The following is a 280,234-nucleotide window of genomic DNA, read 5'->3' on the forward strand; positions in this document are numbered from 1 at the left end:
ATGCATATAAATTTTGATTATGACGCCCCTGCGTGAAAGCTCATAGACGGGGCCCTATGACATTCTAGTTTCGTTACTGGACAACCCGGCCAGCTGCTCTTCTCACTCACTCGTGCCACACTGGCAACGTCGCACCAGACCGGCGTAACAACGAACCCCTTTTCACGGATTACTTTTTTCCACTCTCTAGCCGATGGACTCCATTTGGAAAACTACCTGCTGCAACTTGCGCCGCCCATGGGCGCAAACTCTCCCCGAATCACTCGATAGTCCCGTTCTTTACTTTTGTCTTTACGTTACACGATCTCGCTTCCTCCGACTCTTCGTCCTTTCCGTTCTCGTCGCTCCTTTGTAATATCGTTCCGAGATTAAGTCTGTAAGAGGGATTACACTTTCGTGCGGGCTATGCTTCGCTCGGGATTTAGCGATAGGCGTAAAAAGACAACGAAAAAAACAATAAATGTCATGAATACCGTGTATTATTTATATTCCATTTCTACGTCTTACATATTTATGGTTCGTTATAAATATTATGAGTCACATTCTCAAAGCTATCTTCTTCAAATGAAAGTGACGAAGTACATTGTAATGTCCTCTTCAGAAATGTCAATAATTCTGCGGAGATTACGATAAGAATAGAATATTTACATTCTGCGGAGATACCGAAGGGACATAATATTTGCTTAAGAAATCGTCATTCGAGAGCACTATCTTTTCACTGCGTATGAACATCTTGGTGTCTCATTTGTTTACGATGCATGTTATTTCGAAAAAACGAATTAAAAAAATGAATGAAATACGTACGCTGCACGTACATCAAATCGTACGAAATATTTCGATTTTGCTCTCTCACACACGGGAAGAAGATAAATGCCTTAAAAGTGAATAAAAATTTATTTACTCCTGATGTTATAATATTCCCCACAATGTTCATGACAAATTTATATCGTTGTCCATAGTGTGCGCGTTATCCGTCGAAAAAATCTTGTATACAACAATCAGAAATCGCTAACAAATAATCTGTCTACGAGTTCTTACACTTGGAATATAATAAATGCGCCGAACGCGTACATACAATATGTATAGTTACTTCGAAATGATTCGAATAACAAGATACTGAAATATTCAGATATACCATCGTTGCTTTGAAAAGTCTTTAAACGAATCTGCCTTAAGAGTTTGGCGGTAGTTTCTTAAAATAGAAATGCGTAGAAAGGGGGCAAACAATGCAATACAATACAATATACTCGTGGGGCTTGCATACTTTCGTGTTAAGAAAAAAGTTTTGTACGTCTAAACGATTAAACTACTCCTTTCGACCGAAAAACGACAATTGCCAGCGACGAAACAAACAATATCGATATCAAGTGCTACTACATATTTCGTGACAGGGGTGGCCAACAAATTCCCGGGCAACTTTGAACTTCAATAGTTTTCAGACCGTCGATGTTAATACCTACACAAATTACCGGAGTTAAAAATTGTTTCAAATAAAAAGTTATGCCATGAACCGTGGTATAATCAATACGAAGCGCTAACGGAATCAAGCGATTATTTTTCTTTTCAATTACCAGAAACCAATTGTTATAAAAGCCTGTAAAGCAAAATCTAGAAAAATTATTCCAAGGATTATTTTTAACGGAATAAAATGCAAAAAAATCTAATTCTTACAAAGTAAAACTGTAACAATTAGTAATGAAGTATATCAATTAGTATAAATTTGTCCAAGTGTGATTGAACATGGAGATGATTATAATTAATTAGATACAAATATCTTATTAAGTCTTTTAAATATTCTTACGATTAAAAATAGCTTAGGAAGTTATTTGCCACTCTGATAAACAATAATAGCGAGAATGCACTTCTGGAATGGTTTCGTTAAATGCAAATGAGTCTGATAATTCTAAGAAAAAAAAAGAAAGATAAAATATCACTTTAAAACTATATGGTTCCCCGTACTAAACTTTTTTCTCGTAATTAAAACATTCGAAGTTACAAGAGATCGACTGATCCATATTAATAAGTTTCAGTTTCTTCGCGTTTGTTTCGATCATTGTCCGCAAAGAACAATGAAATTCAGCGCATATTAAGGAAAAGTCTTATTTGCAATAGGTCAAGGTGTTCTAAATGTATTTGTTGATCAATATCATTTCTTGTTTAAATCAGAAATACTGGCGTATACCCGTATATTACAATTTTTAGCAGGGGAGCATGCGTTTTCTATACGTAAGATTGCACTTCGATGGTTCTTTGAGTCAAACGCAACAAATTGTTATTTCTCTTCTGCCTTGCGCATCGATCACTCTTTCGTTAATTGTTAAACGAAATACATACTGCAAACCAAGTACGATAGACCGTGTTAAATTCTCCATCGATTCGCCTTGAGAAAACATACCTAATTTTGTGATAATCGTGCGTCTACAGTCGCAGAAACGACAAGAAGCGATTTCTCGATATTTTTCGCAGATAATTTCTTTAGTCGTTACAAATTGCACTTATAATCCAGGCAGGTATAATATCAGACAGTATCGAAATTATTTTATTATTCTTCTTATGCATAGACGGACAAAACATGTTCAATCGCTGCCGAAATATCTGAAAATGGTTAGAAACTAAGCCTCTCTTAGTTGTAATTATTTAGCTTGTGCCAGTAAGCGTTGCCTTAGCGTAATTTCTATGTTCACAAAATTGGGTAGGTTACTGCGCAACGACATATAAAAACTTTTTTCCCCCATAGAATGTGTAAAAGCTATACGTGTGTTTCGACTTTCTCGTCGACAGATCGGGAATAGTAATCTTCCACGAGGACCGTTATGAAATTCTGTATAAAGTGTTTTATTAATATTTTGATTTTGATTTCTTTCGAACAGAAAACTACTGTAAATTTAATACATAGGGTTTCCATAAGAATACCTAACGTTTGGTGTGGTTTGTAGGAAAATGTCTTTCCAGAACAGTCGAACGAGAAAGCGATGATTTAATCTTTTTTTTCGGGGACTTCCCTCTAACGAAACAATTTTTCTCGTTTTATCCCAATGAAAAGGGTTCTACTACTTTGCAAAAGGTTACATGCTTTTCCCCCTTGATCGTACGTGCACGAAAGCGGAAAAGTTCACTCCTCCGTAAAAACTTTCGCGTGATTGGTGCGAAAATGCGTTCTTCTCGGTAGCGGCCGTTTATATTCGCGCGTGTATGCCAATTGTACGTGACGAAATAAAAGTGTACAGATACAATTTAGGCCAAAGCGAGAACACTGTAAACGCGTGCAACCCTTAACGTTCCAACGTCACGTGAGAATATTCCACGCAAGACACAAGTCGCCATAAACAATCTTGCTATGTGTCTTAAGAAATAAGAAATAAAAATATAAATAAACAACTGTAACCGCGATTCAACGACAGAAACGTATCTCAACGGATGTTATAAATTGTACCGGTTGATTAATTCTTACCAATTAGTAAAAAGAGTATCGAACATAATTGTTATCTGTAAGCAAAAAGAAGAAAAAAAAACACGCGTTACACATAAAACAATTTAAACCTAAAACACACGCGACTCGTGATTATAGTCGATATTAAATACACATTTACAAATTTCGTACATAATTAGATATTGCTTTCTTGAATATTTTTATAAACATTACAGGGCAAATTATTACTTTTTTCGTACGACAACGATAAATGACTCTTCTTCGCAAATACTCACTTTTATAAATTAAAAAATAAAGATCGCTTGAAAGCAATGTACGTATAAAAAAAATTAGTTAACAAAATTCGTCATAGATAAAATTTACCTATTTGCACTATTTATCGAGAACACGTATCGCGTTCGTCATCGAAAGACGAACCTCCGGGTATCTCTTTGCGAAATAAACGGTGCTCCGATTACGCTCGAACAAAGGTAATAAAAAAAAAACGAACGCGACGCGTTCGAAAATTAGCGCTTATCGCCCCCGGACGATAAAAAGAAAAAAAAAACATTCCTTATCGGCCAGCTGTTCATCTTATCGTAAAAGCAAATACATTTCGGGTAGTGTAATTCTTAACGCATTGTATGCTCGAATACAATCGCCACGTACGCAACAGTAGAATCAAGAGGTGGATCGTTAAGGGTTCGAGTAAGCTGGAAACAAAAAATTAAGAAGAAACAAAAATAAAAGTCGAGAACAAAGCAGTGATGTTTGAACTGCGCAACTACTTACGTTGGAAGTAATTATCACGTCCTAGGAAGTCGCTATAAGGAACGAGCTATCCGGGTATTAACTTTTACAAGTACTCCCGATTATCTCGTTCGGTTTCGGTTTCAATAATCTGCAATTAGTAAATTTATTTAAAGGACACCGTTTCACCCCCACCGCTCAGGAGCTGCTAGATCTGATTAGAAGTTCTCTCTTGATCGTCGAAACGATCTTTTCTTTACGTTCACTTTGTTCAAAACGGTAAATATTTGGTAAATAGTAAAAGAAGAAGTAGTTAACAAACAAGACAAAAACAATGATTTAAACGTTTCAATCTTTGGATTCCTGCCAGGAAATTAGTTTTAATCGTGGCATCATATGTGTAACTCAAGCAGGTATTCTATTGTATTATTTTTACTACTGTATAGACCTTTGAAAAATATCAAATGTGTAGAATAGCTAAAACTATGGAAACCATAAGACTTCTTTTTACTATATTGTAAATATGTGTGTTTCTTGTCAAAAAATTATCAAAAGGGGATCTAAAAATATGTATTTTACAGTAGAATACCCCGTTAATGTTGAATAAAATAGACGTAGTTTATGAACAACATTCTAGTGATTCGCATTTGGAGTTTGTCTATCCTTCGTTATATTACTTAACTAAACGTTGTTCCCCATTCCTCTGTAAACCAGAAACGTTAATTACGATTTATATTCATAGAATACATTAATAGAAGTTTGTATAATTAATATTAAATTAATCTAATAATCGTCACTATAAACTTGTTCATAAAATACAAACGTTATTACCCAACATCAAATCACACACATGTATCCTCGTTCTAGTAACTGATGCTGTTAATAAATCTAATTTTCTAACATGGAGCTAAAAACTAGAGATGGAAAATAAAAATGATTGTTTTAATTTTGTTCGCTACGATTGATCTTGTCTACTATTTATCACTCGCACGAGCATGCATTATAATTGAAATGATAATAAATATCTTGTGATTTTGTGCGCAAGTTCTGTCGACTCGGAGTATTGAAATCAACGTCGCGTTTATTTCTCGGACGCATAAATACACAAGAAGAATACTGTTGATGAATTCAGACGTAGCGTATATGTTTCTCTTTTTCGTTTTTTTTTTTCTATTTTTTTTTCTTCGTGAAATTCTAACCGAAGCAAATACGCTGCTACAATTCGTTAAACGAGACTCTACGTAGATTCCGTCGTTTCAGGAGGAAAAAACGCGTAAAAGACGACTACGAAAATCGTAGATTTCCCCGTCGACGGACTTCACCCTCTATTCAATATACAATTCCTTAAATGGAATTACATTTGGTTTAAATTACAAAAAATACACAGAATGCGTAATACGTATAAAAACTGTTGTATGTGTCGTATAGTTATACTAATCTATAGAGTTCGTCGATCGTAATCAGACTTCGAAGTGAAACGCGCTATCGTTGATTGCGATGAACATTGATCTGTTTAAACAGAGACGGTAGTAAATTGGTGTACATTCAATCGTGGCTCCGTATAAAATAACGATTAAAATGCCTTCGTTCTAATTTCGTGGAATATTCTGGACGCTATTCTCTACCTCGAAACGTTAAAAGTTACCTGTGAACACTTCGAAGCCTGATTAAAATAAAAAAATCGACTCGGTCGACAATTTTATATTGCGCTATTAATGACCACCAGATTACACCTAGTTAATCGCTAAATGCTGTTAATACATCACGAGCTAGTGGTAATACACGTAACTAAAAAACAATAATAATCATTATTCTCTATATGTTATTTTTTTTTTTTTTCGATTTATATTCTATGTGCGTACTCGTCATTCCTTTCTACGTCGAAAGCATTGGTTATGAACAAAAGGATCCACAATTTGGATCTGACAATGGAGTACTTGTGTTATAACGATAATTAGCTGCCTAATGTCTTGTATACGTGGAATTCTATACCTCTGGTGAGTTTGGCGTGGTTGCGTTGATATGATCCTGTAAACAAATTCTGAGATCCCGCTCGTCTAGTTCGCTTTCAGTGTCAACACTGAATGTTCTTACGTTTTGGCCACCATGGCCCGTCCAACGTTGCTTCCAACTTTCTAGCCTCATGACCTGTGACACACATATAACACACAATAATATTTGTTGAATCGAACGAAACGATCGTTCCTGGAAAGTCCGGTACCCTCTCTATGTCGCTGTTCAATTTAAAAAAAAAAAATTACACTTCACGCTGCCGTCTCTGAAAACAAGATCGAAATCTGTACAAATCAACTACTTCGTAATTTGTATAGCAATTTTGTACAGTACATTCTAATTGGTATAGTTCGTTCGATCATTAATAGTGAGAATCATGAAGTAAATAATGAAATAACTGCATCGAGAATTATTTTCATGTTATATGTACACGGCTGGATAAAATTCCAATAGATGATGTTTATGAAATTTATCAAACTTATTGTTTAATATCGAACAAAATAATATGCTTTGAAATATGTAACAAAACGAACGAAGCGAATGTCGTGCATTTTAACCTAAAATCTAGCGAAACGCAAGCAAAGAGCAAAACCACAAGAGTTCTATTTCTGTAACGATTCGTTGGCTTTTGGGATAAGTACAAATAAGAACTAGTTATTTTGGAAAACGGAATGCAGAACTAAACGATAATTATACATTCGTTAACATGTTATATATACATTTATAAACCAAATCATACTTTCATATTTGATTATGCTTTATCTATAACTTCTATAAAAAAAAAAGTAATGCTTAAACAAACAAGATATTCTAAATATGTCTCCTACTAACAAGGGTTGAAAACAGTTATGAGAATCGAAATGATAGTGTAACAGTTACGAATAAAAAAGGTTCTGTTGCATACTGATTATGGTTATGGTTGCACAGAACCGTTACTATATCGGTTCTGTGCAACCGTAACCATAACCGATGTACACAGTTCTATATCGATTCTGAAACGGTTCTATGTCGGTTCTAAAACGATTCTAAACTGTTCTTATGCCAGTTATGCGTCGCTTCTGCATAGACATTGCATAGAAAATATTCATCAGAATGTTATACCACAAATTATAATGCACAATATGTACTAACACATTGATTACCATGTCACTTTGCTTAGAAAGTTTGTTTCATTAGTAAGCAATGTGTTAGAATGCGTATCTCGTTCCTTTGTACAGTAAAAAATTTCAATTCTAACCTATAATAAAAGAAGAGGACGAAACAAAATGAAATGAAATAAAGCAATATGTACAGTAATTGCAAAGCACGTAATTAAAACTGCAAAGCATAGATCATACGTGATGAGGAAATTCAACCGGTGTATTGTTACACATGTTATGATTTGTTAGCATAAGAAGAGTAGCTATAATGCGGGACAAGATTATCGTCCGTTTCACATTTTTCTTTAAATAGATATACACGCCAAAACATATATGTTTCGTGCACCCTAGAAAATAAAATTCTGGTTAAAATATCATTCTGTCCCGCATTGTAATATAGCATCTACTAATTTCAATCTTCCATTGAGAAGCTTAACACTGACGAATCGTTAACACACATCGTGTTTATGAATTTTCCTGCAACTGCATCGAGTGCACTTCTACGTGCACATACGTGAAATTCTATTTACATATCGTACACGATGAAAATATCTTTATCTTGCAGAACTAACAAGATCCGAAGTATAATGTACAAAATACAATAGATTCTGATTAAAAATTGATGTTCAAGTGCAAGGGCAAGCTTTTCTAAACGCTCTTTAAAGTCGAAGTTCAAGTAACTCGAGATATTACGTTAGAAAATTAACGAACAATTATTGAATAATAACGATGACCATACGGTTACACGAAACTACACACAGGAAAAACATTTCATTTATAAACTTCACATTAACGTCATGCTACGTATATGAAATGGATAAAAATAATGCTTACAGATGGGTAAAGACTTACTCGAGCCAACGCCAAGGCTCAGTGTCCGGGCTGGTGATTGGCGTAGGGAACTAGGGAGACAGAGATAACACAGCAATAGAGGGTTAGTTTTACAAAAAAAACCATTAGTTTCATTGTGTTAGTGTCTGGTACCTTCACACAATAAGAATTCCATTTGTAATTACAATTAGGTTCAGGTATCACTGCATCGTTATTTCTTCTAATTCTGCTTATGCAGCGCTTCATTCAATGATATATTACAATGCAATTTTTCTGAGTATCCTATACACATAAAAGATTGGATCAAATGAATAATATCTTTGAAGGTGTACTTTCTAAGAACAATCTCCTAGTTCTTTCTTTTGTGTAAAAGTTGTTGGATTAGCTGTTACTCCGTGCTGTGCTAACTCTCAATGTCTAATAAAATATTATTAAAGCACAATCAGTATAATAAATAGCGAGCTTGATTTGTCATAAAATGATTTTAACATGTGCCTATGTAGAACAGTTTAAATGTTGATGCCAAGACATTGAAAATTTGGCAATTACATTAAAAAATAATCACTGATTAAAGAAACATTTGAAACAATGAATCTTGGTACCATACAGAAAATGGAACATTGACTGCAAATTTTCAATGTGCAATGAATTAAAAGAAAAGGACAAATATTTTGTTCAAAAGGGCACTGCTAATATTGTTTTAGCGCCCTCAAAGATATACGGTTTTTTTTATACTTAAAACAACGATGATTATTAGCACATCCCCACCAGTGCAAAAACAATATTAAATGAGCGGGTACCATAATCACGATTAACGTTAAGTGTAAAGCGATTTGACATTTAAAATTTATATTGCATTGCAGCATAGACATAACAAGCTGTGAATGCATCCTATTGTCGAAGCTCTAATATGTAAACAACTTTTTTTTTTTATGTGAATTATAATTCATACAGATTACATGAGCACAAAAAGTTTATGAGCGAGTCAAAACAATTAAGAATATACTGGAGATGATGAAACGCGATGAATTCTTAATGTGTACAGGTACCTCTGCAGGAATGTTATTTGTCAATATGACAAGTGAGAAGGTTGTGTTTTGTTTGGCACTAGAACAGTTAATTGTTAATAACAAACATTCAAAATATGTACTGTATCGGTTAGTGTTGTATCTGTTAACTTATTAATAATGAAAATCTAATAAAATATTTATCTTAGCATCGAAGTCGAGAAATAAATTTTATTTAAATACCGATAAAAATCTCCACCTATTTGTTGATCAATTCTTTTTTCTAAACATGAAATTTTTTATATAGCGTTCGTTTTAATTAAAAACAAAAGTACCGTTCGTCAGCGTGACAGCATTACATTGCAGTAAGAGGTGCAATTTGTGCATAACAGTTTTGTGAGTCACATTAATACAAAAGCGTAAATTACATTTTCACATAATTTACATGTAATTACGATAGTTGTAATTGTGCGCACCCAATAAATACAAGTAGCACAAAAGTAACAATACATATTATGTACATACTCTTTTAACATACTTTTTAGTGAAGAGGTTTTAGGGAAGTTAGTTAAAAAAAATATAGTTTAGTAACACATTAAAGACTTAATCCTTGATAACACGTGAATTAATGATGCAACAGAAACAACAAGAATATTGCCCTATCTCCAATAGCATACGATCTTCATGACGAGAGATAAACAAGTGTTCATAAAACATAAGTACTTCACAAAACAGTGTCATAAAAATATCAGGTGCAATATCACAGATATATAAACACGGCGAGGAAAACTTTATATTACACAGCAGAATGTACAAAATTAGCCACAAATAAATGTGAACTATCACGATCGTAAATCCTAAAATGTTATCGATATGTATCCTACGAAAATATTAAAAAATCAAGTTACGCTAAATGTGTCCGTGTAGACTGCAAGAATAGTATATAAATTATGTGGATAAACGTTTATGAGTTGTATGAATATGCAGGAATTCAAATAATAAATCAAGATCCTAGCTATATAGAATGATCTATCAACTGGAATTACTTCTATTCCCAAATGTACGGAAATCTCGTTAATCTACAAGCTTCGGAATTTACTAAATTGCAGCCCAATAGCGGATCAATAAAAATTGGACTCTTAATTAAGCTATTGTGAAATGATCATAACTCTACGTCTTTATAACCTACCGCCATTACTTCTATCGACAATAATTTGTACTTAATGTTATAAAACACTAAACAAAGACATGAATGTCAATTTTAATGGAAGAAACTTAATCAGGATCGTCAACAATTAAAAAACATATACGAAAATAATTACACTTGTGCATAATTGAAAGCATTCTTAAATAATTAACTTGCAATACTAGAATGTCTACTATGAATAACGCTAATGGTTTCTTAAGATATGAATTAAACAAAAACTGAACGATATTTCGTTTTTTAAAATTTACTGTTCGATAATTATCTTGGATAACTAATTATTATTAGTACATACGAAAACACCGAAAAAATCAAAGTTTATTTGCTTTTCAGTAATTATTCCCTCCATTCACCCCTTACTGCAATTTTTTAAATCAATGCTTTCATTAATGCAGCTTAAACGAGCTTTAGGCTTTCCACATACCTCAGCTTTCAGTTCAGCAACTTTATCCTGTAATTCTCTTACTCTCTCACTGTCGTCTAAATTATTCCTAAGTTCACCCTCCGCGTGCATCTCCTCATTCTGTAACAAATAAGAGCGGTCAATGATTGCAACATTTCGCAGGCGGGCAACTGCATGCTGGCATTAGAGAAAATTCCACGGATAATGAAGAACAGTACTTTTAACTTGAGAAGGGATATCTTTTGCGTGAGTTCTGCAACTTGCTGCGCGTGTTCAGCGTCACGTATCCTGGCCATCATAGCTTCGTCTTTCATCTTCGACTCCAGGTCAGAATACTTGTGTTGTTGCTCCCGCAATTTGGCAGTAAGCTCCTTCTCTCTGTCTAAGGCAGCTTCCAATTCTTCTTTAACCTGTTTCCCACCTTCGTCCTGTCGACGGAGCTGATTCGTGGCGACCTGCACTTGAGTCTCAAGCTCCATAACTTTAAGTCTAAGCTCCTTTACTTCGGTCAGAGCTTCCATCTCTCGAATCCTAGTAGTCATTAAATCCTCCTCGAATTTTTGCACTTCGTGGCCCCTGTTTTCCCAAAATAGAAGCTTCTTCGGTGTGGAATCACTAGCAGGCGCTGTCTGAGCAGAACGATGCTCTTGTAAATGCCTTTGCCAGGCAGAACTCAATTCCACCACTCTTTGCCGCAGATCCTAACAAATCGTTAATACAGTGAGTGTTCTTTTTTTTAACAGAAGCGTGATAGGAAAACTTACCTTTAAGGAAAGGTTGGCTTCCGCCTCTCGGAGTTTAACGGCGATTAACTCTTCTTGCAAGTGAGCGACGGAATTATCTGGCGTGGTTTCGCGTAACGTTTTCTTATCTTCCTCTAATTCTTGTATTCTTGCTCTAAGTTCCCTTATCGTTGCATCGTTTTCCGCTTCGTGCAATCGAACCCTAACCAATTCCTCTTGCAAACACTGTATCATCTCTTCCTTCTGCGACAACGCTTCTTGCTTCAACAGAATCTCATCCAGAGACGATTGTTTCGAGGTCACGTTCTCCTCCAACAAGACCGACAGGGATCTTAATTCCTCATGAGCCTGTTCCAACTGATGGCTAGTCTCGAGATGCGTATGTCGAAGCGCCGCCAGTTCCCTTTGTACAACGAAAGCGGTTTCCTCCTCCTCCGCGCGAGAAACTTGACCCCTAACTAATCTATCCGCCAGTTCCGCGGACTCGGCTTCGAGAAGTTCAGTTCTTTGTCTAAGTAACCTATTTTCCGCCCTAAGTCTACGAAGCTCTACCATTTCCTCTTGCTCTTTCATTTTCAACACGGTGTAATCTTTCTCTAATTTCTTCATTCTCCTTGGATTAATTTTCATACCATAAGCAAGGCTCATGAGGCCATCGGGGTCTTTCTCGGCCTTTCCGGGTAGCTGTTTCTGGAAAAACTGTATCGAAAAGGACTAATAAATATTATTAGAGCAAAAATAAAATCCAACGTAAACCCGCGTGTGGGAAAGCATTGTTTCTTTGACGTTTTTGATTTTGCAATGCCGGACGTTACTTTTAAAGCCGATACAATAATATGTGTGGATGATGAACGTTACCTTCAACATGCCCTCCATGTCCAAGCTCAATAAATCTTCCTTGCCTAAGTGTAACATGGCCAGCGCAACTTTGAAAATAATTTCCATGCCTTCGGACAGAAACACGTCAAAAATGCGGCAGGCCAGCGGGAGGCTCAGCGCTGTGGTGAAAAGCGTAAGAAACCAAGACGATGCGTACATTGAGGTGTGAAAACCTTGAGCCGTAAAATGAGCGTGTAACTCGGGATGCGTGTCAGCAACTAAATGTTCTAGCTGATACATGCACACCCCTAATTCAGCCATACTCGGCTTGAACATGTCTCGCAAACGATACTCTTGCATAAGCGCTACCAGTACAGCGAAAGCTTCCTCTTCTGGCATTTGCTGCAACAATAGATCGATACCTATTTAATACCGTACAGTGTTCAACGTAACCAGGTACCGATTTCTTAAATCTCTCCCGATCATTATCCCTTTCTCACGTGAAATAATAAAGTGTACCTGCATAAGGAGCAATCCTACAATAAATCCCGAACCTTGACAGTATCCCACTTCACGATCGTGAAGACTATACGCTTTCATAACGTTAAACAAACTCTCCTGACCAAGACCGTCTTTTTCCTTAAAGAAATCATGCTCAGGATACGTTCTGGCTATATCCCTTCTGATTATCCTTTCGCATGCGGACGTGGCTTTTATATACTCGGCAAATTGCTTTTTAACAGGAGAGTCGTGAGCACCACATAGTAGTTGCCAAACAATACCTCTGCAATAATGAACGGTGAATCAGTGATTCGCTTGGGACTCGTTTCTCAATCCAAACGATTAAGAAGACTTTAAAGAAGTGTTTTTCTCAAATAGGGGACGTGAGTCCTAGGTAGAGCAAATTGTGTCTTGGGACTTAAATATCCGTATCTTTAACAATTTAAAAGTATATTTTTCTTGTATCGTTTTAACTTCTTCAGGGACGAATTGCTTTGTATGAACTGAAATATTGCCATGCTATACTATTGGGAGATTAAATTTTTTAATTAGAGATATTTATTCACAATTGTAGTGGTAGCCTTCAAAATAAGAAAAGAACAAAGTTTCCTCTTCTTTCTTAAAACTTCTTTTTAAAGTCTCCCCAGGTTGCCAGTTAATTCGAGAAGCTCTTGGAAATATTTATTACCTAAAATGATGAGGTATTCCTTGACGTACTAATTCTTTGACGAACTCTTTCCTCTTCTTCCAATGATAATCCCAATCAGCGACGATATGGCCCCAGAGGGTCCACGTATTTTCTTCACCATCAGCTGCGTTGTGGCGTCGGGGCGCAGCATCGCCGTTCCCTCCGCTGCCCCCCGACGCCACCGACACCTGAGATGTGTCGGAGCCTTTCCTACTGTGATTGCTTTGGAGCGAGTTCAACGACTTTGCATCCGATTCGATAAGCCTGTTATTGATTACACCAAACTCTTGAGACACTTCCTTCAACTTAATCCAATCGCTGTCTGTATTACAAAACTGTTGATTTGTAACATATGAGACGTTTGTTTCTATATGTCGAGACAAAAGCACTTCGTTTTTCTTAACAAAATAAGATATATGGTGCACAAATAAAGACATTTTCTTTAACTAGTTACTAGGCTTTGAATCACAATGATCGCTAAAAAGGCGTGTATTAGAATTTCTCGTTTCCGCGAGTGGTTGAAATCGATGCAATGATAAATCTGCTGACTATGGTGAACATAATAGATCCTATATCTGAGGTCATTCACATCGAAACGTACGACTAAACATTGTTACGCTATATAGAATTTTCTCTCGTCCTCTGATCAAATTAACATTCTACACGGTAACAATGAAACTCCGCAACGATTCAAATCAATTATAAGCAAATAAAAGTTCTGTCTACGTGTACGAACTTTGCTGGACTATCTTCATATGTTACAACCCAATATTATACTAATGTCTTGAAGACAACTAACATCTAATATAGATATCATTGTATATGGTAAGTCTCTGTATAGTTTTCCTCAGATGTGTGGGTTAACATTGTCTAATTTACAAGGGAATTCTACGATTGTCCCAACAGAGATTTTGATGAAGTTTTTCTGATAAAGATCTCTGATGGAACAGCTCATGGCCCTTTTGTTAGACCTGTAGCTACAAATACGTACAAAAATAAGCAGGACTGACAATTTGATATAAAGATATAGCGCTCAAAGTAATTAGACGTCTCCTTGTGTATTGCAATATCACAAATAAAAATCTTTTAAAGGACCATTTCTGGATAGTTAATTTGCATCGAGATTCGTGCAAATTACAACCTGTATGGCCTTGTTCGGTTGACCTGGCGATCTCCTAATTAATTTGAGCGGTGTGGTGTACGTAATACAATAACGAAGCACTAATATATTTAAAGCGTAGTTGATTTGCACATGCAACGACGATTGTAAACGTTGGTCGGTAGGATTAATTCACCTATTGGCTTCCTCCAGCTTAGCTAATAGAGCCAGCTCGTCGGTGGGTATTTCCTGCGACGAGTTTATACTCTCTTCCTCGGATGAAACTGGCGACGAGCTCTGTAGTATTTTGCTAGCCTGGTTGTTGTTTTGAGCGGTCTGGTGTACTGAGGTGCATAAACACAACACGCTCATCACCTGCGGTCCATAACGTGATAATCCTAATTGACCAGCTACCTGACTCTCTTGACCCCTGAAAAAAAAAAACAATTCACAGTTATAGATCGTTCGCGAGCACAAAATAATCCGCTGATTTTTTTCTATTACGTTACAGATTCGTGTATATTCGTGTAAGTTTTGTTACTTTCTCCGAACACAAGCGCAATACGTTCCTCGTTGCATCGAGGAATATACATATAACTGCGCACATTCAAGAGTTACAGTGGAAAGTAAAATGTATAATTACAAACGACCACTTCTTCCATGCCAATTAAATTATTTTCTATGCAACGGAAAAGATCAATGATAACGTTTCGCGTGTCTATATTCATTCTGCCTCTTCAATATCTTATGTCAGTGTTCGCCAACCTTGAAGAGTATAGACGCTGCTATATGAATCTTATGATTGCAGGTAAGCTACTCGGTGCAATCTAATAACTGTACTTTTATCATATACTATGCGGTCCAAACAAAGCGCTACCAGCTGTTTTCTCAGAAGCCAACGAAAGATAACTTGGAATTTTTTCCCCTCGAGGACTCGAAGAAAAAAAAGAAAAAAAAAGACGAAATCTCATTCTAGATATTGTTTACTTCGACAAAGATTTATTATTCATATAGAGATAGCAGGATACGTAAGATCTATTTATCAAGACTGTCTAAATACACTTTTTTGGCACAACCTAAACACTATAACAGTGCACCGAGCTCTTACAACCGTAATCTCTTCCTTAAACACATATACAATGTGTGTCTGCCCGGAAGATATGATAAAAATTTGTCTTCGTCCTATTAATCAAACTGTTTGGAATTTATTTGTTCTATAGTTTCTAAAACTATAATAGAATTTTAATATTCACCGAGAGGCGAATAATAAGAGAGGGGTCCTCGACTTTAATGCACTTCATCGACTAATTATTTTTACCAGCGTCGAGTTTACAAACTCGCGACCGTGTAACCGCCATCGATTCGTTGACGAACGAATGATTATTTATGCAAAATATTAATAGGTTCGAGTGGCGTCGAGGGCCCCATCGAAGCCCAATTAAAGCTCGAACTCGCGAGCATTTCAACCCCTACGATTCCCACGCGGAGGTTCCGATGAACGGTTCATTACAGACCTCTCTCTGCCCTTTCGCTCTTAGTGCTGTTCGAAGTTCGTTAAACCTCAATTAACACGTTGGCTGCCGTACCCAAATTCGCGAAACTTTCAACGATATCAACGTTTCGTTCCCCGGACAATCGTACAGTGCTTAAATTACAATTTGTCGCGGCGATCAATTTCTTTCGATTTTCTTCTGTTTCAATGCTCGGTTCGAAGAAATTGCACGGGACGCGTTAACGCGTTAAAAAGTCTACCTTTTCGACGTTTTATTTCGTGCCCATCGCGCCGCCGCCGGTGCCAGCAAACCACGAAGAACCATCGGGCAATTTGTTGTTCCTCGCTTAAGAAACTCGCGATCCGAAAACTGTCCAGGTACGACCGTCTCGCTCTCCCAGCGATTACTTTCGATTTTTCCGCGAACCGTGGTCGTTCGTCGCGGTACACAATTTTCCAACGATTTTCCGCGAAGCTATTTCGGGCTCGTGGTACGGACACATCTCGTCGTTGACCTTCTCTACAAACATCATTTTAATTTTTTTTTTGCGTCTGTTTTCGTCGTTACGCGTAGAGAAATCGGAAGAAAAAGAACTTATAAAAGTGATCATTTGTGCACGTGAATAAGAGTCATAAAAAATTTCAAAAAATACATTATTGTTAGAAACAAGTCATGTGGACTCCCATGGTAGATCTAGTGTTAGTTGTTTTTTTCATTTTTATTTGAAGTATTTGTGAGGCCTGGAGCGTGCGAGATTTTCAATTTTTCGATCGTCGTTTCGGTCCGCCGGAGTCGTGCAACAAACGACGAAAGGTCGAGAAGAAAGCCGGGCAATTAGCGCGTGCGAATGAATTAGCCAACGAAAGAGCAGGCGAACGAGTACAAGCGCGAAACACTCGGTGGCAATGCTCCGGCCACGAGATAGGATAATTCACGTTTCTCGCCGCGTACTCCGGGACGCCGTGGAATTTAAAGTGCGTACGAACATCCACACGCGAACGATAACGCTTAACAATCCGCAGGCCTCGATTGGAAACAGCGTTACGCGCGTAATTACATAATTGCAGAATATATAATTAACTATTTTATTCTTTCTGCTCGCGAACGGACGTGCAGACGGGATTTTAAAACTGGGCCAAGTACCGGGGGCCTTTGAAATGACTAGAAAATGACCCATTCGTAATTTCTAATAAAAATTGTAAAATATTTACTCGACTAAATTCTTTTTGTATTATTTTTATAATTTTTAGCATTACAAATTCCTTCAAATATCTATCGTTTTAATTCCTTTGGTACAAATAAACACACTATAATTGTTGGCAGTTCTAGTGTTAAGAAACGTGCACGTGCACTGTTATCGAACGAAATAACAATATTTTTTAAGAAATATATTTTAAAAAATGATACTTTGTCTATGCAAATACATCGATGGGAATCTTAGTCATCCATCATGCTCGATAGGGAAATATACTTGTAATTTATGCGAAACAACTATTTAGACAGCTTTGAAATGAAGTATAACGTAAGAGAGAAAAAAAAATTAATACAAGATTTCATGGTACAAGGAAAATTGTTTTCTATTGGTCCTGAACTAGAACGTAATTAAAATCGATACCGAATTTATATTCATAAAATCCTGTAACGAATATTAGTAAATATTAAAGCGTTATATCTAAGTCAAGACTCATACTTTATCACGAGACATTTTATAATACATAAGGAACGTACCAATCGTCGAACACCTATAGCTTAGTTTTTATCCTAGTTACGTCATACTCTACTTCAAGGCTACGATAGTAATATTTGTTTTACATGAATTGTATCTCGAATTCTTTCTGCAGTGGGTCACGTTACTCAGTGACCGACACTGTCGTTGGTTAAATAAACCATTGTACATCATAATCGATGATTTTCAAAACAAACATTTAAGGGGAAATATATTATACGAAATAAATCTTTAAATTTTCTATTGGTACTCATATTTGACGTCATCTTCAAACTACCAATGAAAAATTTAAATTACAAAAGAGAACCGGTGAATAATCTTTTGTGGTAAACCGTCGAAAAAATAAATAATAAACGACTCGTGACGGCTGTAACCGACGTTATCGATTCCATCCCGACTCTTGCCAACGAGTTTAATATCAAGATCCGCGGTGGAACGTAAGGATCGGAGTTTTTTCGTAAAATTGAAAACCGTCGACCGTACGAGAAACGCCCATTTTAAGTTTCCGTAAAAAACTTTAATCGAAACGTAATTTGCCGGTTTCTCTTCCCTCCTGCTCGTTCGAATCGAAGTTAATTTCCGTCGACTACGATTCACCGAACTCCCACAAATGTCGTCGAGTTTCGCGTCGACGCTTTTAAAAAGTCATCGAAGCCTCGACGAGCCACGATCAAGCATCGGTATCTCATTAGCAGACAACCGCGGTGCAAAGGGACTTCCCCTAACAACCTAATTTGTCTCGGGATAATTCTCAACCGAACCAGACGAAAATCGCGCGGCCACCGAACCGTGATTTCAATTCATATTCCGTTTCAATGCGGGTGCACCAAAACTCCCGTACCGAATCGTCAATGTTGAAAGATCTCGCGCTCCATATTCGCTTTTCGAGGCAAGCAGTTCGTATAATAGCTCGCAATTGTTCCGACAAAACCCAAATTGTACCCTGGTCGGACAATTATTCGAATACAATTCCATTTACTACACTTAACGCCAGAACTACCAAACCAGTAAAAATCAGTGATTTCAAACTTTCGTTTGATGCTAAATTTGCAGTCTCAACATGACGAGTTTCAATGAAAATGCTTTATTGCAACATTCAAAGAGTTAATTAATTTGTTTTTTCCCCACGTACGTTTCTAAATTAAGTTGAAAATAAGGCGTATACTATCGTGTTTGCGTCAGACTCTGATAACGGTGCGCGCGAAGAGCCACACGGAGTGCGGGCAGCAATTTTCAAAGCTAAATATTTCGAAAAGTAAACGTCGTACGGAAAAAAAGTATCACGCGGTTTCGACTTATTTTTTACGGGGAATCAACACCAGTTTGATAGTACTATACAGAGTGTTCAACTACCCCTGGGAAAAAATTTTAATGGGAGATTCTGGAGACCAAAATAAGACGAAAATCAAGAATATCAATTTCTTGATTGAGGTTTCGTTAAAAAGTTATTGAAAAATTTCAAATCGTTCTGGAAAAATTATTTTCATTTGCAGGGGTCAATTACAATCATTTTTGGTCGATAGACATACCCTCGAAATCCTACCCACTTTCGAGAATAAAATTCGACAATGTGTGAAATTTTTCGACAAAATTAAAAAATTTCAAATCGTTCTGGAAAAATTATTTTCAGTTGCAGGGGTTAATTACAATCCTTTTTGGTCGATAGACATACCCTCGAAATCCTATCTACTTTCGAGAAAAAAATTCGAGTAGGTGTGAAATTTTTCGGCGAAAAAATAAATTTCAAATCGTTCTAAAAAAATTATTTTCAATTGCAGGGGTCAATTACAATCATTTTTGGTCTTTAGAGATACTCTCGAATTCCGACCCCCTTTCGAGAAAAAAATTCGAGTAGGTGTGAAATTTTTCGACGAAAAAATAAATTTCATATCGTTCTAAAAAAATTATTTTCAGTTGTAGAGGTCAATTATAACCATTTTTGGTCAATAGACATACCCTCGAAAACCTACCCACTTTCGAGAAAAAAATTCCTTATTGAAAATCTAATGTGAGGCCAGAAATGTTTGCCCGAAATTTCATGCGAATCTTTAAAATATCATAACTCCTGAACGGATTGGACGATTTTAATGTTTCAAAATGCAAACGACGCGTATTTTAGTGAAAAATATGTAGAAATTCTAAAAATATTCGAAAAGTTGATCCTTGACCCCGTAAAATGAAAAAAAAAACCCATAGAAACGGTCCAATTTTCAAACAGCCATAACTCTTACAATAGTGGTTATATTTCAATGAAACTTTTTTCTGACGTAGAGCTCATGGGTACCTACAAAAAGGTATTAGACAACTTTTCTGTAGGGCGTCAAACAAAATTACTAAAAATCAAAAACGAACTAAATTTTTCGACAAGAATGAAAAGTTTCAAATCATTCTGGAAAAATTATTTATGGTTGCAGGAGGTTAATTACAATCATTTTTAGTGAATAGAAACATGAATCTATGGAAAACGCCTTGTTAGAATCCGCCTCATTCTCAACCCTGAAACCTCATGCAAATTATCGAGAATATCTTCGTTCGAGTGTTAAACACTTTGATACGGTTGGATCGTTAAGAAAACAATTGTTTTTTTTTAAATTCGTTTTAAAATAATACAACCGTGACACGATTTAAAAAAAAAGAAAAAATTTCGCGGTCCATTGACGCAATTGGTTCTGGCATCGTTTCTGATATTATTACTGTTGCTATTTGTTCGTTAGAAACGGTGAACTATTAACGACGATAAATGAGTTTATCGAGCACGGTAATAAGTTCCTGGATTAAGGTTCGCGATCGGTGTCGGAAAATTGTTTAATCGGGAATCACGGTATCACTGATAACGATCGATCTTGGCGAGTCTGGCTGCGCGATTGTCCAGCAAGGGCCACCGATTAATTGGCCAATCGACGTTGATTTTATCGTTCCCTTTTTTGATTAACTGGCACAGTTGGATCGCCAAACACGTACTGGAAAGTACAAAATGGTTTGAGGGTCGATGGAGCCCGCGCAGGCCAGAATACTCCACATGCGCACCGACCTCTCTTTCGTAACAAGTAAATAAAAGGACTCGTCCGAGGGAACGTGTCTTCGTTCCTGATAAACGGAACTCGACCGTAGTTTGTGGGAGAAACATTCATGATGCACGAGATTAAAACGTCTTCCGTGCAACGAATCGAACCCAACCGATTGCAACCGCTGGTAGCAGTTCGTTGGAACACCCTGTACATTCGATTCATTTTTCTCGATAACACTGACCAATGGCAAATATGTATTATTCATCCGAGCAATCAATTGTTACGACTCTAATTACGAGAATGAACATTGAATTCAAATATTGGCTCTAGTGTTTCGTAATACCTAAAAGAAAGGGTTATTTTTGCCAATTTTTTATATTTTACATGACCATTGTATAGAAGAATGGCGTTTAATTAAAAAAAAAAAAAGAAATGAAATTGCACTTATCAAGCGCATGGATGCACATAAATGCACAATATACAGACTGTAACGCATTCTGCAAATTGTTGAAATATTTGAAACCAATTCAATTTCCCTTTATTACGTTCCTTTCTACCTCAAATCTAATCGACGACAGAATTCGATTCAACTTAACGAGACATTCAAGAACGAGGCTAAGTAAAAAAGTAGTTTGGAAAATATAATTGCCTTTATATTACCACTATCTTACAACTTTGAATGTTTTATCGGTTCTCGCGACAATATTGGCCTGCGTAAACCATGATAACGTAACAATAAATATAAAATTAATTTGAACGTAAACAAGAAATAATTTGTTGCATCGTTTTACGATATACTTTTATATATCACAGAAGAGAACCAAAATATTGTGGTCCGGTCACTGAACATGCTCGTTAAGACTAACGAAGCGTTTAACTTTAATTATACAATTTAACTTTGAAAATTCCCGTGTTGCGTTAGGAGAAAAGTAAAAACCGCACGCGATAGGGTATCGCGTCGAGGCTGATTCGACGCGAAACTGCACAGCGAATTGCAGAAAGTGCATGTCGTTTTAATTAGAATCAACGAATGCACGAATTACGAACCTTTCACCGATGCGTTTGCCGAAAAAAAAAAAAAGAAATATTGTTACGTTAGCTTCTAGACTAGAGCCGTGATTCTATTTTTAGTTCTTCGAATAGCACGAAATAACTTTGTATCCGTTATTCGGTTTTATATGGCACGAATAAAATATTTGCCCAACTCCGATACAGAAAACTGTGACAAACAGGTCCGGCCCTGTTCTAGACTCGGCGATTACAAACGCGACTTTTTCGTCCGCGCTACAATATGGTTTTAAATTGTTCCGTGACGATGAATGACGGATCGCTTTACCGTTACAGTTGCAAAACGCGCGGCACCACGTATCGCGCGTATACATGGAAAGCAATCGTCCAAATGCGTGCGCGAACAAAGCGATCGAAATGAAAGAGTGAGTTGTGCACCGTGTCGCGGAACGCGATGATTCTAAAACGTTTCACGATTTCCGCAACGGAATTTCGAGGGGAACGCACCGTATGTTGTTTTTTTTCTCCGTTCATTTCAACGTTGCCAGAAATTACCACAAATTCGACGCCACCGAAACGTGATCCGTGCTTAAATTCATAATCCTGATGTAACTACCAACATTCTCCGTTATTACACGACCGTTACTACATGAAATTTCGCATTAAGAAGGTTTTAAAGATAATGAGACGAATTCAATGACCATATTAATGGGCTTCAAATAATCTCGCTAGTTTAAAGGCAATCAAAAATTTTTTGACTTTTTTGTACGTAATAAACTTAATTGTTTTACAGTAAATGTTCAAAATGGTCTCTATCGGTTTCAAGCGTTTTCGGACGCGAGATTTAATATTATTGCAAGCATGTACAATTCTTTCCTTCGTGTATTCTGGTACCTTAAGAATTTCGTTATAAACTTTATTTTTTATGTATCAATATGAGAACGAAACGGACGATGGACACCATTTTGTTCATTTATTGTAATTATACATTTTTTCGTATTCGCAAAAATAACGAAGATATTCATACAGTGATTTTTTCCCCAACATATTTTATACTGTACATTTACAACTTGTTCAAAACCATTTTGAAACAAATTGTTCATTAGCAAAATTTGATCGAAAATAGCGCCCAAAATTCGGGTTTAAAGAGGTTGGGTTGTAAGTATAATTAGTTGGGAAAAATTCTTAATAAAGATCCATGACATAGGTTGATACATATCAATATTCAATTTCAACAAATGTATGTTTTTGAAGTGGTCTACAAGATCATTTACAAATATCTACCCACCTGTAGGTAGTATGTCTGGCACCACAATAAGCCAGCAGTAAATAAATTCTTTTTAGCCAACATAAGTACAGTTGAATTTTACTTCATCTGCATTGCTACATTCACTCCTACTAATAGTATAATTGCCCCATTGTCACAATTACTTTTGTTAATTCTACTAGTCTATTTAAAATTGAATGCGTCTGAAAACATCCCACAGTGACATACAAATCTTTTTTTAACATAGATCTTATCAGGACAAACTGAACGAGACTACAAATTTTTCATAGATCCTAGAAAAATATCTTGAAATAATTTTTATATCTAAATAATTATATGTCAGAAGAACATTATGTTTATTCTATAGTTTTTATTAAATCATTTGTTTTTAGATCTATTTCAAATTAAAGATAGTTTTCCAATATAATGTTTAAAGAAATGAAAATGTGTCTTGGAATATACAAACTATCATGCATAGTTTTTGATTGTTTTCTTATTTTACTTTAATAAAATCTTCTGTTTATTCCTCATAAACGTTTATGTAATTATAAATGACATTATGTTAATTTATAGATCTATTTTAAATCGTCATAGGAATAAATCAAACGCGCTACATTCGAGCTAGAATTTATGACAGAAAAAATAAATATTTTCAACGTGACATCATTAAATCTAATTTAGCATGTAATTTGCTAATAGAGCGTCGCTCTTTGAGCAGATGAAACAAAAATCAACAACAACGTGCCGAAAATCAACTGTACATAATACGAAGAACAAATGTTCGGTAACAGGTGCCCAACAATACGACGACGAAAAAAGAAAACTGTCAGAGTGGCACTTGTCCATATTAACAAACTGTCAGGCAGCCGAATCAACCATGGCCATCTGTTTCTGATATGGGCTAAAACCGTTGTAAAACACTTACCTACGACGTGACTAATACTCCATAGGCTACTCGGCAAATGAATCACGCATTAAGTCAAAAAATTAACTTTCCCGTCAGCTAAATCGGATACAACGCTACCATCAGAGCAACGAACAGGCACATACGCGGCTGTCACCACTTAAATTGTCATCACGATAGATTGTCCACGCGCACTGTTACCAACATTACAATCGTTATGGAAGCATCAAGAGAATTATTTTTGCCGCGTTTTCAAGATTCCCGTTCGGCGTACGGTTTTCATCGATATCACTGATTTTAAGTCTCAGAGAGTCAAAAAAAAGTTTGGAAACAAAGATTGTCCGTGTTTTTTGATTTTGGAGAAAGAATTATCAAAGCGTTTCGCATTTACGATCGAAAATATTCTTTAACGTTAAGTCACTACATTAAGCGTGTTTACATTGCTATAACGAACTTTAAGTAACTAGTTCGATGAGTTACATGAATTTGTACCACGTGAGGAGAAAATTACTAAATAATTTTCTTCTCCTTTCCATTCCTTCTAATTGTCGAACAATATTTAAACTTTATAATTGACTATCGATCGAATGAACAGATTAATATTTATTAAATAAGTAGTATTGTATATTAATAGTCATCCATATATCATTTAAATGGAATATACAAAATGATATTCCATAAAGATTTATTCATGCGATTGATAACTTATCGTAAAATTAGAATATTAGAAACCTTCTGCCAATTCTTATTTCATAGTATTTACTGTATCTATATTATACGTACTGAAAATCATTCTTAAAATACAAAGATACATATTTGATAAATTGTTCAATCCTTCGATCATTAACTTATGTAAACTTTAAACATAATATTTAGCAATAATTCACACTACTGACTGTATGCATTATAAGATAGATGAATTAAAATATACTGTTATAACACATATTATATGTTTAATACATAGTAGTTTAATCTTCTAATTATTTATTTAGGTTTGGTGATTTTCCCCGACCTCGGCATAAATCTATGTTATCAGACATTCGTTTCTTTAGGTTTATACTATAAAAATATTTTTGTCCAAGAAATGTTACACCATTTATAATATTGTAATAATATTTTGCGTGTCGCAAATGCGTTAACATTAAAAATTAATTAGCTACTTTAAATATTACTTCATCGGATGTACAAATGTGGAAAAAGAGTCATTGCATTTTAATTTTTAGTAATCGAATTGTAAACTTTCAAATTTCTTTGCGAAATAACACAAACTAAAATGAAAATGATTTTTGATTTCATGTCTTTAACGATTAATGGCAACGTAACTATGAAAACCACTTTTAATGCATACAAATTCAATGGCGATGATTTTATCAGCTGAAAGGAATAATAAAACTACGACTTGTATGAAAATTCATCTTAAGCAATGCACATGTTTGTTAAAGTGATGTATGACTTGTAAATAAATAGAAACTGTATGTCGTACCGAGACTATTACGGATACATACTTTGTAGTGTCGTAAATTGCATATTAAACGTTGTTAAATAGAACAAGGTTTTAACAATGTCATTAAGAAAATTTATGCATCCAAAAAATAAATATAAACAAGCACCAGATTTTAAACAACTTGCATTACTGTATCCAGAATTTCGTAATATTGCGATTACTGTAAGTAAGCATATCTAAATTAATATTCCATAAAAACATGATTTACTCTGTTTTATTTATTTCATATTTTTAGGATTTGACAGGCAAAGTAAAGATTGACTTTAAAAATCAAGACAGTTTACGAGTGCTTACAGAAGTATTATTACAACATGACTTTGATCTTGATGTTAAAATACCTCCAAATAAATTAGTACCAACATTGCCATTACGTCTAAATTATATTTTGTGGATCGAAGACTTAATGAAACATGCTTCGTACAATGAAATGGATCAAATTCTTGGCATAGACATTGGTACCAGAAATGAATGAATTTTAATGTTTCAATTAGCAATACTATAAATTTAAACATTGGCTCTTTTTGCAGGTATAGGTGCAGTTTGCATATATCCTTTGCTGTTTGCAAAAATGTATGGAAATCAAATGATTGGCACAGAAATTGATGAAGCAAGTGTAGAAACAGCCATTCAACATATTGAAAATAATAACTTGCAACATTTAATAAAAGGCAATTGTTGACTATTTATTAGATTATTGAATTGCATATAATTTATTTAATTCCACATTTGTAATATGCATTTTGCAGTGATTAAAGTAAATGGAGAAACAATTTTGAAAGACATCACGGAAGAAGGCAAAACCTATCACTTTACAATGTGCAATCCACCCTTTTTTGAAGTGGGAGGATCACAAGAAAAAGTAACAAAACGATTGCCACCTAGAAATGCATTAACTGGAAATAAAGATGAACTCACAGTTCAGGGTGGTGAAAGGGCATTTGTAATGAAAATGATTGATGAGAGCCTAGCAATGAAAGAGAAAGTAAAAATTTACACTACAATGCTTGGTCAAAGAAGTAACTTGTTGTTCTTGTTAAAATTACTTAAGAAAAGAAACATAGAAAATAAAATATGGACGGAATTTTGTCAGGGACATACCAAACGGTAAAACCGATTTTTTTTTCTTTAGAGAATTCTTTCATTTATAACATTATATGTTCACCATAGATGGGGATTGGCTTGGTCTTTTCTGCCAATGGATGTTATTAATTTAACGAATGCACCTGTTGTTAGAAAAAGTGGAGATTACATTGCAAAGCTATTAAAAGAGCAACGTCCAACGGAAATACAGATGCCTATGAAAGATAAATTTTCTTCCCTTGACAACCTGATCAATTTCTTAGAAGAGTCAATGGAAGAATTAAATGTAATATTATAATTTATTTATATTTCTATGATACATTGTGTCCTATTTTCATCCTATTTTATATGTAGATACAAATCAAGGAACTGAATTTACCAATTGACGATTTTCACGGCTGGTCGTGCCAACTAATTGCGGAAAACGATACGTGGACTTACGCACGTAGAAAGCGTCGATTAGCTCGACGACAAATGAATCAACCGGAAACTGAGAGTACAAATTGTGCAAACACAGCACACAATGTTATAAAGAGTCCTGCAGAAAAACTAACGGAAAGTAATTCAGAAAATACAGATGAACGAAAGCAAGTTCAAGTTTCGGTACAAGAATCTGTTAATAAAGATCCTTTGCTAGTATGTAGCTTCTTTGTCGAAGTGATAGAGCACGACGAAGACTCTGAACGTGACAGTGCAAAAATATCTATGGTCTTTGAGAAAGGAAGCGGCGGTAAAAATGCTTTAGAAACGTTCAGACAGTATCTGATAAACAAATTAAACGTCCGAGAATATTTACAAACGCAACACGCGAGGCCAACTAAAAAGAAAAGAAAACGATTAAAGAAAAGTGAAAGCGACACACACGAAACTGATATCAATTTAGAACAGGGCGAGTGTTCATCGTTCGAAAATAATATGAAGCCTCTTTAGAACGTTGGTTCACGTTCTATACAAAATGATTTATTTCACACGCGGATTTTATGAAGTTATGTAACAGGTAATATATGTAAATCAAGTATTTAACTTTATTTATAATCAATAGTTCTTATTAACTAGTATTCCTTACCGTACATTTTGACTAACAAGTGCAATATAATATTCCATATTGTAAAGTGTACGAACTTGTTAAACAGAAACTACACGGCATGTCCACTCATTCGCCCTTCATTATCAGTATAAACATAACTGACATAGAACACAAATGTTTTACTTAAAAAACATTTCAATTGATCATGATTGATCTCCTTTTTTTTTTTAACTGAATTCGATTTGATTGTAAAATTAATGTTTAATATGGGATATTGTTCTTAGCATTCGTTTGACAACGGATGCAATTCGATCTGAAGAAGTATGGTCGAGTAACGGAAAGATGTAGATTAACATTTTGGTAACAGTCGATTCTCATTCTTATAACTCTAGGACTAACTGCGGTATTTCTAGTAGTAATATTAAATTGACACTACTTTTATAATAACTTGACTAATGAGCTGTTTCCGATAACTGTTATCAACGATCATTAATGCAACAACGCATTTATACCATGCTTATGCTGTTACCAATCTTCACAAAGTATTTCATTTCTCATAGGAATAGCAAAGAAACATCTTCAAAATTCAACATCTTTTTCAGATTCAAACCCTCGCATAGCGTAACATGATAAAATCATAACGATCGAAAGATGAAAGAAAGCTTTCTAAAGTGATGTATGTGGTAAAATAAACTGAACGATAAAGCTGTATGCATTGTTCTTGTTGAATGTAATACAGATACTTCGTTTCCATTTCATTGATATTTTTGAATGTCCATATTCCTTGTAAATAGTTTGTACTCTAAAAGCATTCCAGTTATTCAGAATTTAACAAAGATATGTATTCGATAAGAATGTTCAATCATCAACAGTATTTGTAGTGAACCCAACAAGTCCAACCATAAATTAATAGTCTAAAAATACTAAATATTCTCATGTATTCAATACGTAATAAATTTATCGACGGCAGCTAGGATGGGAAAATGACAGCGATGCCTAGATGGCACAAAACAATGAACTCAAATATGTACTAATAAAATAGGTTATCAAAGACGTACATCGAAAACATGAAAACCGATTGACTTACATTCTACGATAATAAACGTCCATTATTTGTTCTACAGACACTCGTTGTACCGCTTGGTTTTTTTTTCTCGGTACTTCGCGTTCCATTTTAGTTTAGCAACGCTTGTGTAATACACTGGAACGAACATTAATTATTTCGATTATTTCGATTATTTCGATTTTTTTCGATTACTAGAAGTGTAGCGTGTGTAATATCGATAGCTGTTATCGCGACGTAGTACGCTTAATTGAACCTTTAAACAAAAACGCGATTTTATTTCATGATGATTCGTTAGATCTGTAAACTAATCGAACAATGAATGTTATGATGTCAAGCATGCACACTAAGGCAATGATACCTTTTCGCTTGAATTATTTACACAAGTGAAGAACCAGTTTTATATTTGCTGTATGCAGTCATAAATCAGTCAAATAAATTCTGTGATTTGGCATGAACTGAGCACCGCGAGCACCCAGATTATCGCCACCACACTGTAAAAGTTCAAACATGATAGCACTTTGTAAATGTGTACAATACACCGAATAATAACGGTGCTTCATCGAGCAAACGCTGCTATTTTCATTGTATCCCAATCAATTATATATGCCATACTCGCGTTACCCTTGAAAAGACCGGACGCGGGTAGGGAAAGACTAGGACTCGGAGGAAAAAAAAAACTACTAAGTATCATCATTGACGCGTTGAAACGAGCTCAGCTCTCCGCAACTACTGGTTCTAACGTAGTTTTGCTTTCCTCCAGCTTTTTCGACTCTACTTGCTGCGCTTCGATATTCTTTTCTAATTTCTTATTCTCCTTCTCATCTTTCTTATTCTCCTTCTCATCTTTCTTATTCTCCTTCTCGTCTTTCTTATTCTCCTTCTCGTTTTTCTTATTCTCATTTTGGATCGCCTTTATATCACCGTCAGGTGTCTGCTCCTTCTGCCGTTTCTCTATTTCAGCCTTGAAGTTTTCTATATCCTGCTGGCTAATTTGAACAAACAGTATGCCATTAATTACATTCAACATGTCTAGAACGGACCCCATACTGGGTGGTTGCACCTGAATAGGAGGCAGGCTGACACCCGACTTGCCCGTGTAAATTTCATTCATTTTTTTCTGCAGGACAACGGCCTGCTGTGTGAGGTGTCTTAGGCAGTCGCTGCTTTCTTTGGTCTTTTCGTGGTCCTCGCCCAACTGTTGTTTATATATAGCATAAGTTTCTTTTTCGTTGTTCAAAGCCGCGCGGAAATCACCCATGCAGGACTGGGTCCTCGCGACAAGGTGGTAGGAAACAGCGACCTTCAATGACCGTAGACCGTGGTATCGAAGGTTTAAGGCCAAAGCATGCTCCAAAAAGCGAAGCGACAATTCGTATTCTCCAACAGCATGAAGTATCAACGAAATATTACTCTGGACGAACAATTAACATGGATAATATTAGTAACCTTTGTCGAAGATTAAATCGATATTCAAGATTTGTAGTAACACTTACATCGAGGAGTGCTACTTCCGGATGATCTTCGCCGCAAACTAATAAGGCCAAATAACGTGCTCTATACAGTAACCTCAGCGACACGGAAACTTGACCATTTGCGAAGGAGTAAAGTGCAAGATGAATCTTAAAAAAAAAAAATATTCAGAATAACATTAAAATTGTAATGAATATTATTGCATTAAACCATCATTAAATTATGAACACTACTTTCTTCATCCAATACTTACGTATTCGGTAATGGTGTACGGATGATCGATGCCGTTAACTCTTTCCGACATAAGAACAGCTTTTTGTTGGGTAGCAAGAGCTTCACCGTGATCGCCCATTATATAATTTAACCGTGCGAGCATTCTGAGACATTGTGCGATTTCAGGATGCATAGCGCCATAAACGTTGTTCAAAAGATTCAGTGCTTCGCTAATCAATTCGTATCCGTCCTTCAAGTAACCTTGCTGAATTTTACTTTGACCCGTTGTATAAAAGTTATATGCGTCACTAGCCTGACAACAAAAATAGTTAAATAATTTGATTATTAATTAATTTGATAATTCTTATTAATTTGACATTTATTACTCACTCTAGGATTGATATGCTTCACGACAGGGAATATGTTGAGTATGTCTTCTTCAAAGAATGTAGCCCTATTTTTATTTTCGAAGTTGTATTCGCGCAACAATATTTGGATGCCAGTCTTTATACAGAAACCACGGAGCAAGGAGATCTTTTGCAGGTGAAAGTGATCTATTGTGGCGTCTAATGACTCTGGGCTCGGTGTCTCCCAATCGTAATAGGCTTTCAGATCAGCTTTAATTTGTTGCCAGAGAGATCTAGGCGTCAATGATGCCCATTCCACCTCGGACTGTTGCGGACCATTATTTCGACCTTTCCTTTTATTGCGTCGCTTTGCAGTTTTACTCTGAAGCTGAAACAGACAATTACATAAATTTTCAGTTAGAAAAATGGTTCACTCGACGATACTCTAACTAACGTGTTAATATCACCTCTTCCAGATTCTGCTGTGGATGAATAATTTGTGCCGAGGACAATAAGCAATTCAAGAAGTGACTAATCGCGGCGGAGAGACTCATCAATTCTGTACCCTGAAGAAATAAATGTCAGAATTTTACATCACAAACTCAAAAGGTTAACGGTGTGATTTTATTTTTGATCAACATACCTGCATATAGAATGTGAAAATGTGTTTCGCCGAGCGCAAAACAAGCTCCGAGACGGCGATACGGTGAAGATATTGCAATTGCGGCACCGTAGCTGCTAACATGGTTGCTAATTTACCAAGGTAACGCACATTGATACCTCTGCCATGCAAAGCTTCTACTAATGTACTGCCGTCCATCGCTGCGGCTGTGTGATCCAAGCATTCACGGATCTATAATGAAAACAAGATCGTAATTAAATATGGTTAACAGATATTAATTTCGTGGAGGTCAAGTTTCAAACGTACAAACGTAGGAATTTGTACGGTCAATAAAAAGTCAGCAGCATCTTGCACTAATTGCTTTTGTTTCTTTAAGGCAGGACCGTTTAGATCAGGATGCTGTACACCCGGCGAAAATACGTCTGGGTTAAATCTGACGTCAAATTCTGCTTCTCGTAAGCTACCCACTGCCGATGCTGCTCTTCGAACGATTTCTTTTGTACTTTCTTCCACTGAAAAATGATGGAATAATAATTCCCAAAAGTCCATAATTGTCAAGATATTAAATGTTACTTACATTCTTGTTTCTCTCCGCCAGTAATAGAGTCTGTAATACTCTCTACAATTTTCTTTGCTTCATCTGCTTCGATAAGCGATTGAGTAGAATCTTCTTTGTTGCTATCCACTATGATGGCGTTCGATTCTTCCTTTTTACCTTCCTGAAATTATGCAATGCTAAATTATAGCACTGTTTTCAACGATATAGATTAAGAGTGGAAAGAAGACTAATCTTGACCTTAGCAGTGGTCTCTTTTTCTTTCTGCACTCGTCTTGCAGACGTGAGCTGCTGAAGATGAGCAGCGGCATGTTTAATAAATTGAACGTATCTAGCCTCGACAAAGGAGTCGATCAATTCCTGACGAAGACAAGCTAATCTATGCTTGTGTTCAATTGGAAAACCTAATGCTCTAGCTTCTTTGCTCAGTTCGACGCCTTCCACTAGGAAAGTAGGTATAAAAAAAAGAATAAATTAACAGAGATGAATACATCACCATTCTTTCTGACATATTCTTGTCCTTTCTCATAACTTCTCGAATATAATACTCTTAACCTTAATCCTTGTATTATCGTTTCCGGTTAACAAAGATTTGAAGAGAAGGGTGGGGATGGGAGTCTCAAAACTACATTTCGTATACTTTGGGGAATAATTGTATTGTTGATTGTACGTATTAACCTACATTTAAGGAAGTTGACATCAGGAGGAAATGTCCGTAATAAATCGAGTACGTAATGTCGAGAATCGTTTCCAATGATACCCTTGCATTCTACGCTGCTACAAAGTTCGACTTCTTCTCCAGCATCATTGATTACTTTATGGGGAAGGATTTTTAATTGTTGACCGGCTTTATTTAACTGCAAAATATGACGCATTGTACAAGATATTTTAAAAGTTATTTTCTCCGACTGTACAACACGATTGCTTAAGTGACTTACCAATTCGAGATACTTAGGGTGCGTTAAAACAGTTTTCCCAAAATCTATAGAACCATAAACAACAGATTGCTCCTGCTCACGTTCCAAGATTCCTGGGATGATCGACTGAGCCGTGACACGATATCCTCTATGTAGAGGAATACAAGTGATTACCACGAAAACTTACCATCGGACTAGTACGTACAAATGATCTATTACAAAATACCCACGTCGTACAAATAGTGCGACGAAACAAAATGTGTGTACGTAATTCGTACAAACCTATAGTCGATTACAACGGTACCAAGGGTGTAAAGGCCGGGTAAATCGACTGCAGCGTAAACTCTGACACCTTGTAAATCGTTCCGAGGCGCGACAAACGCGGCAGCATCACCGCCCAGTTCTTTGTAATGATCTCTCACGTCGAATCCAAGGGAGAAGAATATATTGTTCCAAATAAACATCTGCATTTTCGCTTCCTCTCCCGGATTTATTGCCATCACATTACCATCTATTACGGCTACTGCCCCCCGAGTTGCAGCAGCGACGAAATCACTATGAACCTAAATTAATAAACGAATTATACAGGTGGTCTATCTAAATACCTTATCCTGTATATTTAAATCTAGAAAAGTTAACGTACTTTAAAAATAGCACGTTCTCTAAGCAGTCTTTCTGGTAAATTTTTGCGAGGTAACTCTCTCGTTGTTTGTAACTCCTCGTTCCAATCTCGAGTTTGCCCAGGGATGTGCTCCTCGTAGCCCAATTTCGAAGAGAAAGCTACGGATGCAAAAACATTATTTCATAGAATTAAATATACAATATTCTACGCTATTCTGTTTTAATTATTTAGAATAAAACGTACTGTCTTCGGCGCGTATTGCATCGATCGTATGTTCAATTTGAGGTGCGCTCCACGCGTAAAGTTGATAAGGTGTAGCAACTCTTTCAAAAGGGTGTCTTTGTGTTCTCCTTCGTTGCATAGCAGCGAAACCCCGTTTAAATGTCGGGCTGAGTTGATTCAGTAGCTCGATCAAACTATGACACAGATGACTCGGGGTCGCCGGTTTTGGGTTAAACATCTCTTTCGTCGACTGATTGACGAAGAAACCCCTAGCACATGCGGTTAAATAATATTGCTTGTCCTCTAAGGTTACCACGTGTAAGTATAACAAGTCACCGTGAAGCTTCCTGTGGCCAGGTGGAGGATTCCATCCAGACGTTGTTAGGACCTGTAACAAATAAATGATATGAAGAATAAGTTAAATAGCAAAGAAATCGTATGTAACTTCGAATCTTACTTTTAAACATGGAGGACATTTCTGTTCCTTAGCTTGCGGTTGTAGGGGTAATAAAGGCCTGTCTTTACATCCGGGTATAATGTAATCCGGTGGAGTACAGTCAACCGAATCTGCCCTGCTCTTCTTTTTCTCGAGAATGTCACCGTTAGTAACTACGTTCAGAAACGACAAACTGCTACATTCGACACCATTGTAAGCATCTGCAGGATCTACGGACTTCAATAAATCTCGTACATGTCGAACGTGTATGCGGGCCTCTCGCATCGTGTACGGCTCCTCTACGACCTTAATCATTGAACCGTCTTTTAGACCTTCGATGTTCTTCAGCTCGGCAAAGTTATCCAATGTATTACCATCGAGCTGAAGAGAGAAACAAGTGCGGTGGCAGGTGTCTTCGCGATCCATGAGCAACTGATGGATTTCCTAAAAACAAACAAGAATATATATATATATACAAAAACAGGGATGTTTATTTTTGTCATTATATACAGTACTTCTAGTAACTGGGCCCAGGTATAATTCTAAGTGAAGATTGCACTTTGTTCAAATTGTGTGTTTCACAGTTACCAGAATCACCATTACGTATAAGTATTGAAAGAATTATTTAAGGAAGTATCAGTTACCTGTACCAGTTCCATACTTGAGACTTGAATATCAAAAGGTTCAGCACCTGGACTAACAATTCTAACAATGAATCCCATATCTTGAATGAAAACAACTTCTTGCTCATTCGCAGCGTCTTTATCCTTATCACCATCCACTTCTTTCTCGCTCTTCTCATTCTTTTTCTCTTTTTCCTTCTCTTTCTTGCTTCCTTCCTCTTTTGTAGCCTCGACTTCACCTTTCTCAACAACGGTCTTCATGATTGTGCTTATGCTCCCAGTTTCCTCCATAGGTTGCTTCATATCTGAAATAAGCATAGCTTATTTCAATGATCAGTATACATACATAAGGTAGTAAGATTTTTATTAAATATATGACTTACACAGAATGTTGATAACGCTAAAGCTTAAGATACTTCAAGAAGTGATAAAGTCATTCGCATAGTTGATCTAATTATTTTTAACAATATATGAACATACCAATACTAACTCTGGTCTTACTTTTGCATTTTAAAAATGTATGTTTATAATATAGAGGAAGTGTTTGAGTATTAAAAGGATACCATAGAAAATATATATCCTATAAAGTAATTATGGGATCAAGGGATGAAGTCATTTGAGTATATAATCATTTATTTTTCTTTGAACGTCGTAATGTTTTTTTTTCTATAGTACATTTATGATAACAGAAATATAAATAAGTAATTCCATGTGCTATGCTTCTGGAAACAGGGTGCATATTCGATAGAGACGGCAGTGGGTATTCGTACGGCTACCACTTACATTCACCAATGCATTTATAAATAAACGGCAATGTAAATAGTCCGTACTCAAATGCCGTACTATTTTTATCGATACCATGTTTGCGATATACATCCATTTCTAGCGTGCGTTAATTTTCATAGTACATAACATTATCAATTGCGATCAAGTTGGCGATCTGTTTTCATTATTCTTCCGTGATTCCGCGCCGGTGTTTGTTGGCTAAGATATTTCGAATTATTCACAGACTTACGAGACCTTGATCTTCAGCGGCCTTCGCGAAAACAGTTTCTACCAATTTGCAAATCTCTATTATCCTTCCTAATTATTTACTACGATCACTTTTTCATAAAAAAAAAATGTTCTGCAAAAGTCTGAAATTATATGTCCATCGATTCAATTTAATCAACTAAATCTTTTGTAATAGAAATTAATTATTGTTTATTTATTTGATGTTAAAATTTATCATCAAATTTAAAATATCTGTTGCTTCAGATTCACTCTTCCAACGGTTATCTAAAATATTGTAAGCTTATACTATTGCCTAGGGTTCGATAGTGGCGTGAATGATATACATAACTAAACACGTCCGATAAGAATATAAAAAAATTTTGTTTGTACGAAGTGTAATTAAAACGACTGCAATATCACTGTAGATCGCATAATCAATTTCATTAAAAACATTTTTGTGCTTGAATAAAAGAAATATGTACTTTTTGTAATGGTTATTAATTATACATCGAAATACATTGGCGAGTATGTGTGTATTTCTACATGAGTGAATATGTATGCGTATGCTTAAATACACATTGAATGCCGTGACCCCTATTGAAATCACATTCTGTATCAAATAGTTCCATTTTACCGTTATAATATAAAAATTTCTTATCGTAATAACTAAATTTTTTAGTTACATGGTTGTGAAAACATTTATATTCATGTCCCGAGGTCTTGCATACGTTTATTTTGTAAACCAATTGCTGTATTATCGTATCATATTTTTCTATTTCACTCTACAGTTAGTTCTCTACTTTCTGAAATTCCTCCTAAAAACTTGAGACTTCTACTTTATCGGGAAAAAAGATAGGGAACAAAGTCGTGAAAGAAGATAAGATCGTGTAGAAAAAAGTATACACGGAATCGTTTAAGAGCCCGTTATCTTATTTCTCTAGTTTCCTTTAGATTATTTTTTTCAAATATCTAATAAAGCGCCAACAGTGAACTTCTTGTGGAAAAAATTAGACGAACGAAAAGCGTGAGCAGGAATTTGGAATAACGTTAGAAGAATAGAATTTATTCATTAGCGATAAATCGTAATTTACAAATACCGGAAGCAATCAAGTTAACATGAATCGATTTACATTCCGATGTCTTCGTTTCGTTACATTGTCAACATAACCTATGTTTTGTGCCTTTTCAAGCTAATTATTACCAAGTAAATAATATAATAACCTTTCAATCACGATACAATAAACAAAACTAAAAGTTATGCAAACATTGTTGCGTTTATACTATTTCAAAAACTTAGCTTATTTGCCGGTTAAGTAAGATTGTGCAATAACAGAAGCGCGATCTTGCAGTTGATAGGCGAAGTAGAAGTGACCAAAGATATTCAAATCGAGCAATAAATTTCTAGTTCGATAGTACTTGCTTTTTAAATAACTGATTTTACAACATGGTAGAACATTATAGGAAAATTGTATGAAACATTTCCACAGTCTTCGTTTTAATCGCATCGTTTCACAAGTCATGATAAGCAAATATTAATAACAAACATTTTTTTAAATAATGTTTCATTAAAAGTAGATATATAAAAATTTCCGTTCAAACATTATATTTGTACACCTTCTACAGTAAACATAATATTATGTTTAAGGTTTTATTGACTGTTTAAAATTGCTAAAAAATTGACGCAACGGTATTTATATTGTTATATAATAATTATAATAATTTGAAATACAACTTATGTAATTTAACTAGATACCCTAAAACGGACAATATACAGCAGCAAAATATTGTTTCATTGCCTTGGATTCAAAGTAAGGAACAACGTCAGACAGAAGATCGATAACCTCTGTTATCGATAATCTCAGCAATTCACCATTGTTCTTTCAAAACATACGACCCTTTTGCAAAACCCCACTGTTCCATTATAATTTAAATGCAAACACCTTTTGTTCTTTGTCACCTTTGTCCAAATGAAATTTAATTTAAAATATTTAAGTTAACGTAATAATCGTTAAGGATGTTCTCAAAAAATGATATCTTCAGAACTATGAATTCCATTTTTCGATAAATAATTTCGACATGGTTATAAATATATTTAAATTTTATTATAGTATCATATATCAGAGTTTTAAAACGATTAAAATTTGGTAATACATTTTTCCGATACCATTATACTATTTTTACAAAGGCTAATTTCTTCGTAGCTACGCCTATGCGTACGAGGTCATTAACATGCACGTGTTTTCCTTCGCCTCTTTTTTCGGGAAAAAACGGTTCTAAATGAAGAGCAAATCAACAGAACAGGCCTAATATCAATTAACAACGAATAACATTACAGACCCTTAAAAATTACTAGTTCCTTTCAAATTATGATGTTTGTTTTCCGCCGACTGTTAGTAATGAAAAAAACAAACTAAACATGTGCTCTCCTGTTACAAACTGAACTATCGTTTCACTCGAAATAAATAGACACGATTCTATAACTTAATGTACATATTTTTATTATAGACAAAAATGAAAGAGATAATAAGATATACTGTTGAAGTACAAGCGTTATACGTTATCGTTAATTAGTTTAGTTATTACCTTCCGTTCGACAAGATTTGTAACTGAAAAGTATTCGAACGTGTATGAATAGATGTATCGAAAACATGTAATAAAAATAAATTAACAAAACGTGGATACTGCACGACATTTCGTAGATAATTAAAATTAACAATCAAAAGGAAAAAACGTATCGAAACGAATGATAGAAACCATACCACTCGCTTTCATCGTTTTAAAAGAAACTAATCACGTGCTTCCGCGGAATTAATTTAATTCGTGATATACAAATATCGTGACAACGCTTCAAATTTCGCGCAAGCTTAATTTAAAATTGCGCATCGATTCGATGGTGTCTTCGGAGGATAAAGCACGTCAAATGATACGTTCATGCGTTCTTGTGCAACTGCTTGCAAAACGAACGGCAAGAATGTCGAGGAATAAAGAGAGCATGGTCACTGGTAATAATAGGAACCACGAGAAAGTAAAAATTCGTCTGCTAGCAGGGAATCGCGTCTTCTGCTAGCTTCCTTCATCTCGAACTCGTGGCTCACATGACCCCGCGGTACATAGAGATTCGCGCAATTCGCGCGTTACATAACACCGAGGGCCCGGCTTTTGGCCGAGGCGGCATCGTTAAGGCACACATTAAAGTGAACGGAACACGGTAACCTGACGACACCCGAATCATTACATAACGTTATCAGCGACGTCGTTTAACCTCGAAAATCACAAAAATCGAAGGACGTTGATTAGAAAATTATCATATACTAACCAGTAGTCGTTTGATCCTCATTGCCGTTCAGTAAAGGGATTTTCATGCTCCCGTTTTCTGTGGAGGCCTCGATTTGTGCTCCCAGTGTCATTTCCCTGTGACAATTCTTCCCGAATTTTTACACAACCCTTTATTAACTTGACACGCTCTTATCCGACGGTAACACGCACACACACCTTTCAAAATTTGCCTCGAAACGAGGTTCGTCTCCTTTCGCGAGGCAGCACACTAACTCTGGAGCACACTGAGCCGCTTTTCTCTACCGCACGTGCGTTTCGAACGAAGTACAAAGTCTAATGTGCGCGATTGGTCTCCTCGTCTTGCGGCTTATCGAACAAATCGCTCCTATTGGACCGTACTGTCACGTGATCCACCCCTAATATCCTTATCGGCGTTTATTATTTGTTGCTGCCGGTGTATCAAACGGTTGCAGTTCCTTCCGCAGTTGAACTTTACTGGAGCGTTCTTTGATTGGTAGCAATTGTTGAATATGGTGACTTTCGAAATAGGACAGAATTAATATTACTAGATTACGGATTTCTAACCTTACGTGGTGTCCATTTGAATAGGTAATAGTTCCTACTTTATTTTTCAGAAATTATTACAGATTAATAGAAAAGTATTCTCCAAAAACCATAAGAGTAAGTCGGAACAATTGCAGAATCGTTAACATTTTCTTAAACGTAACACTGTTCAGTTATAGAATAGTGAGGTTAAGCGTCTAAGAATGTCGGCAGAAGAACAGTCAAATTTGCGTTTAGGACCCGATCCGAATGTTACTTATCCGATTAAAGTACAATACTGTGGGAACTGCTCCCTTCCTATCGAGGTGAGAAAACTGATCCTGCACTATCAACGTTTAAAATTTATATTGTATTGCAAAGTGTCAATGTTCAAATTGTTTGAAAATTTAATTTCTTTATCCCTTGTATAACAGTACTGTGAATATTATCCAGAATATGAAAAATGTAAGCAATGGCTAGAGAGAAACTTGCCAACAGAATTTGAAAAAGTTAAACTGGGTAATTATAATTTTGATATATGGAATACACTTTTGGTTAATTTGAAGTAGTTTTAGATTACTTTATTTATTAATGAATAGTAGAAGATAATACTACCGAAGCTGGTGGAGGTGAAGATGAAAAGAAACGTCAAAAACGCGGTGGTAAAGGTATGCTTAAGACAAAAAAGAAAGACGATGTTCCAAAGTTAGTAACTGTGTCTAGAGCACCTAGAGGAAAAAAGAAATCTGTCACAGTCGTGACTGGTCTTAGCACTTTTGGTAATGGAAAATACTTATCTATATACGTATGTTTAATTCTTTTACAGAATGTAATTTTCAATCTACAACTTTTTAAACAATTTTTAGACATAGATTTGAAAGTAGCTGCGAAATTTTTTGGTAGCAAATTTGCGTGTGGGTCCAGTGTAACAGGGGATGATGAAATAGTTATACAAGGGGATGTGAAGGATGACTTATTCGAGGTGATTCCAGAAAAATGGCCACAGGTGAGAACAGTTATAACCTTATATAGAAATAGAAAATGTATAATTTGCATCGCTAAATGAATTTTCAGATCGACGAAGATTCAATAGACGATCTTGGAGATCAAAAAAGATAATGGGACAACTAAAATCTTACATGCACAATTGTATTTAATATTATGCTATTTCCATGTTTATTACGAATAAAATGTACATAATGCAAAATATTTTTAAAAAATTTATAAAGCTAAAGTAGTAGAAACATATTACCCATCTTTATCAGCTTGCTCATCCTCGCCTAGAATACTTGTTATCACTTGAAGTAAAGATTCTACTTCTTCATCGTTTAGACGATCTTCGCTATCTTCCACTATCTATACAAATACAACAGTGTATGTACAGCTTTAAATGATACACATATTATATACATTACGTTGTAATAACAATGTATAATACCAGTTGTATTTCAAGAGCTGTTTTAGGGCACACATTTAGGAGAGTTAATTTCTCACATTTTGTTAACTTGTAAGGTTCTATTGCTTTCAAAAAATCTTTAATTTTTTCAGGCGATTGTCTTTTACATGGAGTCTCTTCTAAATATCTTATGGTCTGATAAGTTATAGTTGCTAACTGATTTTGTTTCATTTTTTGCTTCTTGTTTGCTTTTATATTTTGTAGAATATCCAAAACTTCATAATTGCTTAAATATGCTGAACAATCTTTGAGCCTGAAATAAGATGTTAGATCACGAATTTAGAGTCTTAAATAATCGTGCGATTAATAAAGTAACTAGTCACTTACACTTCCATGTTAAATATGCAAATAAAATTTAATTGTGCTGTAATTGTTTACAGACTAAAGATCAAACATACATCTCAATGTAAGGTTATGTGTTCATAACCATTGCAACTATTTTAGTATTAAATAACCACGAAAATTTATTAAACTGTTGTTAAGTGCAATGCAAGATAACGACATACACAATGAAAAATATGCGTCGTATCACTTTTTAATAGAAATATAAATATAAAATTCGATCTATGAAAACTATAGTTTAGATGGCGTGCAGCCTAATACAATTGCTCGAATATTAATGTAGAAAGAGCGCAAGATTTAAATTTTCCACTTAATTATCATCACTACGTTTCGCAACAATGAACAAAGAATTATCATTAACTGATTTTAGTGTTTAATATCTTATTGAAATTTGCTACTCGGAATGTTTTGAAATCGATTGGGAAGCCGTTGAAATAATCTACGTACATATGTATTCATTATATTCACATTTACGGAATAGTAAAATATCTAAATATAAGAAGATAACGTTGATCTATTTGACTTTATGTATGTATGCATAACACGCGTGCATGAATGCTCCCTATGATCCCAGCTGACTGTATTTTAGTACTTGCAGGGCTGTATATTCAGAAATTGTAATCCTCTTAAAATACTTTAATAATAACTGAAATAGAAAATTATATGTAGAGCTAAAGTGCATAGTATTATTGATCAGACGTTAATGCCTACTACATCATAACTTTCTCAAATTACTTTCAAGGAAAATTTTAACAGAAATTGATACGTTTAATTTTATAAAAGACTACGATCTATTCGCTACTTTACAACGAACGACGCATGGAATTTATTTATAAAAAACATTTGAAATACTCTATGTTTATTATTGAGACACTCTATAATCATTGCTTTTATGTCTCGACTTAGAAAATGTACGTTAAGTATCTTTTTGTCCGAAACAGACATATGGTTTCATTTATTATTAGCATCGGCATACCATACAGTGCACACCATGTAGAATCTAATCAAGAATATCATTTCTATTTTAATTAAAGTATCGTTTAACGATTCTTTTGAGATACGGGGATAATAAAATCACGAAAAACGTAGCTAACAATGTTCGTAAAAATTATACGGAAGCCTGAGATTTCTTTTGCGTATGAATTTGTTGAAATTTTAGATCACGGGCCTTGAGTATTTCAGCACGTGCCTGTCGACGTTAACACGACCAGTGTGGCTAGATTTGGCATAATTGAGTGCATCGACGGCGACACTACTAACGACGAATTTCCTTAGCGTTTAACGGAGTGGCGGGGAAAGTCGACGTATCCTACCGCACGAGCCACATGTTACGTAGGGTCAGCGCTTCACGCAACTTCGGGATATGGTTAAGAACGTGAATGGGAGCCTTTTCTTCCATGCACCCGTTTGGTTGTCTAGTCGTCACCGTGGGGTTTTAGCTTCCTTCCACGCGGGTGTTACACTCGTCTTCTTCTCGATTTCCCGAAATTGCGCGAAGTGCCGAACCACGTAACATGGCTCGCACGGTAGAATATGGCTGCGTTCCCCACCACTCTGTTAAACACTAAGGAAGTTCGTCGTTACTAGCATCACCGTCGATACACTCGATTATGCCAAATGTGGCCACATTGAACACGACCTCTATGCGCGAACGTCTGACATTTTGCGACGGCAACTGTACGGCATAGTGGGTGATCCGTTGTGTTTTGTATTTTCGAGCATACCCAATCATCAGTGCGGTGATACGACTTCGTGATTAATGTGGCCTCATGACGGTGGGCAAGATGTAGACTGACATCGTTTTTACTGTTGAAGACATTGTCGGCGAAGAGGAACGAATCCACATGAGGGAATAGTACGGGCCGCGACTTTTCTTACAACCCATATCGATCTTTTCACAGGCGATGCATCTCTCTTGGCTGTCGTTCTATGTTTGTAAACTGTTGACCTTGCCTGAAAAAGATCGGTGAAACATTCTTGATCGCCGAATTATTACGATCAAGAATGGAAATCGTCGGCGACTACGAGTACAACACAAAAGATCTGATAGGCCACGGCGCATTCGCTGTGGTCTTTAGAGGTAGACATCGTAAAGTGAGTTTTCTAAAATCATCTTATTGTTAAGACACGATTGGTAACTGAAGTACGGAAATGATTTTTATTCCGATCGGCTATAAACCTAGCGTGTGTTCTATTTCTTTTGCAGAAACCAAATTTTGTAGTGGCAATCAAAAGTATCACTAAAAAAAGTCTGGCAAAGTCACAGAACTTGCTTGGGAAGGAGATTAAAATTCTGAAGGTTTGTCGTTGCAATAATTAGAGTCGCAATGCATGCAGTGGCTTTCAATTTAATTTCTTTACATTTGAATTCTTATTTCAGAAGTGAATGATTTTGCATCCGTACTGCATTTATTGTTTTTATTGAAATTATGTTACGAATACATTGCCTCTATTTAACTTGCAATGAATTCATTTCGACGTATTTAACTAAAACAGTGAATCATACAAGTATAATCCTTCCTCCATATTTCATAAATTAATTATTTAGAAGTGTACAGTATTTGTTATGAAAAGAATTTGATAACTGAGATAAGAATTATTATTTATTTTTTTAATACGATATCATTTAAGATTAATTTGGATTGTTTAGAAAAGGAAAACATATATATTTTGTGTTTTAATAACAGCTGTATATTGATTTTCGTTGTTGACTAATACATTACATTTCAGGAACTAACAGAATTGCATCATGAAAATGTTGTAGCATTATTGGATTGTAAGGTTAGTATAATGCTTTGCTATTAAATGAGGAAAAGATTTAATACATGTATACAGCTCATATAATAATGTTTACATGTTAATACAATTACAAATTTATTGTTTAGGAATCTAATCATAATGTCTTCCTGGTTATGGAGTATTGTAATGGCGGGGACTTAGCTGATTATTTAAGTGGTATGTAATTTGTTTTGATATCAGATCATTGGAATGATATTTATAAAAACAAAAATGTCGAATGAATTGATTCTATTATTTCATCTTTATTGCTTTCATTAGCAAAAGGTACTCTTTCTGAAGATACTATCAGAGTGTTTTTGAAGCAATTAGCAGGTGCAATGAAAGCACTGCATGCCAAAGGTGTAGTACACAGGGATCTTAAGCCACAAAATATTTTGGTCAGTCATAATTGTGGTAAAGCTTGTCCACAGCCACATCAAATAACATTAAAAATTGGTAAGGATTTACAAACGATATGTTATAAAAATTCAACATAAAAGAAATTTAAGCAATATATGTTTTTTATATGTTTCAGCGGATTTTGGTTTTGCTAGATTTTTACAAGATGGAGTTATGGCTGCCACTTTATGTGGATCACCAATGTATATGGCACCTGAAGTTATAATGTCACTTCAGTACGACGCAAAAGCAGATCTCTGGTCACTAGGAACAATAGTTTTTCAGTGTCTAACTGGAAAAGCGCCGTTTCAAGCTCACACGCCTCAAGCGTTGAAATTGTTTTATGAGAAAAATGCAAATCTTGGACCTAAGTATGTGTAATACATAAGATATTGTCGTTACAAGTAAGAAATCAAATTAAGTGGTAGTACACGTGTGACGTTTTACATATTTAAATTTCTTTTGCGTTAGGATTCCACCCGGAACGTCGCCTGAGCTATCAGATCTTTTGATGGGTCTTTTACGGCGAAATGCCAGAGATCGTATGCCTTTTGATGAATTTTTTGGGCATCCTTTCCTCCAAGGTTCTAGAGAAAGCCCCAGTCCAGTTCCTGCTGAACTACCTGCTTCTCCAGGAACATTAGTAATTCAAGAAGGAGCAACAGCTGTTACAAGATCAGAACCAGAGACAACCAGTCTGTGTTCCAGTCCTGAAGATGATTTTGTGCTTGTGCCAAGTGATCTCAGCAGTGACACAGACAATAATCCTAACACGCAACAAGTTAAGTAAGTAATTTAATTTTATTCTTTAAACATTTTTTTATTATTCGCGATATTATTTTATTGCCAATCACCCAGGTATGTTAAACAAACGAGCAGAGAAGCAGTGAGTCCACCGAGACCGTGCTTTCTTCCGATATCGGAACCAATTCCTGTTCCATCTCAGAGAAGTATTGCACAGCCCCCATCTCCTTCTACCAATACAAGGTCTGGAAGTAGTGTTGTTCCACGTTCTCAACCTATTAGTATGAAACGCGGCGTAGATTCTCATAGAAGTCATGCTCCCGATATTGGCTCCCTTAGTCCACCTAGTGTTCAATTCGTCATTGGTACACCACCCAGCAGAAGGTACGTAAATTTTTCATCCTCCAATTATTTTATTCGTTTTGCAAGTAGCATTATGTTCAATTGATAATTTTTAGATTAAGCGAAACACCTCCACCCCCAAATACATGGCAAGTGAGTCCTGTTGCAAGACATTCGCACACCTCTAGTGGAACGTCGCCATTACGACGTTCGTCTGGAAACAATAGTGCATCTTCGCCACTACTAACAGGGCCCTTGGCAGTATTGGGTTCACCTACGTCGAGAGCATTTCAAGATAACAACAACACATTAAGGCATTCACCCGTGATTCCCTTTGGTACAAGGGCTGTCACTCTTCCTGAAATATCTGGTATTTAATTTGGATCACCTTTACAGCAGAGTGACGCACATTTTTATCTAGATAACGAATAACGCTTTATCTAGGTAAATTTTTAAAAATGGAAAAAATGTTTTATCTGGATAAAGATTTATTTGAATAACGGTCAACTATGCTATAAATTGCGTTGAACTCATTTTTATTACTATAATAAGAAAGAGTTTATTAAACGATCTACCTCACTTTCTATTGAATTTACAGAAGCAGGAAGTTTCCAAAATCTTCTACCAGATATAAATCCAACGATAACGGATGATCGTCCATTGACGTTCATTGCACCCGAGCTCCCAGAAGAAACACTTTTGGAACGCGAACACAACGAAATATTAGCGAAGTTAAACTTTGTTGTTGCACTGTGTGAATGTGTATGCGAGGTAGCAAGAACGAGAGCAGGACCTCTGGGCGCGCCTTTAGGCGGCATTGAGCAAGCGAGTAATGCCGCGACAAGAAGAAGAGCCGAACAAGTAATTCTACTTGTCAGAGCTCTTCAGTGGCTTAGTTCTGGATTGAGTCTTGCAATTCAACAACTGAAGGCTGGCAGATTACAACCGACTGCTACTGTTAAAGAAGGTAAATCTTTATGCGATGACGTTATTTATAATTATAACTAAACATGTATTTAAAAGTCAACGTTATTAAAATTTCATCGTTTCAGTTGTGAATATAATGAATGAGAAATTCAAATCATGCCTCTCAGAATGTAAGCAGCTCAACAGTGCTGGGCTTCTTCATCAGACAGGAGCTACAGCAGACAAAATCCTCTACAACCATGCCATACAAATGGTACACATTTAATTAATTTAATTCGTAATTGTATGAATATATAATACATATATACTTGTGCATATGTATTCTCTTTTTAACAGTGTCAGTCAGCGGCGCTCGACGAATTATTTGGCAATCCTGCAGAATGTTTCCAGCGATATCATACAGCGCAGATATTGTTGCACTCTTTATCGCAGCATGTCAGTCACAGTCAAGATAGAGCTCTCCTTATTAAATGTAATTTATTTTTCTTTAATAATTATCATTTTTTTTTTTACTTATTTTTAATGCGATATTTTGTTTGACTTTATTTCAGACAAAGATGCTGTTGAAAAACGTTTGTACGTTCTTCAACAACAAGGTTACATTTACGCAACAGATCCTACATAGCGCTTGTGAAAAACGACAGCAGAGTGCAGCGACCCGCCCAAGCCCGTACCGTATTCAATTCCTCTCTTGTGTAAGATATTCTGCCCTATTCTGTATAAAAGATGTTAATTCATTGATCATACTACGAAAATGACATTGTAGAAATAAAAAGCAAAACTAAGATTTAAGCGTAATATAGTAAGTAAATTTTGTTAGATCTACACAGAATAGGGTAGATTAACCCCATGAGAGTACGAAAGTGATTCTTTACAGGTTTCTTTATATGATTTTATTAATAATGTGAATTATGATTATATATGTAATATATATATTATATAATATATGTATAATATATATATTATAAAGTATATAATATATATATATATATATATATATTGTAATGTACGTATGGTTGATTAACTAACCTTTATTTCATATCAAATAATAAAAACGTATACTAACAGCATTGTGCGTTCAATGCGAGACACATTTCTTATTAAATGCTGGTGATACAACAATTGTAAAAAAAAGAGGTAATATATGAAGCATTGTTTCATTGGGTGACATTATACACTAATGCATTTTGCTAAAAAAAACAAATATATATATATGTATGTTACAAGATATTATTCCTTTTTTTTATCTGTAATATCTTCTATCATTGGCTTGTTGTCTCTATAAATTACGTAGTTCAATGCTGCAGCTAGAGAATTCCATGCTAAATATGGAATTACCAAGTAGCCAGCAATTGGATTTACATTGTAAAATGCAATGCCCATTGCTACAGTGCTTCCCCACAATACTGCGATTTCATACAAAGCCTAAAAGTACAAGAAATGTAAGTGACTAGAATCATCATTGAATCAGGATAACATGATCATTTCTATTAAAATACCAATTTCAGGTTGTGTAATCCAAAGAACAGTGGTGACCATGACCAATTTAGTATTAAATTAGCTCCATAAATAGAAAGTGGTATTGCAGCCTCTCTGTAACTACCAGCATCTTTCCATACTAAATATGAAGAATAACCCATTGTACAATACAGAGTTGTCCATACTGGAGCAAACACCCAGTTTGGTGGTGTCCAAGTAGGCCTTTTTAAAGACTGTTGGACATCGAACAAGAAGTTGATTAATTTATTTATTAAATTAATTTCAATAAAACGTTCAAAATATTGACAATAATTTTGAGTTACAGATTTAAAAATTCAAAATGCACAAGGAATAAGTAGTTTATAGTTAAAACAAAAGGATAACACTACACGTACACTTATATGTTTTGTTCTCTTAATTCAAAAAACATTGGCACAATTATCTTATCTTATAAGCCTTTTTCTTAACATTTATCATCTCTGATGAGATTATCTAAAGATAATTATTAGTTGACAATAATTACGTTCGATCGAATAAAGCTTGATTAGTTTAATAATAAATTTTTTTAAATATTATTAAAAGTAAAACTTTCCAAATGGAAAAGAAATACGTCTCAACGTCCTAATAGAATACACCGTACTTCCTCCTAGAAACACGATAGGAATATTAAATAAATTTTAATTTTTAAAGATTCATTATATTTCGTTTTCACATTTTAGAGAATTTTAACTACAAACTACTTTGCACGTATCGTTTAAAATGTATCGACTCTGCTTCTCGTTATGCGACTAAATTTGAATTATTTTACGGATTGATCAATTTAATTACCTCATACCAGGGTTTGATATTTTTTTTGGTGATGTATCCACCGATCCAGCCACCAATATTTGGATGGAGAACAGCAATTACAAGCGGGAAATTTGTTTTTACAGGCATTTTACTTACAAAGTGAAGCTACCTTGTCTTCCTTGACAACGTACTTATCGAATGTCGATGGCAGAACGTACGCACGACAAAATACGACACTACGTGTTATAACTATGACTGACGCTTTCCAGTGATGTAACTATTTCAAAGGATGAACGCACTGGGCAGTTTTGTTCGCGTACTCGTTATCTGTACTTGAGATCATGACTAGTACAATTTGCAATGCCCGTGGCGCCTATTTAATGCAGGAGTAAAAGTTAATAAATTCCCAATCATAAAAGCCCCTGTTAAAATCATTCGTTTTGTTACCATTTATGGACAAACGTCGAAAACAATTTGCCAAGCTGAGAATTTAATACCTTTCGATGATACATACTTGCGACAATTACAGCCATTGTCTTGTGAAATTAATGCATGTATAGTTTAGTTATATAGTAAAGTAAATGTTACATACATTAGAAGATACTTGAAACATAAAAATGATTCGTTTTCATTGCGTTAGCACTTCACGTCTTTCTGGGTAATAGATTCGCAAAGAAGGGATAAGTGGAGCACATACATGTAGGTACATATGTAAATTCGATTCAAACGTTCTGCCGACTAATGCAATGCACGGCAAGGCGCAAGGTTTTCGATTGGTTGGATAAAATTGAAACATTTATATTTTACCAATCGAAATTCGTACCACCATCGGCGCTTTTTGTTCATCCATTTGTACAGTTTGGATGAACGTTGAACCGAATGTACGCAATATTAATGGGAATTTGTTATTTCATTTCAATATTAGGCGAACGGTATCACTTTTATTTACACATATAATTTAATAAATATATTTATATTACATATATTTTTGGAGCGTCATGCATATACACAATTCATAAATGACTATTATTATAGCAACAGAGTGAGTATTGAACATTCAAACGTGTGCGTGAGTACATGTTCTTCGTTTTTTTCATTAAATTATCGTAATGGAATATACATACATGTACACAAATTGAAAGCATTATTAGAATTAGAAAAAAAAAACACTGCACGCGGTTATATAAAATTAATTTTACATACAGAACTGTTTTTGTTTTACTGTCTTTAAATATAATTATGTTTCGTAACAATTAAAACTTCTTTAATTCGGTGAAATTTCGGAGAATCGAAATAGTTGTATAAATTTACTTGAGTGCAAGCAGAAGGTCAATAAAATGTCAAAAATAATATCGTATAAAATCATTTGCTAAAACTTTGAACGTAGAAATATTTTAAATCGTTAAAAATTTATAAAAATAATAAAAAGAATTAATATTTTTAAATACGTTAATAAAATCTTGAGATATGTATTCGAGATAAACAATATATTATATATGCATTGATTTTCGTATATTATATTAGTACCCACAAAAATAAGTATTAAATGATACAGCCAAAAAAGTTGAAGTGTCTTGAAATATTATGAAAGGGCATACAAAAGGGAATATCTTCAAAGAATTCGTTTCTACGTTACGACAAGCTGGTACATAATTAGTTCTATGCTCGGCGATACACGTAGAAAGACGTCGGCACGTAGAGGAAAGAATCGTTTAAGATACTTCGTCTACTTTTTGGTATGCTGTGTAATTCTCTATACTGAACTAAAATATTTAACTACTTGCTTTTTTCAGGATACTGTTAACGATGTTTACCCACAGATTTTTTTTTTTCCACGCATTCATCAATTGTGTACTCTGTACTTTATTTAATCATTTTTCATACTCGCTTAATTAAACAATTTTATTTGGTGTATACTAGTGTCCTTTCACTCACATTTTTTATTTTTAATATCTTTCTCACCGTTTACCTCTCCTTTACGCTCGGTTCTAGAAGAAAATACTCCCGGGAGATGATCTCTTACACGTTGTCTCAATTTCTGAGGAATTACCATTATGGTCGTTATTAAATTACCCAGGAACAGTACTAAAAACATGCTACTAAGGACTGGAACATGCCACGTAGCTTCTGGATGGGATGTTAATGTGTACAATACATATGCATTATATAATTGAAACAGGTATCCAACAAAAAGGAATGGCAACAAAAATGATAGTCCACGCCACATCCACGAATGAAAACCTTCGATAGTAATGTCCATATTATGTCGCTCGCCCAATGCTTTCAAGCGGTATAAAACACCGCGCTGATAACAAAATTGCAAATACTGCACTACACCTATAAATAGAAATTGTAAAATTTCAATTTTTAGCAATTAATTGTAAGAAAAATAATTCGTTTAGTATTACGAACAATTGAAATTATTTAGTGTAACTTACTAATGTATACATTGAACCACATAAATTGCTGTCGAAATGCGTACCATGGCCCTGTGTTAGGCCACACTAATAAAACACCAGATACTACGGTCGAGAGGAAATGATGAAATCTCCACCAACCTTTGATTTTTGAACCATTCACTTTCAATATACTTTCTCTTATTGTCAAGGTACAATAATACCAGACTAAAAGGAACATAAAGCTAAGTTCCAAAGTTCTGAAACATACATTGCCATGAGATGTTTTATTGGGACAATAGCTTTCTCAATTTTTAATAAAAAATAAATTACATCTTACCTGACATTAGTTACTAGATTTAATACAGATAAAATAAAGCCAATTACAGAGAGGATTAATTTAAACTTTTCGTACTCATCTTTGTACTTGAACCTAAAAAAAATAGAATAATTATTCAAACATACTTCTTATTTAGACAAAGTCGCATCAAAATCAAATTTCTACTCACTTATCGCTTTTGTTTAATATGGAAACATTAACACTGCCTAAAATAATTTGAAGGTACGTGCCATTCTGTTTTGGCAATGTTTGTTCTATTTCGTGTAATTGCTCTTCTCTTCTGGCCATATCTTTATTTAAACTTTTTCTTGCATCTCCTGCATGCAATCTAAAGTTGATTCAATGTTTCTTATTATTCAAAGAGAATAATTACAACATAATTATCAGAATCGAATACTTACTGTTTGAGGGATTTCGATATTACACCCATTCTGTACCTTTGATGAGAAATACCTTTTAAACATTTTGCTTGAAGTTCGCTTATTTCGTCTAATTTTACAAGGTACTCTTTGTTTAATACCTGTTAACATAATTAAAACACCGTTGTTGCTTAGCTTAATAATTGTATAACATTATCTGCGTTTCTCGCAATATGGAAGAAATATCCAGCAAAATAGTTGCACACAGAACGAACAGTTAAAAACATATAAAGAAAAGTTTATACGATAACATTTCGAATACATTCTTGAGCATGCAATGTATTATACCGAAAATTTGTCGAGTACCGGTTTCGAGTATCGCTGTGGATAAATAAAAAGTACACTTAACCTCGAATAAAATGATCCAACACGTTAATCACCGACAACATTAGTACCCAGGTTTAACGAAAAATTATCTTACTTCTAATTCCTTGTAATCTTTCGCTAAATCGTTCCAGTCTTTTAAACAGGACTCGACATCGGTGTCCATCGTAGCGAGAAAAAGGGATGATGGTCAAGACCTCGCTAGGAATTTAGGTACGCTACAATCTATCGTATTCCTGGGGCTGTCCAGTTTCTCGTGGATCTGGCGACAGAGTGCTCTAGAAGCCGCGTCCCGATTATCGCGATCTTCAGGGCCGACATATGATAAGAGCGTATTTCGAATATCTGTGGGGGAAACATATTTGCCCGAGATTTAAAGTAACGTATCAAATAAAGCATTAAAAATCCGACACGCGTCACGTCTATCTTCTAAATATATTAAAAAAGTGTTTCTTTCTTTCAGAACTTGAGGATCTAATGGATGCGTACCTATACAACAGCTTTGGTAAATACTAATTGATGACGAATAGAACACAAAATACATGTCAACAGTGAACACGTAACTTTACGTTCCTTTTGCTTCATCCACGAAGTCGATAAGTGATATTTCAAAACACATTATTCCACACTTATGAATTAGTAATTTGTTGCCGCAATCGCAATTAATCGTACACAAATTAGATACATTCGAGTATTTCGCAATGGCTCTGGATCTAGCGATAGTCGGGTTATACAATTTCTGCGATAACTGTTTTACGTTTCGTTCGACGTCGTTGAAATTTTACTTTTATAATTCGGGACTATTATTATACATTGCACTCGATTGTAAATTAATACAATGAATTATTGTTCTTAAAAAAAAATTTTCTAATTAAGAAATACCAGATGAAACCAAATGCTTGAAATTTGTTGCTAATTAAGGTTAGACTTTGCATCTTTGTGTAGTGCAAAGTGTAATGCTCATTGATCCAAAGTTACATGTACGTGAACTTGCGCTTCGGACAGTTTCGGGAATTTGAGAAAGAAGGCGAATACAAGGCTTTCCTTCTCGTTCCCGAAGCGGTTGAAATCCAATTTGCGTCAACAATTTGCGTCTTCGGGTCTTCAGTCGCAGCAACCTCCTCGTGGTGAGACCTGGTAATCGGTGTTACCCGCGACGAAAGTATTCTAGATACCTTCCTCCCGGGATAGGCCGAGCTAATGGCTGCGAATTTAAAATAGTACCTTTAAATATCAGATAAAATTGTTAATAATAGCAACTCTGTATATCATGTAAGATATTTCGAGAGCGAGAAGGAAAGGCTCACGTTTACGTTCTCTCTCGAATTCCCGAAGCTATTCGAAGCACAGCTCACGTATACATGGATGTGAATCAGTGTATGTAAATGGAAGGGCACCGGTTTGCCGTGTGGTGCACTGTGAGTATATTTAATGCGACCTGAAGTTGCAATGAATTTCGGTGTTCAATCAGCACAAAATTCGATGATAACAAACGGAATTAAATATAGCTTAACACTTGTGTCAATAATCAAGGTACCTGGGTATCCAAAACGCTTTGTTCGAATAAATCAAATATGAAATAATGATTTTGCTAAAGTCGATGATTCGCACGTAGACGTGTTAACCTCGAAACTTAACACTAACGATCGACTTTGATTATCTTACATTATATAAGCATAAACTATAAAAAGCTATCTGGTAGTTGACGAACGAAAAATACGTTCTAAACGATTAGCATCGGAACAGGACACGTGTACTATCTTCGTGTTCAGAAGCGTGAGTTTCCCTTGACATTCAAATCTTGCAGCGTTCGCTACTGTACCATTACGACCTCGTTCCAATTCCAAGTTCCCCGCGATCAACGATTTCTCAAATCGAGGCGCACTTGTTTCGTTCTCTCTAGTTATTCACATTTACGCTGACGTGAACCGATCGCGTTACAGAACGCGCAAACTATCATAGAATCTTTCCGCTTCCGAGGAGCACAATACAGCCCGCAATTTAACGCTGCGTCCTGTCGCAACGCGTTGAATACGCGAATTTTTTTACGGTCGTTGACCAGAGAGAGAGAGAGAGAGAGAGCTTCCGCCGAACCACAGAGACATGCTTTGCAGTCTCTGGTAAACAAGTTGCTTTATATTCAACCCATCGTACTCCATTTCACGATTTTTTTAGCGACGATCCCTTGACCTCACGATACACAATGCGCTCGGCAGAGACAAATTTTATTTATAAATAACGAATAAACGTTTTCGATTGCGATCCGTTTAATCGCATTATTGTATTTACTAACTCCCACGATAACATTGCAGACGTTTTTCCGTTTTAATAAGTTCAATTACCGCGACAAGTATCGCAATTTTATTCAAATTTTACAACTACCACGTCTTTATTTTGTAGCGTTCGAAGGGCCAAGAACAATAAAAACTTTTGAGCGAATTGCGAAAAGTATTAACGAAATTAACAAAAATTGAAGAGAACGAGACAAAGATAGTTGAGAAACACTGGCCTAGAGGTTAAGATTTCGATCCCTTGTGTTGAGAAATTCTTCGTGTATCGTTCGTTTATGATAAGGAATGGCACAGTCAGAGATGTATGAAAAAAAAAGTTTCAGCTTCTGGCAACAACGTGGAAAGTATTTTATTTTTTTATCATGAATAATTTGATATACATAATTATACAGGGTGTTCAGCCACCCCTGGGAAAAATTTTAATGGGAAATTCTAGAGGCTAAAATAAGACGAAAATAAAAAAAACCAATTTGTTGATGGAGGCTTCGTTAAAAAGTTATTAACGTTTAAAGTTCCGCCAGTACTGAATTTTTTTCTAGAAAGTGGGTAGAATTTCGGGGGTATGTCTAATGACCAAAAATAATCGTAATTGACCCCCGCAACCGAAAATAATTTTTCCAGAACGATTTGAAATTTTTTAATTTTGTCGAAAAATTTCACACATTCTCGAATTTTTTTCTCGAAAGTGGGTAGGATTTCGGGAGCATGTCTAATGACCAAAAATAATCGTAATTGACCCCCGCAACCGAAAATAATTTTTCCAGAACGATTTGAAATTTTTTAATTTTGTCGAAAAATTTCACACATTCTCGAATTTTTTTCTCGAAAGTGGGTAGGATTTGGAGGGTATGTCTAATGACCAAAAATTATTGTAATTGACCCCCGCAACCGAAAATAATTTTTCCAGAACGATTTGAAATTTTTTAATTTTGTCGAAAAATTTCACACATTCTCGAATTTTTTTCTCGAAAGTGGGTAGGATTTGGAGGGTATGTCTAATGACCAAAAATGATTGTAATTGACCCCCGCAACCGAAAATAATTTTTCCAGAACGATTTGAAATTTTTTAATTTTGTCGAAAAATTTCACACATTCTCGAATTTTTTTCTCGAAAGGAGGTAGGATTTCGGGGGTATATTTAATGACCAAAAGTGCTTGTAATTGACCCCTGTAACTGAATATAATTTTTTCAGAACGATTTGAAATTGTTTAATTTTCCATTAAAATTTTTCCCAGGGGTGGCCGAACACCCTGTATATAGGTAGTTACGAAAATAAACTTAAGCAGATATCTCTCGTCTCCGATGAGAATGGTACAACACGATAAATATTCATTTTTCCGTGCAAGCATTTTGTTCGGTACACAAGTTTTATTTACTCGTTAATATTTGAATAAATCTTTATTCAACTTAAAAATACGATATACCGGGTTTTATCGACTGTTCTATTTTTCAAAGTAAACCGTGTCTAGTACGTTATTCAAAATCAGATTTATCCCTGACCGGAGTATCAGCTGCATTATTTATAAACGCTATCGGGTTGTTCAAAGTCTTCTGTTCACATTCAACTTTGCAAGTAGAGTATCTCGTCCTTTTATCTACGCAAATTGCAACTGTTTGTGTTTCAAAGAAAGGCTTTTTAGGATTGGTAAATAGGACTGAGATACCGGGAGATGTTTACCAGCAGCAGCACGCACAAAAGAATCGTTTATAATTTTTTTTATGGAGATGCTTCTTGCATATTTTTCTCAGAGTGTGGTGAATATTGTTTACGTCGCCGCAGCGATACAGGTGGAATCCAAAGAATTAAATGATAAAAAAACAAATCAAATATCGATAATCGTATATGAAACAGTCAACAGAAACGGGTAAAGAAAAGTTAAATTTACCGCCTGATTTCCATTTTCAACAAAACTGTGGCTCCAGATACATCGCGCGGAATATTTGAAAACATTGCCACAGAGTTCTGCGTTAAACTATAACAACAGAGGATAACTTTTGAAAGAATGGAATAACATTAACATGGGCTACAAGATACAAACGAAACGTATTCTCCATAAAGTAATTACATCGTTATTATTGTTGTAAAACACGTTTTTTCAAATTTTATCTTATCTATTCTATTTTTGTATATGGATAAGATATTGCGAGTAAATATCCGTACAGACAAGGATATATAAGAATAATTATTTCAGTAATTACAAATGTCTCTATACCGAATTACATATTGCGCGGATACTTTCGTCCACAGTTATATGTATATTACGAATATCCTGTTGTGGTTGTAAAAACAGGTATAACGCGCGTAAAATTGTCAGTCTCAGGATCGTCTTCGTGTTCAAACGACGTTTTATACACCTCGTAATACTTTATTCCTGGAATCTCTGGTGTGGTCCCCACCACGGTGTAAGAAGTTTCAGATGGAGATTTAAATATCTTCGAAACTGTTAAACAGTGTGCAGTGGTCGACGCTTTAGTCCCGGGATACCCACGATCAGACCGTGAGAAAGTATCAGTGCTCGCCGACAATTAAACAGCTGAGCGACGCGTTTCGCGCGGTTCGAGTAATCCTTGCGATTCGATGATTTAGTGTATTTGTCGCCGAGGCGTTGATACCACGGTGCGCTGTTTTTCACGATTCCTTAACGATATACGATATTTTTAAACGCATTCGCAGCGGCTGCAACAAAGATAACGATCACGCTATAGTATCGATAATTTGCGTTTCAAAGGATTTTGTGTACACGAAGAGGATCGATGCAAAGAGTGCAGTGAATACGAATAGTGCACGATGGTTAAATTATCGATCGTCTAAGGACGTTATTACAAATTCCCTTAACACGTTTATTTTTTATTATTTATGCTCTTAACTCGATACCTTTGTTTCGATCGATCTATTCAAAAATTTTTACCGAGAGCACAATCTCAGACACCCATTCGTTTTCTGTATAATGTTACTCGGATTCGAATGCTGTATCATACATATATGCATGCCGCGGCTGTCAACGTGTCGATCGTTATCATTACAATTGCCGTATACCATTTGTAATTCGCTTACAGCGCTGGCGAATAGGTACACGAATGTACAAAGCAAGATAGAGAACGTAAGGAAATTTTCGTGTCGAATTTGACACAAGGTGCATCGTAATTATGTTAATTGCGACGGCACTGTAATCGGTAGAAAATAAGAACGCAGTGAATCAAGAAGCGAAGGAATCCTCGGTGGAAGAAAGTGGAAATCTCCAGCGGAGGGGTAAACGGCTTCTAGATAACGGCATAGTAAACGGTATTCGATCATTCTCACGTGTAAACCGTCCTGCAATCAGCGTATAACTCGAACCGTGATTTTCAGTGAATTTCAGAATTCGTATAATTCGATACTTCCTAAGACTCGTTGTTACGAAGTAATTTCGGTACATGGACAATTTCAAAATGGTTGTCATTTAACACACCGAAGGGACAGTTGTATCTGAAACACATTGTATCTGGTACATTGTATTTTAAAACGTTTAAATGCAATGTGCTATATCGTATTATTTAAATCATACAGGCACGAATTATCCAGGCTGCTTATCCTCGAAACTGTCACCAGCTCTGTCATCGGTCTCCAGTGTGTGGTTGCCAAGCATGGCGGGAGGGAATAAAAACAGAAAGTTCCCGCGAGGATCGCAACGATTTCGCTTCGAATGAAGTCACGTTCATCTTCTGAATAAGAAAAAACGATACGTACGCAAATAGAAGTTTCGAATTCAACACGTGCGGTCGATGTAAGACAACCCGTCAGCCGCCCGAATCGACGCTATCGCCTCGATCGTTCGTGCTGATCGAAAGTAGGTAAAACAGACCCAACTGTCAATCGCGTGCACAAAGATGAACGTAGCGCGAAACGTTTTAAATACCATTAAATCGAACGGTCACTGCAACAACGTCACGTCGTTGAACTGTCACGTGTTCGGTTGCGGTTATGCAGGCGCGTCAAGTTCACCGAGAATCGATGATCTGCCCGATATCTCGAAATCGCCCGACGGTGCATCTCGATCGAAGATAGAGACCAGCGAGATATCGAACGACAGAAATTACGGCACGGCGGCGACAGCAACGAACGGAAGTATAGCACAGGAAGCGCCGAAACCGCGCGGGCTTCCTGTCATCGGGACGCTTTTCTCGTTTCTGTTTTCCGGCGGCGTGAAACAACAGCACGAATATGTGAACAGAAGGCACAAGGAACTGGGCCCGGTTTACAGGGAACGGATCGGACCAATCACGGCGGTGTTCGTCAATTCACCCCATGAATTTCGTAGAATATTCCGGCTAGAGGGATCGACGCCCAAACACTTTCTACCGGAAGCTTGGACCCTTTACAACGAAATACGGAAGTGTCGACGCGGTTTATTTTTCATGTAAATAATTTTCAAGTATTTATTAATAGCTAATAGAAATTGCTGTCATATATTAAAAGCATCTGCATTTTGACTACATTCTTACGTTCGAACAGGAACGGAGAGGAATGGATTCATTTTCGTAAAATATTAAATAAAGTGATGTTGGTACCGGATGCGATGAATTTAATAGCCGAGCCGTGTCACGAGGTTGCTAAGGGTCTTCGATTGAAATGGCAGAAACAAATCAAGACCGACGTCATTATATCGAACTTACAGGTTCAACTTTATCAATGGTCTATCGAGGGTAAAAATAAATTATACCTCGAAATTGTTCGCTAACGAACTGTAAAACGTAGAAAAATGAGAAATGATTTTTAATCGACAGCAATGATGGCCGCTTTGATGGGTCCTTCCTGGTGTTTGTATAAGCAACAATTATCACGGGACTTTGAAAGATTAGCGAAAATATTACACAAAATATTCGAATATTCGGCTAAATTATCCATAATGCCAGCTAAAATAGCGATGAATTTACGATTACCAGTTTGGACGAAATTCATTACGTGTACCGATACAGCTTTCGAAATCGTTCGTGTTCTGGTACCGGAAATGATTCGATTAGGCGGCGATGGTTTGTTGAAGAAGATGATCGACGAAGGAATTCAGGAGGAGAACGCAATTTGCATCGTCACTGATTTTATCTTAGCAGCTGGCGATACGGTACGGGATACGAAAAATGACGATTAATTTAATTAATGATGCTCGGAACAATTAACGGTCGACTTAATCGTTTAATTAATTGATCAATTAGTTAAGAATAATTAATCGATTATTAATTCTGGATTATAGACGGCGACCACTTTGCAATGGATATTGTTGCTGATATGTAATCACCCCGAGAGACAAGAAGAATTGTTTCGACATCTGAAGAAGGTTCCACAGTATGAATTGCCGCGCGATCCCCTGTTGAAAAGCATAATCAAAGAATCGCTGAGACTATATCCTATTGCTCCATTTATCTCACGATATTTGCCGGAAGACAGCGTGATCGGTAATTACTTTGTGCAAAAAGGGGTAAATGAACTTGTTACTACGCTATTCGGAATAAGCATATCGTATAAATAGAAAAAAAAAAAAATCATATTAATAAGTTGTGCAACTTTGTGTTGTAGGAGTTGCTCGTGCTATCAATTTATTCGAGCGGTCGTGACACAGCAAATTTTTCACGACCAAATGAGTTCCTACCGGAAAGGTGGTTCAGAACGGAAAAAGGCACTTACCAAGGTGTATTGAACCCACACGCGAGCCTGCCGTTTGCTTTCGGAGCAAGAAGTTGCATAGGACGAAAACTCGCAGAAATACAGATATCGCTCGCCTTGACAGAGGTACAAACAACTTTAACAAGGGATACATTAATTATTAATATATTTTAATGCAAGATATTCTAACTAATCGCCGATACATTTTTATATAAAATGTTCTAGCTGGTCAAATCGTTCAAGATAGAATGTGTAAATAAAGATCGGGTGAAACTAATTTTGCACATGATTTCCGTCCCGTCGGAGTCGTTGAAGTTGAAATTAACTCGAAGAGAATAAACGGGACAAAATAGAACACGAAAGGGAACACTGACAGGAAAGTAAATATTTTATTCGTATTATTTCTATTGTTCCTTCGATTGTTACTATATTTTACTCGTATACATTTAAAACGAACAAATTAATTACAAATACTTTCGCCACGGTATACGCAATAATTAGTGTTTTAATATATATTTTTTTAATCAAATTACACCTATAAAATGTATAATTATCAATATACATCAATTCCATATTTTAAAATATATTCACAATAAGTATAATAGGAATACATAATGAATAAAAGGTTTTATAATAAAAGAGTCTTATTAAGTGTCTCCCATGTAAGAATGTGGGTTATACGATCAAATATTCATCTATATCGCTACTATTAATATCACAACTATATCGGATTAATTTATTGTTAACAAAACGTTGTTAATGATTGCTCTTATGTCGTTTAAAAATTCATGGAAACTTTCATTGGTAGAAAAGTTATGAAATGCTTGCACTCTTTCAGACTGTGTCATTGGAGCTTTAAGAAAGCTCTCTACGCAGCAAGACTTAAATTCGTGGCAAGAGTTTATTCTCGCCCAGTTCCACGCTCTAACGTAATTTGTATAGTTCAGCTTCGAGAGCAAGGTTTTCGTTAGGATGTCCGATATATCGTCCATAAGAAACTTGTCAGCTAATAACGCGGCATCTAATAATAATTCAATGGTCGTATTTTCTAAACTCGCTCCATTGATAACTAACAGTAACGTGTTCAGGCTCTCCTTCGACGTGTTTCGTAGTTTGACACGTTTTTTGCCAGATTCTGAAAAGTTTCCTTCAAGCATGGCGGAAAATGCATCAGACTTTTGGCACAACGTGTGCCTACAAGCATCTATGGTTGTGCCATCGTCCAATTCGAATGTGACCGTCGTAAGTTTCGGATGGCTATCGTACACTCTTGGAAAATCAGTCGAGGTGATGTGTGAAATTTGAAGCTTATCTATAAAACCCGACTGCACCTGCAAAGTGTCCGCCAGTCGACAGATCGACCAAATAGCCTGCTCGTGAAGGTTATGTTGCCGATCGGAAAGCACGCGAAATATTAACGGTATACCACCGTAATCGTTCAACAGATATACCAGATTGTCCTGAGATTTAATCAAGAATGGTATCGAAATTGCAATTACTAATTTATGAGTTTCTTCTCCATAAAGTAGTATAGATTTAAGTTCCCTTATTGCTCCTTGTGCTAGCGTGCATAAATGCCTTGTGTACTGTTCCGAATCATATAACGTTTGCGCTACGAAAATGAAGCCCTGCTTTAACAACGGCATTAAATATGCTCTATTCCTGTACAAAAAGATTTAAATTAATACAAATTTCATTTCTACAATGAGTTTGTTTCACTTACCTTGTAATTTTAACTAGAATTTTAGGCGCCTCTGGATCTTTGACGTATTTAATGTAATTTGATAGAGCTTCGATAGTTGTACGATCGGCCAGTCTATCGATCGGCCGATTCGACTGACTTAATCGACTTAACAATACTAGTGTCCACACGCAAGTGTACGATTTACAACCATGCTCCCAGTTTTGGACTTCTTTTACATCTACAGTTACTGATTTATAACTTTTTAGCGATTCTACCTCTTCTTGAGGTTCTAGAAAAAAAGTAAAATTTATGAACAAAACGAATAAGAAGAATAACTTTTGTACGTTTTAAAATTTTACGAAAATTATGCATGTAGTTTAATATACCGTCTTCGTTTTCCATAAATTCTGTATCGCTACAAATTGGACTGTAATTGCCTTCCGCATTCTCATCATTTTCTGTAGAATCATAAAAAGGTAAAGGTGGTGTACTAGGAGGTGAACTGGAAACGCTGGTAGCACTACCCGGACTCCAATCATCGCGATAGTAATCGGAACTAAATCTGTAAAATAGAAATAGTCTCATCCATGTTTTTTGCAACATTAAATTTAAAATAATTTGATGAACATACCGTCCGTAATTAATTTTATTGTATTTAAATTCCGTTTGTCTGTTAGGAGGTGAATCATTCCCCCTCTTTTTAGAGGCAACAATTTCTTCATTCCTTATTTGAGTTACCATTCTTCTTAACCTGAATACTAGAACATCGAGTAAACCATGTTTCACCAATATTGCAATGCTTGGACCATCATAAACAAATTGTGCAAGAGCATGTAATATCGTGTCATGAAATCTTTCACTTTCTTGTAATAAAGATAACATTAATTCTAAACCAGATCCCATCCTAATTCTTGCACGATTAATAGCTTCTCGACAAAGTAGACATAAACTGACTAATATTTCTGTACACCGTTTCGAGCGATCGTTAATGAGTGTAATACAAGTTTCAACAGCACCAAGATTTCCCAAAATAGGACGACATACTGCTATATGGCAAAGAAGATACAAACACTTAGCAGCCATCTTATTATTTTTATCACAACATTGTATAATGCATTTATAGCCTTGTGTATCTTTTTCTCCTCGTATTTGTTGCCCTACTCGAAGATCAAGCGTGACCAAAAAAGCACACAGTGCTTTTAAACAAGTTTCTACTAATTCTACATATTTTGAGTCTGTTTCTGATTTTTCCTTTGCTCTTACCAGCAAACACGTAATTCTAAATATAACTTCCGATTCTATAATTTTTTCTCTACTACTCTCATGCATACTCCAAATATTTCTGTAAAAGAAACTTGTAAATTAGTAAACAATATTCTGCAGTACATAAGTATTGTTGGTATACAAATAATTATTATTTTTAAATACCTTATGGCTCTAACACCCATTAAATAGGTTTGCATATTTAAATCTAATTGTAAAAGATTAACTAAAGCTTCGATTGCACCAGCTTGGCATAATGATTTAGCATGCCAATCGCATTCAGATAAATTTCCAATTAATCTACACGCACGGCAGTGTATAGTATTTTCTAATTTAATATGTTTTATTATAGAAACTACATTATTTGCTATTTTAGAACCTCTGACCTAGAATACAATACATGTAATATTACTGTGAATTAACACTGCATAATTATAAGTGAATAATGTTTATACAAAAATTGCTCTATCTCCATCCAACTGAACCAGTCGAAGGATATCAACAGATTTAAAATATGTAGAAACATTATGTGCATTTATACCTTTTGCCTTGCATCTGAAGTCATACATGCATTTGCTAAAATACTCAGAGTAATGTTTAATATTTTCAAATTATGAAAACGAAGTAAATTTACTAAGATGCCCATTCCTCCATCTTTTGCGAATTGCTTCCAGCATTTTGGTTCATTTTTTAACCGTTCTAAACACGATGAAATTCCCTCTTTGGATTCTGATTTCAAATGTTTCATTAATTCGTGCAATATCAGATACTCCTTTTTCTCAACTACAGTTGACATTTCTTTAAATAAATAAAGAAATTAACGAAAATTCGTTAGTCTTTTAATCGAAACAACCAATTGCGTTGCCAACGAAATTGACAGCTACACCTGTACGCAGGGTTGCCAGATTGTCAGATTTATCAGAAGCCAGGTAGTACAAAAAACAAAGCCAAAAAAAAGCCAAACCATAAACTAAGTAATTATATAGATGAAGTGCAGTGTATAAAGGAGGAGCTACAAATCGGTTATTTAAGACAATAAGTTACATAAAGGACACTATTTCATTGCAATTGAATGCAGGAATACTGTTTACAATCTTGTTAAATAGATATAACTAAAAACTAACAAACGACAATCGACTTTAGTAGGTACTAGCAATGTTGAACGAAAAATAACAACATTACGAGAATCCGATTTGGCACTAGGTAGAAAGAATACGTATAATTGAGTGTCTTTGTCTATTAAAATGGCAACCCTGTCTGTACAGTAACGTATAAAAATAATTTAGAAAGAAAAGTAGTTTAATTGATAGTCTCTCACAATTGAAATATATATTACTGTTCATTGTATAGCATATCCTATAATAGTTTCGCGTTTAAATTCATAATCGTGTATATATAATTAATAAATTATTTTGTACAATTATTTTTTAAATATCCCGCTGTCGAATTTTAATTTACAGTATGTATACGCAGAATACGCACTAGCGCCATAATAATTTCGATAGAGTTAGTAGAGATACTGTATACAAAGATCAGGGAACATAATTGAAACAATTGTAGAGCATATTAATGACGCATGCAAGGTATTTAAGTATAATAATTATCCGTAACTGTTATTGCTAATAGCAAGTACATTGTACACCACTGGTGATCACCGTTACTTATATATTTTATCATAAATTAGCATTTACTTAGAATGTATGTATTTTCAGTTCATTTTGAAATGTACGAGAGTATCCGAAATCGAATCGAAAAGATAGAATATGTGTTCTACTTTAAATAGAGCATAATATTTCAACATTGATTATATTCAATTTTAATGAATTATCTTTAATGTTTTTCAGTACAATCAAAGTTCAGGCTTCTTACTGTAATATTCGTGAGTATAGCAAAAATTTCGATGCTATTAACAGTATAAATATTTCTGAACTTTGTTAAACAGTATAGTAATTACGAACAATTACGTAAAAAAAGAATATCATCGTTCATCGTTGCGTTACACGGCAATTTCCTCACGGCGAGGCGCTTAAAATTAAATCTATTCCTATCTAACATTCGAATCGAACACAACCGAATTCGCATCATCAAGGTGAACATAAATTATATCGTTCCAAAGTAAGAGGCAGGATTTTGTTGCGCGTTTCGCAAGAAATACGAATTTCTATTTTGCGTAAGCGCACGCCGTGAAGAGTATCATCCGTGAAGCGCACCTGCTGGCAAAGGGGCAGTGTCCGCGAATAGAGTATAGCAGAGGCGTCAAAATGATAGGAGAGGGCATGGGGATCGGATCGTGAGCTACGCGCTACGCAGGAGATGTCGACAAGATGACAGCGGCTGTGTGACGCTCGTTACGTTAATTCTTGGCTACAGGTTTGCCCGTGTACCAGGAAGAAGAATCGTTCGTGGCTAAAAAGAACGACTTATGACTCGTTACGGTAGTACGCGCGTCTCAGTGGATACTCTGCCTCGAAACGAGATTGTAATCGGGCGAATTCGGGTAAGAGCCGTGACCGCCGCGCCCGTGCAATGTACACAGCGGCTTGAATCGTGCTCGAAATCGTCACCGTCCCCGAGGAGTCCTTATCTTCAACGGTCTGGAGTGGAGTAATGAGCGTTTTCGGAGATTTCCAGCGTGTCTGGGTACAAAGATTCCCGGACAGCGCCTTGCCGGCGGCCTGGGAAGAGGACGTCAGGGCCAACCTAGTCAAGCATAAACAGAAGGTAATAACTCGGAACCAGAATTTGTAATCTATTCTTTTTTAATTTCTGTAGCGAAGGATTCGTACAAACAGAATTTTTAACGATTCATTCAAGCGAGGTTTCCTGTCAATATTCATCGAACCACCGATCGTACCGTTTTTCGAGCACGGTGGAACATCGTATGATACGGTCCCTTGTGTTTTGACTTTAGTTATTACGAAATACATTATATCGTAATCGGTGATTACTTATTCGCGATCAGTATACGAAATAAGAGTTTTTTATGCTTTGGCTTAAATTCACGAATCATCGTAATACAGTGAGTTGACTTTACCATTTATTATTTTTAGGAAATTGTATCACAGTTTCCTTTTTCAAAAATTTATTTAGAAGTTCCTTTTCAAGAAATTCATCTAATAATACTTCGAATTTCTTATTGCTAAAATTTTCCTTGTTCTTGAAGTAATGGTGGGCCTCATTACATGAGTCATCGTATTAATTTCTTAGTTAATTGAGAAATTAACTTAATTTATAGTTGTGCATGGTTAACAGTTTGCATAATATGTTTATTCTGTTTCTGTTAAATATATTGATTAGGGGCCAATCATAAAATCATTACGTAATAATACATTTAATCTTTGGTGGAAGTTGGATCATTTTTTTTGTTTTAGAAACATTAATTTTTGTTCATAAAATACTTTGTTTGGTTCTGTATTATTGAATCATTGCTTCCTTATCTGAAACCTGTTATCATGAACTAAAAAGACATGTTTATATTATATTTACTTTTACTGATATATCCGCATGAACAAATAATTGCAGCTAGCTATAAATTCTTAATGAGTATTAATCAAATATTAAATGTTTCCACAGGTAACAGCTTTGAGGGAAGAACTTGAGAAAGAAGAATTTTATGTCGAATATTTAGAAAGATTATTAGCTGATGTTGAGCGGCATAAGCAATTGGCAAATAGCAATGCTACAACAACACCTGAAAAACAGCAGCTCACAGAATTTCAAAATCAACATACGTGTCAAACACTAGAAAACAGTTTACCAGATTCTACAAACACGTCTCATACTCAACACGTGGAGCCATCAGCCCCGCCCCTTCCTGTACGCGAAGATATAAGTAAATTCCAGGATAAGTGTGTTTCTGAATTGAGTTCTACTCTTAATACGAGTAAAAGACCCAAAAGTGAGATACCGAGGAGTCCTGATAAAGTGCCTGAACTTAGAAGAAACAGTGACCCAGATGTGCCAAGTAATTATGTCACTGTAATTGAAGTGACAGGGAGCTCAAAAAAAGATAAAAATGAAGAATCTCTTAAAGAAGAGGACGAGAAAGGTGTTGTTCTTGTTAAATGATATTTTCATGATTAAATTCACTTTCATTTATGCTTGTACTCGATGAACAGATTTGGAAAATGCGATTAACGAAGATGGAGAAGACGGTGATGCGGAGGCATCGGAGGAAGAACCATACTATGATTCCGTAGCTTTAGATCAAACTGGAGAATATGTATATATCGACGCACGTGTACCACCCGTTGGAAATAATAATGGCAATAGACCACCGCCGAGAAGACCGCCTTCCCTTCCAGATTCGCCAGGGAACCAGAGTAACTATGTCAACATCGACTATTTTATACAGTAAGTTATTTGTGTCATAGTAAGACGTCATAGATACATAGCTTGTCCCACTTTTCTAAAATCACCCTGTATAGAACTGATATTATTTTTAGGCACAAAGCAGCAATGGACAGTGAAGACGAAGAAGGTGCAAGTCCTGCGCCACCGATTTTACTACGCGCTCTTAGTACCGATAATGAAACGGGTAGTAGCGACGCAGAACCTTTAAGTTTAAGCGAAGGTAGCTTAGAATCGCCGACACCGACTACACCGCGCCGGCAAGAGAAAAGTAAAGACCGTGAGGACGATAGAACGTCTATGATTAAATGTATTGTAAACTCGGTAGTAGAAAGTGAAACTATATATGTCGAATGTCTAAACGTAATGTTGCAAGTATGTAGTCTACCTTTCGATTTAAGTGATCCATAATAAATATATTTTTATCAATTCTAATAAAAATATCTACTTACAGTACATGAAAGCTATTAGAGCAACATTGACCACGTCTCAACCCGTTATTTCTGAAGACGAGTTCGGCACTATGTTTTACAAGATTCCCGAGTTACATGCCTTGCATCAAACATTTTTGGACGGTCTTAGGAAAAAATTAGAAAAATGGGACACTAAAACTACTATAGGCGAACAGTTTAAAGTAAGAATTGAATGTCCACAAAGTATATGGATCCAAAGAACAGAGTATTGTACTTTCTTATCGATGTTGTATTCATATTAACTGTAGATGGCCAGCAACATAGGATTATACGGAGCTTTTTTACACAATTACGCTCGCGCTACCGATACAGTACGCAGGTGTTCCGCACATTCAACTCAGTTCGGTGAAATTACAAGGGATATAAGACTCAGAGGATTTCCCAAAGGTCCAGGTTTATCACTAGAAGATCTGTTACACAAGCCAGTAGCACGAGTACAAAAAAATGCCCTAGTATTGCATGTAAGTATCTATTTATACGTAGTTTGTTATTGTTACTGGAAAATATCCGATGTGTACTATTGTTAAATAAATGCTGATTGGTTAAGACGATAAAGTCTGGTAGAAATATACTATCTTATCTCGAAGTTCGCATTGATAAACCTTTTTCATTCGATTGTAGGATCTCCTTAAGCATACACCAGTGAATCATGCAGATCATGCACCACTCTCAGAAGCTCTTGCTATGACTAGAAATTTTCTAGACGAATTCAACATTATTCAAACGAAATCAATGTTTCCGGTGAGAATAAGTGTTATAATATTTAAAATTTGTATAAATTTATTGTGACGCGTATAAAAGAGAATCAGTTTTTTCAGAGTCATGACAGAGCGCAACGAAGATTAGTGAAAAATTCATTTGTGGTAGAATTATCTGACGGCCATAGAAAGCTGAGACATCTGTTTCTATTTAATGACGTTATTGCATGTGCAAAATACAAAGCTTCCGGTAGAGACAAATTTACATTTGAGTTAAAGTGGTATGTACCAGTGGCAGAAGCGGTAGTGACAGAAGATGGTATTGAGCCGCGTGAGACTAGTCCAGCTAATGTCGTAGCTCTGAGGTACGTATCGATATTTACTGATTTTCTTATTTATATCGATTCTTTAGGCCATATGAACTTTTATATTTTTAGATGTTAACAATTAACATTTTGTGTACTTATATATATTATGATGATTGTTAAAAATGTATTATTTACTTTTATCGCTTCGTAATGAAAATGCATTATTAATACATAGGTCACAAGCATGTACTGTACGTGATCAAATTTTGTGGGAAGAGCGAAATGACGAGAAACGAATTAGGCTTGGTGGTAGAGGTTCAGAAAAGAATAGGAAAAAGCTTGCTGAGCTCGAGGCTCAACTAGTATTAGCGTCACCAAATTTAGTATTACGCGTTGTGCATAAAAGCCAACATCGAGTACAAAACTCGTACACGTTTTTTCTATCCAGTGAATTTGAACGTTCTCAGTGGGTTGAAGCAGTGGAGGCATTGCAACAGGTAATGCGTTCCCATATGTACCTAGATAAGTCAAAGGTGCGTAATTTTTACGATCACGAATATATAAATATTCTAAATATATTAAATAATATTTTCTATTTAAATTCAACGCAAGGATGCAAGTAACAATGTACTCGTGAAAATAATACAAGCGAATGCAAACAAATAGGTTAGGTCCGTTTTCATTTTTTAGGGTGGACAACCTCCAGGACCGTTACCTTTATCGATGTACGAATTGCAGGCATGGGTTACAGCCTGTCGTACCTATCTCCAAACAGATATGGGCAGCTATTTATTAAGATCAGGTCGCGATGAGAGTTTATTACTAGGTGATCTTCATTTGACTTTACTTGGTTTGATACCACCAGGTTTGGATAGAGTGGGAGATCTTTACATTATCGTGGAGGTTGACAGTTACGGGCACTATTTTAAACGAGCAAAAAGTCGTGTCGCAAGGGGTCAAGCTCCAACGTGGGGTAAAATATTTTTTAATAAAAAGTAATTGTAAAGTTATCGATACAAATACATTTAAATTAATTATCTCCAATTTTCTTAAGGTGAAACGTTCGTTGTTGAATTGGAAGGAAGTCAAAACGTTAGAATTTTATTGTACGAGGAATGTGGAACGCGTTCGGTATTACGGGGTAAATGCGTACAAAGATTGAGCAGGTCTTGGCTTCAGTCGGATCAAGTGGAGAGATCGTTAAATTTGGGACCAGCTACTCTAGATGTAGCACTCCGTTTCGTTCCAAGCGAAGTAACATTAAGACGGGTACCATCTGCTAAGCCTCAAGGTTTATTCGGAGCTAAAATTCAACAAGTGTGCAAGTACGTTTTATCCTTTTTAAACGAAACACAAGTACAGTCGAATTCGGTTAAAATTTCTAACAAATACATTTGTTCTACAGACGCGAGAAACGTGACGTTCCTTTTATAATAACGGCGTGCGTTAGGGAGGTGGAAAGGCGAGGTGTCGGAGAAGTCGGTTTATACCGCGTTTCTGGTTCGGCTTCAGATTTAACCAAATTACGTAAATCGTTTGAAAGTAATTCGTACGAAGCAGAACAGTTACTTAAAGAGGTAATTATTACAGAACCTTTCCCTTCCAATAGTCGTTACATATGTAAAGATTTTTTATGTTTCTATATGTAGGTGGATGTCCACTCTGTAACAGGTGTTCTTAAGTTATACCTTCGAGAAATGCCGGAAGCTCTTTTCACGGATGCCCTTTACCCGGCGTTCCTGGAAGCCTTTCAAAACAGCGAGTTGTCGAAGAGCGTCGCCTTACGGCGAGTCTACGAGAGTTTGCCAATCGTAAATAAAGCGGTCATTGACTTTTTGCTCGCTCATTTGATACGCGTTAACAAACACGAGACGCAGAACAAGATGTCTTTGCACAATTTGGCGACAGTGTTCGGGCCGACGCTTCTCAGACCTGGCACGAATTCGCGATCAGACGCGAAGAGCCGCGACCCATTGGCGGCGGGCACTGTGGACGTGATGGCGCAGGCCGGTATATTATACTGTTTTTTGCAGATGCACATGCAACAGAACAATCAGTCACTCTAGTCGAGAGGTTCTTGTTGATACATCGTGGCGTCAGTTGCTCACCGGGAATTTCGCGCAACGGGACAGAGACTCGGCGGCGACTAACGCTGGAATGTAAAAAATTAAAAATTTTTTATAATATATTTCGTTAGTTGGCGAACTTGTCGAGATTGTATGCAATAGCTGAACCGCATGATTTTTTAAACATGTCGTTAACGGCGATATTTCAGGCAAAAGGTTGCTCGAAAATCATGCGGATCAGTCATTGTGTAAGGCTTGAGTAAGTTGACCCGTTAGTTTTGTGACGTATCGTTTATACAACGCTGAATTAGACGCATTAAGTAGTAGACAGGCTTCGACGAAACCCAGATCGATGAAACTCCTCTTTTGCATTGTTACGCATACGAGTAACGCAGCAAAGTGGTCTTAGGAGCGGTAACGTATCGTCCCTGCTTCAAAGTCCGTGATATATTTTATACTTGTATTCCCGCGAAGTCCTAGCCCACGATCTTGTGCGCGTGTAAACGCGCGAATCATTTTCAGAGATATTTTGAACGAAAATTTCTCCTATGAGAGAGAACAGGAGACACAAAGCAGTCCGGTTCGCTATGTATCCACGCTTTAGAAAATAAGTATTTTTTCCAATGGGGCGTGTTCCTAGCAGAGAGCCTACATTTTTTTACGCAACAACGTGACATACCTTTTACTATGTCCATGAAAATGTCCACGTATTCGAAACAATAACGTTTCTAAGTATTCCTACAGAAGATTTCAGAAAGCACGTTCCTCGGGATGCGCGAATTTAAGCTTAATAGTGACGTGTAATATACAGGCTGCATTGTTTTTAAAAGGAAGTCGCGTTTCTCGCCACTTGTGAGCCGTTTTATTCTTTATAAAAATATTTTGAAATAAATCTGTGCTCTGGAGTGTTTTCGAATGAACATTTCAGAGCAATGTAAAACCAGGTTTTTAATATTTAAGCTGTAATTAGACTCGTATTTGTTTTTTACTCACACTGCCTGGCCGTTGATTCTATTTTAGTTGGACCAGCTACCGGAAGTGGTTTCTACGATCGGAAACATTTCTAAATATAATATTTTAAATACTTTTTAAAATGTATGTTTAATAAATTATATAGCAATTAAACGTTAAGCATTGCTAGCGAACGGTTGAAAATATTTTATATATGTAATTGTAAAATGTATTTTATTCTATGCATACATTCCTCTGCCAACTTATTACTGAGATGAAAGGATATTTGCTAATTATCCTTAACATTTATTTGTCAGTTCTTAAAGTTTGTTAAAGTCTAAATACAGCTTAATAGAGCACCAAAGAGAAATGATTCTCTCTCATAACTTCAATAGAGAACCGTGGTTAACCCTTTGAAGTATTGCAATATTTATAGTTTAATATCTACTACAATACTTACCTTATAATATCATCCATTATATTTTGCTATTTCTGTATAACAGAACCAATTAATTCTATATATTTGCATTAGTTGCATCTTTAGGTAAATTGCTCTTTATTAAATCTGTACTCGTATTTTTCAAAATACCGTAGAACGTCGTTTATTCGAACCGGTATACGTCTCGTTTATGGTTTCTGATAATCGACGTTTCGCGGTATATGCTTCAAAGGGTTGTAGGAAAGAAAAAGCACATTTGGCAGTACAAATTTAACACTTTATAGAATCCCCGCATTGCATGCTAGGACGTTTGTGAGCTACTTTGTAATCAAGGTCGAAAAAAAGAAAAAAAAACAAGTCTGACGAGTGTTCGATAAACGGAATAGTATATAAGTATTAAACAACAGAAGGAAGGAAGGAATGAAGAAAAAATTACGCCGAGGTACTTTTCCGGGGGTGACCATTGTGCTAGAACGAAGGCAACTATCGTGTGCGTGGTTTCAGCGTGTGTGCGTATGTATGTGTAACCCGCCCTTGTGTATTATATCGTAAATATTGGATATCTTTAATTTTTATATCGCATTTAGCATAAGATGCGTCCCTCTTTTGTACATTCATGAAACGTGTAAAGACAAAGTTTCCGCTATTACAATTTATTATTATTATTATTAATATTATGATTATTATTATTTTTTATCACTCCGCATTTCACCATTACCCGATAACCACGAATCAAGCGTTTGTTACGATGTTCGGTGAAGCTAGCTTATCCGCAGCAAGATGATGTACTGCCAAAAAAACAAACCCGCGAAACGCATAAATATACCGACGGTTTATAAGCCTATAAATCGGAAATATTTATCGTCGCCCATGGGTACGTTTAGTAGTCTTCGTTTCATTTTCTTTTTTTTTTTTTTCTTTTTTTTTTTTGTATGTAGAAAGTTAATTTTAAGCCGGAGCACGTTGTATTGTAACCAGAGTTGTTGTTTTATTTTAGAGAGCTGTACTCTTTCGAGGCGATCTTGAAAGGCTACAGGTAATAAAGAGAAGATAGATTGAAAAAGTGTTTCAATAACTAAGCATTTTATTTAGAACTGTGAAAGCAGGTAATTTTTTAATTTCGATGGAAATAAATAGAACTTAAGCAGATTACATTTTAGTATATTTTGTTTCGGGTTAACTTTCAAACTTGTGTGTATGTTGTGTCCTAAGGATACAGATTTTTGTGTTGTTAAGCGTTTCCGAATGTAGATAAGATTATGTAACGAGAAAACAAATGATTCAAATTGAATTTATTGTGTCTTGTTTAAGCGACGAATCAGGACAACTTCGAGCCGGCGGAGGTAATGGCAGTTTAACTGGAGAAGCAGCTATGTTGTCCCAAAGCCCCGGAAGTCGAGACCCGTCCGAACCGTTGCATTGCATTCCTAATTAAACGTATAATTAGCGACTTATAAACAGATAAGGATGGGATAGTAAATCGAGAACCTAATGGTGCAGCTTCGTAGAGATCGTAAAGAGCTTGCACGCGAATTTTGGTCCATTCTATACTTTCGTAATTCGAGGAAATTCCCTTATCGTTGCTGGTCGGTTGATTTTCCCATTCTCTCATGTACCGAAAATACGTTCTCAAAGCATCGTCACTTATAGCGCTCTTGCAAACCTGTAGAACATTGTTTCATGATTTTTTTTTAACATTCTCTCGAGGAATACAAATACAAAAATAAATACAAGAATCTCGTACCTCTAAACGAGCGTTGGGGTAATAATGTATGTAATTCACGCACATTTCATCGGAAATGGCGAATCCTCCGAGGGTAATATTTTTCCTATCCATCGTATTGTACGTGCAAGTTGTTATTAAAGAATCGCCCTGGAAATAATCGATAAAAGAATTCACCGTACATCTCAAACAAAGTGTACAAAATATTAAACAATTTTTACAGGCAAGACGGTGACATGTTTCGGTAAGAGTCTGATTTCTTGGAAGTGAGTGGAGTAATGATTATCGTAGTTCAACATAGGCAACTCTTCACCGTCTCTAACGTGACGAGTGATAACTTTTATGCCTGTCAGGTGCGTGTGAAGCTGAGACGCGAAAATATGAATGCCATGTTGAGGAAGACCAACTCCCGTACACTCCTGTATGCAATGCCCCGACAAAGTGAAAGCTTCCTGGAACAGTAACAAACGCAACATTGCTCTTATTACACCTGCATGTTATTTACTTTAATTGTATTACATTAATTTATTACTTGCTGAGGCGGTATTGCCATTTTATCTGTATATTCTAGCCCTAACTCGATCACGCCGGCATCGTATTTACGGAGACTCTTCGTGAGGATGAAACGGATCCCCGAAGAATCGATATTCCCATCCTGAAGCTCGGGATTGTTGTAATGGACCTCCAACATAACGTAAGGATTGAAATCGTTACCACCGATCGAGAGGCCAGCTTCCTCGGGGTAGACGAATGCATCCGCTCCCATTGCCCATGCTGCCAAGACCTTTTTACAAATCTGAACAAAAATTAACAATATTAACGGACTGATTTTCATACAATTCGATGCAGTTTTTAATCTCTACAAAAAAGTATTCACGTACGTATATCGTAAAAAAAAAATTAAATTATCTTATAAAAAAGAAATGTTAACGCACTTGGGTCTTTTCCGGTCTGTCAGCTCCATCGCAAGGACCATCGTACATAGGGATTTCGAGTTCCACGGGACCAGCACAATGGAAGATTTCCATATGATGAACCAGATGTTCATTACCTGCTTGAATGACTGGACCAAACTGAAGAATGTGATGCCTACGGACGAGTTGCATTGAAAAGAAAATTAATTGGAATTTATCAGTTACAATCAACATTGTTGGAATAGCGGCGACTCACTTTTGAGACAAAATTGACGGCAATTTTTGTACGCGGCACCAATAAGTCGTTTCCTTGTTCGGTACCTTTACTCGATGCGCCAACATTTCCAAGTGCCAAGCATTTGAAGGAAATGTTGGCTTTCTGTGGAGCACTCTGACCAGCTCCGTTCGCGACATACCGGTGACTTCCGCGTCCGAAATTTGCAGACCAGCCAGAGACGACAATGGCCCAAGTCCTTTGAGCCACACCAAGTGAGTGGTACCTCTCTGAAAACGTTCGCAATAAAGTACTCGGAGGTACTCGAAAATTAGCTAAATATCCCGGTAATTTTATTCACCTCCATGATATAATCATTTTCATCGCAAGTATCAAATTTTCTAGAGAAAGTGAACTTCGTTACGTTTCCTCTCCTTCTCCACGCGAAATTCTCGCAGTCCTGTTGCGAATCGAGGTTCAATCTTCCCTCGTCGTCCGCCCATGCATCCTACGATTAAAAAAATATGCGTAAGAAATCATAAAATTATGTATAAAGGATATGTAAAATGTCATGGGATATTGTACATACCTGCAACTGGATTTGACGATGCCAATCGATCCAAAGGACACAATAATCGGCGGGTTGTACTTCTCCATAATTAGAGAAACCAATAGCAAACCAGGTATTGTCGACGCCTATGTAGTGAACTTCCGCGACTATCAATTCGCTCATAAAATCAACCCTAAAAAATTGCATGTTTATCAAAACTTCAAATGGTATATTAACACTTTTTCGAAGATATACCTCCAATGAAACATAGCTTCCGAACCAAGCGGTATTGCGTGTACATTGGTTTTCTCTGAACTATCTTCCCTGCTTTGCTGATGATTGTGCCAAGATAAACACGAAACGGTACTCAAAATTGAAAGTAAAATCAGTTGCAGTGTTATCGAGAGCATTTTCAATTTAAAAAATAACATTTAAAAATTGTTTATTCTCGCTGTGTAGTTTATTAACGATTGTACGATTTATTTGATAGAATTATTAATTTTTGGTCTTGAATTATCGTGTCTCTGTCACGGGTATTTTTGCAGTGTTTCACTATCTCGTCGTCGATTACTACTGACAGGGCCAGGACGATTTGGAAGGACGAAGATTTTATACGACGGCGGTTTGCCGCCGAATAAGAGCGGCGCGCACACGCAGAACGATTTCCCGCTGTCGTGAAGATACGATTTTGTATTGGGAAAAATACAAAAAATAATTTACAAAAAAGGGATATTTGAAACTGATAAAGGACCACTGAAAGGTATATCAATTTATTTACTTTTTCTAATTCTACAGATTTTGGATCGCAAAGTTTCTATTCCAGAGCGTAGATGAGAGAAATTATTAGTCTTACGCGCATGCGTAAAGGTACGCATACTTCAAAGTGGGTCTCATGCATTGCAATAAGCCGCGAGAAGTGAGAGATAACAGTGAGAAGTAGTTGACAAAAGGTTACAACAATGAATAAAAGTAAGCAAAATCATCCATTTATTCTAACTCTATAATCCCTTCGTACCTACAGCTCGTAACATAGAGTCTCGATCAAAACAAGAATCAAAAATTAATTTCGATAATGACTAGTTGACGATTTAGTTTTCACGCATAATTTGATCATTACGTGAACTTTTTCCCTACTTTGCCTCGTCCTTCTAAACGAATTCATCCTATCGCTCAATTTCATTGTCGTCATTTACTCGAAAGTAGATTACCGAGGTTATCAACATCCAATAAGCGAGAGATCGTTTTGATTATAGGCGATAAAATTCACAATATTGTTCAGGTGTTCTAGTAACTTTCCAATATTTTGCTATCGAAATTCGTGGAAGCGAAGATATATCTTTCGGGAAATTTTGCGTGACGCGTGAAATATAATTACATCAATATTGACGCTAACGAACGATCGCGTATCTTTGTCATCGAACGCGATTAATTTTAGCATAACGTTTTCATTTACGCAGAAATATCGTGGCATATCACGATATATTAGCACCAATCGTACGCAGAACGTACGCGGGCGAGGTAAAAATGCTGAAACTTCGAGAAAATGTCTTGATAATTGAATACCAGAGGGCGCATATTGCATTCCATTTATGACGCGTGCCTCGTCGTCCCGACCGCAATCAAGAAATTCCATCGGCTTTTATTGCGAGTAGAATTTTCGCGAAAGGCTTTATTTAACAGCAGCGGACTACATGAGTCACACGACACAAATTTCGAAATTTATTCGATCATCGATACGATTCTCCATTTATTTACAACGTCTTTGTTAAACTAGGTTCGTTTCCTCATCTAACGATTTTACATTAACCTCTTTAAGGCAGGGGTCGAAAACGAGGGGTCTTATTGAGTTTCTTTTTATTTCTTATTTCTTTAGCTATTATTTTATGGGCATTATGTGTATTATTATTACCATTATCGTGGAAGTTATTATTAAATCACGACGATGGCCTCAAGATTGCGTCTCTTTTACAGAAACAAAGATCCAGACGATGGGCGCTGAAAGAAGCGGTAACTCATTGTGTGCCGGTCCAGTCCTTCTAAAGAAAAGGAAGAGTTGGGCAAGCTTCGGCCCTTAGGATCAATGAATGCGTCGATCGTGGCTAGGGGCCGGTCGTGTGAAGCACAATGGTCCGCCCGGTCTCACGGATTGACAAACGTGCCGACGCGAGACGCCCAGGTAGACGATCTCGTCTGAGACCTTGACTTCCGGATTGTTGCTACGGCCGCACAGTCTGCAATTAAACGGCAGGTGCACAGTCTGCGAAGTATATGAATAAACCTGACGCTTTCTCCGATGATTCGCACCTTTTTCTTCTCCTGCAAATAATGAGCTGTTGATAGTAGAGGATCACGTTCCGAGATAACCTTAAAAAACATTACAATGTTTTTGGAATAGCCCTTTGTTTAGGATGAATAGAAAATTACAGTAGGGGATGGGAACAAATAAAATTGCATATCACAGGAAACTCGATAGATTATATTTCAAATTCTCGGTTAGTAATTCATGTAATTCTCACGCGATTAGAGTTTGAAAAAGTCATTTTGCAATCTGAAACTTTTTTTCCGAGACATAAGCAGCTTTTTTTTTATCGTTTACGGAGTTCGTGAACACGCGTTTCTCACGTGCGAGTGCGTGCATGCGCGATTTTGCGATCAGACGACTAAGATATAAGTTACGCACGTCGGTAGATTTTAACTGCTGATATCTCGAAATCGAATCATCGAGTTACACGGTGGTGAAGAACTTTTCGATTTCTCATTATACGTGATAATAGTATATTTTAATTTGTCCCATCTTTTTAGGTAAATTAAATATCAATGCAATACTTCATTCTGAGATTAACATTTTGGAACAGCCAATCTACTAATTGTTCGAAGCAGTGTACGAATATTGCATATCGATAGGAGTTATTCTTAACCCATCGATAAATTTGCAATTCAAATGTAATAAGTCTGTCGTACACGGTGGATTAAAGATGTATCAGAAAAAGTATATTCTGCTCAAAGTAATTACAGAATGATGCCTGTAAGTTATTTTAAAGAATAAACCAATACGAACAATGAAAGAAGTATTATACATTCGACACACTCTGACCAGGTTTCAAAATATTGAACGTCCTATTCAGAGCCAAAATTATTCGAAGTGGTAGCCCTCTAATTGTTTTGAGCAATACAGAATATATTTGTGGTTCACATTATTGCATTCTAGCCGTCGATTATGCAATGTTGCGAAAGAATAGCCGCGTATTGCGAAATACTTGTACATCGTCTTGCAAATCGTTTATTTGACATTCTTACCAAGCATCTGGATACTTCCTTTTGCAAATATTTGTATAGCTTTTCTGATCAGGACACGCATCGAAACAAACAAACAAGTTTTTCCGTTATCGGGAGTGATCAGGAAGCAGCGACGATTGCTCGGGGAAAAAAGAGACTTCTGGAGGTTGATGAAGCTGGATTGAACTTAATTGAAAATTTTAATCGCTTCATGAACGGCTCGCTCGAGGCGTCTAGCCACTCCTATTACGCAATTGCATCGTTGAACTGATAGCAAGCTGTTTTTATAGGCGCCATCGCGCGAACCGGTATAAAGCCAGTGATTCACTGAAAATCGCGTGTCTTATCTCCTTATCAAATTTCGCGGAATAGCAACACATTGCAAGTTTTGAGTTGCATGTCCGCGATTACCATCGTGGTAAATATGAAATTAAAAAACAATAAAGGACAGCGAACTTGATATATAATTGATTTATTACGGTGCACCGCGCGTGATTAAACGCTGATATAAAAATCGAATGATAAATCCTTCGAACCGAAAGTCGAGCGTGGTATTCGAATGACAAAAGGTTGACGACACTGCCCACGATTGTAGTGGACGGATCGAGCATCTCCTCGAAAGTATTCTCGAGTGTCTACGCAATCTATGAGATTCATCGTGACGTTCGAGAATTCACCGGCCAGCTTTATCAATCATTCTAGCATCGTACGAATCGAATTACGCGCCGTCTAACGAAACCTGCGTTACGGAACGTGTCTGCTGCGGGTACATAACTTAAAGCTGTGAGAAACATTGATATTCACATAATAGAATAAATGGCGAGCCAGGACGTTGGAATAAAAAATACATAAGAAAGACACCGGAAATACTCGATCTTGATATAACACGGCTCATTGTATTAGTTGGTTTCTGCTTATAGATGCTTCCGGAACGAATTATTAAGCACGGTGAAAATTAATTAGTCTATACGGATCGTCTGTTCTCGACTTTGTTTGAAAAATTCCTGTAATCGAACTGTGGTATCTCCCCGTTCCTATATACGCGTTTCTTTTTTCTTATTCTTACAGTCTTGTTAAACGAAATGCATCCACGTTTTTATTCGGCCGGTCACAGTTACTAAGTGACTAAAATTTTCAATTAGATCCAATTAAAACTCATTAAGTTGGAGCAGCGACGACAGTCTTCCTAAAGAACTGCATACCAAGCGTTCGTTCCTTACGACAGAAATATGTTTCATTTGTTCATACATTTTTTTAATTTTTAATTATGTTTAGATTCGAACGGATAATGTATGAAATGATTATGTCCCTTGTTTAGATATCTGTTACTGATTATCCAGAAACTTTTCCCTGGATACTTCTTTCAAAGTACTTTGTACTATAATGAACTGTCGTACATATTAAGTTACAAAAATATTGATAAGATAGTGCGAAATCAATATTTGTATAGAATGTTCGTATACTACTGGAAACAATTAGAGATCGTTAACTGAAATAAATGTGCCTGTCGCGGCCAATCTCATCATATGAAACCTCAAAGCATGTTTGAAAAGTTCGAGATTCGATGCAAAATATTAATTAGTGAACTCTTAAAATCAATAACGATATGTCGAGTGCATAAACCGGCCAAAATCAATTAGATCGCCCAGTTTAATCGCTATCAAGGAGGTATCTAATCTCTAATAATTCAATTGATTCCCCGACACTTTAAAAACTGCTTATACCAGGTAAATTGAATAATCAGTCAATACATGACTCGTTAAATAGACAGCACTGCGTGTTCATCGACGATATTTTTTTCGTTCTTCAAAATCGCGCGGAGGGTTGCAAGGTAGTTCCTCTATCTTGAACAATGTATTATTCAACTGTGTTTAAATCACTCATGAAAATATTTGGACAGACATTGTTTCATAGTAGTTTATATAAGAAAATTCATTTCATAATGCCATTTCAATGCACAGACAATCTACACAAAAGCTATTATAATTGTTTATAAATAGATCTTCCCCAAATTGCAATTCAATGCTATTACGTATTAACGATAGAATACTAATTATTGATCGTTTTGCAGACAGAGGCGTTCAGAAACTTTGAGAAACACCGTCGAGAGCAGTGGGACCAGATTAAAGGGGGAGCGTGTGTCAGTGAGTATACAGTTTCTATTTTAAATTTGCACGTTAGAGTCCATTGATGAATTTCTGTCAAAACAGATATCCAGGTGAACGAATCTGTGAGCAAAAAGTTAACCGACGAATCGAAAATTTCGCACCCTCTGGTCGCGCCGGTGCTACTAATAATAAGCGTGCACGCGGGGTGCCACGTTGTGGCGTCTCGGCACTGACGTCGTCACGCAATAAAGGACGTCGACGCCGGTTGGCGAGTAGGAAAGTGGAAAGGGAATTGTACAACCGCTCGAAATTGTATGGACGGAACGGGTCGCGACAGTCGGGAAGCAGCTAGTGCTCGCGCTTGGACTTCAGTGTCGGAGCAACTGGTCCACGTCGTAAAATCGCGGCAAAAAAGTTCACTAAAGGAATGTAATCTCCATACGAATGACCGATTCTCTACCCGTTTACGACGCGCTCCAATACAGACTGTCGATTGCCCACGGTGAGTAACAGCCGATACTCCATCAATGAAAAATTCATCGAATTGCGCGCGTCCATGTGGCCCACGCGCACGCGGGATTGCAAGCGTTCCGAGGCGACCGCGTCAAAACGATTCTCGAATCGATCACGATCCATAGAACTGTCCTCACTGTCCGATCCACTGATGGATTTCACGAACTTTTCACGCGCAGTTGTGGCTCGTTTTCCTCCTTGGTGAACGCACGTGGTTCTGTTGACTCTGCACGTGATTCCGGCTCGTCTCTGCCGTGATAGTTATCGTTATATGTTATTATTTTTCCTCTATCATACTATTGTACGCAACCACAAAGAAAGGAAATATTAAATCTTGAAATAGATGCTAATCGTTGCCAAGTCTAACAGGAAACTTCGATACTCGTCAAATTCATGTTACCTCGCAAACTATAATCGTGTCTTATTAACAGTATTGTGTATTGTTTCATTGTTCCACGGACTGGCAAAGTTGCACTTATCTGCTACGAACGTTGTCGGTTTGCGGAAAGTCAAATAAAAGACAGTGTAGTTAATGAGACCCAATTATACTTTATACACACTGTTATCGTTATACTTTAGATTAGAGTTCGTTTTTTAACTCTTCCGACTTTGGTTCTTCGGAGAATCGTACTGCAAATTAAACATTGGTATTCACGTTTTCTATAAATCATTAGCTAGCCTTGGATCGCTGTGCATTGGTTTTGATCGAATCGGTGAACCACGTGGTGCATTTCCGGCGGGAATATTTAGAGCCACGAAGCAACAACGTGCTTTCCCCCGTCAAGAAAAGTACATAACGACGTTGCTTATCTAAATTGACGCTTTTAGTAATATAAAAGGAAAGTTATTAACATAAAAGTATCATAAAGGAAACGATAGAGCCGAGAAAGCAGACTATAGGAAATAAAAAACGTTGTATTCTGACCAGGTCCTCGTTTTTACTTTGCTCGCACGAAATTAATCATAACAAATAATACTATAGCTGGAAAAATTGTTTCACCTTTGGCTGAAAAATGGTCGTAACTTTAAACGCGATGATAATAGGCAACACGAGCCAAAGCATAGCGAGGTATCGCTGCTCCGATTTATGGCCACCACACATAACAGTGATATTACTAGGGTAATTAAATTGAAATTTATAACGAACACGAGCACTTGTAATTGCTAATTAAACCAGTGGCTATATACACACATATATCATGTCTATCTATTATCTGCCGCGCAATTTATGCATAAGACGAGTGATAAAACTTACGATGGTATTTTTCAAAACATCATCATTTTTAATACACGGGAATAATTAAATACCAATTGAACGTGTAATTACACTGTATAATGACACGCGTCGGGATTTAATATCGCGCGATCTGTATGCAACAGGAGCACCAAACTTGTTTTCTCCGGGGGCGCACCCAATTCCATGGAAAAATTCCTATTCGTTTCCGGTTTTATAGGAACGTGCTTGTAAATCGATCACGTTATCGTGTCCGTGCAACAAATATCGGCCGTTTTCGAAAATCTCGCTTATTATCTTCCACATCGACGACGAGCTTTCCGTGCACGTTTATTTTCAATTTATACACCTCGCGCTGTAACGTGTTCTCCGCTTTACGCGATTTTCTTACGACAGGTTTGTACACTTTTGTAAATTCATACGGAAGATTTGGTCGTCCCGCGATGCTACGAAAGCGTGGGAAATTATTTTTAGATCGTTGCTAGACGCGTTACAATTCGTGCTATTCTAACGTCTTCGCGCGGAGGGATAAATGTCCTTTTAAGAAGTACCTGAGAGGAATGGTATACGTCTCGAGATAAAAATATTTTTAGGGTAATATTTCACAATTTGTTGTACTCGTTTGTACAGGTCGTAAATTCCTCTTGTAAATCTTGAAGGTTTAATTAATTTCTCCGTTTGCAAGGTGTTCCTTAAACGTCTCGCGGAAACGTTCTTTGCACAATGATACTGCTCGCGACAATAATAAATTTAATGCATCGCTTAGAACGCGTCTAGAAAACAATGCAACTATTCGATATACGACTAGAAGATTAGCTGTGTCATGTACAAATAAACTGTGGGCGATTATGAGGAAGCTTCGGTTGACTCAGTTACTGCGAATCTGTTCCGTGCGACGAAAGTAATGTTAACGAGTCGAGTACGTTTGCAATTAGTACTAATCAGAGTTAGACAAATTTTATTTAGAAATATAATAAATCCGTGGTTCTGTAATTAGGTTTCCACTGATTTTTCAACGCTTTCTACATCGTTGTTACATGCTACTGCGAAGTCATGGAATTCATTTCTCCTTTGGAAGTGATTCCTTGAAAATATGGTTGAAGTATTAAAATTTAACTACAGGAAATAACGTTACACTTTTAGTATTTATATTCCCATAACAAGTTTAATTTATCATTTATTACAATCGCCCTTCGTTCAATTTTTTATCTACGACGTCTCGTTTGCTCAACAATTGATGTTAATTTTAATTTGGTTGTAGCAGTGTAATAGAGTGCGAAGAGTACTTGAGTTCTTCTGATTAGTACTTATAAATGAGTGCTCCGTAGTTGCGCAATTTAGTATCGATAATTAAAGTAGCCAAATGTATCTAATTGCAAATATCAACGGAGAAGTTGCGAATGTGCTAACCTTAACCTTCGTCGGTGATTCGCAAGTTTCTAACAGCGTAGTCCTGTTCTCCATTCAATATAAAGTTTTATAGTACCTGCGTTAAATCCTTTTACCTACGATGATTGCTATAACGCGCCTCAATATTATACGAATCAACGATCTGTGTATCAATAATAGCATTTCCTTGCCATTCTTGTACTTTCAACGGTCTTCTAAAAATATTTCAAGCGAGTAATTGCTCTTGACATTAATAGCAGCCTCTTTTGTATGTTTGTCGATTTCCTCACGCGTGTACTCGCGAGTGCCAAATATTATGCTTGCGGAGAATTCGACCTCAACCTTCGTCTCGTTCGATAGATAATCCTGTCCCCGAGGAATACAATTAACTGCGGACGATTTAGAAATAAAATCACAAATCACGGATGAAACAAATAGGGCATTTTGTGGGGAACGAGCGCTATCCAGTTGTTACGCGATCAGACTCGATTTTTCAATGGTGGAAATACCGGGAGTCCGTCCTTGATTTGTTCAGTAATTTAATACACATTACTTGCGATCGTTCTCTAAGAAATAAATACTAGAATGGGCAAGGCTGCACGCAACTGGTATTGAAACCATCTAGCAATAAATTAGAACGTTGTTGCAACAAAATAAAATTTTATTACAAACTGAGGCCAAAGATTGAATGTCTGTACAACGAACGAGTTATTAGAAGCGGAATGAAATGCTATACACCTCGTGCGTTAACGTTCATGTTATCGCGAAAGATATTTGAGTAGGTGATCATTAAATCTAATTGTTTCGAGCAATGTCGTCTGCAATTGTCACGTCTGTTTCTCGATAATTCTCGCCTTAACAATACCTTTACGTCTCAAAAGATAAATATATAATACGGTTGCATCATATAGAGAAAGGATTTAAGCACCGAAGAAGTGCCAAAATGCACATTGTTCGAGATAATTTGGTGTCGCTGTACGTACGATCTTAGAAAGTGAAATCAGGAATGGAAGGAATATATGTTAATATATTTTTCCGGAGGTTTGACTAGTCTAGCACGTTGAAGCTTTCATAGGTGATTACCTAGCTATTTTTAGCAGAATCATATATCAAATTAGATTCAGCTGACTGTTGCATAATAATTAACGTAACAATTGATATTTTAAATTGAATTCTATTTGTTAACGATCGTTCGTTTGTCTGTTTGCAGTGACCACGGGACAAGCACGTATCAGCTGTTTTTAAAGCGCCTGAAGAGGCCGAGGACCAGGCTTCTGTAATCGATGGGTTGAGAACGCGAAATTCGTGCTTTTCAGCTTTCTTCTCTTCTTGAAACCAAGGTGTTTTAGCTTACCGATGAGCCATGCTGAAGGTAGTAGGAGCCTCCTGGCTGCAGACACGCATTTCTACTTACATCCTGATCGCTGTAGCTCTGCTGGGAATCGGAGCTATTATTCTCGGCGAGTTCGGACAGTAAGTCGATTGTTGATTCATCGCTGACACCGTTCAAGTGCTATACGACGCGTACACTGTATCTGACAACTTTATCATTCGATGTACTGAAATAACAGCCACGACGACCCGGAGATTTTTTAACACGCTTTAGGGAAAGCGAATGTATCGATAACTGGTTAGCTCAAGACACCCAGGGACAGTATATTATAAATATAATTGTCATTCGCGTGTGCAAAATGGGTTACTAAGTTTTCCATTTGAATATTCATAAATTCTTCGCATGTTTCTCTCTCGAGGATCGACGAACTGTATCTTGGAGCGTGGAAACCTATATGCATTTACTTATCACGACGCTTGTCAGTTATTTTTGTCAATTGTAATATGGAGAATAATGATTAAGTAATCTTCACGCGAGCACAATGGTCTTGTTCCAACAAATCTGTGAATCATTGTACATCGAGAGTGATCGATTGCTCGAAGTTTCATTCTTCTGAGAACAGACTCCCGTTATTATTAACAAAATCTGAACAATATTTTTGATAATGGAGTTCAGTGACTGCAACGGAAGAACGAGACTTTTTCTGATCGATGCGTCCGGCAACTGTGTTGGAGCACGATTACTTTCTGTACGCTTGACACGCCTAAGATGCGTGCTCTACAGTCCCGACAAAATCAATCGGTCGTTCGATGATACTTCGCGCTATCTTGTAGCGTTTGATAAAGTGCAATTTAACATACGAATATTCCCACAACGAATAACTTGCGGGTTTGATCCACAGGGGTATCGAATGAACCAAATACCAAACACCACTTGAGTGGCCTGTGTGGTTCCGCCATCGACGTGCAGCGCCGAACACGCGCGAACGATAATGGCCAGTGCAAACAACGATTGCTGACACGTTTTCAAGAGAAACAAGTCGCGTTATCTCTTTGACGAAACTGTGCCCCTCGGAGGTCTCTCTACGCACACGCGTAGGGCGCGCGAGATAAGTTGTATCGAGCCACGCGAAACGGTGCTCACACCTTCGAGCGGTGTCGTGTGTGTCGCGAACCTGCCCGCGACATGTAAAACTCGAGCACGAATCCGAGAAGCCAGACATCGCGTTACCCGATACTCGAGTCCCGACCGGTCTCGACGAGCTCCTATCGCTAAAACGTTGATGCCACCAGACGCTGCAACCTGCTACAGTCGGAACAAAATCGATGGATCACGGCCACCTAGGCTCTATTCCTATCCGAGAACACCTCACTCTCGACTCATCTGGTTTAAAGTCATATAATGATGCAGATTCAGACAATAACTGTTATTTGTTCTTATAGAATTTCCTATCGTGCAATATTCTACGGTCGTTGGTCCAATTTAGATGTCCCGTGGCGACACCTCTCGTACTCGCCACTAGAGGGACCGTTCTCTCGCAAGTGTTCGACCTTTCGTTCCTATATATACACTCCTCGACCATCCAAAGCCCCGGCGTCTAAGGCAGAGCCTTGGTGATGGGTCCATTAGCAGGCCCAGCTATTCCTCCGTTCAGCAAGTCGCCACAGTTCAATATTTGCGTTATTAAATAATAGAAATCTTGTTCTGTCATCAACCCATGATAGATCCCCACTTCTAGGAAGTCTTACGACCTTCTATCACCTCTTTAGCAATAGAAATGGCCTTCAGTTTGGATTCTAGATACGGTATCAGCATTTGGTATTTCAATTTTCATTGGGTGTCCACGACATATTACATATGCATGAGAATAGAAAATATTAACACTATTTCTACCGAAGAAATAAGTAGCTAATATTTTAAATCTCTAATTATTTATTATTGTACGTTAACAGTGTTGAACAAGATGGTACTTATTCAGCAACCGTGACATGGAACCGCAAAGGAGGATACCGTATTGACTTTTGGGGCCAAGGCAATGATCTAATGGCCGTGCCATTGCACGCCGCTCGCGCATATTATAAAACTGGAATTTTCGAGCACGGGTAGGTCAACGTTCTGTTAACGTTCGTCACAAGAACCGACTGTATGGAATCTCTTTAATAAATTGTCAATTGTTGCAGATGGTCTTTCATTGAAATAGAAACGTCATCAAAATACCCGGACACCGTGCAAGCTTACGCCGCCGGGCTTTTAGAAGGCAGCCTCACTTGGCAATTAATTCATCATCATTGGCACAACACCATCAGACCTGTGTGCGAAGCAAAACCTGTCGAGTGCCAAAAGTTAACGCGGTATCTCCAAGACAACACTGCCGTTATCCGTGAACGCGCTGAACTATTGGATTCTACGGATCCTTTTTGGCATATGGTATACGATCAAATTACATAATTAATTAAATTGTTCGATGAACTAATTGCTAATGTTTCCTTCAGGTACGATTATTTTACACACAATTGGATGGCTTGGAAGCTGGTTGGAAATTCGCTGTACGTCGGAGCCGTGCCCCGGTGTCAATGGAATCGGAGGATTTCCTTTGGCTCGCTCTGGCTTCCGACATACCCGGCTTCCAACAAGTGTTTAATGTTTCAGACATTCCTATGAGTTCCATGATCTATTTCAAATCGCTCCCAAGAGACAATTCCGAACCTTTGATCGCAATTGGTCATAACACTGCTGCATCGTAAGTAAACATTCTTTACATTATTCGATTCACACCGATCGTTCCGTATAATTTTTCCCCCGTAACGTAACGTAAATAATTAGTTAATTAATTTTAAACGTGTTGTGTGCAAACTAATAAGTTTTACGTTTCTAAGCAGCAAGGATGGCTACAAAACACGTGGGTATAAGAGGATAACGAATATATTGTTAGCTGATAAGATCAGAATAGAAATAGGTATATTATAAAATTCTAAGTTTATTCGATTATAAATATCTTCGTGTATTCGTTGTATAGATACACTAAAATGCTAAGACTCGTGAAAAAGTACACGTTCGGTTATCATGTACTGCCTGCCATAAAAACCGCAGCATTAACTCCAACCCGATCGATAGTAATGACGTCCTATCCGGGAGCATTGTCATCTGGGGATGAATTTTATTTAATGCGCAGTAAAAGTCGTGAATTGATCGTTGCCGGAACATCATTACTAGCAACAAATCGGAGCGAATGGAGCTTCTTACACCCAAAAGATCATGTATGATTAAATGTTACATTAACGATCAAGAGCGTGGACACGTATTTTACTGTTTAAACAAAAAATAATTAAATGACGATGATTAGGTTATGTTATCTGTGAGACTGATGACGGCAAATCGTTTGGCAACGAACGGCCAATCGTGGTTCGATATTATATCTAATCAAAATGGCGGCGCTTCTGCGGTACAGTGGATTACATTCGAGCCACGTTCTACGACCATGGTATTAGTAGAACAACTACCGAGCATCACCATCGCCATGAATTACACGAAGGAGTTCAAGAAGGCCGGTTACATATCTTACGTAGGTATATCGAACTTTCGTAGCGTCAACGATGTCGTACAATCTGCCAAAAAGAACGTAAACGTCTGGAGAACGAGTTTAGCGCGTTTGCAAGAGAACGTCACCACGTTCGAGCAATTTCGTAAGATGATGCGTGGTTGCAGCCAGGAAGATTGCACTGCCGAAAATCAAAATTCTAAACTGGATCCACTGCAAGAATTGACCTATCGCGGAGACTTGGAAGACGAGTCGTTAACGTACGGTATTATAGACACGAAAATTCTAGCCGTCGATTCTAATGGTTTCGAAACATTCGAAGTAACTTCAGGACCAGCCACCTCGCAATCGCGAACACCCTTTAAATGGTGCGAAAGGTTTCCCAATATTTCGCATGTAGGACACCCAGACGCATTCAATTTTGAAAGTATCACTCCTAGATGGGTTTGGTTTTAATTAACGTAATTAACAATTAACATATTATTAAACTGTACTTATAGCCTTGTAAACCATATATCGTTACTTGAAGAATCGACGCGATAGCCAGTCAATTCTTTGCAGTTGGATTTTACGTTTTTAGACGAAATATTAAATATCGATATTTAAATGTAATCTTATTTTCTTTTTCTAAGCTGGCTCATATGTTAGCTGCCTATGGTGAAATTTAATAAAATAAAGTGAAAATACCACAGTTTATTTTATTATGTAAGCACTACCATGACATTCTTATTCTAAAAATGTCACTTTCTTTCGTAGACGTAGTAGTGGTTAACAGTGATCCTTAGAGATCGTTAGTAGTTGTTAGCAGAGGACAGCAGTGATCGTTAGAAGTTGTCAGTAGACGTTAGCATTTATGTTTTTGATCTTTATTCGAAAATAAAAGAAATATTTATGGTGGCACAGTTTCGAATCATGGAATATCTGTGTCGGCGCAGTGAACGTTCATTTGAAAACCTTTATGTTTTGTTCCCTCAACAGCCGTTTGTATTAATTCCTTGTACAGCTTCCAAGTAATTAACATATATCGTTTTGTTAATTTTAGTAAGTTTTGTTGGTTATCGCGACAATCCAGTAAGTGGCGTTATCTAGTAGCCCATATGGAACTATTTCTATATGGGGGCTTTTTCCATAGAGGGCCCCACTTACACAATTTTCTTTATTCGATCAACTGCTTCCATTCAAAATGCGTAAGAATAATTTCTTTCTTTCTACAAATAGATTATCAATTCAGGGATTTAACTCTTACTTATTAAACACTTATGATTACGTTTCATGAATAACGTAGAAGCGTACTATGTAAGCGAAGAAGTAGAATCAGGTGAATAAAAATAAACATAAATAACTTTTGAATTTTGTGTAATGATGTATAAATACAAACGTACAAAGACATTTTTGATATTTTGGGAGAAGCAAAAAGTAGGAAACGTAAGAAATGCATAAACATAAATTTAAAAATGAACAGATTCCCTATGTAATGAAATAATCATTATTTTTTAAGTTTTTAAATATAGAATTGTATTTAACAGCTTCTTGAATCTTTGACAGTAACAGTTTGTCGCATATATTCTCTTTACTTGTAAACATTGCATTCATATATTTCAAGTTATTTATAAACTCTATGACAAAATTAAAACAATTCATCGTAGCTTTGTCATAATTGTCAGACTTCCATTTAATATCTTTTAATAATTCTTGCAATGTTTCGTCCCAGTGGTTATCCCAAGATGTAGGAGTTATCTTTAATGCAATGCAATCTGTCCATTTGGAACGATCATTTATTATTACACCTTGTTTATCGTACTCGAAAGTCATTCCTTTGGAATTTGTTATTCCTATGTGCAAATCATCCAGAATAGAGTACTCGTTTAAGAAATTGCCTTGGGATGGTCTAACAATTATAGAAGCTGGCTGGTATACTGCATTTGTATACGGGTAGGGAATAAGGAACGGTTCTACATTATAATTTGCAATACATGATCTACAAATTGGGCATATCTCTGGGACACTTTTGCAAAATATAGTTTTGCTGCAGCAATGTCGGAAACATATTATCCCAGGATCACGAGACATAATCTGTCTTTGAAAAGTTTCAATGGTACTGTACAACGAATAACATGTTTCTCGAAAATTTGAGGTTATGTTGAACGAAACAACAGGGTAAACTTCAGTTAATTTTTTCGCATTAATGTTCAGACGAGTGAAGTGATAAGAGCTACAAACGAAATAATGTCATTAATCAATTAATGATACATAACTGATGTTGATAATGTAAAAATTAACTCAAGTATGCTTACCTGTATAAATTTATGTTACAGTAGCTTTGTAAAATAAATGTACATACAATTTTTTATATGTACTAGTTTCGTTTTTCAACAATTAATCTTTAAATTATTAGAGCAAATGTCATTCGCGTGTTAAACAAGTAGCCATCAAGCGTGTATTTTCTACACAGTTTCATGCATCAAGAAATGTCGGTATATAACTGTTTGTTGATATTTCTTACAGTCATAACTATTTTAGATTATTCAGGGTAATTTAGAGTAGGAATTCTTCTACATATAACAATGATACGGAAACTTATAATGCAATAATCAATTTATCAAATTACAGAATATATCGCAATGGACCATCGGTAACGTGCAAACTTGGAATCGACTTTACTAGCTGCAAATTAAGAAAAAACAGAAAATAAATACTGCAACGTAAGTATCATTCTACATTTCTATATCATTGGGTCCAAATCTTATAAAAATTTCGTGGTTTCTCGAGTATTGATATTTGTTGATCTTTGCCTTTCGATCGAAGGACATTCGCGGTTTTCGATCATGATCTCGTTCGTAAATCGAGCCATTAGTTAGTACGAAAGCATCGATACGTATTAATTAGTTAAAATAATACCGAGTAGGTATCATAAACGATGAAAAAAAAAAGACGAAATCAAATTTACATGAAACGAGCAGTTGCAGACAGCTTCAGGCAACCATTTTGCTATTATATTTTGTAACGAAGCGAAGTTGCGTGTTCGTATCACAATTCGTTTCATATCGATTAGATTTAGTTCCTCATTGTTTATAGATTTTCAGTTGTTTCGGTATTTATTCGGTGTTATACGATATTGATCAATAACAATGTAGTGTTATAACAAATATATCATGGTCTTCGACGGGCAATTTTCCAATTGATCGATGCCAGTGAACATGTTCGATACTTTGGTTTCGAATTGCTCGAACGTTATTGATAAGTATATTATTCCCATCGCTACCAATAGTTATGCCTGGCTATCTTGTTCCCGTCTTTCCCCCACCATTTAGTTCGCACGCGTGCCGCATCGCGCGGCAGCGCTGCGATAGTAGCAGCTGATCCATGGTGCGGTGTGGAGCAGTCGTGTCCGTGCCGCGTTTCGGAGTGTGTTCGTACCGGTACGCGTAACCGACGTTTCTCCTCGCCTTGATGATTTTCATCGTAGTGATTCTCGATGCTTGGCACTCGTGACAAGTGACTGCCCCGGGACGTGCTATTCGACCGATTCCTCCGCTGACACGTTGCGAAACAGTGAAAGGTAAAGAGGACGGACCAGCCGAGATCGAAGACGACGAAGGAAGAGCAGCGGGAATCAGTTACGGAGCGTCCGACGCGAAAAAAACTGGGTGAGTGTTTCGTTACACGTACCACGATATACGGTGTACGCCGAGCGCCGTGAAAAAACGAAATCGCGTAAAATTGCTGGAACCGCTGGCACGTGCTTTGAGATCGCTCTCGCGGATCGATGTATAAGGCGCACACGTGAGACTCGCGTACTCTTTAGAGGTGACTGACACCTGATGCGTCAATGACCATACCACGCGTAGTACGAGTCGCGTGTACATCGTATTCTCTTGCACAGATCGCGATTACGCGATCTTTAATACGTTCGTGGCCAGCTACGCGTGAATTTAGATCTGCGTCGCGAAACGTCGCAGCCAGCGTCCTTGTGTCGGATTGCTCACGATAGTTCTCGTAGTTCGCGTACGATCGCCAAACGTAGTAGGACGATAGGTTATGTCGCGTAGACGCTAGGCTGTGTGTTTTTCAGTCGTGGGATTCGTGGGAGTGGCGGGTCTCATCCCACGATAGACATTCTCCTAATACGTACGTACGCAGTTAACGGAACGCGTCCTTAAATCATCGGTGTACAATCCAGTGGTGCTCATGCTGTATTTTTAGCTTTCCTCCGGCGAGGATTTTATCTCGTTTCTATGGCTCTAGCGCGCGCGATGCACGTTCAAGGTCACAGCTGTCGCAGTAACAGCGTTCCACAGTATAATATTGGCTCGTCGAGGATCTTCCTCTTTAAAAGCATTGCGGACGCTCACGCGATGTTTCCTTAAAACCGCGTTCGTAAAGGTCAGGAGTGCATCGTTTGTGCATTCCTAATGCGCCAACGATCACAGAGGATACCAGACGTTCTTGGTAGTTGAACTTCTGGCTATAATAAGGAAGACAAATTGACGGTCTTTAGGTTAGGTTTGACGGTTGCCAGGTTAGGATTGCGTCTCGAAATAGAAAAATAAATCTACGAGTAGAACGGTTTTATAAAGTTTTGTAAATAAATTTTTGCGGAGAAGATAGACACGCGTATTCAAAATTTGTTGTAAATCGTTAATGGTTATGTAACGAGTAATACAATCTAGGAGTAATGAAAATATTCCGTGGGAAAAAAGAGAAATTCATATGGATCAGCAGCATTGAAACAGATGAATCGCAATTACGTATTGTAGATTCGGGAGAGATTGCCAACATTAACCGTAAATAAAAGTGTAAACGTTTATTATATTACATATGCAGGACCTCGTTAGTTATTAGTGTAATTAACAATTTAAAACTAATTGAAACTGTCGATGGCTTCGTTCGGGAATAAATTCGTGAATAATCTCTACTATTTTTACCACTAATGTATTTTCCTTGTAGGTTTCCATCTATGTATGGATTTGGGCTGTCAATATTTCACGCCACGACGAATAAAGAGCATTTCCTGTTTTTCCTGTCGACGCTGAGGTTCAATAACACGTTCGAAAGGAGCAAGCTTGTTCCAATTTCATACGTCTTTCATTTAGAAAATAATCCCTCCCTGATGCAAACATAATTATTTTCGTATTTTTATTTTCGTCCCAGTCGAAGTTAATTTATAATTTTTAAGTCGAACGGTTAATGAAACAGAGTGAAACCAGTTATCATTCATGATGTCACGTCCAGTGTATGCAATTAGTGTTCTTTTATAGTACTGGCAACACAGTTATCAACTCGAACAGGATTTTCCGGTTGCTTTCCCACGTTTTCCATACTCGCTGTACATTTAACTCTCGCAACAATATTCCGGCTAACCTATTTATTTACACTGTTCTCTTGTTTCTATACTTTTCAAACACCCGCGCCTCAAATATTTCGTGCAATATTTTCTTTCTTTTCTTTTTTATTCGCGTCCGGTACATTCACCCTTTTGTTATTGACGTTTTAATGATGGCGTGGTCGCGAAGGGGACGTTGTTTGTTGACATACATTATTATAATAATAATAATTTTGATGTCGAAAATGTTGAAGAAAAAATATTAAATTTTTGTTATAAACTTTCTGAAACATGGACAAGATGTAACTGCACAAAAGAGAGGTTCTTGAATAACAATACGGAATGGTTAAAAAAAGAAATACAATTTAAAAATCCTATGTCATCATCATCACTATATAATTATAATAATATTTATATGATATTAATTATAATTATATTTATATGATATTAATTATAATTATATTTATATGATATTAATTATGATTATATGATACGATATTATATATAATTGTAATGATGATGATGATGATGACGTTGACGACGATTCGTATATTTTTTTATTTGACCGCACCGTGTCCAATTAGGCGTCGCGATGGAAAGCGTCGTATTTCAAGAACGTCGTTGCGGTCGCGTTTGTCGCTGGGAAATCGGTCCCGCGGTTCGTTTTTCGTAAATAATTATATCGTAAATAATGCGCCCAGCGAGCCCGCCGCCCACGTTTCGAATCATCAACGCGTTTCCGACTGCGCACAATGAACCGATTTCCGATATTTGAACGCGATACACCGCCGCGGTCGACGAGCTTGTCCATAAATCAGGAAGAGCACGCTGGGGGGGTGGTTACACGACCCCCTATGGCGACACAAGCTTGAAAAATTCTGCCCATCCAGTGTTTTTGGCCAACTTTGTAACTACTATCCCCTCTAATAGGATCTGTAGCTGTTTGTTTCACGGGGCAGGTCGTAGGTCGACCTGCAACGATATTGGTCATTTATATTTCTAATCGAATACGGATAAAAATTCTCATAAATCACGTGAACAATCCTTGATCCTGTAAAGTTGATTTTTGGTTACCAATTTGTAAAATAAAATTAAGCAAAATAATTCAGTCGAGTCCACTTAACCCTTAACATTTTTTCAAGTCCAAACCAAAGAGATATCATACACTTGAAAATTACAAAATACAGCAGTAATGTAAATGAAACAGATATTTAATTGAATTTGTTTGTTCCTCTATTTGTTTAAATTGTCCTATTTTTTAGTTAACGTAAACTTCAAATAAAACACTTAAAAGCGTTGGGTGGTGCTGGTTACAAAATTGAAATATAATTCGGAGTGCAAAGGGTTAAGGGTTAATATCCATCTTCGATGGATCTGATACATGGAATTATTTAAAAATTTCCCGTAGAACAGGGGAGCATCGAATCGAATCAAACACGTATATTAAGGAAAGGAAAATACTTTCTAATAGTAAATAATTAAAGAGAATGGTAAGGTTCGTAGAAAACAATGGGTCTCGTGCTCCATTTGCAGCGCGATGCGTTATTGAGGCCATTTATTATTCACGCTATTTTATCGGTTGCTTCTTCTCGCTCTTTTATTATGCACCTTTAACGCGTTTACTCTTTTCATTATTTTACGAGATTTCATTACTCCGGTTAGTTGTAACTTCTCGCGGGAATAAAATTCAAAAAAAAAGAAAGAAATTCTTGCCCGCCAAACATGCTTCGAGGTATTGTTTCCCAGCCATCGTTCCCTTTGATTCTTTTTAATGCAATTCCACCTTGACATCGAAAGGTGAGAATTAACGGTCCGTCCGGCGCGTTCGCGTTTCAAAAACTAATGAAATTGCCCGCACTTAGAGCTCGCTTGGTTTAAAAGGCCTGCCAGGGGACATTTAAACGTCCTTTTCCAGAGGCCGCAAAGGGCATTTAAATGTCCTCCGCGGCCAAAGAACGGATCAGCGTCTCTGTTAACGATAGCATCGATGGTTTTGCCGGCGTCCATAAAATACGGGACAAAGGTTTTCGCGACGCTCGAGACACGCGTTCGAGTTTTTAAAAAACATAATAAAATAACGAAACGTCACTGCGTCCCGTTCCACTGGGAACCTCCGTTATTTCTATATTCCGACAAGAAAGAAAAGCATTCGAGCTGTTAGAAATAGTTTATTTTTTAAGTTATCATTCTTTTTTTTTTCTTATCGTCTCGAGCAGTCGATGCTCGTCGAGTTTTCCCAGCGTCGTATCGGTACCCGCGAAAATTGGACGTTTCGTGTTCGATCGAGGTTCGCGCGATCGCGGTGTTTTTCTTTGGCGAATCGCTCGCACGAAGAACCAATCTCTATTTCACCAGATCGAACACAGACCGTGCAAAACCGAGTTCGATTACGAATTTGCGTCACAGGCGCCGATATATCGTCGCTTCGATCTTAATTGCCTTTTCAATCCCGGAATGTTCATTCGACTATCGAAATTTCAATTAAAATCATCGCCCGTTCCGATTACCCGGAACCGTTCCTACGGCCATTGAAATCCCCTATTTCAACGGCCCTGGAACGTTCCGACCAGCTGGATTTGCTTCCGTTTCGTCTCTTTCGTACGTCAACGTGCGATTGTTCCGCCGCGCAAAAGCGAAGACACGCCCTTCGCTCTGCTCTTTCTCGCGCAAAAAGATTCCTAAACATAATATTTTCATAGTCCGCGACTAGGGAAGTGTAGGAATTCTCGCATATTTGTAACGCGAGCCGTGACTAGAATATTCGTCTCGGCGCTCGAACGATGGAAACTATGCGCGCCTGGATCGATCGGGATTTCTTTTAAAAAATTTATTACAAAACTCTTTTTATTCTTTTGATTCTACGAAAGCGAGGGATTCGTTTTCTCGCGAAAGATCGTCGCAATTTTGGTCAATTGGAGCAAATACGCTTATAAGCATGACGCGATTTCTTCACCAACGTCATCCATGATTCTCTCGGGCGACTTTGTCGCTCTCTGCACTCTGTGTTAGATTTATGTAGGTCGCAGTCTCGCTGATCAAGACTTCAACAATATCTCTTTGTCGAGTGGAAATTAATTTTACAGCAGGTTCGCAGCAGAAAGATTGTTAACCAGTTGTATCGTGCTTCAAGCTTGTAAAAATCGAACGCAAGCGACTTTGAAGTCTCGATAAAACCGAAGAGTGGAATTGCAGTTTCGAAAGAATTCAATATTCAATTACGAATCATAATTGTTCGGATCACAGTGTTCTCGAATTCCTTCGATCTTTTAATTTCTTAAAATGTCTGGCTCCGCAATTCCGTTTTCACGCTTTCACGAAAGATCTCGTCCGTAATGGGGGAACTCTGTTCCAGGGCGAAACAAGCCGTTCGTTGTTAAACTCATTAACCAATCGTCGGCTCGCGCGATTATTAAATGGGTCGTGAGCGTAAAACGCGCGTTTGTTGTTCGCGTGCACGGAAAATGCTCGTGGGAAGGCAAATGGCGAGAAATTCTTTGCGCGATTACGCCGTTAAATATCGTATTTTCGAGGCGTTCGACCTGACGCGATCGTGGTTTCGGATTTTTACAGTTTTGCTCGAAGAAAAAAACCGAATACGCGATAAACGTGCACCGATCGGTGAACGAAACAAAATGCAAAAGGTTTCGCGAATGTTGCGTGGTTTTTTCGAGGGAATATTAAAAAAGAACTCCGCGCAGAAGCGGTTAATATCTCTCTACAGCCGCGGATACGAGTTTCGCGTGACCGTGCTCGCGTGCTTCGAATTACACGATGCGTCGAAACCAGTCCGCCGTTCCACACTCGATTAAACCGTGACGCGAAAGTCCTGGACAGGTTTTCGTCCAGAAATGTTGCTCGATCGGCCGCGACTTCCGTTCCAATCGCTTGGCGTTCTGTCTTTTTCGCCTTGGACAGGACGTAAACAAGTCTGATGTAACCACCGTTCCAGTGTTATCAATAACTTTCGCGATAGCCGCTGACACAGTTTCGGTGATATTAACCTTTGGACAGATATCCAGTCGATCGATTTCGTTTTCGATTCGACGAATTTCCTTTTTCTCATCTAGTCAGACTGATCCGACCTTTATACAACGTTACAGGTCGATATGCATTCGAAATGTCGTGTCAAAGATTGTTCTCTTTTTACTGCAAAAATATTATAATTAGACTGCGGATCTTTATGCAAATTCACATTTTTATTAATAGAATTAATGAAATCAGAGCTTTATAGAACTCTGTCTCAAGCCCTAAACATAATAATTCGTATCTTACTTTAAGTATCTCTAATATTTTTGCATATTAAATACATTCTGTAGCTTTTTGAGAATTCAAATTCCCCTTAAATGCATAAACATCCGCAGTCTAATTATAATCAATTCTTATATTCGTTTGTTCATCCACGCGAACGTTTCCAATCATTCAATTCTATTATTTAAATGTTCTTTACTTCTTGTAATTATTCACAGTCAGTCTCATACTTCCTATCATTCAATTTTGTATTTCCGTTTATCTTTGTTACGTAACTTCTATACTTGTGTCTATTTTTGTATCAATGGGTACTTAATCCCACGAATAAATAAATAAACGGACACGCAATTTAGTCGATTACAGCAAGTTTCGCGATGTGAAATATTGTCGCCGAGAAAAGAGGGGGGAAAAAGAGTAACGAGGCTTACGATGGCACTCTTCAGGAAGTGCCTTTCGTACAGATGGGTTCAATCCCCTGAGTGGTAGCTATTTGAGTATTAAATCTAAGACGAAAGAATCTGTTGATGGATCCGGAACAGTTGGATCTTAATAAATTGATTCCCTGCAATTTTTGAAGCTCTGTACCGAGTCCATGAATCACGAGTTTCTGAATGATAATATGTATTTTATTACCGTTCACTTTTGCTTCTGGAATGGATTGAACAATCTTCGTTCTCGCCTCGAAGACGCGGATCGCGCATATATACCGGCCATCAACGGAGTTTACCGTATGAATTTTTCAATGGGGTTCGTTCGCGCCTTTTTTTCTCTAAATAAACCCCGCTCCTTTGGCCGGATTAATCTCACGGTGTACTTTGGAGTTTCATTCGGAAGGTACGCGAAGCCCGGAACAAACAAAAAAAAGAAGACTCTTTCGTTGTCTGTTTAAATCGGCTTTCAGAATATTGCATTTCGGAGGACGTAATATGGTCGCGGAACGGTGCATTATTAGCTCTTAAAATTCTCTGCTCGAGATAACCATCGAGATATTGTGCTTTGCGACGGAAATATTGCCGAGCCAAAGGTATATCCTCGCAGCCGTGTCTCGCGTCGCGAAAGGATATTATTGCGAATTAAAAGTCGTACTTTACTTTTACTTCTCGCTGTGTTTGTCACGGAAACTCGATATTCCCATTTGAACATCCAAACATTCCAGGCGCAATAAATTTCTCGATATTACGAAACATTTTCCAATTGGAAATCGGAGAGACTTTTCCCGTTTCTAAGGTGGTCCCCCTCGACGAGATACGAGCGTCGTTAGTTATCGAATCTTCCTTGTCCTTGGAAAGCATATTTACCCTGGGTGGACTAAAACCGCTTGAATAATAGCTCAAACAGCGTGTCGACGGATTAGTGAGCGCGAGGTAATCCGAAGTGACGTTCGCGCGGGGGCGTAGCTGGCCGCGAAAGCTGACGCGAATTTCGTACGAGAGAGACGGACAAGAAACGCGGACAACGAGGTAATTGGATCGCGGTCCCTTTTGAGGGGAATCCGTCTGGTGGATGCCCCTTTTAACTCGGTTTGGTCTATCCGGCGTTTACTTGTCCCTGGAACGCGATTCCTATCCGCGGATGCGACCTGCGCGAAACTCGCGATCGAGTCTCCGACTCACGCCCACGCGTACTTCCGTTTTCCACCATTTTTCGGAACCGTGATACAGTTTGACCCGATCGTTGCGTCTGAAATATTTATTTACTAACTGTACGCCTCAACGTGCATCGTAGAAGAGTAGATGAGCATGATAAAAGTATTAATTATAATATAGAGTCAGTTGCACTAATATGGAACACTGCAATATTAAAGAATCGTAAGTGCATCAGCTTTGTGTTAGCTTAATTATTTCTTCAAATATTAAATATATTTATATCGTAAGAGGTTCGTAGATATTTTTCCTTTAATATTTAAATACAATATTTACGGAAAGCTAACTTGGACGTTACTAACTGAAAAGGCTGTAAAGGCTGCTTACAATATTCATGTATAAGTATAAATATAATATTCCACATTACGAGCACTATACGCCAAGCATGGAAAATGAGAAGCTCAGTAAAAAAAGCAAACATTTCCCAAACCGTTATCATATATTAAATTTTGCTGTTACCAGTAAGAAATTTCCTATAAATTCATAATATTTAAGTTCTCATATAAACTCTGCAAGCAAGTGAAACACGTGCACGAAACAAGCATTCCATATGAAGGCAACAGACTCTACTATATTAAAGATAAAATACGATCTTGATAAACGAAAAGAAAATTACAATTGCGGGGGAAGTAATCGTAATAAGTGGTCGTATCAATTTAAACAGTCGTCGGGAATTTGTACGATAAGTTTGGAAGTCGCGAAGAGAATGGAAGAAGCTCCGTGGGTCGAGGAATCATTTATGACTTTCGAAAATTCATAGCCGTTCTTATTGGCTTTGTTACGAGTTTATGCGTTTACATAAATTTTTAGTAACTCCGTGCCTCGACTTCGCCTTAAGATGTTCGTGAAATATTAAACGGAGCGGGAGAGGAGTTGGTTTCGTTGCAACGGTGGTTCGCTATCGAGGAGGAAACCGTGCGTTTCGAGGGAAAAGAACGACCATATCGAACCCATGGCGCGTACGAAAGCACCCACTTCTGAATTGCCTTCAATTTCCCGTGGCTCCCAGGCCGGAAACGGCCTTCTGATTCGAATGGCCGGTCGTGGGAGTCGATGTTTTCGTGTCGTTGCACGTTCCTTACTCGCGGACCGGTCGATTTACTCGCATGGAATTTATCGCCGCCTCGATGCACATCGGACACTGAATATCGAGTCCATGATTCGAACATTGGCGGAACTTTGCCCGCTACTTTCCGAAATCCCGAAGCACGGGGAGTGGATCCTCCGGTAGCAATCGGGGCAAATTTATTTTACGCGCTTCGAGCGCGGAGATTCGCGATCCGCTTCGAGAACCGGACTTCAAAATTTGTCCACAATGGACAAGCAACGTGATCTTTAACCCATGAATGGACTCTCAATCTCAACTGAATTATTTTACTTATTGTTGCTTTTACCAAATTAAAAAAAATTACATTTATTAGTTCGTTGATTACCGAACGAAATGAGAAATTAGAAATTTAATTTTCTATGGAAAATCAGTTTGCAGGGATGGTTTCGCGTGTTTGTATTACTGGTTCGAAGACGATATCACGGTAAAACTCTTTCATTATCCGTAAGATGCAAACCAATTTCGGTGGCCAAACAAAACCCCGAGCGTCGATCCGTCCGGAACGCGGATCGATAGCGGATGTGTGCTAATATGCTTGCTTTATGCGAGCGTACCATTGTGCTGCATCCGCTATCGATCCCCGTTCCGGCATGATCGTTGCTTGGATTTTGTGTTTGTCCTCCGTAAATCGGTTTACGTCGCAACGAAAGCTTTCTTCATCGCGATACTTGCAATATCCGTAATTTTGCTGCGAAAGGAAGATGATCGAGATCGAAGCAAGGTACATCGTAGCAATCACGAGACGAAACTGTATCCGCAAGCTCGACATGGAAATTTAACACGCTAATAAATGTAAGACCAAAGCACATCTAGCTAATCCTTCGTTCTCGTTGTTATAACATTGTACACTCTTGAAGAGGGGTGAATGCAACCAGTGTGAAAACGTTGGGTAATAAAGTTTATTCCCATTTGCATTTGTATCCTGCGTTCATCCCACTCGGCGATTCTACGTACGCGGCTATTTCCAACGGATTATAATTGAATTTTATGCAGTGCATGCTTTCAGCTATGCGCAACTTAAATGTATATTAAATAGGCCAGCTAATACGCGTGACGCTAACCTGTAGTTCATACTCCATTTAATTATGCGGACGTAAAATAGGAAATTATCGATGTCATGCAAATGCGACGATGAAAGTCGGTCCAGCGCGTTGCTAACGGTGGCAAATACTACTTTTATCGCTGGAAATAGTATTTCGCTATTTAATCGAACGATCGTTCATCGGAGGACATTTTACTAAAATTTAATGGAATTAATATTCCCTCCGTGTTTCTAAATTATCTCGAACCACAGACTCTGGGGGTACGTTTCGATCCAAACCTGAATTTTATTTTTTTCTATACGAGGTTCCTTGTTCACTGATATTCGTTAACACAAGCTCCCTGTAAAATTATTTCCTCAAAAAACCTCTGGAGTCTACCAAGCATTTTAATCGCGAAAATCACGTACTTTTAGCGGGTGTCGTCGAACGAATTTGTAAATGAAATTACGAAAAGGAAAAATGCTCGTCTCTGGATTTCGATCTGTCGATCCCAAAGCGGTCTTCGCGACGCGTCGAAACGGGTAAAATTGTTTCGAACGCGGGGGTTAAATTTCCTGCGAATCGTCGAAGCCAATTCGAACCCGTTCCGCTCGGCCGTGAGGCGTTCGAGTTGAAATTTCCCAAAGTACACGGTCGACAAAGTGGCTGTAACCGTGCGCCGCAGTTCTGAAATACACCGCAGCTCGGTTATAAACATCGAGTCGTGCTCGCAACACAAGCGAAACCCGGCGAAAGGACCGTCGTTCCGAGTTCGCGCGACGTAGGTTTTCCCTCCTCGTTCCCGTTTCGCTATTCGACCGGGTTCCACGACGATGTTTCGCTTTTACGTTCCCTTAACAACGACGAGTTGCACTCACGTCCCGTGTTCCCCCGCGTTTCCTGCTCTTCGACGACGATCTCTCCCTCTCCGCGAACTTCCAAGCCGCCCCCTTTCGACCCTCTCCACCCTTCACGCCGCGAGAAATCCCCTCGTGGACCGTGAACGAACGAGTTGGCCAGCCTGTTAATCGTAAACCTTTTTCCAACGCTAGTAGCCTCCAGTATCCAGGGAGATCGAAACAGACTGGAGTAGCAATTCGAACGATTATTGTCCGCGAAAATGTTCGGAGCTTGCACGAGATTAATTCGATATTGGGAATTTCAAAGTACGAGTATGTAAAATACGAACTTGAAATTCTGATAATAAATAATAAAACCAAGCTAGAAACGCAACGCAGATTCGCACCTATCAGTAACTTGATTTTATTATTTATTATTAGAATATCAAGTTCGTATCATACGATACGACCTCGTGGCCCGTCGCGCCAGTAAAGAATTAAATTAATTCCGCTGCATTAGCTCGACGAGAAATAATGCAATTCCTTTATCAAATAATTAGCTATTATCATCGGAACTGCAGATCGAATTCGATTTACCGACGATTAACGCCCCAATTTCGCGCGGGGGGTGTTTTAAATTTCTTAACAGCTCACAGCGCGTCGAGCTAAGGGGAATTTAGGGTAAAACATCGAATTTTAAGAGTTTACAACTAAAATTTCTGTTAAGAAATTTCCTCTTCTCATCCAAATCGATTTCTTTACTTTCGTCCCTCTTCGACGCACTGTACAGCGATTTCGGGCGAAAAATATCTCGTTTGGGTTAAAACACGCGAGGTTAAAGCAGCGAAAAGGAAGAGTAGCAAGAAAACTAGGAAATTAACGCTCGAGCGTGAGAGTCTTCATATTTCCTACGTTTTTCCACCGATTCGATTCATCCCTCATCCCAGATATTTATTACACTGTAATACCAATATTTTCTCCAGTCCCAACTTCGACGATGTTCCAAAATATAAAATTACGTTATGTTTATACTCTGTTTCTGAGAGACGTTGGCGCACGGGACACGTTCGGTTTGCGACGATAAACCGACGTGTATCGACAGCGTCGAAAATAAAGAGCAGCTTGTCACGCGCACGTATGTAAGTCGCGACAAGGGGTGGTTCCGCAAAAAGCGCTTGGAACGCGTCCAATTTTCGCTCCTTGCCCGACGGTATCTCGATTCCCTTTGTCCGTTACAATGGACCGCGGTCGCTTTGTGAGCGGCGCGCTGCGTAATTTTCGGTCGCCTATTAGTCCACGGAACGAAGAAATAATTTACAACGGCGATTCAGTGTCCTCCCCCGTTCGAGGTCCCGACGGTCGACCCTGAAAACGACATCTTTTCGCCCTCTTTATTATCCGCTTTCGCGCTTTAATCGCGTCGCGTTCGTCGCCGGGCTCTGTTAGTTGCGACAATGAAAGCTTCTTAAGGGGGTCTTCCACTGTAAAATAATTTTGACTTCGTTGTAGTACAGGTAGTAATAGTATTATAGCAACAGATGAGGTATACGAGTAGACCTTACACTTTATAAACTTTCGTGGCCCAATCTGATTGTCACATCGATCGACAAAATTAAAAAAATTCAAATCATTCTAAAAAAATTATTTTTAGTTGCGGGGGTCGATTACAATAATTTTTGGTCAATAGACATACCCCTGAAATTCTATGCATTTTCGAGAAAAAAATTCATTACCGAATATCTAACTTGACGTTAGAAATGTTGCTCCGAAATTTCATACTTGTGTTTAAAAAATTATAACTTCTGGATGTATTAATGGGGCTTTATAAACCCTGGAAAAACACATTGGGTGAAAGATGTATTCGTATACCCCGTCTGTGGTACAATTACGGTTCTGTTGTTTCCCCGGGGATACCGTGGCTCGTTCGTCGGTAACACGAAACGGTCCTTAACGGGACGTCACAGGATTACGGGCCGCGCAGGATGCAAGGTCTACAAGGCACCGGGGAGCAATGGTGTATAATGCTCATTATGCGTGTGGCTCGTCGTTTCTGCCAACGAGTTAACGGCGAAACGGAGTTCGCGTATTTAGCGTTGCGTTGCGCCAGAAGTATGGTAATGGCAGCCGACGTACGTAGCTGCCAGTTGCATCTTCAGTTTCGCGATCGTGCCAGCGCCGTACAATCGTAATTTCGCTTAAACGATTCTTCCAGGGACGTTTAACTCGTGGTCCAGACTGATTTATAATACATATAAATTTTTAATAAATTTATAAAATATTTTTCTGCTTCGACGAGTCGAACAGTTTTTGGAACAGGCAGAACTTTGTAACTATTCAAGGAAGAATGTTTGTAAAGACTGTACATCGATATTTGCTAGTCGATCCGCGATTCGATGTTGGATCCTGGTAACATCGGATTCCACGGTTCGATAGTAAATCTTGGAAGCGACGCGTCGCCCGGACAGGGTCTGACAACATTCTCCCGGCGAAGCTGCAAGTTTTCTCCTCTCCAGCGACGAATTACGTAATTCGTGAACCGTTGCGATCTCCATTTTCCAATACGGTATCGGTAATACGGGAAGCCATGCATCAACGTATCGCGCGTTGTATCTGGGCGCACGTAGCACGAAGGAAATCGACTTGCACGCCTGTCTTACCAAATTGAAGCTGCTTCGTTCACGAGTTACGTCAAGCACAGACAGCCGCGACATACATCATGGCATTGCACTCGAGGCACCGTCTAACAGGTGCAGGCGGATCGCTGTGACCCGTTAGGAAACCTATTCTTTCTTGCCGCTCGAATATAGATCGTTCCCTTCGTAGAACCGGTGACTACGAAATCAGTTTTCTCGGTCACGTAGAAAATGTTCGGGATTCGGGTCGTTTTACGGTCGTTTCGCAGAACAGGGCCATTCGAGTCGTAAATTCGAGCAGCTTAATGTTTAAAAACGAGTCGTAAGGTAGCTTGGAACTTCACAGTTTGTCGGTTTCGAATAAATCTGACGCTCGCGCGAGTTTTCTTCGGCCTGGAAGTACAGTGTCAGTGGACTTTCGTGGCTCGAACTGACTATACTGAGGTGATTTCAGCGTACTCTTAATAAAACAAAGCTAGAAACGCAACGCAGGTTCCTATGTGTAATTATTATCAACGTTGCTTCCAAAATATAATCCGAGGTCCTGTAATTTATCGAGATTAATAGCAAAAAGTCTCTCGACGGATCTCTTTGGTATTCCAGATTCAGTTTGTCGAAATTTCGAAGATCGTCCGTCTAGGATGGTCTAGTAGTCGTTATTGCCAGATGGAACGAGCATGATTCCGCACTCGAATCGAGCCGTGGAAGCAGTTGCATGGGTTCGCGAGCACGCGAGGGTGAGCCCCTCTTCTCGGATCGATCCGCGGGGCTCTTTATCGTCGCGTTACGAGGAACCGTCTGCTCGAGAGATTCCAGTTATCTCGCAATTCCCGCCAAGATACGCGCGTCGGCCATACACTCGATAATAAAGTCGCGGGGGGGGGACGATGATCGCGCGGTCGAAATATGCTCGTTAAAGCCCAGTTCCCGCGTGTCGCGCCTCTAAATGATCGCCAATGAGTCCCCTTTACGACTTCATCGAACGTTTGCCGGGGCTTATTTAGAAGCGAACGACAGCGATTTCATATCTCGTAAAACCGCGGGCCCCCCCCCAACTATGATCAGAAATCCATTCGTTTTTTAGCAATAGAATATTCTCGATCGTGTTCCAAAACACTGTGCGGCGAAGGTTATTTTTCCGCTGCATTAGGAAGCGTTTTGGAACGTTGCCAAACGGAACGCGATGCGTTTAAGTGTTAATGCTTGCTTCCGGTTTCGCGGTGATCGGTGCTGAAAGTTGCCAGGAAACTTTTACATTTGCCCCCTCCCCCCTTCCCCCACACACGGTAGCTTTCGTTCGCGACTTCGAAAAATGTTGCTGTTTAAATTAGTCGAGAAATTTATTGCGTCGATATAAATTCTCGCGAAGTCTGTTGGCAACTTTTTTAATAATAGCGTTTCGAATCAAAACAGATCCGACTCGTTGCCTGTTATTATATCTGCCCGCGGGGTAAGAATAATATTTTAAACGAATTTCGCGGAATGGCGAGATTGCTTTTTCCCAGTATTCGTTTGCGAACTATCGCGAACGCGGTTGCGTGAATTATGTTTCAATATCCGAGCGAAAAAAAAAAAAACATTTTCCAAACGAAATAGAAACGCGAACAACGATTACGAATTTCTCCTCCTCGTCGATAACCATTTTCCGACGAGGGAAATTCATTTCTATCGCGCGCAACGGTTATTAACGGGGGACATCTATTTCAATTGCTAATAACAGTTATACATTTTATTCCATTTCTCTGCTATGATTCGTTTTACGTCGTCGATGTTGGCAGTTTCAATTTTTTTTTATAGATCAAATTTGTAAAACCTGAAACTTGAAAATACCTTAAAACGTTAGAGGTTTTTAAAATTAGATTTAAAAGAATGGAGAAGTTGTGTGCTCGAGGGTTGAATATACAGTAGGAGACAATTTTTTAGCCACCCTAATCGTCACTTGTATTCTCTCAGAACGTAATTGCTGGGTGTGTTCTGTTTGACGTCCAATTTACGGACTACGGTTCTCGAGTTCTTCGTTCTGATTGACTTCCTGCCCGAAGTTAGAAGTTTGCGAGATACTCGGGGGTTCCCTTCCAGTGGATTTCCGTGTAAAAGCCACGATAAACAGAGGCAGTCGCGAATCGAACGGCACATGGCCCGTGAATCGAGCCGATCGATCGACGCCGACGCCGACGCCGCCGGAACCGTAATTCGATTTTCTTTGTCCATTCACCCGATTGAGCATAATCCAATGGCGGCCAGGGCGATCCTTTTGACGTACGTTTAACCGTTTTTCGAAGGTTAATTCGATGGATCAACCTGTGCCCTGTGCCCTCCTTCGAAAAATTATTAATCATTCGAATTATCGAGTTTCCAAGGGTTGGTTTCGACATAAATTGCCGTTACGAATCATTCTAGTCGTCATAGAATATTTATAAATTCTTTGGGATCGAGTTTTTGCGAGCTCACGAGGGTCCTTTGTAAGGGGAACGGCGAACGGAACAACTGCCATTTTTTTCCCCCGTTAAACGACGAAACACACACGCTCGCTCGTCTGATGAAACGAAGCGTTTTTCCAGTATAACGAGTCCCTTTAAACTGATGCACGATATGACTGTACAAAAAATGAGTTCGCCAGTTAGAGCACACGCTTTCGCGAGAACCGGGCGGAATAAATTGTCGCGGCGGAACATTTTGTGCGTCTCGCCATCCATTTTCTAGGTAAATGTTTTCTAAGTAAATAGCCTCCTTTTTTCCTTTTTTTTTTTTTGCCCGACGGGCGGGAAACATTTATCGTCCCGTAAAAAGAAACGCGTTGCATTGCGTGCAAATCGTAAAATGTTTCATCGTCGGGATGGGCCGAAGCGAGATAATGCAACGGTATGGAACAATAACAAGTACCGCCTCGAACGTTCGCGAAATTACAAAAGCTGCGGGAAACAATTTTAATTTCCCAGCCAAGAGACATCGCAGTTCCTCGTTCTTGTCTCTGCATCTTCGATAGATTTAATTTTCACGCCGCGACATGCACCCTGTTATTAATATCGCAGCCCGTACACCGATTCGTTACACGCTTGTCTGCGAAGCTTAAGGTACGCCTACGTCGTACGGGGAACGCGGGCGGTTTCCGGCGTTCGCATTAAACGCGATATCGGGTATTGCAGCCTCCGCGGAATCGTCGTTCGCGAAGGGAAGCAACAGTTGCAGACGCGAGGCGTTCGCGCGAATCCGTGCAAAGTGCAAGGCATCGCGGAAAAGCATCCGCGTGTACGCCGACTGCTTCGTAGGAAGACGCCAGGGGCCGGAAATGGCGGTTGGCTCCGAACCCATTCGATACCATAAATTATAAATGCTCTCCTAAGCGAGACTGCGCCTGGAAATTCGTGGCTACGTTCCCTCCGCACCCGCGGGCGCTTCTTTTTATTGTCGAGGTAGCATACGATGGAAGAATAGGGAATTTATTTTGCAATCTACTCTCTCTTCTCCACCACTGCGGGTCTCTGGATTATTCAAAAGTGGCTTTTAGCCCTTTCGAGGCCAACCGAGACCGCGGTCGGCGCTACAATCCCATTCCCGCGCGCGGTATATTTTTCCCCCGGATTCTTCGGGTAATTTTAGAACGAAAGGATTAAAATTGTACCGCGGCGGTGCACGTAGAAGAAACTGTTCGTAACAGGTGCGCTTGATTCGCGCGGTATCGCAATTATGCGCGCTTTGGGATACCCGGGCGAGAAGGAATCGATTAAACTTAAGCAGGCGTGAGATTAGTCGGCTGTAGTTCGCACGGTTACTCGAAATAATTGAAAGCATCGTGTTACATCGTCGGGTTGGGCCCGTGATACGTTGTGTAATAATGCGTTACACGAGGCCGATTATCGAGGGGAAACAAAAACGACCACGGCCACGCTGACGTTTTAACGCGCGATAATAAAGTTTATGTAAGCGGAACGATATCGCGCGGCGATAAAAAAACGACGGGACAACGAAGCGGACGAGATTCGACACTGTTTTTAATTACTTGAACGCGATACGGCTTGCTGGTGTACCTCTCTGCGAGTATATTAATGTTTGAGTCTCCTAGCGGACTTCAGTGTCCATTGACAACTGAGTTCCACTGTGATTTGATATCTGTTTTGGCTGTGGAATAACAAAATTGGGAAAAAGGTCTCTTTCGAATCTTCTCAATTTTGCAATCTTGTTTCATTGTATTAATCTGTTAAGGGGTTGATACAAGGGTTTGGATTCGACCTGAATAAATTCACGAGAAATTGTCCCATCGAATCGAATTTACCTGGTGTCTATTATAGTTAGAGAAAGCTGTAAATGACGCGTCTGATTGGTGACAAGTTCTTGATGTCAAGATTTACAAATACTCACTCGTCATCAAGTCTTATAGTATATTAAAATCAACACATTTTTACACGTTTCATGTACGAACAAATTTAAACAAAATTAACTAGTACACGTTTGAAAAATTATTTGGAATTAAATGAAACGTGAAGGGGTTAATATCTGTTTCGATCCTGGAATAGCAAAATTTACTAAAAAAAGAGGCTCTCTCGGACCTTTTCACTCCTTGTCGTACGATTTAATTTATGTGATCTTCAATCTTTTTCTAAATTTATTACCCTCTTTAAGGGGTGAATTCGTAAGGCTTCACCGAAAGTGCAAATAATTGTATTTCGAATAAATTCAGGAGAAATTGTTCCCTGGAATCGAGTTTAACCGTGTGTCTACGGGTTCCTCTGCCTTGTTCGCTTCTCGATCTTCCCTCTCGTCGTTAGTCGCAGCTTTCATAACCCTCGAAGATCTCTGGTACGTGACGAGCGTGCGATGCGTGCACACAGAGGGGCCCCGTCGAGTGGCGAGACCACGTTCGAGAACGGATGTCAGCGTGCAACGTTACCCTCGTGTCGCGTTCCCCCGTCACAAAGGCGAGCACGACATTGTGCAACAAACCGCCCCCGCGTCCATGCTCACAACCGACGGGGGAACCAAGTATGCCGCCACTCGACGAACGTTCTCGTGCGTCTCGATTCAGACGCCAAAGAAGTTGCGGGGCTCGTTACAAGCGGCGTTCCGTGAGCGGAATTCGCGACGCGGATTGGAATCTCGATCCACGGTTGTTTTGATTTCAAAGCGTTCGCCGGTGTAGACCCCCCCCCGGTGGTGGCGTGTCCCGAAAAACGCTTATATTTTCTATTTATTCGGGAACCAGGCGTCCCGAGCACGTACGATATTGTTGTCGAGTTCTCGCTGCGACTTCCGATTATCCGGGTCACTGTAAGTTATCGGTTTTACGTCATACCGTGGCTGGGAGAGGCGATAAGCAGCAGAAATTGGGTAAACGCAAAGGGATTTTATTCGAGAACAAATCGAAAGTAGATTTAGGACTTGGAGTTTCTTCTGTTTCTATAGAAACGCGGAAATATTGTTCTTTTCGTGCCAGGACTCTGTTTTCCAAAACATAGAGTGTCTTTTCTCACGTGATACGTCGCATTCTCATGCATCGAACGTCTCATCGCGAAGAGACACGGTGATTCGAAGGAGGTATCGCGACGTAAAATCCAGGTGAGCCTGAAATCTGCCTTTAGCGACGAACGAAGCAGAAAGTATAGGAAAATGGCCGAAGCCTCAAAAGAACTGGGGTAAATTTCGCGGATCGAGCGTTTAAAAGGGCCCAGGGAAAATTAACGATCTTTTCCCACAAAAATTGATACTCCAAAAAGGTCGAATTTTGAAATACCTAGGTACAGACACCGAACAGAGAGAACTGGGTTCGTGCCTCTCGTTTCCCCCGGGCCGTAGAGACGATGCAGCGTTGAAATTAATCTCGACTGAAATTCAATTCGAGCGCGGGAATTATTTATGGAGGATCCGAAGCGTGATCGCGTAGCGAACGGCTAGGTCGTACAAATCGCGAAGGAACACGCTAGCCGTAGCGCCAGTTCGAGTTAGCTCTCGTTGGAAGAACGACCGATGGTAATTACGTAAGTCGAGCACGCTAGTTTGGGCGCGATCGACTTGGATTTTAGGCCGTCGTAAATCTTTGGGGAACGATCGACGTTTCGTCTACGGAATCGCGTTTCCAGATAAGGCTTAACCGACAACTGGGCGCGTCCCTGGTCGCGGCGAAATTTACGTTTTTTTCCCCCCCCTTTAACAATTTATCGACTGTTTTTCAACGTCGACGTGGACGTCTCGTTTCGCTATTCGCTAAATAACGATTGTTTCGAAGCATTTCGATAATGCTCCGCACGAAACTACGGAATTGCCGGCGCCAATTAACCTCTCCGTAATTCATAGATGCATGAATTATTCCACGTGTTGCTCGAAATACGTTTAGTTAACTCGCTCGGAATAGTTGAACTAAATTAATGTAGCGTAATTGTCCGAATTGTTTGGAACTATTTCGCATCGGAACGCTCAACGACGCTGACACGATCCCAGAGGGGATAGTTGAGCCTTAGAATTTTAAATATCGAAACTTTATTAAAAATTTCGGAAAGCTTGCGACCAAAAAACGGTGTTTCGAAGTTTTCGAGGCTCAACTGGACCGATTGGGAGCGACTGGCGCGAATTGTTTCTCCGCAATTGGCCGGCGTTCGTCCGCGATTCCCCGAGGACTTAACGTTTTACGCGCGTTCCGTTCGATTGGACGAATCGACGCGAAACGTCAATGTCGATTCAAGATAGATCGACGTTCCCGCCGGACACCGAAACGCGTCGAATTAAATTATAGAACGTAGATGATTCGTTGACGCGGCGACATCGAGCTGTCCGTCGTTCCAAAACGTCTGGTTTACTCGTTTCGAGTATTCCGCGATCCAATTAATAGTAATTATCCCCACGGCTCTGCCGGTGTTCCATATTCTGGCATAAACGAGCAAAATACTTGGCAACGAAGGGTTTCCGCGCTGGCGTTTGGCGAATCTGTAATAATGGAGCAATATTGTAGCGTCGAGTGGCGCACACGCGTGTAACGAATCGGTTGCTAGCCAGGAGAAGAACGATCGAGGGGTGAGGGTAAATTTGCAAGCGGCCTGTTGGGTGGCAGTGTTCCGCATCGTTGTTCATTGTTTCATTGAAGATCGTTAACCGTCGTTAGCGGTTGTTCGTCCGCTTGTCGGCGTCGGTTTGTGGACCGCCACAGAAGCCGCGTAACACGCGGCAAAACCGTTCCGTTGCGGGGACCGCAATTCGCTATCGGCTGCAAACGTTTAACGCAGCAAGGGGCAAAAACTATGGCGATTCGCGTTTGTCCGCGATACGCTTAAAAGCTTACTTTGACGCCGCGTATCGCCGAACCCCGTCCTCCCTGTTGTGTTTTCGAAGTTCTTTGAAGGGATCAGCAAATTCTATGCTTTGAACCCTTTACCGGGGCCGGAAGCGACGCTATCGACGCTTACAGGACAATAAAAAAGCCCCAAACTCGTTATAAAACTCCCTGAACGGGTACGTGATATATCTAGGTGAATAATTTAGTGGACTTTTAGGACATTTTAACGCGTTTGCGTTGCTGTAACATTTATAATTCTATATAGGTTTCATGGCCCAAATTGAGTAGAATTGCAACGCTTTTGATGTAAATTATTTGTACATTTTTGCAGCCGATTCAAATTTTTACTGTTCGCGAACGTGATTTTCTGTAAAAAACTGGGCATTTGGTATCAAATTCTAGTTAGATTCCAATGTAAATAGGTAATATATCCATAGCAAAGGTGATAGGAAAGAATCTTCAGTTTCCACTGTCTTAGAACAGTCTAACAACGCGTATTAAATGTAGTTAAAATTTAGACGTGTGCAGTTCCGAAGCTACTAGTGTTTTACCCATAATTGTGGCATTGTTAGAAGCGGCAAGGCTTCCCCTTTAAAATGGCTTTTGGTTTTTGACGATCCGACTTCCCGTTTCGGAGATATCGCAATTTATGTAAAGGGGTAATTTTTTTAATTCGTCTATCTCTGTCTCCGTCTAGCGCGTCGGATCTCTTTGTCGCACGTGCGTCGTGCTGACCTACCCTACGAACGTGACTGGCGTGACCCAGTTTCGCGTAGTATTTCCAAGAATTTACTACGCACTGATTACTATCTGTGCGCGCGCGAGTTCATTGACTTCGCGTCGATGTCAACAAACTTCGAAGCCTTATATCTCCGTAACTAGCCACCGCATCGACTCGAAACTAAAATCGCTATATCTCCGGAACTAATTACGCTATCGGCTCGTACAAACGCTCATTTTAAAGGGCATTTCATCCTCTATCCGATGACTATAAAAACTATTATTATTTATGCTATATTCTATGTTTATTTAAACATTTACTTCGACGCTATATACCCAAAGAAGTTTCAGCAATTCCTATTGATCATACGACTGGTGTACGATAAAACTGGATAATAAATTGTTTATTTAATTGAAAATTAATTTAAATTTGTATACAGGGTGTGTGCATAATATTCCTTTTAAAACGAAAATTTCAACGTTGTTTGCAAATTTTCTGTACGATGTTAAAGTACTAAATATACAGATTCTTAAAATACATGCTTCGAGAAAATATATGCCACATAAAAGACAAAGGTACCTTACGAATGAGCTTCAAAACACAACTTTCTATACATATAATGCAAGAATTAGATGTACGTTGCCTCGCAAAAGAGAGAAAGAAATAGTGTTTAGTGTTCAAAGAAAAGCCTAACGAAACAGATTAAAAATGACCCGAAATCCCGTCACGGGCTTCGCAAGAACCAAAACGTCCCTTATCTGGGATAAGTTTGCGTCAACACGAGGAACATTAGCGCGGTAGGATTTGCTTCCCGTGTTGGTCCCCGTTTAATGAAATTATGCGTCGTTGTGTTTCTAATGAAACGAAGCCCCCGGTATATCCTGTCGTAGCCATATCTCCGCGCCCAACTACTTCTGGAGCAACTTCCTTTATCTCGGCTTAAACCGTCCCGCCGTTAATGACTCTTGCAGCGGGGACCCGGGGTACGCCTCGACTCGTTGAACTTGGTGGAGCGACGCTAATAATAGAGGCTGGGGAATCCGGTGCAGTTCTCTCGTTTGCAGACGAACTCTCGTTCGGGACTCGCAATCGTCACCGCGTCGCAAATTGGCACGCGAACGTGTTTCCCTTCAAGACGACTCCGCTGGTCGCTGTAATTTCGCTGTTCAGGGGCGGTGCTGGGCTTTACAGAGGTTGCTGGAAAAGATGACGGGGGGAGTTCCGCGGACAAAGCACGGAAACCGGGTGGATCACCGCACTGTCTCGCCTCTTGCGACAATCTGCGTTAGGGATACTTGCAACGGATTAGTTCCTGTTTCTACGACTCGACTCGTCGATGGACTGGTGGATTTAAGAATTAGGTTACTGGGTGTAGGGTTAGGGACACTTCGATTGAATTGGGAATCTCAGGATTTTTTAATGAGAACACTCATGATAATTCAAGATGATAACCAAAACAACATAATAATTTTGTCCACCCATCGTCTACCTCGTTTCACGAATATAATAATTGTCCGTGATAACGTTTCTTTTGATTGATGCCGGGGTTCTCGGTGGTTGCCTTTAATTCGCGCAAAGTTTCGCTTGTAAAACCCTTCGGGCTGCAAAGCAACTTCGCCAGCGAGTTCGCCAACACGCGGTAGACGTGTTTATTTATTGTTCCTGGGTGCGGCGTGGCGTGGCGCGGAGCAACGATGTATTTTGTGCGTAATTCTTGTGGGGAATCACTGCGCCACGGTCACCAGGGACGACATTAGCAATGATTTGTTTGCGTGCTAGGGGCAATTGTACGGGGAAACTCGCGCGAAGCGTCCCGTTCTCCATTGGCGGAGCCACGGTTCCGAATAATTCTCCTTAATATCTCCTCCTTTTTGGCGAGATAAATGTTGCAAACACTCGGATCTTTGTACACAAGCTCGTGATTTAAATTCTTTTACGCGAACCCCAGCGCGATAACGAAACTGCATTTATGAATTTTTCTGGTAAAAATGCTCCGAAGCTCGACGATAATTAATTTATTTACTCTTTGATATTCGATCTATCGCGTGCACGACGGAATTGAGAAAATAATTACCGCTCCCGTGCAGGGGAAATGCATTTGTGCGGATCCTCTAAAATCGAATTACCGAACGGGGTCGCGGCTTCCGCGGTTGACAGAATTATTAACGTCGTTTCCAGTCGAGGGCATTCTACTAATTTCGTCGAGGGGACGTTCGTTTCTTAAATATTCCCTTCGCGCAGATTCTCGAGCACTAAAACAATATTGCGTCTCTGACGTTTCCACCGTCGCGTTGGATTAATATCGCGGATGTCTTGTCGAGTCAACGTCTACCCGAAGGAAAATGAAGTTTGTCGAAATGACGGGTCAGCAGGTGGCGGGATATCGTCCCGTGGTACGTCGATCGAGCAACCCCGAAGGATCTTGCGCGGAAACTAAATTCGGTTTGTCTGTACCCAGGGCGTACCGTTTGCCCTCCAGATATCCCAGTAGCGAGTTCGTGGAACGATCTGGCAAATTTCCAGCCACTTCCGCCTCCGCCCGGTACGCTCGACTGGCCAGGATTCGACGGTCGTCATTATCATTTTCGTTGCTGGCAACGCGCGGTTCGGGATATCCCGAGATCTGGCCCGCCGTCGATCACCGCCCGTTGCGAAAAACCTTATCCGTCTTTTTTATGCGCGAGACGGAAATTGAACAATGAACGGGCGCTATGGTCTTTCGGGCTCGTTAACTCCCGAAGATCGACACGGTTCGGAAATCTTCGTTCTCGCGATCCTCCTTTTAGAAGAATTACGAGAGAGGACGGCGGCGACTCGCTTTTTCTCCCGACTTGCTAAGAAGATGTTCAAGGGGGGAAGGAGGACGCTGTCGTTCGGGATCCCTATTATCCTGTAATGCGATTTTGTCCCTAAGTGCATCGGTGCGCTCTTTCTTTTGGAACGTCGGCAGTTAGTTCTTCGGAATAAAACGATTTCTCGGGGTTATCGTTACCGCGGAGGAAGATAGTTAATACGTTCGGATGCTTTATTAACGCGAAACAGTGTCGATGGTAATTTCGAAAGGATGATCTCTTCGTCCGAAACTGTTGAAAGTGTGCCCACGAGTTTCGAGCGAGTGACATGATCGATTGCCGGGCGATCAGTTGCCTAAACATCGCGGCGGTGTTCGAGGACGAAATATTCATCGTCGTGGGCGGATATTAATCAAAGTAATGATCGACGATTACGATCAAGGTGGCTGATGGTTAGTTGTCACGGACGATTTATGATTGATAAACGAATTAATGGTTAATTGTTGCTGCAATCGTTCACCGCGATCGAGATTACAGTAAACTTTATTCGTCAGCGACGATCGTTAATCGTGTTCGTCGTTAATCCTACTCGACTAATGATGCAGATGTTATCTATTTAATTGATTCCCGCTAAAATTTTCGCACGCTGCGTTATTGTTTTCCGAATCTCGATGGAGAACTCTCGTTTTAGAGAGGTAATTAAATTATTTCCGCTCGTAATAGGAAAGTAATATTAAAGAGATAAGTAAAATTTTATTCCGTCGATGTTTATTTATCTGTTGTTTAATTTGGTAATTCGCGTTATTGACCCGTCGAATATAAAATATTCATTTAATCGACGCCGGTCATTAGCGAGTCGCAAATTATCATGATAGGTTAATCTCATTAATTCATTAATATTATTTGCGTTTTCCAATGAAGTCTTCGATTTAACGATATTTAAAATCGCTAATCCGTATCCGGTGGATATTTATTTACTGTAAAACAATGTTACGATATTTGAATCTGAAACTTCGAGCCCATTGCCCCCGTGGCCATGGAATTCTAGGAGTAGGAAACTCCCATCGTGTACGAACAAGGTCCAAAGGTCCCTGACGCAGGGTGCTCGATGCCCTATTGTGCACAGGTGTGCAAATTGGGTTTTATTGCCGGGAATTAGGCAGCACCGGTTCCCGGGAATTAATTTCAATCGATCGGGACTACTAATTAAGCGCTTTCCGATTAGTTCTTGTCTTCGGGTGCAGATTATCGTCGACGTTTCTGACGATAATTCCATCGAAAATACCCGGAGACGTCTCGAAATGGAATTCGGTTCTCCCAAGCATCCTCCATCTATTCCTTCGACAGAAAATTCTGGAGGCTCTTTCATCCTGTCGGGGCGCCAGATTTATGACGCGTCGAGTCGAGCGACGGGACAGCCTCGAAAAAAGAACGCCGCGATTATGAAGTCTCTTTTGGATTTATTCCCTGTCGGGGCATGACGAAAGTTAATTCCGCGGGCTCGTAGCCCCGTGAGGCTAAGCAAAAGCGCGAGAGCCGAAGTCAAAGAGCATTAGTCAGGAGCGTCAGAGTTCCCCTCGAAATCGCGTCGAACTCGAAACTTTGAAGTCGCAGCTACGGAATGAAATTACGACTATGGCTGATGCGACGTCGCTGCTGTTCTGGCCGCGTTGAAATTCAGATTCGAGCGTAAATAATGTTTCGAGGATTCGTTCGGTCGTGAAATATTATTAAAAATTTTGTTTCGAGTTAAAAGCCGTGGGTGGAACGCGAGCGGATGATCGATCGAGGGTAGAAAATGAGGAGTTCGTTAACGCGGTGGATGGAGACTCGTTGATGCATTCCCGAGGTGGGAGGGTAGGGGGTGGTAGAACTTAAACTTTGCTCGAGTTTCGGTACGGTGGGAGTATCGAGGAGGATCCTTTGGAAATGAATTCCTCAGTTCGTCGGAGCGAAATGAAACGGGCAACGAGAACGAAAGTCCGGAGGAGGCCGGGGCTACTTGGCGGATCCTTTTGATTCGGTGAAAGGCTTCCCGTAGTATCTTCAAAGAGTTCCTGTTGCCCGAGGTATGGCCACCGGACCGTAAAAACAGTGGAGGGAACTCGCTTTTAATTTCGCCGGGCGCAAAGCCGCCGTCCGAGGCGAAGTTAGGTGCCGTTAAGTCGGCGCGTTCAGACTTCGGGAGTATTAGGTGCCTCGAGATTACCCCGGGTTCGCTCCTGTTCCTTGGGAATCGGTTTCCCGCTTGAATTGCTTTTTGCTTCGCGGCGTTTAAGCATATAGAGACGAGGAGGCGTTGCTTTCTCTTCCGCCTCGCGGACGAGTTGCGCGGATTTTAATTGTTTTTTTTCCCCCTCGCCAGGAAAACCTCGGTTTAAAAAACGAGCGAATCGGTTCCTCTGTTGTGTGAAAAGAAATTGTCAGGTTGTACGACAGAATCTATTCCTAGTCGTTAAATCGAACTGTTTCTAGATTTAGGATTTCTTTTGGAGAATTTACTTTGTTTCGTGGAAAGATTCTTATGGAAGGTAGTGTACGTGAAAATCGTGCTAGAACTTTTGAACAGCATTGTACGTTGACTAGTTAGACTCTGCTTCGGGTTCCGTACCGTAACGAGAAAAGAAATTGTTCACGAGGCTTACCGAACCGTGATTCGAACTCGGATCTCTTTGCTAAACGACTGCTTCGTCCGGATAGGCTATTCGGATAATGAATAGAGTCCTTTCTTCTGGGAAGCAGAAGACCAGACGACGGGGTTTTCATTAAAACGTAATGGATGGTATTACACGAGATATTTAGATTTTTCATGAACTATTTCGTTTCTGATTATTGGGTTTCGAAAATATCGAGATCTCGACGTTTGGGACGAGACGTATGTAATTAACTGTACAATATTTTATTTAAAGTTTACATATAAAAGTGCTAATTTTTCTATGTTGTCTGATAATAGCATAGGTTGAACAAAAGATAGGGAAAAGACCAGCTATAAATGTTAAATGATGATTCTGTTATTTTGTATTCCAAATTCTCGAGATTCTCGATATTCACAATTAACAAGATACTTTCGAGGTTTCGTCTCGATCTCGAGAAAAATAGACACTTTGCTTAAAAATTATCAGCAGACGTAAGAAGGGGGAGTTTTAACATTTTTCGTGAGGCAAATGGAGTCTACAATGCATAGCTAACTGTCTCCGAAACGTCGACAAAATGGGACGCGAAGACTCGACGATATCGCGAAGCACATTATTAGTATCAGCGTACTGAAATAGCCAATTTAACGTAACGATATCAGCTTTCGTTCTCCACCCAGTACCCAGTAGATGGCTTCGTTGTTACGAGGCATTGTACTCTCGAAGCAACCCGGACGAGCCCATCTTCATCGAGATATTTAATTTCTCTACATTCAGGATAATTATGCACGTTCACGTAACATTGAAAAAAAAAAAAAACAGAACTTTTCCGAACGTAATCGCGTTAACGTTGATAACGTCGCGGGGGAAGCAGCGAAACAGTCCGGATGGTTGGTCGCTGGTTCGAAAACGGAATCGACCGCGGATCAGCAATTTGACGTTCGAAGGCAGTAATTCGAGCGACAGGAGCGTGCATAATGCGACGCGGTATCGAGGACGAATTCCGGTGACGCGGCGGCTGTAATCGCGTCAAGAGCGTCGTGTTTTATGCACGGCGACAGAAACGGGACGGCGAGCCGTGTCGACGACGAATCGAGCCACGGGGCTGCGAGATAGGATTACGTTACGGTTCGTCGGCCTCGAACACCCGGACGCGGAAGCTGCAGCAACGCGCGAGAGCGTCACCGTAATCTATGTTCCGGCGAACTTAATCTGGACGCGCGGAAAATTGACGAGTCCCGCCGCGTCGGAACGGATACGATACCCGGAAACGAACGCCTACGAGTCTACCGACCTTCCCCGTCATTATCAAAGTATCCAGGGAAAATGAAAAGTCAATTTAAAAAAATCTATCTCAGAGGATCGATCACCCAACGTCTCACAAACCTTTGCAACGTAGCAAGTAGAACGTGAACGTCGATTAATTTTTAGTCAGCCACGAGCCTCGCTCGACCAAAATGTCCGACCCAGTATCGTATTCCTTGTAAGATATTTTTCCCCACAATGCAGATCGTTCGATTGATACTCTGGCGAACTAGTTTTCTCGGCACGATAATCCGTTTCCTACGAAACAGTTAAATAACAGTTACGTAATCTCTCTCCCAAGAAATTATTCAGGAAACTGTTCCGGGAGGTCTGTGGCAGGTCTAGCAAAACGAAGAAATCATTAAACTGTCGCGTTACGGAGGAATACCGAATAATGCTCCGTCCGGATGAAAAATGGCTGCTTTAAATACTAGTCGAACTTATCGGTAACGGTGTTTTATCGTTTCTGGGATCCGCTAGATCTTCTACAGACTTCTTTAACGCTTTCCACGGTAACTACTTCGTAGAAAACTACAAAATTAGTGTTCGATATAGCAAGAAATGGCTATTCTCGAGCGTGGTCCTTTTCAAAGGAACGTAAAACACAAGGGTGACCGACCTTGAGCGAAGAATTTACACCGTCGAGCCCCCTCGCGTTTTCACCCTCGCGTTTTAACGAGGTGCTTTCCGTGCAGGGGCGACGAATGTGGGTCAAGCATAGGGTGAAGGCGTCATTAACCCCCTCCCTTCGGCTGAAACACAAAAAAAAAAGGCTTTTCTTGCGCGCGAGCAGTCGTCTGCGAACGTCTCGCGTAATTCGTTACTTATCGATCCCAACCCGGGCGAAATTGAATTAAGCTTTTCCGTGCAGAAAGACGGGGGGAGAGACAGGACGCGAAAGGCTCGAAAGGGAAGGAAGAAACGAAACGCTCGGAGATATAATATCATCGACACCCGGGGTTTCCAATTAGTCGTTTTGCTGATTTCCTAGCCGAGATTCGATCCCCCGAGCAGAGCTCTTTCGAGGGGAAAAAGAATTTACCAAGGGAACCGAATCCCTTTCGAGAGGAAATCTGATCAGGTTTCGCGCACAGTCTTTCATCAATATCCCGTTTGCGACACCTTCGGGGCGTAATTTTGTTCCTGGTTGCTTCGCGACGAGGAACAAGCAGAGTTGTTGACAATTCCGGAGCTGCCGCCCTGTTATCATAGCTCGCTAATTCGTGTTTTATGTAGCGTCCCGGCGTCACGGAAACGCGCCTCCGTCATTAGCCCCCGAGTGAACCAAGCTGCAAGGGATGCAAATCCAGCAACACAGCGACTCCCACGCAGTCGTGATATCCCTCGTAGCAATCGGGGCTGCTGGCGGGGCGGCACGATGGGGCTCTTACGTCGTGTACACAGAGAACCTCCCTCGCGTCGCGATCCTTTGACTACGTGAAAGGAATTTCCCTGGCATAGCTTGGTTATCGATAGAATGCACGGTATGCGGGGGAGGACGCGGTAAACTGTCTTTCCGTCCTCGCGGAATCAACGCAATAATAAATGGCACGGCGAAAGAAAGCATTCCCGGGACCATGGCCTGTTAGTTTTGTTGTTCCGTCGAGCAAATTAAAACGTTTCGATGAAATACTGGACATTTTTATCATCGATTGTTCGAAGTACTTTTCGTCGTAATTTCTCGACGAGTGCCAGAAAAATACGGATAATCGGAGTGTTCAAATTTTTGAATCACATTCGTGAATCAGATACTCTTTATTCGATGTTCGAACGAGCGTTGGCGAAAGCTAGTATAAAATATTCCTTATTCGAGGATAAAAAGATTAGCGAGTTTCCGATTGAGAGCGAAAATTTCGCGAAAATCCAGGTCCAAACGCCGTTGAAAAAGGACGAGGATTTGTTAGCACGCCGTTGCGCGCAATCCTTTGAAGAAATTTATAGAGAAAAGGAAGACGTCGTCGCTCGTGGGCATGCGACCAATTAAACGGATTTCCGGTGTATCCGGCGTTAATTGCGATTCAGTCACAATTATCCTCTAATTACTCTGTGAGTCACGGCTGTTGCCCAGTAATTCGACGTTTCTCCAATATTGTGGCAACGTGAACCTTAATCTGGGATCTACTCCTTGAGGGTGGCTGAACAGGAACGTCAACATTTGGGTCGCTTTCTCGCACCTGGAATGGTTCGATAAATTTATCGACCGGTAATTACTTCTATATCCCTTTGATTTTCCAGGCTCTTGTTAACGTAAAGATCGATACTAACGAACGTTTGCCTCCTCTAAATATTTAACAAGTCCCTCGATCGAGCATAAATGAGATATACAAGGTGGTCAAGTTGGAATAACAGAAATTTCAATGATATAATAAATGACTACAGATTATTCACGGTTAAAATGAACATTGATCGACATCCTTTACGTTTAGGCCTCGATTCTCGTTCGAAGGCGTCGGGAAGAACAGTTCGCGTTTGATTTAACGCTCTTTCGATGTTCCGTTTCGTTTTGCACGCGATCCGACACGGTGCCGCGTAAATTCCGCTTTATCTGACTGCACGTCTACGATTCTCAAAAGCGAGAATCGCGAGACTATTCCCAGGATAGTCCCTACGCGATAGAACCGTGAATTCACGGTATCGACTCGCCTCTGTTAAGAATATAACGTAAATTTTAACGGAGTCGAGATTAGAATGGGTCTAAAATTCTTGGATATTTTGGTTTCGTTATCGATAGATCGACTGTTACTAATCTTGTTGAGTTTCATCATTATTCGACCAACTGTATGGATAAAGGCCTGCAGGTTGATATTGTTTACACTGACTTTTCTAAAGCATTCGATTCGATTAATCATTCAATCTCAATGTTTCAATAATAATTACTCAAGAAAAATTAATGTTACATCTGGTGATCCACAAGGTTTAAATTTTATAAACGATAATGTTCGACTACGTAAAATCCACATTTGTAGTTCCCTGCATATCACATCTTTTCTACTAAAGGGTTTATTCCCGTTAATAAATGAATAACAATAATTTTACTATCCCATAAATTTTATTTTACTTTTCGGGTGATCGATTTCTCGTAAACGTTCCGTCCTCCTATTATTTACGACAGTCGACGGCTCTCTAACCGTGCGTGTATCTCGCCGTGCAATTTATCAAATGCTGGCGAAATCTCGCTGGTGGGTCGTGGAAGTTGGTTTCCCGGGCGGAATTTTCGTTCGGTTCCGGTACGGACGGACGATTTTCGCGACCCAACGTGACGCACGTTGGTATCCTCGGGATCGTAAAGACGAGAGGGACCCGTCTCTGTCGGCGTCGCGGTGAAACGAGAGAAATGCACGGGTATTGCGAAAGCATCCGTGGAAACTGACCGCCGTGACGGTGTTTGGGTTATTTCACTCGGAGGAAAGCGGCAAGACCACCGGGGCTTTCGGTTCCCTGCCTCGAATACTCTTCAAAGAACCAGGGAATGCTAGTTTGAAAATCCCGTTTCTCGGATACTCGAGTCTAACTTCTATTTAAACGTCAAACTTCCAGTATTGACTGTTGCGTTCCTCTCCGCCCCCCCTGGAACCTCGCGGATTCTTTTTCCCCTCGCTGGACCGTTTCGCGTTCTACTTCCGGGTTCCAAGCCTCGATTCTGGACGTACAACGAACGGTTACCAACATTCCTCGAAAACGATATCAATTCCATCTTGTTGCTTCGAAACGTTCGCGATCGGGAATTCCGTTTCACCTTTTTTTTCTCGTTACTCTTGTAGAAAATTTCTCCTCGTTTCTTATCACGAGTCTCTGTAATTTTTTAGTTATATCACCGAATGCTTCTCGACAAAAAATTCGTTGGTAAACCGCGCGTACGTACGCCAAGTTCGAGAAAAGGAAGGATTCCCGTCGATCGGATTTCGATCGAGGAAACAGTGGTCAGTTCGCGGTTAGGAACACCAGAGATCATTAACGCGAACGCGGTGAACCAGAACACGAGAGTCGTCGAACTCGATGTCCGTCGATTATTACAGCGAAGCTTGTAAACGGAGCTGTTTTTCATTAGGTCGATATCGATTGCAGCTTTAACGATCCTGGCGGAGGGTCAGTGTCCTGCCAGATCGAAATAACAAGGTTAATTAGCGCACGTGGAACGTCTAGTCGAAATCCTTCTATTAACGTTGTCGACTGTGAATACCGTTCCATTACCGATCTACTTTGTCGTCGAAATATTCCGTGGATGTGGCTCGTTGGGTCGACGAACTTAGGCGAACGATCGCGTCATAGACGCGCGTAGATTTGCTTACTTAATGTTTTAGAATATTAAACAGTTTTTTAAACCAGTCGTAAGAGTTTACGTTGGACCGTGAATTTCATTCTGTAAAGATTTGGAACCTCGATTACAATAGTTTGTTTTGTTTATTTGAAACGGTAAAGGAACGGTTTCCAAAGAGCATTTCGCTCGGTGACACTGCTATGGCTCCATAATTCCAACGTAGGAACTTCTCGAGCACAATCTTGCCTCCGAGTTACATAATTCCCTGTTATGTAATTCGTTCCGGGTTTAGAACCTCGTAGAGAAGACGATGTGCGCTTAGATTATAGATGACTGTTACATTTTGCTGTCCTTGTACAGTATCGACCAGCCGCTCAATCGTTACGAAGGTTCCGTGTTCTCCGACTGTAGTTTATTAAAGGATTTCGTTACCGTTTTTTTAGAAGCAAGAGTTTTCTGATTTTATTTGTTTCTTTGATTTTTATTCTACCTTGCTGGTGCAACGATATAAGTAGAAAAGTAAGCGAATGTACGCTTCAATGTTTTCTTACTGTCCCAAGAGCAGAGTAATTGTCAAAAGGTGGAAGAACGGAAAACAAAGGGCAAACAAAACGCGGAGAGGTAAAAATTGGGCTAACGACCCGAGTAAGAACACCGAGAGAGTAGAATGGGGGCAAAAATGGAGACCATCTTGGGGTTTAGTTACTGATAAGACAGAAGATAGATTAAAGGTATGAGTGACCAGAAAGGTTCGCTGGATAAAACATAGACGAAAGAAAGAACAACAAAGCAACGAGGCAAACACAATAGAGAATATCTTCGATTAAAATTACGATAGACTAGAGTTGCAATAGATTGATTTTCTAGCAACTTAATTTCTCCAACAACGCAAGAAAAAAAATTCTAATATTATCCACATATAACTCCTGAAAATTTCCACAAAATTAATATTAATTACAAAACTACTAATCATATTGTTCACGTCGTATAGAAAAATTTTAATAAAACTAATTTTACGATTAGAAATCGTTGAATTTCGGGGTCCATCGCGGAGTTTCGTATCGAAGAGACGGGGATAGATCATTGTCGATCCAATTACACGCACTTCTCCGCGGGATCGGCGTCGAACGTATTCGAAATGTTTACTCCGTTAATTAACGCCCGAACGTTGAAGCGGTCGCGTCTAAATCTCTTTTGGCCGACGACAGGTGGCTGCCAGTAAAGTTAATCAGAAACAATTCGTTTCGATCCCCTATAAATTGGAGCCACCACCCTCTAATCAAGGGAGGAACACGGCAGCTTTTGCTCGCAAGACTCCGCCCCGACGCTAACGAGTTTATCGGGAAACACGTAAGGCGGTCGGGCTAATTAATTAGACGGAACAATTTTCTACGGATATAAGGAGGGAGAGGGGGCGGGAGGACCGGCGTCGTTGTATGCACAGCCAGTCGACGTCGAACGGGCCCTCTTAGGCGACGGAGGAGTACGTGTACACACGTGGCTGCCACAAGTCGATAAATTATTCAGGAGCAGGACGAACCGCCGACAGGCGTCGTGAGCTAATTAACCTCGTTATCGCCGTGCGCACGATGGACCAAGGGGTTGAACGATCGGACCTGTCCTCTGCCCTATGGCTCGATCTTACGCTCCGAGGATCCACTGTTGCGATCTTACTCGAAACCAAAGTCCAACTGTCACTCTTGAACACACTTGAATGGCGAAATAAGTGAGAAATGTCGCAGAGACGATCGAGATACTCGGGGTAGTAGTGGAATTGTAGGGCTATGGGTTGTGTGATTGAATAAAATTTTAATATTTAACTGTATGAATATTTAGTTCTTATTCTAAACGCGAAGATATGTCTTAGAGATCTGTTTAGTACGAGCATGTTTCTAAACTGAAAAACGAGAGTGAACTTACCTTTGTATAATAAATACCGTGATCCAAAACAGGAAAGAAATTCTAAAACGTCGTTACTGGAGATGATTTTTGTATCATCACGAGGCAGTTAGGAAATTCAACAGGTTGCATTTTAACTTTTCGTTCGAAGCAGGCTGTTAATAAAATAGAAGAAATTTACCAATATTTTCACCGATAAATGGAGAAACAATCGAAACGAAACATATAAAATAAAATCGCAGACAGAATCGCAAACTCCGTAGAATTATTACCATAGAAAATGCGTGTTATCGTAGAGTCGGAGAGTTGGGTTCGCAAGTTCGGCTCGATATCGATATTCACCCACGCACGGAAAGTTCCCGGCGTTATATTAACCGCGATAGCCGTAGGAACAAGAAGTTGCCGGAACGGTGGCATATTTGAACACGCCCCCGCTATTTACCGAAGTTTCGAAAGATCTTAATTTTCTTGCCAGGTTGAATCGGATGCCTTGGAACGCGGGGATAAAGCGGTCCCGTGGTAACGGAAACTCTTCCAGGGTGAACGCGACCTTTCTCGAAACTTTTAACCGATCAAGATACGTCGCGAGCAGAGTCGGACCGTTTCGCCCGGTCGACGACGATTTGAATGAAAAGGTCCGGATCGAATCGGTCGTGGCCGGCACTCCGTAGCTGGATGTTTAATTTCCCAACGATAGGGGGAGGCGGGAGGGGGAGGGAAATGGATTCCCTCCGTCGGCGCGTATCAATTATTTCGCGACCCGGGTAACTTTCCATCGATTTCCTGTCAGCGAAACACCCTTATTTCAAAATCAACGGAACTCGACCGCCGGTAGTCGTAGAACGCGGTGAAATTAAATTACCAGTGCATTAAAATACGACTGCGGGGGCGGGTCCCCCGTGGCTCTCGCGACTAGAGCTTCGCGTTACCGCAGGGTAATCTGAATTATGGTTGCCCGGATACAACACTCTTCGCCGGTGAGCACGTTGAAGCCAAAATTCCGCGTGCACCTGCGACGACTACTCGTTCGTACATTATTAGTTGGCCAAACTTCTGCTCGACCAGCAATTTAGGATCGATACGCTTCCAGGTGGAATTTTTTATTCGCCGAGCCTCGCGTTGGTCCAAATTATTCGACGTTATTGTTTCACAGCAAACACGTGCCTTCGCTGGATCGGATCATCGATGTGTACGACGGGTAACAGAAACCATCTTTCAGACGGCAACCATTAGTCTTTTCCTCGTATATTCAGTCGCGACAGTCGGTTTACACGCGACAATCGGCGCAGACCTTCGTCGGGTTGTCCCCTAACTTCGTCTTGACTAATTATAGTTCGTCTTTCAAGCCCTAACCGTGTTCCGCGTGTCTCCCTTTCCGACGATGATAAATAGACAGCTCTGACGCGTTGGACTCTATCGTAAGGCATCCCACCTTTATTTCTCCCTCGAGTTTCTAGATTTCGATTACTATTTTGAGAATATTTCGAGAAATATCAGAATCGTATTTCACAATAGCAATAAAGTTATACTCCGGTTACCATGCTCGTTGCGTCAAAGAATCTTTAATCAAAGAACAAGAGCGGATCCCTGGTTTTGTAAACAGCATAAGGACCTCGGAGATACACGTATGATAAGCAGTTTCACCGCGGTAGCATAATGGTACGATATTTTTCTGACTGTTGCGTGCATGTACGGCGCGGTCTGGTGGAAATGAAAAAGGAGGAATCCTCGGTCCGGTTTCCAGCTGCAAACAAAACGTCAACGAACAGGGTTGTCGTCCATTGTCTTTGTAGAATTCTTTGGGATTTTCTGCATGACGGATCGTTGCCTGTTCACGGGGATAATTTTAATAGCTGCTTCGTACACAATTTTACGTTTATCCGTTCTCGTTTACGATAGATGGACAAAACTTTGGCAAAATATTTCGAGGATTACAGTGGGCGGGAATTCTATGAAGCTCTTTGCACTTTTAATGGATCTGTTAATATTTGTGCATTTTCCATTCCAGAGGATTACTCTTTAATTTTGAAATTGTCCTTCTGGAGAATTCACGATTTTCGTTATCCGCGAGTTCGATTCCCCGGTAACGACGGGCATTGATCGAAAGACGTTATCCGTTAATTGCTGTTCTCGCGGCGACAGGAACGCTGACTCATTTCGCTCGATTGGCGCCGTTTCGCGTATAACGCGAATACGCGAATCGAACTGCGATCGCAAGCAAAATCGTTGCAACGATCGTATCGTCGAAGACCATCGAATAACAATCCGGGAACTCGCTCGCTGGCCGAGTCCTGGGCGATTACCGACGTTCTTTTCGATTATTACGAAGCGTTTGTATCTCCGTCGAATCGCCGGGAAGCGTTTCAAAATCGCCAGCGGGAAACGAGGATGGAGGATCGTACAGCGAACGGTTCATCGTATTGTTTGAAATACATCGCGATAAAGCGGATGATTCATCGGGAAGAGAGCGTCTTTAATCCGACAGCTTGATACTTTTCGTTGAACGAAGGACGCCGAACAAAGAGGTCCGTTGCCCGGAGCAAAAGAGCGTCTGGTCGGGGGGGGACGACGTCGACGTCGGATGCATTTTTCATCGGGAAAGAGATTTTTTTTCCTTTCCTCTCCCACCCCCCCCCCCCATAGAATTTCAGCGAAACGGATTAGACTGCGCGCGCCTTTCTATCTTTTCAGGATACCTATAGTCTCGCGGGGAAGCAACCCCTAGAGCGTCCCTTTTACAATTTATTCCTCGACCAGTCGTGCTTAAAGGACTGGAAACTCTGATTTTGTACGAACCACCGCTCGTATTTTTAGAGCAATTAAAAATAACTACGAGGGGCGATACCTACTTGTCCCATCAAAATTTCATTTATTTTATATCGCACGCGTGTCTCTGGTACAATTTTCAGCCGCTTTTCGGTTACCTTTGTTTTCGACTAATCCGCCGCGAATCTGCAGTTTTATACGAACGGGAACGGCGATATTTTCGCGCGCAAATTATTCCACCGCATTGTATTCGAGAAATTCGGAGAATCGGGGGTAGCCAGAACGCCGGGGATGTGTTCATTAAAATCGCAAACGTGCGACTTTACGCAGCCCCCGCAGCGACTGACACTTTTTATCGCGAGCCCGAATCAACGTTCCAACGCGAGGGATTAGACGAAAAAGGGGAAAACAAATTCCACCGCCGCGACCTCAGTTTCTCTCTCCAAAAACGGCGTGCAAAAAAAAAAAGAAAGGGGTAGTTTTAACGCGCCCCGAAAGCTGCCGCCTGCACGCTGGGTCTACGAATCGACAACAAGAAAAATCCGAAAAATCCCAGCGGGTGAAAATGCCAGCCACGTATTCGGGCACTCGAATTTTTTTCAAATTATAAGCGCGGAGGAAGGGAGACGCGTCGAGCTGTTCAGCGCGGGGAATTGTTTAAATTTTTGGCGGATAAGGGTCCTCTTTGGACTCGAGTCATCGACTCTCCACCCTAATACAATGTAATTCTTTAATTTGTATGTAGAAGTATTAATAACAGAGCGTAAGGTGGACTTGCACCATTATAGTTCGAAATGCTTTGCTAATTTTGTTTAGTGACTAGCAAACGTTTCGCAATTTCTCAGCAAAGTATAAACTTACAAGTAAATCGATTTTGATGATAAATAGAAGACAGCTTGAAGGTTTAAAATCCAGAGTAAATTCAAATTTGAAGAATTATAATATAAATCTTAACAAAAGTCTGTGACTCGGAATATTTTATTTTTAAAAATAAGAAGACATTGGGGCGGGAAAGAAAGTTCCTTCCGGGGGCGTTTGAACAATGGGACTGGACAAAAAAAATTGTTCGAACCAGAGAGAAGGAGGGGGAGAGTCAGGGTCGAAGGTAGAATGAAAAATGGCGGCGCGGGTGGAAGCTGGATGAGCGATGGAAGCGTGGAGAGAGACTCGGACGCAGGGTGGCTCGAATCGTAGGAACGGGTAGAGAAAAGCAGCCCCCGAAGCGTCCCTTTTGAGGTTAGGCTTCCAGCAACAACCCCTCTGTATCGCCGTGGGGTTACGCGTACGTCGAGTTCCAAAGGTAGTAGGTCACACGTAAGCGTCACGAGCTCACGGAGGGTGATTCGTCAAAGTCGAATCATCGTGGTCTGCGCGCGAGGATAAAAGGCGAGGAGTCGCGGTGAAACGGGGGCCCCGTTTGATGTCGCCCAGACCTCGATGAACCCTCCTCCTCGCTGATAAGCGGACCTAACGCCAACTTTCGTCACGCGAATACTCAAACGTCTACGTCGTATCGACGAAATCAACCCCCATTATCGTTTCGAAGTTGTTCGTTTTACGTTATCGCAAGCATCATTAACCCTTTGGGCTCCGAATTATATTTCAATTTCGTTGCCAGCAGCTGTTAAATGCTTTATTTGAAATTTACAATTTAAATAGATTCAATTAAATATCTGTTTTATGCTGCAAATGGTTAAGAGGGCCATTCCTTTTCTCGATGCAAGATTATCGAAACGAAATTTTCAAGAACCTTCGAACAAGGGATCTTGAAGACAATAGACAACCTTACTGAGAATCTAAAAGAATCTAAACTTCTATTGGAAATAGTTTAAAATAGTCTACTAAGAAAAAAAAAATAATTAAAAATGTGTACAGTTAAATTGGCGAATAATCAAGTTAAACGGTCAAACAAATTTTCCCAGACGAGAGCGACTGGTTTGCAACGGTTCTCCTATTCGTTTAACGTTTCTAACCGCGTATTAACAGGGATGATCGTTAAGGGTGCGCCCCTTTATCGTTCCATTAGCGTCGGCGCGGTATACATTTTAATTAATGTCTGTATTCGTATGCGCACGTGCGCCGGCGTTAATTACACGTTATCGCGGCTAATTGCTTCTTAAACCTTTTATCGCGACGGGAGGGGAGGAGGAGGGGGCAAAGAAGCGGAAGTGGAAGTGTCGGCGAGGGTTACGGGAAAAGCGTTTAGTTCCAAGTCCGACGACGTAGCTTCCACTTCCGGGTTTATGGCGTCCGCTCGAGTTTGAGAGCCCTCTCTAGTTTGGGGGATAAAAAGCGCTGATTATGCCTCTTCGCGTTCCTTCCGTTTCGAGCTCTGAAACCTGCGCGTCGAAATTATGACGGAATTCGAAAAATTGTCCGGAACTAATAAACAGTGGTAAAATAAATGGGGTTCTTTATTAATTTACGTTATATTATTTATCGTACGTTAATTCGATTAGAAAAAATTTCTATAGCTTGACAAAAGATTTAAGTACACGTACAAAGTTTGACATTTACTTGTTTACTTTTATTAAGTTTGTTTACGACTTTTTACAGTGACTGGAATTCTCTGTAACTCGTGATAAATTTCTAGGTGACGCAAGCTGCAGTCGCATCCGGTGCCCGAACAAAGCTGCTTCTGCCATCGATCCGATCGGCGACCGGTTCCACAGGTAGGAAACTGATAAAACAAACCAGTTATCGAAACTCCTGAAAATCAACGAATTTGTCCAAAGAGCATTAAAACGTATAAAATACGTAAAGGATCAAGAACATCTTGCTCGATGTATCGATAACCTAATAACCGTTCGGTGGCCGTAACTTTTCATAAATTTTCCTGGCGAACCTGGTATCCCTTCGACGGCGTAACAAAGCGAGCGGCTCTCGAGTTCGGTCGTCGTGGAACGCGTAATTGATAGGATAACGAACGAAATCACTCGTGTCCGGGGGATAGCGAACGCGACGTAATTGCAAAAAGCGATCGCGTGTTCTAAACCACGGGGTTAATAGAGAGAGTTTAATGGTTATTAATCGCATCGAACGTACAGAGGTATCGTTAAAGAGCTCCCGTTTCAGTCCCGTGAATTATAAACGAGCTGCAATCCCAACAGCCAGAGTCCCGAAACGAGATTTCGCGTTGGACACGAGAATCGATGCGTTCACCAGCGATTTATACGCCGGCGAACGCATTAATTTTCATTTGTCCGCGACATTTTCCTCGCGACGATCTCCGTTGATTCTCGACTCGCGAGAGTATCCGTTTTGGGGGACGATTGACAATGAAAAAAAAAGAAAAAATAACAGGCGAATATTAGCATACAGTGGAATATCCGTGGTTGCACTAACCGGCAGGAAATTTGCATCATAGCTCGTTTCGCGCGAATTTCGTAATGGATCGAGAATGAGGCACGTTGCGAAGAGTGGAACAGGATTAAAAACTTATGGAGGGGCGAGCATACCGATCGACGCGTTCCTGAAAATAATACCGTACACGCAACACCTACCGAAAATCCATTCGACCGTGCTGGTTTAATCCCGCTTCGAACCAGTACGAATTATCGGCGATAATTATTGGTCGAAGCAGAAGTGGACCGTTCGTGGAACCATCGGTCACGGGGTCTCCGTATTTTTAAATATTTTACGCGTGTGGATCAACATTTATCACTTTCTTTCTCAACATACGTTAACGATTCTTTAACATTCGGTATTATTCATTCACAATTTTTTTAAACGCCTCGAGGAAAGTATTCGTCGATTTAATTTTTAATATACGATACCAGACGTTGAAGTGATATAAATTAATTAAAATATTATTCCTATCTCGCGCGTACACTTAATAATAATTAATATTCGCATCGGTGACCAGGGGACCACTTACCCTCGCAGTGTTTCATTTAAGCGACATTTTCTTTGCCCGGTATTGAAATTTATTCGAACCAGTTACCCGTATCGGTGAACAAAAGTAATGTTTAATACCGGAAGATTATAAAATATATCGTCGCTGTACCAACGTGCGCGGACAATTTCGATTTATGCGCGCGTTCGCGATTATTCCAGCTCGTTTTAATTAAAATCATCCAACTAAAAATGGCAGCCACGCGAATTTCAATTCACATTGTTTGTGGAATATCGTAGAATTTTTTTTTTTTTTTTTTTTTTTGTAATCGAACAAATACAAAACTGGAATTAAAAAATTCCTCTCGATTTTCCGCGCTCGCGAGGGACGAACGTGTAAAATTGGATAACGAAATTTTGATCACGGTTTTCGAAAAAGAGATTACAGTCCAGGACATTGTCCAGCCTTGGTATTCCCAAATTTGGTCTCGATAAAATAATTCTTAGTCTTCGCAAATTCGCAAGTTCCAAGATCCAACGAGCCAGCTGCTTAAATCGTAACTTCTACAGCACGTTGCGAAACAGTTTGTAACGAATTCATTTGCTCCCGGTAAAACGTACTGTAATAACAGACGATCCGCAAGACCGAGCTGTAATTTTCAATATTAAGTCTTGTACGAGTTAGTATCGCGCAAGAAATATAAGATAAATTATCGTAAATGGTACGACGTTGGCTCTCCTCGACGTTTTACGCGCTCGGATATAGTTGTATAGTTCCATGTACACGTTTAGCGCTCCTAACCGTTAATCGCATCATAGGTTTTTGTAACTGGTGGAAATTTGTAGCAACTGGTGCACGAGAAACGTTAAATGTTCGTTCTTATTCCCAGGAACGCGCACCTGATGTTTCTTTGCGCGATCCGGAAGCTCGAATTTCGTTCAAACACCAGCTCATACTCGTATCTATTTTATTACAAAATTTTCCACTCACTTTCCAAGAATTTCGACAATAATCTCTTCTATAAATCGATCATGGATCCTTTCAAATTTTTGGACAGATTTGTTGAGAAAATTTTAAAAAGAAATTTTAAACTTTGAAATATAATATCAGGGATGTTGTTCCTGAACAAAGTTGTCTCTTTTTCCATATTTCCACGGAGTGGGTGGGACGTTTGGTCGATTATGAAATTACTTTTTATCTCTCGGGGTTCGACGAAGACAGATTCGCGCGCTTCCGGATTTGAATGACCGTCACGCGTCTTGGAGCGGCCGCGAGAGGCAGAATTTGATTTTCGAACGCTCGCTGTCGCCGTTCACCGAAGTGAACGGAGGCGAACCGGCTCCAATTAACACTCACAATTATCCAGCCACCTGAACGGGCTAGACTGCGTCGCGATTGATCGGTCAGAGAGGCGGGAAACCATGACAAAGTCCGACCGCGAATACGAAAAACCGACGAGAGAAACGCGTGTACGATGTCGCGTATCGTCGAAGAGGAAAAGGAACGCCCGTAACGCTCGCGCAATTACAATTAGCATAGTTTTTCGTGAGAATTAGTCGCGGTTGGGAAACTCTGCGTACGATTGCGCGTCGTTTCAACGAGAGTCTCTAACGGGTGACCCGAATTCCCGAGCGGTGTCTACGACGTTCCACAGACAGGAAACGACACGATGCACACGGGAATGCGTCGTTTCGCGCATAGTAATCCGCATACTAGCCTCGAACCGCGTCAGAATAGTTATCTTTATTCGTGCATCGTCGAAATAAATATTTTATTCCGTGGCTGAAACCGAGACGAAAATTAAAAATTACAAAGAGAGGAGGTTCCCAGATTTTTCGAATGAAATCTCTTTTATTTTTATTCCGCGTAGTTACAAGCCTATAGAAATGAAAATTAATCTGTTTCGAGTAACAGTGTTTACAGCGAGAGGAACTGGTCGATCGAATGGGTTCTTTGCCCTATAATTGGCTGTTTGCTCGAGAAGGTTCGTCTATGAATTGTCAATTTGAAACACTCACCTTGGGAGCAACTTTTCCGAATTAATTATCTCGCGAGTATTTTCCGCGTGGCTGGAAAACAAGGTTGAGCAACGTGCAAACGATGCACTTCGCGGCACGAACGACCAATAAAGGACGATAAGTCAGAATGTCGGTTAATTTGTTCGAGTAGGTTACGTGGCGTAATTACGGTTCACGATAACGAGCAACGCTTGTGTCGCGGCGATTATATTAGCTCGAACGGGGAACTTGGAACAAAGCTAAAAATAAGAACGACGAACGTATTTTAATAATACGCGTTACGATCGTCAGCCCTCTTCGGTATAGCTATCGCGAAACAAAGTTTCGCGAGTAAAGAATGAAATAGAAATGATTGTATGGAATTTTTCTCTTCCGCTCTAGAACGATCGAGTTCGTTTCAATGTCAAACGAACCGATAGAATTAAACGGTGAAATTATAAAACGTTTTCTGTTTTCGCCCGGTTTAGCACCATTTGATTACCGTTGATTGCGAAATCATCGAAACGAAACAGAACTCGCAGGCTATGGAATAAACCGACTAATGAAATGTCCTGTCGGGGGAAAAGTAATAAAGAGGAGAGGATCGTATCGATTCAACGATTCACGAATGATAAACCGATGTCTAATATGATGGAAACGCGGGGGATTTTACGTTCGACCCGATATTAGGCGAAAAATGTATTGTCGCGAACAATTCTCGCGAATATATTGCTATTATCGAGCTCGTCGCATTTCATTTCGTTCGAGGGCGTTTCATCGTAAACAAATGCTCGCCCATTGTCGGCGGATCGAACAATAAAATACGATTTAACGTTCCTCGATCGCGGGGAACGAAGGTGAAATTTTCAAGTCGTTCCATCTCGTATAATTACAGTCTTATTTTTCCTATTTCTTGATGCATCGTTTCAGTCGAATTGTTTCAGTTTTTATACCGTATCGCTGCCAATGTTTCGCATCCTATTATCGTTATACGTTGCAAGGTTATTCGAACGCATTAACGAATGCACGGATCTTTTGGAATGAATGCGAGGAGCGTTGGAAAAAGTCAACGGAATTGCTAACGGCATTCGCCGGCCTACACGTACGATCGATACAGTTTTGCATACCGAAGGTGGTATGGCGATCATTTATGTAAGCGGAATAAATTGCTATACTTGACCGATCCGACGAAACACTAAATACAATACGGTTCGAAGGTGTTTAAACAGCAAAACCGCGAACGATCTCGTAGATGATCACGGCGTACAATTAAATTACATCCAAAGTTTTGCGCGTTACGTGGGAACAGAGAAACGAGCGAACGAAATACAACGCGCGCAGTCCTCGAAATTAAAATCCACGGAACAAGACAGAATCGCAAAGTCCGCGGGAACACGTTTTACTACGCTGTTCAAATTTGTTTTCGCGATAACAACGTCGTAATTAAAGCCCGTTAATTGAATATCGCCAGACTGCCGAATATTCCGGATCTAATTGCGTTGTTTTATCGTTGCGTGTAATTGACGTTCCATAACGAACTCTTTTTCGCCCGCTCGCCGCGCCCGGCGCATTATTATATAAACAACCATCGCATTTTAATTTCGTTCAAAGGATCGCGTACAATCGGGGAAATATATGGAGAATTAAATTCTTTTAAATTTGTTAAAATTGCAAACTGTCTTTGCAAGGGTTAAGGAATCTCCGTTTCACGAGTTCCGCGAATCGGTCGGCCAATTAAAAGGATCGACGGGCCTTAAATGGCGGGGTATTTAATTAATCGTGTGTGTGTGTCCCCCCTCCGTCTCGAAGCGCCACGGCGTCTCGTGGTCTCCGTAAGTTGGACCGTCGCGATCGTTAGAGTTTAATTAACGTCGTGTCTTAGGATTCCATATCGATCTCTCGCTCGGCTCGGACAGGCAAATGGTCGTTCGCGGTCGAATCGGTCGCGTTACGAACAATTTGACCCACGTATCGTCGTTTGTACGTGTGCTGGTGACACGGCCTCGCGTATACGTGGCCCATCTAGTCGAGTCTGTTTGTCCCTGGATCCGGATGCACCTGCCGCAAAGTGCATACACTCGCCAGCGCGTCCGCGCGATACATCATTACGCGCGCGTAATCAACAGCGATATATTGTCCGGTCGCACGCGCCAACTTGCATTTTCGGAAGGGAATTTCGTAGGACAGAGCCACGAGACCTGTACGTGCCTTCTCATAATTTTAATAATCGTGCAGACAATACAGAAACTCTTACGAAGCAACAGAATTCATTTAACCGTCAGTCAAGATTAGATAGTTTAACGCTAGATCGATCGTTGAGTTTTTCCTTTTATGAATTTTTGAGAGAATAACTTTGCGACACACTATGTATTGTAATTGCTTTGTCTTCCCTTCGAAATGACCGAATTCCTCGAAGAAAGTGGATCGCGAGGGACATTTTCGCGAAAACGTGGAAATCCCTGATATCGAGGTAAACGCGGCGAGGTAAGATCTCGTCAAACAATCTGTGCAAGCCGATGGGACGTCCCGGGGCGCTCTCGCGTTGGATTCGCGAAACGTTCCACCCGCTAAACACCCATCGCATTTTCCCTCGCATTATTCAGAGCACTTTGCGAGCCATTAACCGGCCCGCGTTTCAATTCGCGCCTTCGACTGCCGCCTCCGCTCTGAAATTCAGTTAAACCGCCAACAGTTTCTGGACAATCGTCGCCCCGGCGTTCGTTGGAATGCTCGCGCGTTTTCACGTCGCGGCGCGTGCACACTGGCAACCCACGATGAAAAGAGGACGTGGGTGCACACACGCCCCCGTGAAATCTCGTTTACGAGGGCTAAAGGGGACACGCTTCTCGCGACAACCGAGCGGAGAACCCGGCCAAAAGCAATTTCGGCTAAACCCCGACTCGTCGGTTCCTCTCTCTCTCTCTCTCTCTCTCACCCTCTCTCTGTTTCTCACCGGGAATGTCTCTTTCCTATCTCGTCGCCCCCGCGTCCGAACTACGTGTCCGCGTCCTCTTCGTGGCCGTGGCGAACCGTCCTGTTCCCGCACCCGTTTCTCGAAAGCGAATGCAACGACGCTGCCGATAAGGAGATTGAATTCTATGCTCGCGTAATGATCGCAATAACGGTCGAGCAGATAAGCGGCCCTGGTAAACGATCGAGGAAATGGAGGACCGATGCTTCCAAACGGTCGTCCAAGTTAGGCGTCCCCCACCCGGGTGGATGAAACGAAGTTTGTCGTCGAATTGCACGTATCGAACCACGAGCCATTTGGCGACTTCCAATCGAAATCGGGTCGGCAGCGACCCACGTCTGAATCTTAGAACAGTCTTACAGCGCGTATTAAAAATAGTTAAACTTTACACACGAACAGTTTCGAAATTACTAATGTTTTGTTAATAAATTGAGCCACCGTCAGAAGCGGCATGCCCTCCCCTTTGAAATGGTCTTTGGTTTTTGTCGATCCGACTTTCCGTTTTCGAGATATCGTAATTTATGTGAAGGGGTAATTTTTTAAATTCCACGTTCCGTGTTACGCAAGCCTATCGACGCGTACTAAAAGTACTAAAACTTTAGACGCGTGCAGTTCCGAAACTACTAGTATTTTATCAATAATTGAAACATTGTTAGCGGCGGCAAGGCTTCCTCTTTGAAATGGTTTTTGGTTTTTGACGATCGGACTTCCCGTTTCGGAGATATCGTAATTTATGTAAAAGGTAATTTTTCTTAATTTAACTATCGCTGTCTCCGTCTGACGCGTCGCGCCGGACCTCCTTGTCGCACGTTGACCCACTGACCGAGTGACTGAGTGACGTCACGTTTACTATTTACTACGAGTCACGTGAGTTCATTGATCTCGTGATGTAAACAATGAAATTTAGACCCTTCGGTCTCACGCGATCGACTTGAAATTAAAATCGCCATATCTCCGGAACTAATAAAGCTATCGACTCGCACAAACGCTCATTTTAAAGGGCATTTCATCCTCCATCCAATGACTATACCACCTACTATAATTTACACTCCCTTCTATGTTTATTTTGAAATTTACTTTGACGCTATACACCCAAAGAAGTTCCAGCATTTCCCATCGATTATACGACCAATGTACGGTAAAACTGGATTATAAATTGAGGTTTGTACGAACCTGCGAAAGATCGAAGGACACCGTGTACGTAGCGGATTATCGTCCGCGCTGACACGAGGTCGTAACGTGGCTCGAACGATGAGACTCTCGGCCAATGTCTCCGGCGTGTCAGGGGGTTTTGCAGTCGCGCCACGTTCCCCGGGTCGCAATTTCATCCTCTTTCCGTCGGAGTGCATCAGCGTGCGTTTTGTATGCGCCGCGGTGCGGTACGATTGCAGATTAATCGAGCAGTGAAATTACCGTACACGATAGGTGAATACGACGCCTCCGGTGCGCGTTTAGGGGCGCGTAACGGATGATCCGCATTCCGTGGGTCTTACAATAAAGCAACCGGAAAGTCGGGGCTGACTGATGCTCGCGAGAACGCGTCCTCCGGCGTGGAATGATTTATGCGCCTCCACACGTTGCCTCTCGCGCCCGCGCTGATTACACCTTTTCAACGGACTCCGTCGTTCCTCCGTCAGGTTTTGTTTCGCGGTCCTGCCTCTTTCAGGGCCCCGAAGAGCCTCGCATTCTTCACGGTGAATTTCACAGTCCGTAACAAACAAGTTAGAGTTTTAAATTCTAGCAATTTCGTAACCAAATAGTTCTCTGATATATCTTTTAATTGCAATAACTGCGGTTACACAAATTCGTTCCCCGTATCGCGAAGGCCATTGTAAAAGAAAAGAAAAAAAAAAAAACGGTAGAAAGGATGAACAATAGCGAACCGAGAAATGGAAAATTCTCGTCGCGGCGCATAATTAACGCAGATTCGTTTCAAAGCGCGACGCAATTTCCCGCGAGCGTTGCGCGACGGGAAAGGTGTCGCGTTGACATATTTCTGAACTGCAAACTACATCCCGAAATCGCAATCTACGCGATACTTCTTATCAGAGCGACTCCTGCGTCGGGATTTCAGTTACCCGCGCTCCGGAGCCGTAATTATTTCGCGTCGCGATCCCCTAGGCAGAACGTTATTGCTCTCAGCTATCATTTGTCACGGCGAATTAGGAGTGTACGTCGCCATAATTGGAACACCATCGACCTGCACGAAAACTCTGACGATAAAAATGTGAATATTGTTCTGTAAATTCACGTGGTTTCCTCGTAAACTAGAACAGATGTTATCCTAAAATAGCACGCTAAGAATAATGCCGCGATTAGAAGAATTTAAACAAACTTGTCGAGGGAATGCTGAAACGTGGTTTGATTACATTCGCCACGACACGATTACAAGCAATCGCGCCGTAATTACAGGATAATTAAACAGTTGTTGTACATTTTGAAGATTTACGATCGCGATTACGCGTCGCAATTGGACGCGTAATTACCATGTGGTTACACGTAGCAGAATCGTGGCGAGCGTAATCAGATTACATTCTTGCCATAACTCCCGTCTCTGCCCATTTATCGCGCAAGTTTTTCTTATCTAAATCATAGTCTTATACTTTTGCAATTCCCTGTCGATTGATTAACGGACGATCGAGTTTGTCTTCGGCGATGGTGACACGTCGGCTCGTCGGTGCACGAAATTCGTACGAAAACGAAAACGGTAACCGGTCGTGAAGCATAATCCTCGAGATCAGCGTAAATTGCTCATTGTCCGAACGATGCGCGCGCCAAAGGGTTATCTCGCGTGTTCTCGAACTTGGCGCAGACATAATGAGCTTCCGTCGAGCGCTATAACGTGTCTGCGAGGGCACACTTTCGCATAGATAAGGCCACGCGGCCTACACACGCCGAAAGTACACGACACGAAATCCCGTAACGAGTTAACTCGGATAATGAGTTTATGGGTACCGCGCGCAAGATATACGGGACTGGATTGAGACACGAGTCCGGCTCGTCGAACACCATGTTCTGCCCTTGACTCGCTTAAACGTCCTGTTTTCACCGGTGTCGCGATAACGAGCCGCTCGGAGAAGCTTCCGCCTTGTCTATACTTGTCTCTAAAATCGCCGCGGAACTGAATCGATTGGAAATCTTTAATTAACGCTTAATTAACGGGCACCCGTGTATCCGTTCGCGCGAAAGACGCCAGGAACTGAAAAATACGCAACAAAGAGGACTTCCCGAAGGACTTTCGCCCGTGAGAACTTATTTAATAATAGAAAACTCCCTTCGGTAAAAAGAAATAATTCATAGGTGGTTTCGTTTTCCAGAAAATTGAGCTCGTGCGATTGGCTTTGATATAATCATAAGTAAAGAAGTTACGTAAAAATACGCGTGTACATGTAATGACCGTGCATTAGAATAATTATATTGTTTATTTGGTGTAACGGTTACGCGACGAATATCGCGAAATTATCCAGCAAAGCGAATACATGCATTAATTAACAGAAATTGTTTGCATACGCCGTGGACCGTATGTGACCCACGGGCCCCCGGGTGCGCGCTCTAAAATAATAGAAGTAATTAAATTCAGTTTCCAGCAGGACAACCTGTAATAATCGTTTGCATTGTGCATCTCTCTTTGTACACGTTACACAATGAAAACGTTATTAAATTATTAAAGCAAATTTTACTACCTAATTTGCATATTTCCTGGACGCGTTGTTATCGTACTCCCGTAATGCACAGTCTTCGTCGATCAATAGAATTTGTAACACCAAGGTTTCATCGCATTGTAAGTACCGAGCAACCGTGCGTACTGTTTGAGTTTTGCATAAAGGGAACATGATTCCAAAGCTAGGTACAGTACTCGATCGAACGTTGCGTGCTCGTAGAAAGCACCGTTACGTCGAGTCGAAATATTTTCGTGGCAACGGGTAATACAGAATTTCAACAAAAAATATATTAGCGATCCAATTTGAGAAGAGAATTTTATTTAATTTCGTCGCGTTGGCCGCGACCTGTAGAGCTGTTTTAAAATAAAAAATAAAGTCGAATACAAGACGAGACTTTGGTTGCGAGAATGTTCAATATTCAGCGTCGATGCAACCACGATGGACTAGTTTCCAAGGACCGTAATTGTAATTTGTACTACAAGTTACATTTCCGCGATGAAAATTACCATATCCAGGGCCAATTGTAATCCCCAGATACAAAGCGCGTCGAACGATCACGATATCGACCTTCCAACGAGACCCATTCGTAATGCGAGACTGCATAAAGCCTCGATTATAGTTAATTCTCTTGATTAGCCGGTCTATTGGACGGCCAAAGGATGCGCTCGTGTTTACGCGTGTTCTCTATCGTGACAGTTTAAGTCCATAGCCCTTCGAGGGCCTAGCGTCCTTACGTCACGACGGTTTAATCGAGATAATTGGTAATCGTCGCGACAAAGTTGATCATAATTTTTCGAGGCAACTGTTCCGCGTCTGGAAAATCTTGTAAAATTAACGAAATAAAAATAAACATTTAATAATTCGCGAAACATAATTTTCTAGTCGGAAACGAGCGTGACTTTCGATAGCACCTCGTCCGCTGCACTCGATAATTAGCAATTAACTTCCATAATAGGTCGTTATAGCGTGTAGGTTTGTGGTCATGCGTGCGTCAAATAGATCTAGGGTAGACTGTTTTCACGAAGCGTCTATAACGAGGGTGATCGGTTCTCTTCGATGCACCTGTCTGTACGTTAAAGTGTGTGTAAAAAGCGATTCGTCTCGCAAGAGATAGAGATCGGAGATCCTTTCCCACAGATAGCAGCTAGTTCGATTCGAATCTCGGTCTTGCAATTCGGTCGATCGTTTTATTGTATCCCTTTTGTCCGTAAAGATCGCCAATTTCAATTATTGCTTTTTTAAGTAATTATTAGAACGAGAATTTTGCGAATCTGTTCCGTGGAATTCTTCTTTGCTTTCGAACGACTCGATGACGATTCGCTGAAATCGAATAACATTGAGCCGGATAATTATTACATGTCTCGCGTGTCATCGGACGCCTCGTTAAAATAACCGAACCACTGGCTGGTTATGTCTATCTATACGTCTGTCAGGAACGGATCGATAAGGGTATGTATTCGATAAGCTTATCGATGAGCACGATAACACGTCTATACAGGGTGATGCTAGAAACTGGGCCAAGCTGTAGAGCTCCTTTGTAAGCGGAAGATACGGAATATTGATATCGGAAAATATCGAATCCCGCGATTGGGACTGTCTTTCAGTGATGAGAATTTTTTTTCCCCAACGCTTTTGCAATTTATTCTAAACGGGACCGTGCTCTTTTCAGACGTAAATCGATTCTCGCCCTTATTTAAAGCCCTCGTTCTCGACCATCGGTAGTCACACGATTTTATATAGTTTCTGCGGTGTTCGGTGAATTTATATCGCTCGTGTCTGCTTTGTCATCATCAGTAACACGCGTTACGACGTGTTTCTCACTGATTAAATCTAACGCGTTTAATAAGCGAAATTTGTAAAACAAGCGCGCATCCATCAGAGTCAAATTTATTATGAACCGGGAGAAACGTGTTTATAAATCGTATTATTTGTGCCCGTCGTTCGTAATCACGGCCATTAACGATACGCGATTTAGTACGACGCGAAAATCTGGGTCCAACGATACTCGTACTCTCCAGGAGTCTCTAAATAGCGAAAAATTGAGTACAATAGATCCATATGTTTGGAAAACGCGTGTTCGAACCCGGAGCATGTGTCGTAAATAAATGTAATCTAATGAAACGAGAATCGAGTCAATATGTGCACGAATAAACGCGAGACAATAGTATTACGATAACTGCATTTGTTTTACAAATACCCCAATCAGAGATGCGAATACCATATTCCAAATAAAACGTGGTAATCACTGCAACAATCCACATAATACTGGTTCGCGACGAGGCGACTATACGCAACAGACACTCGAAACGAATTATATGGCAAAATAGTACGAGACTCGCCGGCTAACAGAAACGAGTAAATTTTTGTCGGACGATAAATAACGAATGGAAATCGATTTATTCCCAATATTTAATCCACCGAATGGTTATCGAGATAAGCGCTTTTTCGTTTAACGTCAAATATAATTTCGTTTCACAATTCGTATCGTAATCTCTATCGAGCATATAACTGGCTCCGAAAGATGCTTCATTTTTTTTTATTTGCTATTTGCTCGGAGGAAATTAACAATTCTGCCAGAAAATAATGAAATATCGAATCACGAAGTAAAATACTATCGTAATTTTTTATTCAACGTATAACGAAGCTTCGAAATAAAAAATTTGCCAAACTACGCACGCTCAAGCGATATTGTAATTGTCTTGTTGCGTTTCCCCACTTTTCTATATTCGGGTCACCACCTTGGGGATTTTATCGAACCGTAGGCGCAAAGTCGCATTATTCCAAAATCGCGGAGGAAGTTCGCGCTGGAAATCAGAGCTCGAGGAGCTCCTCGCTATGACGCAACAGTGGCAATCACACGACACAGTGATCCCAGCTATTAACCTCATAAAGTGAGAAAAATCCCATAACATGGTCCAATTTTCAAGCGACCATAACTCCTTCAATAGTGACTGTATTTCATTGAAATTTATTTCTGAAGTAGAGCTCGTGGATACCTACAATAAAGTATTGGACAACTTTTCCGTACAGCGTCAAATAACTTTATTAAAAATTAAAATCTGATTTAAAAGAAAAATCGATAGAGGGTAGGTGCCTACATTTTTCAGCGGAAAAAAATTTTTTCAAATCGATCTGGAAAAATTATTTTCAGTTGCAGGGGTTAATTACAATAATTTTTGGTCAACAGACATACCCCCGAAATCTTACGTATTTTCGAGAAAAAAATTCGAATAGGTGCTGAAACTTTTGGCGAAATTGAAAAGTTTCAAATCGTTCTAGAAAAAATATCTTCGGTTGCGGGGGGCAATTACAATAATTTTTGGTCAACAGACATACCCCCGAAATCCTACGTATTTTCGAGAAAAAAATTCGAATAGGTGCTGAAACTTTTGGCGAAATTAAAAAGTTTCAAATCGTGCTAAAAAAATTATTTTTAGCTAGGGAGGTCAATTATCATCATTATTTGTCATTATACATACCCTCGAAATCCTACGCCGTTTCGAGAAAAAAATTTAAGAAAGTGGACCAATTTTTTGGCGAAATTGAAAAATTTTAAATCGTTCTAAAAAAATTATTTTTAGCTGCGGGGGTCGAATACAATAATTTTTGGTGAATATACATACCCCCGAAATTCTACGCACTTTCGAGAAAAAAATTCCTTACTGAAATGTCTGACCATACATGTCTTATTCCACTTAAATTTTTAGCGAAAAAAAAATTTGTTCAAATCGTTCTGAAAAAAATTTTTTTAGCTGCAGGGTTCGAATACAATCATTTTTGGTGGATAGACATATCCTCAAAATTCTACTCAGTTTCGAGAAAAAAATTCATTTCCGAAAATCTAATGTGAGGGCAGAAATTTCATGCATATCTTTAAAACGTCGTAACTTTTGAACGGATCGAAGGATTTTAATGTTTCAAAATGCAAACAACGCGTATTTTAATGGAGAATATGTAGAAATTCTAAAAATATTGAAAGAGTTGTTCCTTAAGTGATACGAAGTTCGTGTAAATCACGGTTACGCGTTAATCTTCATCTGTACGATGATGGTAATAACAGTTGGAAAGCGGATCGATAGGAGGTGACCCATAAGCGAAATACGACCGCGATGACGAATGTCCGACGTCATAAAAAACGTACAGTTCGATACGAAAGAACAGCATGTTCGCCGGAATGCAAAAGAACAATCGCGTCTCTTCCTGCTTCGAACATCCGATTTCCAACCATTGAAATCTTTTTTCCGCGCGAGGCAAGAACGAACATTCGCGGTAGTGATTTTTCCCTTTATTTTTCATTCGTATCGAATAATCTGTTCCTCTGTCCTTTCTAATAAATTTTTGTTAAGCTCCCAAAAGCTTTGCAAATCCAATTGCACTCCAGTTCGATGTAATTTCGAGCGGAAAACAAAACTGTATCGTCGCCCGATCGCTATTCCGGGAACTCGAAGAAATCACTAGCGTGCGAGAAGAACATTAATCCCACGCTGAAAGCTCACCGCATCCACGAGTGCACCGCGCTCATTCGCCTAACTTAATTGTCTGCATGTTACGATATTTTGCGGAGCAGATGCCGCAAATGGAGACGACAGGGCACGATTAACTTTACTCCAAACAATAAACCTGGTATTCTTCTGACTTCTAACGATTCTATTTCGAGATAAAATATAGGAATTAAATTATTATAAAGAACAGATCTTCTGTTTTTTCTCGATTAATATTTTCTTTTATCGTAATCTGGTTTATCATTAAAATTACGAGTCTGACCACTCCTCTATTCAGGGCTGATCTTTCTCCTAACAATAGTTGCCACGGCATTCCGACCTTTAGGTGTGTTTATTACAACTTTCCCATCACACGCGGGCCAAATAACGATCGTTCTTCGATGGTTAGATCTCCAAGTCACGGATTAAAACCGATAATAATGGTGCAGATTTAATAAAGTGGATCGGGGGATTTACTTTTAACGCTCGTTCGAGGCGTTAATTTCGCGAAGGATCAACGGGGAACGGTAATCCTACGTACTAGGCGACTCCGTCGGCTAGATTTTTGCGGATCCAGGGCTGCTGGCGAAGATCTCGTCCCGCGAATTTCATGGACCATCGTTTAATCCTGCTCCGGAGAGCGCACGGAGTAGCTAATCGAGAGTGCGAAATCCAATCAGCGTCGCAAAGCGGCTGAAAATTAGTTTTGGGCTGATTATCTAAGAGCCAGTCTTTGCTGTTATGGCAACGTCCCCGTTGCTCGAGACCTTTGGCGCTTTTAGCGAGCTTACGTTTGCGCAATCGTTATAATAATATGGTTTTGGTCCCCTTGTAAAGTTATCGAAAATAGCAATCGATGTTACAACGAATTAGCATGAGAAGGTAATTCAGTGAAAATGGGAATCCTAAAAGGGAAAAATAAATTCTGTTTCGATCGAAAACGAAGCGTATTGGTTTTTGTTGAATTTTGACAGCGTGGGTATAAAGATCGTGACATTTATGAACAATATTTTCCGGAAGCTCGTTTGGTCAACCATTTCAGAGCATTTCCTCTTTCCGAGCAGTATCGATAAATTGAAGAGCTTAATTCATATAATCACTCGTAATATATTTTCCATGAAGTACTTTGTTATTATTAAAGTACCTTATTTGTTCCATGACGATGAAAATGTGAGACTTACGCCAGGTAACGCAGTAAAGCAAGCAATTAGAGATGGTAAAACGCTTCGATCGTTGCAGGGAACGATAACACGCATATAAATTATTAGGTACTCAGACGATTAAACCATAATATTCTATATTAACTTCTCTGCGAGCGATTCTTGCAAATACCAATTAATAAAATCACGGAAGATAAATTTACATTCAGTAATAACTTTTGCACGATTAATAACGTTTTTATAACGCGATTGCAAACATTTCCTTCGAATTATTTAAAAAGCTTAAATTCTTGGGTAAACAACCCGAGCTTGACTTTTTTTTATTGAAAATCGTTGAGAAAATATTTTCCGCAAATCTTTGCGCGCCCGGAGACAAAACGGAGCAACAATAACAAATACGTCAGTCGATGGAAAAACACGTTACCCCGCTAAACAAAGGGAGAAGTTTCCCTCGTCGAAAATCGTTCCAGTCGATATTTTATTAAAAACACGATAACTGTTTCGAAGCGAGTGTATTTGAAGAGCAATCGTTCGTAATGAAAGCTTTTTTTTATTGCGGGACGAAAGTGCACGCGTTGCGATGCGGTCGGGCAGAAATGTTAGTTAATGGATCGTTTTGACGGCGGGGCGGGATTTCATTCGAAAATTTTCACGACAGGAAATTATTAATTTTTACCGCGTTACGCTGCACCGATCGCTATTTTTTTTTTTTTTTCAAAAGATATTATTTCACAAAGGCACAGAATCCGTCGACGAGTCGTTGCGCGAAAATAAACCTTTCCCAAATCGAAACGATGATTTTTGCGGTCGAACGGGAGATCGTTTGTTCATTGACAGAGGAAGCAATTAATTTATTTATAAACGTTCCCGACGTATTATCGGCAACGCTCGGATCGAACGAAATATATTTCATGAATGTGTAAAATATGAAACGATGCAATTGGTATAATCGAACTTTACGAGGGGTATTTATTCTGTATAATTTTTCTTTATCATAATAGAAAATGTAAAGTTGAGAGGGGAGTTATTGTTGCTGGCACGAATAAACAGGCAGTGCAACAGTGAGTTTTGCTCGTCGATATATCAAGACTGTTCGACACGAATGGCGAACTTTGAAGAGAGACGTGGTCGCCGGCAACCTGCGGATGAAATTCGGGTTTCGTGTAGCAACCTTTCGTCCTATTCGTGTTCCCGGCGGTGATTTATCGTGGTCAACCACGTGATATACGTTTCTCGGGCCAAAAATCTACGTTCCCTCTCGACGGGGAAACGTCCACGCGAAGAAATCTCGAGAGAAGCAACGACAAAGGGGGTACAAAACGCGAACATTTCCAAACTCTTTATCGAGTTTGCCGCTTCGAGCGACGAGATAAAAGAAATTTCAGGGGTGAAGTTTGTGCCACTAAAACGGAGAGAATTAGTCGGTCAGAGTGGATTTAAACTGATCGGAATAGAATTTCTATTAGGAAAAGGACGCGCCTCGCGGTCGACTTGGTTTGATTAGTTTGAACAGCGGGCGTGCAGGCGCTATCCGGTTTGACAGTATTTCCTCTGTGATCGGTATCGCGATTTTACGATCGAAAATCAGTCGTCGGGCTCGACAATGGGTTTCGGATACGGTACGTCCGCGCGACTCGAGGTTAACTATCGACAGAGCCGGGGTTAGGTATCCTGATGGTTCGACTCGGTCTCCCGTGCACATCGAACGATGGGGTTTGACGGAGGATCCGTCATACAAGCCACGGATAGCTGGATTTTATGCACTGCCGCGCATTCCCCGTTTCGCCTATTTCCTGGATGCGTTGTAATCGTTGGCGCGTCCTGATGCATGCTCCTCGATGATCGATGGCGATCGTAACGCCCAACTTCGACCGGGGAACAACGTATTCATGACGCTCTAATAGGGGAACGGAAACATGATTTTCCTCGCGACGAGAAACATGACCTATCGATCTTTGCCCTATACTCCGTCAGTGTTCCCACGTCTTCGCGACAAACGTAATTTTACTTGTAATAGTATTGGCTAACTCGCCTTTCTTCGACACTGGAATTACACTTGCGGTGGAAAGGATCTCACAATTTTTATTAGAAATTACAAATGGGTCATAGAAGTAATATATATGTTACCGTGAATGACCGAAATTGGAGAATGTCAACTTTCACCGGTGAATGTCAACAGATACCAAATACGTCGGTGAAAAATCGAATATTTTATTACATTGTTGTACATTCGGACCCTCTCCGGTGTGTGTCGACAATCACAGATATGCTCTGGTGGAGGTCCAAAACAGAAGAGTCAAAAAACAAGCGACTGGCTCTCTCCCGCCAAATCCTTTCTTCTGCTCGGAGTCAATCAGCTTTGTCAGTCTTATGCAAGCTTTGATAACGCGAGCAACGTTTTCTTAATTTTTTTTCCGATACCCTAATTTATACTAAATGGATACTGCAGTAAATCGTGATCTTTTTCTAACCCAGACCTAACCCAGACCTAACCCAGACCTAACCCAGACTTAATTCAGACTTATTCCAGACCTAACCCAGACCTAACCCAGACCTAACCCAGACCTAACCCAGATCTAATCCAGACCTAACCCAGACCTAAACCAGACCTAAACCAGACCTAACCCAGACCTAACTCAGATCTAATCCAGACCTAACCCAGACCTAACTCAGATCTAACCCAGACCTAACTCAGATCTAATCCAGACCTAACCCAGACCTAACCCAGATCTAGGGTCTGGGTTAGGTCTGGGTTAGGTCTGGGTTATGTCTCGGTTAGGTCTGGGTTAGGTCTGGATTAGATCTGAGTTAGGTCTGGGTTAGGTCTGGATTAGATCTGAGTTAGGTCTGGGTTAGGTCTGGGTTAGGTCTGAATTAAGTCTGGGTTAGGTCTGGGTTAGGTCTGGGTTAGGTCTGGGTTAGGTCTGGGTTAGGTCTGGGTTAGATCCTTTCAGAAAGAGAGGCGAAAAAGTTACGTCACCCTTGTGACGTTTTATAGCGACTGAATTACGGAGAAGAAAATATAAATCTCCAACATGTTCAACACTCACCATTAGTGCATGGTGAATGTCAACATTTACCGGTGTAAGTCAGAAATAAGGGTGTTTAGCAAATATTTCGGACATACACTAAGCGACTATGTGAATGTTGACATTCACCGATGAAAGTCGACATTCTCCAGATTTCGGTGTTTCACTGTAACATATACAAAGTATACGTCCCAGTGGCCTGTAGGAATTGTACATAATCAGGAATGGCCGATGCAATCAAATTTATATCACGAATCTGCAGAGTGTGTTTATTCCTTTTCAATATTATCGGGAAGAGTCGGTCCGAGCAAGTTTCGCCGAGTCAGAGCCTCGTCGCGGAGTTCCAGAGTATTACTTCCATCGGTTTTTGATCAACTTTCCGTCGAGACGTCGAATAAAATCGAGAATTACTTACCGGAGAAATTTGTAAAGATAATATTATCGTATCGCGATGGAACGCGTTTCGAGGATCGCGTTTCGCGTCCAATAATCCGAAGGTTTCACTTTTCCAGCACGAAAAGAGCCGCGGTTACAAATTGTACGAATTATTACACCCGAGAACGAAATAGATGTAATCTCGAATTAAATTAAGTACAGCGAAGCTACGATACCCGAGAGAAACTTAATATTGTAATTGAAGGGTCGTTTGGAAACGTTCAGCCCCCCGTAATAACTGGTTCGCCTGCATCCATTCACATCGCGTTCGATATTACAAGCCACGCTCCTGATAATCGTAATTTTACTCGAACCCAGGTCTATTCCAAATTCTCGATTAAAGTTTCCGGCGCCGCGCGCAGGAATCATTGTAGTCGCGTACGACTAACTCCCGGTTACTCCTCAAACTTTCGTAAGTGAATTTCTTAAGTAAATTTCTTTCGCTTCCGTTTAGCCGGAAGTTTTTACATCGTTGCGTTCGCGAGTCAATTTCAGTGCCAATTAAAAGTTCCGTATTCAACTTTCTGCTGTTCCACTGGCGGAACAAAAAGCACAACTCTCGATGGGTGGAAACGACTCGAAATTCAGCGACAACATTCCCGAATTATCAAAAATTTCGTTCGCCGTTAGAAAATTTTTTAAGTCGCGCGAAATTATTGCTTCTTCCTCGATCCAACGGTTATATATTTATTAGCGAGATTCAGGATCTGTAGGCTGTATAATGTTCTCTCGTAAAAATAAAATTCTAAACTATCACCCTTAGCTCGGTGTTATGTACCTTCGATGAAGGGATTCTTCAACACTAAGAGCAACTAAGAAAATTTCACAGATTCGAAAACATAAACATGAATAACAATAATGTTTAATCGACAGGACACGATGTCAGGATTTATATGGAACTGGAAAAATTCATTTTCAAGTTGAGATGTTGAGGGAAATAACGCTTCAAAAATGAGTTTCGTAGTTCACAGTGGTCGAAGAGTAAAATTTTAATCCTACAAAATATTATATTTTTGATCTGGTAGTGAACGTGTTAATGGCGGTCTGCTGGATTTGATTACGAAAAAGATTGTTTTCGATGGAATCGTTTGGGTCGATCGTCGAGGTGGTGTTCACCAGGTCTCGTCGGTTGGCCAATACGTGTCCAGGTTAACCGCGGTCGTTCGTAATTCAAAGCCGGTGCCGTCGCGGCCGCGATCACGCTCCCGTTATACCGATTTTCATCGTCGGAAGACAAAAGGCTGCAACCGGCAGGCTTCCGCGCCTCGTAATTTTCACTTTCCATCGTGCACGCTGGCCGATCCCACATTTCGCCGGTGGCGGGATGAAAGTGCAAATGAAGAGAAAGGGCTATCTCGCTGAAAATTCTCCCGGGCGGAAAAATCTCGCGGAAATTTAGGCCGCCCATCCAGCCGTTCCTTTGTGAACGTCAGGGCCTCGTCGACGTTGATTTTCATTCTCCGGCGACTGTTTGTTGCCTATTTTATTATTTCCCTATCCCGTTCCCGTTCTTCTCGTCGCGCAGAATTTCAGTTTCAGCTTTGGGGCAAATTCGAAACGCTGTTCTCGCAAGTCTGGCTCGAATTCGAGCCTCAGACTCGGAACACGCGATGGTTTTTTCGACTTTTATCCTTTCCATTGGCTCGTAACACTCGACGTTATAAAATTCGACCGTTCGTTCGTCAAGTAACTCTTGCAAATCCGATTTCTTTCACCAGGAAAATTTTAATCTACGAATGTAACATTTTTGGTGTCGCTAATCGCGAATAACATTTAACAGAAATTCGCGTCTTTACTATTTTTCGCCCTGACGATGTCTGTGATGCACGATTGCCCGTGGCAGCAAACCTTTTTCATACTATAATCTTGCCTTTTTACGCGATCCTTCTAAGCGAATAGTCTCCTTTTGACGGAGTAACTATTTCAGAATGCGTTTTTATATTTAATCCCGTCTGTTTCGTAGCCATCGTTCCCTCGCAAGCATTAAAACGGATCCCGAATGGAAGGTACTGCACAGAGCCATAAAGATTATCCCGCACCAGGTTTACGGTGCCAGAGAAATCGGTCTTTCCATCCGTACGGTGCGTTTTCACCGTAATATTAAACGTTAATTTACATAATATTTTTTTATAGAATCACACCAAAGCAAATATCTTCAACGTACGTAATAAAAATAATAAATGGTTCGATGGCAGAATACGGGCTCAGAACTGACCCAAATTTTATTTTAGGGATATTGTATTCCGTTTCCGTCAAAAGCATTTAGCGTCTCCGGTTTTGTCTCCTCGTTCCCCTAATATTCGGTCTGTTCTTTGCGTTCGTCGTATCTATCGATGGTGCAGATGGGTAAACATAAAGCAACGCTATCACGTTCGACTCGAATCGAGGAACACGAGCTTCCACGGCATGCTCGATTGCAATTCGCGCTCGAACTACTATTTTCACTCGATTCTCTTATCAGACGGATCGGCGACCGTCGGTGCAAGTGCATTCGAATGCATCCAGCGACGCGTGGCGGAGGCGATGATTCGATCGCGCTGCTTTCTCCCGGCGGCTTCACTTTTCACGATGTTTTTCGACCGGGCAATTTTCTTTCTTACACCCCTCACCACCCTCCCTCCGCGCGTTTTCCCCGTTTCTTCTTTCGCCTCGATCGCTCCCGGCCACGGTCGATGAATCGAAATTAACCGCGTTGACGTCCGCCATCGACGTCTCCGTTTGTCACAGACGCTGTTCCTGTTTTTACCCTCATAGCTCCTTTTTCTTAAAAATTTCTCCTCTTCGATACCTTAAATTTTATATACGTCTCTTTGCTTGTGCATAAAAATTATATAAAAAGGGGGGATTCGAAATGGAAGCCTGTATGCATTCAATAACCAATATAAATGTAACATCCAAAAATGACTCGAATCGAACTCGAGTCTAACTATCATAAAATTTCGAGATACGTAAAAATTGCAGCAGAATCGTTTCAAATAGTATTTACGTGTCGTTTTTCCGTGTCCGTGTTCAGAGTAGAATGGCCCTTAAAGTCGCGTGGTGGTGCAACGAGGCGGGGTCTACGGGAGTTTTCGACGCGAGAAAGTTCACCGTGGCTGTTTTGGATTCTTCGATACCAAAGGAGCTTCCGCGGCGCGGAAAGTTTACAGTTGCGGAACCGCCGCTCGCGCGCCTCCGTCCTCCCGAAGTTGCCCGCTTTTGACTTGCCAGACCCGAAGCCATTATTACCACCGCCACGCTCGGATTGTTCCGTGCAATTATACGCGGTTGCATGTTCGTAAACACCCGGCCAAGTAGTGATACTTGTTTTCGAGATCTTCGACTCTGTTTTGTTTGAGTTCGATAGGTCGTTCGAGGGGGTTGGTTCCTGCCCTGGGTATGTAAATCGCCGTCTGCGGCAACGGAAGAGCAGTCTGCGGTGTTTTAGACCGAAAACCATAGTCTGTTCTAATTTGATCGAATAATATTTATTCGAAGTTGAATAAACTTCGGTTCTCTATTTTCTTACGAATCAATTAAAAACTGAATTCAGGATATTTCGAGGAAGCAACAAGTAGTTCGGAAAAATAATAAAATAACAGGGATCGAGGAGGGATCGAGGGTCGATTTTTCTCGTAACTACCGATTACTTGAAACCGGGGACTCGAAGAAAATTGGCGAAACGTGTTATTTTTCAGCACGCGTACGAGCCCCTCCGATAATGGCGACATTCGCCTCGCCCCGGGTGCAAGGTCGCGAACGCCGGAAGTTTCAATTTCACGAACCATTAAGCTCGTTTCGATGGCGTGGATCTCCGGGCCGATACGCGGCCAGCTCGAAACGCGAGCGTTCATCGATGGTCACGCTTTCGCGCGATACGTATCTTCCACGCGGAAGTTTCAGACCACTTTGCGATGCCTTTGCACCTCGCGCGGTGCCTTTCAGCCCAAAGGAAATGCAGTTCCGCTCGAAATAGAGAACCGCGAGCTTCCCTGAAATAGATCCCCGACGCTCGAAACAGAAGAACACACCGAGTCTTCACTTTAGACGTATCACTTCCTTCGAATTTTTTGCTTTATTAGTAATTGACGCGTTGTCGAATAAATGTGATACAGATTGTTTGTATCTTCCCAGAAAGGTATAGAAATTGTAATAAACGAGAAAGAAGCATCGCGAGTCCAAGACGAAGACAATGAATTATGACTTGACGTTTTCTAATTAGCATAGAAATTACGGAAGACTTGGAAGCGCTAACCAAACTCTATTTCCAATATCCCTTCGAACTCCCAACCGGATTCTTTCGTAAGAACGCAGCCTAAACCCTTTCACGATCGCGCCTTCCGGGCGTCTAGCGAATGCTAAGACGTTTCCGTGAATCCACGAACGTGCCTCCGACGCGTTTAATTATTCCTGGCAATAATACAGGTCTGAGCTAGCTGTCGAAGCTGCGACCAGAATATCTACCGGTGGGTCTATTTATAACGTCGATCAGGTTGGCTGGTATTAATATTAACCGCAGACTGTTTATCTGGCCTCCAATTTACTCTAAATAACCTGGAGTCTTCGACAAAATTTCGCGAATTAAGTTACCACGACCCCTGTCTAAATCTTGCCTGTCTCATAGAGGGATCGATCCTTTCTACATGCACTTTGCACCTTTTACGCGGATACGTATGCAAATTCGGTCGATCCACTCATATTTGACGAGCACCGATATCGAGATATCGCGTGCCTCTTACAAGGTTCTCTCTTTGCACGGTTTTCGCGCGAAAGACAAGAAAAGGGGCACTCGCTTCGTGACGAACGTAACGCTTTCAATTCTTGGAGGGCTGTAAAAACACGCGAGAATATTTTTCTTTTGCGAAGTGTGACCTCCTACCCCCTGAGACTCGTACGAGGGGGGACACGAACGCATCGATGTCTGCTACGCGACTCACGAACAAGCGCTTCTTTGCCTCGTAAAGTAGCAGTTCCAGGCGTCCCCGTGAGATTTCTTTCTGTCACGTTGTATCTTTACGGCCCGGGGGCGACGTACAGCACCTGTAAGAAAACTTGCCACCCACGTACAGGTCCCCCCACAACCAACGATCCCTTCGAAAGCTTTTTTACAAATAAAATTCTGACCCAGACTCCCGTGAATTTTCGCAGCAACTTGTAAATATTAATTTCTTAGATTTTCCTCTCATTTATTTTGCAAACGATTTCTTTCGCGCGAACGCTGGATTTTTCTTTCCGACGTCAATTTTTCGTTGCATACGAAAGACAGCCAAAGAACTCTAACTCCCTTCCGTGCGCTTCTCATCGTCCCAGCTGCGACTCGGATTCACCTGGTCTTCCGCTGAATTCCGAACAGTTTAAACCGTTGAAAAGTTCCTTTTCCTCGACGGTGTGTTTTCTCTTGTTAAAAAAGTAGATTAATTCGGTGAACGCCTCCTCGTCGAAGCGGAGAGAATTAATGGTAATCCGTGAGTCGGATGCGCGTCTTTGATTAATCGAAAGAAATCACGGCAACAAGAACCACGGCGAAGAAACTTTGCAACGGTGATTTATCGTTTTGTCCAATCGCGGGAATTGGGTTCACGGTATCGGGCGTTTCTTTCGTTTCTCGATGAAAACAGTGTATCTAAACTTTCTCGAGCGTGTACAGGGCTGGACTGAATAACTCATTCGCGTTTGATGGCGGAAAAACGAACAGGCAGAATATTAAGAAAAAGACTTTCGTGTCCGCTCTGAAAAACCGAGATCTGTTTGGAATCATCGTCAGTCGTTAAAAATATATTAGCTACTCAGATGGCTTGTTCCTCGACGTGAAACGGCCCCCAGAAACGTTTATCGCCGCCGGTTCACTTTCGATGTTAATTTTACTAGCGCGAAGCTTCCTCGCGTTTAAGCTCTCGCCGACCATAATTGGCATTATTCTTTGAGAGATGGGCTGCCAGCTTGCGAGACTGGCAACGTGTTCTCCCTTAATCGTTAAACCAGTTTCGCGCGCGATCCGTCCACTTTCAACGCGAACTTTGCTACGGGGAACTCGTTTATGTCCTTTGGAAGATTTACGGCGATTCCGGGTGAATTCGCGTCGCCGCTTTTATTTTTCTGAAAAGTTCCCGGTACCGATCGTTATTTTTCCACCGACGTGATCGCTCGAACGTGTTCCTCCCCCGGGGGTTCCACGGGTTCGTTGGTAGTTTCTTTTTTTTTTTTTTTTTTGGGGCGATATATTTAAATCTTGATCGCGTTTTATTTACACGGATGAAATGTAGTTGCAACGGGCGATCCGGCGACAGACGTTCGCGCGTTAAACACGGCGGGGGCGCGAGATTATTAAACAGAAATGTCTGAGGTGCACGTCGTGCATCGCGACAATACAAATTGGTCGTTTCCGTCAAGGGAATACCCGCGAGTCGTGGAACAAAGAGCTCGTTATAAATTTTCCGCGCTTTAAATTAATCGCTTTACCGAATCCGTGAAATTCGTGAAACGTTTCTCTTGGCTCTCTCGAGTAAATCACGGGACAAGGACGACCCGCGTAATTACAATTAATTAAAAGTTCGCTCCACGTGTCGAGTAGCCCGTGTATCATGCCAACGTTAATTTCGCGAACGTGGATAGACCATTCTCGGGCAGGAGACGCTCGCGTTACGTTTTCGAGCCAAGCTTTATGCCAGTAATACCGACTTTCGACCCCTCGTGAATTTTGGATTTCAATTCTGAAACAGATAACTTGGATGTGACAATGCGTGCAACTTTAAGAATCACCGGGGTTACAAAAATGGCGATGGTACGGCAGAACTCGGGGGAAGTTTCGAAAGAATCCGGTGACAAATGGGTGATCCCGGATTTCACGCCCGATCCAGGCCCGCCTTTAAGTTCGGGAAGAAGCTTCTCGCGAGTTTTCGCTCTTTTTTCCCCTCGACCGCGGACCGTATTTCACAGTACGGCTCCGACAGCTCGAAACAAAGACGACGATTAAGCGGGCAGCGCCGAGACGTTTCTCTCCGATAATCTCGCGTGGAGTTTCTTGCGACGAGAGTCGGGTTAAAAAATTTAGTTGGTGGGGCAGCGATTCGTAAAACTGAAAGCAGATTCTAGTTTCTGTTTCGCTGTTACACGTGTTCACCGACGCCTGCAGTATTTGGTATTCTCCGCGCGGACCGCCGAGAGTCCACAGATAGCTTTGAAAGTAGTCGAGCCTGGTTCCAGGCATTCTAAAAAGGCGAGCGTGCTGGAAAGTTTTCGATTCGGAAGTCTGCGGAGTCTGTGCTGGTACGAGACAACCCGTGGATCGCGTTTCGAATATTCGACGGAGACAGAATTAACCTTATTTCATTTTTAACCACCCGTCCGGTGCATCGACTGAGAATCGTGAGTGTTTGTGAATTTTTGAATTTTTTGGGGTTCTCTTTTAACCCGTGAATTGCAGCGAGAATACATTTTCAAGATGGAACTTGAATTCAGAAAATGTTGAAATTGCAATGAGCCCTGAAGACACCGGGAAATCGGATTGGCAATGTTTGATCAGAATTATCCTCTTCGCGAGAGACTGTTTGAAACTTTGATCAGCAACCTAGACATTAAACGGCGGATCTTTCTCATCGGTGAGTTTAATCTAAAGTCTCCTCTTATAGAAGATGGTTTTCATCTCGAAGACGCGACCGTGGCAGAGTTCGCTAGGGGAAGCCTTATCGACGAATCCTCTAGCGAATTTCGGTCGAAAAGCCACAACTTGTGCTACTCGAGCAACCAAACACTCCACTCTCATAACAGACTAAGTTAAATTAATTTCGTATTATTCGTTCGGTTCGAAAGATCGCGTTTTATTTCAGGCGAGGTCCAAAAGCAATCTTGGTTGATTTTTTGCAAAGTCACGTTGGGTCAGGCGTTGGCTCACGTTCGGTCTTCGTGAAAGCCATGACTGTGCAAAAATTACTGGACACTGTCCACGTTCTATCGGTGTTGGTACAAGATAAGGGGTCTTACAAAAGGTTTCTCTGAATTTTGTGCTCAAAATCTAGGCATCGTTGATCTAAATTCTCTCGATTAAAATCCTCTTGATACTTGTTGATGCCAGCGAAGCTAAAAGCAGTCGAGCAAAAAATTCCATTGTTTGGGACTTTTCTTCTCCGCGGAGTCACGAAACGAAAATAGCTTTAATCTTCACGACGAAGCGTAAGAAAGAGATCGTCGAGTCGGTCGCGAGATATCGAACGGAGAACGTATGCTCGTGGAAATCTGGTAAACTCCGTGCAGCATCCGGCTGTAAATAACGCTCTCCGAGAGCGGTCGTCGCGAAACACACGCGAATCGAAAGTTTCCGCGGGCACAGCCGGTCGTATCGCTGTAATTTCATTCAGTCGATTCAATGATTCGTAAACAATGATACGGCTTTATCGTGCACGCCGACGCCCGGCGAATGAATACATTATGCATGAGAGGAACAGCGTTCACGGCGATGTCCTGTTGTTCCGCGACGAAACCGTGTAGGGGGAGGGCACTAAGGCCGCCAGCAAACAACTTTTGTCATCGAAAACGCGGCCGGGGAACCTCGTCGTTCGGGTCAACCCATTTTTCCCGGACAGATTATTCGTAACTACGAGGATCGCCTCGAAAAGTTCGCGATTTTTACGATTTTCTTGATTTTTCCCCTATCAAAGCACACAACTTATCCGGAGAAAAAATTCATAGCCATTATTAGAATTTTTTCGATAATGAGAAATTGGGAACGAGCATTTTTTTTGTATTTAAACGTGTACAGAAAATTGCTGTGATTTAATGTATCACAGAGAGAAAGGTACACCAGTCTCGACGTTGGAATTCAATTCAGCACGTTTCGAGAACCGATGAGGAATATTTCTGAAGTGTATTCAGAATGTTTTGGAGTTCGTGAGATTCCGACTGTGGCTGCACAGTTGCATGATTTTAAATGGGATAGAATTTGGGAGTAAGATAGCAGGATTTAAATATTCTAAACGCTCCAAGGATTTCGAATGAAACTTAGCATTTTAAGAGCCTTTTGCACAATGCCACTATACTGCTCCTTGGAGCTGAGCAAGGTTGTAAATAACTACTAGACTTCGCATTGAATTCGTTATGGATTACGGTGCTCCGTTGATTCTATCGTGAAATATAAATGTACTTCTTGAGCTTTTAATTAGATTACGTTTCCTTACGAACGAAAGCTCTCTCGAGAGCTCGCAGTTTACAGATCATTTGCTTTGGAAATTTTGTTATCATCCTCTTAATCATTTCATTATTATCTCGAATACACTATTATCGCTGGATCTCTTTGACGTATTTAGTTAGCAGTGTACCGTAAAAACTTCCAAATATAACGACGAGCAACCTATTTGACCAAAAGCAATTTCAGCGATCATGGTTATCCCCCGTTACGTTACTCTGCTGTGGTCGTGTTGATAAATTAATATAGGGCTGATAAACTGATTCCAAATGGTCAGCAAACAAGTCAGCAATTTCGGCGTCCAAATTAACCAGTTTATCTCCATGTTTCATTGAGGTTAGCGGGGGTTGTCTATACCACGCCTCTGTTTGACGTAGCTTCAGAAATGTTTGATATTCTTGTTAATTGTCGATTCGACCGACCTAATAAATTGTTCATTTCGAGGTTTAATTAAACGTTTCGTGTCCTTCGACGCGAGCCAGCATCTACAATTCTAATTTCCCATCAGGAAGATTCCATTCGAATGCCTTTGCTTAGAAAGTAAATTACTACAATTTTAGAGACGAATGTTGGTGCATTTATGGGAAATTTTCATTCTCAAGAGATGTATGAAATGCTTGAAATGAGATACGAATTATTATATTTAGGGGTTGAGACGACTTTCTACGAAGCTCTCATTAATTCCATTAATAAAAATATAAACTTGCATAAAAATTCGAAGTCTATTGATTGAATATCTTGAATTACGACTATGTTAAATCAATAAGATAAAAAACACGGAGCCTAGTGTTCTCGTTTGATTGATCGTTTAAGCCATCGATATACGTCGTTCTAAGCGCGGCCATGAACGCGAATTATTTCGCGATTTCGTCGCGATATGCGCGGAGAAAGAACTCGCGCGGATCAGCGTCCTGATGGAAATGGGTTACATCTGCACCGGTAGCGTCTGCTACGGGACCCGATAGAAAAACGTACAAAAGCTGCTCTGGTTCGTTGGGATTTTATTATCCGTCGCCTGTCGTCATTGTTCCTTGATTTTCTGCACCGACAGAGACCTTTTGTTCCAAGTTTTTACACACTACGAAAGCCTCGCGAATCGCGACGTTAAGGTTCCATTAATACGATTAGATGGACCGGAGGAAAGAAGCCACGATGCTCGTTTTATCTCCTTTAAAATAACTCTGGTGTCGATGTCCACCTCGAATTTTAAAAAGTCTCGTTTCGTTCCCGACGTTAATGAATAGAATTTCGTTCGAGAAGCACGTATTGTAAAAGACAGTTACAGTGAAAGGGACACGTTTTCACGTTCTCGAAAGAGTAAAAATACATTGGTATCTTCCCCTAACCGATTGCCTGTTTACGTTCAAAGCCTCTGTGTAAACGCGTTTTAGGATCGTCGATCGTCGGTTTCTCACGATGCTCTATCGCCGACGTAGAATTTTCGCGAGCCATCGAACTCGTTGATTCGCGCGATCCATCGACGGCTCGTTTACGCCGTCAAAGGGGTCCGTGCTTCCGACGAGGCTAGCGTGTTCCGCGTTTTTTTCGTGCTTGCCAGGCTTGCGGCGGACGGAAATATTGCCGGGGCGACGACAGCCGCGTCGAGAGCACAGAGAGTACGTCGAAAGAGGCCAGAGGGGGGAAAAAAGTTGAAGAAGGGGTTATTAACCGGCTGAACGTCGGGCGGACTAGCCGGGCTGCCCGTCACGTTTGCCGTCCCTGCCAGCTAAAAATATTCTTACGCGAATAAACGTCAACTAAAGGGAGCAACGCTGACGAAACCCCGTCCCCGTTGGCGCTCGAGATCCGATTATTTCCTCGTCTTTGCAACGAGACGTCCCTTAAACGGCGTCTTTGCAAACAGGTGGAATCGAGCGATTAAAACGAAACGGGAGGAACACGAAGGCTTCGAATATTTACTAACTACAACCCCTGGCAGAAAGTTTACGATCAAAGCTGCCGTGTTTCGTGATTGTAAAATGTTATTGTATGTGATTAAGACAATTAAAACATTAAGTATGTGTAGAGGAGTTTTGTAGGAAGTAATTAACTACAAAATAACACGAACTTTCATTTATTTTCGAAGACAACGTAGAAGGTGGCTCTTCTCATATTCTTCACAATTTTACGTAGTCTTCTGTCATCCTTCTTGGTAGTTTTAAGTCACTAATGGTACTTTGAGGAGCTCAATTGTTCTTATTTTTGTATCTTTTGAGTACAATTTACGCGATGCCATGAGCACGAGCAGGTTTGTTTACATTTTTGACGATTCGTCTTGCGTTTATATTTATCTTGGAAATTTGTAATCTCACAACCTTCTCTACTTTCGAACGTACCAGAATTAGATTTCCATCGTGCCAGGTGTATTTTCTCGCCTCCTCGTCGTATTTTAATTGTTTCGAAAATGTCCACGCGATCGAGGGGATCGATCCACGCAATCGCGATCGTACGTATCGATAGCGCTTAACGGAGACCGAAACAGCAATTTCGTGATGCCGGATGTATCGACAAGCAAGACAATATCTGGCTCTAAGTCCGGCTTAATACAAAGAGTCGCTCAGGGCACGGGAAAGCAAAGCTTTGCCCGGGATCGCAATACGGTCTCTAAAGCCGGCGGATAATACAGCTAGAATTAACTTAGATCCGACACAGAGCCTCTATTTAGCGTCCAGGCTTCGTCGAAACGTAGATCCCGAGACACTTTTGCGCGTCGATCGCTGGAGGGTGTTAATGGGGGTGTTTTCGTAACGAGAAACTGTATAACGAGAATTCACCTCGTAGCTTCGAATACGGGGGTATTCCAACGATTAAATAGCCAGCGATGGCAATTAAGATTCATCGTTGCGATCCGGGCAATTAAAAGATAAGGGGGCGGGATTAACTCGAAACGCAGCTACGTAATAGGAACCGAGATAAAGGAATGTTTCTTAGTTTCCACGGCGAAATAGAAAAATAATGGAACGGTTAAAGTAATTTTTTGTTCACGTCGCGCCTTTAATATAATGGAACTTTGTTTGCGAACTCGACGAGGCACGGATGAGACGATAAAAATTCAAGCGACGAGGGGGCGGAGCGCGCTGAAACATCGGTGAAGTTGTTCGAGGAAGGAATAAAAGTAGAAATCCCGGGGGAAGAAGCAGATTAAAAATTTTCTATGCAACGGTTGTACGTGGTAATCGCGGTCGGTGGTAAAACTTCTCCCTGGGAAAGGAATTTCGAATCTTCGAAAGGTTAAAAATAACACAAGAAATATATTCACCTATTGCGATCGAATAAAACTTTTTACGATTTTTTTCTTTCCACGAAAGAGCATCGTTTTCGCGACGAAGGAGATTCAGTTACGCGCGATAATACCACGGTCGTTAAAGTAGTTAAATTAATTTTCACGGTTAGCATATAGAATTCCATTAAAAAAAATTAGCCGTTCGTTAAAAAGTAAGCTCGAGAAGTAATTTATTCCGCCCGTTGTACGTAACACGAGAAATATTGTAATTTCGTTGCGCTGAATGTTTTCGTAAACAAGGCGGATATTTACGGAGAGACTCTCTATACGTTTGGATTTACGCGAACGAATTAGTCGCGTAAGTTCCCGGGATTCGCTCGTTTAACAAAGTATGTAAAATACATTTTGAAACGAACCAAATAATCCCCGGGGGGGGGGGATTAACGTTTCGTTGTTTGAATAAAAAAAAAAAGATGAACGCGGAGAGGAGGCAACGACACGGCGAAAAGAAGAACGTTTGGGTACGGGGTTAATTCGATTCGCTGTTTCATGAATACCGATGAACGCCTGTCGTGATCGCGGAGGACGAACAAACTAGAAGAGATCACGAGTATATCTTGCGAGTTACGCAAAATCCAATCGAATATTCAGCGGACGGAATCCATATTCAATCGTTCGCGGAAAGGAAAATATTCGAGATCCTCGAATGTCCTAGCGGGGAAATAAAGCTGACGCGAGGTACGCGACGCCGGCCGTGGCAAAGCAAAGAGACGAAGGTGTCGAGATCGGCAATTTTCGGATTAACATTCGCCTCGTTATTCTCGTCGGCGAGGGTGGGAAAAAAAGAAACGCGAGGGAAACTTTGCCAGACGGCGGGGCTGAAATTCAAGATGGTTAATTTCATTCCGCGTACAGTGAACGCGAAACGTATTTTTTCTATAAACAACTGCCCGTTGTTACGCCACCGGGGGAAGCGAAAGGAAAATATCGGACGCGCCAGGCGCGGCTAAATAATTTCGACGGTTCGATTGATTTTCGTGGAGGTGATTTTCTGCAGAGAATTTTTACCCTGTAATCGTGGAGTTGGACAATAAGGTGCATAAATTTAAAGGCAACGTCCCAGAAAAAATGTCCAACGGATAGGCAAGCAATTTCTGACAATAGGAGTTTAGAGTTTCCTTCGAGCGTGCGTTAATTTGAAAAAATAATAAGAATCGCGGAAAGAAGTACGGTTCGCGAGTCGAGGATTCTGGTGAGAAATAACCGCGAGAAAAGTCGCGATAATTTAACAATCGCGCGTCGGGGGCGCCGGGGGGATTAAAATTCAGCGAGTGTCGCGGGGTTGGTCGAGGGGAGGAAGAAAGCCCAGAAGACGGCGGGAATAAAAAGGGCGGAAAGGGGGGAGAAAGGGAGTCAGCGGGACACGGAACGGCGAAAGAAAGAGGGTAGGACAAAAGATGGGAACGAACGAGTGACAAGATTGGTCGAAGGATGGTCGCCCGCTTGTTGGACGGCTGCTCGTTTCGTAGACGGGTCACGTAGACGCCCGGGGATATTTATTATCCCGTTTAAAAATTTGCATCGAAGAATCCAGGGGTTGACTTATTGCGGCGATGTTGCTGGCGGCGACGAGGCACCCGAGAGTTTGGAACTTTGTTCTATTTTCCGCGCTTCGAGCCTCCCCCTTTCCAACCCCCGTGCAGTTCCGTATTCAATTTTCCATCGAAAACGCAATAAATCCGCGACGAGCCGGGCCGACCGTAAAATTATAGTTACCCGATCAAAACATACAAATTCCAAGCACGATTCTCCGAATACCGGGAACCAAATGAGCTCCGGGGTGTACGACTTCACAATCCCGGACTTTGGCTCGTTCTAAATGGGATCCTCGAGGCTCCGTAAATCTGATCTGCTTGTTTCGAGTGCCGCGATTATGTCTGCCGTGCGGGAGTAAATTTAATTTTGGACCATGTCGGGAAAGACAGCGGGGACGAGCGGAAAATGCATCGCAGCGAGCCGGAACCGGGGGCGTTTGCGCGCCAACGAACGCGATAAGGGCAAGAGCCCGGATAGATTGAAGGGTTATGCTCGCGAATTCCGTTTCATCTGGTTAATGCACTTTGCCCCGGGAGTTCAGAGGTCGAAGTTACGAGAGAGACGATCGAAGTGGTTACGCGGCGTGCTTGTCTGTATATTAATAGGATACGGCGGCCGGGGTAAACTTTATGAATTTTCCGGGGACCGGTACGTGCACGCGTCCCGGATCTGCCACGGGAGAAACGAGTTGATAAGGAAAGCTGGTCTGAGTTTCGCCGGAGCAAACATCGAGAACTTTGTACGAACAATGAAACATCGAGACCAGAAAACGTAGCGATAGCGGGTCCGGACGAACCTAGCATTTTGACAAACTTCTGGCCCCAAAAATTGAGACCATAGAATGAATAATAATTGTCGAATAATATCGCAGATAAAGGTAGATGACTCGAAGAGCATTACATCTGTAGGTCCTTAGATTTTTTCTTGCACATAGCAATTGAGACATTGTTTCAACGAATATTTGTATCTTCGTTGGAACTCTGTAAAATGTAATGGGATAAGCGTAGGCGGTGGCAACGGATCCCGGTTGTACGGCAAGATCGATGACGAGCGCGAATTCATAAGCGGTGTTATTGTAATTATCATACACGACGCCATGCAGTTACGGATAGAAGCATCGAACGCGGTAATTAATTTTCGTAGCTGCTATCGGTAAATTTCACGCGCGTCCGCCCTGATCGACTCTCCGCGGAGTTTAATGTACACGCAAATAGCGTTAGCCAAAGTAGCCTCTCGTTTAACCACGAAAAATTCATCCCTCTCGACGACAATTTTGGTTTTTTTTTTCCATACAAAAGGATTTTTCTCGTCGTTCTGCGTATGAAATTGGTAAGGTATGGCTATTGAAAACGTTGCACTTTACGAGATATTTCCTATTTTATGTTTGTACTCAGCCATAACTCCAGATCGTAACGCCCGGACTGTGACACAATGTATGATGGAAACGTATCGAGAAAAATGGAAAATGGTTTGGGAACGCGATGTCACGTTGGTGGCTTCGATTTGAACAAAGTCGAACAAAAATTTGATTGAATTCAAATTAAGGTCATAGAGTAGGATGTTTCACTTTTGGTAAATTGCGATAATTGGGAATCGATTGCGGGGAACGTACGGACAGAAGTCGCATTCGTTTCGACGTTTCCAACGGATGGAACTGGCGCGAACCGTTTTCCAACGGCGAGATCGATAAAAGCGGTCATCGGGGATGGCCAATGTCGGGGGTAAACCGATTGAGACTAATCAATTGGGCGGAAGTGGTCCTAATGTAAACCTAACCATTGCCTCCCGGACAAACACGAGATGTTTCGAGTGTCCGGCTGCCGAGGACCTGTCATTTGTCCTTGGTCGATCGATCGGTTCGAGGAGCGATTGAACCTGGCACGATTGTCCAACGGAGGATGAAAAATGTCTCTAATTCCCAGGAAATTCCCCTCTGCGCTGATTAACCAATTACAGCCATCTATCGGATTTAAATCGTTCCGAACAGCGAGAAGATTGGGACCGAAATCCACAGGGATGTTTAAACGGAATCTAAATTAATCTTTACGATATCGAACATTCGCAATTTAAATATACTTCCGACGAGTGGTGGCCAGAAAAATGATACGTAAATTTTTCCCAATGGACAAATCACAGTTAAGGCTGATCTGGGATCTTTAATTTAATTTATATTCGACTTACGTATCTTTTATTGGTTTCGTATGGACATATTGGGTTTTAAATGGCCAAAATGCAGAGACACGCGAAACGACCTGATAACATGGACTAGTTTTTGGCTGCTCGCGGATGATTTTCGAGGAATTAAAGCTGCAGTGTTCCGCGCTGCGAAAGTTTTAATCGTCGACACGAGTTGCCTCCGCGTGAAACGCCCTCCCGCAGGCCAATTAAATTTTCCTGCTCCTTTTCGGTCGTACAAAGCCAGTCTACTCTTGTATTTGCTGTCTCGACACGCTGGTAAACATCGGATCGACTGTGTGGCCTCCTAGATTCATTTAACTTCTCAGACTTAAAACACCTCGTGCAATAATAATTTTTTCTCGATTTTTTGATCGACATTCTCGATTGATCATTCTTTTTTCGTTTAAACGGAGACACGCATTGTGTCAAAAACAATCCATTTGTTGGTCAGTTCTGGCTGAAAACTCTTAATATTATGATAGTAGAGTGAAACAATCGTTTATTTCGGGTCTCTGTCTCTATTTTACAAAATTCCGTTTAGGTCTGCATCATAACATTCTTCCATTCGCCGAAATAAACGAAACGACGAAGCTACGCGCGACTCTTCTATGAAAACAGTCGCTCGACGTTCGCCTCATTGGTTCCACGAGTCCGTTCGTATCTTGAAAATTTTATTTCGTTTCCAGGGGCTCCCATGACGGGGTATCAGTGATCGTAAAACGTTATTCGTCCTCTTAACGGACATATTCTTTGGCAAATTTCCGCCTGGGTCTCCGCCCTCTGGCTTCGAGCGTTTTTTTTTCTTTTCACGTTTTCTCCCCGCGTTCGCGATATTAACAAACACAGTGGGTCAATTAACCCCTGGCGCCGCTCGTCTCGGTAAATCCTTTCGGCGGGTAATCCCCGTCGAGAAACGTTGCAATTAAATTGCCGCGCTTCGGGGACTCGCGCGTGCCTCGCGTTAAGAGGGACTACCACCTTGACGGGCACAAAAAAAAATCGATATCCTTTATTTTCACATTTTCTTGGGACTTTCCCCCGGAAATAATTTCCCTTCGAACGTTGAGGTTCGAACCTCGCGTCTTGTTAACTTTAAAACATTGGTATTTGTATTCTGGTTTTTGGAAACGACGAATAAAGATTTCAGATTCAATCCCGTAAATTAAAACCCGATCGACGCGACGTACGGAACGTATCTAAAATTTTTATTCGTTATTCGGGAATAAAACTTGCCCGGCAGTAAACCGTTCTAGTACGTTCCGACGCTGCTTTCATCGGTCTTGAATTTTTTACGTTCATCGTTGTATGGACCGTTTGTTGATGCACTAACTCCAATTTACAACGGTTCGAGATACGAACCGTTAATGGAACGTTATTTAAGCAGTCAAGTTAATTAATTTTCAATAAAATCGGAGAGTGACGCTCGAAGAATAGATCTAATATAATAATTTTCCAACGGTCAATGTGTCGCGTTTCAGCGAAATTTTCGTTCCCCCGGAGGGAAATAGATCGAGTAAGATCGTACGTGAAATCTTTTTTATTGGAAAGAACAGTCCGACAGACGGTTTCCACGGGCGTCTGGTTTCTTTCGATTCTTATTCTTTCTTCGCTAAGTCCCCGGCTCGAACCGAAATCCTCAGGTACATCGGGGCACTCGAAGAAAGGCACTTGTGGCGCTCCCGTTTCACTCGATTCTCCTTTATTGTCTTTCGCAAATACTCGTCAACCGCGAGTCGAATGAACTGTGCTTTCCGTTTGCTTTTCACTTAGCCGCGGTGGCTTTCGCCGCTCGTCTCCTTCTCGTCTGCCCCCGTGATTAATTAATGCGTTTCTTTCGGTGGCACCGGCTCCTTCCGCGATCCTGAATACACGCCGACCATTTAATTACGAAGAATTTATTCGCGTCCAGTCGCTTTTAATATCCCCGTCACGAGCTCTTCCAACCTTTTACTTCTTTGTTATCTGCTGGGATAATTAATCTAATTACTACGCACGGCATCGGAGCACGCGTTAACAAGTTTCTACAATACCGAATATACACTTGGAAAAATTATTTTAAAGTGAAATTTTAATTTAAATTATCCGTAATCTTTTACAGAAATATTCGTAAACACCCCTTATAAAAATCATCTTCCGTAACTTCAAGATATACTTTTTAAAAATAGTTCAAATCCAATTAACAATAGTACTTTAAAACAAAAGAAAAAAATTGTGCTTGATAGTATATTTTTCATCGTATTTTTCAAATTGCAATTCCAATTCAAATTACTGATAATCTTTTACAGAAATAGTATTTAATAAAATAAGAAAAAAAATTTTAATCAGTGGTGGTTGATGTTATATTTTTCGTTGTTTGAAACGAGATACAGTGTTTTAAGTGGTCTGATTTTGGGAGATTTGTACGATTTCCAAAACGGCCATGGACGAATAGTGGACCATTTGGCCCGGGTCTTTCTGTTCCCTTAATCATCGTCCGTGTTTCTTTGACTCGTCAAGCTGCGAGGCTTTCCGTTGTGCCTCCGTTAAGTCTCAACGGTGGAACAATAGGCAGTGTCGTCCAAAGTTATCCGGAGAGCTTTCCTCTGCTCGTATCCAGCGCGCGAGCTTTCGAGCCAGCTCGCGGCGATAATAATGCGCGACAATGCGGCCGCCGTGGTGTTTGGCGCGTCGAAAATCGTTGAATAAAAAGAGTCGAGGAAACGGGAACCCTATACACGCTCCCTCGCGAAGAAGAAAACTTCGTTTAATGCGCGAGCACACGATCCACAAAACGAATACGCGATCCGGGGGATAAGAATCGATACGTTTTATTTGCATCTCGAAAACAAGCTTTGATACGATCATTTTTATTTTTCCAGGACGTGTTGGAATCAAAGAATATCGCTCGATAACGAGGTAAGAAGCTTCTGATTTCGTAGCGTGACTGGCGATAAATCATTGTTCTTCGAACTCATTGAACAGTCGAAGAACGCCAGAGAAAGTTCGAACGTCGTCGTTTCTGACCTTAACGTGCCTTCTAGTCGATCGAACGACTTCGATTTCGCCGTCTCAGCGAGTTTTTTCTACGCAGCCAACGAGTATGAAAATCTTGGAACTGTTGCGTAACGTACGCGGGTGGATCGATCCACGTGACGTAACAAACAATATTTAGTAACTGTTCTTGTTACGCTTTCAAAGAACCTGATAATACGTAATACTTTCGTACACGCAATGAAACAAAATTAATCAAACGGAGACATAGATTTCTTACAACAGAGTCGCTTGAATTGTTCGTTCGTCCTTTGGATCTAGTCGCGAGAAACATAGGGGTCCCGTTGGCTCTACGAGTCTTTAAAAACGCGATATCCCAGGCCCTTATCCGGTCAGCGGGAAGAAGATCGATCACCAGAAAATAATAGGGCGACTCTCCGGCCCGCATCCATTGTTTATAGCCGGACCGTTCCATTTTCGCGAATTCGAACGCGAATGGTCCGCTCACCGAACGATCTTTATTGGGAGGACGAATTCGCCGTGAGATGTCTTGCGGAATAACTTATCGAGCTTTCTTTTCGAAGTAATTGGAGCCTTTTTAAATCGTTCGGCAAATAACGAGCGCTCTAATTGTATTGAACGTTTCGCCGGCGAATTGGAAGGGATTCTCGGAGCTGGTCCGTGGAAAAAGGCGATCCTTAATGGCCGTTCGGTAACGCCGGGAATTTTATTCAAGCACTTTTTAATTGAATCTTGCGGCACAGAAGCGAGGAACGAATGCTGCCCCACGGTCTATGCCGCCCGATGCACTTTTGCTTTTAGCATAAATTGAGAATAGACGACGACCTACTGCAGTGAGAGAACCGAACGATTAATTCCTGGTTGCCTATTATCGGCTCGAAAGACACTCTTAGATTTCTGATACTTTTGTCAAGCGTTTCGATTCGATTTTGCGCCAAAAGGGGAAACCTTTCTTTATCTTCACCGATAGGACAAACATTCGTTGCATATTTCTTGAATTGTTTTTCGAGTTCCATGCATACGGGAATAATTTGGAACAAATAATCACCGGGTTCGAGGATAAATTGGAAAGATAAGCCTTGGTTAACCCATTTATGGATCACCGGGTGCCGTCGTGGAATGGAACTTTTCGGTCTGTTTTTCTTCGGAAAATGGAAAACGCCCGTCGCCCTTTCATCGGCCGTTAATTACGTTTCCGTGCGGGATCGCGAACGCGGACGATCATAATTCCGATCCCTCGTTGAATCACGAACGGAACCCCGAGCACAGGGCGAAGGGGGTACGAACCGAGATGGATTACACCCCCGGGGAAATCAGTAAGACACGACCTTCGCGAATACTTCTCAACTTTTTCCTCCCCCTTTCTTTTTTTTTTTCTCGAAAACTTTTTATTCCACTCGAAGAGAACGGGAATACAAAGTTCCCGCGCCTCTTCGTCCTGTCCGTTCCTCTTTTGTCTGGCCGCGGAGAAAATGAAAAAGCAAAGGATCGTCCCCCGGATTCGGGTATCCGGTAATTCTCGCGAATTCAACGCTTTGGACGAAAGTCGATCGTTCTTATGAATTTTTTGAAAATCCAGTTAATATCGTAGTTTATAGAGAAAGATTCAAATTTAGAGATTCAATGAACCCATATCTCAATCTAATCTCTTTTTTCTATTTTTCTGCGTTCTCTACTTTGCAAATATTTCGAAACGAGTAAACTTCACGTGTCAAGATCGATCGAGAAACGTCGAGGATACCCAATATCGCAGAGCATAACTTAATTTAATATGTCCCTACGGTTGGAAACCCTGAAAATTGGGTGCTCGATTATTTAGCGCGCGCAAAATTAACCGTGTTCCGGGGTCGTTCGACGCGTCGAGTGCGATTCTCGAAAAACGAAGCACATAATTTAAGAGTCGTAGTTTTCTCCCGCAATCGCGCCCCTCCCCAAAGCTCTTGGAACCTTAGAAGAATTCGATCGAGGGTACTTTGGCGGAATTCGTAATTAATCGAACGCAAAGTAAAGAGTTTCGACGTACCGGCGAGTCGGCGGAACAAAAGTAATTTGAATAATGTAAATTTCGTTTCGACGGGCGAAGACAAAGCAACTGTTAGTTTAAGGGTAACCACCGGGCTCCCCAGGGGGGTTGAAAAAAGTCGGGGGTGATGGTTGTTTCGCGAAATCGTCTTACTTCGGGCTCGAAAAGCGGCAAATATTCCGTGGCAAGATGCTACCCGACGAAACAATCCGCGCTTTCTTTATTCAAGTACCTTTAACGTTGCTTTCCATTGTGTTCCCGCGGCCCTGGAAGAAAGGTCACCGGATCACAAAGGGTTGCAGAATGCCCAGAAACCGACGAGGGTATCTTTCAACCTTAGATAGAGAGGGATCCTTCACGGTGAAGCGCACTCGAGAAATCTCACAATGGCGATTAAGTACCGCGCACTCAGTCGTTCCTCGCCCTTTATGGAAAAAACTCCCGCCCTTTACCGTTCCTATAATTCAACGGTTTCTTCCTTTCGACGCACAGTGGGGTATTTGCCACGAAAAGTCGGCCGTAAGACGATCTTAACAATTTTGCGTGAATTACGATATTTTTGCTGCCTGAGATGGTCGAATATACAAGGAACATCGTATCAACACTCTTTCTTTCCATCTGTGCACTCGCAAGCTGTGCTTCGTCGAAAGTTGAGAGATTTTTATGGCACCCTTTTCTACCTTAACTATTCCCTGAAACACTGTTCGCTTATTAGCAATTTTTATGTTCCAAAGAAGTTGTATAAACTTCTCCATTATGGAAGCTTCTCAGACAAGTATATACTACACTTTCGAACGGTTTTTACTTTTTCCTCGTATATATTTGTATGATTATTCATATTTGAAAATAGCCAATAATTCAGCGATGGTCTTCACGATTATTCGACTTCGTTAACGATTTTTTTATGCTTCAGGGTGAGTCTCAGTGATCGTTTTCGTGTCATTAGATTCCATAAAGGTTTATGATCACGATCCAAACAAAATTGATTCCGGATTCATCAGGTTTGAAGTTTTATAGCGAATTTAGTAACACGGAAATCGTGAATTGCAGCCTGTCGTGTCTTCAAATGCTTCTTTTCGCGACGAAGAATCCATAATAAAACACCTGGTTTTATTTTAACATCGATTTTAAGTTTCGTATTTTGTTTCCTCGTGATCCGATAAAGTTTGGAGGGAAACAGGTAATATTTGTTTAATGTTCCCATCGGACGCGTTTTCTTCGTAAAATTCCGCCCGGTAAGGCGATTACGCGAAATCGATGGTAGATGGGAACCGTTAATAGAATTCGGAACATTTTGCCTGTTAACCGGAATTACGGTAATCTGATCCGTTAATCTCGTCCCGAAGTTGATTAAGGTCAGTACCGCGGCACGGAATTTGCAGCTTGAAATTTCGAGACGGACCCCCCCATTGACCTACATCAAACTACAATGAGGCGTATCCAGGCAGCCAGGTACTATGTTGATACTATCTCGAAATTACAGGAGAAATTACGCGCGGGGGCGAGGCGAGACTGCCCCTCGGAACTGCATCGAACTTGCACGGCACGCGTACCGTCGGCTATTTTGTAAATTTCCCACGTTTCTTTAACGATCCTAAAAGCTTCCGTCCAGGTCCGATCCTCTCGAAATCAATTTACTTACCATTTTCGTTGCATCCCGCGGCGAAACTTTCGCGTACATTTTTAAAACTTGCAGGCTGCATCTCGAACTTGGAGATTTCTTAATTTTTAAGCGAGAAACACAAGCAAAAGGCTCTCTCCTCCGCGAGTTTAACGCGTTTACTCGATATATAATACATGGGAAAATTTCAAAAGTCGAAATTGTTGCTAATTGGATTTATTTTTCAATTTTGACCCTCCCCCACCGTGACCTCGGGGTTTAAGTTCGTAAAGAATTCCTATTGAAATTCCCCTTTCGACCGCCGACCTCGTTGCAACACGAACTTTTATTGTACCTATCGAGAAAAGGATTGCGACTTTTCCTACGACGATCCCATTGGAGGTGCGCGTTCCAGAAATTGAATCTTTTGATCCTCCTTCTATTTCTACGATATTTTACGTCCCGTGCCCGTGGACGGTGAAAAGAATGACTAGAAATTTTATAGAGGATTCCCAGTGTTTTCCTTTGCAACGAGCAGACGTAGTCTCCGCGGAACATCAACTTTTATTGCACCTATCGAGAAAAGAGTCGCGACTTCTCCACCGGGCGGGTGGTACATCTTTCTTCGACCTCGTCGATCCTTTTTATTTCCGTCGGTCTCGCGAATAGTCCCGGCAAAAACAGACGGGGATTCCCGACATGCGAGGGGATCCCTTGCAAAAACAATGGAGAAAGTTCGTGTCCCCGAACGTGATCTTGTCCCCGAGTTCCACCCAGTTTTCAACCCTTGCTCGTTAACGAAACTGTCCCAAGAAAATTTTGTCCTGTTTCTCGATCGAGGCAACGGTGATTACCAGCTCAATGTTATCAGTTCCTTATTTTTACGGGGGGAACAACCACACAAGTCAGGATTTCCTGGGGGAAAAAGGTCAAGAGTCACATTTCTTTATTTATTTCTAAATTTCTTCGCGTATCCTTAGAAAGGATATTCGAGCGCTTAAAGAGTTGAACGAACTCTGCAACCCGTATCGAATACGATCGTTCGATCGTTTAAAACGTTCGAGAGTGAGGACGAAAGGGAAGACAAGGAGATTGGCCGTGTTCGTCGAAGAAATAACGCGAGAAATCCTGCGTATTCGAGCGTCGCGGGCATTGTTCTCGGCCAGCATCCGTTGAACAAACGCGAAACGCGAATCTCGATGACGAGATCCTGGGAGGAGCGTTTTCCACGGGCTCGTGGGGCGCGTCAAAGATGGAAATTCGAAGACGCTTTCGGCGTCGAATTCTGCACGCTCGGCGGGCGTGATGCTTTGTCCCGCGTAACACACCGGTGTCGTGGAGATTCAGATAACGGGCCAGAATGTCTCGTTTCCGCGCGAGTTTCGCGCCAAGTGGCAATTGAACCGAAAGCTGAATGCACCATCCGCGAAGCTTCCGCGTTCCGTGTCGCTGCGCGGCCTCCTCGAGTGGCGAGCCGAGCAACGATATTAATTAGGCTACGGTCAACTTCGTTCTTTCGTCTCGTTTTCCTCGAAAATTCTCCAATCGTTTCGAACAAGTAATAAGGAATTCGATCGAATTTTGGTGATGCAATTATTTCATATTTGGAACTTCAAAGTTTCAAGTTTGACTGTATTTATTCGATAAACGAGAAGCCTCATTAATGTACAAAATAATTAGGTAAACAAAATACACAGTTTTTGAAGTGTACAATAATTTTTTAGTGTTCTATGAGAGATCTTTCCTTCGTTTCGTATTCCTGGAAAGTTCTACAATCGTTTCAGGTATCAATAGAAATTCGATAGAGTCAGTAATCTTCTATCGAATTTTGTAGATGCAATTACTTCATATTTGCAATTTTACAGTTCAAAGTTTGATCGTATTTATTCGATAAACATGAAGCCCCCATTAGTGTATCATCAAGATAATTAGTTAAATATAACGCACGGCTATCGAACGATGCAATCAATTTCGAATGAGATTTCGAAATGGGTAGAATTACAATTCGTTACAATTTTCACGGCGAAACAATATCCGTATTTATTTTAATTTTCGGGTAGAATGCCGATATTAAACGAAAACAATAACGCTCGGGGCATTTAATAAAAGAGTGCCCGATCGAAGGTGTCGGGCGAGCAAATACAGTGATTATGATGGACGGGAAAGGGGAGGGTTTCTCGCACGAAAATGTTTTCCACCGTCGACGTTTATCGAATCAACGTCAGTCAGTCAAATTCGGAAATACTTATACCGAGACGAACTTTCGACCATGAAACCTTCAATCGGACTCGATAAAACGGACCGAAACTCTCGAAACTTTTTATGGGGAATGAATCGTTTCAAATTTCAGGATTTCCTTACAAAGTCTCTTAAATTTCCCCCCTCCAGCAAGCAAGTTCAGTCGAAAGTTTTAGTCAAGACATTGTGGACGGTCACTGAACGTTTAAAATGCAAGAAGCCTTATGCATTCCATCGATCGATGTTTTTAACCATTCAATTCTATTATTTAAATGTTCTTTATTTGTCATCTCCTTGTAATTGTTCTCAGTCAGTCTCCTACTTCGTATTTTTCAATTTTGTATTCCAGTTTATCTTGTATCAATGAGTATTTAATCCCATGAATAAATAAATAAATAACACGGTATCGAGGATCGCGCGAAAAGTCAATTTCTGTCGTTGTTAACAACTTCGACGTCTTGTTAAAAGTTTCAAGATTTTTCAACGTCATTTCCAGTAAATTAATTTCGAAGCTTCGTAAAACAATTTTGTAAAAGAGTTTTCTATATGTTACACGATCGAAATTGTTGAAATATGGAAATTCGAGCATGATAGACATTGCATTGGTGCCATCTAGGTTGTACACGTCGTAGAATTCTCTGTACAGTCTTCTGTCAGCAGTTGAAACGAACACGTCTCTTTTTGTACATAAAGTGTCGTAAATATACAATTGTGTGATCTCGTCAATTATTTCACAAACCAATAGAAAGGTTTGGTTACTGAATAAAATCGACTTTAGAATCGAATGGACTTCAAATGAAAATTTTCTGCGTACGAATGTCGCGGGCATTAATTTCCCCTCGTCGAATGTCAGCGGTGTTTCGTAACAGGCCGCGACGAAGGAAAACAGCGCGGTTAGCGCTGGCTAAACCCTCGATCGACTGATTTGTGGTAATGGAAATTACCAGTATCGTAATGGAAATGCAAATGTCGCGTCTGTCGGAACCGCGCGAAAGATCAAACAACGCTCCATCCGTTTCTGACCGCAAAGGATCGAGAGCCGGCCGGCTCGATCTATTATTCGCCCCGTGCTTGGCTAGAACCTCTCAATTACCTTTCTGGCGTTTCTGGGTCGATCGACCTCGACGTTTGACGAGGCTATTTATACGGGCGGGGGTTTAATCGTCCATGCTTTCCCCGTATAATGCCACTCAAAAACTCCGATGCAACCCGATTGCCCGGCACACGACGCGCCAAAAAGATCTCGAACGTTTTCATTTTACAAACTTCTACCTTTCCTCGACAAAGGCAGGAGAAAGAAACTCCTTTTTCGAAAGGGGGTTCGTGACATTCGACTCTATTTATTTTTAAGCGCACGCTACAAGGAATTTTCATCACGTGGAATAAATTTGCAGAGGATTGCTTTTTCACGTTGTTTCGAAGCGTTTTGAAAATTCAACGGGTCGACTGTTATTTTGCCAGGAAAAATAATTTCGTGGACATCGCTGCCCCGGGAGAACGTGTCCCGCGTTTCGAGGCTCGCTTTGCGCGATATTTGGCCGGAAGTCCACGGAGTAACGAAACTGCGTGGGCGTGGGTTGGTTCCGCGATGACCTTAAGCCCCCCACCGTCAATTAATTTCGTTCCTCGCTATGAAACTCGCCGCGTTTCGGTCAATTAATCGGATATAGTACGAGCAAAGTACGCCAGACTGGAGAACTGGAATTATCAGGGCGGTAAGGAACTAATATACCAAAAGCAATTTTTATCAGAGATTTATTCGTTTCCACAATACTTTGATTCTTTTCTCTTTATGTCTGGTAAATGATCATTTTCGAAAGAGAAAAAGTTCTTTCTTCAAATGGTGGGTTTTAAAAAAAGTTCTGTTCGTCTTTGGGTAATTACACAATGCGGAAACGAACGAGCGTATCGAGTCCGAGGGGAAAGTTTCGGGAAAACCGAGGGCAATTCGTTCGCGAGGGAACGCGACTGCCAAATTCGCGGGGTTTATTTATCGCGGCTCGGGTTCCCATCGGCGACATTGAGTAACGGGGGCGGTTCGCACGATAATTCACGAAAAAAAGCGCGGCGAAACCCGTGCGTGTCCTTTCACTAGCGTTGCCCGAGATTTTTCCCCCTTGAATTTACCCCAGCTGCTTTCGCGTTGATTATTCCACGCAAAGACAGTCTCATTCTATTCTTAATCTAATCAAATTAGTCGGGATACGGTGGACTCCTACGAAACGCTGTAGAATACAAAAATTTCCAGTGTTTAATAATTTGTAAACCAAAAAAATAAATGTTCATTCATTCGCAAATTTGCAAAAATCCAGTCGAATAAATTTGCATCAATTTTCATTAGAAATCACGAATGGGTCATTTTGATCAATCTAGAGTTTAAAAACTAGTTCTCGACTTTATCGATTCAACGCTGGAGCTATCGTCAATTATGGTGTATTTATTCGTACCAAAGAAACGAATAATTAAATGGAAATAAATGTCCTCTCATTCTGAAATTTAAATTTGCCAAATTTCCAACAATTTTGATTATAAAATGAATAGATAATTTTAACCAATGCATCGTTAAATTTATAATCGCCCGAACGAAACGTAGGAGTTCGCGTGTCGATGATTTGTACGCGTCGTACGCGAGTGAAATTTGCGTCAAAGCGTCCCTCAGGATCTTTGTCGTTAGGAAAGCGAGGTTTCGATCGCGTTAACTAACGCTCGAGCGTAGGTGGAAGCTTTGTCTGGCGTGAATGGGAGCGTTTCGTATAAGCGCGACGAAGGGCAGCCTATTACTCGCTCGTCATCGATTAGAGGGGACTGCTTCCGGTGCACGGAGTACGGGATTTCAATTCTCTCCTCCCTCCCCCAAGGACGGTCCTCCTAGCCACCCCCGCCACGCCTCTCATTATGCAGAAAGCATACTAGAACTGGACACACTGCAGGGAAATATACCTGGAGGCGGCTTTTGGTGCGCGAGTTTGCCGACTATAGAACCGGAAATTTCAACGACCCCTTTCACGACGACCTACCCCAAGAGAAAGCGGCCGTTGCTCGACTCGCGACGTATCCAGATGTAGACAGCCGTGTATGCACGCGCCCCCGGGTATAGGGCAGTTTGTAAACCTTCGCATGAATCACCGGAAATCGTATGTCGGGTCTCCTCTGACTTGGTTGTCGACTGGCGATCGTTCTCTCCTCGTTCAGACCTCCCACGAATTTCCTCCCTTTTTTTTCTTATCGATAACTAGACTTAATTCTCAACAAATTACAGAATTCACTTGATATGCAAAAATATAAGAAATACGTTAGATAGGAATTATTGTATTCAGTTTTTGGGGTTGAGACAATCCTCTACGAAGTTCCTGTTTCCCTAATTCTATTTCTCGAGGCTTTTAATGTGTATTTTTTAATTATCCTTTGGGAAAAATTTTGATGGGAGATTCTAGAGGCCAAAATAAGACAAAAATCAAGAATACCAATTCCTTAATTACCGCTTTGTTAAACAGTTATCAACGTTTAAAGTTCCATACCGTCCGGAAAATTTTTCGACGAAATTAAAATTTTCAAATCGTTCTAAAAAAATTATTTCTAGCTGCGTGGATCGATTACAATTAATATTGGTGAAGAAACATATCCCCGAAATTCTACGCACTTATGAGAAAAAAATTCAGAAAGGTTGACGAATTTCTCGGCGAAATTAAAAAATTTCAAATGGTTCTAAAAAAATTATTTATAGTTCCGAGGGTCGATTACAATCATTTTTCGTGAATAGACATACCCTCGAAATCCCTTGCACTTTTGAGAAAAAAATTCAGGAAGGTTGACGAATTTTTCGGCAAAATTAAAAAATTTCGAATCATTCTAGAAAAATTATTTTTAGTTGCAGGGGTCGATTGCAATCAGTTTTGGTGAATAGACATACCCCCAAAATCCTACGCACTTTCGAGAAAAAAATTCCTTACTGAAATGTCTGACCATACGTTGATATGTTTCACTGAAATTTCATGCGTATGTTTGAAACGTCATAACTCATGAACCGATTGGAGGATTTTGATTTTTAAAAATGCAAACGACGCGTATTTTAGTGGAGAATGTGTAGAAATTCCAAAAATATTGGAAAAGTTGTTCCTTAACCCCGTGAAGTGAGAAAAACCCCATAAAACTGGTCCAATTTTCAAACGACCATAACTCCCACAATAGTGAATATATTTCAATGAAATTTATTCGTGAAGTAGAGCTCATAGATACCTACAAAAAAGTATTAAACAACTTTTCCGTACAGCGTCAAACAACTTTATTAAAAATCGAAAACAAATTATTAAGAAGAATCGACGGGGGTGCCTAAATTTTTCGACGAAAAAGAAAAATTTCAAATCGTTCTGAAAAAATTATTTTCAGTTGCGGGGGTCAATTACAATCATTTTTGGTGAATACACATATCCCCGAAATCCTATCCACTTTCGAGAAAAAAAATTCTAAATATCTGACCATACATTGATTCATTCCCCTGAAATTTCACGCGTATGTTTAAAAAATCATCATTTCTGAACGGATGGGAGGATTTTAATGTTTCAAAGTGCAAGCAATGCGTATTAGTGGTGCTCTAGAGTCCCAGAAAAATGGGTTGAAAAAATACATTGGAAATATTGTTATTGCAAGGGTAAGTTCAGAATCCAAATTTGTGCTATTCCACTTATTTGCTCAAAAATTTACCAACGTTATTTGTAAATAGAATTGTTATCCCATAATTTTCACAACAAAGTCCCTGCAAGAAACTGTGGTCCTCGAAGCCGGAGGAAGGTTGTACCATAAAATTGTTGTCTTAGGTGTGCAGCAGCAAGCACAGTGTTTACCAACGATGCTTTTGCAACGCGTGCACGAGAATTATATTACTCCGCGGTGTACCTCGAGTATGGACATTTTCAGTTATCGTAAAGTCAAAACATACCGCGTTTCCGCAACAAGTTTCCCCCCCAAAGAATCATTTTCCGTTATTGCGTGCTTGTTGCTCCCCTGAAACAACAGTTTTACGATTCCCATCCAAGCTTCCCGATTTTTACCGGTGTACACGGAGAAACCGTGGTTGAATTACGAGATCGATATTCTCCTGGCCGCTGTACAGATGCGTTTAATGTAAACGCTGTTCCCTTCCGAGGAGCAGCGTACACTTTCGAACAAGAAAGGACACTTCCTGTGATCAGTGTTTCCTCCTGTTTGCGGATCCCTCGGTTCAAAATCCGTTTTGGGTTACACAGGACGGTGAGAGCCCGAGACAGCGATCTAATTTGTCGCGTGAAATACGAAAACGATCTTAGCACCAAAAATCCGACAAATTACTGATAAACAATCGCGTACAAATTTATCGAGACTATCGAAGGCTCGTGTTTTCGAATTACGGCTCGTTTCGAATCACACGCGTCGGTGAATCGATTTCCGGCGCAATTGGTTAATTCGGATTAAATCCGCCGTTCTGCGCGGTTCAGAGCCGCCGGAAGATTTCGGAAAGCGCGTTGTTATCGCGAGGATCGTTTCTCTACGACGATCGACGAACAGGGAAACATTCTCGGGGATCTTGATCGTCAATCGCTCGAATCGATCGGAAACGCCAAAATGCCAAGAGCCCAAGGAGTTTGCTTTTAACCCGAGACGTTCGTGGAAGATTCTGTCGCGAGAGCCGGATAGAAGCTCTTTCGAATTCCCCGAGTTCCTAGGGAAATTCCGTTTCTCCCAGTAATTCGGTGTTTTCGAGGGGCTTCGTGCGCGCCAGCTTTCGACAGGATATTTACGAACCCGGCGGTCCATTAACGAGAAACTTCTTCGCGGTACTTTTCAGATAACAAAGAGAGACGCAGGAAACGCGTCAATGTTGCTCTCGTTTCTCTTTTTCAATTTTATTTTTAAACGACACTGCCTTTTGGACCTATCATGGATCATAGTTATACGAGGATCTCCCAGACCAACAAATTTATGTATTTGAGAGGATTAAAAAGTTGTAAACGGTTGTCCAGAAGAGCAAAGAAGTTCTCCTTGGCGTCTGTAATAATATTGTTACCGAGTATGCTCGAGGACGGAAGTTAAAAGGTTAACAGTCTGTTAATCTGCAGCGTGGGTCACGTCCCTGGTGGAGTTGTATTAGACTTCAGCGGTAAGAATGACCCAAGGGGAAACTTTCTTACGCCAATTAGAGTCTGGCTTGGTCTCTTAGACTCGTTCCTTTATGGGGATAACGACGAGGTGGCTAGTTATTCCGAATCCAATATCAACCGCGGAGCATCGAAGAGGGGAGGGGACGATCATGCTCGCGATCAGTGGATCGAGCAGTTTGTAGGCTCAGTGACCTGAGTGTTTCTCGACGCCACGGAGCGGAATATTCGCTGACGACGAACTCTGCACCAGAGAATTTCTGGCGTCTCGTAATTATAAATAATTGTAACAACGTATAGTCAGCTGTAAAGGCTTTACAATTTTATTCTCGTAAAGAAACGTGAATTTATTATACCGTGTCTAATGTTTTGCACGAATATCGAAGCTCATTGTGGGTCGTTCGATTTCTCTGACCTCTCGATTCGGAGGATTTCGAGGACAGAGTTCGCTTGCGCGGAAAATTGTTGGAATTCCTCTGGTATTTATGCGTCCTTATTACCGAGTGGTGAACGTACGCTCCTTTCCCGGGAACGATGACTGAAGAGCTCCGTAGACACTGTACTGTGTACAGAAGCGAGCTATTTACAAACCCCGAAGTGTGTTTACTTATCTTTTAAATTGTCTGGCTGTTGGATTTAACTCGTTCGCCGAGTTCAGGAACGATCGGCTTCTACGAAACAAGATAGAAATTTAATCTTCCCCCGCGAAACAAGCAACGCGTTAAATCAAGGTAAAATACTACCCTTCGCTACCCTTGGTATTAAAAAACTCTGAACCCTTGCCTCAGAGCGCGAACAATTTCGTTTTTGAGCACACTGTTGCAAGTATCAACGTTCGTAAAGCGTAAAATAAATGGTAAATATATTTTCTCGGGTATGAAATTTCACCAACCCATTTCCAGAGGATCAGACTATAAAAAAGTCACCGAGTAAGCAGAATTCGTTAGAATTTTTCGTCAGTTTTCAAAGCTTGGAGCCTTCTCGCAGGTTTCAAAGGCAATTTACGGCCAGTGGCCCCGCGAAATTGTTATGAATTATGGATCGAATTAGAACTAGCTTTCAACTTGGATGCAGCACGACCGTCGTAAGGCGATTTAACGTTCGCGCTGGCCCGGAGAACTTAAAAAGATCCACGGGTTTACGAGCTCGCGGCCATACACGAAGGCACCGCGATCTTTTACGCTTCCTCTCTCTTTCTCTCTCTCCCGCGAGGAATAAAACCTCGAGTGCATACAGGCACGCGGTTTGAATTCGTCTCGGAGACGCCCGAGATTCTCTTCTTCAGCGGCTGAACGCGCGGTTTAACATTGTCTACGAGTCGAAACGAGATTATAACGACTCTTCGCGTTTAACCGCGACGAGGCGCGGTCGACTTTAAACCCTCTCCGTGTCTGGGTAAATTGCATTAATTCACCGGTGGGGTGGGGTCTCCGCGAGAGAAACGAGAGATTTGGTCGGATCTTTCGTTTCAGAATACACATCGACACGAGCTTTCCTCGAGCTTTCCTCGAGAAATTTAAATCCTTCAACGCTTTTCTCCGTAAACAGTGTATTCGATTATCCAAACATTTCACAGAAGTATTTATATTTTATTAAAGTTAAAATGGCCTACCAAATACGTTATATTTACAGTGGTGTAAATACTATAGGTAATAACGATTTTTGTTTACTATCTGTGATCGAACTAACTTTGGGTTGAACTGTGGGACGATAACGACGAATCACAGGGGACATTAGTTCAAGTCGTTCGAACACTATTATGCTTCGAATTAATCCCTTAACGTACGATTTAATGTAATTTGTATTATTATTCATTTATTAACCCTTTAGTACAAAAGATATGTAAGGAATTACAAATGTGGATTTTACATAGTCAAATATTATCCCTTACTAAATTAATTAATTTAGAATACGTTGCAAGGATAATTTTAGACCTTCTAATGATTGTTCAATTATATCAGTTTTAGTGTGTACAGAATTTGAGCGTGAATGAATGCAAATTAGCGAGCCATATTTTAAAAATTGATCAAACCAGTGTGCATTAAAGTAATCTTAGCGTGCTCGACGAATAAAAGGCGCGTTGAAATTTATTTGTGTCGTTTGGAAAGGATTGTTTGTTCGCGAGCGTCCGAGGAAGCATGGACTTGACCCGAATAATGAGAAATGTTTATAAATAGAGGCGGATCGATGGCCCTTGGGTTGCCCCGGAAAGTCGGTCAAGTTGTCGTCGAAAATTGACGCTGATTACAAATTGTAATCCCGGAGTCTTGCTCGTTCCGCTCCGGGCGCGGACGCGAATGAAAATTCGCCCCTTTGTTCCGCGATTTTCGTTCCCCCGGCTGCCTTCCCTTGTTTCCCGGGCGACGACTTTCTTCGCGCTTTTCCGCACGGAAGAATTCACGTGACCTTTCTTGCCCCCCCCGGGAGGCAAATTACATCCCCGGAATTCGTAATCTCGGTTCTCGCGTGATTCGAGAACAAAGCACCGTCCGTTACGCCGGATTGCAAATGGCCACGGGGACGGGACCGATCCGTCAAACTTGACTCCTTTATTTCCACTTGACCCTTTCAAACCTGGATTTCGCTGATTTTATACGCGTATTTTTTCTCTCAGCCTCCCATCCGCTCGCGAAAAGCGAGCAAAATTTTAAAAATTATCGTTCATTTTTTCCCTGCCCTCGATATTTTCTGGGTGAACCAAAACGAGCGGAAAGAACTCTGTTTCATATTTTCTCGCGCACAACAAACGCCTCAGTTGCTCTATAATTTTCGAAATAAATAACAACCCCTATGGGTTACACGCTGATGAGACAGATCATCGCAAATTTCTCCTTTTCCCTTAATTTTGAGCGTCGAAACAGAAAGCCCTTTGTTTGCTACTTTGTTGGCGAGGAGCTCAAAGTCGAGTGTTCCCTATCCTCTGTTTCGAAGGTCTTTTAGTTCACCCCCGCAAAGCTCTCTCGCGTTCGACGGTTTATTAGCAGCGTGTTGCAGTAAAGTTCTCGATCGAAAGCCCAGGCTGGTGTCTTTTTTCGTTCTCGAGGCTGTTCCCGGGAACATTCTCGCGCTGTTAGAAAATTAGATACTCGAGGCGACGCTCTCGAGATCGCGTTCTTTAATAAGGTTGCACGTCGAGCAGAGCTCATCGTTTGCATATTATTAACTTCGCTCGCGGCGCTTGTTCTCTATCCACGGAATATTTTCACCCAATGTTCCGCGATGCTCTTGTTTCTTAAACATTCCCTTTTCATTTTTCGAACGTTCGCGTTCAAATCGATCGAGAACCCCTCGTTGATCTTGGAAGAATTGTTTAACACTTTTTTATTTTCATCATACGATACGAATATTAACCAAAAATTGTTACACATTCACTCGACTGGGTCTTTGCAAATAAGAGAATAAACATTTATTCCCATTGCATTGTACATTTCCACGGTACAGGTAAATAAATTAATCGAGCCAAGAAACCTGAAAACATTGCGGACTTAATATCTGCGCCAAACTCCTTGAATTATTGTTTAACGCAGTTTCGAGCGTTGTTGTATGAATTTCAACTATTTATCAAGGCTGTCGCGAACAAGGGAACCTTATCCCAAAGCCCACCGCGTCGTCAGTAGTATAAACCGAGTTTTCAGAGCGGAGCCAGTGATGTAGGTCAACGCATAGTCCGCCGGGCCGAAAGTGGAGGAGGACGATACGATGTCAGACAAGTGGTTGTTCGAACTTTCGAGGATCGACGATAAAAATTTCATTCCCTCGTCCGCATCGACGATCGAAATTTCGACCTCTCCGTGAAATCGAGAACCCCCTTTCTCCCCCAGCATTTTTGCTACGAATTTTCGTCGACACGCACGCGACCGGAAACTTTTGAATGATCTATACCTTTGGGCGAGTAGTTAGCCGAGTTAAGGAGTCCTCCCCCCCCCTCGATTTCCCGTTCGAGTTCATGGAATATTAATCATCGCGAGGGACCAGAATCCCGAAAACTTTGCACGCGTCATACCTCACGCAATATTGAAATCTCGATAATTTCGATACCAGGTCATTTTTAAACTCGAGATTCAACGACCCTTGGACCTCCATTTTTACAAAATTCGCTGAAATCTCTTCTTTTCTCTGCATTTTTATTCAGAGTCCTCGCGAATCCTTTGGAAAACGTAAGCAGTTTCACGCGTAATATTGAAAATACTCGCATTCAAACGAGCCCAGAGAAAGGACACGCGCATGAATAAATTCAGGCGTCATCTAGGGTGTGTTCGAAGTCGACCGTGAAGGTTTATCAAGCAACCGCTATCGGGGTTCATCATCTTTTATTCAAAATCGACTTTGCTCCGCTCGATTCAGCCTCGAAACCCACCGATAAATCGAACGTTACTCCGTTTCCGGTCACTCGCGTATCACGAAGGATCGGGGAATGCTTTCAAGAGGCGTGTTCGAACAGAGATCCTTGCTTCCAAATAAGATTAGCCTCCCTTTTTTACGCCAGACCCGTCCCGTTTCCCAACGGAACCGCCCGTGTACGTAAATTTGACGAGAACCGTGGAAAAAATGGAAGGACGAGAGCCAATGGATTCCCCAGGTGCGGTCGTACCTCGTCCTTGGTGCCTTCCAGTGATCCTCGAACGGATCGTTAGGTGCAAAACTCGCTTAAACGGGTCCGGAAATTATTCTTCCTCGATTTTTTCCTCGACGATTGCTCCGATTAAGGGAGAAGCACCAATAATGGTCCAACGAAGGCCTTTAAACTTCTTCCCAAAGAAAAAGTACTTCGTAGATCTTAAAACGCCTCTTAAAATTTTAATTCTATCTTTAACACCAGAATTACAATTATAGTGTATTTATTTATATCGAAGAAATTGAAACGAAATGCATTGGAAATAAGTGTTCATTTATTCTCTTATAGAAAATTGGATCGAATAAATTTTGGACAATTTTTATTAAAAATTACGAATGGGTCATTTTGTTGTTTTGACAATGTGATATTAAAAAAAATTCAAAGGTGTCAAAGGACGTGTTTCGGTGGAAATATTCCATAATAGTCGATGATTTTTGTCGATCGATGCGATGGAGGGTCCACTGTCTTGAGTCCCGCGCTGAAATTCGTCGTTTAAGCGAGGGATTACTGTGCTCGGACAGAAAGCAATCGTCGTTACGACGGGTAGGGATTGATTCCATTTGGTGGGTCTTTGTCGTTGTTTCGTCGACTCGTACAAACCGTTCCCCCGCGGCCAATCTCCAGAATCGACTGTTTTCTTCTTTCGGGAGAACAGGAATTGCTCCAGTTCGTTCTCGTCCGGGAACCTCCGTCGTACCTATCGCCCAGCATCCTGTTTTGAACACCAGGCCATGCAAACTACACGTAGGAAAACAGGAAAAGCTCTCCCTGCGAGTCGATATATCGCGATTTACGCGCGCATCCCGCGATTCGAACAGCTTCTTACTTCTCATTTCCTCCGATCCGTGAAACAAACGATCCAATAACACTGTGACCGCGTTCGTAGTCGATGGCGGAGCGTCCTTTGAAAACGTGATACGTCTTCGAGTGTTTGGTTCGATTTCTACCCGCGATTTATGAATATTTGCTCGCGGATTTCGGTAGAGATCGATGTCGATGCTCGAGCTGTTTGATATAATGAAGCCGTTTCGAGAACTTCCATTATTCGTACGCTGTGTCTCGCGATTCGAAATGGATCGTTGCTATTATTCCGTCACAGTGGGCGAGCGACTCCCTTGCAGATAACCGTGCAAATGGCGACCTTTGGATTCCTCTTTTGGAACGCTCGATTCTTTTATTCCGGGAACCGAGAGAGACACCATCCATTTAAACGGAGATTTTTCGTTTGATTTCTCCGGATTAAAATGGAATTGATCGCTACTGCGAATCGAAGGTACTCGAACAAAGATACATTACGTTTAAATCTCGATAATCCGGTCACACATTTGATAATTGTCATTTCGCATTTTTAATCTCACAGAATCTTCAGTTTATTTTAACGAAAGAACAGAGTGGAATTACTCGAAATGAAATCAAAGGAATTTCAGTGAAAGGGGACACGAGAGGAATTCTTATTTTTGCATAAGCTCCCGAGAAAGTCCGCATTGCTTATTGGAAGACGTAGCAAAGAAATGAAATCACGACGCTGAAAAGCATCCCCCCGCGATCTTAAGATCTTAAAATCCGGGAATCCCTTCAGTCGTCTCCATCAGCGCTGGAAGAAGAAAAAAAAAAAAAATATTCCATTGTTCGCGAGGATTCCGATGCTCTTTCTTTCCGTCCATTTGCTATGCGTTTGCATATTCAATCTAGATCCAGGGAATGGCGTGATCGAGAGCGGCGCGATCGAGGAACAAAAACGCGACCGGTGATTTTCATTTCGTTGTTCCCGCGGAGCCAGGATCCTGACAAATCGGTCTTTTTCAACTAATTCCATTGTCCGGGCCGGTTCCATTCCGTAAAAGCTGCAAGCCTCTCGAGTGGAAATATTTAAATATAACTTTTGTTTCATCAAGGAAAAATTCCAGGAAAAATTAACGATCGCTCCCGGCTTTTACAATTTTCGTCGTGTATACGTACATTCTGGGAATTTATAAATTCTCCGAACCGACGTGGATGAAAATTCCAAGGGGAAAATAAAACGTTACAGAAAAGTGGGTGGTGAGACACAGAAGAGGGAAGTTTGTTCAAGATAAAATCGAATTTAGAAGGCGATAAATTAATTTTAGATACGTAATAGACTCTGTTTTCTAGTTGTATTGTGCGGCGTGGGTGATCGATCCGGAAACGAAGACGCGACACAATATTCCAGGTGCAACGAGGTTACCGGTACAATCGCGGTGTCCTGAAACGAAAGGATTATTGGTCGCTCGGTTTTCCCGCTCCGTCATAAAGGAGCCGGGCGGTTGGAAAAAGGACGTCTCTCTTTCCGCCTCTCTCGTGGCTGGAATCTCGAAAGCGCGGGATTATTGGCTATCGTCCGCGTCCTCTTCACGACAATGCTACGTCCGAGCTTCCATGGAATCCCGCAGGATAGAATATTGGCTATCTTTTTCGTCATCTGCGGGGACAATACGCGTTACGAGCCACAGAATTTCGTTTCCTCCTCTTTCCCGCGGGATGATAACGCCGACGGGGAGGGCTTTTCTTTCGTTCCGCCGCTATGAACTGTCGCGATTTCTTCTCCCGCATCGAAATAACGACTCGTCGCATAATTCATCGCGCTTTATCGAGAGCCCTGCTTACGCAAAACGCGGCTACGCGGCAAGATTTATGGCGCGACGCTTCCGTTTCAAACGGTATTATATCGTTTAATTATTTATCGGAGTACGCCACTTGATACGAAATCTTCTCTTTCTGGATACCACTTTGATACTATTTTAATTCGAGGCAATATTTATTCCAACTAAATTTTCTCCATATGGTGTGTAATTTGAGTTTTTCTTGCATGCACTAGTCGATTATACAGTAATTTCTTTGGTCAAATGGTCTCTGAACGAGTTGACTTTCAGTAAACGAAAAATCGAATAAAAACAAAATATTCAAAGAATATATTCTCGATATAGTGTGCAATTAATAAGGGTTTCGTTTGAATTTTTCTTGTATGCACTAGTCGATCATATAGTAATTTCTTTGGTCAAATAATACTTGAACGAGTTGACTTCCAGTAAACGAAAAATCGAATAAAAACAAAATATTCAATGAAAATATTCTCGATATGGTATACAATTAATTTTTCGTTTCGTTTAAATTTTTCTTGCATGCACTAGTCGATAATACAGTAATTTCTTTGGCCAAATAATTCTTGAACAAGTTGACTTTCAGTAAATGTTCCTTTGCAAACGAAGAATCGAATAAAAACAAAATATTCAACGAAAATATTCTCGATATAGTGTGCAATTAATAACGATTTCCTTTAAATTTTTCTTGCATGCACTAGTCGATGATACAGTAATTTCTTTGGTCAAATGGTCTCTGAACGAGTTGACTTTCAGTAAACGAAAAATCGAATAAAAACAAAATATTCAAAGAATATATTCTCGATATAGTGTGCAATTAATAAGGGTTTCGTTTGAATTTTTCTTGTATGCACTAGTCGATCATATAGTAATTTCTTTGGTCAAATAATATTTGAACGAGTTGACTTTCAGTAAACGAAAAATCGAATAAAAACAAAATATTCAAAGAATATATTCTCGATATGGTATACAATTAATTTTTCGTTTCATTAAAATTTTTCTTGCATGTACTAGTCGATGATACAGTAATTTCTTTGGTCAAATAATCCTTGAACGAGTTGACTTTCAGTAAATGTTCCTTTGCAAACGAAGAATCGAATAAAAACAAAATATTCTCGATATGGTATACAATTAATTTTCCGTTTCGTTTAAATTTTTCTTGCATGCACTAGTCGATCATATAGTAATTTCTTTGGTCAAATAATCCTTGAACGAGTTGACTTTCAGTAAATGTTCCTTTGCAAACGAAGAGTCGAATAAAAACAAAATATTCAACGAAATTATTCTCAATATAGTGTGCAATCAATAAATTTATTCCTTTAAATTTTTCTTGCATGCACTAGTCAATGATACAGTAATTTCTTTGGACAAATAATCCTTGAACGAGTTGACTTTCAGTAAATGTTCCTTTGCAAACGAAGAATCGAATAAAAACAAAATATTCTCGATATGGTATACAATTAATTTTCCGTTTCGTTTAAATTTTTCTTGCATGCACTAGTCGATAATACAGTAATTTCTTTGGTCAAATAATTCTTGAACAAGTTGACTTTCAGTAAATGTTCCTTTGCAAACGAAGAATCGAATAAAAACAAAGTATTCAAAGAAAATATTCTCGATATGGTATACAATTAATTTTCCGTTTCGTTAAAATTTTTCTTGCATGCACTAGTCGATGATACAGTAATTTCTTTGGTCAAATATGTAGTCCTTGAACGAGTTGACTTTCAGTAAATGTTTCCTTGCAAACGAAGAATCAAATAAAAACAAAATATTCTCAATATAGTGAGCAGAATCAATAACGATTACATTTGATTGTTTTTTGCATGCATTGTTCAATGATACAGTAATTTCTTTGGTCAAATAATCCTTGAACAAGCTGACTTTCAGTAAATGTTCCTTTGCAACCAAAGAATCAAATAAAAATATTCTCAATATAGTGAGCACAACCACTAACGATTATATTTGATTGTTTTTTGCATGATACAGTAATTTCTTTGGTCGAATAGTCCTTCATCGATCCTCTTCGACTTTCAGTAAATATTTCCTTGTGAAAAGGAACATGTTTTGTTGATCGTTACGCAAGAACAGATCGCTGAGTTTGTATTTCGCGAGAAGGCACCGTGATTCTTGACGTACAAAGAGTTATCGATATTTCCCTTTTGTCAGGGTCTAGTGAAAGACGGACGTCGTGGTCGTTGATCGATTTTATTCCCGTGAAAACCGTCAGAAACAGGACCCTCGAACGAGCCTGTCCCCTGGGAATCAATTTATGGACGCGTCCGGTCAATCGTCAACCTCGAATAAACAGAGAAGAACGCTTCGCTTTGAACACTCGTTGTTACATCAGATTGACGAATTTTCCAATCTTCCAATTCTGACGAGAGATAGCGTAGAGTCGCTGAAAATAGAGGTACATTTGCACATTTATCGATATTACTCGCATGTTTGGGGATCGGTGAATAAATCGTAGGAAAAATGTTCGTCCCCGGTTCTTCGTTAACATTTATATTAAATTAGACGTTGGGTTGGGCCGAGCCAACGGGATACGAGCTCGTGGAACACGACGATCCTCGGGAATAATCCTGATTACGCGGAGAGCACCGCGAGAGCCCGAGGAAGAGTAAAAGCATCGGGAAACGAAAAGATCGCTTCAGAATTCAGAACCTGTTCCCTCGACTCTGCGAAAGCATCCGGCGAAATTAGGGATTCCAAGTTGGATTAGGAAGAAGGTGGAATCCGGTTGACTTCCACTCATTTCCCCCCCCCCTCCTATTTTTTTTTCCTCTCCTTTCTTTTCTGCTTCCGTTTCCCCTATCAGCGGGGATCTCTTCTGGCCCCTGGCGTCATCCGGATTTGTCCCTCGATGCAGATCCTCCGCCGGAAGGAAGTAACACGTTGTCTCTCCAGAAGATTATGAGAGTATCCTGCTCGTCTTGGGATCCGGGGTAAAAAGTCCACGGATTTGCAGACATTCGTGACGGAATCACGCCGAGATGGGCATCTCTCCGAGGAATCGAGGAAATCATTACGTCGTACAGCTCTGTGGAACGCGTGGCAGGAAACGTAGAAATTAATTAAACGATTTAAACTGGACATTTTAATTTCGCGGACAAAAGTCACGCGAGGGAAACGAATTAAATTTTATTTTAAGCGTGGCGTGACTCATGGTTTTAACGTTGTACTTTGAAACTTTGAGTAAACATCGATCCACGTTTCCTCGATCAGTCTGCGAAACATCCGTCCAAGCATCCAGCGATTAGTTCGTTAACAAATCCCTGGGATGAAACTCACACACCCACTCTGTTGCATCTTCTCCGTCCGATTCTGTCATATTTGTGTTCGAATAGTTTCTGGTGGAACCGATTCCATCGAAATGTGTTTACAATCAACAGTTCGTGTCTCGGTATGATCTGGCTTACTACTTCGTAAACAGCGTTACACAACGCTCTATAAACTTACGTTTCGCGTTGAAATTCTGCTTCGTGGATGATACGCAAACAGACGTAGTAATACATATAAGTGGACTCTCATCCTATGCATCAGATTGCCCCCAAAAAAGGGCAATTTTAGATGGAAAGGCGAGTGGAGAACGTGGAATAAATTCTGTTGATTTATTGTTTTCAACCACGAATCTCACGACAGTCGAATTAGAAACGCAGATTCGCTATTTTGGGGGGCAAAGTTTGTTTGCATTAACTGATGATCGAGTTCTCTCGTATTATCAGAGTAGTACTTTGTCGACGTTCTTCTATTCGAGCTATCGAGGCTCGGGTAACGTAACTTCTCCCGCAATTAGGGAGGGCATAATTGTTTTCCAATACATCGGATCGCAACGACGCGGCTAAATGCTTCGTCGCTGGCAATTTCTCCAAGAAACTGCGCGAAACGTCGGTGTTCGTCTCGCCCAAGTGACTCGTAGTTTCGTAAAATTCGAGGGAGCAAATTATGGGAGTACTTGCGACGCTGCGATCATCTTCGAGTTCCGGTTGTTTTCTCGAAACGATATTCTCCACCGACCGGAACGTTATCGGACTCGATTCTGGAAAAACGGCTCAGGAATACGGAATTTCAGGGACTATTTGTCCCACGGCGCTTGGAATTATTCAAAATTGAATCGAAACTCTGTTATTCACGTTGTCTCTGAAAAGAGATAAGTAGAAACACGTTACGAAACGACAGGTAATCGAATTAAAGCGAAGAATTGTAATAATTTAACGAACGTTTGAGGGTTGCTTGGTCGAACGATTCTAGAAAAACCGTGAAACGTTGGTTACGTGGAAACGTAACTCGATGGCGGTCACCTCCAATTAATGGTTGCCCTTTGTAGCTCTCGACGCGAAGGGAACGAATGCTCGTTAAAAAATCACCGCTCGCGCAAATTGATCGGTAATTGGAAAAAATTTATTTTATAACGATGTCGCGTCTCCGTCGAGGATTCTTCACTGCAAACAGCGATGGTTCCGCTGCACGTTTAAAATATAAACAAACGTTCAAGATTGGCGGCCTGAAAACCATGTTCGTTTCATCGTTTGTATAGTAGCCGCGATGGAATTTGGATCAACTATACGAATGTAGAAGATAACTAAGTCCAAAGATAAAAATACAAAAAAACAACTTCTCTAGCCTTGATGCCATAGAAACATATAGAAAATATCCTGAAATATCTAAAACGAAACCAACACCTACCACAAAATATAACCACATCAAAGGAAGAGAACTCAGCACCAACATGAATTAAAAAAAATATCGTACCTTAACAAGATACAAGTAGGTGAAAAATATAAAATTGCAATCGAATGATGTTATCCTGAAAATCTGAGGTTCCATAAGGCCTGGAATTAATCGCGACAGACTATTCGTAATTTCAAGAAGAACGAGACGATATTTCGATGCACAAAACGTGTTGTACGCGGCGCAAGGAGACGCGATCCCAGGAGAAGACGTCAGGTCGCGTAGCTAATTAACAGCCAAACCGTGGTACTACATCCGTGCAAACATATCCTTGGAAATCCATCCGTCCCGTTCCCATAGCTCGATTCTCTCTTTCCACGGGGGGGGCGTCGCGATGCCTCGTAGTCGTCGTCGACCGCCGCGAGAGGTTGCACGATAGTAAACTCGTACTAATTGAATCGTGCGGCGCAAAGCCGGGCGTGCCTCCTAATAAGAGTTACAAATACATTAGCATCCAATCTCGATAGTAACCGACACAGGGCGCGGGGTGGGAGTATAATTCGTGAGATTCCACCGCGGAAATTCCATACCGTGGATCGATCCGTAGAATCGCGAAAGGACGCAAACCCCCCTCGCCCTCTCTTCGCCAACCCCGTTAATTCGGCTGTATTCCAGTGGCGATCCGCTTCATCGGTTTTCGTTTCATTTCGCTAGACGAGACCACGGTCGCTAAACAGTCCGATGGAATTAGCTGGCATTCCTGGCAAGTATTCACCCGAAACTCTCCCACGAATGTCGCAAACGGGCCAACAACGTGCCCATGCACGCGTCATTTCACTATAATTTCCTGTTATTTTTCACTTTTCGGGGAAACGCTGCCCTTTCATCAAACCCCAGCCATTTCATTTATGACTCTCGAATCGCTACAAAATGGAACAGAATTTCACGAATAAAATTTCGTTCGGTATCGAAGCGTTCCACGTATGTGTTTCTTAACGCGTTTCATCGACGCAACCCATTTTCCAAGTATAGAGAGAGCCGTTTAAGCCACGTTGTTCCAACGTTACAAATTCCCACCCTCGGATTCCCTGATATTCCCCGGGAAAGAGCGCCGAGCACACGATCGAGCCTCCATTAATAGTAAAAGGTGTTTGCTATCGCGCCTTTTAAGGACCCGCGGGGCTCGGGAACAAAAATCAGGGTCGTCGTTACGCGCAACGAGAATCGATTCGACCCCGGTTCCCTCGTCGTCGTTCCTTTTAAGGAATCCGCGAAGTTAAACGTCGAAACGACAGGGGGGATCGAGGAGTTCGTCGAACGTCGCCGATCGACCTTATCGCTTTCCGATAACAGGGGGGCACAGGCGTTGTCCGACATTAACAATTCAATTCCATATTTCCCCGGAGCGACTGCCCGGTGTTCCCTGCTCCCCGGGGAAATACGTTGTTAGTTAATGCAGCCTGGACCCGGGCCACGTGTAACCCCGTTCAGGCGTTGTTCTCATTATTGCCGACGCGACCCCTCGTAATACATCTGACATCGTTGGTAGCAGGATGCGACTCGAACGTGACGGTTCCTCCAGACGGAGGAAACTTCGGGCAGGACCGTCTCTCGATGGTCCTGGCCGCCTTAGGGTTGCTCTCGAGACCCTAAACACCGACGCCATAAGCGGAGATGAGTGCTTTGTGCGAATAACGGATCACCAGAGCGAACATCCCCTAGTGTTCACGATGAAATATTAAAGGAACAACTGAGAAAATTTGTTTTTTTTACAGTCGAGGAAATGATTTTCAAAATTATTAATCTATTTTGGAAGCCTCGTAGTGGTCCCTTAGTTATTTGTTTTCTTCCCACGTTGCATAACTTACAACAAGGCCACTCGAGAGTGGAATTTTCAAGCGGACACGAGACACGAGGGAACTCTTGGGAAATACCTAATTGTAATATGAATTTAATGGGAACTTCCAACCTTGACAATTTGATGGTTTCCGGGGAAATTGGTTCAACGACTATGAGAGCAGGTTTTCATTACGTTCTGCGATAGAAAATGATGGCAATCGTCTTGTCAAATGTCTTCTTACAGTCGGTGGAGACGAACAAACATTGACAACTATAGAAAAAAGAAATGAGTATTGTATACAGAAAATAAATCTTCGAACTGTTTTGGTCTTCGATGCAGCCACTTTAAGTTGCACTGCGTGACAGTACGTGCCCGAAGCACAGTAATTAATACCGACTATCCAACAATAACTTCCGTAATTAACTGCGATGCAAATTTATTCGCGTTCGGAGGGGTCCTCAAAATGACTAATTTAAATTTGAATATCCCGGCGAGAATTGCAGTAACCTTTGGCGCGCAACTAAAATTGTCGTTAATTATTTTGATATCTGAATAATTAATTTTGATGTAGCCGTCAAATTGATCCGAACCGGACCATTTATACGATCAATTTTAACGCGCAAATTTAATCTTAATAGTCCCGCGTGTAATTAACATCTGGACTCCTATCGCGAATCGAACTGCAAACGAATTTTTACTGGCGGAAATATAAATTTATTCCAAAACTGATGTATTTAAACTCTCATATTTATACACCGAAAATATTAGTTCTCTGTCATCGACTGTTCTTATTCCACCTGTGCACGATTTATTGCAGTTTTAAAAATCCTCTGGATTATTTTTCTGCTTCCCCAGGAAATAGAAATATAAAATACTACTGCAGAAGTAACGCGATATTTGGGAGGACGAACAAGTTTCCTGAAAATCGAGTTACAGGGTTCTTCGTGGAGGTTCCTTGCAGTCGAATGTTGCACGCGGAAAGAAAGTTCAGTTCTGGAATGAATAGCGAATCCTACTGGCTCAGACTATTCGAGTCAGTGTTCTCTGCGTCTGACTGAAAATTGCACGCCGTCCACATTCTACTTATCCATACTACCCTTCGTTCAAATTCTTCTTCTTCTTCCTTAGAATTTATTATGTAGATGTAACTTTATCGTACTACAAGGTTGATGACCGTATCGACATTTCGATACCTTAATTAGTTCCAAAGAAAGTACTTATTTACGAAAAAATGTTGACTAGATTAAATAAATTATTTATAATCCATTTTTATCGCACATCAGTTCATTGGGTGCATAAAGTCACAGTAAATGTCAAAATAAACATAGAAGGGAGCGTAAATTATAGTAGGTGGTATAGTCATTGGATAGAGGATAAAATGCCCTTTAAAATGAGCGTTTGTGCGAGTCGATAGCTTTATTAGTTCCGGAGATATGACGATTTTAATTTCAAGTGGATCGCGTGAGACCGAAGGGTTTAAATTTCATTGTTTACATCACGAGATCAATGAACTCACGTGACTCGTAGTAAATAGTAAACGTGACGTCACTCATTCGCTCGGTCAGTGGGTCAACGTGCGACAAGGAGGTCCGACGCGTTAGACGGAGACAGAGATAGTCAAATTAAGAAAAATTACCTTTTACATAAATTGCGATATCTCGAAAACGGAAAGTCCGATCGACAAAATCCAAAAGCCATTTTAAAGAGGAAGCTTTGCCGCCGCTAACAATGGCTTAATAATTAATAAAACACTAGTAGTTTCGGAACTGCACGCGTCTAAAGTTTTAGTACTTTTAATACGCGTAGATAGGCTTGCGTAACACGGAACGTCGAATTTTAAAAATTACCCCTTCACATAAATTACGATATCTCGAAAACGGAAAGTCCGATCGACAAAATCCAAAAGCCATTTTAAAGAGGAAGCTTTATCGCTTCTAACAGTGGTTCAAAAATGGATAAAGCGCTACTAGTTTCGAAACTGCACGCGTCTAAAGTTTTACTATTTTTAATGCGCTTTACAGTGGAATTTGAAAAATTATGCTTCCATATAAATTACGATATCTCAAAAACGGAAAGTCGTATCGACAAAAACCAAAAGCCATTTCAAAGAGGAAGCCTTACCGCTTCTAGCGATGGTTCAATTATTGATAAAACATTAATAATTTCGAAATTGCACCGGTCTAAAGTTTAACTATTTTTATTACGCTGTTAGACTGTTTTAAGACGCTGAAGATTCACATTTTGTGGAAGGGACGAGTTTCGCGAAGGTCGTCGTACAATATGGTCAGCATTGTTGTCGCGTGGGACGTGGATTAACAAGTTGGCGTGGATTAATCCGTGTTGTTAGCGTCTTTCGCGCTCGAACGAAAGTAATTGTCAGTCGTTAGCATCTACTTCCATTATAACGGAGTCGAGGCAGCCCCCGTCAGTGTCGGTTTACTTGCCTCGACAGCCTGCACAAACAGACAGCGACGATGAAACGTTCGGAGACAATGACGCCGAGACCGCAACCCCTTGTGCTCGAATCACAACGCCGACGAACGCAATTTCCCCCGAGAACGTGTCTGTAGAATAAGACTGACGTGCATCGAGTTTCAGCTGGTCCGGATCCGCAATTGGTTCATCCGCCTTCGAACGGATGATCGATCTCGTCCGGGAGTTGTTATTCCTTCCCGGATGAAACGAAATCAATCTGATCTCTACTATACTTCGTACCTCTCACGCATAACTTCGAATTCTCTGTAATTCCCTGCGACTCGTAGTTTACATACTCATAAATTTTATTGATGAGTAGGGTTGATTTTAAACTCTGTAATTTAGTTACGTATGTATCTCAACCGGAGAAACTTCTTGAAATAGGATTTCTGTCGCTCGTTACTCGCCACCGAAAACGTTTCAGCAGAGAAAGTAATTCTTCGTCTCTGTTAAAACGGTTCGAGTGCTCCAGATACCTGCGTCAGACACCTGTTTCCCGAAACGGAAGGAAATTCGTAACAATGGCTTCGCCCCGAATCGCCGCTAAACAAGTTGCAAAAACTTCGGCGGACGTAAATTGTTTACCCGGGTCCCACTAGTTGAATCGTTGCGGCGTACGAGCCATTAACATCGCAGTTTCGAGCCAACGATTTGCGTTCCTTTTTGTCCGTTTCTCTTTCGACGTTCCTCCGCTGGTAACGGCGATACATTTTCGAACGCGTTACTCTGTGAACGAAGGTCCCGGAACCGAGTGAATTTCGGATTTAAACGGCAAGAACTTCGATTCGAGGGACAGAATTTCGCACGAAAACGATCCATGTGGAGTTTCTTTTCGCAACGAAATATCGGGCGTACAACCGAGCAAGAGTTTCTTTAACGGAGAGAATTAAGCGTTCTATTTAAGGCTCGCGGCATCGAGGAATGTAATTTCACGCGGCTAGAACGAGAAAGGTTTCTCGCGAGTAAGGAGAGAAAGCAACGAGCCAAAATTCGTCCTCCGAAATCGTACACGCGGAACCATCGCCGACGAAGCTAAGATATCTCGCGCGAGAGAAGTTCAGGAACGACGTAACGTATCGCGGATCGTAACAGTTACAAACAACCAGCGAATACGGAACGTGGATTCCAAGTTTGAATTCCAGTAAAAGTAGATTTCAGAATATATTTTTGGCGTCGCGTGAATCCACAGGCTATTTACTGTCATAATTCCCGTAAAGGGCGAGTGTATTTTTATTCCGTACGGCCGCGTGGAAAGTTTAATTCCCAACGGGATCTGTTTACCAGAAACGGAACACGTCCCTCACGGACAGCCAAAATAGAAAATATGCTCTGCCTTTAAGAGGCTTTGAGAACTTACTTTTCGTAATCCGCGTCGCGACGGTTATTTTTTTAACAAAACTTCGGGAATAACCTCGACAGAAAGATCCGGGGTTTTTTGTCGAATCGTCCCTGAAACATTTTGTAACCGAATCCGTTGCAATTTTGCTTTCTGGGCACCCGGGGGCGTATGGAAAATGGAGAGAAAAAAACGGGTGTGCGCGGAGATCAAATTTTTGATCAACAACAGTGCTTCCTGTCTGTTGTATTCAATAACAGCTGGAAATGTAGAAATGCATAACGCGCGCGCAGTAACATTTCGACGGGATTTCGTGAAACGAAACGCCAGGTTGTGGGCCAACAAAATGAACTTTGAAAAACTATAATACTGTAGGAAAAACCAAAATTTCAGATGCTATTCTTTTACGTCGTTTCCAAAAAATTTTTAAAGCACGGTGCAAATTAAAAAATAATTTCACAGGGTTCTATGCAATGCTTTTTACTTTTACACGTTTTGTACATCCGGCAGTACTGTTTGAAGTATACTCATTAACTGGATCGGTTGCATTCCTACAGCATCGCTATCGCGAAGCTATTTTATCACAACCCCCGGCCAGCTTTAATTTCAAGCACGAAACTTTTTCTTCCGAACCAACACGAGCAATTTTGTTCTTTTTTAATATTGTTGTAAACACACCCGGGGAATATTTTCCATGCGAGACCGGCGCGTTTCCCGTTTCTTTATTAAACATGAAAGCTGGTCGAAATAACTTTCGTTTCCAATTTCGCGCGTTTCAAGCTCCCGACGTGCCCGCGTATGATCATAAAAATAATAATAAAACCATCCACCCTCGTATTAAATTTAAATCTCCGAAACGTGAGTTTGTAACTGGTCCGGTTACTTTGTAAAATTGAGTTTCGAACAGCTTTTCACGCGTTTTGGCGTATGGAGCCCAGTCGATGTTTCGACGAAATCGTTGCCACGCGGTGGCAAATTGAAAACGATTTATTTCGCTTTCGCTTCCCGGGACGAATTTACCGCTCGCGTTTCCCCCATAGAAGTCGAACGATTTGTCGAACAGAGGTCGAACCCCTTGTTTTAGCCTTGTTTTCGATGCGGGCAACGCCCCGGGACGACCGTCTCTCCTCATTACTCGAGGATCCTCCTGTTTCTGATTCGAGTAATTACGCGCCGCGCTCTCTGTTACGTTGGAAACGGAATTTTCACGTCTACGTTCGACGTCCACCGTGAAATTTAAGATCGTCCAGCGGTCCTGAAACAACTCAGCCCTTCGAAATCGTTTGCACAAAGGTTCGAAACGGAAACGAAAAAATACAACAGCCACGTAATCCTGCGATTAAGCATTGTTCCGTGTCCCCTGATCTTCCCGGGATTAATATAAGCTAGAAAATGGCGACTTTCGCGCACATTACGGTCAGCATCCGCCGGAAGCTCGACGAATATATCAGATTTCCGCCGAAAATTCGTCCGTCCAGTGTACACATCGCGTGTGTTTCATCCAGGTGGCCCTGGATGCACGTATATCCCGTTATCACGCGCTTTTCAGCTTCAGCCGGGTTTATACGGATACTTTTAGCTGCAGCTTTGTATATCCGCGTGAAAATAACCTTTAGGAAGTAGCTCGTGGCGAGCTCTTATCGGCTACGTCGAGCAACAGAAATGTTTTACGCTCCCATGCAAATCCTTTTCGAAGCAGCGAGTAATTAAATTGCCAGCTTTATGGGCCCTATATAAGGAAGGGAAACTGCCCGCGAATGGGACAAGAAAAGACCATCGTTATATATTTTTTTTTAACGAGAACAACAGAACAGGAATAGCGATAATAACAGTCTTTGGAATTATTTTCGTCTGTCTCTATTTGCCAGATATTTTAACAATAAACGAAGTGGATTGATATACCTGTACCACATAGATATTTATATTCTGCAAAATTTAAAAATAGTCAATTTAGCCCGTCTGTTTGCAAACTGCATACGAATTCCAATTAAATTTAGAGGATACGCAATATTAACGTCTCTTTGCATTACGAAGGGGGGGAAGGGATTGTATAAAATTCCTCTTGCGTTAATTTGTTGTAAAAGTTTTTTATTTACTTATAATTTGGTATATTACATTGTGGAGTTGGGGATCGCGGGATCGGGCGTCGTCGGCCGTCCTCGGGCAAGCTCGGTGCGCGTAACTCGACGACTCGTCGTTGCTTGGACGCAGTTTCGCACGTCAGGTGCGAGCACGTGGAGCTCGGCAGACTTAACCTAAAAAAAGTGTTGCGATCGCAATGTGCGTTGTGCTTCGAACATAATTCAATACTACAGACTACCAATGCCCTATACTGCTTATGGTCGCTACGAGGACCCAATCGTAAGTAAATAAATGGCCGATTGCAATTACTTTTCCATAAACGTCGATTGGACGCGTCGCATATTTACTCGTTCGGTACTTTGAGTGATTGGGTGTTAACGTGATCGAATAAGTGTAAGCGTAGTAAGCGTATAGAAATTTTATTTACTATTTACAACGTCACGTAATTTTGTGAGCGAAATACGTAGACTTTAGTGACATTTTTAACGATCGGAGACAAATTTTGCAATAGGTTATCAGTGACCGCCATGACACATAGGAAACCTTAATGTTTTCGTCCAGTACAGATGACTAAGAATGTTGTTTTCTGTTTCAGGTCTCAAGGTGCAACGCGACGACGACCTTCTTTCTCCCATTTCGGCAAGTGTTATTCAATCTTTGCCAGAGTACGTTAAACGCGCAGATGATTCTCGGGGAGCCATAAAAATGGTAAAACACTTCCGGGGCGAAGCATAAATTCTCGTTTTACGCGTCTCGTCGAGCATCCCGGGCGAACTTATTTCCTCGTTCGTCTTAATCCGATTAAAAATTATTTAGCCCCCCCCCCGAATCAAAGCTACGTAAATTCTCGCGCGAGACTCTCTTACAACTTCGTTGCCCGAGGAAACGCATGCTCGATGCACTCTTTTACGGAAAAATCCTCTTCGCGGAATTTTTTTCCTCGCCGCGCGGCGGATTAAAGAACCGTCGCTCTAATATTTATCCGTACGATTCGCGACTGTTCGCCGGGGATGAAATTCTCGCGCGAGCCGCTATTTTCCCCCGGAGAAAAGTTCTCAACACTTGTTGAGTCCCCTGGCGTACGCTACTCGTCGTTATAATTAGGTGGGGTACGCTCGGCGAGGCCGGTTACCAGAAAAAACCCTGTGCATCTTTAAATTACCACATATTTCGAATTTCTCTGGAATTACGCAACGCTCGTCCGAAACCAGCGCTTTCACAGTCGTCGTCGTTGTAAAATTGCCGGGGAACATTTTTATTCGCCACGAAATCCAACCGAAATACGTCGGGTGATCTCGAGCGATCCTGAAAAGAAATTATTTAATTAAAACGACTCGCAAGAGTTATCAGTTTTTCTTTTCGTCTAATAGCAAAGCGTTTTATGGAACCTTTCGTTTCGATTCGAACTTAACACGTTTACTGCCGTGGGGGTCATCGGTGACCGGCACTCGATATGACTAACAGCGTCATGGGGGTCACCGATGACCGCGACCAATAATAAAAATACACAATTAGAGTAAATATCGATACTGATAAATTGCTCAATAATATCATTGTTACTGTAATGGTTCGAAGAAATTAATGCCATGTTGAACATACAAAAATAATTTTATTAATTCATGAAAAATTACATTGAAACGTTTTACGCAAAGAAAAGTGGATGAACCAGTATAATCGACACAATACGTCACTACTTTTCCTGTACAATTCTTTGCTTTTATTCTCCCTAGCTGCCTCTTTTTTTTTTAATTCGTGACGAGGTTTTTGCTGTACGAAATTGCTTGAAGAAATGCAAACTTCATCTCGGAGGTCACCGGTGACCCCCACCACTAAAAATGCGTCGAACACCTTATCTGCCGTAATATTTCTTGATCGATAATTTTGAAAATTTCCGTCGCCGGGACGTCGTCGCGTTCTCTTTCTCTTTTCTTGCTCTATTTCGTTCGCGGAAGCGCATTTCAACTGCGGATCGACTAGCGGGCGTATTAATATTCATCGTTCGTGATTTATTCCGTACGAGCGGCGAGTGGCCAATCACTGCACGCGAGGGGAGAACGTTCGTGAGTGGTGCGCAAAAGGGGGTTGGGAACGGGTTCGCCAGTTGTTGGCGCCTTCGGCCTAGTTTCCGGTTTTCCGGGGCTGCGACGAGGAAGTGCAGCGCCGAGGTCGTCCGTGCTATCTTCCACGGAGTACCAAACGGAATAACTCGCGATCCCAAAAAGGGAATAACTGAAACTCTTGGCCACTTTGGCGCCGAATCATCCTGGACGATTTCGTCTTCGAAGAGATCATTTTTACCGATTCACAGCGCTGAGTAATTAATTGAAGTTTTTCTCGTGCAAAACGAAAGTCGAAGTATCGGTCGCGACATCGCTGGCAGAGACGGCGTCGTTGAACCGAAACGAACGATAACAATGAAACGGTCGGGAGTCTAATTACGGGCGGAAATAGGACGAAATGAAAAATTCAGCTTCAACCCGTTTGTCAGCCGCGCTTGGAATCACGGGTAGAACGCACAACCATAAGAAAATACAATCAAATTGCTTGGGGAAAAAATGTTATTGGTGTACCAATGAAACGCTCGAAATTTAGTATTTTAACCATTTCTATTGTACGCGCTAAAGTATTATAATTCTTATACATTATTCTAATGTACCGTTTCGTCATAATCTTGTCGTAATCTGTCAAAATATTTAAACGTGGACGGGTGATACGATTCTACTTTTTGTTCCCGTGAAGAATGGTTTGAAAATATCCGCGTTCGCTCGAACCACCACGCTTTTCGCGAGATATGCAGACGTTGCACGGTTGCGAGAAGATAACGAGCCGCGAGCACGATGAGACGACGAAGAAAGAAGCTGCACGGAGAATAATTTAGTAATTGCACCGGGAAACATGCGCGTAAAGGGTTTCATCGCGTGGTTAATGCTATACCGAGCAATACTCTGCTCTACGATCCCTCCGATGTTCCTCTTTAATGCTCTTACAAACGAGCAGGAACGAATAATGTCGATACGAGCGGGTCGTTAGTAATCGTAAAGAAATTACCGCGTGGAAGACGCCTCGACGAAGAAATATTTACGGGCGGGAGGGGGGGTGGGGGAGTACAATGAGGCCCCCATTATTCAAATCTTAGTTATCTGAACGCTCCAACGGCTCGTGCACTCTGTTGTCAGAAATGAATGTCGACCCCGACGATTCGAAACGAATCGTTTCAACGTACCCGACCTGCTTTCGTAAAATTATAATGCAAAGTACGGTGGATACTCCCTGAGGAGGATTATCTCATAATTTGTCATTTTCACGCGGGGACAGTGAAACGAAATTTTGACTCTCTTCCATCGAATCTCGATTTTAATTTGATTCGAAGGACAAGGACAGTGTTTTGCATAATGGGCAAAAATAAAAAAACTAATATTTATAATTGAAGGCTTATTGTAGCTTAAATTATTCACGAAGATACATATATTGTGATATTATCTTCGTTTTTTTAGCGAATTTACTATTTTGCAATGGAAAATGGTGCATCAATATTGATGGCAATTTTTGATATATTTTCAGGAAAACCAATTCACCAATTTTCATCCGAGTGACGATTTTTATAAGATATCCTATGATAATAATTTCTCTCAATTTTTTGTATTCAATTCTTTTCAACTTTGACTTGAGTTTTAAAAAAAGTATCGAGAAGTAACTACGGTGAATTGAAAACATTAGACTGTGATCGCCTATTCTTATTTTTAATACGTTTTATTTGTTATACATTTATTTTCACATGCTTTTCAAGTTACAAATGAAAGGAAAATTGAGAATGAATACAAAGTTATATACTCGAAACGATTATTACGATTTTTCAGGCATTTCTATTGATCCGAGAAAAAAATTTCCCAAACAAAAGTTAGTCGATAATCACTCCTAAAGAAATTGCAATAGTTATTAGAAACTGTATACATTTTTATGCAACGTTTCGTTCACTTAAAAAACTATCAGAGGTCTCGAAAATGAATTGCTTCGGAAGTTTTATGATATAGGAAACACTGTGCGTTGGTGGTTTATTTAGGGAGAGAATGGTCGGGGCCATTAGGGTTGAATTTAGACGTATAAGCTTAGAAAATTCCCCTGGAGCCGGAAAGAAGCGTTCCAGCGTGTTCCGTGGCAATTTGCCCGTTTGGAGGAATTTGCAATTTTCATTGCGCGAAATTCCCCGGTTCGCGGGGGCGACTTCAGAACCACTTTGGCGTCGTTCGCGGTTCGGGTCGTTTAGGTAGCAGCAGCAATCAAGGTAACACACGTTCAACGGGTAACGGAATTGCCATCCAGCCATTTTTTAACTGGCTTCGGGTCGGGATAAGGAGCGAAACTTTATCACTGCCTCGGTGGTGCGGTTACACCTGGCAAAGGGAGTTTTACGCTGCCAATGGGGGAGCGTTATTACTCGAGCAAAGGTGCACAAAGATGCCTAATACGCCCTTTCCTTCGAACCTTCGTAATCGATAAAAATTGAAGAGGAAATACTCGCGGGAATTTAACGTGAAACTGTAACCTAGAGATTAAAGAAAAGAAGAAATCGAATAGTTTTATCCCCGTTGCTCGAGACCTTTCAGCGCTAATAATAAATTTGAATTTCAAGAACTCGCGTTCCGACTAGAGTTTTCATTAATTTTCTTTTTTATTTTGGTTGATTGTTTCTCTGCAAATTTCTGACAAAATTTAAGTGTCGACGCGACGCGCGACGTCGATACCGGCGTCGGGGCGGTTGTCGTCATTCTTTTCTATCGGCGTTTACGCTCCGACGCGCGACTCCACTCGATCCTCGCCGACGATAAACGAAATTGACTTCGATTTGCAAACGAAAGATTAAAACGGCGTACCATCGTCGATATAACCGACGACTGATTTTATCGACGCGATTTATTTAAAGTTCACGCGGCCCGGTTGCGTTTTGACGGGCATCGGACGCGATATCGACGATAATGATAACGCGTTCCGCGTTCCGCGCGCGAGCGCACTCGTTCGAGCATTGTCTGACACGATTCCGTCGTAACGGGGCCGGTAATTCGAAATTTTCTACGCCAATTACTATATTTATTGTCGCGCCGATAATCGTCGAAATCGATTTAACGCGACGTCGTACGAAAATTTGCTAAATTTATTTGCCGATTCACCGGTGTTACGCGTTTTGCAAATTCAAGCAAAACGGAACCCAAATCTCCATACGTTTTACGCGAACTTCGAACTTCGAACTTCGAACTTACCCCGTGGAGTTTCGAACTTTTCGTCGACCTGTCGCGGATCTCGACGATAACGCCTCTAAGTGAACAGAGATGAATACGTCGTGTAATAGTTTTTGATACAATTTAATTCACGGTTCACTCTATCTCGTCTTTCAAACAAATTTACCATTTTACCGGGGAATATATTACATATTTTCATTAAAACTTTCCTATACGACAGGTGATGCATTAAACCAAAAATAGGCTTTTAAATAATATATGTTGCAATGTGTAGAATAAATGCAAAAATGCACCACTGTCATAAACAATACCGTTATTGGAGAAATTTCTAGAAAAACACACACCTGTAGGTAATGTGTTGATCGAGCATTCGAATATTTACACACAAATATTATAACCGAATTTGTACGTAAATACTTTGTTCCCATGAATTTTTAACCATGAGCCACACGAAACGGCATCAAAGACGAAACTATGTATTTCATATTCGTATAACTCCTGTCAGAGTATATTTAAAAAGATTTTATCGTGCTATTTCTCACCTTCGAGCGCGAATTTTTCCCGCAAATATACGGAACGTTCTCACTCGTTTCGAAAACCGAGCTGTCCGGTTTTTTTCCACCCCCTCTCTTCAATTATCCTGGGGGAAATAGTCCTCGAATATTTATCGGAGTTGCGACCCCCCCGATAAATCGATCGTCCCCGTAAAACTTTTACCGCAAGATAGATTCATACGCTCGACGCGAAATCACCGTTCAATTTCACGCTGGAATAAGCGACGCAACACCGTGCAGGCGTCGACGTTATTTTTTTCCAAGTTTACCTCCCCCATGAAAATCGCGAATTAAAGGAGTTTGGAGGAAACTGAGAAGAAATAAAGAGACGATCGATATCATCGAATTCTCTTGTCAGCGACGAATGGAGCTATCCGTGTCAAATGTACGTGTCTTTTTTCGTATGATAGGATAGAAAATCCTTGGGTCACGGGGATTCTTCGATCCCGAATCTCGAGAACGTAGAAAGGACTGGGGAAAGCCAGATACTATCCAGCACCGACCAAGACACCTGTCCTGGAGGAGAATTAATGTTCCTCTGTACGGAGCACGATAGCCCTTGAGTTGCAATAAATCAGCCCGAAGAAATAATAATCGAACGTAAGCCTGCCGATTCGAATAATTTATGGATGCTCGAACGATATAAATATTTCAGGCTTGCTGCACAACTAATTTGGATATCCATATCTGTGTCTAGTTTCATTTAACCCTTTTCATATACATGTATTTACATTAGTATTTTATTCTGGGGGACCTTTGTTAACAATGCCTTCAATTTAACGCGTTCACTGCCAGATCAAAATAGTATGATATTTTGTGAAAGTAAAATTTCTATTTTAGACCATTATAAGCTACATTATCTAAAATTTGTTTCAGTAAAATACTATCCAAATTTTTCTATTATCATTCATCAAATCTAAAGACGAGTGCAACTGGTGAAATTGAATCGTTCTAAAATATAGTTTCGTTCGAAATTCGCCCTTTCCCTCGTCGAGTTTGTGGCATCCCAAGTGGAAGTTCATAATAAACCGTGATATTGGAACACCATGAATCTAAAAATTAAAAACAAAAGATTGCCTTGCAACACCTGATAATCGTCGAAAGTATTGATGGAAGATTTTACATATGGTGATAAGTAGACTGTGGATCTTCATGCAAATTCATATTTGTGTTAATAAAATTAATGAAATGGGAGCTATGTAGAGGGTTGTCTCAACCCTTTAATATAATAATTCGTATCTTAGTTTATTTCTTATATTTTTGCATATTAAATGCATTCCGTAGTTTCTTGAGAATTAAAATTCCCCCATAAATGCATAAACATCCGCAGTCTAGTGATAAGAAACAAAGTGGATGGAAAGGGATGTTGGTTCGTATTCGGATTTCGGCGGTTCGATAAATAAACAAACGGCTCACGGACGTCCGTTAGCGGACAGTAAATATATATAAAGGAACGACAAAGATGGACGCGAACTTATTTCCGTAGCCGTGCGAGAGAGCCAGAGGGACGTATTTCAGAGGAACAGTTTCAGAGGTTCAAAGGGAAAGCAAGAAGGGGTTGGAGGGTACGCGCGAGCTTATACTCCGGGCTAAGATGGATCACCCTATTTCCTTGTATTTTTATCTCGGCAACATCCACGCCTTTATCTTCCTCCAAACGAGAAACTATTCTCGCCGGTAATTCACTGGATGGATAGATGATGCAGTAAAAACACCCCCGCGACGAGACGACCGTAGCGTTGGTAGATTTACACCAGGCATTTTCCAACGTTTCCAAACACGCGGGAAATCGCGAAACAGCGATCTTTTTATAATTAACGTTCCTCTCGGTCGTTTCCAGCGGAGAAACAAGCGTCTTGGACCGGTTTCGAGCGATTTGATACATCCCTCCGCGGATGATTTCCCTTGTCAGGATACGTTTGTCGGATAAGGACGCGTTCGTACGTCTTTCTCGGTCCGGAGATCATTTTTCCAAAACGGGGAGACCCCCGTTCTTCCTCCTGAATACGTTCCTCGCGACTTTTATTGGGAAGCACCAATGATGGATGAATCCGAATTGCAGCTCCTTGGATATCGCGTAAGAACGAACATTTGCCATACACCTTTAAACCTCTATTTATTTCTCGCGTGTCTACCATTTATTTTAACTCCGTCGCCCCGACGTGGACGCTCCGTTATCGTCGCTGTCGCTAATTCACTTCGTCGAACCCCTTCGAAAATAGATTTTTCATTCACGAGCTTCGAACAGCCATCGAATAAAATAGCGATCTCTGCTCTATTTTTATGTTCGAACGCTTTTGATACAAATTTTACGAAAAACTGCCGTGTTTTACGATTGTAAAATGTTTATTGTATATAATTAACACCGATAGCAAACGGAAGGGAGGTTTGTAGGAGGCAATTAACTACAAAATAACACAAACTTTCATTTATTTTCAAAGACAGGTTCGAAACGTTGCGTTCCTAGCTTATTATTTATTATTAGAATTTCAAATTTAAAATTTGAATAAAGAATTAAATTCCGTTCCATTAGCTCGAGAAATAACGCAATTCCTTGATCAAATAATTAGCTATCATCATCCGGCGGTCATTCGAATGATATTGCGTTCCACGATTAATGCTACGAGGTGGACTTTATGTTAAAGCAAAGAAACTTGAAATATGTCAAATAGTTTAGATTTTATTTCGATTTAAAGATGTTGCACTCATGTTGGATGACCCTGTACATCCCCATTCGTGATCAGCAGTTGCCAAAAGGTAACATCGTGATATTTTCCAGCGACACGCGAGCAACTTGGATCGTTTTAAACGGTCTCGCCTTTTGTCTATCGATCGACGAAAACAGTCTCGTCCGACGGAAATTCCACCGTCTGTATTTTTCTTTCGTTTCGTTGGACAAATACGGACCGTCGACCGTTCGAGACGGCTCGTCTGAATGGGAACGTCGATTTCTCGGTGACGAAACAGAGAACGTACATCTAAAAATATATCAGAGACATTCATCGGGGAAACAGGGTTTTCTAAATTCTGACAAAAACTGTCGTAAAACTTCGCCGTCGACCAAATATTTCACGGCATCGCTGCCCGAGGAACCAAACCGCGTTACGGGAACTTTGGATCGCTCGTACTTTTCGAACTTGTCAGCAACAGATTTTCATTTTTTTCTTCCCTCCGTTTTGTTTCTACGAACACCGCGGAATATTTTCTCCGGGGGCGAGGAGAAGGGAGGGGGGGAAGTTTTCCAATCAGGGGAAATGCCTTTAAGCAACTTGTCCACGCCAGGAGTCCGGGAGTTTTACGAAACCGGTGGGGAAAAAAGTTTAATAATGAAAGCTCCGGATGGGTTATATATCGCCGTCGACGACGAAATCGGAAATAGACGAATAATAAAATATTCTAAGTATCGTAGGAGCGGGAATATTGAGGGGTAAGATCACTGTAAAAATCTGAAATAAAGCGTAAGAGGATAATAATACTCAAGTGATAATAAAAAAAAATCGCAAGAAAACGCTTTAATTTGAGGTTTTTACAGTGGTCTTGCGTTAAGTGGCCCTTACACACGGATGCACCGATACTGGAATAAAAATCCAATAATAATCGTCCCTTCAACAACATTGTTGATTTTTTTATTATCAATTTGGCTTCAACGCGATCGCGATGATCGAAAGTTTGCCCCGTTCGTTAACGAGACGAGTTTAATTCTGAGAAATTACACAGACACACAACGTCGAATGCAATCTCGCGTACAAAAGTGATTAATCAGAGGGCACCAAACCGGAAAATCCGATTCCCGTGGACACGGTCATCGGAGGGTTAGCGTGTTTCCTGGATCGCGCGGAAAGACACGGAAATATTACGCGGGCTCCTCCGTTCGAACGAAGTTCGCGTTTAATTTGATTCGATTACCCTCTTTCGAGCGTTTCCCGGCAACGCCGTTGGAAATAAACTCTCGTAATTTCAACTGCAAATGCCTCCGGCGTCCGTGGGCGGTCTTTATTCGCGGAACGTAAGCCGTTCAGACAACGTCTGAAAACGCGCAGCGCTTGAAATATTATCGAGAAGCCGCGTCGACCGACGGTGGGTGGCGAAACCTTCGTAGCAATTGATTTCGAAACCAATTAAGAAAGTTAGCAACTCCATCGAAACGATGTTCCCCCCCGTGTCGGCTTATCAGTCTTCTGACAGGAGAGTTCCGGGTCCAAAGGTAAATACACTGTCATCGAATCCTCTCGAGGAGATTTCGACGAAGAAAAAAAGAAATACCAACGATACCGACTCCATTCGCAATTTCGTGATCTCTGAGGGAGCAACGTAGTCTTTTGGCAAGCATCGTTCACAAGAACTTCGATTCTGGTATCACGTTTTGTTTCGTGTTGTTTAAGCTTGAGAAGGACTGACAATAATGCAATTTTATGGTGCAACTACTAAAAGTAAAATGATATTCTTTCTTCCACGAAAATTAATGAATTATAATTTAAGTTTCATTCGTGTATTTTGTAAATTTGTGTTATCAGAAATTTAATTCAGTCATGGTAAGCATTACTTACCATTATTTTAAAAAAAAAACCCCCTCATAGGAAAAAGTGTAACATAGTTAAATTGCATAATCTTGAGAGCCAGTTGATGTTTCCTCGAATGTTTCTAATAATTTTCGACAATTTGTACACGTTGTTGCATACTGTTACATGGTGATTTGTTTATGTTTAGTGACGACGCGTTTGAAATATAACAAAACGATCCGTTTATCAGTCTCATCTGTTGGAAGATGCGACACTCGATTTGGATAACTCTATATGTATAAACGAACAGCGAAAATACATTGGAAAAAGCTCCGTTCGTTACGGATGACCGTCCCGTAAACGCGACTAATTGGTCCGATAACCGCGCACAAAGTATCCGGCGTTAAAAAAAAAATCCCCGATTACCGAATCGCTGATTGCCCGACGCGACTAGATTTTCCCATTAACTCGTTTATCTCACGCGGAATTAAATATTTTTGATCGATGTGTCTCGCTCGAGAATTTTACTTATTCGACGATTCTATTCTAGATCGAAAACTAGACATTTATGGAAAATTCTAATTCCGAAGAAACTACAGAATGCACTCGATATGCAAAAATATAAGAAACACGCGAGATACGAATTATTATATTTAGTTTTTAGGGGTTGAAACAACCCTCTGTGAAGCTCCAATTTTAGTGAATCTATTTGTTAAAGGTTTTAGTGCACAATAGGGTGGGTCATTGAACTAAATTAAATTAGTGGGTCATTTAATTAAATATCTGTTTTATTTACATTATCGTATTTTAACTATTGGATTTGAAAAAATGTCTCCTCGACGTAGGAGTGCAATATGAATTTGCATAATGATTGTCTGCTCGTTGCAATTGCATTTCGAGAGCAACGTTTTCGACGAGCATCGCGATTACGATGTGTGGTCGCGTTAAGTAACCGGCGAAATTCCGCGAACGTTCGCTGTTAAGTACGCGGTATCGCCTCGACGACAGAGTATCAGCGTGGCACGTGTTACGTTACAGGATTAAGTTGGAAAATAGCAGTCCCGGGGCTCGTTCTTCTCCGCGACACGGAGCCGGGCGAATTATCATAGTCCAACTGCAGTTGGGTGTTGGCGCACGGCAGTTCGTTATCGCTGTTAAACTAAATTAAAGGAAAAGTACGAGCTGGACCGGGGGGACACCGACTAAATTCACCGGGGGTGAAAAGTGGGTCTGAAATATTCAAAGATCCCCGTTTATTCGATGCAGGAAAATAAAAGGAACGTTAAGGGAGGTGACTCGTGTAAAATGGTAAAACCAGAAGCGATATTTGGTAATTTTTTTGTAGCGTAAGGGTTTCATGAAACTTTTCGCCATTTTCCACATAGATTCTTTAACGTTTCAAGGTGCAAATGTATTTTTTTCGTTGTGTTTTATCGACTTTGGACGAAATAATAAATGTTTTTCCTTATGTCGACGACGTTGATCGGCGTGCAGTTTAGTATTTTTTTTCTCGAAAGTGGATAGGATTTCGGGGATATGTGTATTCACCAAAAATGATTGTAATTCACCCCCGTAAATGAAAATAATTTTTTCAAAATGATTTGAAATTTTTTTTTTTCGTCGAAAAATTTAGGCACCTACCCCCTGTCCATTTTTCTTAAGAATTCCTTTTTTATTTTTAATAAAGTTGTTTGACTCTGTACGGAAAAGTTGTTTAATACTTTTTTGTAGGTATCTATAAGCTCTACTTCACAAATAAATTTCATTGAAATATATTCACTATTGTGGGAGTTATGGTCGTTTGAAAACTGGATCAGTTTTATGGGGGTTTTCTCACTTTACGGGGTTAGGGAACAACTTTTCCAATATTTTTAGAATTTCTACACATTCTCCACTAAAATACGCGTTGTTTGCATTTTTAAAAATCAAAATCCTCCAATCCGTTCATGAGTTATGACATTTCAAACATACGCATAAAATTTCAGTGAAACATATCAACGTATGGTCAGACATTTCAGTAAGGAATTTTTTTCTCGAAAGTGCGTAGGATTTCGGGGGTATATCTATTCACAAAAAATGATTGTAATTGACCCCCGGAACTAAAAATAATTTTTCCAGAATGATTTGAAATTTTTTAATTTTGTCGAAAAATTCGTCAACCTTTCTGAATTTTTTTCTCAAAAGTGCGTGGGATTTCAGAGGTATATCTATTCACCAAAATTAATTGTAATCGACCCCTGGAACTAAAAATAATTTTTCCAGAATGATTTGAAATTTTTTAATTTCGCCGAAAAATTCGTCAACCTTTCTGAATTTTTTTCTCAAAAGTGCGTAGAATTTCGGGGGTATGTCTGTTCACCAAAATTAATTGTAATCGACCCACGCAGCTAAAAATAATTTTTTTAGAACGATTTGAAACTCATTAATTTCACCGAAAAATTTAGGCAATTACTGAAAAATATATTTTCGTGTCACTTGCTGCATTTCTAACAGGTCACAGAAATGAACACAAGAGGAAGTGGGGCCTGTAATGGAATTTCTTCCAATATAGAAATTCTATCAGGAGATCATAGTTGATATAATAGTCTCTACGTATACAGAATTTGTCTCCAACGTGCAAGTGATTAAATTCGAATTATCCGAAGAAGGTCTCATGCAGGACTTAAATATACATTTTCAGTCTCCATAAGACGTGTGTATTTCTAGCTCGTAGCGTTGACGTGCGTCGTAAACACGTAGTAACGCGCTCAACAAGTGGAATTGACGAATCTGGGCCGCATGACTTCGCGTCTCGACCATGGCACGCCTGATATTTTAAGCATTTACATTCTCGAAGAGATTCAAATATTAAAAATGCAACGTTTCGGTGGCGCCTAATGGATTTTGATCCCGGGATTAAATAAAGGACGAGCTTATGGTCGTCCGCGGGGGGTTGAAGCGTCGCTCGTAGCGTTGCGAGTATTACTTAACTCGAGCACCCGAATGCGCGGGTGGATTCATCCCTTTCGTATTACGGTTTTCATGAATTTCTAGCCGACCATGCACCCTTTCTACCGCGGCTGCATCGGGAGTATTACGTTGTCGACGAAATTCCATTTCGCGTGTCATACCTAATTCACGATTTCCCGGTCCCCTGCGTGTCCCTTTATCATCGTCCACCGGGGAAATAAAATCACGTCGCAAGATTTCACGCGACTGAAAATCGATCATCGACGTTGGAATTAATCAAAATTTATACATTTGACGCGTTAAAAAATTCTGTACTCTGTAAATATTAACCCTTCGCGACACACATACTCGTAAATAAATAAATAAAAATAAAATTTATTTCGATAGAGTTGGAAATAAAAGGCGTTATCGTAACGCGACGAAATATTTAGCGTGTTGCAGAGGGACAAACGATGTTTTCTGCCGACCGCGGAGCAACGAACAATTAAACGTACGACAACGCGTCCCGGAATTAAATCCGTCGTTACTCGTTTTGGTTTTTTTGGTTGTTTGGCGAGAGTACGCGCGATAAGCCGGATTCGTTGAAGAAAAGGGTTGAAAAGGTGTTCGCGGACGACGGGACAAAAGCAACGCGAACAAGCGGCCGCGACCACGTCCTGAAAACCGTATTTACATATTCCCTGTATATTTCACGACCGAGGATTTAATAAAATTTCTTCTCCCGGGAATATTATTCTTCGAAACGAGAGTTTCGACGGAGACAACGGCGCACGACGTCCATTACCCGGTGTTCTTAAACTGTTAGCTTCGACTTATCCGTGGCACGGTTAAGCACTCCCACCTTGAGATATTTCACTTTCTTCGCGGATACATTCGCTTAGGATCCCGTTTTGTACGTCTTCGAACTGTATTCCCTCGTTACAAGGACGAAATGGGGTCCCGGTGTGATGCACCGGTCTTGTTTTATCGATAAAAAGAAATTGCAAAGGAAATCTTGGAGGCCCATTCGTAATTTCTAATGAAATTTACTCGATTTAATTACTGAAAATTTAATATTCTATAATCGAATAAATAAGCACTTATTTTCTGTGTATTATACATTTCTTCGCGTATATATCGTTGCAAAGGAAATTTTTAGACCCATTCGTAATTTCTAATGAAATTTACTCGACTTAATTACCGAAAATTTAATTTTCTATAATCGAATAAATAAGCACTTATTTCCCAATATATTATACATTTCCTCGCGTATATATCGTTCTAATTTCTTTGGTACAAGTAACTACAATATAATTGTCGATAGTTCTTGAATGTTTCTCGTTCGTATCGCGTTAACGTGTTTCACGAATAAGTAAAAAACAAAAATGGATTTCGATTTCGAATCCCAAATATTGGGTCCACGTTTCAGAATTCAATAATAACGCCATAAGTCGTAAGCCTAATTGCTTCTGGAACCAAATTACCGCGTCTGTTTGGTCCTAATTGACACTTTGCAGCGACTTCGAGCACCGATTGCGCCCGTGTATCCTAATTGTCGTGAAAGTCGAATCGCTTTTGATTGCCCTTTTTCTCGCCGAAGACGAAGGTTCACCGGGACTTCCCGTCGAGCCCTGAGCTCTCCCTCGGGACGTAGCGTCTGACAGAACGCTGTTTTTACCGGGGAACGGGATCAAGTAGAATTTCTTTTTCCCACCGCGATTCCTGGGGCTTGAAAACTGTCGCGCCACCGCGATCGATACATCTATCGACGCCAAACGGTTCCTTCTTTGGGCTGAAACGACACTCTCGAATCGGGTAATTTGCTATTATTATTATTATATAAATGCAAAGGTGCTAGACCAGACTTTGCACTCCAAGAATTCATTTTGATAGAAGTGGCTACTCGAACACAATTTTGCAACGCCATTTTAAGGAATATTAAAATCGTCCTTTTTCACCAGAGAAATTTAGGAATGTCAATAATTCAGAATTTCTTCGTTTATTTTATTAATCTCTGTTACTATAAATAAACCTTAAATCGTGTCTATGTGGTAATAAAAGTGTGTTGACATTCTTTTAATGGACCCAAGAGACCTGCAAGCTAATAACGTGTTTGACACGATCAGCGAACGAAAAGTCCGATTTTTGCGTCGCGATAGAAAAACAGACAACCCTTCGAGCGACACGAATGGTGAAAAAAAAACAAGAAATTGTAAAAATTCGAGCCAAACGGCCGGGAATCGAGCAACGACGGCGTTGTTTCGCGAAACACGGTGTTCGTTCGATAACACGTTTCTCCACTGGCGCGTCGTCGAAGTTTGTACGTTCGTGAAACGCTCAATTTAGCCAAAGGGTGGCCGTGGGAGGGTTGGGAAAGTTGGGAAGCTCGGGTCGAGAGATTCGACGATACATTAGAGGAGGAAAGAGATACACTGGGGGGGGGGAACCGGAGGTAAAGCACTTCTTGCCAAAAAATTTACGGCCCGTCGACGGGAACAGCCGAGCCGTAAATATTTTTCCTGGTCGACGACCCGCGAGAATTATTCCCCTTGTCCTCCACTTTATGTTTCCCGCTCGAGTATGCAAGACCGCGGTCGTGTCCCCATCCACCCCCTCCTCTGGTGCCTTTTGCGGTTACAGCTGCAACGACTTTTTTCCGCCAACCTGGGAACCGTCGCCCAGATTTCATTCAATCTCCCACCTAAACGGACCCCCGAGAAATAAAATTCTTTTTTTTTTTTTTTTACACCGCCGTCCGCGCGGTCGTCGTCGGTTTTCCATCGCGTTTTCGTGGCCGGAGAGAGATTGCCGCCGGATGGAATTCAGACTCGTCGGAGAATTTTGAGAAAAGCCCCAATAGAAAGCTCGACGTTTTTTCTCTTCTGGCAAATGGCAAATTTATTTCCCCTTTGGAGTTCCCCTTTCCGCCCTCGTGTCGACGCGTTCACTCCCACGCGGGAACGTTTATAGAACAATTTAAACTTTCGTTCGAAGACTCTCAAAGACCGGTGGCTGCCGCGGACCAAAGGATCTCGTCGTGCTCCCCGAGGGGGAGGATTCTTTCGCGGCAGATGTCTTTGATCGTGTAATTGGAGGCAATTATATTCGTGGAACGAGGGGATCCTTGGAATTTTAAAGGGCGAATTAAAATTTCCTTCGATATTACGGATTTGGCGATCAGAAGTTTACCGTTGGTCAAGATTTGGGTACAGTAATTATTCTCGTCGTGTAAAATGGTGAAACGAGAAGTGATATTTGACAGTTTTTTACAGCATAAGAGTTCGATGAAACTTTTCGCCACTTTCCACAAATATTCTTTAACGTTTAAAGTTACAAATATATTTCTTTCGTTACATTTTATCAACTTTTGATGAAGTGGTAAATGTTATTCCTTACGTCGACAACGTGCAGTCTACGTAATCCAAATTATTAAAAGACAACGTGTCTCTATTGATCGTTCAATCTTAATGTTCAAATTAAAGGCATTAGGAATAAACAGCAGTATACTTTCTTGGCTATCCATTCTTTTAACAGATAGAGTTTAAATAGTTAAATCCGGTGTTTCACAGGGTTCACATTTGAGACCTTTCCTAATTAAAATATATATTAATGACATTTCTAAATACACGCTAAAACTGATATAATTGAACAATCATTAGAAAGTCTAAAATTACCCTTATATTGCAAATATATTTTGTTAAAATTTTGTAAGCGACAATGTTTGACTATCCCCATTTATAGTTCCTCATATATTACATCTTCTGTATTAAAGGGTTTATTCCTGTTAATAAATGAATAATAATAATAAAACGTTTCTTGTTTGGGTAAAAAAATGAAGAGTATTTTTCATCCAACGATGACATCCATCGATCCAAGGGGTAGTTTTCTAGCAAAGGCTTCGAACGTCGCCGGTTAATACGGTCCGTCGCGAAATTTATGGTCGTTCGGATGTCCCGGGCTCTCGATGAACTCCTTTTTCGCGGGCAGAATTCCCCTCGAAGACCGCCCGTGTGTGTTTACCAGGGCACACGCGTGTGTCTCTTTATATTCCCGTGTTCCACGGCCGTTATCGATACTCGTCCCGGAATTGTTGCGGAATCGGTCTCGCGTAACGCGTGTTTCCAGAGGGGGAACCGTCAAAGGGTTCCCGGAGACAAAAGACGGACGAAATACTCCGTCGAAAAAGAGCAAACGAGAAAGGGAGAAGAGGAGGGGGAATATGATTTTAGAAAAGCTTCGTCACGATCGAAAATAATTGTTTTCCTTAGATATTTAGCGCCAAGATTAGATGGCCTGAATGCACGCCAAGAGCAGAACCACTTGCTACGTTTAATTTTAGATGATTCGTGGACGCGCGTGTCTTTGGCATCTGCCTTCAAAAACAGAGCTAATGCAACTATGTATCGTCCATAGTTTTTCTTTGGAAATTTGTAGAAAAATACACACTAAATAATTACAAGTTTTATCTTCTCCCACTGTAAAAATAGAAAAATTAATTCTCAAGTTGAGATGTCCAGGGAAATAAATTTGGATAGGGTTTGTGAATTTTAGCGAGCTTATAAAAATTTCAGTAGTTCACGATGGTTTGGAATAAAAATTTTAGTCTCGCTGAAAATTGCACGGTTAAATGATGGAATTGCTCGTCGATGTAGAACAGTTCGAATAAATCTTCGTTATCGGGAGAAGTAACTTTCCAGGATCGTACGATTATTCGATATTCGACGAGCAGAACGTTCTCATCGTTGATTAATTATTTCCTACGGAGGGAGTCAGTGTTTTCGGGGCAGATATTCAGTGAAGCTGTCGTTCCTTCCGCGGTTTTTACTACTCGAAGACGAACGTTGGAAGAATATTAGAATCGTGAAAGAACACCGTCCTGACTCTCCCTCCCCCTTTTTTACTTTACTCCGGAGGAAGAGAAATTAGAGTTCGGTGGAACCATCCACTTTGTGAATCCTCGAAATTTTCACTCGTAACTGAATTTTCCATGCACGAGAATCGCGGACGTTGATGAAATTCCCCGGACTCTCCGTTTACAAAAATAATTTCACAGCCTTTGTACGCGAACGCTCGAAAGAACAATTTAAGTGCTCGCTGGGGGAACCGTTTCACCGAAGTTTGCAAAAACCGAAAGACGATTAATTAAATTACGCGACGCAAAGACTATTACCGAGTCTGCTATTAATTAAAGTCGCGCGACGGTGTCGTTGATAGCTCGAGCGGTTATTTAGCTTTAATTTACGTTCCTTTGAAAAAAAAAATAAAAAAGGTGTCGTTGGAGGCCCGTAGACTGCGCGAAATATATACGTGGCAGATTTCCTTGACTCCCGCGAGCAATTTGATCAAACATCGCCCGGGTGTCTGGGCTCGTTATGACCCTCGATTAACGTTTCGACTCCCCTCCTGGCGCGTAATTAAAACGCCCCGTCGGGAACCTGGAAGAAACACCCCGGACGAGAAAAAAGACACAATCGAAGGGTGAAAGGGGACGGAGAGATACGTTTCGAAATGAAATACCCGGTATTAGAGGATGTATATCGCGGCCCGGGTAAAATTGAAACGCGGAGGACGCGCGAGTTCCGAGCAATTTTGAAATAAGCAAGGGCAGGGGGACAGGGGGATTCGAACGAACGCCGGTTGGTAAACGATTACGTAAAAGCACGCTTTCATCCGAGGCACGAGGGTGTTTGGAAGTACGCGGAAAGGGCGTGGCGGGTGGCGAAACTTCCGAAAGTGCGATCGCTCGTTTGCGAAAACTCTACTGATTACCGCGAAACGTGACGAAAACTGTACCGCGAGACCGCCGAAATACACAGTCGACGACCTTTTGCACCTCCTCCCCCTGGTTGCTCCTTTCTCTCGCAATTATTAACTTTTTGGTTCGGAGCGAAAGTTGGAAACGCGTCCATTAATCCCTTCACTCTTTATTCAACGTGTATGCTTTTTGGAGAATTTATTTCCGTAGAGAAACGAGGAAGCACTATTTTCTGAGATTCAATTATTGTATAATAACATTCTTGGTTTCATTTTTCCCCATATGAGTTCAACAGAAATATTTGTAAATATTTACGATTCAATTTTAAATAATTTTTCAAACGTATACTATTTAATTTTGTTTAATGTGTTGATTTTAATATATAAGCCTCGTGATTGTGAAACTTGGCATCAAGAACATAACAAGTTAGACTTGTATGACAAAGGGTTAATTAAAATTACGTAACACGCGATGCATCATGAAGTGACAGGTTTCGTGGCTGGTAGATCGGAAGTTGGGCGATATTTAACCGTGATCCGATCGTTGAACTTCCAATTTACAAGCCACGCAACGTGTCACCGCTGTTGAAGCCTTTTACGACCAGACATCCACGTTTGGGCGTCCAAAAGTTCGAACGAAACGTTAGGGAATCGTAATCGCCAGGCGTTTGGAAGACACGAATATTTTTAGACGTTGGAGAAATTGAACCTTTCGCGGTGAACAGGGGCGTGTGGGGATCGAGGGTTGCAATTTTTTCGTAATATCGGTGGAAGTGTGGGCCCCAGGATCTCGTCTAGGACGCTTAACGCGAGCGAAACGACAAAAACAATAGACCGTCCCGAGCACGAGGCAGGATTTATGCCTGGGCTTCCGGTGAAAATTTCGACCCCTTCGCCAGATATTAACACTTGTCATGTGCACTCTGCAGCGCTGGCAAGGAAACATTCCCGGGGCTAGCCGCTCTCGACTTTGATGAAGCTCCCCCGATCTGTTAAGTGTTTCTAGCCTCGCCCGTTTCCTCCCAGCTATCAATTTATTGTTGATTCTCGGCCATAACAAACCGTTCTTGCGTAGAAAAAAAAAATAGTTTCTCTTTTAAGGGGGCAGTCACATGTGAGACCTCAACAAAATCAATTGTGTGTTTTTCTAGTAATTTCTTAAATAATACAAGAAAAAAATTCTTATACTATTCATCTATAACTCCAGAAAATTTCAATGAAATATATTAATTACAAAAATACTTATCACATTTTTAGTATACACATGTTCGTATCGAAAAGTTTTAATAAGAATGCCCCCTCGTTAGTGTATTAATATCACGTTAAGTAAAACAAAATGTCAAGCATTGTGGATTGTAGAACCATTTTTTTTTATACTAATTTTTTTATAAATAAATAATTTATGGTCCAGTTTTATCGTACACTAATCGTACGATCAGTAGGCATTGCTGAAAGTTCTTTGAGTGCATAGAGTCACAGTAAATTTCAAAATAAACATAGAAGATAGCAAAAATTATAGTAGGTGGTATATTCATTGGATAGAGGATGAAATTCCCTTTAAAACGAGCGTTTGTGCGAGTCGATAGCTTTATTAGTTCCGGAGATATGGCGATTTTAATTTCAAGTCGATCGCGTGAGTCCGAAGGGTCTGATTGCGTTTGTTTACATCGCGAGATCAATGAACTCACGTGACCGTAGTAAATAGTAAACGTGACGTCACTCAGTCACTCGGTCAGTGGGTCAACGTACGACAAGGAGGTCCGACGCGTCAGACGGAGACAGAGATAGTCAAATTAAGAAAAATTACCTTTTACATAAATTGCGATATCTAGAAAACGGTAAATCCGATCGGTAAAAACCAAAAGCCATTTTATAGAGGAAGGTTTACCGTCGCTAACAATGGCTTAATAATTAATAAAACACTAGTAGTTTCGGAACTGCAAGTAATTAAAGTTTTAGTAATTTCAATACGCGTGAATAGGCTTCCGTAAGGCGGAGCGTCGAATCTAAAAAATTACCTCTTTACATAAATTACGATATCTCGAAAACGGAAAGTCGGATCGACAAAATCCAAAAGCCATTTTAAAGAGGAAGCTTCATCGCTTCTAACAGTGGTTTAAAAATGGATATAGCACTAGTAGTTTCGGAACTGCACGCGTCCAAAGTTTTACTATTTTTAACGCTCTTTTCATCATTGCTATACATATGTATATCTCCTATTTACATCGGAAGCTAACCAGAATTTGGTACCAAATTCTGTCCAGTTTTTTAATAAAAAAGTTAATCAAAAAATTGCGGGGAAAATGACAAAATTTTACAGTTTTTAATTTAAACTTTCGCTATTTTGCCAATTTTCAATATAAACTAATTATTTTGCTACAGTCAATAACAGGATATCTACCGAATAAAAATCGTTTTGATCATTTTGATTTAACAAAGGATAGTTGAAAAAAAAAATGAATAAAAATGGTTGAATTTTGCCCCGTTTACACTAGATTGCCCACTTAAGCAATCGCTGAATAAAAAATGAATCGTAGGTACGCCAACGATCGTCATTAGCGAGCCGTGTTTTTTTTTATCGTCGAATCAGGTAAAAGTATAGCGCCAATTTCAGTCGAACGCGACAGTATTAACCTTTATTCCGGGCAAGCGACAACAGGATATTGTTCGCGAATAAAGCGTATCCTAATTGCCGGCGCATTGTCCGGAATCGCGGGGGACAGTCCAGCGAGGTACGTTAATTAGTTAGCATTCGATCGATCTCGCGTACCGGGCCGGCGAACACGCCGCGTTAAAACATTGTTTATTTTGGACAATAATGTACCAACGGCAAACGCCGTGGCGAAATGATATTTGCCGCGTTTGCCCAGTTGTTGATATTCATTGGTTGATTACACCATTACGCGGACGCCGCGAATTCTCATCGCGACCGAGCAATAACAGGGAAAATGTCACGCGTTTCGATCCGTGATCGCGTTCGAGTTACGATCTTCGACTATTTAGAACATTGTGCGTTTTTGTTTACCCCTTTCACCGTTACTGACTTTATCTTTTTCTGTTTCAGGCCTGTGGCGCGAAAGCTGAGTCGAATCCGCGACCGATTGCCGAAATAAACCCGCCACAGGTATATTTATCATAATTTTTTAACTGAAAAACCCATATCTCGTGAGAATTATATCTTTGAAGACAAACAGTTTCCGGAGTTTTGTAAATCGTTTAACGTTGACAAGAATATTTCTAATCGTCTTGAATTAATTGCTCGAAATTTCTTAGCTAAAAGGCGACAAATTCTAAGAGCTATATCTCTGAAGACAAACAGTTTCTAGAGTTTTGTAAATTGTCTGACGTTGACGAGAATATTTCTAATCGTCTTGAATTAATTGCTCGAAATTTCTTAGCTAAAAGGCGACAGATTCTAAGAGCTATATCTCTGAAGACAAACAGTTTCTGGAGTTTTGTAAATCGTTTAACGTTGACAAGAATATTTCCAATCGTTTTGATATCTTAGCTAAAAGACGACAGATTCTAAGAATTATATTTCCAAGAAAAATAGTTTCCAGGCTTTTGTGAATCGTCTGACGCGATCGAGAATATTTATAATCGTCTTGGGAGACTCGTCGATGCGTTTGCAAATATTATTAATGCCCCAAGTGACGCGATGATATCGCTTTGACGCGAACGTGGATGCATCATGCAGCGTTGGAGCCACCTGTACTTTGGGGATTAAACGGATACAGTATGAATTAAAGCGATCCCGTTTCCATTCGGTCGCTTTTACGCGATATCGCATTAAGGAAGCGACGACAACGTATTGGATGCGTGGTCACTAAATTCCGACAAGAATTGAAGCTGTACGCGATCGCCATAATTTCGACTTTCAATCTCGAAGCTTTCAGGCTCTCCAAATTTTATTCCCGATATTGCACAATATTACAGAGATTTATATATTTTTTCGTGTCCTTTCGAAGCAACGCGGAGGGAAATGGAACAGGGAACAGGGGATTGCATTTTATTTCGTTAACACGTGACGTGTACGCTAATGGCATCGTAATTAGCCTCGAATATATTTACGAGAACGAGCAATCGAAATGGCACGAGAGAAACGCGTGGGGATCGGATAGTAATAAAAGTTTAATATCGACTCTCGTTCTTTGGAGAAAAATTTCCAGTGTACGTAATAACGAACAAGGTCAGGCCACGACACTCCGATTTCATTTTCAATTTCGTTCCCGTCGTGACTTTGTTATATTAATTAATACACGGTGATAATGTGTCGGTAAAAATATCGCGAATATACACAGTGCAAAATGTCGAACGACTCGTCGCAACAAAACAGAGGGAAGCGCCAGTGCAAGCGAAACTAATTGGAAAATGTATGTTGCTATTAGCAACATGCTTGATCGTTAGTTTCGTCGAATTTTATGGGGCATATTTCGTCGCTCCCATAAATAATTCATAGTTTACAAATTTCTGGCAAATATATGGATGGAAAATGGTTGTTTACATTTTAAGCGACGAGGTTCCCCCGGCAAAGACATTGTTAATACACGTTCCCTTGTTTCGACGTAATTAAATTCTTTTTCAAGTGGAATGCTTCCACTATACTCGTCGAGTACAAAGAGAGTTTGAATCTGAGAGCCTCGAGTAAATAGCGTGTCAGTGTTTACTTTTCTTAATTCCGTAAACGGCGCGAAAGTTAATTATATTTTTATACGGCGGCTGCTCGCGAGATCGGTTGATTAATTAGAACCACGTAATTAAACGGTTTCGTACACCATTTTTCTTCGCCGAGTGGCTCGTTCGCGGAATACTCGATACTTTTTTTTTGTCCTTTCTCGAGTGGACAGAACCGTACGCGGCTTCGTCGATACTTTCGACGAAGATCGCCGCGCGTACATCGTCATTATCGTAGTTAAGTGTAATTAGCGTTAATTGGATGAGGAGAGTGGTCCTATCGAGTCGAAGCGAACGGTCGCTTAACGGCCAATTAAATCTCTTCCCAGGAATTGCATTGGCGATTTCGCTGGCTGTCGCCGTTTTGTTTGCAGAACCCGGAATTTTGCAGCGAAATTTCACTCTTTCGCGTCGAGGGTTTCCCCGGAAAATATTGCGCAATTTTAATCAATTCCGGTTATTTTCATATATCCTCGCACCTTTCTGGAAAGCTCTTTTCACGGTGATTATAAATATTCAAATATCACGGAAACGTAACCGATAACACATGATACTGCATTTTCCGGGAGTCTGCAATTTCGAGATAATCGACGAAAGTCCATCAAACGCTATATTAATTATAAATCATCCAAACCGTCTATTATTCGTGGTTATTCCACGCGAAAAAGGTGAACGAAGCATGTGAAATAGAATTTTTTTTCGAGGCTTTGTTTTCGAAATAATAGAATTCACGTGCCCGGCCAATATTCGTTATTTCTACTTGCGTTGGGTGTTCCGGTAAATATTAACGTCCATATATTGTTTGTTTCAACTAGTTTTAACTAGAAAATGTTGAACGAACCATATAGACGCGTACCAAAGTAGAATCAATGCTCGATACAAGTAGAAATAACCAATAATGGTCAGACGAGTTCGCCGCGCGTGCTCCAAAATGTTCAAACTCAATTTTCTCGAAATGAAAACCTCGCACGGGGAAAAAGTATTCTACAATTTCGGTTCGCCTGTTCACGCAGGGCAACTACCAGCTAACGAACACTACGTATATATCTTGTATTAGCTCGCGTACCTTTTCGTGGTAATTACTTTTTACGTAAACGTTGGCTCGCGAGCGCGTCTAAAATTTGTATTCGTTATTCGTGAATAAATTTCGGCAAGTTTCCCAAGTTGCACGTTGCTTTACATAGCCGGCGGTAAGATGCAAGCTTCCGCGTAAACGGAAGTTCGCGAGCGCGTATAGAAATTTGCGTTCTCGCGGAATTTTACGCGAAAAGCTAAAAGAACGATGAAAAATTCCGGAATCTTCGGTCGCGAAATTCGCTTGAACGGAACGTCGACCGCGATATTATCGGACGGTAACCCGCTTTCGAACGTTCTCGCTAATTTCCAGCAAAATTCTGTAATTTTCACGGATATTAACCGCGCGTTTGGACCATAACGGAGAACATTCGAAATTTAACGGAAGCTTAGACCGCTCTGCCATAATCCAAAACTTTTCATCTCGAAAGTTTGTGTTATTTCAGGCCGAGCTTACCGCTTTTCGACGCGATTGTCTTACCTGGATCCATCGCCGTGACGCAACCCGCGCGAATTAAGCCCGCGTTTTACGTACGGCGTGCACGAATCGTGATTTTCGGACGAGCTGCGTTTATTGTTAGCATCGCCGGCAGAAATTGGGCGGGCGAAACAGCCTTCGAGTTTACGCGACAGGGCTTTATGGCGCGGAGTTTCCTTCAAAGAGATCCTTTCCGTTCTCTCTAATTAAATCCCTGCATCGACTTTGCCCCGGCTGTCGCTGGGTACGAACGTCGACAACAAAAGCTCGGGAAATTCACGCGTGTACGCGGTTGATAGCCTCTTTTTCCACCGACCCGATTCCCTTTTCCCGTCATCCTCGTTTGTGATTCTAATAAGCGATCAACCGTTTGCACCGCGAGCTTTTTCATATACCACCGTTCGAGAGTTCATTTTATCCAGGGCGAAAATTACTATTTTAGATTCTGTACATTAAAACATTCGCTCAATTTTAAACATTTTAACGTAATCTATTTCGTTTTATTTAATTCATCATTTTATCCACGACCTGCGTACAAAAAAAAATATTCTAGACTCTGCACATTTTCTAAAAGATTTGCTCAATTTTAAATGTTTTAATATAATCTATTTCTTTTTGTATTCATTAAGTGTTTTCGATGTCACTGTTTTAATCGAATCGAGACGAGGTTATTGACTCTGTTAAATTATTATAAATGCGTGGAAATTCATCATTGTGTCCACAGCTAAATGAGAAAGAATATTCTATAGATTTATTTTTTTATTTTATTTTAATTCTCTTCCTTTGGTGTGGTTATATTTTGTGTTGGTTTCTTTTATATATTTCAGGGTATTTTCTATACGTTTCTGTGACATCTTGGTGATGTTGTCTTGTATTTTATTCTTTGGACGTAGTATCTTCTACATTCGTATAGTCTATTTATATGTCTTCGAATATCCCATATTTAGTACATTTTCTTTCCCAAAAGATTTTCCCAATTTTGAACGCTTTAATATGAAAATTGTTCTATTTGATGTTGGCTGTTTTAATCGAATCTAGACGGGGTTATTGACTCCCGTTGAATGAAATGCGTGGAAATTCTTGGTCGCGGGGGAGTTCAAATATTTCCTTATTAAATAAATCTCTCGAGTGGGGGGAGCTCGTTCGATAAGAATTTCAAATTTTCTCGTCGGGCAGCATCGAAAATCTTGAGGCACGCGAACGAGCTTGAAATTAAAAGGGCTCCGGATCCACCGAGAAGCCACTTCTGTTAATAAGCTCAACAGGTGCGACTGGTTCGAGGGTAGGGAAGCACAAGGAAAGACGATTCTTGGAAAATTACGTGTAAACGTCGACTACGAGTGTTAAACAAAGATAATCGGAAGTGTTGATTGTTATATTATTGTTATATACTGCTTTGTATTTGAACGTTAGTCGTACAAAGCTGAGTGTTCGACTGATAGAATGTGTCTTTGTTCGAACTATGCGTGTGTATGCATTGGTGCTTCCTTTTCCCAACAGAATCTAAGAAATATATATATATAAATCTAAGGAATAATCTAATCCTAATTTCGATCCTGCATGGTCCAAAATACTAATTTTTTTGCAAAATACTGCGTTTCGACGTTAAGAAAGTCCGCTCTTCGACGACATTTTTGTCAACACGGTTGCGTCAACAATCGTTTCGAGAAGAAAGAATGTTTTCCGCGACCCAGCGCAGAAAATTGCAGTTTTTTTCGGTGCACCGAATTTGTCCACGGCTCGTCAAGCGCGTCGATTGTGCGCGACCGGGGTTCCGAGGAATCGATCGACTTCCGCGTCTACGAAGATCGATCGATCGGCGCTGGGACCGGTCCGTCGAGCTGCTCGCGGTTTTCCGCTCGACTCGTCGCGATGGCCGTACGGAGACGCGTTTACGATTCGTCGGTCAGATGCTTTGTCACCGACCCCAGACTCACGGATGACGAAATACTGGAACCGTTTCGCCCATCAAAGCGCGACGGGACAGAATTTGCAAAAATATCCGATGAACGTTGCACGATTTCGCGGAAAATAAACACTGGGTCAACGATGCTTCGCGATAATTCATTGATAAAAAATAAATTCATTGGTTTAGAGATAACATTTTCACATTATGATTTCAATGTTATCACTATGTGAGAAACACACTTTGAAATAAGGGTTATTTTATTTGCCCAGGAAATATTGGAAGTTACACAGTGAACGTACATTTCTATTTATGTTTTAAAATTCGTGGAGTTGCCTGTACCACGTCTACTGTTTTACAAATTCTGATTCAGGAAAGAAACGTGTATTTCTATTTCTATTTCGTGTGTGTTTTCAAATTGGTGGAGTTGCCTGCCCCGCGTCTCATAAAGTATTCTCAACGAGCCTCGCTGTCCACAGCTTGTTGGACCGTACGGGGAAAAATGTCCCGTGCTTGGAGAGGAAGGACACAGATTAACTTGTTTGTCGAACGTAATGCATATTTAATGGAAAAACCGGACGAAGAACGGCGTTGAGGCTCGGCCAAACTCGCTGCGACGAATAACGGGACAAAGAACGTTTCTTTCGAAAGCTCTCGGAAGAATATCACTTTTTATTGACGCAGGGAACAAGCTAACATTTTCTCTAATAATCTCCAATAATCTCTGTAACATTGAATTTAAATTCAAGATCGAATCGAACTTCCATACGAAAGTTCCGGGTAACAAATTTTTTTCTTGAAAATGGATAGGATTTCAAGGGTATGTGTATTGACCAAAAATGATTGTAATTGACCCTGGTAACTGAAAATAATTTTTTCAGAACGATTTGAAATTTTTTAGTTTCGCTGAAAAATTCGTGAACTTTCCTGAATTTTTTTCTCGAAACTTGTTAAGATTTTGGGGATATGTCTATTCATCAAAAATGATTGTAACCGACCCCTGCAACTAAAAATAATTTTTTCAGAACGATTTGAAATTTTTTTTTTCGCCGAAAAATTTAGGCATCTTCTCGAATTTTTTTCTTGAAAATGCGTAGGATTTCGGGGGTATGTGTATTGACCAAAAATGGTTGTAGTTGACCCTCGCAACTGAAAATAATTTTTTCAGAACGATTTGGAATTTTCTTTTTTTGTCGAAAAATTTAGGCACCTACCCCCTGTCGATTTTTCGTAAAAATTCGTTTTTCATTTTCAGTAGTTTATCTAATACTTTTCTGTAGGTACTCATGGGCTCTACTTCAGAAAAAAGTTTCATTGAAATATATTCACTATTGTAGGAGTTATCGTTGTTTGAAAACTGGATTTAGTTTCATGGGGTTTTTCTCACTTTACGGGGTCAAGGAACAGTTTATCCAATATTTTTACAATGTCCACGTATTCTTCACTAAAATACGAGTAATTTGCATTTTTAAACATTAAAATCCTCCAATCCGTTCAGAAGTTATGATGTTTTAAAGATACACCTGAAATTTCAGTGAAACATATCAACGTGTGGTCAGACATTTCAGTAAGAAATTTTTTTTCTCTAAAACGCGTAAGATTTCGAGGGTATGTCTGTCCACCAAAAATGATTGTAATTGGCCCCCTTAGCCAAAAATAATTTTTCCAGAATGATTTGAAATTTTTTTTTGTTGACCTAAAAATTTCTCCACCAACTGAAGAGTTTCATGAAACCCTCATGCGATTGCACGGAAAAACCCAGTTATGGGGGTCGGTGGAACGTTATTTTTGCCCGTTTCGAGCGGCGTAACACGTGAGAATGCCGTAGGATTGAATTCCAGCGGCGCGGCACCAACGAAAACAGGCCATTTCCGCGACTTATTTATTCATTTCGTCTCGGATGACTCGGCCCGCGTACCTGGGGGTCCCCCACCACCGGCGGGGCAATAAAGTCTGCCTGGAAGCTCGTTTTAAGCCCGGTCGACACGCGACACGCCGTCGTCGGAGCGCAAAAACCAGGCCATTAGTACCGGCCGTCCCGTGGCACCAAAATGAAGTCCGACGTTTGCACTGGCTCATGCAAATCATCGTTCTGAATAATTCATTAACGACGCCGCCCGGTGCCGCCTGTTTAAAGGCCTCCTCCTCGAAGCTTTCACCCTTATTTCGACGGGTTTCTATCGCGGGCAACCCCTCTCTACCCCCGCGAGGGATCGATATCACGGTACGTTTCGAGCCTTTCAACGTTTCAGGGGCTCCTCTCCGGTCGAACTAGGTCGCGGATGTTAATTCCGGAATGATAGAGCGTTGCTCTTGTTTGACTAGTTGATTACCGCCAGATGCAGATCACCGGAGATGAAAGGGACCCAGGAGGAACTTCGGTTTCCTTTGTTTGAACTGGTCGCCTCTACTTTTCGTTCGTTATTTAGGAAGGGTCTCGCCTCCTCGATGCACCTTGGGGAGCCCTCGATTCGTTTGCCTGGAAAGGACCAAATAAATCTGGCCAGCGTCTCTCAGAGATTCTTTCTCGTACGAATAAAACTCGACGCGTACTCTCGTTAGTTCGAGAATACCGTGTAATAAATCGCATATCGTCGAACGTTCGAGTCCTCGAGTTTATGCGCGAACGGTCGTAGCCGGGAAATCGACATTTTTATTCCTATATTACTTAGCCAGATGACGCCCCCGACGTTATTACGGAGTGGAAAGCGATTCATCTTTCCCGACGTACCCTGACACCCACTCCGTTCTCCAGGAAGTTCGTGTCGTTGTCGCTCAAAGCAGATTACAAACGGCTGTCTCCTCGCGTTAATTTTAAACGACGCGTGTGCTTCGAGCAATTTAACGAGAAACCGGGGACGAACGCGTCACGGGGGATCGCTCCCTCGACGAAATTTTTTATTCCCCGTTTAGGGGACGGCGATATACCCGCGGCGGGAATATTTTCAGCGACGTTTCGCGACTCGCTGAACCACGATAAGTCATCCTCGACGTGTCGCCTCCACGTCTCACTCGTCGGTTTCACGCGGTTCTCTCATCCTTTACAATGGAGGATACAGTGTCAATTACTATCATATCTCTCTTTTTTTATTCTACGATCCGCGAAAAATGGCTCGATCGAGAGACGGAGGCTTTAACTTAATATTACAGTGTATGTCGACAGATGCACCGACATTGTTCGAAGCACCAAGCTTATTAGAAAATGTGTATATTGCGATTAGTAGCGAAACATGATGCTTCGTCGTTGGTTTTGTCAAATTTTTAATTGACTAATTTCTGTCAAATATACAGCATAAGTCATTCAACTCTTTCGCCCTTAATTTTTCTTGTTAACTACATGCTGTATGGAAAATTCGAATGAAAGTTATTTGGTGTAAGGAGGAGCACACAGGGGAACAATTAATTTTCAGCTGTTTTTCTTTTTCATCAAAATATGAACGACACCTTGAATTTTTTCAACTATTATGTGCAACATTTAATCCATTCGAAAGTCTATAGAATAAAAAATTGAAAGAGTCGAATGACTGTATACGTGAAAAATACTACAAGTTCGAGGCTTTGAATTAATATGCAAGTCGCGTTAAGTGGAAGATTCTTATTTCAAAATTTCTTCGTCACTTGAGTTCTTCTCTATTTAATCATGGCGTGACTGTGAAAGGGATCTATACCGTGTCGATTAAAAATCTACCGATTTTGGGGGGTCCCTGACAGAGAATGGGTGGCAATCAACAGATGAACGAGGAGGGTGTAAACACTGGGAAGCTTCTTGCGTCCGTTTGAAGCTCGTCACAATGACCGAAGACATTTCGGGAGCAAAGGGAGGATCTCCTGTTCGCGCACGGCATTCCTTTGAGCCGCGAAATTGCTCGTCCCCCTGCCACCCCCCTGGTTGGAATGCGGGAAGAAGGAGAAAAAGTGAACCGGGAAGCAACGAAACCCAGAGGGGGTGGAGGGGGGGCGCGATATTACGGCGACGAAAGGGGCTCGCCGCGGTAAAACGAGCTCTTCTTTTTGCTCGCGTCCCCGTGAAGTTCTTAATTAAATTCAGCTACCTTGCCCCCGCGAAAAAAGTCTCGAGGAAAACCGGCGAGCTCTCGCGAATTAAGCGCTTCTGCGCGACGAGAGCCGCGACCCGTCGCCCTGAATCCTCTTTCGGGCTGAATAAATCCCTGGGACAAGTGGTTCCGTTTCCGCGTGAATAAACAATGAATTATGAATAATTGCGGCGAAACGTCGGTCGCCTCGTTCGAGGGGAAAATTGAACACAGCAGGGCACGCTGTTTGTACTCGTCGATGCTTCGTGGTCCACGGAAAAGGGGTGTAAAAAGGATTATAATTAACACGTTTACTGCTAGATCAAACTTCTCGAGTTGTCTATCAAAACGATACTCTTTTTTCCGGATAATTAGAAACTAGCATAACCACAATTTGTCATGGTGTAACTTGCTTTTACAGCCTCGTTAAAATTTAAGTGTCCCTTTTCTTTAACATCGAATCTTGACAAATAATTTTTCTAGCTTATCGGTGAAAATTCATGTCACCCATATATGAGTGACGTGGCAGTCAATGTGTTAGTCGGTTATCGTCCTGATTCGTCTGTATATTATGGTGTTAGAAAAAGGAAACCAGACCCAAATTACGTTTATTATAAGTAACCTTTTGGAATAAAAAGATTCAGTTGATCGTTGCTTATTACTTACAAAGATAAGGAAAAATGAATTCTCGAGAGTTGCTTCGTCTCTCCAAGTAATCTGCGTTTAAACTTTTCGTTTAAAACGACACGCGATCTATGAAATTTCTTTACAGGCGTTTTCCGTCTGAAAATTTCATCGGTTATCGACTAATCCTGGTACAGTCTTCGAAGTTGGAGAAAATGCAACCGAAAGTGCATAGAAGTCCTGTGGGATCAACGACGCGGAATCCCTATTTATGGGAACTATTTCGACATACGTGCGCCAGATATCCGAGCGTGTTCGCCGCGGAGTGTCGTCGTTCCTCCATAAAACATTGAAATCCTCGATGGACGCGAAATCGATAGGCCAGCAGTTCGCCGGGGCCCGATAGATCGGGCTTATTTTGTCAAATAAAGGGGCACCTTAATAATGAGACTTGGAACGGTGCCCTTTGAATCTCTTCCCCCCGTCGATGGTATCCTTCGGTGATATTTTTATTGCTATGGGATTTGAAATTTTTCCGCTGACCTCTCCTGGTACTCGGGGAGAACCGTTTCTCCAAATAACGTTTGTAAATATTACGGATGTCGACATCCATCGAATGCTCTGTTAAATTTCTTGGAAAGTGACCCTCTAAATAAGAGTTTACGTTGAACGGGATAAGATCACGATAGTAGAGTTTTACGCTGTAAAACAAAAAGATAGGTCGAATGCAATATCTATGCGTAATAGCAGAATAAACATCGTCGATGACTGTTTGAAGCTGGTGAAGGAAAAAATTTTGGACTCGATATTTTCCATTAAGAATTGATCCATTGAGATCCCTCTTTACCAGTCGATGCACGCGTTCGTTTATGCATAACTATATGCTGTGTGCGCAGAACAAACAACATCGCTCCTCTGTCGTACGCGATAATTATATTCGGAACATTAGTAATTTTACCGCGTGTCTAATCGACCATTGTTTCCACCATCTATGGAATAATTGCTGTACTAATTGTTACCCGCGAAAAGGGAGCGCTGTTCTTGCCATTCCGGCGATTTCATCCACACGGATTCCACGTTCAACAGTCGTACTAAACAACAATGAACGTGCATCGAAGTTTCGGGTATTACGTCGAGCCTCGATTCACGTTAACAACTCTGTAACGTCCAAAGTCAGAAGAATCCACCATAACGAGAACAAGATCAGAATATACGATTATCGTGTTTTCAAGAAGAACATACCGAGAATAATATTGCAACTTCGTAGAGATAATCAAACTTTGCAAAAATGTAATTTCTCCAACTGAAAAAAGTTTTATCGAATGAAAAGAACAGCGAGATCGAGCTAACGCGTGATAAAGACCAAAATGGCGAGGTGTGGTCTGAAAAAACAAAACCAGAGAATTTTCGATAACGCGTCGCGTTTCGGGCCGCGCGCAACAGCCCCTCTAATTAACAACTTTTAGTACGCCGCGAACTGTTGTCTGTCGTTCAGGAATATTGCGCGGATATGTTCCCTCCAATTACCCGACTATCGCGGAGATTTAAGCATTGAATTTAAATGGAGGTGCCACCGGGATTCGAGCGAAACGCAGTCGACTCGCGAACGTTTCCGCGCCAGCTTAGGCAACGATAATTAAATCGCCGTGGCAGAATGGAGATCAACGTTAATTTCGCCCCGTTATTCGAATAAAATCGAGGCTATGATCTCCATCTCGAACGATAGATCCCGTCGAGAATCCTTGTTCCTCCTTCCATTTTTTAAAATCACGATTCTTCGTTGGAAACTAAACGAAGACGAAGTGTATTTTACCGAGTTCCATGTTTACAATTAAAGAATTCTTCAATATTTACAAATTGAAGTCCATAGCTATTTTTATATCATATTTTAGTAGATTTTTAGAAGTTTGAATGTGACGATTCGTATAAAATCGAGGCTACGATCTCCATTTCGAACGATAGATCCCATCGAGAATCCTTGTTCCTCCTTCCATTTTTTAAAATCACGATTCTTCGTTGGAAACTAAACGAAGACGAAGTGTATTTTACCGAGTTCCATGTTTACAATTAAAGAATCCTTCAACATCTACAAACATCGTCCACACCTATTTTTATACCATATTTTAGTAGATTTGTAGAAGTTTGAATGTGACGATCCGAATAAAATCGATGGTACGAGAAACTTTGTTGTTCTCCTTCCATTTTTTGGCAGAGGAAGTATATATTACCTAATTCCACGTTCACAATTAAAGAACTTCTATTTTCACATAGTGTTTTATTAGATTTACAAGAAGTTTGAGTGAAAATATAGGTGACGTTTTGAATAAAAAACGGTCAATGCTAAGTGGTTCGAAGTGGAGGTGTGGGCGTCGAAGTTTGGGGAACCGTGATTTAGGGTACGCGTCGAGCGTCGCTTTACTTCGCGTAAACATGGGACGTTTACCAGCACAATCGACGGGGCACGAGAAGAACAGTATGAATCTCCGAGGGCGGAAAGTTCTTCGGAGAAGGGTGGCTCGAACGGGCCGGAATAACCATGGATCGAGTCCCCCCCCGGTTGAACGGAAATAAGCGCGTTGGCGGCGAAACGAGGATAGGAAGAACCAGCCGACGGGCTCGCTGTGAAATTTATGTCGCCCGAAATCCATAACGGTTCGCGACGCTCGCTGTTTACCCGAAAAACTTCTCCATCCAGCCGTTACGAGCGAATCTCTCGGTCGCGACAGACGGATAAGCGCGTTGGTGCCCCCCAACATGGGCTAAACGCCGCCCCTGAACGATCATTTCATCTCGCGATTCGCGTGGAAGCTGGCTCGTCGCTTACACGACGCGTTTGACAATGTTTGACAATGTTTGAAGCATCGATGTCGATAGATTATGGAAAGAAGCAAGTAAAAAGAAGTTTATTAGCGATTGTTTGATGTAGTTGAGAATAATTAGCCATTTGACGCTGTTTGACACACGCTTAAAGGTGAATTTATATTATCCGTTCAAACAGACTCAGACGAAAACGCATTCTGATCGGTCAGTCACGATCAAACAAGTTCAAACAAAATCATTTGTGTCATCAATCATCGGTTAGTCATCAGTCTACGTTCACTAGCTACATTTCGTTCAAACTAACAATATAAGTAAGGATCTGTCGACTTCAAACTCGTTCCAACAGCTTCAGTCACGCATTGAGTCAGTCGAAACATCGTTCTCGATAATGTCTGACTGGTTTTGTTGGAAATGGAACCTGTTTGAACGGATGATATAAACTGATCTTGCATCGATGTCGATACATTACGTACCATCGCATAGAAAGAAGGAAATACGAAGGAGTTTGATAGGAAGTTGGACTTGATAGCGTTTGATGTAGTTGAAAATAATAGATGAAGATTTCTTTATTCATCTGCAATGCTAGATATAGTTATGCATTTTTCTTCGACGCTGTTTGACTCCGTTTGAGACATCATTGCATAGAAAGAAGTAAATACGAAGGAGTTTGATAGTCAGAAAGTTGAGTTTGATAGCGTTTGATGTAGTTGAAAATAGACAAAGATTTCTTTTTTCATCTGCAATGCCAGATATAATTATGCATTTTTCTTGCATTTTTCGATGTTTGACACCGTTTGACTTAGTTTGACGTCAATACATTATACACCATTGATAAAAAAGAAGAAAATATCACTTTGATAGTCAGGACATCATTGCAGTACATAGTAAACATTGCGTTGCTATTTTTGTTTTTTCGAGCATCTCCTGTTTTTTCTCGCGGTTTTCTACACACTGTCAATGAGTCTGGGACTCGATCGCGCCGCGGAGGGCACGGTAAATCCTCGACGACGTTCCGGGGATTAGGCTCGTCGCTTATCCTATCGCCGCGGACGGATTTACGCCTGGAAAGTTTTCGAAGAATTCTCGCGAAGCTGGTGGCTTCCGGTCCGCCGGTATTCTGTTATCCTGGCTCTCGTCGCGGATGTACGCTAAGAGAGACTCGAACCAAACGCGATCGCGCGCGAATTCCATCCCGATTTCGCGGGACACCGACCCTTAAAGCGTCGCGTAAAACTTCTCTCCGCGAACCGTGTGTTCCTCTTGCTCTATTTGCCCCCGCAAAGGACGATTTTCGCGAGCAATCCTTCGCCGTAACCGAAAGAATAATAGACGAGGAATAATAACTGCGAGAAGAACGATACAGAAAAGAATATATCACGTGAAATAACGACTGGAGGAGGCACGAATACTACCTTTAATCGTAACGACGAAACGCAATGTGTCTGTCTATTTGTGTTACACGTTATTATTTCTTTGGAACTTGTTATAAGTTTTAATGGATTTCTTTAGAGAGAAGGGGACTCCGGGTCCTCGTCGAATTATAATAATATAACAAAGGTTTGGAGCCTCGAGCTACTCGATAATTTAAATAAGAAATTACAAGCAACTTTTACTGTGACGTTCTTGTTACGAAACTGTGATCAGATTCTCGTAAGAGATCGCTTGGGGCCCCTACGACGCCCGTAATTCGAGTTCCTTTGTTTCGTAACGCGAATTTCTACGGCCTTTTATTAGTCCACGAGTAGTCTGGTTGCTCTCGTGTTTGGTTTCCGTTTTCCTTATCTACGTTCGACGGGGAAACCCGAGAACGTTTGCGTTTGCTCCGTCTGACAGAACACGGGTACACTCTACTGCGCCGCACCTTTGCTCCGAGAATGGACTCGATAAATCACAGACGGGGGAAAGTGAATAAAAGTGTCTTCAGTTCCGTCGGGTAAACAGAGGCAAAGGATACGCGAAGTGTATTACACCGGGGAAAGAAATATCGTTGCTCGCGAGACGTCAGAAAACGCTCAGACTCCAGACTCTGGTCCGTCGAAGTCGACATCCGATCAATTATCGTTGGAGGAATGCAGTCGTAACTCTGAAAAGATACGATCAAGGAGGGAGACTCATGTAACATGATAAAACAATTTTTTTTACAACATAAGGGTTTGATGAAACTTTTATGAGGTTCTTCTCATTTTACGGGATTAAGGAACAACTTTTCGAATATCGTTAGAATGTCTACATATTCTTCACTAAAATACGCGTTGTTTGCCGTTTGAAACATTAAAATCCTCCAATCCGTTCAGAAGTTATAGCGTTTTAAAGATTTGCATGAAATTTCAGTGAAACATATTAACGTATGGTCAGACATTTCAGTAAGGAATTTTTTTCTCGAAAGTGCGTAGGATTTCAGGGGTATGTCTATTCACCAAAAATAATTGCAATCGACCCTCGCAACTAAAAATAATTTTTTTAGAACGATTTGAAAATTTTCAATTTCGTCGAAAAATTCGTCAACCTTTCTAAATTTTTTTCTCGAAACTGGTTAAGATTTCGAGGGTATGTCTATCCACCAATAATGATTGTAATCGACCATTGCAACTAAAAATAATTTTTTTAGAATGATTTGAAATTTTTTAATTTCCTGAAAAATTCGTCAACTTTTCTGAATTTTTTTCTCAAAAGTGCGTGGGATTTCGGGGATATACCTATCCACCAAAAATGATTGTAATCGACCCCTGCAACTAAAGATAATTTTTCCAGAATGATTTGAGATTTTTTAATTTCGCTGAAAAATTCGGCAACCTTCCTGAATTTTTTTCTCGAAACTGGTTAAGATTTCGGGGGTATGTCTATTCACGAAAAATGATTGTAACCGACCCCTGCAACTAAAAATAATTTTTCCAGAATGATTTGAAATTTTTTAATTTCGCTAAAAATTTGTCCATCTACTGGAAAGTTTCATCACCCTTTTGCTGTAAAAAGAATTGTCAAATACCATTTTACACGAGTCCCTTCTGTTAAGAAAACGAAAAAATCTTGCATTTGCACGGATAGTGGTCACCATGAATCGTTATTGCCTTTCAAAAGACTATTATAACGTTCGATGCGAAATAATTCCACCGAATTCGGCCGCTCTTTATTTAGTTCGAGCCTTTATTAATTCACGGACGTATAAATAACCGGGACGCGCAGTTTCCCTTTAGAAAAATAAAATTGAATTCGCGCGGCGGAGGGTGAACGCAACAATGGATTTTCAAAGCTTTTAGGCGAATCGTTTGAGCAAATTATTTAATTTTAATTCCCATTATATCTTTCGCGGGATTAAATAAGTGTTTCGTATAACGAAAACGCGGAAAACATTATTCTCTGCGTCCTTTGTTTCGATTCACTTTGTAAATTTCATTTTTATCATTCTATAAACGAACGAGTATACGTTCGAATGTACAGGGCAAGTAGAAACGACTAATAATGGTCAGACACTTCCAACAAATCTTACTCGTTCTCCAAATTTTCAAGTTTATTTATCTCGACAAAGAAATATCACGCAATCGGTGTTTGTTAACTTATTTTTTCACCTAAAATTTTGATTTTCTTAATGGTTTCTCGTCTCAAAGTTCAAGCACGCTGGACTTTCGTGAAAGATTGATCGCGATCCGGAAGACATCGTCGCGTCTGACATAGTTTAATCGAGTTTCGATTCGTGGGATTGACCTTCGTGTATCGCTCACGAGCAGCCTTGATGGCGAGCAAATCGCTCGCAGCAGTTAACACGCAGTCTCTAATTAATCCTTGTAAACGCAGCCGTAAATGCATACACAAGTACGGATTGCTTTCGCCGACGATGAAACACGAATACTCGGTGGCCCCATGAAAATTTCATTCCTTCCGTTTTCAGGTTCGATCTGCAAATAAACTTTCGACCCATTAACAACGGAACGAATGCGAGTCGTCTAAAATTTAAATGAAATTCGTTCACGCGGTGTTCGCAGATTCGATTTACGATAGAGTAACGTACGAGTGATTTTAATCAGCGAACCCCGATGTAACTTGCTTGGCCACCCTTTGAACTTTGTTCCGAATTTTATTCGAAAATTTGCAGTTCTCGCGGTTCGTTTGCTCGCGAAATTGATGAAAATATATTTCGACGCAACGTGGACGTAGCATGTATGTACATATGTATTCGACCGGGTGATGCTCGGATTAGAAGAATATAATCCCCCCAAGCGCGAAATAATTAATCCAAGAGCACGACCCTTTCGAAATCGATTAAATTTTCTATTCTAACGATATCGAATTTATTTTTTATTCCTCGAACGTTTCGCGTGAGGATAAGAACGTGTCGAGATCGAGATTAAACGAGGCTGTTGCGGAACAGAAGACAGGAAAAGGAGAAAAGGGGCAAGCGGAGCTTCCTTTCTAGAATATTCGCAGCCGATAAATCCGACTGCGAAGGGAACTGATCGTTTTATCGCGAACGGTGCCGTACTCGGTATGTTTTCGAGAAACGATGGGAATCGGTGAACGACGAACGATCGTGTGCATTCGTAAACGTTGGGTAATGAAAAAGGGCGTACGGGAATTTCTCGCAGAGAACATTTCGTCTACCCCCCCGGGTCGTATCCTGTCTTCCTGTTTCGTCAGTTCGATAACCGGATACGGTGGGAAACGAGGATCGAATATAGCCGACGATCGGCGGACGTTCTAATTACTCGTCGCTTTGCGCGACAATCTTCCTCTTCTTTATTTTTCTTCCTTTTTTTTTATTCCGTTCGAAACAATCGGATCGACGGGGCGCACAAAGCGACGTGCAACGTCGAGCCCTCGATACGAGGAAAGGGAACACGGCCCGTTTGGCTGGAATGATACGAGAGAAAGAGAATCGACAGTCGATATTTGCCAGTCGCGGTATTGAAAAATTGACCCGACCTCGGACCGACCGCTCGCCCTCTCGACGACTCTTTTCTCTATCGGTGCCTCTCCATTCCGAATCGATTGCTACGTTTTTCGGGAGATCTCGGGGGCCATCGAAAATATCAACGACCGGACGGGGGCCTCCCACGCGTTCCCGGGGAGCTATATTTTCGAAAACGATCGTAGAAAGGTCGCGGGACAATATTAAACGCCATCGAACCGACGACTCTCGAACTGAATTTGATTAGTTTGGTAAATGCATGCCAAACGGGGTGAAAAACATTCATTTTTTATTTTGTACAGTTTATATAGAGGGTGTTCGGCCACTTTTAATTTGTCGATGGAGGCTTCGTTAAAAAGTTATTAACTACTAAATTCAAAAATCTCAAATCGTTCTACAAAAATTATTTTCAGTTGCGGGGGTCAATTACGATCATTTTTGGTCATTACACGTACCCTCGAAATCCTACGCATTTTCAAGAAAAAAATTCCTTACTGAAAATCTAAGTGCCTAAATTTTTCGACGAAAAAAAAAATTTCAAATCGTTTTGGAAAAATTATTTTCGGTTGTGGGAGTCAATAACAATCATTTTTGGTGAATAGACATATCCTCGAAATCCTGCGCATTTTCGAGAAAAAAATTCGAGAAAGTGTGAAATTTTTCGATGGAAAGAAAAAATTTCAAGTCGGTTTGGAAAAATTATTTTCGGCTGCGGAGGTCAATTACGATCATTTTTGGGCATTACACGTACCCCCGAAATCCTACGCATTTTCAAGAAAAAAATTCCTTACCGAAAATATAAGTGCCTAAATTTTTCGACGAAAAAAAAAATTTCAAATCGTTTTGGAAAAATTATTTTCGGTTGTGGGATTCAATTACAATCATTTTTGGTGAATAGACATATCCTCGAAATCCTGCGCATTTTCTAGAAAAAAATTCGAGAAAGTGAAATTTTTCGACGGAAAGAAAAAAATTTCAAATCGTTTTGAAAAAATTATTTTCGGTTGCAGAGGTCAATTACAATCATTTTTGGTGAATAGACATACCCCCGAAATCCTGCGCATTTTCGAGAAAAAAATTCAGTATGAACGGAATTTTAAATGTTAATAACTTTTTAACGAAGCCTCCATCAATAAATTGGTATTCTTGATTTTCGTCTTGTTTTGGCCTCTAGAATCACCCATTAAAATTTTTCCCAGGGGTGATTTAACTTTGCTTGTTGCAAACATCAAATCTTACACTTCGTTGCTTAGACACTTCTAATTCACTCAGTTTTTCATGATTTTATACGTATGCATACTGTAAGTAATTTTAGAGTTAAAACGATAAGATATATTAATGGTAGAATAGTTCATGAGTGAACAAATTACATCTAATACAAAACCGTGTAAATTAGAAAGAATCACTCTAATCAGGCAATTTTCAATCGTCGTTACAGAAGGCAAGAAAACATTTCAGTTACTAACAGGTGGCAATACAGTATTATAAAAAAATTTAGTAGCCTTTTCCAACAACGATAATGACATTTAATCCACGTTTTAATTCCCACTGCATATAGCAATATATTTAAGTAAAAAATTAAAATTTATCACCGCATTTTCGAGGTAACTTGCCCCACAATGCTCTATAATTTTGCAGAGTTTCGATCTCGAGAATTTCTATCGACAGAAGTATTTATAAATCGCGTTCAATCGCGTATTAAATTGTTTTAAAAAACCTCAAAGCACCTTAGAGCTCCTCGATAACGTACTAATGGCTCACTTCGATGAACGTTTCCCGGCGTAACAGTAAAAACGAACGAATCTTTAGGATGGTAATGCACTTTCCTTGTAGCGCATAATTTCCGTCGAAACGTCTCGCGTTTAATTGGCCCGGTAATTCGTCGATTTCGCTTTCGTGGAGCGCGGAGTATCCCCCGCCGAGAGGGGGGAGAATGCATAACCGCGCTTTTTTCGTTGTTCCCTTTCGAAAGTTCCCGGCTGTTTGTTCTCCACTCCGCCCCTCCCCTCGCTGCAATTTTTCGACGAAACGCAAATTGCGTTCTCCGTCCATTTAATATTCTCGATACAAACATTTCGCCGACTCGGTGTAATTGCTACAATTGCGCGCCTGCTCCGCCCGAAAAAATAAAAAAAGTTGAACGATCGCAGCTGCACCGTGATATCCGTGATTCGATTACGACGAAGGGACGATGAAATCTGTTATTTACTCTGTTATTATCAAGATACGATGGTGAATCTTTTTTTTTTTTTTGTGAATAGAGAAAAATAAATAAACGAACGTACGCCTTTCGAGGGGGTTGATTTTAACTGATTTTATTATCGCTTGTAAGCTCGAAATCTGTTATATTTGCTCTGTTATTATCAAGATACGATGGTGAATCTTTTTCTTTTTTTTTTTTGTGAATAGAGAAAAATAAATAAACGAACGTATGTCTTTCGAAGGGGTGGTTTTAACTGATATTTTTATTGCTAAAAAAAGATGTACGAGGGTAGATATTGTGTAATTCTTTTTCGAAACGGGCAGAAACGTCGTTAGAGGAGTCCGCTTTAAGCGAGCCACCCTCCCGCGTTTGCCTCGCGAAGATGTAAAACGTATGCGTGGCCGCCCCTATTTCATCCAGCTTATTTTATGTGTGTTTTTTTTTTCCTTTTTCCCCCCTTTTGACGGCGCCGCGAGTCAAAGGCCCCGTCAAATAGCCCCGACAAAAGATAGCAAGACGCTAACGATGCTTTATTTTTCAGACAATTTACGGTGAAAGACCCGGGGTCAGTTGAATTAGTAACCTCCCGTTTCAGTGAAAAAAAAAGTGCAGAGCAAATTTCTTAACGCAATAACGAAGCGTTGCGTCAAACGCGAGACTCGAGAGAGGGAATTCTATCGCATTTCGGTTATAAAAATCGAGTTCGAGGTACTGGTCGAGGTTATCTTCCTCTGTTTTAGTTTTAAACGTTTTCAGAACATTTCAGGGATGTGAAAGTTAATCGAAATTCACGTGAATCGTCTGCCTTGAAAAGCTTTTGCAACGTAAAAAATGTCAATCAAGAAAATTGCATAATTTTAAACGGTTTAATAAATTGACGTAACGTTAAGCAACAATTTTAAAATAGTCTGTAACGTAACGGAATATTTATGATATAACGCATTCCAATTTTATTTTTATTTATTATAATAAAAATTCGAGTCGACCAATTTTTTCAAGATTAAAACACCGTTAGCTCTTATTCTGTTTATTCAATGTTGATATTTACGGAATATTGTATCCTCCAAATTCATTTTTATTTCAAACCTCCAAATTCATTTTTATTTAAAATCGAAAACACAGGCCGGGTTAAAAACTCTGACAAAAATGAAAAAATTAAATTCGACCAACATTTCAAGATACAAAACACCGATTTCTCGATGAACGAAAATTGTAATTTACTCTGTTAACATAGACAGAATGATTGTATGATTTTGGATCCAGGAAACTTGCAATCGTTCGTTGCACTCTTCCGCGGTCTCGAAATTCGCAAGAGATTCGATTCTTTGAAACACGACGCGCGCGATGTTTAATTAAGGCCTCGAATTCGTCGTGATTTCATCAACCTGGAACGCCCGTAATTTTATTTCGTGCCAGTTTCTCCGATTCGTCGCGTTTCGTCCCCCTTGGTTCGTGATTTATCGTGTGATTTTAATATCCGCCCGAGGATTTCTCCTCGCTGATCCGATTATTATACGCTAATGGCATTATCTCAACATTGTTAACACCGTAAAGCAGCTCGAACGCTAAAAAATCCCCCCTCGATAACTTGCATAATTTCGAACAACGCTCGGATCCAATCGATTACGCGTCGATGAACTTCAACGGGGCACTTGTAATGTTTTGCTGCAAAACAATCGCGTGAAATCGATGGTACCGACTCTCCTGATTCGATATCTTCGTCTTCGATCGAAAACAAGATCGAGACAATCAAATTTTTTATTACAGTCTTACTCGTATTCATTAAAAACATATAGATCCACAGAAGTACGTCAATGATAACGTTTAAATCCTTCTAAACATTCAAAAAGACAATTATTTTATAGTGAAACATAATGAGACTCCGCTGAACATCAATTGTAGACACTTTTATTGAATCAGAAGAATACAAAAATGGATTTCTTTTCTTTGCATAAGAAGAACGAATGCATGTCAGAAGATCGAAAAAATCCATGTTATGACTGAATCAGTAGCGTACTACAATAATAACACAGACATTCGTATCCATTATAAACGTATATATACGTACAAATATGCAAATAATAACGTTTAGATTCTTGTATCCATTCAAAAACACAGTTATTTTATAGTGAAACATAATAACACTCAGCTGAACATCAAATTAACACTTTAGTTAACACTTTTATTGAATCAGAAAAATACAAATGGATTTCTTTCCTTTGCACAGAAGAACGAAAAAGTCTACGTTATAACTGAATTAGTAGCGTACTACAATAATAACACAGACATTCATATCCATTACAAACCTTGAAATATGCCAATAATAACGATTAGATTCTTGTAAAAATTAAAAAACACAGTTATTTTATTTTAAAACATAATAAGACTCAGCTGACCATCAAATGTCGACACTTCTATCGAATCAGGAGTCTAAAAAAAAGAAAATCGAACACCAGAGAGAACCAAATTTGGGGATTCGAGTGTTACTCCATCGAACGCCAATTTAAACCGAAAAGATCGTTCTAAAAAAAACGAAAAAGAATTAGAAAAACGGACGTTCGAGGGGAAATGCTCGACGATGGTTTTCGATTCCCGGGCGATCGTTGAGCGATTCGGTGTACGTGGCTGAGACGGGGTCGCGGAGACGTGAGCCTTCTTTAACCGGAAACCATCGAACGGAAGACGATGGCTCCCCGGAGTTGCAGCACTAGATAACGGATAATAGAATCTCCGCGGGAAGATGAGTTCTTCGCTGGATACTTCAGGATATTAGAAACGTGCGTGGATTGCCAGACCACCGACTGGCGACAAGAACCGGAAATGGACACGGTCGCCCGTGTGCTCCGTGGATCCTCGAGCCGAGACTCGTGGAAAAGGGAGATTTCACGGTCCGAGGGCCCCTAACGGGTAAACTATTGCTCGTTTCACGTTTCGAAATTGAATTCACGACTCTGGTTTGGCAAAATGGCTCAAAACGTCCCTGGATACCTCGATACTCCGACGGATTGTAATTTTCGATCGATTGTTCCCACAGGTGTGCACTCCGGTCCGAAGAGTAAAATTTTCTGCGAGAAAACAATTTTCTTGCAGTGACTTTCTTGCGTGATTTTTGGCACACGTGTTCGTTGCCATTTCAGGTCCAAAGAGTAAAATTTTCTGCGAGAAAACAATTTTCTTGCAGTGACTTTCTTGCGTGACTTTTGGCACACGTGTTCGTTGCCATTTCAGGCCCAAACGTACAATTTTCTTGCAGTGACTTTCTTGCGTGACTTTTGGTATACGTGTTCGTTACCATTTCAGGCCCAAACGTACAATTTTCTTGCAGTGACTTTCTTGCATGACTTTTGGTATACGTATTCGTTACCATTTCAGGCCCAAACGTACAATTTTCTGCGAGAAAACAATTTTCTTGCAGTGACTTTCTTGTATGATTTTTGGCACACGTGTTCTTTACCATTTCAGGCCCAAACATAAAATTTTCTGCGAGAAAACAATTTTCTTGCAGTGACTTTCTTGTATGATTTTTGGCACACGTGTTCTTTACCATTTCAAGCACGTACAGTAATGAGAATCGCGTGTGTTACGTGCGACAATTTTAAATAGAAGCTCGAAAAATGAATTTACCATCGAAGATTCGAATGGAAATTGGACGTGACACCGGGTATAAGGTACGCGGTATTTTTTATTCGACGCGAACGTGTAAAATTACAGCGCGAGGACCGAGAGTAATCCGTGTGCGTGCGTTATCGCGGCAATGAAACGAAATCAATTTTACACAGGGGGCGGGGCTGGCGGCCGTTAAACGATATTTGGGTAAAAATTGCACGGCCAATGCTTGATTTTTAATTGGTATTTTATCCGATAACGAGCGGCCCAAGAGCTAAATATTTTTTAACGAACGTTTCGACGGCGATCGGCAATAAACGAAATCCTAGGATAAATATACATCGAACGTTCCGGCAAAGGGATCGATTTACGGGGGCAGATTAATACGAATCGATCAACGGTGGTGGGTAACAGATTTCTGGAACGAATTCAGGGAATTCAGGCGATTTATGAATAAAAATTTAGACCCGTAGAGTGTTAGATTTAATGGTCCGGTGTTTTGAAATAGATTTCACTATCATGTTTTCCACAATTTGACAAAAAAAACGTAAAAGTATCCCACGCGGTAACGAAGAAAGAGTTAATAGAGAATCGTTTCGCAAAATCTATCGAGCCCGTTGGTCACGCTGCTAATTAATATTCTCGATTGTGATTTCGATCGTTTCGTCTAAAAACTTCTATGCCCGGGTCCGTGAATGAAATTTGAAACAATGGATTCGATACGTAGTTCAATATTTCCGAATTCCCTTGTTATTCCCGTCGCTGGGAATAACAAGCGCGATAACAAGGGGCTTGGGAAATTGCGGGCGATTCAATTCAAATAACAACCGTTAATTAAAATGACGATACACGATCTGGGGGGTGTAGTTCAAAAGCCAAAGAGATTTTCTACGATCGGTGTCGAATAGATAGCGTTTTCGATACGGGAAGGATTCAAAGAAAAAAAATTAAAAACAAATAAAACGGAACGACGGGGAAAATTAGTATCCGGCGCGTGATTAAAATAAACCGTCGGTGGCCATCGATTCGAAACACTCGCAAATTTTAATCCCGTCGATACGGGATCGGTCAGCGCCGATAAATTCGCATCAGCCACGATATAAACATAATTCTGACGAAGTTGTTTGCGCTTGCGCTCGGTTCTTCGCGGATAAACGGGTTCGGTGTACATTTTACTTTGGCGGGTGTTATCGAGTCGAACAGAGGGATGAAGAGGGATGCTTTTTTCACTTGGTTGCAAAATTCTGGGCTTTTGAAGGTACAGGATTTATTTATTTCGACTTTCTGGACCCTCGACCACGAGTCTATTATGCAAGACAAATGTTAACTACGGTTTGGAATAAATAATAATTATTAACACTAGATTTACGGGCATTGATATATTTATTGATACCTTTCATGTTGGCGATTACCTTAAAATACGATTTTTCTTTTAATTAGAATATGTATTCGTGCCATTGCATCGTTCGAATTCAACATAAGTTGTTAAGAAATAATATTTATGGAACCAGATATCCGTCAAATTGACAGCTTCTGTAAATCTAGTGTTAATACTAGAATTACCGAAAATGGTCAAAATGACTCGTAATATTTGATAAAAATTGTTACAAATTTACTCGACAAGGTTTATGCAATTTATATTGTAGTTTTCCATAAGAGAATAAACAGTTATTTCCATTGCATCGTACACTTTTTTCAAGCATCTATCGTTTCAATTTCTTTGGTTCAAATACACTATAATTGTCTCTAGTTCTATTATTAAGTCGTTAAATACGGTACAATTTGGATTAAATAATAGAAAATAATTATTAACTACCAAAAAGCAGTCAAAATGACCCATTCGTAATTTCTAATAAAAATTCTTACAGATTCACTCGACTGAATCTTTTTAAATTGTACCGTGGCTTTCTATAAGAGAAGAAAAATTTATTTCCATTGCACCGTACATTTCTTCGCGGTATCTATCGTTTTAATTTCCTCGATACAAATAAATGCAAATAAATGTCCACGTTGAAAGCGTCTAAAAATCGAGTTAGAGTTCAGAGAACGTAGAATCGTTCGCAGCTTTGAATGAAGGACCGACGACGACGATCTCGTAAAATTCCGCGAACGACAGCGATCTTAATGATAATAAAAATAATAATAACCGTAATCGGGACGGGGGGATGATAATCCTGGCGGAAAGTTAAAGCTGGATCGTCGAGCAGTAAAAGCTTAGCACTCCATCGATGCTGGTCGTTCTTGGCGGTTAACCCGTGGCGAGTCTGGTCGTTTCCTCTCGACGACTCCCACCGCCTCCCCGCGTCGCCTCTTTTCGCCAAGTTTTAGCCCTCTGGCCTCGCGTGGCAGCTGCCTTCGAGGGTGGGAATATGCACGGGAAAGGGGGGACGCGAATAGAGCCGAAACCCGGTTATCCCTCTGGAATTCCAATTTGCCGGAACGACCGTGTGTTTTCGCGTGCCGCCTCGCGGTGGAGGAAAGAAAAACGCGGGCCGGAAGTTAAAAAGACGGAGAGGAACGCCATTGTGCGGTCAGCTCGAGGAATGATTGGAAAATATGGCCTGGGATTATTTATTTCGACGTTCAACGTCCACTTTTCCACGCGATTAGCGAGCAATTCTTTAACAATACACGTCGGAATTATAGTTTCTGAATTTCTTTTAACCCTTAAGTGGACTCTCGACTTTCCTTTAACGTCACCCATATGTGGGTGACAGAACTTTCAACAGTGGAACTAAAACAATTAATTCTCAAGTTGAAATGTTAAAGAAAATGAATTTTAATAAGCTTCGTAAATTTTATTGTGGTCACGAAAGCAACTACTACGACAACTTTTAAATTATGTAGTTCACAATTGCCTAAAATCGAAGTATTGGTCTCGTAAACAATTTTAGGATTTTAGACAGTCAACGTGTTAAAGCGTTCAAAAAATAATGAACTAACGGGGGGGGGGATTGCATAAATTTTCAAACGATTACATTGAAATTTATTAAACAATCAGTAGTTTAAACTCGAGGGCTAAATAAGACGAGTTCCAATAGAATTCGAGAATTCTCGTACAATTGCTGAGCTAATGCGGGACAAAAGACTCGTTTCGAGCGCGTAATTAGTGCCAGCGGTATCGAAAGGGTTAAAATAATAACGCGCCGATATAATCGCCGAATGCAGGGAATCGCTAACAAGCCAAACATCGCATAAACGCACACGTAAACACGGCCCGCTGTGGATTCGGAGCGCGCGGAGCAAGTTACTTGTAATTTAACGTTAATCACGATATTGTGCGAACGCGTGCCGCGTTTACGTATTACCATGCATAATTGCTATTGTTGAATGTTTCACGCCACTGAATTATTAACCGAAACGGATTACTGCGTCCAATATCGTGGCACAATACGTTAAATCCGGAGGTCGACAAACGTTCGGGAATGATCGAATGGCGGAAACTGGGAGTCCAGAGAAAAAGAGGCAAGATGGAGGATTACGTATGCTTGTAGAAGCCTGCCATAAGCTGGATAAATCGGCTCCAGGGAAAAGTAGAATTAAATTTAATTGACAACTCCATAAATCAGAGAATTAAAATTTACTATATATTATAATTTATTAATATATTTATATATTTTTCTTAGGAATTAAACGATATTATTTTAGTGTTTGTACTGCATGGTGTATCATTTAATTTAGACATACTAATTATTTTTGTTAGTACTTTTGCACAAACCTATATAATAAATGTTCTTCGGTCAAAATTGACCCCTGCTCATAGTTTAACGAGTCTGACTTGTGACGAAGATTTTGGCCCAAATTAGCCAGGCTCGCAGCAAATCACAATCGTGATTGAGTTTTAGTTCTTATCAGTACGCCATAAGAGTTGGTCACGATTATCATAATCTCTGTTACAAAGCAGTTTAGTTTGGGCCTGGATTTCGTCGAGCTAAATGCCATGATAAGGGGTTAAAAAATGATGCATTTAAGGGTTAATAAAACGTAGAATATAATGAAATTTATATCACGTGAATGTAATTTTTGTGAAATCGGTGAAAACAATGCTGATGGATTGAATGGATATAATATCGTGCTCGTGAGAATTGTATTTCTTGAATCGAACGGGAAGAGGAATTTCGCGCGACGAGTATGGCGATTCCAGCAGGAAGAATGGAGGGCGGTATCGTTGACCGGGCGCAGGATAAAAACAGAGGCCAAGGATTCGAGAGCTACGGGGCAGAACGGAGAAAGAACACGCTTCTGAATGTTAAAAATACAAGTCTGAAACGAGCTGGGCGTTTCAGCGAGGGATCAACGAGCCAGTCGGCTAACACGACGAAGAACAAACGACGCTTTTTGCTCCCCGCCACCTGTTTCCTCCTGCTTCTTATACGAACGATACACGCCTGGTTAGAAAACTCTAATCATGAAGTATCGCCGTGCATAGCATACCCAACGACCGTGTACTGGCATAATTTACCAACTGGACGTTGCAAGTCAAACTTAAAAACAAAGAACAATCGTGATATCTATGTGAAAACAAATCTGAATCGAGGGTGCAACGCTGGAACATAGAATTTAAAAGGCCATCGAGATTAATATTAATTTCTATATTTTAGAGATCTCACTCTGACCAAACACATTTTATCTGGGCCTGAAAAAGAAGTTGCAAACAACGAGAGTCGTGTAACGAGCGTCGGTGATAAAAAGGAGGAAAACAATTTCCCCCCAACCGCGTGATATTTGTTATTATTTACGGGGCTAGCGGAAAAAGTTGCAGAAAGTCGCGTAATCCGTGTCGAGCGCTATAACTGATGCAAATGACCCACTCGCGCGCTACGACAAAAAGAACAAGAACAATGTACCATTCATTCCGGGGGCTCTTCTCCCGTTGCGTGTCACTTTCCCTGGTAAATCGTCATTCGAATCTCAATGGATCGCCAGTAATTTCTCTGTGCTCGCGAAACTTCCTCGAAATTGAAAATGAGAATAAAAAGAGAAATTCAGCGGACTCGAGACGCGAAAACTAGCGAACGATCGCAGTAATAACTTTTACACCGTGTCGAGTATCCGCGAAACGCCGCTGGTGAGATTTAAGGGCGCTCGTCGCAGAACGTAACGCTAACGAGAATTCCCCCCTTTTCTTCGAGTCTAATCTCCCCTCGACTGCACTCTCTCAGTCCTTCCTTTTTCCGTGCGCGAGAGAAGTGCCAGCCCTCGAATCTTCGCTGAGATTCGTGTAATCAAGCCTTCATTCAGCGAGAATGCATCCGGCGCGAGGCTTTTCGTTTTGCCCGATATGTCATCCAAAGGGGCGCCTCCGACGGAGATGGGTGGAAAAGAGCAGTTTCGAGCACCGTTTGGAAACGGAGACGAGGCGAGAACGAGGCCAACAATCCCGTTTTCGGACGACGAGTACGCCGGAGTCCACGGACGCGACCTCCGCTAATCGTCCGGGAAACTTTGCTTCGTCGTTTTCAACCCCCCTCAGGGGCCATCATTTTTCCACGTTTGCCGTGAATTTCACGCTCTTTCGACGATTCTTCTTCTTCTTTGCCCTCGCGCTTTGATGGAAAGTAACCAGCTTGATCTTTTAAATCTCTGAAATTTCGTTGCTCCGATACGTTGATTGCAAGTGATTTGATCAGTGACTTGTACTCCACGCAATCTCAATTAACCCCTTCACCTACGATTCGATGTTATTTTTCGAACTTATACCAATTTTGTTTAAATTTATTCGTGCATGGAATGGTCACGAAAAATAATAGATTTGTTTCACGTATACCTCGTGAATTTAAAAATGTGTTGATTTTAATATACAGGGTGTTCGGCCACCTCTAGCAAAAATTTTAATGAGTGATAGTAGAGGCCAAAATAAGACGAAAATCAAGAATACTAATTTGTTGATGGAAGCTTCGTTAAAAAGTTATTAACAATTAAATTCAAAAATTTCAAATCGTTCTGGAAAAATTATTTTCGGTTGCGAGGGTCAATTACAATCAGCTTTTGTCATTAGACATACCCACGAAATCCTGCCCACTTTCGAGAAAAAAAATAGAGAAAGTGTGAAATTATTCGAGAAAATTAAAAAATTGCAAATCGTTGTGGAAAAATTATTTTCGGTTGTAGGGTTCAGTTACAGTCATTTTTGGTGAATAGACATACCCCCGAAATCTTGCGCATTTTCGAGAAAAAAATTCAGTAAGGGCGGCACTTTAAACGTTAGTAACTTTTTAACGAAGCTTCCATCAACAAATTGGTATTCTTGATTTTTGTCTTATTTTGGCCTCTAGAATCCGCCATTAAAATTTTTCCCAGGGGTGGCCGAACACCCTGTATAAGACTTGGTGACGTTTGAGTAGCCTCATGATTGTGACAAAGGGTTAAATATAACATTAGGATTCAGATAAGTCTACGCAGAGTCTAAAGTTCCACACAGTCTTGTTTTTTTTTGTAAATAAAATTTCTTCGCCACTGTGTCGAGCACCCAAATATTTTAGACTCCATTTAGGTACTCCATCGAGGGTTAAATGCATTCGTCTGTTGGTTCCAGTCAAGTAAATGGAGTCAAACATTTCGAAAGTACCTTCAAAGGGAGGCTCTAATTGTATACGATATAATATCCCCTCGTTTACTCTATGCAATCTTCTATTATAAATTAACACTAGATTTACGGGCATTGATCGCATACAATACGATTTTTTTCTTAATTAAAATATGAATTCATTTGCATCAATAAAATTCAACATAAGTTGTTGAAAAATAATATTTACGCGTTCTGCAATTTTAAATATGGAATCAAACATCCGTCAAAAATCCGGCTTCCGTAAATCTAGTGATAAATATAACATTAGAACTCAGATAAGATCACATGTAAAGTCACAAATTCCACACAGTCTTATTATTTTGCTCGACATAAAATTTCTAGGGGCCCAAAATATTTTGGTCCAGTTTCAGTAAATGGAAAGTATCCTCCCCTAAATCGATGTTAAATAAACTGAAAGGTAGGCTCTAATTGTTCAGGACGCTTAAGGGGTCGGTGGATCGTCGATGGAATTGAAAACTAAAATACGACGAAGTTTCCCCGCGAGATCCAACTTCCGAAACGGTTCCGGAAACTGATACAAATGGCCGTTCGGTCACTCGGGATAAGCGGTTTGCAATCTACCGGGCGGAAAGTTCTTCCGGTCAGCGGTAATAAACCGAGAGTATTAAGTCCTCGCCCGATATCTGAGGCGAATGAAAATTTTCGAATAGAATAATAGAATAATTCCGTCCCCTAACGATTATTTAGGTGCACCCCGATGCACCACCGTTCTGTAATACTTTATCGTTAGGGAAACTTCTCTGTACTTCCATCATCGTTAATCCTGTCGTCCATTTATCCCGCTCTTTTTCAGAATTTTTTCTCTCGCTGGAAAAAAATATTCTTTGGCGCGCCACGAGTTACTCCGGGCATCGATAATGTGATTATGTTACAATTTATGTGGATTTTAACGGTTACCGTGATGGAAATTCGATTATAGGCAATTTTCTTCGTTGGGTGGAGTTTATGCCTGACAAAACGGGGGACTCGCGATGCTCGAATTGAAAAATTATAATATTTCTGGCAGAAAAGATTGCTAATTTCATTGAGGGGTTTTGTTGAAACCAGAGGATGGTATATATCCTTTGTTCGAGCTCGATAATAACGATAAACTTTCGCAATGAGAACTCGAAACTCGCTCGAACGAGCAGGACTCTAAAAAAATGACGCTCGACCGACATCCGCGATTTAAAAAAGTAATCTTCGGTTTACACGATTCGATGGCTCGCTTCGTCGACCTTTTTTCCCCCCCGTTAGCTTTCAGTTACACATTTTTTCGACGAGTTATCGCGGAAAACGTTCCACCGACGCTCACATTTCGCAGGGATCAACAACAAAGTGGAACGTTTACACGCCCTCCTGTTGTAAACCAAACACGCAGCCATTTCGACGTTTGATACGTCGACGAACCTTCCATCGAACTATAACATTTTCAGAAAAAAGAAAAACCGAACAAAAGGCACGTATATACATTACACGGCTTCGTTTTCAATTTTTTTTTTGGTCCAGCGTTATCCATCGCAAAGAATATTACACGCGTTCATTGTGTATTTTTTTTTCTTTTTTAAATGGCTGGCTTCAGAAAAGGAAGGAAAATCTGTTACGGGGTTGAAATTAGATTCGAAATTTCACTTCCGATTCGACGCTGGCCTCCCCTCGCGCTGGGGGAACAAAAGGCCACTGGGCTCGCGCTGTTTGGGCCATTCGTTTCAATTAGTAGGCGAGACTCTCGCCTGTATACATCGCGCCTGATCTCTCAGCGTGCTCGTGTTTGCGTAATCACCCTTCTCGTTCCTATTACTCGACGAACAGGAAAAGGGAAGAATAATTTTATCCCGCTCCAAAAAGATTACTTTCTGGAGCAGTGCTTCCCAACTTTGTCCACCCCTTTGTTTTCCTCATTTTACGGGTTCAAGGAACAACTCTACGAATAGTTTTGAAATCTCTACATATTCTTCACTAAAATACGCGTCGTTTGCATTTTGAAACGTTAAAATCCTCCAATCCGTTCAAAAGTTATGACGTTTCAAACATACGCATGAAATTTCAGTGAAACATATCAACGTATGGTCAGACATTTCAGTAAGGAATTTTTTTCTCGAAAGTGGTTAGGATTTCGAGGGTATGTCTTTTCACCAAAAATGATTGCAATCGACCCTCGCAACTAAAAATAATTTTTTTAAAACGATTTGAAATTTTTTAATTTCGTCGAAAAATTCGTTAACTTTCATGAATTTTTTTTTCGAAACTGGTTAAGATTTCAGGGGTATGTCTATTCACTAAAAATGATTGCAATCGACCCTCGCAACTAAAAATAATTTTTTTAGAACGATTTGAAATTTTTTAATTTCGTCGAAAAATTCGTCAACCTTCCTGAATTTTTTTCTCAAAAGTGCGTGGGTTTTCGTTGGTATGCCTATTCGCCAAAAATGATTGTAATCGACCCCTGCAACTAAAAATAATTTTTCCAGAATGATTTGAAATTTTTTAATTTCCTGGAAAATTCGTCAACCTTTCTGAATTTTTTTCTCAAAAATGCGTGTGATTTCGGGGGTACGTCTATTCACCAAAAATTATTGTAATTGATCCCTGCAACTAGAAATAATTTTTTTAGAACGATTTGAAATTTTTTAATTTCGTCGAAAAATTCGTCTACCTTCCTGAATTTTTTTCTCGAAACTGGTTAAGATTTCGGGGGTATGTCTATCCACCAAAAATGATTGTAACCGACCTCTGCAGCTAACAATAATTTTTTTAAAACGATTTCAAATTTTTTTTTCCGGCACCTTCCTGAATTTTTCTCTCAAAAATACGTAGGATTTCGAAGGTACGTGTATTCACCAAAAATGATCGTAACCGACCCCTACAACTAAAAATAATTTTTCCAGAATGATTGGAAATATTTCAATTTCACGTAGAAAACAAAACTTGTATTATCAATTAACGCGGACGAGTAAATGTAGCGGAAAACGAACAACGAGGTCTAATAATAGGCCTGTCGTGCCAGCCCCGTGGCAATTTCGCCGAGAATCCACGAAAATCCACCCCCTCGTCAGTGTTCGCAGACAGTTTGATAAAACCCTTTCCATCCCCCGAGCGGGGAAAGTCTTTTCGCTGGCAGGAACTTTCAGCTCGTTTACAGGGTACGTATCCCGCCCGAAACGGTATCGATATCGCGCCTTTCTTAAATTCGACATTTGTCTACGACGGCTGAGTTGTCGGTGTAAAATTGATATGGGGGGGGGGGATTTCGCTATCTGCCCGAAACACCGTCGTCCCCCCCGTGCTGGAGGCTGGCAGATCGATGTTTACGATAGCGTTTGGCTGCTGGCACCTAGACATATTGTTGCTTTTCGCCCCGGCTCCGAACGACAACCACATCCCCTGCTCTACACGCCCCTAACCGACGTTGCCTTTATGATCGCGCAATTTTCTAGACTCGACGCTTGCATACCTGCCCTGGCACAGATAACGTTGATGGACTATCGATAATCCGAGGATTTCGATCAGAAACGTTGCAATCAATTTTCTCCACCCCCCAATTCGACTTCTCAAACGAGAGAGTTTCACAATTTCTCTAATTTCTATTCCCCGGACATTTTGGATTTTTCTACCCCCCTTATTCGACGCTACAACTTGGAATTCTTGACTCCAGCCATTAATTTCTCAATTTTTGGTTCGTATCGTGTGGGGGTAAATATTGGTTAATCGTCGAATAATGATGCATCGTCGATCTACATATATTGGTATTCCGTAATTTTTGCTCGAGTCAGTTATAAATATTGTTCAGTGTTTATTCTGGAACACTTCCCCGTGTATTATTGCAATTTAACAACCATTCGATTATATTTTAAATCACTGCTCTCCAAATACGATCGAATAATGATCCACATATTTTGGTATTCCGTAATTCTCGCTCGACTCGATTACAAATATTTTTGGTCAATGCTTATTCCGGGATAGTTCTCCAACAGTTCTCCGCGTATTATTGCAATCTAACTATCGTTCGATTAGTTTTTGAATTACTGCTCCCCAATTGATCGCACGATCGTGCTAGAGGCGAAAGTTGCTCGATTAGACGGGAGTTCTGTTTATTCTGAAACAGTTCCCGAATAGTTCTGCATGTATTAATGCAAAATAACAGGAGCACCGAAGATAAACTGTTTCAGAACGAACCGGAGCTCCGGGTATTAATTAAACAAAACGTTTCGCGCGGACGATAACAGGTAAGAAGCTGCATAATTGTTGGCGGAGACGGGGGGAAAGAATTCCGACGTTGGGGGTTGCGATTTCGCGCGAAATCGAGGCCTGACCGTCAGGGTTGGAAGTTGCACGCGCCACAAAGCCCTCTTTGTTTCACCCCGAACCGTATCGATCGGGCTGTCAACGTTGGACACTTTGCTACCCTCGAGGGATCCACGGAAGTACGAATCCTAGCAAGTTTAATGAAAGAACTTCGATACCGACACCGTCGATCCGATATTCCGGTGGCTCGTCGCGAAGAACGACCCCGAAAGAAATAGGTCGAACGCGATCCTCCAATTTATTATTTTTCCAAATTAACATTGGCCAAATCAGTGCTGGAAATCCCGCGTCGATCGGTTAGAATGCACCAAACATTGAAAATTTAACAGCTCTGCAAGACGAGGATAAGTTTCTCGATTTTCGATAGATAATTTTTTAAATAAAAGTGTATAATGAGTTCTGTAGTGTGTCTAAGTGTTTGCAAAATTTGAGAGCTCCCAAAGACGTCCACCCTTACACCCTCCATAGATTTTTTCTACCCTCAGGAGGAACAGAACCAGACAATAACGATGGGATTAACGCGACTCGACGTTCGCTGGACATTTTTAAAGCTCGAATTTTTGTAAGTTTAATGAAAGAAGTTCGGCACCGGTTGAACTTTAAGCCGATATTCCAATCGACGGTCGTTTAACTGGCGCTAACGAGAACGAATCGATTCCTCTGGAGAGGCAGTTGAGTTTCCAAGGAAATTATGGGCATCGATTTTCCTATTCGACACCTTTCAAGCGATACTCGAAGTTCTTTTTTTAGCCCCGAACGGTTACACTTTTATCGGCTCGATCTACTTTTACAGAAAATCAGGCTTCGAAGCTGATCAATTCCGTCGATTTCTTAAAATGATAATAAAAACTTCAAGTGTCCCGTAAATATATCGTTGAAACATCCAGGGGGGCAAATCAAATGAAATCTGTTTCGAAATTTAATTAATCCTTCTATGGTGTACGCGGGTGTGTCGACAAACAGTTTCGAAAATTCCTCGAGAACAGCAATACTCAAACAGAGTTGTTCTACGTGGGTCCGTTGTAAACTATGTTTAAAGTAAACATCGAGTCGCCTGGAGTTATCGCGAGCAACGGGCACGCGCTCTTTGTTTAACAATAATTACAGGACGCTTGGCCTGGCGGCTTTATTAAACTGTCCACCGGCGAGAAATTACGAGTTTCTTTTATCGAAATTACATCGTGTCTCTAATTACAACAGAACGCTTCCAGCACGGTCGACCGTCCCAATAAACTTTCCACCACTCTCCCTCGAAGCGACAACACTGATTCAACCCCCTTTTCGCTCACAGAATTTTTCAATCATTTCCACAATATCTTTCCTGTTGGATTTCCTAATCGTTCCACGATGTTACAAAAATCATCTCCAGTGACAACTGTTTATTATACAAAGATAACTCTTCAGATTCACTCTTGCCTTTCTTTTGCACAGTTCAGAAACAGATCTCCTAGGATCTCTGAGATATACCTTCACGAATATAATAAATGAGAAATTCTACTATTAAATATTATTGTATACCATACGTCCCATAATCCAACAATTTCAATATTCCCAATCCATTTCTTGAGTAACAAAATCTCGAAAATTCTGTTCGCCACAATTTAGCCCTTTCCGTTCGCAGAATTTTTCAATCATTTCCACAACATTTTCCCTCTTGAATTTCCTAATCGTCCCACGATGTTACAAAAATCATCTCCAGTGACAACTGTACATGTCTAGAGTTTCGTTTCAGTTTTGGCCATGGATTCTACGAATTCATGGTGCTTATTATACAAAGATAACTCTTCAGATTTACTCTTGCCTTTCTTTTGCACAGTTCAGAAACAGATTTCATAGGATCTCTGAGATATACCTTCACGAATATAATAAAAGAGAAATTGTACTAATTCTACAATTCCAATATTCCCAATCCGTTTCTTAAGTAAACAATCTCGAAAATCGTGTATCTACGATACAGTAAAAATTGATTTAACCGACTTTCTTGTCGCTCGAAAACACGAGTGAGATTTCAGTGGTGTAAATTATTGAGAAACAAACAGGATTACGAGGGAAGTGGCGCGCAAGAGGCAGTCGACGGTAATTCGGTCGATTCGCGTAACGCAGAAACGAACACCGTGCCCCCGGGAAAGTTCTATTTCGTTTCCGTGGGAGGAAGTTGTTCGTACGTACTACGAACCGCGTTTCCCCCGTTGTTCGAACCGTCACGATAATTACTTCGTCCACCCGGATACGTCTCGCGGGGAATTCAGATCGAGACATCGACGCGGTGCTCGAATAAGAACGGCGGAGACGGGATCCGGAAACGCGCGAAGGCAGCTGTTGAAACGTAATACTGATAGAAACCGAAATACAGGAACAAAGGGCCGCGTCTTGAAACGGTAATCGAAGTTCGGTAAACCGGGCGGGGTTTGTACCGCGCGTAAGAATCGACGAGCTACGGGACGAAAGTGGAACGAGCCAACAGTAATCTCTACGGGCTGAATGAAAGGGTGGATGACAGTGGGGAAATGACTATAGACGTTGCAAATTGTAATCCTCGGATCAGAAATTTTCCTCACGACGTGGAAAATGGGTAGAGAGATTTTTGTGAGAATAAAATTGAACTTGATCGGATCGATGGGGCTTTCGAAGAGTTCTTGGAAAGTTTCGTACGTCTGATATTATTATATCGGTAGTTCGAAAGTTTATAGTTTCCCCGTTCAACTACGTTCTTTGAATAAAATGAAAGTTTGATAAACGAAAGGCAGTTTGGACGCAACGGGAAGAAAACAAAGCCCGGCGGAGGTCAAATTCAGGGAGTCCCGGGCACGAAACTCCCGGACCAGGTTTCAATTTAGAGCTCAACGAGCCGGATGGAGCACGGGGCCAGAGAAGGATAGTCAATTAAATTGTTGGTCGGTGTAAACCAACGGGACCGGCGGCGTACGTAGAGATCAAAACGGAAATGGAACCATGGCGAAAAGGGTAGAGATACCCGGAACGCTGAAACTGATGTTCTGATACACGAGTTCCCTCTATCTGGCCAGTCAAGCTGATACGCGAGAGAACCTGAAATTCGACGACCCGGGAGTTAGAAGTGCAAGCAGAAGAGTTAACGACTGGATTCACCCTCGTTTCTCTGGCGAAAGGGGATCGATGGAGCGTGTCAGTAGTGCAAGGGTCAGACGTTCCTTCGAGCAAAAGAGGCTGTTTAAAATACATAAATTTACTATCTGGCGCGTTAAAGTCGAAAATAAATTACACTAGAACGGTCCATACTAATTTTTCATAACTTTGTTTCGGTGGGACAAAATTTCTGGACATGGAATTTTGGAACCTGGAATGATTTTCGCGGACCTTTTGATGGTCCATGTTTGAACTTTTTTTTCAATTCGAAAATGAAACACTGTCTTTAATAGAAAATTAAAAAATTATGCATTTAAGGGTCAACACTAAACCTATTACGATCGGTCGAACGACGTATTAAAAATAGTCAAATTTTGCACGCGTGTAGTTCCGAAACTACTAGTGCTTTATCAATAATTGAACCGCCGTTAGAAGCGGTAAGGCTTCCCCTTTAAATTGACTTTCGGTTTTTGTCGATCGGACTTTCCGTTTAGGAGATATCGTAATTTTTTTAATTCCGCTGCCCACGCGCTTGGAAAGGCCTATTAACGCGTATTAAAAATACTAAAACTTTAGACGCGTGCAGTTCCGAAACTACTAGTGCTTTATCCATTTTTGAACCACTGTTAGCAGCGGTAAACCTTCCTCTTTAAAATGGCTTTTCGTTTTTGACGATCCGACTTTCCGTTTCGGAGATATCGCAATTTATGTAAAAGGTAATTTTTTTAATTCGACTATCTCTGTCTTCGTTCAGCGGAGTCGGACCTCCTTGTCGCACGTGCGTGGCGCTGACCTACTCCGCGTACGTGACTGTCGTGACCCAGTTCCGTAGTATTTCCAAGAATTTACTACGCGCTACTACTTACGCGCGCGCGGTCATTCACCTCGCGTCAATGAAACGTAAACAAACGCTTCCGGGTCTCGTATCTCCGGAACTAATAAAGCTATCCACTCGTACAAACGCTCATTTTAAAGGGCAATTCATCCCCCATCATATGAACCTACAAACTATTCTAATTTATTCCGCCTTCCATGTTTATTTTCACATCTACTTTGACATTATGTACCCAAATGAGTTTCAGCAACGAACTACGATTCACGAGACCTCTGGAAGTCTAAATCGGCTACATATTTGCCTTCGAAGCATCCTCCAAGTATATTAACCCTTTGCACTCCGAATTAAATCTTGTTACCAGCTGCTCCCAATGCTTTTAAGTGTTTTATTTGAAATTTACGTTAATTAAAAAATATTGTATTTTGTAATTTTTAAGTGTATATCTCTTTGGTTTGGACTTGAAAAAATGTCGAGTCACATTCGACATAGGAGTGCAGATGGTTAACGCTAACAAACAAACGTGTGATCCGATAATTAATTTCACTATGCACCCAAAGAAGTTTGATCAATTCCTATCGATTATACGACTAGTACGCGATACAACTGCACTGTAAATTGTACATTCAATTGAAAATTAATCTAAATAGTTGGGAATAGATTGGCTTCGTAAAAGAAATCGATCTGTAATGGTAGGAATGGATATACACAGAGTGTCGACAGGTTTAGTGTTAAAAAGCGACCATGCAGGAGTGCAGTAGTCCTTTCTTGGTTTCTCCCATGCGATCCTGCAGCTGCAATCCAATTAATCGACGAATCCCCTCTCCCCCACGCTTATTCGTACGTATAATGCAGCGGCCGCGCGAAGAGCGATGCGCTTTCAGGCAGAAACGAGGCCGATCCGCGCATATTACCGCTGCAATATGCATCCCCTGGAACCGTACGTTTCGTGTGGCGACGGATTCATCCTGTTCCGCCAATCCGCCAATGGCTCGTCTTTGATACGAGCACGATGGAAAAAAAACTGCGCCCCAGGGAACCGTGCGGAGGGGACGGGGAGGTAACCCGCGCGGATGCATTTGTAATAATTACGCCGGACGGACGTTGTTTTGCCGCCCCGTATAATCCGGAAATGTTTCGACGTTGCGCAATGGGCTCCGGTTAATTGGCACTTTTTATTAAATTCTACTTTACGTTGCACGGAGTTCGTCCCGGGGAAAGACTCTCCTTTCTCTTTAATTAGTTGCTTACTGTCGCGTCGATCGACTTATTTGCGACTCGTTAGAAATCGCTCGATCCCTGTTTTCAAGTATTTTGAATTTATTCGAATTGACACTTTTTTACTGCCACGTCGTATATGAGTGACAAGACCTTCCCACTATGGAACTAAAACAATTCGTTTTGAAATTGAAATGTTAAATAAATTTTAATAGAACGAAGTTATGCAGTTTAGAATTGTTTGAAATCGAAATTTTGGTCTCGTAAAAGATTGTACAATCTTGCTTGGTTCGACAGTGATTTTCGTTGCAATTTTATTTAGTAACAAAGAAGACATATAGATGGTCTTATAATAATCTTCGAACAATGATTTTGTGCCGCGTTTTCCGCGATGAAAAGTGGAAATCGAGCCCCCGTGGGAGGAAAAGGATAAATAGAGACGCATCGAGTGAAATTTACGGGCTGGTTTCCGGCAACGCGGAAAATCGCGCGAGGAGTTTCGCCGCTAATTGGAACGAACGCGCGAAACCGGACATCGGTGGATTCCTCGTAGGAATTTCGAGGCTGCGAAATAAAAACGGATATCGAGATTACGCGACAGGGCGCGAGAATCGCTGTACCATCGAGAGTTTACAATCAATTTAACGGTTTTACGAGCGTCGCGTAATGGGAAATGTTCGCGCGCGAAATCCCGGTGATCCGGTCGATTGTCTGCCGGATAAAAAGGAGCAGGTTGTGTTTTACGCCGCGATGGAATTTTTGAGACAAAGCCTGGCGCGCGTATCGGTTGTTCCGTGACGATTTACGGTTCGTCGAGGATCAGCCCCGTGTCGCAGACGCGTCTGAATTTTATTCCGCGACCCGTGGATCGCATTAGGTTTTAAAATAAAACCTTCGTGATAATTTTCGATTCGCAACCGGTTGTTAGAACGAACACCGCGTCGAAAGGCTCGAAAAAAATACGATAGGAACTTCTCCCTGGGCCAATCAATTCTGCTTTTTCATCGAGTTTACCATCGCGGCGAACGAAGTCGAAAGCAAATTCAGAAATCGATACGAAAAAACACACGAGGTTGCAATTCCCTGTTATCCCGACCGATACTCTCGCGTTTACATGCAGTTTACGAATTAAAAGAATTTAAAGAAAAAACGAACGAAAAATCTAAACGCTCGAACAAACACGACCGTACTATAAATATTTTTTAAGGGGTGAAACTACACCACGAGGAAGCTGTTTTCGGCGGAGAATAATTCCGTTTTATTTTATCTGGCGTCCGGAGAGTTCGTTATCCGTATCGGTCCAATCGGAGTGCAGTGTCGATGCAAGGAAACGAAGCTTTATTTGGAAACAGGTTGAAGAGAACAAGGGGTTACGGGGTTGGATTGGACAGCAATACGTGTGGCGGTTGTCCTCATCTTTCATCGCGGGGGCGGAAGGTTGCTCCTCGAGGAGAGAGGTCAAAAGACGAGGCGTGAAATAGAAAGCTTGCGTTGAAAGCTGTCGCCGGAAAATAGATACAGGGTCGACCATACGCGAAGCTGGTGTATTCCTTCTTTCGTTCTCCGCCCCCTTTGATCCTTCGTTTCCTTTTACCTGCGTTTCACGAATCGCTGGACCCCCATTCCATCGTCTTTCGTCTTTCGTTTTTTCCTCTATCTCAGGATCGTTATTTTCTATTTAACCCATTTGCAAAACTGTGGCCCTCGAATATGTAGATTTCCTTTTACTTGCTCGTTCGAGATTCATATTTAACACTAGATTTACCTAGATACCTTTCATGTCGACGATTACCTTAAAATACGATTTTTCTTTTAATCAGAATATGTATTCATGCCATTGCATCGATCAAATTCAACACAAGTTGTTAAAAAATAATATTTATGGAACCAGACATCCGTCAAATTGATGGTTTCCGTAAATCTAGTGTTAAATAAGAATTTCGCCCGTCCACGATCTAAACACACATCGCGCTATCTCCAGCAGTTCTTACACGTTCGCGTAAATTCTCCGCGCTCGTAATCTTCGTCTGATGGACACGGGATTTGGCAAAGCTCCGCGCAAAGAAATCTGAAGGGATTAAATCTGGTGATTTAACTACGCTTTGTCTCTTCGCGTCGCGAGACATTTCGGGGCGAAATTAAAACACGTGAAACGGAAACTTTATTTTTTATCCGAGCATCGATACGATATTTAAGTTTCAATTTATTAACCCTTCTTACGAAACAAACAGAACCAAAGAAACATACCTTTAAAACAATAATATCGTCGTGTTTAAAACATTCAAAGGATCGAACGATTAATAGAATATAATTTCCAAAAAAAAAAGATTTTTCGTGTCGTTTCGAGAATTCTATTTCTCCCGTGTTCCCGTTTCGTCGACCCGCCAGATCGTCGCGATGCACGATCAAATATTGCACGACGGGTAGCTGTTTTTTTTTTCTTTCGGTATCGGTTAACAGCGGATCGTTCGGTGTCCCGTAATCCGCGCGAGATTTATCGCGCTAATGCATCGGTGATTCTTACGTATAAAGGGCAGCTAAATCAAAACCCGCTTAAGGAACTCAACGGTTCGGGCAACGTGCCATCGAAACGAAAATTACGATGGCCCGCGCCCGCGAAACTTGCTCTCCAAGATAAATATCGAGAGCGAAACCGTGCGATAACGATTCCTTCGATCGACCCGCGAACCGTTAATTAATAGCGAAGCGTACGTAATAAAACTGACAAACTATCGCTGATCGAGCGCGATATTTTCCGTCAACAGACCGCCCGGAAAGCGAAATAATATATTACATGAGTTTCGAAAACGATCGGAAATTTTGTGCTCGACGAAAGCTACCTTTCCAACTGCTTTAATAGACGTATTCGAAATTAAACCTATTTGCAGCGGGTTATTTGGCCTGGAAAGTTGGACGTGCTTGTTATGAAAGCTCGATCTTCAAGCTCCCATAATTTCATTGATATTCATTGGAATTTGACGAGCAAATTTAAAAGTTTGAACTTTCTACTTTGTGCCCTTAGATGAGTGTGTCAATTTGTGCAAATTTCTTGATATTTATCGAGCACAGATACACAACAATTTTTACGAATGTATACTATCAAAAGATATAATCATTCTTAGTCCAAGCTTGTCGAAAAAGCATGATTTTTCCAAGTGTTTTTAGCGTCGTTTAAAACGAAAGTAATAACGTTCCTATCGACGATTCTTCCCGAATATCAAAACGTGGTATCAAGCTTTTTCGAACATCGAGATTCCATCCCTAAATTTGCCATCCCTATCCCTGATCGAGACAAACGGCGCGAGGATTTTTTACGCCCGCCGTTGCGTATGAAAAATAGTTTACCGCGTTAAAAATATTCGGTCCACGGGGCGAGAGATCCGCCCGAAGCTCGTTGATTTAGGATGGATCGATACCCGGTGAATCGTCTCCACCGAAAGTGGTTTCGGCGGGGAAAATAAAAACGACAGTACGCCAAGGACCCCGCGAACGTGTATCGATTTATTTACCATTTACTCGGTACCGATACTCGAGATTCAAGATATCCCGGTGTCTTTGACGTTAAAATGTCGCCGGGGGTCGCTTTACGCTTTTAAATTCCCGTGTTTTATACTTATTTTACCTACTTCTCGTATACCCCGTTTTACGATCGTTCGGGACACTCGGTATTTCCCTGAAACGTCTCGCCAAACATTTAACATACCAGACTGGCGCGCTTCAAAAGCACGACCGTGAAATATTTATTAAAAAAAGTCTAACGATCCATATTTCTAGCTTCAAGGGTTGTCTGTTCTTTGACCCCTTAACGTACGAGTTAATGTAATTTTTCAAATGTATACTATTTAATTTTGTTCAAATTTCTGCGTGCAAGGAATGGTCACGATGTAAGAATGTAAACATGTGTCGATTTTAATATGTATAAGACTTAATGAGGAATTGTAACGAGTCAGACACGTTATTACACGGCAAGTGTAATTTTACTATTGTTACGTTTGATCCTGTCTGATTGAATTCTCTTTTGTTGTACAGGTGCGATGAGCTAATGACGTAACCGGAAACACGAGGCCCTGAAACCTTGGCCTCGAGTTATCCCCGTGGCCCCGAAACGCTTAATCACGAGTGACGTCCGTCACGACGACATGTCGTTCCTGTTGATTCGAGGCGGCCGGAAGGGGCCCATCATCTGCTTCGTCGGGATCCTTCTGATCTTCGCCCTCTACCAGCTGGGCATCATCTGCGGATCCATGAAGTACGTGCCCACCGCCGTGATGGTCGCCAAAGAGGTGAGCATCCATCCTTTCGAACAATTTTATTCACGTATCCCAAATAAAAATTCAAGCTTTCAACCCTTTGCACTTAACATATTATTGTTTTAAAGTGGGACAAAATGCATAAGCAAAGAATGTAAACAAAGATATGTTTGCTTGGAGTGTTTACTATCTGTTTCGTAAGAATGTGTGCTTAGTAGTGGGTGATCGAAGAATAGTGAAAAGGGTTAAATATAAAATATAAGCATAGATACGAATGAGCATTGATAGGTATATCAAGGCTTCTAACCCTCTCTGAGGAAACGATATTATTGTTTTAAAGTGGGACAAAATGCATAAGTAAAGAATGTAAACAAAGATATGTTTGCTTGGAGTGTTTACTATCTGTTTCGTAAGAATGTGTGCTTAGTAGTGGGTGATCGAAGAATAGTGCAAAGGGTTAAATATAAAATATAAGCATAGATGCGAATACACAAGCATGGCTGGACGTTTGCAAAAAAAATCGGTGTTTGTCAGGGGAATTTAACCCCGGGCCAGTTTTATCGCGCTATTAATTCGACCACTGTAGATCAGAATTTTTCCCTCCCCCTGCCCGCGATGAGCTATTTGTACGCGAACGCCGAGCTTCGGAACAAACTACAACTAGTTTCCCCGCCCCGGGCGACAGTCCGTGAACGAAAGGGGTGAGAATAAGTTATTAATGCCCGGCACGGTCGCGAGATGAAAATAGTTTCCTAATTTAAGGGTGTGATTTAAAATCTCGACGCGTCCAGCGACGATTTACTCGGCCCTGTCGCGAGCGTTTTATCGAGCCAGTTATTTACGAATCTACCGATTTAAAACTGGGGGTTTTTAGAAACAAGGAATTGAATAATTAGACCACCCCTCACCCTACCGGTGCACTCAGGTGGTTTGTCGATAGACTGTGGAAGTTTATGCATTTGAATACTTAAAGTAAGAGTCGAGTTATTGTATTTGGGAGACCACCCTTTACGAAGCTCCCATTTCATTAATTCTAAAAAATATTAATTTGCATAAAGATTCTCACTCTGTTCACACGATTAAACTTATAATTATTTAATATATGTGAACGTAATTATTTGAGAATTTATCCAATTCTCTGTTAGTTCATTATTTTTTAAATTCCTTAAGGGAAAATCAACGTTAAGTAAAATAATTCAGTTGAGATTGAGCGTCCACTTAAGGGTTGAATATAACAGTATCCTCAGGATCAAAATCGAGTCCCTTTAAAGCCAGATTTTCAATGTGCGTTTGTCGATAGTTTCCTCTTAATAGATTTAATTTAAAAAAAAACGAAGTCACTGCTTTGGTCGATTTCTGAAATAAAAAATCCAGCTTGGATACCATGAAACGACTGTTAATGACTGCCATACCACCCATATATGGAGCTAGAAAAATTCATTCTCAAGTGGAAATGTCTCATCAAGTTGAGTTGATTTGTGGATTCTAGCAAGCTGACAAAAATAAGTACCGTAAAAAATTGTTGAAATTAAAATTTTGGTCCTGCAGAATATTGTACTGTTTTGATCTAATACTTTGTTACTGGAACGCGTGAGAGAACACTCTTATTGGACAACTCGATCGCCAAAGCGTAGTTCCAACTGTGTCTCGCGAGTTTCCCGGTAAAATTTCAATGGCGATCCGTACGGAATTAGGCGAGACGCAATTAAAGCAACGCCCGAGCAAACCGGGCGCTTTATCGCGCGAACAAACTCCCCCAGTTGTTCCCTTTCTACTTATTCCCTTGTCCGACCATCCTCAACGTCGACGGCGACAATTAAGTTTGCGAAAGTTTTTATCCGCTTGCTTTATTTGTTGGAAAATTCCATTATGATTCAGTGACGTCGGACGAAGCTCGTATAAAGTTCCTTATCGCCGGTTCAGAAACTTTCCCCTCGGCATCCTTTCGCGGGGCACTTCCTTCTTTTTCGACGCCCGGGGGGATGGGGATACCTTAATCTCTGCGTGTAGAAGGCGTTCTATGGGCGTCGGAGATGTTTAAGATTCAACAAACTGGAAAAAAACATCGACACACTTCGACCAAAGTTCCCTCGTTGCGCCTCGGAATCGTTTACTATAAATTAAGATTGTCAGAATCGAGCCTCGAATGATGAAATCACGTGTGTAATTCGTCAAACACAGCTATGCGTACGAGAACGAGGCAGCTTTTTAACTCTAGAACTACCAAAGCAGACAAAATTACCCATTTGTAATTTCTAATAAAACTTGTCAAAAATTTATTGAATTTTTGAAAATTTATCGTAATTTTCTATAAGAGAATGAATATACATTTATTTCCATTGCATCATATATTTTATCATGTATCTATCGTTTTAATTTCTTTGGTACAAATAAATTCACTATAATTGTCCTTTTATTCTTTCTGCGAGTAGTTTATGAATGCAACTGTTCCTTCGTTACGCCACAGAATCGACGATAAAATTATTTACCATAAATTAAAATTGTCAGAATCGATTCTCGAAAGATGAAATCACGAGGCAGTTTTTAAATCAACAACAAACTCCATCCTTTTACTCTTTCCGCGAGCAATTTATAAATATAAGTACCGTTTAAAAGCACGATAGACATCGTACATGGAATTTCGAAACTCGATTGCTCGGACAACCGAGGCCAAAAAATAATTTTTGCTGTTTATACCGAGCTAACTTTGATCTTCGTGAAAATCAGAAAAGTTTTAATCGCATCCCCCCCCCAGCCCGCCATTGTGGAGACGATTAATTACCGCGGACGAGAGACACGATGACGAGACGGGAGATCGATCCAGCGAGAAGTCGAGGAACGCGAAGAGGAAACAAAACAGAGACACCGTCGACGATGCATTTTAATTTCACGTCGTTGTCCAAGCTTCGACAGCCCCACGCGTCTCTATGCATAGCTTATGAGAACAATCACGGGGACTCTTGCCGGAAACTCGTTCCGTGTGCGCGGGGGACCGAGGAATTTCTTCGAGAACTTTGAAATTGGATTTTTGTTCCTCGGGATTAGCCGCGAATGGATAGGCATCGCCTTGAGTCGGATATTTCAGTTATCGTTCTCGTTCTCGAGCGTTACTCTCGATAAAAATGGTCGATCTTTCATCGAAACGGACCGGGTACGTCTGTCTCGAGGCTTTAAATCGGGAATCGGAGAAGAAAATTGCTCCGCGATCGGATCGCGACACGGATTTATCCGACCAATTGCTTTGTCATAATTGCGGGGTCTTAACTTTCGAGCGACCTTAGATTCGCCTCCGTGACCGATTAATCGACCCTGGTTATCGGCGCGAAACTTCCCCCCCTCGCCCGTGACTTTTACGCCTCCGGAGTGATCGATGAGACGCGAGGACGCGTCCCCTCGATTTAATGGACGGTTAGCGTGGTTGGGAAAGCTCTCTGAAAATGTTCAGCCACCGACTCTTTCTTAATTCGTTTCTTTCGGACCCATCCTGTTCGATTACTTAATATCTCCAGGGATGAGACACCGTAATTAGACGTGGACTCGAGTTTAACCCTTCTGGTCCCAAATTAGATGTCGAATAATTTGACTTGTGCATCGCAGAAAACCCTTTGATCCATATTTTTATATTAGAAGATCCTCTAAAAGAGCTTGTAAGCAGAAGTTTGTTCCCTGTACACGCAACAATTTCTAACGTAGCGTTCGATGATAATTTAGACGGTAATCTCTTAAAAGGTTCCCTGGAAGTTTCGTTAAAATTGAAGAGCACTTCCGGTGGATATTCCTCCGTCCGTAATTCCCGGCGTAAAGGTCTCGAGTAGTCCAAAGAACAAACGACGGAGTCTTGAGGGGGAAAATGGCAAGAGAAATATTACGTTTACGACGATAAGATCTATTTTTCTTCCGAGAATTTCATCGCTTTCTCGTTTCTCTTCCGTCGCGATAGTGGCAGCGATGGAAAACAGATGTGCCCCGATCCTTGGGATGATGGAGAACGTCATTTATTAATGTCCACCGACCGGACAAAACGGAGCCTCTACCCTACGACGATAATTCGAAAATCGTATAAAATCGTCTCAATTATAAAGACCCGATTATGAAAGTCCCACGCGAGATTACAATTTTCTCCGTTCGTTGACCGTTTGGAGCAGATAGAATCGTAGGTGTCCCAGCAGGCGCTTGGACGCCAGGATATTGGGAATCGGTCGAGCGCTTGCGAGGGAAACGGTCCCTCTGGCGGCAACCGCGGGAAGCGATGGTCAAACAGGAGACAAGACGACACGCGTGAATACGTGCAAGCTCGAAACACGGGGCCTGTATTTGCCCAGGTTCCCGTCGACAACGCGCGGGCGGAAGAGAAACGAGTTTCTGTCGCGTTCGCCCCTTCGAGCAACATAAATCGCGTCGGTTGATTTTCACGCGTACTTTTCTCCGCGCGTTTCTGACTAAAAGCAAAAGAGCACGAGGAGGTAGCCACCACGAGCAACGAAGCCAACCCCCGTCGCGTTACATGTTGGAATGCTAATTGCGAAATGTATTTTTTGTTTTCATCCCCCCTCCGCGACGTCTACCCCGACAATGCCGCTTTTATTCCCGAAACGAGGGCTCGTTTCGCGCCTCTTGCAGCCGAAAAGAAGCGCGCGTCGAAGTTTCAAACTCGATCGCGATTAATTAATTGCGCGCGGTCCGAGGGCTCGATCGTCGCATAAATAAAGCATCAGGGCCCGCTAATTAGAACGTTAATTACCGGTTTTTATTAGGATTCCCGCGGCATAAATCGCGGGCGTAGAATTTCAGCCGACCCGGGTTTATTCGCCCCGCGCGCAAGGGCCACAAAGGAATAAAAAAAAAAAAAAAAAAAAACAGCGGCAGACACGGAGAGGCGTGCATTATTTTCACGCGTAAAAAAATGCTAATTACGAGACGTATTTTTTTTTACAGCGGCTGTGTTGTCCCGAACGTCGCACGCGCGTTTAATTTCTCTGCCTCTTCGCGCTGAAAGTTCCCCACTTTTTCCCCGTCGCGGTTGAACAGAAACAAAACCGGAAATGTTTTTGCGTTTCTGTCTTATTAGACGTCTTTTATTTATACGAATCTCTCCCTGAAAAATTATAAATATTGTAATTCCACTGATTCGATTATTTGGGGGTCCTTGTGGTCCAGCGCTTGCGAGAAGAACATTCCCTCTGGCGGCCAAAAGCAAATATAAACTTATGAAAAAGATACAAATCCACGATGGAGTGTACATGTATCTGTTTCTGGCTCGAATAAGAACTTTGAACCATGGTGAATGACCTCGACAAATTTGAACATCTAAAGTCTCTATAACATTTTAAATTGAACTCATAACAAGAGTCCCCTAACCCAGACCGACGCGAGTTAAAATTTACATTATACAGAAAATATTGCGGTTTTCAAAGTCATCCCGGGATGAAAATAACAGCAAAGGGTTCCACGGTTTCTTTTGCGGTTGAAATCGCGAGAACCATAGGCAATAATTCAATTTAAATTTACCCGAGCGTATAAACTAAACGCGAAACAGCGGGGGAGAGAGCAAAATGAGAAAAGAAAGTCGATTCTAAGAAACCTAGCGAAACGTCGTTCGCAGAAGTTTGTAATTGCTGGGAAGTTGTTCGAACTTCTCTTCGATCGAATCATCGAAAGGTACGCCGCGATCCTAATGTACAAAGTCCAAAGCATTATCGATCCCACCCGGCGCCCTTCGTCCAAGTATTTTCGTCCGAGTTCGTTCGTTAGGCGATATTATAGAACGGAACAGGGCGGAAACTTCTTCGTAATTGAAGTTTAATCAAGACCGGATCGCCACCACGGTGCAAGTTGCCCGTAACGCAGCCTATAATTTTCGAAGAATCGTTCAACAAAATGTTCCAACGCGCGTGGCTGTCGGAAACTTTCGATCCTCGTCAGTGCTTCGCCCAATACCGATTGTCGTTATTAACGAGCGGACAGGGCGGGAGATTTCCCGGATTTTCGTTTCTTTGTCCATTACACCCTTTATAAAACTTTTCCCCGCCGGCAACCCCTTTTGCATATAACGAAATTACAGGGGGGGGGGGGCGAAACTTGCTCGAGTACAAACAGACCGTCGACGTATACGATCCCAACTTTGTTGCGATCGATCTTGTACACTCCGGAACAAAAACACATCTTATAATTTCTCTCGTTTCATTAAACAAATGAATATTTCAAGTGGAGTAAAATGATAGCACGAGTAGCAGATTTGTTCTTTTCAGTTGTCAGGTAAATCGTGGTTAATAATGTGTACCCTGCTGTTCTTCGTGCTTAGTTGATTAAAAAAAACGCAGTAAAGCGTTAAATGATATATTTTCGATTTTCAGAAATACGTGGTAGGCCCGTTCGATCACAAGAGGTACACGTACGATCGTTATATGCCGCTAATATTCATCGGCGGTGTGCCGCGATCGGGCACCACTCTCGTACGCGCCATGCTCGATGCACATCCCGATGTCAGGTGAGTTCCATCCGCGGGACAAATTGCCAATTATCGCCCGATACGATTCCCGGTCGAGTATCATTGATCAATCCCGCGTAAAATACCGGCCATCGAATATCTGGGAAACGCATTCACGAATCGTTCTTTTTTTTTCGGGACAGGTGCGGCCAAGAGACCCGAGTGATCCCGAGGATCCTTCAGATGAGGATGCATTGGCTCAAGTCCGAAAGAGAGAACCTGCGACTATCAGAAGCTGGCATTTCCAAAGAGGTGAGTTCACCTTTGAACCGGTAGATTAAACAACCCCGAAAAGACAAAATTCTACCACGATATTTGCTCGTAGAAACGAGACTCTGTTCCTCTGTCAGCCATATTGTAGCCCCAAATGCAGCTAACTTAATTTTTCATTTGTACTCTTAACACATACATTGCGAAATCCTGTAGGTTATATTTTAATTTATTATGGAATATTTTTCTATTAAACTAAGCCATTCGTAATGTTCTTAATTATATATAAAACGAAAATTAGACGTGGGCACGTGGGCGAGTTCACCTAATCTCTTTTAGAACTCATTTGCTCGACCCAATAGGAGCCATGTTAGCCATGTATTAAACTTGAGGATTTGTAAAAACATTGGTCGAGAACATTCTTTCTGTCGTTGCAGAGACATGTATAATGAATGCTGATCGATGAACTGTAAACTTGATTGTTCGCTTTCAGCAGGGTTTCGCAACGCAGATATCGATCGATCGTAAACATTGACCGCGTATGGAAAGATGACGATATTAACGAAGAAATGAACGATTTGCCCAGGTGATGGACAGCGCGATAGCGGCGTTCTGCCTGGAGATCATCGCGCGACACGCGGAACCAGCTCCGAGGTTGTGCAACAAGGATCCCCTCACTCTCAAGATGGGCTCTTACATTCTCGATCTCTTTCCAAATGCCAAGTTTATCTTCATGATCCGCGACGGCCGTGCCACCGTGCATTCCATTATCTCTAGAAAGGTATGCCCGATCGAAGCTTCGGAGCAGAGAGGCTGCCGCCGCCTGCGCCGCTTTGATGCATGCAAATGTATCCCGCCTCGTTCGCAAATATTAAAACGGGAAGAGAAAAGAACCCGTAAATCCGACGATTCTCTCGAAGGGATCAAAACGAAACACGAATTTGTGGAAATTTATGTAGATATCGACTCCATTTTGCAACTGATGTTAGCTCTATTAGAGACGGATCTCTTAATAATTACGAAGAGATTCAGTATAAATATATTAACGATATATTTTCATTAGATTTATCGAAAGTACGGATCCTTGGATAACCACTGATAATTTCTTACGAAGAGATTCAGCATAAAAATATTAACGATGTATTTTCATTAGATTTATTTCAAGTACGAATCCTTGGAAAACCACTGATATTGTTGTATCGTCTTTCAGGTGACCATAACAGGATTCGATTTGTCGTCCTATCGACAATCGCTGATCAAGTGGAACCACGCGATATCCATAATGTACGGGCAGTGCAAGGAGATAGGGTCGGACAAATGTCTGATGGTTCCTTACGAACAATTGGTGCTGCACCCGCGTCAGTGGATGAAGAAGATCTTGAACTTCCTGGACGTTCCTTGGAACGAGTCTGTCATGCATCACGAGGAGTTCATTAACAAACCGGGCGGCGTGCCACTTAGCAAGTAAGAAAGCAATGAGAAGTTAGAAATTCGAGTTAATTCCATACCTTTGTTAATTAGCGACACAGCATACCCTCAATTATCCTTGCTAATGAGTATTAAATTGCCTCGAATAGACAAGTTTCGTGCACGTAGAAGGCTAATATTCGGCTACATTTTTGGCATTGCAGGGTCGAGAGGTCGTCGGACCAGATCATAAAGCCAGTTAACTTGGAGGCACTGACCAAGTGGGTTGGCCACATTCCGGACGACGTAGTCAGGGAGATGCCTGACATCGCGCCGATGCTTTCTGTCCTCGGCTATGATCCTTATGCTAATCCGCCGATCTATGGAGCGCCGGACAGGCTGGTCAGCGAAAACACGAGACGGTACGTAATTCTTCAATTAACCAAGGAGGACACACGTATAATCATACATTAACAACCGAACTGTCCCTCGTTAAATCCTCTGTACAGAAGCCAGGATCTTCACGTATTAACCAACGTGTTTGTTCTTGCAGGGTGCTGGCGAACGGAGAAGTGTGGGCGGCCAGAGCGCGCCAGTTCTCTCTAGAGAAGCTGATAGAACTGAGCAACGAGGAGGAAACCACCAACACCCCAAACGCGTGACCACGATTAGATCTATCCCTAGACTCGCGGACCTTGAACCTGTACAATTTCTGTAACGTCTAACGACGCCTCCGGAAGCCAGTTCGCAACGGAATGCTAGCCGACGAGCGCCAGAGCGAACGTACTTTCTGTCGTTCGACTGTTCCCGGGCGAACATCGAGGACAGCGGACCGTGACCCAACGAGGAACCAGGGAATACGAAGATCTTTCTAGCTTAAGAGTAAGTCCGGATCGAGCGTACGCGTCAGTGTCTCGATCCACGTGGCAACCTGACGCGACCGCGATAATTGTTAATCTATTCGTCTCTGTCTCTCTGTCGCTGTATATTTTAAACGGTAGACGTGTCACGCGAAATGGGAAACGTGTACATAAAACGGCTTAGTTACTTTACCGTGATTCGACTTTCGGTCTTTCTCTTCGCGCGAACGAAACGCCATGTAACTTGTTCGCAAATCGATTCCGTTTCGTTTCTCCTTTTAATCGTTCGCGACCAAACGGAAATCGTCGGAGACACGATGAACAATTTCTGTACAATTTCGACCAACGGCCAGTGATAGGAACGTAGAATGACGAAGTTACGTGTGAAAACCGTGTACCGTGTGAGACGGACATGCAAGGGTATCGGTGAAAAGAAGGCGGAAGAAGACAAACGAGGCGCGATGGAATCTCCTTTTCCATGATAAAACGCGCTACTCGTTTGCGTATCGTTAACAGCAACGAACAAATATTCGAGATTAACGTGGAGAATGGATCTTTATAGTGTATCATGTATTATGATAAATGACTTTCGTCGTATTCTACATCGGAGTGAAGAGGAGCGATGGCTTTTCGCGTGTGGTACTTGCTGGTCACCAAGCCACAGGAAACCCTTGCGTTCCTTTTGTTCGGTATGTTTCTTTTCTTCTTTTTTTTCTTTTCTTTTCTACGTTTATAAAGTAGACTAGCACCATCAACTATCGAGGATTAGGCTATTGAAATGTAGAACCAGCGAAAGTTTCTTGTTGTACCGTTCGTATTAATATTTATAAGCCGCCGAAAAGTGTGAAAGTGCGCCGGATTGATGTTCGCGGACGAACTGTTTAGTCGATTAATCGTTCCCTCGGTTTGTAATTTACCCGTGTACTTTCGTTATCGTCTATGAATAATGGCGGGCAGCGATGTCCGTCCCGAACAACATTACGACTCCAATGGAACATCGTCGTTCTCGATCGTTACTAGATTTCGTCAACCGGCAATCGATGCAAATACAATTTCGATGTGGCATTACGTCATTCGTGTCAAACATGTTACTGTCTATCGAATTATACAGTTAAATTATTTTAATATTACCAAACCTTGTGCAATATCCTTCCCTTGACCCAATACGAAGAAACTATCTTCTCTGTTTCAATGGTCGCATTGGACATTATCTGAACGAGGTAAGTTCGTCAAGAAATAGTTCATTATCGTCGACGCAACATGGTGATAGATGGTCGCAGATACTTGCAAAAATTCTCTCCGATTGCACTATCATCTACATATGTACAATACGTTCGAATTTCTCAAGAAATAGTTCATTATTCTCGGTACTAAGTCTCGTTCGATCGCAAAAATGTGTAGCGTTACTCCTCTATTGCTAATATCACCACAGACGAGATATACGAGTAGATCTCATCAGAAATCATTTTCAATCGTTCCGAAAAAATTATTTTCGATTGCGGGGGTCAATTACAATCATTCTTGTTAAATACACATACCCCCAGAAATCCCAACTCTTTCGTGAACAAAATTCATTACCGAAAATCTAATGTTAGGTCAGAATTTTTGTCCTGAAATTTCATGCGTATGTTTAAAACATAACTTCTGACCGGATTGAAGGATTTTAATGTTTCAACATGAAAACAACGCGTCTCTCGGTGAAGAATATAGGGGCGGCTGCTGGGATGGGATGCAGTGATGGGGTTATCAGCCTGAGAGGATTGGTGGCTGCATCTTAGCATGGCATCACCGGAGATCGGAGTGAAAGCTTCCGGCGGACCATTCACAGGTATGAATGTGTTGTGTGTCTGAGTGGACTGTGGCATGGGACATTTGCTGCGGGTTCTACCTAAGGTCGCGGGTGAGTACTGCAGCCAACGTGACCCCTCGGCTATGTCCCATGTCCCAGGACCCGCAGACGCTAGTGACCAGGCGTCTGCGGGTCAGTGTTAATGGTGGGAGGTTTGCCTCCCACTGAGAGAGGCCTAAAAAGGCAAGACAAGGCGGGGGACTCTGCGATGGCTCACTAGAGTCCCCCGCAAGTCGTCTGAGAATGGTCACCGTGGGGTTTTAGCCGGTAAGAGTCCGGCACTACTCGCCAGCCCTCTCTTCATCCTTTGGACGCCCAAAGGATGAAGGGAGAGCTCGCGAGTGTCCATGAGGATTTCCCCACGTAAAAGAACAAAAAAAAAAATAGAAATTACGAGTTTAAACAGGTCAGAAACGAATTTCAAGACCACCATCATTGTAAAAGTGTTCTGGGAACATTGGAAATCCGGATTTGATAACCGTCAGCTCTCGTACCTGCTGCCAAAATCAAAAAGTCCTGAAACAACTTTTGGGAAGTCCTGAAACAACTTTGGAAGGTCCTGAAACAGCTGGAAATCCCTGAAACAACTTGGAAAGTCCTGAAACAACTTGGGAAGCCCTGAAACAGCTGGAAAGTCCTGAAACCGCTGCAAATCCCTGAAGCAACTTTGGAAAGCCCTGAAACAGCTTGGAAAGTCCTGAAACGGCCGGAAAAGCCTGAAACAACTTTTGGAAAGTCCTGAAACAACTTTTGGGAAGTCCTGAAACAACTTTGGAAGGCCTGAAACAGCTGGAAATCCCTGAAACAACTTGGAAAGTCCTGAAACAACTTTTGGGAAGTCCTGAAACAACTTTGGAGGGTCCTGAAGCAGCTGGAAAGGCCTGAAACAACTTTGGAAGGTCCTGAAACAGCTGGAAAGTCCTGAAACAGCTTTGGAAAGTCCTGAAACAACTTTGGAAGGTCCTGAAACAGCTGGAAAGTCCTGAAACAGCTGGGAAATCCTGGAATTTCTTGGAAACGCCGAAAATTCTTGGAAACCCTGAATTTTTAGCAATGTTCTGAGTTTCAGGACTTCCTAGTGGGTTCAGGGAAACCAAGGAGTTTCAGGGAGTCTTATAACTAAGGTAATGATTTGGAGAGGAAAAGAAAGGTAAAAAATGATGAGAACACATAGAATTCTTTGTAATTATATCATTTATTGCCATAGATTTACATTATACAATGTTTTAATACATATATATCATGGCAGAAGTTGTTAACAAGGGTCAGCAGTGGTCAGCAAGGGTCAGCAGGGGTCAGCAGGGGTCAGCAGGGGTCAGCAGGGGTCAGCAGGGGACAGGAGAGGCTTGCAGAGGCAAGCAGAGACCAGCAGGGGCAAGCAGTAACATGTAGTAATCGTCACACGTTGTTGGAAGCATCGGTGGTGGTCAGCAGTGGTCAGCAGTGGTCAGCAGAGGCCAGCGGATGCCAGCAGTGGCAAGGAGTGGCAAGCAGAGACCAGCAGGGGCAAGCAGTGGCAAGTCGTAATTGTTACACGTCGTCAGAAATATAAGCGGAGGTCAGGAGAGGCCAACAGAGGCTGGGAGAGGCTGGCAGTAACCAGTAATAATCGTTATACGTTGTCGGAAGTATCAGGTGTGGTCAGCAGTGACCAGCAGAAGCTAGCAGAGGCTGCGAGAGGCTGGCAGTAGCCAGCAGTAATGGTTATACGTTGCCAGATGTATCAAAAGTGATATCTGAAATGATATACATATGTACGCTCATACATAGGAATAATAAAAAGGAATTTATTTTTGTTCAATAATTCAAATATGATCGGGGGGTCTTAAAACGTGT

General features: G+C 40.7%; 15 protein-coding genes and 1 long non-coding RNA gene across 40 annotated transcripts; 8 read left to right on the plus strand and 8 right to left on the minus strand.

The window, feature by feature from the left end:
• Positions 1 to 470: 470 nt before the first annotated feature.
• Positions 471 to 24,172, minus strand: LOC122398191 (ecotropic viral integration site 5 ortholog). 9 transcript variants are annotated; one of them, XM_043397859.1, is made up of 12 exons: positions 18,958 to 19,065; positions 16,359 to 16,618; positions 14,803 to 15,036; positions 13,508 to 13,771; positions 12,838 to 13,102; positions 12,358 to 12,720; positions 11,521 to 12,198; positions 10,975 to 11,457; positions 10,778 to 10,876; positions 6,152 to 6,307; positions 4,202 to 4,310; positions 471 to 4,122 (listed from the first exon to the last, which is right to left on the minus strand). In XM_043397859.1, the coding sequence occupies exons 2-11, from the start codon at positions 16,421 to 16,423 to the stop codon at positions 4,266 to 4,268; spliced, it is 2,652 nt and encodes an 883-aa protein (XP_043253794.1). In that variant the 5' UTR covers positions 16,424 to 16,618; positions 18,958 to 19,065; the 3' UTR covers positions 471 to 4,122; positions 4,202 to 4,265. The 9 variants fall into 9 exon arrangements, with proteins under 9 accessions (XP_043253794.1, XP_043253795.1, XP_043253798.1 ...); XM_043397860.1 differs by lacking the exon at positions 18,958 to 19,065 and having other exon boundaries at positions 471 to 3,486; positions 3,794 to 4,122; positions 16,359 to 17,159; XM_043397863.1 differs by lacking the exon at positions 18,958 to 19,065 and adding an exon at positions 5,663 to 5,668 and having other exon boundaries at positions 16,359 to 17,159.
• Positions 24,173 to 25,121: 949 nt separating this feature from the next.
• Positions 25,122 to 31,319, plus strand: LOC122398540 (U6 small nuclear RNA (adenine-(43)-N(6))-methyltransferase). 3 transcript variants are annotated; one of them, XM_043398514.1, is made up of 7 exons: positions 25,122 to 25,678; positions 25,752 to 25,971; positions 26,044 to 26,184; positions 26,263 to 26,620; positions 26,684 to 26,882; positions 26,951 to 27,593; positions 31,196 to 31,319. In XM_043398514.1, exons 1-6 carry the CDS (start codon positions 25,574 to 25,576, stop codon positions 27,524 to 27,526), a joined length of 1,599 nt encoding a protein of 532 aa, XP_043254449.1. In that variant the 5' UTR covers positions 25,122 to 25,573; the 3' UTR covers positions 27,527 to 27,593; positions 31,196 to 31,319. The 3 variants fall into 3 exon arrangements, with proteins under 3 accessions (XP_043254449.1, XP_043254450.1, XP_043254451.1); XM_043398515.1 differs by lacking the exon at positions 31,196 to 31,319 and adding an exon at positions 29,929 to 30,059; XM_043398516.1 differs by lacking the exon at positions 31,196 to 31,319 and adding an exon at positions 28,226 to 28,251.
• LOC122398538 (clustered mitochondria protein homolog) lies at positions 29,387 to 39,165 on the minus strand. 2 transcript variants are annotated; one of them, XM_043398510.1, is made up of 18 exons: positions 39,027 to 39,165; positions 34,739 to 35,022; positions 34,116 to 34,538; positions 33,680 to 34,046; positions 33,458 to 33,594; positions 33,097 to 33,377; positions 32,836 to 32,962; positions 32,580 to 32,754; positions 32,138 to 32,340; positions 31,919 to 32,060; positions 31,648 to 31,853; positions 31,363 to 31,572; positions 31,187 to 31,285; positions 30,763 to 31,107; positions 30,413 to 30,685; positions 30,183 to 30,308; positions 29,546 to 30,100; positions 29,387 to 29,503 (listed from the first exon to the last, which is right to left on the minus strand). In XM_043398510.1, exons 1-18 carry the CDS (start codon positions 39,115 to 39,117, stop codon positions 29,402 to 29,404), a joined length of 4,146 nt encoding a protein of 1,381 aa, XP_043254445.1. In that variant the 5' UTR covers positions 39,118 to 39,165; the 3' UTR covers positions 29,387 to 29,401. The 2 variants fall into 2 exon arrangements, with proteins under 2 accessions (XP_043254445.1, XP_043254444.1); XM_043398509.1 differs by having other exon boundaries at positions 29,387 to 30,100.
• Positions 39,166 to 39,391: 226 nt separating this feature from the next.
• Positions 39,392 to 43,189, minus strand: LOC122398543 (DNA-directed RNA polymerase III subunit RPC9). Of its 2 annotated transcripts, none has more exons than XM_043398526.1 (4): positions 43,052 to 43,189; positions 40,968 to 41,238; positions 40,782 to 40,885; positions 39,392 to 39,523 (listed from the first exon to the last, which is right to left on the minus strand). In XM_043398526.1, exons 1-4 carry the CDS (start codon positions 43,057 to 43,059, stop codon positions 39,412 to 39,414), a joined length of 495 nt encoding a protein of 164 aa, XP_043254461.1. In that variant the 5' UTR covers positions 43,060 to 43,189; the 3' UTR covers positions 39,392 to 39,411. The 2 variants fall into 2 exon arrangements, with proteins under 2 accessions (XP_043254461.1, XP_043254460.1); XM_043398525.1 differs by lacking the exon at positions 43,052 to 43,189 and adding an exon at positions 41,313 to 41,594.
• Positions 39,510 to 40,746, plus strand: LOC122398541 (density-regulated protein homolog). 3 transcript variants are annotated; one of them, XM_043398518.1, is made up of 6 exons: positions 39,510 to 39,595; positions 39,724 to 39,855; positions 39,964 to 40,048; positions 40,129 to 40,308; positions 40,396 to 40,535; positions 40,604 to 40,746. In XM_043398518.1, exons 2-6 carry the CDS (start codon positions 39,754 to 39,756, stop codon positions 40,646 to 40,648), a joined length of 552 nt encoding a protein of 183 aa, XP_043254453.1. In that variant the 5' UTR covers positions 39,510 to 39,595; positions 39,724 to 39,753; the 3' UTR covers positions 40,649 to 40,746. The 3 variants fall into 3 exon arrangements, with proteins under 3 accessions (XP_043254453.1, XP_043254452.1, XP_043254454.1); XM_043398517.1 differs by having other exon boundaries at positions 39,542 to 39,667; XM_043398519.1 differs by having other exon boundaries at positions 39,542 to 39,667; positions 40,132 to 40,308.
• LOC122398539 (serine/threonine-protein kinase unc-51) lies at positions 42,946 to 47,328 on the plus strand. Of its 2 annotated transcripts, XM_043398511.1 has the most exons (13): positions 42,946 to 43,421; positions 43,534 to 43,626; positions 44,058 to 44,108; positions 44,213 to 44,282; positions 44,385 to 44,561; positions 44,641 to 44,875; positions 44,976 to 45,290; positions 45,363 to 45,632; positions 45,707 to 45,960; positions 46,189 to 46,557; positions 46,643 to 46,770; positions 46,854 to 46,989; positions 47,069 to 47,328. In XM_043398511.1, exons 1-13 carry the CDS (start codon positions 43,332 to 43,334, stop codon positions 47,140 to 47,142), a joined length of 2,262 nt encoding a protein of 753 aa, XP_043254446.1. In that variant the 5' UTR covers positions 42,946 to 43,331; the 3' UTR covers positions 47,143 to 47,328. The 2 variants fall into 2 exon arrangements, with proteins under 2 accessions (XP_043254446.1, XP_043254447.1); XM_043398512.1 differs by lacking the exon at positions 44,058 to 44,108.
• A 284-nt stretch (positions 47,329 to 47,612) lies between these two features.
• LOC122398542 (translocator protein) lies at positions 47,613 to 50,055 on the minus strand. Of its 4 annotated transcripts, none has more exons than XM_043398524.1 (4): positions 49,300 to 50,055; positions 48,825 to 49,158; positions 48,017 to 48,229; positions 47,613 to 47,942 (listed from the first exon to the last, which is right to left on the minus strand). In XM_043398524.1, exons 2-4 carry the CDS (start codon positions 48,930 to 48,932, stop codon positions 47,748 to 47,750), a joined length of 516 nt encoding a protein of 171 aa, XP_043254459.1. In that variant the 5' UTR covers positions 48,933 to 49,158; positions 49,300 to 50,055; the 3' UTR covers positions 47,613 to 47,747. The 4 variants fall into 4 exon arrangements, with proteins under 4 accessions (XP_043254459.1, XP_043254458.1, XP_043254456.1 ...); XM_043398523.1 differs by having other exon boundaries at positions 48,825 to 49,207; XM_043398521.1 differs by having other exon boundaries at positions 49,233 to 50,055.
• A 225-nt stretch (positions 50,056 to 50,280) lies between these two features.
• On the minus strand, positions 50,281 to 52,888 carry LOC122398194 (transmembrane protein 120 homolog). Of its 2 annotated transcripts, XM_043397868.1 has the most exons (7): positions 52,754 to 52,888; positions 52,362 to 52,609; positions 51,923 to 52,041; positions 51,691 to 51,849; positions 51,522 to 51,614; positions 51,224 to 51,441; positions 50,281 to 51,122 (listed from the first exon to the last, which is right to left on the minus strand). In XM_043397868.1, exons 2-7 carry the CDS (start codon positions 52,428 to 52,430, stop codon positions 50,713 to 50,715), a joined length of 1,068 nt encoding a protein of 355 aa, XP_043253803.1. In that variant the 5' UTR covers positions 52,431 to 52,609; positions 52,754 to 52,888; the 3' UTR covers positions 50,281 to 50,712. The 2 variants fall into 2 exon arrangements, with proteins under 2 accessions (XP_043253803.1, XP_043253804.1); XM_043397869.1 differs by lacking the exon at positions 52,754 to 52,888 and having other exon boundaries at positions 52,290 to 52,430.
• A 5,059-nt stretch (positions 52,889 to 57,947) lies between these two features.
• LOC122398546 (cytochrome P450 315a1, mitochondrial) lies at positions 57,948 to 60,539 on the plus strand. 2 transcript variants are annotated; one of them, XM_043398529.1, is made up of 6 exons: positions 57,948 to 58,953; positions 59,049 to 59,239; positions 59,321 to 59,655; positions 59,785 to 60,009; positions 60,108 to 60,320; positions 60,420 to 60,539. In XM_043398529.1, the coding sequence occupies exons 1-6, from the start codon at positions 58,424 to 58,426 to the stop codon at positions 60,531 to 60,533; spliced, it is 1,608 nt and encodes a 535-aa protein (XP_043254464.1). In that variant the 5' UTR covers positions 57,948 to 58,423; the 3' UTR covers positions 60,534 to 60,539. The 2 variants fall into 2 exon arrangements, with proteins under 2 accessions (XP_043254464.1, XP_043254465.1); XM_043398530.1 differs by lacking the exon at positions 60,420 to 60,539 and having other exon boundaries at positions 59,785 to 59,986; positions 60,108 to 60,294.
• A 41-nt stretch (positions 60,540 to 60,580) lies between these two features.
• On the minus strand, positions 60,581 to 64,021 carry LOC122398545 (armadillo repeat-containing protein 5). Its single transcript, XM_043398528.1, has 6 exons — positions 63,683 to 64,021; positions 63,307 to 63,527; positions 62,510 to 63,220; positions 62,265 to 62,440; positions 61,918 to 62,167; positions 60,581 to 61,856 (listed from the first exon to the last, which is right to left on the minus strand). Exons 1-6 carry the CDS (start codon positions 63,935 to 63,937, stop codon positions 60,926 to 60,928), a joined length of 2,544 nt encoding a protein of 847 aa, XP_043254463.1. The 5' UTR covers positions 63,938 to 64,021; the 3' UTR covers positions 60,581 to 60,925.
• A 1,348-nt stretch (positions 64,022 to 65,369) lies between these two features.
• On the plus strand, positions 65,370 to 73,422 carry LOC122398607 (active breakpoint cluster region-related protein). 5 transcript variants are annotated; one of them, XM_043398664.1, is made up of 13 exons: positions 65,370 to 65,862; positions 66,715 to 67,189; positions 67,260 to 67,494; positions 67,587 to 67,866; positions 67,946 to 68,125; positions 68,213 to 68,425; positions 68,586 to 68,705; positions 68,774 to 69,027; positions 69,206 to 69,503; positions 69,661 to 69,943; positions 70,025 to 70,295; positions 70,376 to 70,547; positions 70,620 to 73,422. In XM_043398664.1, exons 1-13 carry the CDS (start codon positions 65,749 to 65,751, stop codon positions 71,034 to 71,036), a joined length of 3,312 nt encoding a protein of 1,103 aa, XP_043254599.1. In that variant the 5' UTR covers positions 65,370 to 65,748; the 3' UTR covers positions 71,037 to 73,422. The 5 variants fall into 5 exon arrangements, with proteins under 5 accessions (XP_043254599.1, XP_043254602.1, XP_043254600.1 ...); XM_043398667.1 differs by having other exon boundaries at positions 69,206 to 69,467; XM_043398665.1 differs by having other exon boundaries at positions 68,783 to 69,027.
• A 285-nt stretch (positions 73,423 to 73,707) lies between these two features.
• LOC122398220 (tyramine beta-hydroxylase) lies at positions 73,708 to 76,358 on the minus strand. Its single transcript, XM_043397912.1, has 10 exons — positions 76,083 to 76,358; positions 75,867 to 76,020; positions 75,639 to 75,785; positions 75,320 to 75,567; positions 75,085 to 75,238; positions 74,682 to 74,945; positions 74,371 to 74,601; positions 74,171 to 74,299; positions 73,915 to 74,089; positions 73,708 to 73,853 (listed from the first exon to the last, which is right to left on the minus strand). The coding sequence occupies exons 1-10, from the start codon at positions 76,256 to 76,258 to the stop codon at positions 73,708 to 73,710; spliced, it is 1,824 nt and encodes a 607-aa protein (XP_043253847.1). The 5' UTR covers positions 76,259 to 76,358.
• Positions 76,359 to 81,525: 5,167 nt separating this feature from the next.
• LOC122398159 (putative phospholipase B-like lamina ancestor) lies at positions 81,526 to 89,883 on the plus strand. The gene is made up of 7 exons (XM_043397823.1): positions 81,526 to 81,713; positions 85,558 to 85,820; positions 87,633 to 87,782; positions 87,861 to 88,107; positions 88,173 to 88,420; positions 88,697 to 88,937; positions 89,024 to 89,883. Exons 2-7 carry the CDS (start codon positions 85,711 to 85,713, stop codon positions 89,672 to 89,674), a joined length of 1,647 nt encoding a protein of 548 aa, XP_043253758.1. The 5' UTR covers positions 81,526 to 81,713; positions 85,558 to 85,710; the 3' UTR covers positions 89,675 to 89,883.
• Positions 89,884 to 90,685: 802 nt separating this feature from the next.
• On the minus strand, positions 90,686 to 91,597 carry LOC122398317 (MKRN2 opposite strand protein). The gene is made up of 2 exons (XM_043398053.1): positions 91,513 to 91,597; positions 90,686 to 91,430 (listed from the first exon to the last, which is right to left on the minus strand). The coding sequence occupies exon 2, from the start codon at positions 91,286 to 91,288 to the stop codon at positions 90,686 to 90,688; it is 603 nt and encodes a 200-aa protein (XP_043253988.1). The 5' UTR covers positions 91,289 to 91,430; positions 91,513 to 91,597.
• Positions 91,598 to 92,583: 986 nt separating this feature from the next.
• Positions 92,584 to 202,657, plus strand: LOC122398280. The gene is made up of 4 exons (XR_006259178.1): positions 92,584 to 92,865; positions 132,263 to 132,341; positions 170,252 to 170,288; positions 202,612 to 202,657. It is a non-coding gene; the product is annotated as an uncharacterized LOC122398280 (long non-coding RNA).
• A 21,386-nt stretch (positions 202,658 to 224,043) lies between these two features.
• On the plus strand, positions 224,044 to 277,626 carry LOC122398279 (protein-tyrosine sulfotransferase). The gene is made up of 8 exons (XM_043397995.1): positions 224,044 to 224,109; positions 267,365 to 267,618; positions 273,939 to 274,072; positions 274,216 to 274,324; positions 274,869 to 275,063; positions 275,493 to 275,746; positions 275,914 to 276,111; positions 276,243 to 277,626. Exons 2-8 carry the CDS (start codon positions 267,475 to 267,477, stop codon positions 276,349 to 276,351), a joined length of 1,143 nt encoding a protein of 380 aa, XP_043253930.1. The 5' UTR covers positions 224,044 to 224,109; positions 267,365 to 267,474; the 3' UTR covers positions 276,352 to 277,626.
• The last annotated feature ends 2,608 nt before the right edge of the window (positions 277,627 to 280,234 follow it).

This window comes from Colletes gigas, unplaced genomic scaffold, assembly GCF_013123115.1.
Source record: "Colletes gigas isolate AHSC1104 unplaced genomic scaffold, ASM1312311v1 Colletes_gigas_Sc00011, whole genome shotgun sequence".
Lineage (NCBI taxonomy): Eukaryota > Metazoa > Arthropoda > Insecta > Hymenoptera > Colletidae > Colletes > Colletes gigas.

Bases quoted from the DNA above. Each gene is read 5' to 3' on its own strand.
- LOC122398191 (XM_043397863.1), bottom strand. From the start codon at position 16,423: ATGGTTCTTCGTGGTTTGCTGGCACCGGCGGCGGCGCGATGGGCACGA. The intron at 12,721-12,837 runs GTACACTTTATT...CTATTGTTGCAG, and splicing joins TAGGATTGCTCCTTATGCAG to CAAATGCCAGAAGAGGAAGC. The intron at 12,199-12,357 runs GTAACGTTCATC...TTTTCGATACAG, and splicing joins ACATGGAGGGCATGTTGAAG to TTTTTCCAGAAACAGCTACC.
- LOC122398540 (XM_043398514.1), top strand. From the start codon at position 25,574: ATGTCATTAAGAAAATTTATGCATCCAAAAAATAAATATAAACAAGCA. The intron at 25,679-25,751 runs GTAAGTAAGCAT...TCATATTTTTAG, and splicing joins TTCGTAATATTGCGATTACT to GATTTGACAGGCAAAGTAAA. The intron at 25,972-26,043 runs GTACCAGAAATG...CTCTTTTTGCAG, and splicing joins AATTCTTGGCATAGACATTG to GTATAGGTGCAGTTTGCATA.
- LOC122398538 (XM_043398509.1), bottom strand. From the start codon at position 39,117: ATGACACTGGGAGCACAAATCGAGGCCTCCACAGAAAACGGGAGCATG. The intron at 32,963-33,096 runs GTTTGTACGAAT...TCCTCTACATAG, and splicing joins ACCGTTGTAATCGACTATAG to AGGATATCGTGTCACGGCTC. The intron at 30,686-30,762 runs GTGAGTAATAAA...TTTTGTTGTCAG, and splicing joins TGAAGCATATCAATCCTAGA to GCTAGTGACGCATATAACTT.
- LOC122398541 (XM_043398518.1), top strand. From the start codon at position 39,754: ATGTCGGCAGAAGAACAGTCAAATTTGCGTTTAGGACCCGATCCGAAT. The intron at 40,049-40,128 runs GTAATTATAATT...ATTAATGAATAG, and splicing joins ATTTGAAAAAGTTAAACTGG to TAGAAGATAATACTACCGAA. The intron at 40,536-40,603 runs GTGAGAACAGTT...ATGAATTTTCAG, and splicing joins TTCCAGAAAAATGGCCACAG to ATCGACGAAGATTCAATAGA.
- LOC122398543 (XM_043398526.1), bottom strand. The intron at 40,886-40,967 runs GTATTATACATT...GTATTTGTATAG, and splicing joins CAGCTCTTGAAATACAACTG to ATAGTGGAAGATAGCGAAGA. The intron at 39,524-40,781 runs GTAATATGTTTC...CTATTTCGAAAG, and splicing joins GAGCAAGCTGATAAAGATGG to TCACCATATTCAACAATTGC.
- LOC122398539 (XM_043398511.1), top strand. From the start codon at position 43,332: ATGGAAATCGTCGGCGACTACGAGTACAACACAAAAGATCTGATAGGC. The intron at 45,961-46,188 runs GTATTTAATTTG...TTGAATTTACAG, and splicing joins CACTCTTCCTGAAATATCTG to AAGCAGGAAGTTTCCAAAAT. The intron at 46,771-46,853 runs GTACACATTTAA...TCTTTTTAACAG, and splicing joins ACAACCATGCCATACAAATG to TGTCAGTCAGCGGCGCTCGA.
- LOC122398542 (XM_043398524.1), bottom strand. From the start codon at position 48,932: ATGCCTGTAAAAACAAATTTCCCGCTTGTAATTGCTGTTCTCCATCCA. The intron at 48,230-48,824 runs GTAATTAAATTG...GATGTCCAACAG, and splicing joins ATATCAAACCCTGGTATGAG to TCTTTAAAAAGGCCTACTTG. The intron at 47,943-48,016 runs GTATTTTAATAG...TTGTACTTTTAG, and splicing joins GATTACACAACCTGAAATTG to GCTTTGTATGAAATCGCAGT.
- LOC122398194 (XM_043397868.1), bottom strand. From the start codon at position 52,430: ATGGACACCGATGTCGAGTCCTGTTTAAAAGACTGGAACGATTTAGCG. The intron at 52,042-52,361 runs GTAAGATAATTT...TTATGTTAACAG, and splicing joins AAGATTACAAGGAATTAGAA to GTATTAAACAAAGAGTACCT. The intron at 51,123-51,223 runs GTAAGTTACACT...TTCTATTTATAG, and splicing joins GTGGTTCAATGTATACATTA to GTGTAGTGCAGTATTTGCAA.
- LOC122398546 (XM_043398529.1), top strand. From the start codon at position 58,424: ATGAACGTAGCGCGAAACGTTTTAAATACCATTAAATCGAACGGTCAC. The intron at 59,240-59,320 runs GTAAAAATAAAT...TTTAATCGACAG, and splicing joins TTATCAATGGTCTATCGAGG to CAATGATGGCCGCTTTGATG. The intron at 60,010-60,107 runs GTAAATGAACTT...TTTGTGTTGTAG, and splicing joins ATTACTTTGTGCAAAAAGGG to GAGTTGCTCGTGCTATCAAT.
- LOC122398545 (XM_043398528.1), bottom strand. From the start codon at position 63,937: ATGTCAACTGTAGTTGAGAAAAAGGAGTATCTGATATTGCACGAATTA. The intron at 62,168-62,264 runs GTATATTAAACT...CTTTTTTTCTAG, and splicing joins ATTTATGGAAAACGAAGACG to AACCTCAAGAAGAGGTAGAA. The intron at 61,857-61,917 runs GTAAGTGAAACA...CTTTTTGTACAG, and splicing joins ATTCTAGTTAAAATTACAAG to GAATAGAGCATATTTAATGC.
- LOC122398607 (XM_043398664.1), top strand. From the start codon at position 65,749: ATGAGCGTTTTCGGAGATTTCCAGCGTGTCTGGGTACAAAGATTCCCG. The intron at 67,190-67,259 runs GTGTTGTTCTTG...CTCGATGAACAG, and splicing joins TAAAGAAGAGGACGAGAAAG to ATTTGGAAAATGCGATTAAC. The intron at 69,944-70,024 runs GTAAAATATTTT...AATTTTCTTAAG, and splicing joins GGGTCAAGCTCCAACGTGGG to GTGAAACGTTCGTTGTTGAA.
- LOC122398220 (XM_043397912.1), bottom strand. From the start codon at position 76,258: ATGTTATTTTTTAAATTGAAAATGCTCTCGATAACACTGCAACTGATT. The intron at 75,568-75,638 runs GTGAATAAAATT...GAACGTTTTCAG, and splicing joins AAAATGATTATATCATGGAG to AGAGGTACCACTCACTTGGT. The intron at 74,602-74,681 runs GTAATAAATTAA...TTACTGTTCCAG, and splicing joins TGGCAATACCGCCTCAGCAA to GAAGCTTTCACTTTGTCGGG.
- LOC122398159 (XM_043397823.1), top strand. From the start codon at position 85,711: ATGCTGAAGGTAGTAGGAGCCTCCTGGCTGCAGACACGCATTTCTACT. The intron at 85,821-87,632 runs GTAAGTCGATTG...GTACGTTAACAG, and splicing joins ATTCTCGGCGAGTTCGGACA to TGTTGAACAAGATGGTACTT. The intron at 87,783-87,860 runs GTAGGTCAACGT...CAATTGTTGCAG, and splicing joins ACTGGAATTTTCGAGCACGG to ATGGTCTTTCATTGAAATAG.
- LOC122398317 (XM_043398053.1), bottom strand. From the start codon at position 91,288: ATGTCTCGTGATCCTGGGATAATATGTTTCCGACATTGCTGCAGCAAA.
- LOC122398279 (XM_043397995.1), top strand. From the start codon at position 267,475: ATGTCGTTCCTGTTGATTCGAGGCGGCCGGAAGGGGCCCATCATCTGC. The intron at 274,325-274,868 runs GTGAGTTCACCT...CGATTTGCCCAG, and splicing joins AAGCTGGCATTTCCAAAGAG to GTGATGGACAGCGCGATAGC. The intron at 276,112-276,242 runs GTACGTAATTCT...TTGTTCTTGCAG, and splicing joins GTCAGCGAAAACACGAGACG to GGTGCTGGCGAACGGAGAAG.